Consider the following 279535-nt stretch of genomic DNA (forward strand, 5'->3'; position numbering starts at 1 on the left):
TGCTTCCAAACCAAAATTTGATAAAGAGGCCAACATAACACAAAAAAACCCTAATATTCCAATCACAATTACCTGTTTCTTCAAAAAGTATGAATAAATGGCATTTTCTATGCTGAAATCCAGCTGGTTAACAGTTCTTCTCTTTCTGCATCATTTGAAATCCTGGCAGGGAAAAAGGGACTAAAACACTGACACTACAAATTGTAACATTTATCCACAGCTTACAGACAGCATGCAGGAACTACATAACCCAAAATGCATTGCACTGTGATGTTCTGTTCCTTATTGAAATTGTGTTTGGAGGATGTAGGCTGGGGACCGCTGCATGTTGATACAAAGTAACAGTAGTCACTCAGCTCAGCAAAGTAGTCAGAAAGATCAGCAGGAGAGAAGGGCTAGGCTTTGGGAACTGTCAGAAACCATTAAAAATCACTAAAAGTTTGCATATTTTTTAATTGATGTATATTGCAAAGTTGCTTGAAATTATGTTTACTTTTCAAAAAGCTTAAGTTATGTTTTTGTGGTTCCCCTTTAATGAAACTTATAGGAATTCTGTGCAGCAGGGACAAAGAAATAAGATAAGAAATGTATGAACTAAATGTATTAATTTAGAGCTGTTTACAGGGTTGGCAACCCCCCCCTCCCAGAGTTGCTTTAGGCTGGTGGCTAATCTCCCTGAAATGTCTTCCCTCCAGCTGAAGTTGCTTCACAAGGAAAAACGTTGTTTGCCATAGTCGCCCGAAGTTGCCTCACGAGGAAACTTCGGAAAACGGAAGAGATCAGTATGCCACCCAGCCAGCCATTCACATTCTTGCCGACGCGAAGGCATTTTGAGGAGATTAGTCGCCCGAAGAAGAGAAGGTTTGTTGCTGGGCGACTAATCTCCCCCAAATCTTCTCATGTGCCACCAGCCTTAGAAGGTGAAAAATTACACTTTATACTTCAATATTAGAAAACAGTCACACATAGAAAATAGAAAGTGATTGGAAAAAGTCTTTATTTCTGGTGAACTGATCTCAAAACAACTACGTGTTTGAAGGTGCACAACCCCTTTAAAAAGACAATGCTTGCTGTATAGGAAAATATTTGTTGAACATCCTACTCTAGCACAGTCATTAGCTACAGGAATGAAAATTTAGTGACAGAATTTTTTTTTATGGTCAAAACTATCAAATTTGACTAGGGAGTTATTCAAATTCGATTCAAATTTTTGAAAAAATTCCAATTCGATTTTCGAGATTTATCATACTTAGCCCTTTAAGAACTCAAATGCGACTATTCACCACCTTAAACCTGCCGAAATGTTTTAGTCAATTGGAGAGGTCCAGGGATCAATTTGGAGTTGTTTGCAGCCTTCCTGACATTTTCAGGTCGTTTCAATTCGCCAAAGTTTAAAAACTAGATTTTAAGAATACAGTTCGAGAGAAGGGGGATCTTGGATTGCAGTGAAATACTTGAGAACCCACCACTGTGACTGTCATGCAATGTTTTGGGGCCACAGTGTGTTCTTATGTAAAAAGAAGTGTAGTTATATTAACTGGGCATGGTTTTATCAAGGTGTGGCTACAAAGAAGACAGAGCTTAATTTTTTACCGTCACAGTATGCAAAACAGTTTTTTTTTCTTTCAGTTTTCCAAGCACTTCTTGTTATCCTATGTGTATGCAGCAAATATGTCAGCCTATTTCCTGTCCATAAATGCCACCTTAAGTTTGGAGGTACATTGGTTTACAAACCACTCAAAACTGACTTAAAAACGTCTTCACAGAATAATGACATATACCACAAATTATTAAAGGGGATGTAAAGACAAAAAATAAAATCCCATTTTTACTTTCTTTAATGAAAAAAGAAACCTATTTCCAATATACTTTAATTAAAAAATGTGTACCGTTTTTATAAGAAACCTGACTGTATGCAGTAAAATTAATTTTTCTTCGTTTTACTTGCTCTGACAGCTGCAGATAGGAAACTTCAGACAAGCCCTAACTGCTGTGCAGGGAAATGATCATACTTTCAAATGACAGGGCCCCCCCCCCCACCTTACTTCCCAGAACTGAAGCAGCTTTGTTTGTTTCCCTGTAACTTGTTGTTTTACTGAAACTTAAAGCCAGTAAATGATGGCCCTGTCCACCACTAGACTGACTGTATGTTAACACACAGCAGCATATTGACCCACCATCTAATGATGTTTTTAGTTCCACTGCTGCTGAACATTGCAACTTATCTTTAGGGTCCTACACCACTGAACATCACCACCTCACCACAAACAAGGTACAGGGAATGTTACAAATGCCCCACCTGTTGCACAGTACTCACTAGATCCTCCTTCCCCATCATCATAATAGCAGATATGACATTCAACACTGTATCACATGTAAAATATAGGAGATACGTTTGTGGTCCTTTCTTGAATGTGTTTCAGTGCCAATGATATGTGCAGCTTCCTTCCCTGTCTAGGAACTAAGCAATGACTGTATTAGTAGCTGAGCTACAAGGATGCACATCATTTATAGTCTAGTATTAATGTCAATAGGAAACATACAAAATAACAATATTGGATGCGCTCAGACGCTTTCCCCCACTCTGTGAAGCTAGTTTAATCAGATTATTTAATAACACTGCTCACCCTATAGCTGGGTGGGTGCGGGTGAAAATGCCCCGGACCTTTCGCTTAATCAATTTGCGTTCACAGGTATTCAATGCTTACAGGTCATTTCTCTGGTCCTGGTGCGGTGCCCCGAACCCGCATCTTAGGGAGATAAAACAGTCAATAGTTTCCAGTGATGCACCCACTGTCACAGATCAGCAGACGGCGGTAGTTTAAAAAATGGCTTTATTACCCCCAACAATTCACCTAATGCATTTCGTGTGTCGTCACACGTACTATAGGCATAAAAACCAACAGTCCAACCCTCCATTAAAAAGTATCGGGAGTTAACGTCACACCTGACCTGTTTCCTCCCGCTGTCAGGGATAATAACGCTTAAACCACTGCCGTCTGCAGATGAGTGCGCACAACACTGGAAACTATTGACATTAGGAAACATACCAAATATACTGGTGATGCTTAAAAGTGACAAAAATTTGTAACTAGTGCAATCCACCATTGGATTGCAGCTAAACCAGTGACCACACTTTTTAAAAAATATTTTTGGAAAATAAGTTGTACTCCTTTAGACCGTCTCCCCTCTTTTGATGACGTTGCTTCCAATTTACAGCAACAGCAGCAGCTCCTATTCAATATTCCAGTCTCTTATTCAAATCAGTGCCTGGTTGCTAGGGTAATTTGGACCCTAGCAAGCAGATTGCTGAAATTACAGAGAGCTGCTGAATAAAAGACAACAACAAATAAAAACCTGTCTCAGAATATCACTTTCTGCATCATACTAAAAGTTAATTTAAAGGTGAACCTTCACGAGGAAACTTCAGGCGTCTTCGGAAAATGAAGCGCCGCGTGTGCCTTCCCCCAGGAGATTTTCATTCTAGCTGGCGGAGGGCAGGGGGAAGGCAGTTCAGGAAGATTGTTGCCCCGAAGAAGAGGAGATTTGTAGCTGGAGCGACTAATCTCCCCGAATCTGCTTGTGTGGCCAGACCCTTAGGGGAATTATTTCAAATCTTGAACAAGGAGGGAGGTGTGTTAGACATATTAGGCATAAGCCCCAGAGCCCTCTTATAAAAGCATATTCCCAACCAAGATTAGATTCCATTGCCGCCGCCCGCCCCAATTAAAAAAAAAAACTGCTAATTATTGGAAAACTAGAAAACAAAACTGATATAAATTGCCAAGGTGCTTTAAGGAGCATGCTGGGCAATCTTACATTCATTTGTTTCAAGGGTTTACAATGGCATTGTTAAAGGAAAAGTAAAGGGTTCAAATTGGCTAACCTTCATTAGATTAGCCACATCTGTGCCTCCCCAACCACCATATTAATACGTTTTTAAGCGCTGCCATATTCGGTGTCCAACTTCTCAAAGTACCGACGCTATTTCTTCCTTCGCGGCGGCCATTTTAAATCCGCCGACATCACTTCCTCCTTCGTTTTTAGTAAAATGCGCATGAATTTAGTAATCCGTTTTGAAAAAAGGAACAGTTCCTTCAATCCGTTTTACATATAGCAAATCTGGTCAGCAAGCTGCACAGCTCTGCTCTCCCATTTAGAAACGATTGTTGCTATGGCAACCCGTTTCCTGCAGCGTGATTAGCTGCTCTAACAAAGAGGGAGGGCAGAACAGAGGTCAGTAACGACGTAAGCAGGGAAGAAGCTGCTCAATATGCGCATGCTCAGCAGTACTACAGAGAGGAACTGCGCATGATCCATGTCGTGAGTCGCAATGGGAAGATAGGCATGCTGGGAAAAACGCTTCTCCTACTCTACACTATCAGAGGAAATGGATCAACAGAGCTGCTACAAGAAAGCACACAGAGGTACATGTAACACACCAGCAGACTTTTAGTAACACAGCTGCTTTTTTAAAGATAATTCCTGTTTGGGCTTTACAGGTCCTTTAAGACACAATTGCAGTTTCAATGGTTACAAGAATTATGCAAAAACGCTTAGAGATACAACCACTGCATAGCTACTTCAGCCAAAACTTCATGATTTCATAGATTTAGAAAAGAATCAGTCTATGGGTTTTACTATTTATTCAGTGAAGCATTTATTAACTTTTTTAAATTAAACCTGAAAGAGAATTCTCCCGTGATTGAAGTAGTGATAGAACTGTAGCGGCATGCTCATTCACCTAGAGTCCGGCACATGTCACATAAGGCCACTTTGCCCAGAAACAAGATGGCAGCATACACTCACAAACCTCATTTCTGTGTTCTGATGGCTTTTAAGTTGACAGTTTCAAACAGATGATGATCACACACACATTCTATTTCCAGTCCATAGATCATCCATACATAATTACCCTTGCTTACATGCACTCACTCTCACATACTATATAACCCCTTATGAAACTAAAGGACAGTCATGAAACAAGTGAAAAAAAACCCCCTACACATTTCTGCAATACCCTATCCCCCTCCATGTATTATACGTTATCAGAAACCCTTATCAGATACATTCCAATGCAGGTAGCTGAATGAAGTTAAAAATGCAAGGATTTTGGAGGTTTACAAAATCAGGAAAATGGTAAAAGTGTAGCCGCCTGTGCCCAGGGGCTGCTGGTCACAGTCCTTTAAGAAGTCCATCTCACTTTGTTACTCTCCGTTTACTTGCCAGCAATCTGCAGTGTTTAGAATCATAATACAGGGAAGACATTTTTATACCCAACAAAAGGGATATTTTGTAGCCAGCAAAGGTAGGCAGTGCCAACCCCATGACACCTTCATGTAAATATGGGATGCATACCCTCTTGCACTGTGCTCTCTGCCCCTTCAATATAAATGTGTGAATATTTTTTTAAGGATCTGTGGCTGGGGTTTTCAGAAAGTAGCAAAAGTAAGTCATGCAAGGTGTCACCCTAACTATAAACCTGGTAACTGTAACCCTGGCCATATTGTGCTTGTATTAGAGGAGCAGGGCTGATCCAAACTGTCCCTTGGACGATTTAACATCTTTAATTCTTTCCCAAAAATGTGACTTTAATACTTGCATTGGGATAGGGGCAATAGTCTGCATAACAGAGAACTAGTAATACCTTCTGTAGTGTTTGAGGTCATTGGTATCTAAATCAGCACACGTAGGGGCCAAAGCAGCATCCCTGAGGTCAAAAGATTCCTGAAACTTTACTCAAGGAAATCGGAGAGAATCACTAAAGGAATATGACCTCATGCTAATTCTGGATGCAGAGTGAAGAAATACAGGAGACATGCCATAACTTCTCTGCCACAATGTGATTTGCCCCAACTGGAGAGGTAACCAAGCATTTGTAAAATCCTCCAGAAATGAAGGGCAGTCTGATCTCCCGAATCCAAGTGCACCACACAGGGTGGCCTGTACTTCTGGGGGTCAGGAAGTGAAAGTGTTAAGCAAAGTTGTATTGACAATAAAATACACCTGTTTTCTGTCCATTAGCGTCTCACTGCTGGCACATGTCATTTAAAAGAAAAATGACTAGGAAGTTGGCACAACCAGTGTTGTCCCTTTGGTTTCATACACATTCCAGCTATCACTGGTGAGACAAGATAGCACTACGATTAGCCTTCATCTTCTCCAGTCGCTTCACCAAGTGGCTATTGCCGACTTCAAGCTCCTCAATCTTATCTAATGCTGTCCGGAGCTGCAAAATAAAGATGCACATTATCAATGCTTTACACATTTTTGGAATTTTATTGCATGCAGTCACTTTCAACATTTTTAAAAAAAACTAATTCAGATGCACTTGTTTTACCAATTCCCTAAATCAGGGATCCCCAACCTTTACAACCAGTGAACAACATTCAGAAGTAAAAGCAGTTGGGGAGCAACACAAGCATGAAATATGTTCCTGGGCTGCCAAATAAGGGCTGTGATTGGCCATTTGGTAGCCCCTATGTGGATTGTAAACCTACCTAGAGGCTCCGTTTGGCAGTGCACCTGGTTTGTATACAACTAAAACTTTCCTCAAAGCCAGGAATTCAAAAATAAGAACCTGCTTTGAGGCCACTGAGAGCAACATCCAAGGGGTTGGAGAGCAACATGTTGCTCACGAGCTACTGGTTTGGGATCGCTGCCCTAAATGAACAGCAGGGGCAGGCCAAAATAAAGTTCCATTTTATAAGGTATATTAGTAACTATTGTTACTGCATCTGGTGCAAGGTGCAGAGTGCAACACTTTTCTGTGCAAGGGATCCCTAATATTTACACCTGCCTTAGGCCCAATCAGCATTGCACCAACATACCATTCAGCTTGCACCTATAACATGGAACATTTACAAGCTTAAATTTAACATATGAACTTATCACTATAGAACATAGCTAGGTTTTGCAGAACATTCTTTTTATTTTATGTAGTAATGCCTTGCAGGATATCCATTTACACCAGAGCTTGATATGCACAGAAACTATGGGTAGAAGAGTACAGTGCAAGATAAAATAATGATGGAAATCCTAGTTCTTGTTCTAATTTCTTTCTGGAAAAGAAGCCTTTGTTATGAAATACAGTAGGCTAAAGATACCAGTAAAGCATGGACATATATTATAGACAGTTTTGGCTTAGGACTCACCTCTCTCTGCAACCTTCGTTTTTCTGCTTTTAATTCATCTTCTATTTTTTCTGCGTTTTCTGATGAGGCTTTGTACCGAGTCAACTGACTTTCTAACCGGATTATCTGAAGGTTATAAAAGGTGATTTCCACAAATGAGTGTGGTTTAAGCATGGTTAGTCCCTCATACTGCATTATATTTCCCACAAGTTGCATTATGGTCTAGCTCATACAGCCTGCTACAAGGCTCCTGATTTACAGGAAGCTTCCTATAAATATACCATACCTACCCCACATATAATACTGTAAACCTATAAACATACCAATCTCTCCTCTGTTAATATCATTGGATATGAGTAAACTGTTTAGCGCTAAAATCCTGTCTCTGCACCTATGCCATAGATAGCACTGTCATGGGCTTGTATGCTATTCATAGTAATCGTGTATTTGCTGTATAACTATATTTCATGGGGGTGATTCAGTGCCATGTGTTACAAAATATAAAGAATATAAATTAGTCATGAGAAAGTTAGTTAGTAATTTGTTGCAGTCCTTAGAAGCACTGGAGTCATTCTCTCTTCCAAATCTAACACCTTTCAATATGGAAGCTCTGTCCCTTACTGTATTACCATATACCTTGACTACTTATGAAATCAAGGAGAAAGGAAAGATAACCCTGCCAGTTGGTGGCACTACAAATGTTGGTGCTTAAAATGGCACCAATATCTTGAGCAAGTTACTGATTACAATTACTACAAAATCTTAACCCTGGGCTCTAAGTTCTCTTCCGTGATAAATATGTAAATATGTTCTGGCTTATGGGTCAAGAAGGCACGTTACAAGCACTACTGGCCACAAGAAACGTTGATTAATTGGTTTATAATTTCTTGGCCTGTACTCCTTTAAATAGGTATATTTAATCATTCTTTATTGGGTCTTGTTTGTCATAATACAATTCCAAATTGCTTCTAAACTTGCTGATACTATTTCTATACATGATAAACAAAATTGCCACAACACACTGGCTATAAATGCTATCTTTCTCTGCTGCTAGCTCACTGGAAAATTAATGACAGCCTTTCTGTTACACTTATGTGCCTGCACATTTACCCCCTTCCATGCTGGCCCCAGCATTGTGTACTTACGTTCTGTTCTAGAGCTGTTACTTCCTGGGTAGATTTTGTAATTTTAAATTTAAGGTCACTGATTTGTCTGGTGGCATCTCCTGTAAGGGTTACACATTATAAGTAAGCATGCATATGTCTTACAGTCAATTAAACAAATACTTTATTCCACTACTTTATTCCCAAGGGTTCCTAGAACTCACATCTAAAAGATCTGTCTCCCATAAAAGAGGCTTTAACATTTTTTTTTCTTTACAGTGTTTAAAAAGGTACCACTTAGAGTATTGCTGAAAAAAAATGGGCCTTGTTCCCTGTACATACTCTATGCATGGTCTTTGTATATGGCACCACGCACCCATCCATTCGCTATAAAGCTAGGGTAATTGCACATTCCAGTTGCACATCATTGGAATAATCAGGGCTGCCACCAGTAATTATGGGGCACCATACTACTATGTTAACAGGGTCCTCATCCCTGGTGGTCCCCGATATTAGCCCACTGTCACCTGGGTGGTCAATATTATTGCTCAGTATGGCAAGATCAGTATAACTGAGCATGGAAACATCAGAAGATAATTCCTGATTCAGTAAATAAAGTTGTTGCTGTTCTGTCAGGGCTGAAGAGCAGGGAGCGCTAATGTTACATATTTACAATATTGGCAGTGTAAAACTTGTAAGCATTGCAAATAAAATTAAACATTAAGTAAATTGCAAAAGTGCAAGTGAACTCAATGTGAGCAATTTTACTTGATGACATGAAACCAATGGATAATATCATTTTTTTAAGGGATGCACCGAATCCACTCTTTTGGATTCGGCGGAACCCCGAATCCTTTGTGAAAGATTCGGCCAAATACCGAACTGAATCCCAACCCTAATTTGCATATGCAAATTAGGGGTGGGAAGGGAAAAACATTTTTTATTTCCTTATTTTCTAACAAAAAGTCATGTAATTTCCCTCCCTGCCCCTAATTTGCATATGCAAATTAGGGTTCAGATTCGGTTTGGGCGGGCAGAAGGATTCAAATCCGAATCCTGCTGAAAAAGGCCGAATCCCGAACCGAATCCTGGATTCGGTGCATCCCTAGTTTTTTTTCAAGAAAATAACAGGTAGGGAGAAGCTAGAATACATATTCTGCCATTTCATCATTCATTCATAATGAATGTAGCCTTAAGTTTCTCAAGCTCACGTTGATAGTCGCTGCCATTCTCCATATCGTCACTCTCTGGATTTTCTGGGCTCCTGTTCCTTTGATTCCTTTCTTCAAGATGCCCTTTCAACCTCTTAATCTGAGAGAAAGAGAACATTCTGTGAGCTGTGCAGCATGCAACATAGTCCATGAGTTGGAATGTAATGTACTGTGATAGGCATATGCCTTCAATATTTGCATCTCCAGTTATGTCTTTAGGTTTCCCCCTGCTCTTAAAACCAGGGACATTACAAAGGGTGCTGCGAAGGTTAAGCCTACCTTTGGGCTTCCAGGTGGTACTCAAGTTACAGTCATTCTGGCAGCCAAGCAGAACTTCAGTTGGCTTCATTGTTTTTAGTACCTGTACTATCATGCTCCCATTACTTCAGGAGTGCTCATCATTAAGAAACAAGGAGGAAGTAATTTGCCAAGTAATGATGTTTGGTTCATCTCCCAATCATTATGATTGGAGCAGTACAATGGCCTGTATACCATACCATGAGGACATAGCTAACCAGTGGGGCTGATCATATTTATAATGGGCCATACAAAGCAATGCCATAAAACAATACCTGAAAAACATTTGGGTATAGTGGCCCTGAGAATCTCAAAGTGATAAAATCTACCTTGATCAACAGGGAATAACACTAAGAGGCAAAGGTGTCAGCTTTCAGTTGGGTACTTCAATTCTATTAATTAAGAAGAACCATTGCTAAAATAGTGAATTATTTCCATGGTTTTTAACATAGCAAAGTATATAGAACTCACCACAGTATACTTTTTAAAGGGAACCTATCAGCTTAAGAAATAATACCAAATCCTATTTTATGATGTTAGTCAAGCAAAATAACCTTTACTTTAATGAAATAAATTATTTTAATCTTGTTTCTTTTAGTCTTGAAAAGCCATCTTGCAGACACTGTTATCAAGGAAAGCCTTCGATCAGGTCAAAATCTTGATTCTGCCCCAGGATGGGGCATCAGATGCCCATGCACTGGCTTCACAATTAGATGTTGAGGAAGGAGAGGGAATGTGAGGAGTGCAGTGACATCTAGGAAGTGCAGAATGGAAAGTGAAAGTAATTGCCTGCCATGCATCTATGCCTAAGGCGGGGCAGGTAATATATGATTGACAGCTGAGATTTTTAAACAAGTTTATAACAGGCATGGATGTTTTAATAAAAAATTGAATTTGGGTTTCATGTTTAATTTGAAAATGGACTTTAATGGACTCTGATTTTCATTTCTGGAAACCTGACTTTTCTGCAAAGTTGGAACAAGTCTAGAAATCAGGTTTTAGGCATTGCAGGTGATGCGATGATATATAGTAATATATTTGCTATCACAATGCTAAGGTGGGACTAATTTGAATTACATTTTTGCGTGTGATAATATTCAACTTTTCATGGAGGACCAATACATATTAGAAGTATGGGAGGCTTACTAAAGGTCAGTGTATCGACTGTATTTGAGAATGCAATATGGGGGCACAGTGATGGATCCCACTTTCTTCTCTTAGCTATATGGAATAAAAGTTTTATTGTCAGAAAGTGCTGGGTATTTAGATATTTCCTTAAACTTCACTGCAATTCATGAAACATAGAAAACATTCACAATCCTTTTTCTCTACCTGAAAGCCCAAAGGTGCATTGCCAAATGTCCCAGAGGTCGTTGTCATGGTCATGAATGCTAAGCTTGCTTAAATGGGCAGTATACCCCCATAAATCTAATGAATAGGGCTTGTGCGAAATATACTTTTTGCCCATTGTTTTAATCATGAAAAATCTATAGTTATTTATTGAACTAAACAGGGCAGACAGGCAAGCTGAAGCTACTCCATGTTTGGTCCTTGAGAGGCAGATAATTTAACTAGCAGCATATAACCTCCTCCCTTCACCTTTTGATTTTTGTGTTTTTTTAGCTGGAGTCCATTATGCAGGGGGATTATGTAGTCTGGAATTTATACTGTTATCTGGTTGCTAGGACCTGATGAACCCTTGCAACCAGGCAGTGGCTTTAAAGTGGACCTGTCACCCAGAGACAAAAATCTGTATAATAAAAGTCCTTTTCAAATTAAACATGAAATCTAATTTCTATTTTTTATTAAAGCATTCATATCTGTTGTAAGCTCATTTAAAAATCTTAGCTGTCAATCAAATATTGTCTGCCCCTCCTCTATGCCCTGGGCATAGAGGCGGGGCAGACAATTACTTTCACTTTCCATTCAGCACTTCCTAGATGTCACTGCTCTCCCAGTTCTCTTTACAATTTAATTGTGTAGCCAGGACATGGGGATGGACATCAGGTCCCCCATTCTGGTGCACAAACAAGATTCTGAGATGATGCAAGGCTTGTCTTAATAACAGTGTCCACAAAATGGCTCCTGCCTGCTTGCTATCATTTTGAATTCCCAGACTGAAGGAAACAAGATTCAAATAATTTATACAGTGTAATTAAAGTTCATTTTGCTTGTCTAATGTGATAAAATAGGATTTTGAATCATTTTTTTGGATGACGGGTCCCCTTTAATGACAAACTGTAAAAGGAATAGAATATAAGATGCCCTTATATCGTATATGCAATGCTAAATCTAACCTTACACTTCATATATTAGGATGATAGCAGAGAAAGGCAACCTATAGTGATCCAGCTGATATAAAACTACATCAGAGAGGCTTCCCACACCTGCCCCACATAAGAACACATGACTTGTTACCTGGTCCAAGAAGGTTTCTCTTTCATCTAGCAGCTTCTTCAGCCGGATGTCTTAGGCAATGAAGGCGCAAGGTACAACAGAAAGAGAGAGAGGGAAAGAAAATGGAGATATACAGAAATATTGAGCAAAACAAAGAAAAGAAATACAGGCGATCTTCTGGTAAAATAAACAAGAGTCAATTGCTTGTGCTGGGAATCAGAAAAGTGCAGTAAATATGATCCACAGTGACATAGACCACAATCTGTCTGGAATACATTCAGGGCACATAGAAGTAAATGTATTCATTTGTGTGCATAGTGTCAGAATACAGTGCCACATGCTAATGAAATTGAAGCAGAACCAATTGTATAGCCTAAACAATATTAATCTCTCTTTTCCTTGTAAACTATCCTGGATAGCAAACTATCCTAGATTCCAGTATGATGATTATTATATGAAATGATTTCAAATGCCAATTCTAGTTTTGTCAGTTTTGCACAGTGTTGCAAAATTAGGCATTTGCAAATAGTACAGTGTTTGGCTACTTAACTGCTCTGCCCAGTAATGAAGAACAGGGCTTCTTTAAATTATAGGAGTTTCTTTAAATTGTGCACTAGAGGGCACCCTTGCTTTCCTTTTCTTTTAAAATTCTTTTTATTGAGATTTTCAATAAAATACAAGAATATGACAATATGATAAACATACAATGTTTCAACAAGGAACAAAAGAAATATTCTTAAGCATAACGGTCAAAGCATTTGACATGAAAGAAAGGTAAATAAATAAATAAAGAAAAAGGGGAAGATACAAATAGCATTAAATATTAAAATATTAGAAAAAATAATAATGAAGTAAAATTAAATTAAATAAATAGACCTGTTATTCTTTCCTTACATATTAAAACCTGACAGTGCAAAAATACATAGATAAACATTTTTGTGAATGAAGGCATTAAATATCTCTTTTAACGTATCCTTAGCATAAATCTTGTCCCATAAGACTAAGGATAAATGACTTCCTATCAGCCTCTAAAGAAGAGATATAAAGAGACCATCTATTCCTTATTCTATTTCTTTGGAGAAGATCATCCATTCTAAATCTAATTACCTCTTGAATACATAAGTTAAATAGATAAGAAAGCACGTCCTTCAAAGAAGGGGGGTTCTCTTTTATCCAGTACAAGAATATAGATTTTCGAGTAGCTGCCATAACCAACCAACAAAAAGATACTATTTCATCTGAGACATTAATAGAAGAACCGTTGTTAGATACCTGAAAAAAATCTTTCACATCTACTAGAGCATATTGAGGATTTAAAGAAACATCTAAATTAATTGAATTTTTAATAAAACCTTTTATTTTCTCCCACAGGTTTCTAATAAACGGACAATCCCAGATATAATGAAAGAAATCAACATTCTGCTCTTTACATTTTGGGCAAAAAGAAGTCTTCTGAGAGCCATCACAGTTTTGAAACAATAAGCCATAACCTAAATGAATGAGCCGAAAATGCTGGTCTCTCCATGACTCAGAGACCCTTGCTTTCCAACCATAGCCTTTTCCTGTAATTGTTGGTTTATATAAAAATTAATTATCTCCTGGGCATGAAAAAGAGTTTTCTTTGACGCAGAAGTCCGGGTTTTAATGGCACATAATTGCATCATGTATCCAGCAATTTATTATATAAATAAAGCCCTAAAAGGCACATAGGGTGATCTCAATCGTTTTGTCACCTGGGTCCATTCCAAGCTTGGCAGATGCTCGACAAAACTTGGAATTACTCCCCACTCCCTATAAACCAGATTTATATGGACTACTGGAGGACTCTGTTCGTAATAATCCAGTTCTCTATTGTCTGCAGGTTTGCTCAACGGACATAATAAATTAAAAAACATACATTAATATAAATACAGGTATGGGACTTCTTATCTGGAAACCTGATGCTCAGAAAGTTATGGTCCAGTTTAAGCACACCATTCTAAAAATGTAATGCTTTTCTTTTTCTCTGTAATTAGAAATCAGTGCCTTGTACTTGATAGTAACTAAGCTGCATGAATATGCATGCATGTTAGTGGCAAGAAAAACCTATTGGGTTTATTAAATGTGTAAATGTTTTTTAGAAGACATAGGGGGTTATTTATCAAAGGTCAAGTTGTGTTTTTCCAAAAAATTTTAGTTTTTTGAGGGTAGTTTTCAGTCAAAACTTGAATTTTCAGGTAAAAAAACAAACAAAACATTTTGTGGTTTATATAAGAAAAACTAAAATTTTTTGGGGTTTTATTAAAAACTTAAATTTTTCGAGATTTATTATACCCTGCAGCTGGAAATAGCTCAAATCCAAAAAATACCTCGGGTAAAGCCTGTTGAGGTCATGTAGAAGTCAATGGCAGAGGTCCCTTCAACCATTTGAAGATGTTCAAGCTCGTTTCTGTGGGTTTTGCTCAAAAACTGAATTCATTTTAGCAATTCAAGTTTTTTCCCGTGGAAAACTTGATTCATTCAGGTTTTTCACCCTGAATTCACTGATTCAAGTTTTGTACCTTTGAGTTTCTTCTTAAATTAGAAAACATTTGAGTTGTGAGTTCATTCGAGGTATAAAAAATCCCACAAACCTCTAAAACTTGACCTTTGATAAATAAACCCCATAATGTATGGAGATCCAAATTATATAAAAAAAAAACCTTTATCCAGAAACCCCTTGGACCCCCTAACTTTACTAATGTGAGATCTACTTCTAATGATTATGTCTCATTATGATCTACATCCATAAAGGCATTGTTAGAATTCTGTTTCATGGAAAATATTACTTCAATATTGATTTATGGGAAAATGTATATTTCTGTATTTAACAAACAACTATTTCTTATGTAACCTTAATGTAATAAATATCTGAATGAAAAGAGTGAAACAGGAGGGTGATTTAGACAAGTTGTGTCTTGTCACAGTGTCTTGAGATCTACTGATCACCAGCTAAAGGTCTACTGGTAAATCCCAATCTACCGTTTGGACACCCCTGAGACCTGTAAAAATATAGCAGGCAGGTTAATTGGCTCCATTGGGGCAGAGACTTCTATACATAAAGAACAGTCACTGTAACATGCTGCCGTATGTAAACCTATGGTAACAGTAAAACATTACATATAAAACACACACAGATAGTAAAATTTAATTCACGTCAACATAACTGCTGTGTTGAGCAGTTAGACCTGTTGCCAAGGTGAACATACAACATTCAGATGCCACCAGCACTACAAATGATGATTCACATGCATATATTCTTGTCTCTATCATACTGACATACTATATTGTTTATTCAGTACTTCTGGTTCTTTTGACTATAATCAAAAGAAATAAACAGCGCACTGAAAAGCCATTGCATAAGGAGCCGCTAATTATCTCAAAGCCCAACAGGCTTTAAAGTTGTGGGGGTACAGAAAAAAAATCTGTTACGCGTGAATTTAAGCAAAACATTATGCACAGGAAGGAGTTGTTGAAATGTCATTTAGCTTTTGTGGAGTCCCTTTGTTCAGTGCAATTTGCTGGCACTTTATTTTAGTTTGTGTACTAGCAGTCAGAGCTACACAAAATCTGGAAATGTGTTTTGTGGAGTAGCTATGAATACAGAGTATGACCAGTATGTGTGCTTCACAAACGTAAAACAGACACTTTTCAAGATTAAAATATGTTTATTTTCATTATATACAGCTTAGCAGATCCAACCATTGTCACACTTTCAATATTTATGGATCAATAATGGCACCTCTCCCCAGCTAGCACAGAGTAATACACGGATCATCCAGTAGCAAAGCCATGGGAATGTGTCTTCTAAACCATGTTTTTATATCATTTCTGTGTGTATATAACTTAAATATTATGAGTCTAAAATACATTTAAATTGCTGTACATCTCTGGCTAATAACTGTTTAAAGGGGACCTGTTACCTTAAGAAATAATTCCAAATCCTATTTTATGATGTTAGTCAAGCAAAATAAACTTGCACTAGCTTTAGCTAATTTTCAAGTTAAATTTCAATGGATGTATATGTTGCAGCAAATACATTACACTACACAAGCCCAGGGAACCTTACTAAAATAATATAAAGTTGTTATAATACCTACTTGTATAATTTATGTGCCATATGTTAGGAAATGTAAAAAAAAAAGATTTTTTGCAGCCTATCACCCTGAAAAACTGAAAAGTGGCAGGCGATATATGATTGACAGCTGAGACTTTTAAACAAGATTAAAACAGGTATGGATATTTTAATTAAAAAAAATAATTTGGATTTCATGTTTAATTAAAAAAAGACGCTTATACAGGTTTTTATGCCTGGGTGACAGGTCCCCTTTAAGCATGTTCCTCAAAAAGCACAATTAGTCATTCTTGGTCCTTAAAACACATTAAGCAATTTACACGTCAAATACTTATTTATTTATTTTTTTATCAAAGGCTGAATTGTAGGCCTGCCATAACAGCCTTCGGAATGTTTTACTTTGAAAATATAAACCCTTGGAACCCATGGAATGTTAAGGAACAGGGCAACACCATAACAAAAGATAATGGATCTTCAATGCAAAAACATTACAGATTACAACCATTTCTTTTCCATTTGCCTTTAACGCACTGGTCAATAGTCAGTAGGTGCTTCATTAATAACTCACTCAGCCACTTTCATTTTGGACATTCATACTACATAGGAGACTGAAGGTTAGGTTATTAGAGTCTCTATTAACAACCCTGGATATTATGCTACTGTGTTAGGTGAACATATTTTGGTGCATTTTGAACAGAATCATGTAATTATTTGAATACATATATTATTCTACAGCCAGAGCAACTATAGATCTCTGCAGATGAAATATACCAACATATACACAAGAGCGGTTGATTATAAAACTGGATGAAACAGAGGCTAGGCCTTTTTGTATACACAGCAGTGGTATACAACAGATATAGTGCAGTAGTTCTAGTAGCCAATAGGCCACATACTGGAATTGAAAGCTCCATTAGATCACCCATTATTCAGATTTATATAAATGTGTTGTGAAGGCTGAGTATTATGTGCACAGTATTTATAACTTCAGTTCAATTAGGCCTGACACTGGCAAAGTCTGGGCAACTCGGTTAAACAGTATTACGTTGCATTAAATGTGTGTGTGTTTCTATGTACAAAATTCAATGTGTGTAGGTGCAGATACACAAATATATACACACTCAGGCAGAGAATATAGATAGTGCCTTATAGCCTCAATGCATCCACATTTAGAGAGAGATAACTAGGGATGCACCGAATCCAGGATTCAGCCAGGATTCGGCCTTTTTCAGCAGGATTCGGATTCAGCCGAATCCTTCTGCCCGGCAGAACCGAATCCTAATTTGCATATGCGGGGAGGGAAATAGTGTGACTTTTTGTCATAAAACAAGGAAGTAAAAAATGTTTTCCCCTTCATATGCAAATTAGGATTAGGTTCGGTATTCGGCCGAATCTTTCGCGGAGGATTCGGGGGTTCGGCTGAATCCAAAATAGTGGATTCGGTGCATCCCTAAAGATATGACTCACAAATCTAACATTCAGAGTAGATGAAGGAGGCAATAACTGGCGATCACATTAAATAATCCAGTGACAGGTATATAAAATAAATAAGAATCCCCTCGATGCAGTTCAGAAATGCCCAGTAACTGGTATCACACTGAAGAGCAGGGACAAGCCTGTGAAGGTGGTGACTAAGGATACAGGAGAGAGTACATTTATTTTTTTGCCCAAATCCTTATGGCAGGTTTCTTTAAAAGCACATTCTGCCTTAGATTTGCTTCTAGAGATACCTGCCGATGTTTAGGTTATACTTTTCTAGTTTAGCATGATTCAAGGCTTGTCCAGTTCACTGCCAGTATTTATCTCAGTGTTTCTATTGCCTTTCTTGCCCAATAGTTGGTGAACAGTTGAGATAACTGGAATTCCTTCATGCAGCAAAACAAATCTTCATTTAGTGCAATTTAATGACCAGCAGTGTCAAAGTGCATGGCTAAACAGCAAGGTGGGGGGACCCTCTCTTTCAAGATATCACACAATCCTCTTTATTTTTACCTTTTACCAATTTTATCGACTTATTTGTGCTAACCTCAGATCTCACATCTTCCATACTGGAGGTCATGTCCACTGATGATCCTAATCTTATTTCACTCTCTCCTTGGTACTTCTCACTTGGTCCATTGTCCTCTTCTTCATCGTGATCCTCTTCCTCTTCATTACTGCCATTTTCTTCATCATGGTTTTCATCCTCCAAATCATCTTTTTCTTCATTTTTTACTTCTTCTTTGGTGACCAACAATTCAGTGTGAGCTTGTTTGCATTCACTTTCATCAGCATTCTGTGTCATACTCTCTTCTTTATCAGCTTCATCCAGAGCCCCCTCCTTTTGGCCTTTCTGCTCTCCAGGGATTACATTTTCCCCTTCACTTAAATTAAAACTTTCATTATTACTTTTGCTGCTGCTCTCCAAACCTGCATCTGAGTAAATTTGTTCTTTCTTTTCACTGTCGCTAATCACTAAGCCATCTTCCAACTTCTCACGGTCTACCTTTACATTTGTGCATTCAATAAAATGACATTGTGCTTGACCATCTTCTGATGGGTTGCTATCACAGGCCACTGATGTTACAGCTTCATTTTCTAAAACTAGTTTTAGGGATTGGGGGGGAAAAACCTCCACCGCTTCAGCCTCATTTTCCTTAAAAGTCTTAGTTGTTTCCTCTTTATGAGTAGAGATTTCAAACTTATCTTTTTTAATAATCTCATTATCTTCATCTCCAGGCTTTTTTTCACTTTCTAGAGCAGGCAATGCTTCTTCTGTATTATGCGTTGTTATTGGTTCCATTTCCGTCTCCTGTTGTATTTGCACATTCAGGCTGCTTTCATTTGGTGTAAACTCAAATACATTTTCCTTGGGTATTTCATGATCCACTTTGGATCCAATGATTTCAACATTTTCTCCTGTTTCACGAAAATCATCACTATCACTGCTTGTCTGGTCAGCACTCTCTTCAGATGCCACAGAGCATGATGATGCTTCCCTAACATTTACTATACCCTCACAACCCTCACTTCCAGATACAGGCTCTGCACTCTCTACTGTACAATCATGATCTTCTTCCATGTTCTCAGCCTTTTGGTCTTGGAAATTGTCTTTCATATCACTGCTTAAACTAAAGGCAGTTTCACAAACACACTCAGTTACATTTTGGGTTTGTTTGACAAAATCAAGAGCATCCTGAAAGACTTCACTTTCGCCTGGACTCCCGCCTCTTTGATTTTGTGCCACTTCACCATCCACTACTGAAGTAATGTGTTCTACCGTAGTTCCTTTACCTTCTATAGCTTTTACCTCTACTTCAATCCCTCCCTCCTCCTCACTTGCCAGGTGTTTTAAGACAGTTTTGCAATCTTCCCTTTGCTGGCTTAAACTTTGCCCAAAAATATTCTGGCTACAACCATCATCAGCTGAAGGGTCTTGCTTCAGCTCATCAGGATTCTCACTTTTAAGTTCCTGTATTCTCTGAAAGTCTGTGGCAACATTGTTTTCTGCTTGAAATGGAAATTCTTCAGGAGATTTTTCTTGTTCCTCTTCTCTGTCCTGCTCAGCCAATGGTTCATTTTCTTTTTCCTGCTCATGTTCAGTCTGAGACCTCTGACTCATCAAAGACATTTCCTGCTCTGTCACATCAGATTCATCAGCTTTGCCTGGAAGACCATGTACAGAGAATTGAGGAATGCTTGGACAGCCCAGTCCCACCCCCGACACATAGTGGAAATGATTAAGGGAAAGAAGAGGAATTGAAAATATCTGCTTTGTTGATTGGAACAGAAATGCAGCAATTAAGCGATTGCAGAATAAACACCACCATTTGGTACAGAGCGGAGAAGAATGCTAAAGAGCAGAGCGAAGCAGGTCCTGCTTGTCCAAAAAAAAAAAAAGTACAAGATCTCTAGAAAAGGCAGAGCTATGCTTCCAGTACAGCTCAAGTCTACAAGCCAAGGAGAAGACAGCACAGCATGGAGGTCCAGGACTGTGAGGTTTTATTAAACACAAGGATTGTGATTTACTGCCCCTATTTTGCATCTGTTCTAGTTAGGAATCAGAAAGTCTTAGGCTGCAAAAAGTAAAGCATTTTTTTTCTGAGCCAGAGCCACTTAGAAATGTCTATAGGAGCTGACTTTTCAAAATGTAAAACGGAAATTGAACTTTATTGGCATTACCCACACCCATTTTATTAGTGTGTGACATAATTAATACCTTAATGAAGACAATATTTTGAAGGGTTAGAATACACAATCCACTAGATTATATTAAGACAAAAAGCAGCCACTTCACCTCTCATTGCAAAGCTTTTCATTAGTGGATCCACTGACCCTAAGCAATCTTTAATTAAATTTTAGATGCTTCTGTTTTTTTAAGCAAGTGTTGTAAAGTAGGAATACTTTTTCCTTTGCTATGTGTATCATGTGTGTATAATGTATATTTCTCAGACAGTCCTTAGTTTAAAAGGATTACAACAAAATAAGGAACAAAAACAACTAATTGCCACAATAAAAGTATTTCTTGGATGCCCTTAACCTTTGTGACCAGTCCTACAGTAACCACTACAAGGGCATCCTGATGCCAATAATGTTATGGTCTCTTGACCCTAATAAACAGGACTGACAACATAGATAGATAATTGCCAAGAGCATAGCATGCAAAGTTAAAGTATAAAGAGACACCGTTTAGGACTGGTTTAATCAGTGACAAGCTTAGCATAGGGAGGTGATTGCACTCCACTTACCAAGAGCTGTTGCCTTTTGGGGTGACTCCATGTGACACTCTTCAATTATATGGGGTTCTATTGAGGCATCTCCATTAGGTGTATCTTCAGAATCTAGTGCAATACCATGTTTCTGCAAATATAACCTAATATTAGTATACTGTTGGGCCCAGTGAGAGCAGCAGCGATGCAAAACAGAGATCGACAGAAAGATCAATCTATCTACTCATACAGAAGATGTGTAGAACACAGTACCTTTAACGCCTCCCTCAAACGGCTAACCTCTTCCCTGAGATCATCACGTTCACAACGAACTGGGTCAAAGAATTCTTTTTGTCTTTCAAGGGCCTACACTTGCCCCAAAGAAGGGAGAAGGGCATCAAATAAGAAAGGGAAAGAGCAGGGAGGAAGAGCAAAACAAGAAAGAAATACCAAGATGGTGAGTGAAAAACAACATAAAAAACAGTAGCAGGTCAGAGTGTACTCCAAATTTCAAAAGCAAGACCACAAGCAGTAGCCATGTCTCCTCGCCTGACTAACAATGAATGGAAAGCAATTTCCCTTGCTCATATTAGGCGTATGTAAGAATTTAAGCTATGTAGTCAGATAAATACATTTTCATGATTTCTAGTGGGTCATCAAAACATAGCATATTTGCTCCCATCTAATTCAAATTTGTAGTTAAATTCATATTGCAACCTTTATTACACTTTTCCTTCCCATAATGAGGTTACACATTAGCCTGTCCAGACCCTCCTACTATACCAAGACACTAAACAGGCATTCACCTGACCTGGCTTTTAGGCTAATCCCTTGGCTGCACAGTTGGAATGACGCAAAGTGGCCCTTTTAGGTCAGGTATCTCTAGTCACAGATATGCAGATTTAGGGTACCAAAAGCCAGTATTATGCAACAACCTCTCCAGAAAATTATATACACTAAGTTGTGTGCTCCCAATTTAGCATGTGAAAAGCCTGAAACATAAAACACCTTGCCTAAAACATTGCAATTCTCAAGGATCCCCCAAACATGTGGTGACTGTATATAGTTATATGGATCTCTTATCTGTCTCCTACCCCTATCTTTTTATCTTTCCATTCTATGGTCTCCTTTAGGTCACAAATTTCATGGTCGTTGTTTTCTTGCTTCTGTTGCAGCTGACGAATTTCCTAAGGGGGCAGTGAGAAAGGTTCAAATGGGAAAGAATTAGGAAAGCAGAAAGAGGAAAGGGAAGTAAAGAGAAACAAGCTCATGAAAACAGAAAAGGACACACCAAGTTGAGAAAGAGAAAGTATATCCCTAATTCTAAATTGCTTAACATTAAACTGAAGATATCCTATAAGATAAAAATGTTGATTTTATTTTGCTAATTAATACTACACTTTCATTTGGCCCAGTTACTGCTGTAGAATTAGCCCTCCATCTTTTAAACAGTTAGCTCCAACAAGCAGGGCCCTTCTCTTTTTTCCATGTCTACACTCTTCCATTGTACAACACCAAAACCCACTTTTTCAATAAATCATAACAATATCATCAATATGACTATGAAGATTTTCATTCATCCAGGTCATGGTATATCTAGTATTGGTAAATCTTCACTTCTGTGATGTCACACAACTATCCCACATCACAGTGCTCTCCTGCATCCTTGGTGAAGTAATTGTTCAGGTCCAATCTGTGTAAACAGCAGAGGACAGTGGTTTTAAGGTGGCCACACATGTTACAATTACAACTGATCAATAAGGCGACCAAATTGGCCAATCGACAAGATGACCAATATCCATGTCTTTTGCCAATATCAGTCGCTCGTCTCCCAACATACACAGACTAAATATTGTACAAATATTGTTTTGTATGATAATATCTGTTCGTATATTGCCACTTTAAGGGATTATAGAATTATAGAAAAAGTGGCCCTTGTATCAGGACCTGAAGCACAGAAATGATAATTATCCAATTCTGTGAGATTCTGTCTTACAACGGATTGGCTGTTACTAATAATTTAAGTTGGGTGCTCAACTGTTAAACCATAATTCCTCCACTTCAGGTCCTGGCTGAGTGCAGCTTTTCAGTATACTTTTCACTTACTGTTAACAACTGCTCCCTTTGCTCCAGAGCATCCTTCAGCTCAGCCAGCTGGAAACGCAGGACATTCTGTTCATGCTTCTGACGTTCGCACTCCTGCCAAAAACACAAAGAAGGTGAGCTGTACACTCCTATATGGCACATGGACTCTGTAGACAGGTGCCTTGATTTAGACTGGAATGGTCACTTTCTGTGCCTTAGAATCAATAGGTTAAACACCCTTTTATTCTGTTTTGTTGTGCGGCACCTTATTCTACAGATTTTCGCTTTATACAGTGATATCTTTGAAGTCATCCAGTAGGCATATTGCACAGCAATAGCATTCTGGAGTTTAGGAAACACACCTTAGTTACTATCATTGTGTGAATAATATCCAGCCACATTACCAGAAATCTACATTTAAATATGACACCAAGAACAAGAAGAGAACAGCCACTCACTTTATTCTTTTCTTCATGCTGCCTTCGGGACTCAGCCAGCTCCTCTTCCAGCTCCAGTAATACATCCCGCAAGGTGTCTACCTGGTACTGCAGTGAGCTCTTCTCATTGTCCAGTTGGGCATTAGTCACCATAGAACGTTTATATTTCTCCTCCACCTCAGCCAAGGAGTCCTAGGAAGGAGAGGTTGAAATCACTATGAGGCAAGGCAGACAAGCAATAGGGAAAACAAGAAAAAGCAGCTTTTATTAACTTAAATTTGTAACCTTTTGTTGGGGAAATAGAAGAATATACTATTTTTAGAATTATTGCTTATCATATATTTTATTGTCTGAGATCATAAGTACAAGGGTCTATATGATTGTAAAAGACACTTATGTTGGTATACTATAGTTAAATGTTCAGGGATTGCAACTGTATACCTTAAATCACAAAAGAGTGTTAATTTGTAAGGCACTGAGCTGTGAGAAAAACTTCCAACTTGGTCAGATTCATCGATCCAGGGGATTTGGGCACAACCTTCATTCTTCATGTGTGCTTATGTGGGCAATTTAGAATTTACTAGAATTTCTATACTGTGCATATGCTCCCCATCCAAGTACTCTGGGCCAGTGCATTTTTTTAAAATAAGAAATACTCTGACCCATGGATAAGTTTTTTGCTCACTGTTGATACCTAACGAATTGACCCTCCCCATCTTGAACGCTTTAAAGTAGTTTTGAAAGACACTGTAAATATAGATGAGGATGGCAAACTATTGTAAATAAACAACATAAGGAAATTACAAGATTGATAAGTTCAGGTTTAAAATGTAAATAAAAAAAGGGAGAACAAGATCAGGGTTTAAAGCAGCCATAATTATCATATATATTGGCATAACAACTCAAGTTAGTAGCAGAACATCATCTGCAATAATTTAGTTAAACGGAGAAAGCAACCCATCAGGTGCAAGGTTAGTGTCACACAAACGGGTACCTTCATTTCCTTTAGCCCTTGCATGTATCTGCCTTCAACATCCTCAATCTGATCTTTTAACTCACTGATCTCCTGACAGGGAGAGAAGGAAAGGGGTGAAGTGGCAGACACGGGTGCAAACAGAAAGGTGCAAGAGGAAACATAGTGGTAGGTAGCATTTGAAAGATTTCCATTTACTGATCTGTTAGGGCCTACTGCATATTTTTAGCTATGACAATAAGCATATTAGGTTGGATATATCAGTAGTTGTTGCCCTCTATTCCTGACTTACCTGCCAACAGCTAAGGATTTGGATTTGTGGTTCATGACTAAAGGGCAGAGGCTTGCATACCTTCCCTCTAGTTATATACAGCAGATGTGCTAATCCTGTGGTTCTATGGCTGTTGTAAGACTCCAAACATACTTACATACTACAGAAATCAGCACAATGTAGACCCCAATGGCAAATCTGTGACTTTCCTGCTGCTACTGAACTTCAAATCCAAAATCCTCATTAACTCAGTGGTAGGATGGAAGGTCCTGCCCAGCAGCAACTAAAAGCAAGCAAGTTCACATCTCTGGGCAAGGAACATCCATTGTTTATAATGTTCTTGATGATAAGCAGCACTGTTAAGGGAGGGCAAAATCTGGCGTATTTCTGAGGCATTAACAAAGTCCATATAGGGAAAGAACCAGGGATAGGAATATGAACTGTAACAGAGGAAGAAACATCCAGTTGAAAATCTAAAACACAAGTATTCCCAAGTGGTGCAAGAAAGGCCTGCAAGCCAGTACCCTGCAAGTAAAGATACATTCTATCTATATATCTTGCTTTGGGCTGGGGTCAGTCACTGACATAGGAACTGACTCAAACATATAATAAAAAAATTACAATACAAGGCTAATTAATAATACATTCAGACTCACACCACAGGACTCAATAGAAACCAGTTCACTCTGCATCAGAATGAATTACTAATCAGCCCTGTAGTAACATCTTCAAAGACTCAGGTCCCTTCACTTTCTACTGATATTTTAATGATTTTAAACAACTACTAAGCTTAGCTTCTCAACTAAGCAGCTCAGGGGACAATGAGCATGTTCAGTGTCACAAACAGGGAGCTGCAGTCGACACCTCTGATGGCATGGATCATTACTGTTACACTCTGGGATTGGACAGTAAGTATATGCATTTCAATCTGTAATTTGTTTTAGGATTTAGTTCTTTTTTAAATGCTGCATAAATGGGCTGATGTGATCAGGAAGAAACTATGAGTAAAACCCCAAAATGTTTAAACGTCCATATCCATTGGTCAGAGTGGACTTTCTAGCATAATGGTTTGAGTGCATCACATTTGTTTCAGAAACAAAATTATAAATCTGTAATCCCCACACGCAGAACTGAAATATCTGCTACATTCTTTGACTTTACTAGTGTATGGAATTCCCCTAAACAGACCAAAAATGCAAAATAGGCTTTTATATGCAATTAGTAATCTCTTGCACAAACATTGCGTGCATGTCTGGGAGTCCTCTCCTCATGTGCTGTGTAAAGGCTATGTTGTAACTCCACCTTTATAAATATCTTTCATTTGGCCTCAAATAGTGGCACAGAGGACTTTTATTATCATCTTTTACCAAGTTGTGGATCCTTAAACACAGGTTTGGGCCCCATATTAAATCTGAGAGTCAGTTTTGTGACCAAAGATCCAATTTAGAATTAATTTCAGATAACCGTTTAATTACTATTCTCATTTGTAGAAGACATAATCAAGTGAATCATTGGAGTAGCTATAGGGCCTGCATCCTACAGCCATATATAGGAATTAGTGGTAGTAATTATCCATCTTGCCATAGTACTCCAACTAATGGAAGTCCAAAAGATGGGACATCAGAAAAGCAAACTTGATCACAAGTGTAACTAAGTCATCTCTAGTTGTGATCATTAGGGAAAAGTACAACTCAGTATCATGTTGCAATGTGTTAAAGGGAAAATATACCCCACATTTTGGGACTTGAAGTCCCCATGTTTTGCAAAGAATCTGTGCACCACCCACTAAGAAAAGCAGAAGGACTGCATAATGCATCACTTCACAATGGAACAAAGTGAGAAAGACATTGCTTGTAAGTTTAAGGGCAGCATTGGACTGGCCCACCAGGATACTGGAAAAATTCCAGAGGGCCCCAGTTCTTCCACTGTGGAACGCACAACCAGCTTTAATTTTGTTTCCTCAGAAGTGAGGCCTGACATTAGGCAGTAGCTAGAGGTGCAGTGTGGAAAGGATGCAGGTAGGGCTGGGGAATTAAAATGCACCAGTGGCTGGGTGGTGGGCCCTTGACCCGGGTATCTGGTGGGCCACCGATATCACCTGTCCAACACTTAAGTGAGATGGATATCTGGTGCCTGTGACAAAGATTGACTTTCTTGGTTTCTTTAAATCAGGCATGCCTGTGTAGAATATATATATATATATATATATATATATATATATATATATATATATATATATATATATATATATATATATATATATATATATATATATATATATATTGGACCAGCACACCAAATCTTCAATCAAAAAGAGGTTTATTTCAACATCACTCTAGTGTCCAACGTTTCGGCCCACATTAGGGCCTTTATCAAGGATGATTTGGTGTGCTGGTCCACTTTGAACTTTGTATACTATGATTGACCAAGCACCCACTCTCGACAACTAGGAAGGAGTGCAGGTACTTTGTGAATGTTTATATATATATATATATATATATATATATATATATATATATATATATATATATATATATATATATATATATATATATATATATATATATATATATATATATATATATATATATACACACACACACGGTCCAATGGTTGCCAGCACTCTCGATACAGTTGTTTGAATTTGCCTGGGTGCAGTGTCCAAAAATTATCCATAACTACTACAAAAAAATGTACCGGTTTGATACATGGGTACACATTTTTTATATTTTTTATTTATATAATTATTATCGACACGGGGTCATTTGAATTTTTATATATATATTGGCCTATTGCACATATATTCATATAAGTGGGGTGATATCTGTATCACTTAGGATTTATAGATGGGACATACCCTCATACCATCCACATGTGAATATTATTGTAATAATTATTTTTTCCAAACCTAGGTTTTGTCCCTCCAAAGAGCAACATAGGAACAGGTGTGTTAAAACAAGGATCTGTAATAGTTTAACCATTGATACCTAAACACATAGAGAGATCCCAAGGAATAAGGAAATATAGAACTTTTATAATAGGATTAAATTAACTATGGATGATACAGCCCATGATAGTTAGGTAGATTGATACATAGTGCTAAACATACTAAATTTTGGACATTATTGTAACAATATTTTTTCAATTTGTTTCACGTTAAAGTAACTAAATAGACAAACATCTGTGGTTACAAATGTCTTGTTTTTAACTGTAATTGAAATGAACTAGGGTATATATACTGTCTAGTTTTAGTTTAGATGTGGTTTTTAGATAATTTAATAAATTTAAAGTGAACGTACCAATTGTGCTTGAATCACTCATCATGTGACTTTTACCAGCATTCCCACCATTGTGTATATTTAAGGCGGTTTTATTGCTCAGTTTGTTACTTTGAGAAAGGCTAGGGATCTAGCCGAAACGTTAGTCATTTACAATAAATACCAATATTCATATAAGCCCTGAGAGTGCGGACCTTTTTGTAGTAGTCACAGGGAGGCATTTACTAACAGTGAAGTGACAGTTTGCTTGCGATAGAGAGCTACCCCAATGTCTGTATGGATTGCTCAACTCTATGGCACTGTAAACACAGCCACATGCCTTAGTATCTCTGTAGCAATCAACTTTATTCTTGGTGCTATAAATTCCCATGCCTGGTTTATATCACCTGAACTCGGATGCACAACAGAACACACACTGTGAGAACAACAAAGACATTTGGGCTCATTTATCAATACTGGGCAACTCAGCACCAGGGCAGTAACCCTTACTATAAACCAAACTGTTCTGTTTTGTGTGTTCCCCTGCTATTTGAGAAATCCCTTCCACTTAAAAAGATGCATTATTTTCACCACATACACAAATCAGTACACTAAGCATTTTGTTAAATATTGTTATATATCTGCCAGAGTAACTACATTTTAGCCTATAAAGATATCAAAGCGCCTGGTGCCTATTTTAAAGGAAAGCTATAAATTATAAGATAAAAAATTAGACCTTAAAAGGGGTTGTTCACCTTTGAGATAACTTTTAGTATGATGTAGAGAGTGATATTCTGAGACAATTTGCAATTTGCTTCCATTTTTTATTATTTCAGGTTTTTGAGTTATTTAGCAGCTCTTCAATTTGCATCTTAATCAATCTGGTAACTAGGGTCCAAATTCCCCTAGCAACCATGCATTGATTTGAACAAGAGACTGGAATATGAATAGGAGAGGCCTGAAAAGAAGGATCAGTAATAAAAAGTAACAATAACAATACATTTGTAGCCTTACAGAGCATTTGTTTTTTTAGAGTCAGCGATGCCCATTTGCAAGCCGCAAAGAGTCAGAAGAAAAAGGCAAATAACTATAAAACTATAAAAAATAAATAATGAAAACAAATTGAAAAGTTAAGTATTGACCGTTCTAGAACATGATAAAAGTTACCTTAAAGGTGAACCACCCCTTTAATCAAACTGAAATAAGGAACTTTCTAAATATAATCTATTAAAATGCTGTACTGTTTGTAAAATAACTCTTCAATATTCCCCTCTCAGCAAACTCTCTCCTTATGCAGGAGTCAGAGTCATATTTTGATTGATGTTAGGTCAATTACATTGGTGTTTGCTTCTTTTGCATAGACTATATATTAGAGCTAGCTGTCTGCATGTGGACAAACAGAGGTGAAGAGTAATGGTACAGAGTTTTTAAATTATTATATTTAGAAAGTTCCTTATTTACACAAGATGAAGCTGTTACATTTTCATTATAGTGCCCCTTTAACCGTTATATTTTATAGAACATCTAAATGTGAAATTAGTACAAAGTGATATACTAAGTGAAAGAGTGAGTGATAGTTACTAAGTCTGCAGTAACAGAAATGTAAGAACGCAACACATTGAGCAATGGCACATTACACCACACTAATCATGAGAACATTTTGAAATCTTCTGCAGATAAGTGAAATAGTTACGCTGGGGTCAGCTGCTGGAACTCTAACCTTGCAAAAGAAACACTCCTTTTATTGGAGACCCAAACAGATACTACTACAATATAATATCATCCCAAACAGGCCTCTTATACTTACTGCAAGTTTCATGCATAACCAATACCCCCATATAATGCCTTGTCAAAGATAGCTGTGGTTTTTTAGCCTTATGACAAACCCTAAAAGAATTATTACATAACTTTGATTGGTATCTAAAGTAAACTGTTACAACCATTATCCATCAGTCATACAAAAGGCATGCTGTATTTAAAGGGGATCTAATCGCTCTATAAAATGGCCCCACTGTATCCCTTACTTCTCTTAAGTAATTTATTGCATAATAAAATAAATGTCATTCTATGCAACTTTCCAATATATATTAATTACACATTTTTGTAATGTAAGATGTAAATATAATAGCGGTTGAATTTTCTTTCCCTCCCATGCTTCAGAATAAAATTCAATAATTAACTGAAATATTACCATGGCACACATGCATTGGCAAAGTAACTATACGCCTGGGCACAAAACATAATCAGAAAACATTATACTTTGCCATTAAAAAAGAACTAAACCGTAACAACAAATATGGCGAGAAATACCTTGTTTTATTACGTTTTTAAACTTTGTGCACAGGGGGTCACCATCTTGGATTTTGTAAGGCGTGTCCGTGATATGCACATGCTTAGTGCTGAGCAGCGGCTAAGATGATAAACTTAGAAGCCATCGCAAATCATCAAGCAGAATATGAGGTCTGCCTGTCATAGAAGCTGATGCTACAGGTCTGATTATTAAATCCTGCTGCAGACTGCACTGGCTTCTGAGCTGCCATATAATGAAAATACAGTATATTGTGAGTCACTCCCTAAGGACAGTAACCGATAGCAGCACAGAGCATGTGCAGTGAACTAGTAAAAAAGAAGGAATTACTGGGGGCATCTTTGGATTCACAGATCTTTAGTGCCCTGGTCACCTTGGACTGGAACAAAGTTAAAGTAATGTGCAGCTTCTCTAAGCTACTTCTTTGTTAAGCTTTAGTTCTACTTTAAAGGGTAAACTAAAGTCTGTTTGTCACAGTGCTTAAAGGGGGTTTTCACCTTCCAAACTCCTTTTCAGTTCAATTGTTTTCAGATTGTTCACCAGAAATAAAGACTTTTTTCAATTTCTTTCCATTTTTTACTGTTTTTTCAAAATTTAATTTTAAAGTTTTATGTCCCTGTCTCTGGTGTTGAGTCTTGCAGCTCAGTAATTCAGGTGCATGCTCTAAACTGTTACAATTTTGCAACATTTAGGTGATGCTCCGCAACTCTAGAGTATTAGCAACTATTGTATCAATTCTAACAAACAGCTTCCTTTAATGAAATTCATGGATTCTGCTCAGCAGGGACAAAGATAAGAAATGTATCAACTAAATGTAGCGATTTAGAACAGTTTACAAGGTCGGTGTCACCCTGTTCCAGAGCTGCTTTAAAAGGTGAAAAATTACATTTTACACTTCAATATTACAAAACAGTCACACATAGAAAATAGAAAGTAATTGGAAAAGTCTATTTCTGATGAACTGGATCTGAAGCTGTATAAAGAATATTGTTGACCTGCAAAAATCACTCAGCCCTTGTTGTCATTTAACAGTACAGCATAGACAGATTTAGAGGCACAGAGACCACTAGCCTTACACGGCACACAAACTAGATGCACATGAACAAACAAAGCTTCTACAAGTTCACAAGGAACTGCTACAGGAATCAATCATCAACTTCCTTCCCTAAGAATTCTGTCTTCTAGCTGAGATATACTTCTTAACTTCTTCTGCTTTGGCATTCTTACCGTTACCCCAATATATGCTGGGAACCAACATTTTTTACAGCTATTTGTAAATGTAATTGTTATTGAATGCAGTAAAAAGAGATGAATAAATGCAGTTTAATCACAATTATTTTTACAAATAACGAACTCTATTTAAACCACTCACTGAAAATTGAAAAATTGCTTAGAATGATTATTATTTTCTTATGTTCTTCATATTATACAATAGTAGTTCTTGGGTGGGCATCTCCTTTAAGTCAGGAATAAAAAATAATATAACTGTGAGTAACAGCAGCCAATAGAGAAAAAATACTTTTCATGGGGTCAGTGTTCCCTTTCAGTAGTAATCTCAAAATACAATTCCATATAAAAAATGTATGCCACCTTGCAGAATATACGTATGCATACTGCATGCCTCAATAATGACTCCATGATCTGTACTTTCAACTAATATTCACAGAGCAGCCTACACACATTCAGCTTAGAGTGGATTCGACCAGACTGTTCAATCACTAAGCCTCCATCCAATGAAGCCAATATCAAATAGAACAAGAAAGTGATGAATTTCAGTCCAACGCAGTGGGTTGCTGCAAAATCAGTGCTTTATTCGAATAAAGCACTGATTTTGCAGTAACCCACTGTGTTGGACTGAAATTCATCACTTTCTTGTTCTATTACACATTCAGCTTAATTGAAATGCACTGTTACATGATGGTCAATGTTACAACTTTAATCTGACTGGTCAGAATGGGTCGGGCGTAATACAAACAGAAAACATGAGGATAAAAATTAATATGAAAGGAGAAGATGTTGGGTATTTCACAGTGCAAAACAATATGAGGTTTTCCTCCTGCTTACTCCATTCATATCCCTCCACATCCCTAAACTTGGTTTATAGGCTTAAATGGTTATCCTTTAACTCCACTGTTTTATTTTTTTCCATAATAAAAGGTCTTTATTATTTGCACCCTCAGATTCTGGGATACATGGAACAGAGTTGATGTTTACAAAAGCTGTGGCGGTACCCCTGATAGAAAACAATGACTGTTTCCACTCACCTTTATTTCCCGGATAGAAGCTTCTGTGTCCACAGATATGGAAGTGTCTCCACTGCCTCTGCGGGAAGATGTTCCACCCAGGGAGGCCAGAGTGGCAGCAGACAAACTGGACACGGGACGAGACCCCTTAGAGAGATGGAAGAACAAAACACAGACCTTAGTCGCCGAGAGAAACTCTCTCTTTGTATCAAGTAATTTTCAGGCAGTGTTGTCCATCTTACCTTTTCAGAAAAGTCTTTTTCTGGTCTCTCTTCCACCTGTAAAAATAAATGATATGTACTATAATATTATTGTGTAATGGCATGCATATGCCTCAGAGGATCCAGCTAACAGGAGCTTTCAACCCATTTTACTTATCATAAAATGTACATTACTGCTCAAAATTTTGCCACTAGGGCAATAATTTACACTGACTGCATGCAAATTGCAAAAGACAAAACCAATACCAACCATGCAAAAACATCCACCTTTGTGCTTTATCACTAGACAATTTTCACCTTGCAAAACCTCAAGAGATGAGGGGCCACAGGTTATGGACCTTCTCAAATGTATCTGATAGAGTACAACTATTTGTAAACCTGCCTGATTTCTGAACCAATTGATATTTATACTACATGGATAATTGATCAATAGGCCAACATACACAGATCAATAATTGTACAACTCTTTGAGTTTTGACGGCTTTGAGCAAATCAAACACATTTATTTTTTCTGGGGTATAACTAAGCACAGCTCAGCATGAGCAATGAACACCAACACTGAACTATTCTTTTTGGAATAGAATATTAAATAGGAAAGTATAACATGAAAAATACAAATAACTTGACTAACGTAAAATAAGCCCCTCAGTCTGAAGGTTCAGATCCTTGATTTAGTTATGTATATTTAAGTACCACTGTCATAAATACCAAGGGTCTAAAAGAAAAGTCTGAATTCTGTGATCTTAATAATGCCACTTCATTCAGAGGAGCTTAAAATGAATTAAAACGCCATGCATGTCAGTGGCTTCTCTGTTACTGTGGGTGTTAATATAAATTTACTTTGCATAACATTCCCCTGCTAAAAGACATAAACATTACACAGGCTGGTAATGTCCAATGCTCCGTAAAAGAATGCAGTCTCGGCACCTTCTGCCAGTAAAAGAGGTGCATTCTACCACCTATTTTATATGATCTGTCTTGATTCATGAACCATCCCAAGAACAGGGAATCTGGGCTTTCCCAAACACTTTTCATGCAGTAAATTATGGTACATCTGTCATACTGCTGCCTGCACTGTGCTGAGGAGCAACAAAAGCAGCTTGTGCGGTTTTGTGTGTCTGATGTAGGGATCCACCGAATCCAGGATTTGGTATTCGCCCCTTTTCAGCTGAATCCTTGTGCCTGGCCAAACCAAAATTTTAATCCTTAAAATCACATGACTTAAGGAAGTAAAAAAAAAATAAAAATCTCTCTTTTTTCCCCTTCACTATGGATACGGTGCAGTATTTGGCTGAATCTTTCATAAAGGATTTGGGGGGTTGGCCCAATCTAGAATAGTGGATTCGGTGCATCCCTAGTCTGATGTGGGTCTATTTTGCAATGGGTTCTGTTAGGATGCTTGTGAAGTACATGACATATGCTTTAATATAAAAGCTGCAATCGCAATTTCTACAACCAATATATAGAGACATTAAACATTTTATGACTGCACTAACATACTAGTATATTTTCTATTCCTCTGAATCTTGTTTTGTGCATGAGTTTTAGTTGCCCTTAATTTTAGGGCTTAGTCACTGAGGGTGTGTAACAGGTTAGCTCATAGTTTTCATGCACACACCCAAACACACACACTCACTCACTCCAAACATTGGAGGAACAGAGATGTCATCACCATGGCTCAGTGTGCTGCCACTGCCACAGGCAGAGCCACGGCGGAACACTGTGGAACCAGGAGGCTCGGAGTTCTAATCAACAGAGTGGGAAACAGTTATAATGACATTTCTGCAAGAAGGACATCAAAATCCACACTTTACAAAGGTTTCATTTAGTATTTTTTATTCTTTATTTAAGTAGGTCTAGAGTCGTATTGTTGTTGCTGAAGTATAAATCTTAGCCACCTGGCTTCAATATTCTAAAATTAGGAGTTCAGCAACATTTGGAGACACATTGTTTGAAGGTCACATTTATAGTATGTCGATCCTACCTGCTGCACCTAGCTGTTACTGTACTACAACTCCCAGCATCCCAAATATTCTTTCACAAAATGGAATCCAGAGGCACAAAAACCTATGCGCATATTACAGTATATTTATTGTGTTCTATAAAGAGGCATCTGAAGCAACCTGAACTTTTTCTTTAGAGACTGTAGCTATACACTGCCAGATCAACCAACTGATGCGGCCCTTGTATGACAAGACCATTTTCAAACCAACCCACTTGCTATCTGGCATTTCTAAGGCCACCATTTAAAGCAATACTGACACATTCCTATGAAAATCATAGGAACATGTCAGTATCAAGTAAATGCTGCACTCGTAATTATTCCCCGTAAAGCCCCACGCAAAGCCGCCCCCAGCCCCCGCAAACCTGCGTTCACCCGAACCTCCGACATTGCTTAAAGACCTTCTGAGCTGTTTCAGTGACGCTGCGCTGGGGGCGGCGCGATCCTTCCATAGGCTGATTACGAATGAAAAAAAGATCGCTCCTCCCCCAGCCCAGCATCACTGAAGCAACCAAGAAGACCTGTTAGTAGTGTCAGCAGGTCGGCAGCACACAGGTTCGCGGGGGGGCTTTTCGAGGAACGATTACGGGTGCAGCATTTACTTGATACCGACACATTCCTATGATTTTTATAGGAAATATAGGAATGTGTCAGTATCGCTTTAAGCATTGATGCTAAATTGCCACAAAGAGAAGAGCAACCAACAGATCATTGCATTCCTTTTCGAAACCTGGCCATTTAAGTAGCCATTTCAATTCCTTCAGACCAAGATGACAGCTTATCTGCCTGTATATGTTTCCTTTCAAATGTATCCATCAGACAGGTTTGAAGTTCATTTCAGATGAGGTGTGTTGATGCGGGGTCTCTTCTGAGGGGCCTGTATAGGTGCCTGTTATCATCTGATCTTTGGCCTGGGGCCAAATGATGAACCTGTTCAAACTGGCCAACATGTAGGTTGCCAAATTAGCTTAAGATCCAAAAAGTGGATTATAATGTTTATACTCAGCTATATGAACTGACTGGTTGCTGCTGGTAACTGCAATAGTGCAATAAACCCCTTAGTAAATTAGCCACAATGATTCTTGAAGTAACTGGATCCAGTCACAAAATGAACCATCCCAGGAGCAAATTTAGAGCAAAGTAATCCACAGATGCAGGAGTTAACTGTGCTCCTATTGTGAAACGTGTAGCAACAGCACATCACTAGAAGTCAGACAGCACAGGATGGGTTAAAATCAATCAAAGAAATCTCACCACAGGGCTGGCACGGGCAGAACTGGCACGAGAGGAAGCACGTGATCCAGAGCCCAGGTAGCAACTGTACTCTGATGGCTTTCAAAAACAAGCAAGAGAGACAGACAGAGAGAGAGAGAGAGAAGGGGGGGGAGAGATATATTAACATATGAGAAATATGAATATTTAAGGGCTGAGTATATAAAGTGGGGTAAAAGAATCATCACACTGCAGCCAGTAAAGCCATTATTATTTTGCTAACCAGTGTAGTCCATGCTGCCTTGGCACTGACAGGATTAAAGTAACATTAACAATAAAAGAACAATCAGCGTAAACAGGAATATGTTTGTAATGGAAACTTTGTGACATGGCATGTGGTCCTTTAGATTCTTATTTTAAAGTATCACATTTCTTACCAGCATTTTTACAAAAATGTAATGTATAAAGGCTGGAGTGACTGGATGTCTAACATAACAGAACACTACTTCCTGCTTTTCAACTCTCTAACTCTGAGTTAGTCAGCGAATTGAAGGGGGGGGCACATGGGCCATAACTATTGCTTTTGAATCTGAGCTGAATGCGGAGGATCAATTGCAAACTCCCTGAACAGTTATGTCCCATGTGGCCCCCCCCTTCAATTCGCTGACTAACTCAGAATTAGAGAGCTGAAAAGCAGGAACTAGTGTTCTGTTATGTTAGACCACCAGTCACTCAGGCCTATATACATTAAATTATTTTACACTGAACTCCTTCCTTTAAGATAAGCAATTTTCATTAATACATGATATACAGGTATGGGACCTGTTGTCTGGAATGGAACCTGGGGTTTCCCCATACAAGGGATCTTTTCATAATTTGGATCACCACACTAGTCTATTGAAAAATCATTTAAACATTAAATAAACCCAATAGGATTGCTTTGCCTCTAGTAATTATATCTTAGTTAGAATCAAGTACAAGGTACTGTTTTATTACTACAGAGAAATTAATTTTTTTTAAAGGTTTGGAATCATTTCATGGGATCTCCATCTCTATAGGGGATGGACTCCTGTGATTCGGAGCTTTCTGCAGAACGGGTTTCTGAATAATGGATCCCATTTCTGTACTACTTTACTGTGTATTTAACAGCAATCTACTTATTGCAATCAAGAGGACCTTAATTTATTATGGCCCTAATTAAAGTGAACAACTAATACTCTTTCATAGGTGTACTGTATATTCTGTATAGACCGCAGCAGAACAGCACCACCTAGAGACCAAAAATAATTACTGATAGTCTACTAAACAGATTAAAGAATGTCGCCATAGATGCAAACAGTATGGTAATTTTACCGGATATGTAACTATGGAAACATACACATAAATATTGCTCACATTTTGCCAATATAAGGGCAAAGAGCATATATACTCTATTTCTCAGTAGTGTTATTCTTCCCTTTCCCTTGCATCATCAACGTATCCTTTTCTTATCATATGACTCCTCTCCCCTACCAGCTTACACTTAAGCAGCCCCTATCACATATTTGAAATCCACTAGCTAAGCGGCATTCTAAAAATAAGCTGGTGTGCAAGAGGTTATTCGGCATACAGCTCTGATAAAGTCATTCCCAGCTATCTGTGGAGGGGGGGGTGGGAAGAATTTTGGGAACAGCAGGGTGCTGGAGCTCTCCCTACAGATATAAAGCATGGAGCAGCTTCAAAGCCTGTTCAGGGGTAGATTTAAAATCTGCCATGTTTTCTGTGGAATTATCTTCCCAGAAAACTATTCAGTTCTAGCAGAAATGTATTGGTGCTTTATTAGCAGCCCCTGATATCTATAAGTGCATGGATGCCTATATTCAGAAACAAAGAAGGACAGACCGTTTTCATTTATTTAAAGCATTTAAATGTTTTAATGGATCTTCCTTTTTTATTTATTTATTTAGATTATTTTGTGTGACTTGTGTTGTGTCTTTTACCTAAAAGTATTTTCTATTTATGTTGTTATTGCTATGCAGAAAATGTGTTGCACGTAGTAGGTAATCTAATTAATGCGGTAGACTGACTGTGTACTGTAGCCAGGAAAGTGCTCTCTCAGAATAAACTTGTGAGATTGAATAGTTCTCCTTATTTATACTTGCAGATCTGCAGTGGTGACCTCTAATTAAACCATTCATATACAACCTGCAACCCTTTAGATACTGTGGTACCCCAACCACAGGAGATATGGAATGGAATACTCTTAAAACTTTATGCTCATTTGCTGAAAATATAAAGCGCTCTGTTAAACAGAGGGCACATTGGTTTAGAGAGTATTATGTAGTGTAGCCAAACACAAAAATACCTACTTCTGTAGCCATGTCAAGTGGTAAGCAAAATCGCTCTTGATCCATGCATTCAAATCTGGGGACATGATCAGACAGCAAGAATAGCTTACTATGGACTGAATATATGGGCTGATGATCTGCTAATTCTGTACGCAGTATTTACATGTATGGTCAATTTAACCATACAATAATCTCAAACATCTCCAGTGGAGAGCAGACAGGGCATGCAGTTCAATTTGACCATCCATGTGTGGGCAACATCTTCTCAACTTTGGACATCTCAAATAAGCGTACACCGAACAGTTTCTAGTTTGTCTTTTTAAAGATAGGGCCCCTAACCCTGAACACTATTTTCAACTTGAGACCTATAACATGGCAGTATAACCTCCCTCTTTCTGTTATTAATACAACTTCCGGTATAGCCTACAAATTGGTTTGCTTTCTCCACCACGGTTTACTAATAATTATGTGAATTATCTAGTTTATGGCAAGTACATGAAGCTCTGAATACAAGGCAGATTAACAGACTTTACGTCTAAACAAATATTGGTATTACACGTTTCCTTCCAACCCAGGAACACTGAGCAAACTGTGACAGACACTACTATTCATGCACTGTCACAGGAAACAAGAGAAGGAAGTAATGATAATTCTCTTACAGGCTTGGAACTAGAGGAACTGTAACGGCGACTGCCACTTGCGATACCATCATCATACAGTGAGCCCTGGAATCAAAGAACATAGCATGGCAGAGCAAAAAAAGGCACAGAACAAAGAGAGGATGAATAAGAGAAGAGAAATCATTAGCAAAGGAATGAATATCACAGGGTAAAGAGTGAGCAAGAGAGAAAAAGTGAACAAAGAAACATAGCAAATAGGAGCCGTGGCAATAAAACACGAAATGCGGTTTGAGTAAGGCAGAATGCATTAGAGAAAAAAGAGCAAAGCAACAATCATTTATCAGAAGGTAAGAGAATGGGAGGGTAAAGCAGAGAAGAAATGAAAACCAACCCGCTGAGATCTGGAAGGGAGAGTGTTGCAGTTGAGCAGAGAGGGCTGAAGGAGAGAAGCAGAAATTCTTTTATAAGACACATTAGTATATAGTTATCCCTATAGCAAGCAATGGAACAAATATCTACTTGATTCCAAAAATAGTAAGCATTGCCAAAAGACATCTACTGCTGGGATCACACTGAACTACTATAGGATACATTTTAAGGACAGGGCCTGCATGCCTCCTTGCCTACTATACATATAAACCGTCATTGTCTGGATGTTGTGTATGAATGGAAAATGATCAATGAAACTGGATTGTCAAAGAAATTAAAATAAAATGACAAGAACAGACCCGGTTTCCATTGTGCATTGCCTGCAGAGGTTTGGATGTCAAAGGAGCGCTGGCCAAGCTCATATCTGAGTAGTAAGTGCTCTATATTCAGGAAAAACATGAACACTCAAAGAGTATAGGATGAATTACATTACATTATGGTAAAACACTAATCACACACCAAAAAGCCTTGCTAAACCAATACAGCAAGCGGTCAGTATCTATGCAAGAGTTAATATTTTACCAGTCATAGATATCTATATACTAGCTGACACCCATTTAATAAAGTATAGGTTATACGGAGCCACTTTTCATGCTCAACCATGTTTCAACATCCTTCAGCAGACTATTTGTGTACACATATTCATTAGCAGCCCAACTTTTGCTGATCAACACAGGTTAAATGTACAGTAGAACCCCAAATTTATGTTTTCAGGGGACCATGAAAAAATAGAGTAAAATACAGAAAATTTAAAATCAAGGAAATGTGTTAAAGCAATTTATTCTTCAAGTACTCTGAGAAGATATAAGCAGAGGAGTCAATTTAACTTTGAAATGCAATATTTACTGTTTTAATGACAAGCATTAAGTTTTGCAGTATTAATGTTACACTATGGAGGGAGGGCATGTGCAAGACCTTTCTGACAGTCCCATGCAAAACCTAAAGCAATGAGTGATTTGTGCATGACTGTATGAGGTGCAGATGCATTGGAATTCACTATTTACAGGCAGAACCACGGCAAAATATGCATCTGCTTGGAATTTGAAACCTCTTAATTTCACTAAAAATAATATTAACAGAGCACAATTTTAGGAACATCAGAAAAACATTTTTTGGTAAAACAATGTAAAATCAGTGAAGCACCAACTGAAATGCATTATAGATTAGTGGGACAAATATAAATAAATAAATAAATAAATAAATAAAAAGTACAATAAGGGAAAATCAGGGTATATAAAAATGAGGTTTCACTGTATATACGTTTAAGCTGTTGCTGCTAACCATTATGCAAAGAGTGAATTACAGTGCCAGGCAGTTATGCTAAACCCATATTTTAATAACTGCCTAACTCAATTTTCACTTTTGCTTAGACTAGATAACCAATTGTTTTGGCAATGTACAACCATTTTCCATACAATTACTTAATCAATATAAAGCATTAATGTATCTAAAATTATTTGGCAGGTCTTCTTGCCAGTCACATATTTTTAAACATTAAAATCTTGTTTGAAAGCCCAGTAATAATTAAAGGACCAGTAACACCGTGAATTTATATATATATTTTTTTTTACAAAATGTAAAGTTTGTATCTGCTCATCCTTAAGCTACAAAAATGTTCTTATATAAAATAGGGCAAAACAGTTTTTCATTATATAGTTCAGTAGAAATCCACAATGCATCTTGTTCACCTGCCTGGTTAAGTACAAATACAGACAAGAGAGCTTATTTTATCTAAAAGCACTGGTCACTTGAATTCACTTAAATGGTACAGAGCAGATCATTAATAAAAGCTATATTTGAATTTGAATGGTTGCCCCCATTGCTACACAGCAGCTTAATTATAAAAACTATATTTAAGCCACTGAAGCAACAAGAGGGCATACAAATCCAGTTTTTTTCTGTTATTGGTCCTTTATAAATATAGCACTCTTCTTAGCAATCATCAAAACTAAATGACAAATTCGCCACTTATTAGTGGCTGTCATTAACTTCGGAGACAACATGCATGTGCCACACACATGCCTAGAGAGAACGGAATGCACACCTCATCTCGAGGTAGTGCCCGTGAGGACTGGTAGGTCTCCCCACTGCCAGTGGAACTCTGGAGACACAAAGAAAACAAAAACATTTGCAAATATTTCTTAGAGAAGCTTGTTTGTAACTTAAAGCTGCTTCTAATGGCATAGGACTTCTACAATCTGGAATGTCCAAATACTAAGGACACAGGCTAGTACCATTAGGGTGGTCATTTGCCAAATACAGTATGGCAGGTTGCCAAAAAAAACAAGCTAAGCAACCAGAAAATACCAAACTAGAATGGATTCTAGACTGCCTAAATACAGCAGCTCCACTGACCCTGCTGGACTTCCTATATTGAGTCGCTCCAAGTAATTCCTCCTCGTAACCATTGGTCTGTTAGAAAAAAAGAAAGAAGGGCTAAGCAACATGTGTAGATCTGACTTTTACACTACACAGAATATAAAACAATGGAAAGGTGCGTGCTTATGCAAGATGAGCATGCAAGGATGTGCTTTGTATTGCTTCATGCCATGATGGCTACTGAGCCGTTGGACTAGAAGAAACCACTCATCATATCCTCTGGGTGTTACCTAGATTTTATGGATTTCATCATACAAGCTATTATATAGCACCAGAATATTTCAGGAGCCTTGTGGTTAAAGCAGTGAAGCCGTATCTTTCATTCTCAAAGCTCATTGCCAAATGGCATAAAAGAACTTTAAACAATGCCAGGTTTAAAGTACAATGGTAAAAACACACTGGAAAAGAGACCACTCAATAAGAAACAAGGTGTGCCAACAATGCAGCCTTGGTGAGGTTAGGTGTGTGACATTTTGTACACACACTATGTACATATATAACAGAAATACTCATTTAGCAGAACACAAAGCCACACAATGTCTATGCTAAAATACCAGTTACAGTGAAAGGGCATGTCACAGATGTAAGAGAAGTCATTGTCTAATGTCATGAAAAGTATGATGTTAGAAAAAAAACATGATGTAAGGGTAATGTCAGTTTCCATAGTGGTCATTACTGCTCTTTGAGACAGGGACATGCACAGCATACTTCATCTATCAGACTGGTTTCATTAAAGGCACAACAAAACAAGGCAGTAGCCCTTCCATTCAAGCTTTAATGTGGAGCAAATTAGTTATTAGGCTTAGTAACTGAGGTAAACTGTACTCAAACTGACAGCACTGAACCATGGTTAAATTGTTAACTCTTAGAAATTGCACTTGCAAATATAACCATATAGGCATACTGACCCTCAGACTGCTCCTACTCCCGACAGACATAACGTCATCATCATCAGCACCCTGCACAGATGAAAAGCCAAAGAGAGTTGCAAGAAAAGAGAAAGAGAATATATGAGTGTGAGGACAGACCAAGATAGTGCAAAAGAAACACCCAGCTTTGGTATTAACAACCAAATTTGCAAATGTCTATGTTTAACTTCAGCTAGCCTATCATCTTTTAGTCCATTAAAACAGAATTGGGTCATCTTATGAACCTCACGCTCTGACTGTTTTCTGACCCAACAGTTTGTCAGCCCGCCTTTTTCTAATAACTATATATAAGCATACAATCATCTTCTCACTTCAGTCCTTGGCATATCAATCAAAGCAAAGTAGGGCTGCTAAAATGCTTAGCAGGCAAAGAAACAGCTCCAGCTACACTGGGGTACTTCCAATAACCCTTTAGGCCATTGACACATAGGGCATTTTGACTGCAGTTGTCCTGCAGAGAATAGCATCAGCCAAAAAGTCCCTTTTCAATCTGTTGCTGCTCATAATGGGAATGGCCAAACTTATACATACATATATATATATATATATATATATATATATATATATGAGATTTGGTGACAGACTGACCTCCGCACACACAAAAAAAAATGCTCCAGCAAATGTTTTTGCCCAGAGGTCCACCTGTTACCATTCTTTATGTGTCAGCCTTTGTGCTTGCCATTAAACAACATTAGCAGTGGTGACAGAGAAGGGTGTCGTGTCTGTCACTGTTTTCCACGGGACACATGGCACTCGAGATGTATTCTCCAACAGCAGACAAAGCAAAGAAACCTGGCAGTGCTGACTGTCATTTGTTCAAAGGAAACTGCTGGCGCCTGGCAGATTTTTGGCCCCAAATTGTGAATGATAAACTGCTGTTGGATTCATGCACTTATTGTGGCTGAAAATGTTTGGTGGAGAATATGCCACATGTCAAATCTTGCTTATACTTGATTGGCTTGAATTAGCAATTGAAGAATTGAAGGGCTAAAAACTGTAAATACAACTCAGAAGTGGCTGTAAAGATTGTCAAAGATCATTAAGCACACCTAAAAGAGTTTGTGGGTTCCTGGAAAATGTGAGGACAAACTGACCTGTTGAGTCCTCCGTGCTCTGTATGAGTATCGCTCACTGTCTTCCTGGAAATGCAGCGCAGGAAAAGGAGAAATGCATGAAGCAGCTGATAGCATAGGCAGAAGGGACCCAGAAACACAAGGGGAAATCAAGGGGTGCAGGGAAAGCAGGAAATGGAGATACAAAGCAGTAAAACACAGACACTAAGGACTTGTCAGACTTAGATTTAGCCAAAAGTCAAGCTTTTTCCCCCTGTGAAAAAATATTTTTTTCCATATTCATAAAAAATGGAGTTGTATGGGAATACTATCCTTGCAACAACTCTTGTGAAAATTAATTTTCAAGCTATTTACTAAAGAATTCAGCAGCACTTTATGCCCAACACAATTTCAAATTTGTCCAGAATCGTATTAGTTGATTGAATCCTGTGTAAGCCATGCTCTGCTACAGACTCCATAGAGGGGTGCTTGCAAAAAATGACAGTACTATAGTACATTTGGAAGGGGAGGGGCTAAGAAAATTGATCATTGTCCAGGATACATTTGTAGCATATAGTACCCCAGACTGCTGTGTGATCTATAGTTAAATCGGACTTGTCCTTGACATACAGGCAGAATAATACACACACACACATTGATATATATATCAATCTATTCAGATTATTTTTAATACTAAAATTATGCCTGCTCAACAGACAAAATAACTAAAAAATGGGATGGGGTGAAACTGGAAGTTGCTGCCTACCATCCACTGTTCAATGTCTCCCCATTTGGCATCCAAACCATAATATTTCTGAGGAATGAAAATAAAAGTAAAGAAATTAGACAGAAAATGAACAAGAAATGATTAGTAATAAAAGCAAAGAGAAAGATCAGACCTTAGAAAATTATACATTCCTTCTGAAAAAAATTAGCTATTGGGCTGTGGTGGCTTTTTTTTGACAATAATTTGTCTAACTATGTTACACCACATGTTTTAAACTTTAGTTCTGTAAGTGTTACTAATCCTGTCTTTCCTTTACTATGTTGCTTAGACAAAATGATAAGTGTAGATGCACTTTTTCATATAAATGTTTGTGTTTTTATGCATATACTGTAAGTGCATACAGTACATATGTGTGTGTGTATAGAGATACAGTAGAGGGCATAAATATAAGTGAAAGGAGAGCATTTACCTTCTGAACCTGGTAGATCTGCAAGAGGCAAGAGAGAGAGAGATAATGAATTAAAAGGAGAGAGAGAAAAAAGCTGCTAAAAGAACAGGAACATTGACATCCAGCATATCATTTAAGATGTCTGACCTTTCATCCTACTGTGATTTAAGAAGTCATCATACTTAAGAGACTGCAGAACAAGAGTTTTGTTTTTTACAGTTCATAGAACTCAAATATTATTTATGATATTCTTATATATATTGTGAAAGTGAAAATGATTTCCTGCAGTACATTTTTATTTTTTAACCAAGTAAAACTGATAACTGATGACATCACTAAGCATCAGTTATATGAATACATTTAACAGGTTACTCATGGAATGGTTGGTCACTACACTTCTGAGCAGGCTATGTTTTACATGAGAAGAATAAGCAGAATTAGTGTGAAGTAATTAGGGAAGAATCCGATTATGTTACTCATTTATGTAGGTGCGATAGACAGAGAGATGTGTGGATTTGTTTTGTAATGGCTGGATTACTTAGTTATATTAAATACCATGATAAATTGTAATGTGGCATGTCTTCTTAAATGCCCCCACTAGTGGTGTTGCTAGAAAAACCGGTACACTTCATATATGGATTATGACTTCACAGTCACTAATTCACTGTTATTAGATTTAATGAGGCTGAAATAATATATGGCAGAACCAACTGGTCCATTAAATGTTGAACTTAAAATGTCCTATCTTTTCCCGCAAATATAGATTTTGTTTACTTACCCCACACCTGATGGAAGGTCACCTGTTCAGTAAAATCAATTTCACTTTCCCCCCTCAAATTGTTGTGTCCTATATCCATGAATTATTCCCTGCACGGTCTCCCACCAGCTTGTGTTCCAGAGGGGACATTTCGGTAGGTTACTTTCTCATGTGATAAAGCCAAGTTGTGCAACCTGACTACCAAACACAATAGGCCTCAGAGTCTAGTTACAAGTATTTTCAGCAGGGACACAAAAAAGGTAGAGAGGCTGCTCAGTTTTTCTGTCCCAGTGAGAAGCAGGAGTATTGGCTCCTAACCAAAATACCTGTAATTCACTCAGTTAAAAGGAGTTTGTCACGTCTAGCTGTTTACATAGCAAGCAGGTATATTTCATGTAAGAGTTCAAGGCAACCTTGCAGTCAGACTGTCCAAACATTCCAAAATAGCAAAATGCTGAGAAGCGGTCTGCCTTTTTCCCTCAGAATCCACAGCGTAGTCAATTTTAATTCAGTAACTACAAGACAAACGAAGGTTGGAATACATTGGATTTTCACTTATAAATTATGAGATAAGTTCTAACAAAGTCCCAACACACTCATTGGTGAGTTCTATATGTTATGGTCAATGCCTGAATTAGTATTATTGTGTCAGGTCTTTGCAGATGTCACAATGTACTATCAAAACACTTACAATGCACACATCTGAGAACAAATCATTACTACAGGGTTTACTATACCATTCACATTAGATGGATTAACAGAGAACAAAGTGAGAATATCTGGGTGGGGCTGCTACCAGAAAAACACATTTCCCCTCCAGGAGGGTCTGCTTACTTATTACAGATATATCCGTAATCGTAAAACCCATAATTCAAAAAGATTCAAACTATACCAGTGCCATTTATCAAAGTGTTCCATTTAAAGGGATTCCGTTTAAAAATTAAATTTTAATATGATGTAAACAGTAATATTGCCCAGGCCAATGATCAAATCATAATGAGTATCTATGTACAGTATGCCCATTGGGAAAGGGATGGATCAATGAAACAATGTGGCCCCTGTCCTATATAGTTTTTAAACCTGTCTAAATCTGCCCATGCATGACCATCATAACTTGGATATCTGACTAATACACATTTTTAGGGGGTGGGACAGGGGGCACTTGCCATACCCTGCCCACCTCTCATAAATAAAGTTCTGACGAATGCAGAGAACACACGATTCATAGGAATGCACTCCATGTTGGAGAGCAGAGACCTACTCAAAATTTCAAAGTGCTGCAAAAAAAAAAAAAAAAATTGCACCAGTTTTTTGCACACTGCCCTACACTTTGTAAATGTATAATGTATCTCAAAAAACTGCAACTCAAAGAAAGCTGTCCTGTGGTCCCTCCTTGCAGAAGAATCATTTGCAGCTCTGCCAAGTGAGAAGTACCTGCAAAGCTCTCTTAAAGGGGACATATCCCCTTTTAGAAAATTTTTAGACCTCTCCCAAAAGTGATACTTCAGCCAGTTTTACCGTATATTATTTAGTTATTCTTTGTTTTAATGCTGCACTCTGTGATTAACAGCTTCTTTCCACAGTCTCTCTCTCTGCCCTGCTTACAAACCTGAATGCCCTACTTGTTCTTCATACTGTATCCAAGGGGAGAAATACAGTACAGATATCCAACAATAATAATAATAATAATATTATTATTGTAATGACAAGGGCTCGAGATAGAAAGAGATATATATAGATATATATATAGATATATATATATATATATATATATACATATATATACATATATATATATACATATACACAGACACACACTTTTTTTCACACACACTTTTTTTTTTTTTACAGATCCTTCGGTAGGATTCTATCTGAGCCAAAACATTAGTACTTTCTCGGCACTAATACAATAAAATATTTATATGCAAGCTTTTTTTTTTTTTTTTTTTTTTTTTACTATACACACTCGATTATCTTGAGCATCCAAGGCTGCACCACTTGGAGTTGGATTACATATATTTTTAAAAAGTAGTTTTAAACCTCTTCTTACTACTGCAAGACATTTCTCAAATTACTTTTCAGGTAATGGCACTTTGGCATAATTATGCTACAAAGGGTCATTTTTAAAACACCGCTTTTTGGCTTTAGTCTAAACCAGATTAAGCAGCACCAACAGTCCCACCCCATAAACTGCAAATTACCTGATAGAGAGCTTTCCAACCATCCCCGACTGGCCAAATGGCTTTTTGCCTCATTTACGGACGCCACCACCGTTGCCAGGTTTTAACTGCATACATCCGGTCATACAGGCCTGTTGGGCTATTTAAGTAGGCAATAAAGGCACCAAGATGATAACATGGACCACACCATCCCTGCTTTACCCTGGCATGCAAGTTATAAATGAAAACAAATGTAGAAGACTTTGCTTTCAGTTTCTGAGCTTCTCTTTCCATGAGTGCACTTAAGCCTCTCACTCATTCACAGGGAGAAAGAAAAGGCAGCAAGGGCCAACATTTAGAGCAATTCAAGTAGCTTGATATGTACAAAGAATGCAATCAGCACTTAACATCTCTTCTGCTGTTTAGACTGGAATTAGGCTAAGAAGCCAAGCTGCTCTTTTTGTAGGGCACAGTAGTCAGGCATGTGCAAAACAATATTAATAAGAACATGCAGCAAATGTACAATTAGTTTTAAGGATATGGAAATCATATCCTATAGTTCCATAGTTAATTTGTCTTAAAAAAGATAAATGCTTGTTTCAGAGTGTTATCTTACACAAGTTTACACAAGGATATAATTAACAGGATATTCATGGCTCTTGTGCATATCCTTAGTGAGGTCACCAGTTAAAATTGGTGCTTTGTGAAGTAATTTCTGTCACAAGAAACAACTATTAAAACTTTTGAATTATAATGTATAATGTACCTCCTGTTATAAAATACTAGAACATTAATATTCACCTCAGAGTTTTCTATAACTTGTATAAAAGCCTTCAGCTTTGCGTCTTTGAATAGTCATGAAACTCATCTGTGACTTATAGCCTATGACTAATAGCATTGTATTTTACAATATAATCCAATACAATATAATATAAAAGAAAATCCAGCACTTATTTAAAAAGGGTCTGGATACAGTTCAGCACCAACAGTGATCCTATCCCCAAAATACTCACACGAATTATAGATGTTTTAAATGATTTATTCAATCTGACTACAAGTGCACATAAAAAAAAAAAAAAAATATATATATATATATATATATATATATATATATATATATATATATATATATATATATATATATATATATATACACACAGTAAGTATAAGAATATAGCTATATCTTTTTGCTAGAACCTTATTTGACCCACACAAAAATAAATACAAACAGAAATTTCGATTTGAAAGTGAATTCTTCATTCAAAATACTTGGCACCACCACTAGAAACTTGTATGCAGCTCTCTGTTGTCAGTCTGGAATGCAGTTCCGACAGGTGACCCTACCCCTCCTGTCTGCATTTTACTGGGATTCTGCTAATGATTTAAGCTGATCCTGTTAGAAGAAGTAGAACAGAACCCATGCTGTGTAAATACTCATATTAAATAACAAAAAATGCTACATCTAGGGGGTTATTTATTAAAGGTTGAGTTGTGTTTTTCCTGAAAAAAGTTTTTCGAGGATAGTTCCACTAAAAAACTCAAATTTTTCAGGGTAAAAAAAAAAGTTTAACTTTTATTGAGATTTATTATGCCCCGAAGCTGCTAAAAGGTCGAGGTCATGTAGAAGTCAATGGCAGTGGTCCCTTGAACCATCTGAAGATGTTTTTTACCTTCATGATTTTTTACGGTGGTTTGCGTTAGAGAACGCAATCAATTCAAGGTATTTGAGATTTTTTAGCATATGACTATCCATTTGAGGTAGAGGGAGTCCCGGGTTACAAACATCTGACTTAAATACAACTCACATTTAAAAACGGAGGCTATTACAGTAATGAACTGTGGTTTGTGTGGCCTTTATTAGCATTTTACTTTAATAAACCACCTGCCCCAATCCCCTCTGGAGTGTGTTGTCTACTGCAGAGCACAGAAAGGTAAAAATAAAAACTATGTTAAGACAAACACCTGTCTAAATTGCATTTAATAGGTAGATATTTCTGTTCCAACTTACATACAAATTCAACTTAAGAACAAATCTGCAGACCCTATTTTGTAAGTAACGTGGGGATTACCTGTATTCGAGTTTTTTCCCCAGATTGCATTCAATTGAGTTTTTTCATAACTAAGCATACATTCGACATTTGAGATAGAAAAAACCTCAGAAATGTCACAAACTTTTTATAAATAACCCCTTAGTGTGAGCTGTAGTTCTCCATTTAAAAATCCTGTGCAATCTGTTTTCATGACAATAATGGAAACAATGACTTACGTACATTTGCCTTTTAAACCAGTGGATAGATTTGCACTGCTACACTGCCTTGCCTTATTGATCACCAGGACTTTATATTCACCAGTCTATTATACACCCATGGACTTGGGTGTAAAAGGGAGAAAGCGATCTGATGTTGTGTAACATTGCAAATGTTAAGGCCCTACATTTTATGAATTTTGTCAGATCAAAGGAGGTTTAATTTTTTCATACGTCAGCAGTCTATTAAAAAAAGTGCTTAGGATTATTCCTGACTTTGGAAACTCCCTGAAATACTGCCACTTAATCCTAAAGCAGTGGAATTTTGGCAATCAACAAGTGGTAATAGCATTTACAGTAAAGCTGGCCATTCATTTAAAGATACACTCCTTGCGCAACGTTACAAAACAAGCAGGCACCCCAACGTGGGAGTGGGAACCCAATGACGTCCTTACCCAACAGGTTTTTTATACCTGCCCGATAAGCCAAAAGCATACCTCCCAACATTTTGGAAGTAAAAAGAGGGACAAAAATGTTTTCTGCATGTAGTGCGGCAATTTTTTTGACCACACCCATTTTTGTGGCCACACCCCGTAATTACCATGTTCATTATACAAATTTGAAAATATTTCTCCTTATCTAAACCGTTAAAATTACTTATTTTCTTATCTCAAAATTGTTACAAAGTATCTTAGTTGCACCTGTTAGCTGTACTGGCCTCTCTGCCAAAAGCCAATTAAGTTAGAAACTTTGTTTCTTTTTCTGGCTATTCAGTGCAGAGAAAAGAGGGACTTTCCAGTACAAATGAGGGACCTCAGGTTGAGCTGTCAAAAGAGGGACTGTCCCTCTGAAAAGGGGACAGTTGGGAGGTATGCAAAAGGCCATAACAATTGGTCAAAACTGTATGAACAAATCCCAAGTGTGCCTGCCTTTATGCATTAGTATAAACTAATTTTGATATGAAGGTCCTGATTGAAAAACCCTAAAAGAAACCAATCTTTTGCATCCCGCCCATCACCGCAAACCACAGCATTGACTGCTCCCACTGTACGTGTTCCTATGACTTTCTCTAGATCCTGCATTGAGCAAATAACCTGACCCACAAATTTATAACCATGGCCCAGGCAATAATCATTCAATAAAGAGGCAATTACAATTTAATAAAGAGACAATTCATAAAAGTATGGTGCCTACCAAGCTGGAAATTGCATGGACACCAAAATGCATGGAACCGACTGCTGTACCATTTCCCCTGCAGCTTCTGAACCAAACATACATTTTTAATTTTGATTTTGAAAGGTATAATATATTTAAATGCCTACAAAAAAAATTTTTGTGCTACTTGCCTGTGACATTTTAGCAGTTGCTTTATTAAAAAAAATACAAATATGAATGAGAGCCAGGTTCACATATCCAGGTAAGTAATCAGATCTCTGACCAAACCAAACCGCTGATCTGCACACATTTAGAAGGTGCTATCTGAAAGGTCATATTACAGCTCCAGAGCTTCAAGGACCAGTGACACCATAAATTTTAGCAACACCTACTAATAAACCACTTCTTAGCAACAAATCAGCTATTAAAGGAGAAGGGCTTTCACACTGTAGTTCTATATAGATATATGGATGACACTTGACCCTAGTTTTTTTTTTGTCCCTGGCTTGGTACTAAAACTTTCTATTCCACAATTATCTTTTATTTGATGAGCCTTAGTGCCATATTTCAACTTAATGCCTCCATGGTTACCAAACAGCTAATTTATATAAATGTACATGTCACTACTTTTTGTTGGACATAACTTGTGTAAGATTGCGGTCTGTCAATTAATAGCCAGAACATGTCTTGTTTTTACTACTTTATTTAATCTGAATGGTTAGTGGTAGGTCGGGAGAGTGCAATGCACAATCTCTTGTTGGACATAATGATATATCTGCATGTCTATGGCCAACTTCAAGCATACAAGCAGTTCATATCAGTAAACTGCAACAGCACATTAATTATATGTCTGCAAAACCCTTTCATTGTGGAGTCAATGGTCCTCACAAGTAAAAGCAGGTAAAGCAGAACCAATGTGTGTTTTAGGAAAATCGCAAACACTGCTAGGTATTGACCACTAACTTCCATTATGCCTTCTTATTGGTACTTACCAGAATATAGATTTCAATTAATATGGTTTTGGACAAGAGAGTTATTGATTAATACACAACAATACATACTTTATTTTAGTGCAATAGAATAAAGACCCCTCTGCCCCCCCCATTCCAGCGCAACCCCCCTCCAGCCCCCCAATCCCAGCTTCAACCCCCCTCTGACCCCACCAAGCTTACCTATTGCTCCACATGGCAGCAACCAGGGACAGGGAGGGAGGTAGGGAAAGTGGCAATTTTTCAAGTACAGAGGAGCTCTGGGCCAGCTGGGCCCACAAGAGCATGGGTCCACAGGCCCAGTCCGACTCTGGGTCATGCAGGGGGGTTTTGGAACCCCATATTGACTGAGGCTACTGACCCGTTGTCACCCCCACCCAATGGCACTCTGCACTAGAAAAGCTAAATTTCTGCTGAGAAAAGTGGAAGTTGGGTTTGCGGCATAAGGTCTGCAAGTCTTTCACCTTACTTCAGGACAGGAGTGGCATCTGACGCCAGGCCTGGACTGGGAGTCAAAATAGGCCCTGCCATTCCAAGTACAAAGAAGCCCAAACAGCCCCCTACCAGCCCACTATATGGTAACATTCGCCAGAACCCAAAGATTGCCAGTCCGGGCCTGTTTGACTCCCTCCCTACCCTGCATGTGCCATAATTGCCCAGACAGTTAGGCAAGGACGTCAAAACTGGCAAAACATATTGGGGCTTATTTATCAACACTGGGCAAATTTGCCCATGGGCTGTTACCTATAGCAACCAATCAGTGATTAGCTTTTAAAAGCCAGCTGCAAGAGGAACAATGACTGCAGCAATCTGATTGGTTGCTATAGGTAACAGCCCACGGGCAAATTTGCCCAGAATTGATAAATGTACCCCAATGACAGGAGAAAGTCAAGAAAGCTTTGGATAAAATATAAGATTTATTTACGCAGGCCGATTTCAGCCCCTATGCGGACAGTAGCCTCCTCTTCTTTTTGCATCTGGAACCGTGGTGTCGGCTCTGATGTGAACACCCTTGGCTGATTTTGCTGCAAAATCCAAAGTCTTGTGTTTCTACGCCAAAATCAGCCTAGTGTGTTTGCACCGGAGCAGACAGAAGTTCTGTATGCGAAAAGAAGAGGAGGATGCTGCGTAGGGGGCTGAAATGGTCTGCATATTTCAGCAGGCTGATTTAAGCTCCTGTGTGGCATAAGCCTTAGAACCATCCCACTAAGAACAGAAGCCCAATAAAACTTTAATCTTCCTAGTCAGTTAGGAGAAATATCTGCTGTCATCTGGAATCTGACTGGTCCAATGCCCATACCTCCTTTTGCTGCCTCTCCAGCTCTTTCATGCGGATCTCCCGGGCTTCAGCTCGTGCTGCTCTCTTGGCGGCCAGTCGCGCCTCTGCCTGCATAGATAGAGCAAACACCAGTTACAGTTCTGCATCTTATACACACAAAGGGAGTCTAGTTAGAGCTGAAATATATACAAACATAGCATACCTCCCAACATTTTTGAAATATAAATAGGGAGAAAAAAAGTTGCCACACAGAGCACCGTGAAAATTTTTGTGGCCACACCCCCTAATTACCATGTTAATTTTACAAAATTTGGCAGGTTATGAAAGTGTTAACACATTTCTGTGGTTTTAATGTTATTATAGTCTTGCTAATGAAGGTGAATTGTCCTTTAAGATGCGAGTCACAGATTCCCCAAGAGACCTGCTTATCTTAAATTGTTACAATTGTTACAACTGCTTCTTTGCTTTTCTTAAATTGTTACAAAAGTATCGAAGTGCACCTGGTGGCTGTTCTGGGCTCTCTGCCAAAAGCCAATTAGGTTAGAAAAGTTATATCTTTTTCTCGCTGTTCAGTGCAGGAAATCAAAGAGAAATGCAGGACATTTCTGTTACAAACCCAAGACTGTGGGTTGAGCGGTCAATATCAGGACTGTCCCACGAAAAACGGGACAGTTGGGAGGAATGACATAGTAACAGCATATAGACTACACAAGATTAGTAAACGGAACTTAAGTTTTAATGGCTGTGTATGGCCAGCTCCAGACCATCAAGCACAACATGCTGTCTTTTCTTACAAAGAAAAAGGATATTGTTTGTTCTATGGGAAATCGCTTTGCTGTATTTTGGAGAAATATTGCTTAAAAAATAAATCATGTGTTTATATTTGATGTTAAATAACACCTGCATATCTGGTGTCTTTGATGTTTGTACAAAGCTTACAAAGTGTGACACCCTTCAATGAAAAAGAAAGATTTCCTCCCCCACAGAGAATCCCACCTCCGAGCCTCTGTGGTCAAAAGAAATAATTCAGTGACAGGCACAGACAGGTTTCTCCTCCTTTTCCTCTCATAAAGCGGAGACTGGCATGTTGTGTCTGGCCAACAACTGTATTTTGGGGCTTATTTCCTTATAACACCTGGTTTGGGGCTATTCATTTTGCCAAAGAATTTGATGCAAATATTTTTCTGGGAAAAGTAGCAGTGAGTAATATGTCACTCATCACATCAATGACCAACATGATTTGAGGTTTTAGTTCTCCATTATGAAGTGAACTGTTAAATGCGTTAGATCAGGTGTAGGTAAAAGGCCCTCTTTTTGTCCTTATTGTGTTAAGTTCCTCCAACAGAGCATAGGAGCCGCCACTTCTCCTTATCTTCATAAATCAAAATCACCACTCTGGAGAACCAGTATCATCAATCAAGTGATTCTTTATTTGGTAGCACTACATGTTTCGGATCTATCTGATCCTTCCTCAGGTGAACACTGGCACCTGAGGAAGGATCAGATAGATCCGAAACATGTAGTGCTACCAAATAAAGAATCACTTGATTGATGATACTGGTTCTCCAGAGTAGTGATTTTGATTTATGAACTGTTAAATGCCCAGTTCAGAGCATGGGAAACCTTCAAGTGGTTAACCATAAATAATACAGCATTGAGGGTGTAGTAGTGCTGTACCCTCTTGATCAGAGCAACATCCCTTCAATATTACACTAGTAAGTCGATTCCCTGCCAAAGCACAGATCTCAGAGTCTATTCATTTGGTTAGAACAGACAGCTTTCCAGGCACCATAGCAATGTTTACATTATACAGAATGCTGGGACCATTGTCTCTGACCCACAGAAACCATCGGAAGTCTGGGAAAGCCCTCTGGGACTCCCCGAGGAAGAATACGAATGCCAGTGGGAGGAAGAGAAGCTGGGCAGGAGTACTTGGTGGAGCCCCGCTCTACACAACCCAAAGGAAGGAAGAGAGCTAACTTAACTGTCATAAAAACACCGGAAATCTCTAGTAATGCTACTGAAATGTCAGACACGTACAGCAAGCACAGCAGCACTTAGAGGGATACACACACACACACACACGGAATCCTGTTAGCAGTGTGCTCGAATGGTTTCAGTACACAGTATTATGATCTATATAGTAATATTATGCACAACAAAACATTACTTATGAAAACACAAAGGTGGCAGCTGGGGGTAATAGACAGATATTTGCTATCAAAAAGTATACCAGTAAATGCTACCTGATGATCGGTTGCTATGGGCTACAGGAACAAACTTTGCAACACTGCAGTTTTACTTGTTCTATCTCAGGGATCCTGGTTCAGATATTAATGCGTTTATTTTTGCAATCCTTGGCAAATCACAATCTCTCTATGCCTCTGGCAAAAATGGATTGCAAGCTCTGGTGGACTTCTTAACTGCTACAGTCCCTTGCATGCTGATGCATACAAACCCTAACCTGGCAATGGCAGTTAAGGGGTTAAAATGAATGCTTCTGTACTGTTTATACCGCACTGGTCTAATGGTTAGGCTGAAAGAAGGAATCCTCTGCTAAGCATTCATTTCACACCGGGGGGGGGGGGTAAGCTCCTAGTGTCGTTAGGGGAAGTGAGCGAGATACAAAAACTCATTTCAGGAAAGCTATTTCACCAATGTCTAATAAGCTTTTCTACTCTCCCCCAGTTAGCAACACATTTCATCGGTGTTCATAATTGATCGTTACAGTACCCTGCTTTTCATACGAATAACAATTTCCTGGAAACTTTTGCTAAGACAACATTATAGAATGTGAAATAACTTTGTTTCCAAGCGTAAGTACAACTTTTAAGCATTTCACTCTGCCAGACTAACGTGGACACCCAACCCGAAAGTATAAACCACATGACTAAATTCCTTTTGTGAGAGAGGCAGGCGAGTAGTTTATTTTATGGAAGAGGTGTGGGACAAGTAAGGTATTAAATAGGATATACAAGGTACTGCCAAATACACTCCACCTTTGCAATTAATGCGTCAGCCACTGATGCAGTGCTGCCTATTATTATACCATAGATGCTGCCTTTTTGTGAAGTTCAAGCAGCACTAAGCTCAATGGGTCCTATAAATGTAATCACAGGGGAAGAAAATGATCTGTTTTCTAGATGGGAGCTGCAAATGGGAAATAGCATACATAAGTCAAAAAAAATAAAACTCTGTCAGGACTGTCCAACATGTAGCCTTCAGCTGCTGTTAAAATCTCCCGGCATCCCTTGATTAATGTAAAACTGGCCTTAAGGTGGCCATAGACGTAACAATTACGATCTTTCTTGGAAAAGATCTTTCCAAGAAAGATCGTTCGTTTCAATACACACGTGTAGAGCTGAATCGGCAGATATACAGGTAGATATACGGGAAGAAACAATAGAATTCTACCTGCATCTGACGATTCAGCACTAAGAATGGCCGATGTTTGGGTCCCTTCAAAGGCACCCGATCAAAATTTTCCGTCCAGCCCGATCGACGAGCCGACCGATATCCAAGTCTTCTGCCGATATCGGTCGGCTCTTTTTCCACCATACACACAGCGAATATCGGACGAAAAATTCGTTTCGTACGATATTATCTGTGCGTCTATGGCCACCTTTACACACTAAATGCTGCTACTTCAGCAAGGTCACAGAGTGAGCATATCTTTGTCTAACCAGGTGGTGGTCCAAATGTGTCTAATCCAATTGTTTGGCCCATAGTCCAAAAGATCACATCGAATTAGCGGCCTGTGCAGAACTGTCAGAGCAGAATCCACTGCCCAACGGGGGTTTCCAGCCATATATCTGATCAGATATTAGATATGAGGAAGTATCACTTTGACCCCATACACAGGCAAATAAGTTGCTGACCTGGCCATAGTCAGTGTCTAGTCAGCTTTAGCACAACGACATGTTGCTCTGCAATGCAGATAATAGCACAAACATAATAGGCAAATTTAAATACTCTGAACAGGGTTGGAATTGCAAGCACACATGCAAAGAATTTGTAGCTCAATAATACACAATGCAAGAGGAAGTACAGTCAATGTAAAGTTCCTGCATTAACAGCACTTAACGGCAATGCCTCATTTCACTCCAGCCATCTGTCTGCAATATGGGTGTGTATTAAAGAGAAAAAATGTATACCAAGGACCTCCAACCTGCGACCGCCTGGCTGGTGTGCAAATTGCAACTCCTAATACTCCCAGACTGATGCAGGAAAACCCTAGAACGATCACCAACCTTAAACTTGGACATTGGGTGCAGACGTAATTTAAACGCCATATGGCTTATGGTTACAGAATGACAGTGGATGCTCGGGCCTTAAATATGTATAAATGCACATCTATACACACACACACACAAATAAATGCAATCTAAACCCTATACCATGTCGCCAGGTACTGACAGCAACATGTACCACACATACAGCTATATGCAGTAACCTTCTGTGCCATTGGACATGTGATACTAAATGCACACAAATAATGGTATGATATAATGGGGCAGCAATGAGGACGCCACAAGAAAACTGTACCTAGAGACAAGGCAGCAAGAGCATATCGACTCAAATAAGAGTTTCCATTTGAGAAAAAGTAATTATGGAGGGTGTCCCCATCATTAAACAGAATCAGAGCCATGTGGAAGCGAATCCTTATATGCAACAATGCCCCGGGACGGCCTGTGCCTCCCATAATTATATATAATCAAGAACCAGCAACCATTGGTATTAAACAAATGGGAATAGTTTTGGTTTAAAATCCCTCTTCTCTTTGTACAAATAAGATGATTATTTTTGCTACACCTCTGTATACAGTGCAGACATGAACCAATGAGCAAAACGTCACTTTTATCACCTTATGTATTATATATCTTACAAAACAAACATCTAACTGTTGGGCCTTCGACTTTTTTACTTAATCACTGCCATAATCCTTTGGCTGCTGGGAGTTGTAGTTAATATGGACAGCAACAGACATGCCTGATCTGTTATTTGGTGCATCAATCAGCAATAAGCTGAAATAGTTGTGCGTATGGGAAATCAGAAGGCTGAACCTGTGCTGATTAACACTCCTGCATTTAGTGGCCAGTGAGCAAATCCCATTGGGTTCCTACTCTGTACTTCCAGATCTGAGCACCTGCTTGAGCCCCTCTAATCTTCTGACACCGGATCACTTTACATTGGCTGGAAGCCCTGTTATAGCCAAACCAGCCCTAGCCATCCAAAGCAGGAATCCTCAAGCTGTAACCTGCTACTGTACTACAGCTCCCACAATCCCTTGTGAATACAGAAAGTACAGCAACAAATTCCCAAGTCACTCCCAAAGCTTCACCCTGGACTTGGCCTGACTGCCCTAAAGACAAGTAGGTCGCTCACCACATGTTGTGCCTCCGGGCTGAGGCAGTCTGAGATGTCCTGCATGTCTCCGGGTTCCTCGTTTCTCACACACTTCCCAGAGGTCAGTCAGCTGCTTGGATAAGGGGCTTAATTCGTTGCTCCGGGCAGCCTGTCATTAGCAGGAGGCAGCTGTGCAGCACAGGGAAAAGGAATAACCTGTTCTCCTGTCTCCTCTTTCCACCTGGGAGGAGCGGCCACAAAGCGCAGAGTAACCTGTGAGCTATTTTCTCACTGGCCGGACAGGTAAAGGCGCTAGCTGGGTGCCGGCACTCACAGTCGGCAGGGAGGTGCAGGAACTGGGCGCCCAGGAGGCAGTTTCCTCAGTCTGACTCAGCGCCCGCCCCCTGCACTGGCGAGTTTGCATCACCCCTCCCGGAGACGCTACACAACAACCTGTGGCTCCTGCACAATGGCATTAACCTTTCCCCTGCCGTAGTACCTGCCCACTTCTCTTATACATACATTATACATTATACATTACACACCTCTCTGAGTTTAACTTCTGACTAGCCCTAGTCATTGTCGGACTGGGATGCCAGGGGCCCACCAGAACTCCTTAGACTGTGGGCCCATCTAAGACCATGATGGACTCACTTGCCAAACTATTATTCCTACTCTCCTCACTCAACCTCTTTATTATCCCAGCCTTTTACATCTACTTAATATATTCTTCCATTATTAAGCATTTGTTTCCCATAAAGAAATAGGGAATGACCATAAAATATTCTAAATGGTTAGAAGCAAAAGGGCCCACTGACACCTGGGCCCACCGGGAGTTTTCCTGGTATCTCCGTGGGCCAGTCCAACACTGGCCCTAGTGATAGGGAACGTAGTCTCTCAGGGTGTCACACTGGACATTTGTGTTGCTGGCAGCACGACAAACTTAAATACAATTGTATATTTGCTTGTCTTAAATTGTTACAAAAGTAACTAAGTGCAGTTGCTTTGTGTTCTGGGCTCTCTGCTAAAAAAAGCCTCTTATTTTAATTAAAGGGGTTGTTCACCTTTAAATTAACTTTTAGTATTAAGACAAAGAATGATAGTCTGAGAAAATTTGCAATTGGTTTTCATTTTTTATTATTTGTCGTTTTTGTTATTTCGCTTTTTACAAAACTAACTTTTTACAAAAGTAACTAAGTGCAGCTGCGGGGTGTTCTGAGCTCTCTGCCAAAAAGCCTCTTATTTTAATTAAAGGGGTTGTTCACCTTTAAATGAACCTTTAGTATGATGCAGAGATTAATAGTCTGAGAAAATTTGCAATTGGTTTTCATTTTTCATTATTTGTGGTTTTTGGAGTTATTTAGCTTTTTATTCAGCAGCTCTCCAGTTTGCAGTTACTGCAATCTGGTTGCTATGATCCAAATTACCCTAGCAATCATACAATGATTTGAATAAGAGGCTGTAATATGAATAGGAGAGGGCCTGAATAGGGATGCACCGAATCCAGGATTTGGTCGGTATTCGGCCAGGATTCGGCCTTTTTCAGCAGGATTCGGCCGAATCCTTCGAACCGAATCCTAATTTGCATATGCAAATTAGGGTCAGGGATGGAAATCGGATGATTTTCTGTCACAAAACAAGGAAGTAAAAAATGTTTTCCCCTTCCCACCCCTAATTGGCATATCCAAACTAGGATACGGATTCGGTATTCGGCCGAATCTTTCATGAAGGATTCAGGGGTTCGGCCGAATCCAAAATAGTGGATTCGGTGCATCCCTAGCCTGAATAGAAAGATTAGTAATAACAAGTGGCAATAACAATGCATTAGTAGCTTACAGAGCATTTGCTTTTTAGAAGGGGTCAGTGACCCCCATCTGAAAGCTGAAAAGGGTCAGAAGAAAAAAGCAAATAATTCAAAAACTCTAAAAAATAAATAATGAAGACCAATTGAAAAGTTGCTTAGAATTGGCCATTCTACAGCATACTAAATGTTAACTTAAAGGTGAACCACCCCTTTAAGTTTAAGCAACTTTTTATCTTTTTCTTGTGTCAGTGCAGGAGAACAAAGAGAAAGTTCATTTCATTTAGAAACCGGGGACTGGGGGCTGAGCTGTCAAAATCGGGACTGTCCTGCAGAAAACAGTACAGTTGGGAGGTATGCAAAATCCCTTTTAAATAAAGCATTTTATTTCTGGGTCTATTAATTTATTTAGAACCCACCAAAACATAACTGTTTTACCAAAACATATATAAAAAAAAAAGAGCTCATTAATTAGGACCCCTGAGTCCAATACATTTCTCAGTATCCCTGGCTCCCAAGATCAGTTTCTTCATTTGTTATGTCACAAGGAGACACATACAACTGTAAAATTTGGTGTCTCAACTGAAGTTATATTGAAAGAATGACAAAACTCCAACAATGACAGGGCCCCAGGCCCAGGTTTGGATTCGAAATAAGCCCTGGAACTTCAAGTACACAGAGGCCCAAAAGCCTCCACTGGCTCAATAAATAGTGACTGTCTATCGCATCTTACACTAGCTCCTCTGTCATTTGCCAGAATCTAGAGATTGCCAGTTCGGGCCTGCTGGGCCCAATCAGTTGTGCCACCTGTAGCCATCCATGGCTGGCCAAGCGTTATAAATTATTAGATTTCTAAACAGGAAGTTTTGTGCTTATTTATACTGGAGGCCATTAACTGCCCTTACAAGAAACCTAATTTTACACTTTAATGAAAAATCTGCAATGACCAAACAAATTCAGCAAAAGGTGGTGAAATGTTGCTTCTGCATAGTCCCATACAGATTAGTGGACAGAGGTGCAACTTGGGACATATACAGCATATTTAATATTTACAAATCATTTGGTAAAAAAAAAAAACAAGAAGACATTTTTGTTATGATTCCCTGCTGTGGAACTCTAACACAGCTTTAGAAAGAACTGAATTTATTGCTTCAAGCAGTCTAATCAATTTTGACTAACTGATGCTTTTGAAAAGGAAAAAATGCTTTGTAAATGCGCCATTTTGGTCAAATGCCCAGTTTAAAATTTGATAATTGTGCCCCATAATATTTGTTTTTACTATCAGGTACAGAATGTTTCTTCCCATTAGAGATCATAGGAGGTACAGAGATTTACCACGTGCACTTGGCACGTGGATGAAAACCACACCTCCCTGAATCAAAAGCCAGACCCAAGTTAACCTTTTTTTACTCTTTTACATTTTGCTGGGCATTGTGTGAAAAAGGCCTAATTAGCATGATCTACAGTACAAGAATTTTATAATAATGCCATAATAATAGCAAAATATGGAGTTCCATATAGAAGTAGCTGTTACAGTAAGTGTGTGCCAAAAAACAAAAATTGGAGCAGAATGAACAGTTTCAAATAGGCCCATGGAACTAGCTCTTAATAGGTATAGGGCACAGTAACAACATGGTCTCTCATTTCTCATCATTAGTAGTCTGAAATGTTGGGGTTATAAATACAGGTATAAGATCTATTATCTGGAATGCTAGGGACCTAGGGTTTTTTTCTGGATAAAGGAGTCTTTTCTTTACTATTATTTGTAATATTGAGTATCAGTGATAATTAGTGATTACTTTAAATTACTAAATAATCATTTTAATATTAAAGGTTATTTAAACAAAGTGCGTAAATAGTTTCTGCACTCCCAGAAATAAATATATTTGTTTTTACAGACATATCCGATTCCATGGATCAAAATAAAACATGACATTTTGAGGAAACATTTAACAAAATACCTTAGGATCCCAGAGCAATATAACCCTCCCTCAACTCCATTGTGAAGTGACATACTCTTAAACCTTAAGCCCCTCTGCTTTATATAGTGGGTGGTACACAGTAGTCATGTGCAGGCTGGCTTGATTCCCACGGGTTGGGACTTTAACAGAGTAGGTCTTAGATTAAACTTTGGCAGTTTCCCTCATCATCCACAACATCAGTGCAACCTAAGGAACACTGGGACACATACTCCTCACTAGGGCGCAAGTCGCTAGGACCCAATGGCCTAGGGGCACCCAAGCCCAAAATCTGGTCCTGTTTATATAATCTCAGCTCTCCCAACCCTCTGGTTACAGCAGAGATGGGGCAAAGTGGGAACAGGTATACGATAGCTACGACAGTTAGGTAAGGGTTGGAACAGGGCAGTAAACTTTTTGTAGACCTGCACGTGACTAGCACACATAAGCAGAAGGACTTCAAGTCGCACTAACCAATCAATTTACAATAAAACAAAGGGGATTTGCATTGCAATGGGAGCCTAAGTGGTGAAGAATTGGTCAACAGGGAACAGAGACAAATTATCTCTCTCCTTTCAATCTGTGGAATCAGGTATGGCTGTGTGGAACAAATTGGTTCTAAAGATAATGTTGCCTAGCCTTTGGCACAAATAAAATCACTCTCTTCACCATTTTGGAGTCCTGCATACAATTTATTTTAAAGCAGACTCTGACACCTAAAAAGTCGATTTAAGTAAATTTTAGTAGTGGGACCTAGTATCTAGTTATGCCACTGAGTGCAACCCATACAAAACAATAACCAACACTGAGAAATACATTTTTAAATGGTAACCTTCCCATATGTTCCTATGAATAGTGTATGTGTATTGAGGATCCATACAAAACCAAATCCTCAGGAAATTGGGAATGTCCTAATACATAACATTGATTATATGTAAAGCAATGGCTGGGTGACCTGGCCCACAGTCTAACTTTTATATTTATTAAGGTACTAATGCCCCCTGGCTGCTGCAGGCATTAACTATAAGAGTGGTCCTACATGCCAAGATTTGCTCGAACTGTTTGGCTGATTACAGCATTGGTGTCTGACCATGTGGTAATTATGGCACCCAAGGAACCAAATTAGAGTCCAAACCCTATAAACCAGCCACATTTACAACTGAATTTGGTCGTGCTAATGCCACAGCTTGTTTATTTTAGCTGTCAGACTCTCCTCTTCCTTCCTTCCTTCCTTTCAAATGCTCCCTAAAGGCCCACCTGTTTAGGGGAGCATGTTCAGTATATTTTGATTAATCAAACATTAATGTATCATAAATCATTAATTTGTTTCTATAATTCTTATGTTTCCATTGTACCCAAACCCTTTTTATTGTCAGCTATTGTGAGTAGCACCCTCTAATCTTATCATACTCTGTAAACCCTTGCTTGTTACATTTTTGTAAGATCCTTTTTCGTTATAAATTAATGTAAAGTACTGCATAATTTGCTGTGCTATATAAATAAATGATGGTGCTGGTTTACAATAACTTTGCAAATTACATTAATATTACTCTTGACAATTAAACAGTCATACATAGATAATGTTACCAGCTAGCCCAGATAACTCCATCAGCCTGCATTTAATTTACATACTATTCTGCCTTTGCCACAACCCATTACTCAAAGTATTATTCTACCATGCCAAGCCTCTGGCCAACAGTTGTACACTATCTGACCAACTGGCACATGACTAAATGGACAGATTGAGTATGAGGTGCCATACATGGTATGGTGCATTTTTAAAGTTCTGATTGCTCAGCTCTTCATTTCCTCCTTTGCTGATGCACCATATATTGTCAAATACTTTGTGTTAACTTGCCCATCAATTAACCAATCAATTTCCATAATAGAATAGCCTTACACATGCTAACAATCATATAAATAGTTGTTTGCTACAATTTTATCAGTGCCTGTGGAACAAGTGGTGCTTTGATCCCTGCTTTGATAACAGGCAATATTTTAAGAACCACAGTTTTATTTAAGTGAATATTTATATTTGTGTGAATATACTGTATTTATTTTCTTCACGTGAATCTGTGATCATATGAGGGATCATATGGAATGGCTGAACTTGATTGACAGTTTTTTTTCAACCCAAATTTTCTACATTCACAGTCATGCCAGTGTAAAACATGGTTGCACGTCTGTCCATTGGAAAATAGCAGCCCAAAACACACATGGAGGTATTTTATCACCAATGTATGTCTGTCATTGTTCCTGCATCAGCCACCCCAGGGTGCTTTCCATTGCATAACATCAGGAGCAGTGACAAGACGGACAGTCGCCACAGCTAATTCTGCCAGGCACAATGCCCGATATGTCAGAAACCTTATGAGCTATTCTGCAGTACACAAAATGACTGTCCTGCATAATACATCCACACCAACAATATATTACATTGTATGTCATATGATGTGCCCTACATTATTAACATAATGTTTACTTTTACTTTAGAAAGCTTGACTGTGGGATCTGTGAGCAGCTCTCCAGTCTGCAATTTTAACAGTCTGGTTGCTAGGGTCCAATTTATCCTAGCAACCATGCACTGGATTGCATAAGATGCTGGAATATGAATAGAAGAGACAATGAACAACACAGCGAGTAATAAAAAGTAGCAATTACAAATTTGTAGCCTTACAGAGCATTTGTTTTTTTTATAGATGGGTTCAGTGACCCCCATTTGAAAGTTGGAAAGAGTCAGAAGAACAAGGCAAATAATTAAAAAACTATAAAAAAGAAAAAGATTAAGGCCAAAAGTTGCTTAGAATTTGCCATTCTATAATATAATAAAAGTTAACGCATAGGTGAACCACCCCTTTGAGCTGTAGGTCTGAGGTATATGCATCCAGACCCCCCCCATTTTTTTTACAATAATACATAAAGAGCAAGAGCACATGTTGTGGGCACTGCTTTCGGCCTGTGTTATTTTTGCAGGTGGATCCTCTCTCTTCCACATTTTTGTGTACCTGCACTGACGTTTTCAGAGCAAATACACATAGATGTGGAAGATAGGGGATCCACTTCTCTCCTCCTGCAGAAAAAAGAACAGGCTGAGAGCAGTGGAACCAATGCTCCGTGTGCCCTTGTCCTTAGACTTTGTTTCTTACACATACAAACTCAAGCAGGAAACCAAGTGTACTTTTTTTTAAAAAAGAGAATTATATTTTTGTTATTACACCACCTTATATCATAAACATTTAAAATAAACAAGCAGACTCACTAAGGCTACATAAATTGCTTATTTTTTGTACTATTGCAATGGTCCCAAAACAAAAGGCAGGAAATAAACAATATTATTTCACAGGTGTATAAACAATAATGACATTACATTATGTGGGTAAATTTGTATAATTAGTTGCTAACTTCTGTTTAGGTGGTAGGCTAGTAATTATATGCTGTACAGTATACACAGTTTATGGAATGCCCGCAACCTCTACAGTTGTCTATTTATAACTGGGGCATAGGGAGAACGATTACGCCCACTGACACACCCTCCAGCTATTTTTGTATGTGCTGTTTCTTTTAAGCTGCCTGGGAAACAAGAGAAGAAGAGGAAAAAAAAGAAGCTTATGAGAGATATTGAATAGCACACACCATGCAGAACTGCACACAACCAACGCACAACTATAAGAGCTGCAGAGCACAGATGGAACAATATATGGAAAAGGGCAGTGTATAGGGAAATTGTGCCAATGTTTCAGGGTCACGCCCTTTTGTCAAGCACCCCCCGAAACTTTGCATTCCGCACAATAAACGAGCAGGTTTATCCTGCAACTTAAATGCCTGTGTGCTGATCTTTTCCTGTTCTATAGTATATGTGAGGCTGCCGGAGCCTCTAAGACTGTGCACCAGGCAAATCTGCATAACGGTGTGCGCCTGTTCTACCTACTATTTATTTATCTTGCCATGTGTTCTGAGGTATTATAGAGGAAACTCATTTTTGGGAGCTATTTTAAATGTAATTGCAACTGCACCTTTCCTGCTATGTGTTCTGGGGTATCATACATAGAACTGGCCCTGGTATAGTATATAAGAGCTGAATTTCTGTTGTTTAAAATATAAATTCAGTTCTTCTGCACCTGGCTAGACCTACTCCTACATGAAAGAAGTAAGAATGCTGCCTGTGCATTGTGCACACCACAGCAGTCATACACAGCATTTAGTTTTATATTCGACATGCTCCTTACTGAGAAGAATAATGTGATAATTCCAAATCTTCCCCAGTGACCTCTTTCTGAATAACAAGTAGGAATAGGCATGATATTTCCATGGGAACTGCCCACATGTGAGTTGCCATCAGTTTACCATTAGTTTCATAAGGCGATTTTTATATGAAAAACAGCCTTTTTCTCATTCAGATAAGCTAGATACAGGGGTTTGGTTACTGTTAGAAGGGCCCTGGGGTAAATGATAAATCAACGGGGACCAATGGAGTTTTCTATTGCTATGCCTACAACCGCTGCTCTGTAGGGGGCAAATATAGAGTTTACAAAAATGTACCAACCAATATAGGGGATTCCTATAGATGCCCGCCCATAAAAGCATACAGATATTAGCATTATAAATTGCTACTGCAATGCCTTCTACATACATGAACAAAGGGGAAATTATATTTATAACGTAACTAAGGGGTAAGACATTTTCTTATTGTGACATTACATTACAGACAAGTATAGTATGATAATTTATGCCTTAATAATGATATCATGCAAATGTTTCCATAATTACAGCCCATGATGTCATGAATATGACCATATAAGGCCAGGTTTACAGCTGTATATAAACATGAGAATGATTAGAGAAAAGAGTTGCCAAACTGCATGGAAGTTATGACTGGCATTGCTCCACAAAACATTAACCCATGTATTACTAGCAACATCTAATAACCACTGTGCCATCATGCTTTTTCAGGTTACTTTTTACTCTAGGCAAAAGCAAAATTGTGATAATAAAAAGACGAGGCCACCAGACCGATTAAAATGGTCATAGTAGGCTAACCTGGAATTTTTCCAGTCAAATATTCCATGAGTAAACTGTAAGATAAGTCATTGACCAGAATGAATGAATTTGAGCAGAGTCAAGGAGGATCTGCAGTTCCTCTCACTTTCATATTAACTTTTTACTGTGTAAATTTAATTTTTCCATATATCAAAAAAAGTTTTTTTCAAAATTTGAACTATTCAAAAATTCAATTTCTCAAGTGACTTTTATTTGATCATCAAAGAAAAGACAATAAAGTTGGAGACTTTTTTTTGTTATTAAATCTGTCCCTATGTGTATGAAAATATTTTGATGGTTGGAAAATCCATAACATCACGTGTGGCAAGGTTTAATCCTAATTACTGTATCTATTTCAGCAGCGCTTTGCCTGACTGTGTTTGTCTATAAGGCCAGTTGATCGTGTTGCTCCTATGTACTGTATGTTGTGAACCACTATCTCCCTCTGCTGACAGACTAAGCAATGGCATATACTGTGTCTACTTCCAAGTGAAGTTGTATGTTTAAACAACATGGAGCAAATATAAACTATACAGTTACAAGGTATATCAGGTCTGGATGGAGATTCAAAAAGTACACAGAGGCACAAACAGCCCAAAATAGGCCCAATAAATGGTGACTATCTATATCTCAAAGCAGCCCCTCTAGCTTCTGGGTTATATCTTGCCATTTGAAACATTTGAATAGCCTGTAAAGAACTCTCCTTTTGTTTTGCATCTGTGTTCAGGGTCACCATCAGAAATCATGGGACCCCATACTACCTCCCAACTGTCCCGCTCAACCTGCAGTCCCTCGTTTGTACTGGAAAGTCCAGTTTTTCTCTGCACTGAACAGCCAGAAAATAAACAAAGTTTCTAACTTAATTGGCTTTTGGCAGAGAGACCAGAACAGCCACAACAGAAGATAAGATACATTTGTAACAATACAAATGTATCTAGATAAGCAATCTAGATAAGCAAATAATTAATTGTAACAATATAAGATAACAGGTCCCTTAGGAAAAATTAGACTCACAGCTTAAAGTGCAATTCACCTTCATTAGCAAAACTGTAATAACTGAAAAAAACACAGAAATATGTTCAAACTTTTAACCTGCGAAATTTTGTAAAATGAACATGGTAATTAGGGGGTGTGGCCACAAAAATGGGCGTAGTAAAAATCTCCACGCTACACGCGGCAACTTTTTTGTCCCTCTTTTTATTTCCAGAATTTTGGGAGGTATGCATACTACTTAGCAGGGTCCCACCCAGGGCACATTATAGTACAAGCTGGCACACAAGACGAGTTAAACCAGGGTCATACCCCTGGTGCATTTATTGCATCACAATATTTCAGGGGCGTTCCCCCTTCGTCAGATGAACACCCCTGAAACGTTGTGACGCAATAAACGCACCAGGCGTATGACCCTGGTTAAACTCGCCTTGTGTGCCAGCTTGTACTATTTTGTTACTTGGAAATTGGGAGTGCCGTCTCCCTTAAGTGCTTGAGCACCAAGCCGAACCATTTGTGAAGGGCCTGAGTGTGAACGTGACCTTCTACACAGCCCAACACATTATCTCACTGCCTGCCCCTTGGCATTGTGCCCTGCTAACTATATAAAATGAAGCCCCAATTTTTTATAAAAATAGTTACAATCTCTGTGACTGTACTCATGTGATAAAGTGTTGATTCATTTTATTTTTATTGTCGGAAAATCAATAAAACATTTCAGTTTAAAAAAAAAAAAAAAAAATAGTTACAAACTCCTCCCAGCCACGCATTACCCACATCTGCCCATTGCCTTTCAGCTCTGCACTATTTTTTGGCAATTAATTGAATACATGTGTCTGCTCAGGATGCATTGGACAGGATTTCTACTCCCTGAATGTAGCCCTTTATATGATTCTTCAAAGGAAACATACAAACACCTGAGGGGTGCCGAAAAGGGGATGTAAAGGCAAAAAAATAAAATCCCATTTTACTTTCTTTAATTAATCTCCACTATAGTTTAGTTAAAAATGTGTACTGTTTTTATAAGAAACCTTACTGTATGCAGTGAATATTCCCCTTTGCTTTACTTGCTCTGACTACTGTGGGTAGGAAACTTCAGACGGTTCCTAACTGCTCTAGAGGGAAACAATCATACTTTCAAACAGCAGGGGTAGCCCCCCAGCTTACTTTCCAGGACTCGAGCAGCTTTGTTTGATTCTCTGTAGAGCAGCTGGTGACCTTGAAGAGATTTGTATCCACAGACCCAGTGCAGTCTGCATATTCAGATTATTATTAATCAGTCTTGCTGTATCGGCTTGTATGGTAGATATTATTTGACTTGTGCTGTTTTGATAATTTATGACGATCCCTAAGCTTAGCTTCCCAACAGCAGCCCAGACCACACTGAGCATGTGCATGGTCTTGGTATTGCAAAGATGTTTAACACAGCTACAAGATGGTGACCCCCCCATGGCCAACTTTTAAAGCATAAATTATTTGTTTTATTAGGCTTCTTGTGCAGTAAGTTCATGTTTATGTTTAGTATACAAAATACAGCATTTCTAGCATTATTCTATTTTAGACTTTAGTTCCCCTTTAACTAGACACCCCACAGTGACTCTAATCATTAATTCCCTATGTGGAGCCAATGCTCAAAACTTAACATCCCAGGGTACTTTTTGTGCAAAGCAAGCCACTGCCATCTTGTTCCAGGCTCTCTGATATCACCTGCATCATTTTGGGTTGGCACATACATAGTACAGAACTTTTCCAGGAATTTCTGTATGTGCATGCATCCAGCTTAAATCTGTGAAGGGGATACCTAACAGCTTTGAGCAAGATGGTTGGTTGCAACTGTAATTGTGCAATTCAGTAGCTACTATATAGTAAATACTACTATTTAGTAAATAAGCATTAGAGACTTACTTTAAAGAAATGAAAGCGTGTCAAATATTTGCACACAACACCCTCTTAACCCAGATGGCAAATCTAAATAGTTAAATTACTATGCAGAAAAGCTCACTACATGCCACAATGAACTTTAGTGCTTCTTTTATCTTGCTTGTGGCATTCTGACACCATGGGCTGCAGTGTTTGTGCTCTCTAATGCTGGTGGATGGAACATGTTTCTCCAAGCAAGCTGATCTTTCTGATGACATCACAGTTGGTGCTGCCATGCATGACATAAACCCAGCGTTACTAAGGTGTCACACTATCTATAGATCGTGTTACTGATACAGTTGAGGTCACCAGCTGTCATGGCTATAAAGGGTAAGGCAGGGGCCCTCCGGCTAATTGCCTCTCATACCTTGTGCAATAGATATATACTGTTATGCACTTGAAATTCAACTTTCATTTTACAGTTTGCAACTGAATATCATTATACTGAGAAGGGATTATAGCAATATTTTTATAACTTCAACTGATTTCTGATAGATTACATGCATTATAATTATTTTTCAATCTTAAAATGATTGTCATTCCTAATAAATACAGGTTCCCTTTTGAGCTTGGAGTATAGGCATGTCTATATTGTTCCTCATACTTGCTGAATGCTTTCAGGGGTTGTTGGGAGTTGTAGTTTAGCTGCAACTGGAAAGCCAGTTTGTCCTTTCCTGGTTGAATAACCAAAAAATAATTTCTTCTTTCCTTATTACTGGATGTCGTTTCAAAGATCAAATAAATGAACTAGTTTGCTTAACAAAAATCAAATTAATTCGTTTTTTTTTTAGACTAGGCCATTCCAAAAATAGCTTCTATCCACGTTTACAACCAGAAAAAGAAACACATCCTTTGAAAGCCTGATTTTATAGAGATTTCATTGACCCTATAATCAGTTTGCATGAAATATGTGCTTATACTATATGGACCCCAGCCAAATGAGGCCATTCCAATTGTCACTAAATGTTCCTGGTGGTGAGAGAGATGCCCCACAGGAGGGCAAGAAGAAAAGACACAAGAGTGTTACTGTCACACTACACTTGGCTCAGCAAAGATACCAGAATGCAGTTGGCAAAGACTTTACAAGTAAATCCTGGCACCCCCACTGAGAAATGTCCCCAGGTGGCTTTGGTAAAAAAAGCCATTTGGTACAGTGAGGATACCTCAGGTAGCCTTTGTGATGCACACAACCAGCTCAGAACATACAAATATACATAACATGTTGTCCTCAGCATTCTACACACATCCCTTTTACACAGGCCTGTACATAAGTCCAAAAGTAGAAAGATCCCACTAAATCTGCATATGCAACTTTAAAGAGAAGTGGTAAGTAATGTTTACATTTTAATCCTGCATTTCTGTGGATTAACATATTGACAACTTCTGCACAAAATAGAAGTAACCTCAGATAAAAAGGATGAACAACACCCCTAGCAACATTTTGTCACTCTGATGTTTTTGAGAAAAATTATTGATAAATGAGTTAAATTCATGGATGGGAATAAATAACCCCCTTAGTATTCAGAATTATGAATTGTGGAATTTTAGGTGGTGGATTAATTAGTAATAAGACTTATTTACTAACGTGGTGCAGTGTGCAAAGTGGAAGCAAATTGATGTTTTCTCATCCAGTGTAATGTTGTTCTTCTCTAGCATTCCAATGTCATTTGATGCAGTTGTAAATTGGGTGCAAGCTGTCGCTAGGGTTGCCACCTGGCCGGTATTTTACCGGCCTTGCCGGTAAAAATTATGGTTGATCCCAATGTTATTAATAGGAAAAAAAGACAAATATATAGGAAGACCCTAGCTGTCGCTAACATTTAAGGGCAGATTTATTGAGTTTCGAGTTGTGTTTTCCATGAAAATTCAAGTTTCCAAGTTGTATTTTTTGGTCAAAACTCACATTTTCGGGTTAAAAAAAAACTTGAATTGAGATTTCTTTTACCCTGACCCTGGAAATAGCTTGAATCCGAAAGTACAACACCTAAAACCTGTCGAGGTTCTGTAGAAGTCAATGGCAGAGGTCCCTTGAACCATTTGAAGAGGTTAACAGCCTTCATGATGTTTGAGTTTTTTTCGGAAACTTGAATGATTCGAGAGATTTGAGTTTTTTTGTGGGACACGGACTCACCGAATTGGAGTTTTTCTTAAGTAAGATAAAAACCCGCTAACACTCGACCTTTCATAAATAACCCCCTTACCATGTGGCAATAGCATCACTTCCAGCGTGCAGCATTAAAATGGCCAGTGGCGTAACTAGCTGTTACTGGGCCCCATAGCAAATTCAATTTAGGGCCCCAAAATATTTATAAGTTGGCCTATTTTACCAAGATATATTAAAATTGCTAATTAATTAGGGTCTCACTGGGCCCCCTACACTCCTGGGCCCCCTGCAACCGCAGGGTCTGCTTCCTCTATAGTTACGCACTGAAAATGGCATTAATGCATGATTTTTTTAGCACATATGTGATGTGGAACTTGCAACCTGCTGGGAGCACCCTGGTATTACCTCCATCTACAGGGTTCAATGATGTTATCAGGCACATGATTTAGTAGAAAAATGATTGGATGCAAGCGTAATGAATAATGTCAATATGCACACAGCCTTGCATCCATTTTACCACACCCACACTTGCGGTTGTAAATGTTGCTTTATTTCTTCCGAGCAAAGCCTGTTTCAGACATAGGCTTACCCTTGTCTTACTCAGCAAGAAACATTCCACAATGCATTTCAATATAAAGACCCAGTAATATACCATTCTATTGTTTCATACTGGTGCACTAGTCATTGACCCAGCTATTTTTCTAACTGCAATTTTCATGTCTGTCTGTTTATCTTTTAGGGGCACATTTACAAAGCTCGAGTGAAGGATTCGAATAAAAAAAACTTCGAATTTCGAAGTGTTTTTTTGGCTACTTCGACCATCGAATGGGCTAGTTCGACCTTCGACTACGACTACGAATCGAACGAAAAATCGTTCGACTATTCGATCGTTCGATAATCGAAGTACTGTCTCTTTAAGAAAAACTTCGACCCCCTAGTTCGGCAGCTAAAAGCTACCGAACTCAATGTTAGCCTATGGGGAAGGTCCCCATAGGCTTGCCTATGTTTTTTTGATCGAAGGATATTCGTTCGATCGAACGATTAAAATCCTTCGAATCGTTCGATTCGAAGGATTTAATCGTTCGATCGAACGAATAATCCTTCGATCGTACGATCGAAGTATTAGCGCTAAATCGTTCGACTTCGATATTCGAAGTCGAACGATTTTAGTTCCTGGTCGAATATCGAGGGTTAATTAACCCTCGATATTCGACCCTTAGTAAATGGGCAAATTTTGTAAAATGGACATGGTAATTCGGGGGTGCAGCCACACAAATGGGCGTTGTCAAAAATCTACCGCACTCCGCACAGCCAATCTTTTTCTCCTTCTTTCTGTTTCCAAAATGTTGGTAGTTATGCTAACCACATAACCATTTTGATAGACAGAGCAAAGCACAAAGTTCTCATGGCAGGAGTTAGAGAATGGGGGCCTAAGGAATGAAGGAAAGCTGGGACCCATCTACATCTGCAGGCCCGGATTTATGGAAAGGCCAAAAAGGCCCAGGCCTAGAGCGGCAGAATTTTAGGGGGCTGGCATGCCCAGCCACACCAGCATTGGTTTGGAAGTACTGGGGATTACACAGGAGATACAATAGTTTTTAAAATTTCCTCTGCACCAATCTAGGGTTGCCATCTGGACCAGAGTCTTTAATTTGAAGAAAAGCTGGCCAGTCTGAGGTTATTCACAATGGATAAATGGTTGCATTGTGGGTAAAAAATATGGCAACTTGCAGACAAAATTACACTTTGCACACTGTGGTTTCTGTTACATCATAAATACACAGTTTATTTTAAGAGCAAATCTTTCTGACCGCTACATCCATTATCTGCCATGAAAATAGACCTTGCTGTCTATCTGTCTGGCAAGCACATACCTTTGTTATGAATAAATACAAGCCTCACTGGCAGACACAGTATACGTTCATATTGTTAATTGTAAATAAAACGGTACCGGAGGTGCAGGTGTGAGCTTTCAGAATAATGCCCACTATTTTTCAGGTATCAGCCAATCACATTGCCAAGCATCAGAATAATCAGCAGTGGAAAGATTGTGTAGAAAGTGGAATAAAGCGGGGGTGTCTGAGTATCTGAGGACAGTTTAGCCACCAGGAACACCCTGATGGAGAGGCCCAGCTGTCACTATCAGTACATACCAAGCATAGCTTAGTGCCCAGCCTCTGCTTATATACCTTATTAGTCCATGAAGATTTCAGGATAGCTGGGGGATGTTAGTTCACCCTATTTACATATTAAATAGGAGCTCAGGCCTACTGCACCTCTGGCAAATGCATAAATACTCAGATTTATTATACCAGTACCTGGCTAAACAATCTTTTCTGACACATATCCACATAAATTACTTTATAGAATAATTTATACAAAGTAAAGTAGCTACAGTTATATGTTTTCATGACCAGGCTGTGAAAGGGGAAATACTTTTCACTTAATTTTTAATGCTCAGGATATATCATATTTTATTTTCCCAAACTGATGAAATCCAGCACATGTGGCATCCACAGCTGTAATCTGCTCAAAAGCAAGACTGTATACAAATATTTATGGTTCTGAACATAGATCCTATAGCACTAGGTTCCTGGCTTGTTTTATTTCAAGCCCTCCCTTGCAGGTCCAACCTTTGTTCAGGGGCCCACTTGACAGCAAATAAGTTTTACCCCAAATATCACATTTATTAGTATTCAAAGTAGGCTTTCAGGTGTATATAGGACAGCAAGTAGATATCCTCTCCAAATCTTAACCCAACTATCCTCCATGCTGAGCCCCCCTGCCACTGCTCCATGCCCCCATGGGGTATGGAAAGCCCCATAGTTTGAGAACCCCTGTCCTAGAGCATTTTATAACATTCTGCATTATACAAAGTTGTAAATATGTCCTTTATAAATGTAGGGTGTGATTTCCATTTCCTTTGCATAGGCTATAACAGAATCGGGCAAAAATAACTGGCCTGCCCAAGCCACCTGAAGCAAACATCCATTGTTTATCCCCCCAATAACTGCTCATTCTAAGCCACCCAGCTTCAGACCCTACCACATTAAATTTGTGATTGCCTTTACATTTTTATTTTTTGTGTTTATTCAAATTTTTTACTGTGCAGGGTTCAGGCATTACATTTTAAGGTTAGAAAGTCAGAATGTAAGACGAGTAGTAAAGGGCCTAAGCAAAAATTAAAATAAGAGAAGTAATAAAACTGAAGCCTTAGAGTCAATCTAATTTTTGCTCATTGCAGTCAAGTTCCCCCAAAATGAAGAAAACGGAATAGGTGCATTAATAACTTGGGATGCACCGAATCCAGGATTTAATTTGGGATTTGTCCTGGATTCATCCTTTTTAAGCAGGATTTGGCTGAAACCAAGTGCCCGGCTGAACAAATCCGAATCCTTAAAATCATGTGACTTTGTATTACATACTTTGTATTACATGTTCAAGGAATTCAAGAATTTTTTGTGTGTTTTTAAAAAAACACAAACTAGCATATGCAAATTAGTGTTTCGATTCAGTTTAGGATTCAACCAAATCCTTCATGAAAGATATAGGAATCAGCCAAAACCCAAAAAAGTGGATTTGGTGTGTCCCTACTAATAACTAAAATGTATTTAAATGTGCCGTTTAAATGATACCATCACCTACAACCAGCCTGCTCAATATATGAGGAAAAAACAGAAAGCTCCTGTTTCCATACACAAAGCGTTTTGGCTTTTTCCAGACTCATTGAAACATCAAGGGAGTTGGAGAAGGATTTTTTTTTCTCCTGCTGAACAAACATATTATCAGTGTGTGCACATTCCCCTTGGAGACTTTACCAAATTTAGCCCAAGAGATGTGAAACTGAAAGAAAGGAAAACAAATGGTAATGAGCAATAGGAATGCATGAGTAGGAGCCCACTAGCTGTGGATTCATTTAGCTTTAAGAAGGGTATCATTAGCTGTGTAGCTACATGCTGTCCCTTGCTCCAAGAAAACACTAATGTGGGGTAGAAGGAGGCAGCTTTATTTAAGCTACTTTCAATTAGAGTAACATTTGTAATTGTAATTTTAAAATATTTTCTAAAAAAAATATATTTAACACACATGCATACAGTATACTTTCCACTTAGTACACAGGGATGCTTCTGGCGGATGTAACTCCCCAGCACCAAAAGAGCCAAATTTACCCAAAAAAAAAAGGAAAGGCAAAGTTCCCACCCTACACTGCACTGCTTGTCTTTCTTATATACAGTTATACATATTGATATATGAGCCTTCTGTGTGTGTATGAAGTCTGCAAATAGACCAGCTTCTAATTTCATAAAGTTTTAAATCACATTAAATGACACACATGAAACAGCTGCACCATACGCTTAATACCAAATATGGAATGGATATTAAGAATGTAGTGCTTGCATAACTTCAAAACAGCATATAAAAGAGGAAGTGTTCTGGGATACTGTTGTGAAAACCCCAGTCTTGCCTGCCAAGTTTATAAAACAGGAATACTGAAGATATGGGTCAGGACTGAAAAATGGACCATTATATAAGGCTAATTCCCAGGTTTTAATGCAAAGTTCACTTTACATTTACTTTTAGTATGATATTGATGGACCTATTCTAAGCTTATTTCATATATTTTTTTACATATTGGAATTCCTTTTCTGGCTCTTTGCAGCTTCTACATGAAAATGCTGTCTAGGTGTTGATTTCAAAATGAATTCATGATTGCTAGGGTGATTAACCCCCTCATAGCCATGAAATGGTTTGAATTCCAAGTTGGATTTCCAATTGAAATTTAACTCTTAAAAATACCAGAGGTGGCTTTTTGCCACCTATGCTAACTAGCTACTAACTGACAGCTTAGGGTAAGGCCACACTAAGCGATAGCGCGGCGATTTGACTCGCCGCGACTATTCGCCGCGACTTTTAATCCTCAATCGCTGGTGAAACTTTGGCGCTGGCGTCTATGGGGAATCGCTGCGTAAAAACACACGCGGCGATCTTTTTTCTATTGTCGCTCGAAATCGCCTCGCCTTGCCTCATGTCAAGAACCGCCCTGGCTTCTAATAAAATCCAAGGGATTGAGCACCTATGATAACTTTGAAAGCCTGGATCAGGCTTTTAGTCTGGGCCAATATATAAAATACATATTTTTTTGGTATATTCACTTTTAGGTTCTAGTTCTCCTTTAAGGAGAACAGTTTTTTGACATAACCCTCTGAAAAGAAACACTGGTATCTTATTTTACTCTTTAGCCAGTTGGGGTTCAAGTTAAAGGGAAACTATCGCAATAATGAAAATGTAATATTAGTTTCATCATACTGAAATAAGAAACTTTCTAAATATAATCAATTTAAAATCCTTATCCGTTTCTGAAATGATCAAGTTACTTTTCACTCTCCCTCTCTCAGCATCAGTCTCTCTTCATTCTCTACTCATGCAGGAGTTGGGAGTCTGATTCTGAATGACAGCTAGATCCAATGTATCTTTTAGGGGCAGGCTACTTTTGCCTAGAAGATGTATTAGAGCTAACTCTTTCAAAATCACCAGAAATCCTGTCTCTTTACATGCAGGATTTGTGCCAAAGACACTTATTTTGATTTTTGTTTGTGCTGGAATCAGTTATGTGAGTGAGCTCTAATTCATCTACTAGGAAAGGAAGCCCCCTATAAGATATATTGGATCTAACTATTAATGAAAATCTGACACCCAACTCCTAAATGAAGAGAAAATGATGCGGAGAGAGGGATAGTCAAGATAAACGTGACTATTTCAGAAACAGTATTTTCTGTGATTTAAGACTTCATAGAAGTCCTACCTTGCTGCAGAGTAAAATCCTAATCTCCTCCAGAAGAGGTGACAAAACATCCAAAATTTCCTAATCCTTCCTACTAGTGATATTCGACACAGACCCAACCGTAACCCATAGTAACCCATAGTAACCTAACTCACACTCAACCCAGACCGTGTTGCCAATTTATATGCAGGTAGGACTTGATGTACAACATGGGTGCATGGGTGGAATCATGCCTGATTTTCAACCTCATCTACTATGTTACTATATACTATGTGTGACTTTACTTTGTAGGAAAAGGTCACTACTCTGTAGCAAGAGGGCAATACTCTGTAGCAAGGTGGAAAGTTTTCAACCTCATGTAATATGATACTTTATGACTATTTGTGACTTTACTCTGTAGCAAGAGGGTAATACGCTGTAGCAAGGTAGAACTGTAAAAAAAGGTATAACTTTACTCTGTAGCAAGTAACTTTAAGATGGGTCATAGGCTAACTTAATGGATTAGTGGTTAGGTAGATGATCAGTTTAACTATACCTGCACATATATTAATATAATTAAGTCAGAAATTGCCCTGAATAAAAAGGTTGTATTTGTGGCTAGCTGATATAGTTTGTGTAAGATATAGCACTGAGGCTATAACTCAGTGGACCTTATTACTTTGTAGGCAGACAATGCTGAATATGTATATTGAGTCAGAAAGAGAAGGGCCACTGAAAGTTTACAGAGGTCAAACAAGGAGACAAGTTATCCCACATCCCAGCATGCTCTGTTTGATAGCCAGCTGAGGATGGATCATAGTCCTGCTAGGAAAGTAGATCAAGTCCTGCTGGGAAAATAGATCTGGTTGGATTATATAAGATACCAAATGAGAGCCAGTGAGAACATACAGCTATCTTTCTATTTAATGAACAAATGGGGGGGGGGTAATATTTCCTCTTGTGCTCACCCTGAGACAGTTTTGGGGTAGTAATGTGCCCTGGGTCCTCAAACAAATAGAGGCATCTTGGACAGACATGATCTTGGTATATTTGCAAATGATCTATTATACGTTAAATGATACATTTGTAGTATGCATGTCATCCACTTTCAAATCACCTTAATCACCTTACAGTGACATCAGCCAGGAAAGTTTCTATTTCTGTGTCAATTGTAAGCCACAGGGGAAACATTACCTGGCTGAACCCAAAGGATACCAACTTTCTTGTAAAATGTTGATAGAATTTGATAGAATTGATGGAATTATCTTTGTTGTGCCCCAATACCTGCCTTCTGTGCATGGCACATCATACATGTGCATTTATAGCTAGAGTTCCAGTATACAGTTTATGCTCACAGTGAGTTAAAGAGACTATGAATGCACCCTTCTCTTTTTCATCTCTTTCTCATGCCACCTGGCTTGACCGATGGCTGAGACTGGAGCTGGCATTACAGAGAAGGCTATTTTAGGCACAAACGCTGTGTCTCTGGGATTTGGCTGTCCTTTCAAATACCCAGGCCCAGTCTGCATGAGCATTACCCTAGATTATAGTTGGATCACTACAAGAACTAAAAATACAATACATTTATTTATACATTTATGACAGAGAGAAGGGATTGGACTGGGAGCCGAGTGCTGACTTATAAATCAGAAGTTTATATTATAATTTGAAAAACATTCATGGTGTAGGTGGGGAGTATGAGTTATTGTGCACTTGCTCATCTCTAAAAGAGAATACAATTTATACTGCAGCATAGTTATGTCTAGTGGTGTGTGGCTGCTCTGGGATGTAGAGGTTACTTGGACAGTAACATCTTTTTTTTAAGTGCCCCCCTAATGTTACTACCCTGCCAACAGAAACAATATTATGCTGAATCGTTTAAGAGGACAGACAACCCAGACTATCTGCTACACCATCACCAGTTGACACAGCAGCTGAGACACTCTGTGCCCAGCATGTCACTTGTCAGACCTGAATTATTTATTATGACTGGCCTAACTTCATGCCTGCCACAAAAGGCCTGCAAATGTTGAGGCAGCTGCTGGCATGCAGGGAGTTAACAGTACACTAAATAATGGCATTGGCAAGCTACACCCAACTCTGTTTTTCTCTATTTATAGTGGCAACAAACATAATAGCACATGGCACTTGCTCCCTGTTGGAACAAACATATCCACCAACTTGTAACTGTGCTACAGCAGTTGTTGGGTGCATATGACAATTTACTCCCTGTTGTCCAGGTGGACTTACTATCCTCATACCACAAAACAAGAAATGCTGGTTGGGTTTTTGGGGGCAGGGGATAATAGGTGTCTGGAATCAGAAAGAACTCAATAGAATGGATCTAAGTCACTGCTATATCACACACTGTCTACATTCAGTATCTTAGTAGCCCTTAGTAAGCTTACGCAGGACTAGAAGAACTCGTACAGAGAAGTTTAACTTGCCAGCTTTTAGCTGATGGACTACAGTTTCCATCACCCTAAACAGACTTTAGAATTAGACAATGTATGCTGGGAAATTCATTTAGTGCCCAAGTTATCAGGTTAGGTGACTGTTGATGCATAATGTGTGTGAATATGATGGGGACCGTAGATTGTAAACTCCACTGGGACATTGACTGATGTGAATGGTGTATAATCTCTGTAAAGCCTGCGGAATAAGTACTATGTAAATAAAGAATAATAATAATGTTCTATATGACGGATGGGCCAAAAGGAACATAGAGAGCTACATATAAGCATAGGGTCTTACGTACCTCTCTTGCAATATGATTTAGGGCTTGATCCTCAGCAGAAAGTCTCTCCCTGTTGGGGTGTCTTTTCCTTCCAGGTCCTTGGGTGCCCATCTTCTCCTTGAGGAGTGAATGGTGAGTCGATGTCGGTTTGTCAGCCCAGTATCCTCATCCAGACTCCCACAGAGGGACTCCCACTGCTTGTCCTAGAGATGAAGGGATGATGGTGACACAGAATCCTCTACGCCAACCCAGATGGGAGACAAATTGCTGCTCCGGGTATGTATCTATCTCTGCTTTATAAGTGACTAGTACTGCTGTATTTGCCTTCTCTCTTTCCCTGCTCCTCTCAGCTTATTTTGTGGTGCCTGTCCACCTGGTGCCTAATGTTCAGGCTATGGACTATCTACTAGTGCGGCAAATAGATGTACCTCCCTCTCCTTGTTACTATTTATCTTGTATGCTCTTAGGTACCCTGACACTGCTCTGAATGCAGATACTTTACAGGTCCCCTAGTTAGACGGTATGTATCTTCTTGTTACTGTGCGGCTGTTCTCTCTGTCTCTATCAGTCAGGCAGCTTGCTTCATGCATGGGGACTGCAAGAGGAAATGTGTCAGATGTTCTTCCTCCCTGCAGGGTACTCCCCTCCTCTCCCTCCTCTCCCTCCTCCTCTCCTCTCCCAGCTCTGCGGCTGACTCCAACTAGAGCACGAGCCAAAGAAAGAAGGATGATAAGGAAGGTGTTTGTAGACATACAGATATATACCTGTCCAATGTCACTCATCTGTGTATGTATGAGAACTCTTGCCCCAAATACCTTGCCACAAACAACCCTTCATTGATTCTTGAGTGAGGGTTAACTCATCATTCAGTACAGAACAGAACTGTTATTAAATGTTTTGGATACTGGAAGACTAAAAGTTCAGTTTTAATTAATAATTGTACACAGTTCCAGTGTGTGCTTTATTTCTCTTGGTTCTACCTATTTTCTTCCCTAGAATTAGAATAATCAGGGACAATAATATTAGAGGGGCCCTGAGCTTTAAGTAATTATGATTATAGGGTTTTATAGATCAGACTACTGGATGGTTGTTAGCAACTATGGTATTTTTGGTAAATATACTGTATCAGTATGTGTTCTTGGGCATTTAATATTTCTTTTGTACTCTTATGCGTTCTTGAGCTCTTTATTATGAAGTTGACACTGTATTTATACTGCCATATGTTTTGGGGATGATTAATATGAAGTTGGCACTGAATTTCAACTCGGGTTGTACCAAATCCATAACTTTTTGGTTCGGCCAAATGCCAAATCTTCTAGAAAAGAGTTGGTCGATAGCGAATGAATCTGGTCTAATTTACATATACATTGGATTGAAAATAATAGAAAAACATAATTAGAACAAAAACAACATTAAAACAAAACAAAAACATTTTTGGGTATGCATCTATGGGTCAAAAGCCACTCCATGTGCGCAATACCTTTGTACTCAATGATAGGGGGATGCCTTTGCCAGTGCAGTATTAGCTCTGAAAACACCATGCATGTTTGACGTTAATCTTAGATTCTGCATTGAAGAAAATCACTTTTACCTGTTACCTATCACCAAAAATATTGGCACTTTTGATCTACTGCAAAGTAAGTGTGAAGTGTGAAATGAACCAGCTGGGTCATTTATAACCTGGGGTGCAAAAACTTTTCCATGCAAATGATTGTAAGTTTGGGTGGGCAGGGGGCAGGGCAGGGGAACGTGACTCCCTGCCCCCACACTTTTTATATCGAGCAGGGCTGTGAAAAAGAGCACAGAGGCCTATCATTATTTGCAAAATGCCCCCCACACACTTTGCACTCTGTATGGGGCATTGTGAATGAATGCTCCATTCAAAACTTGATATATCCTTTTAGATCAGAAAAAAATGACATAGAAAATATTACTGACACTATTAAGTATCCCGCTAGACCACCTGCACTTTCAAATCGTCAGCCCTGCTGCCCACATTTCCTTGTCGACTTTTACTATATTGCTGCTTCCATTGCTAACCCAGTGCTACTCCACTGTCCCTGGCTGTCAACTCACTCTTTTACATCTCCATCTGCTGACCTGTGTCCCCCCCTAATGTTCCCTAGGCATGTGCCTACCATGCCGTTCCCTAATATTGGCACTGCAAGTCAGATAAAATATCAAATAAACGAACATCCATTAGAATAATAATCCAGACCAGTCTTTGGAAAGTGCACACAAATGACTTTAATATTATTGTAGTGGCACTAATCTGCTCCAAAATAAAACGGGAAGACATAGAAAGTGTTAGCACACAGCCCTCCCCCTTGGGAGTCTGGGAGAAGGAATTCAACAACAGCTGGAGAACTGCAGTCTGATGATTCCTGACATAAATACAAACATATCTAGAATAACGATCAATGATTCTTTATGTAATATATATATATATATATATATATATATATATATATATATATATATATATATATATATATATATATATAACGTATATATAGATGCATTATCATATGTAGTATCATTTTTCAGAGCTCCCATAGGCACATGAATTATACCATATCCAGATTTCTATTTTAAAAGGGCTTACAGGTTCCATATATTAGCTCTGATGTGAGTTTCTGCTTACACACTGAAACAATGCTTATTTAAACTGGGAATAATGGGAATATTTATCAAAGCACCTGTTTATCTAAGCATGGAATTAGAAGTGGCATAACTACCATTTGAGAGTCCCTGTAACCACGGGGTCTATTGTATGATTTCCCCCTCCTTGCCTATTTTGCCTTAAACTTTTTTTCCCACCCCAAATGACCATGCGGACACCAAGCAAAGGGGTGATTATTGGCTGTGAGTGCAGAGGGGCCGAGCAGAATGAATATGGCTAAATACTTGACTAAATATATCTGAATAGTCTATTATACGCTGAATAAAGAAAGGTCTCTAGAAAAAAAACTATTAATTAACTGTAGTACTATCTATTGCAATGGCATGTACAATAAAAGTGCAAAATAATTTTTATCATACTAAATATAACATGTGGTGAATGCAGTATAAAAGCTACATTTGGAAGTGGTTAGCTAACATTAGGAATTTTGGTGTAAACCTTGCTATATGCAGGATAGGTTGTATATTTCTTTTTAAAATATACTGTACAGTGGACCATTTATTCAAACATATAGATATTGATATTCAATGATAATTTACAACCAGTCTTCAGTTTTTACTTATTTCCATCAGACGTAATACAGTATTTATGCACATGAAAGACAAAAAAAATCCTCTGAAAGAATACTGCTTAATAATCATTAACGCAAACCAATAAGAATACATAGTGGACATTGGGCTTGTGTAAAGGACACTAGGGGTCATTTAATACTGAAGGATAGGGTACAAAGTGCAAAACAATGGGCCCAATTTGCTGTTATTTGCACTTTGCACCGTCATGTATCACACTGCTTTTTGTTCCTTTTGCACTGCCGCTAATTATTCCATGAAAGTTTTCTGTTGTGTTTGTCTCCCAGTTGTCTCCTTCCACCTGCCCAGTGTTTTCTGTATCAGCTGTCTCTTCCTTTCAGCTGCCTCTCTATTTCTGTCTCCTCTTCCATTCTTTCTGTCACTACACTGCCTTTTCACTCGTTAGTTCACACACAGGAGCTATAGCTCTAACCAAGATGCATCAGTATGTGATAATTACAGGCTTGATCTACTTGCAATGCTTGTGGTACAGGCCCGGACTGGCAATCTGTGGGTTCTGGCAAATGCCAGAGGGGCTGCTATAAGGTCCCATAGAAAGTCAGTATTTAGTGGGCTGGTGGGGTCTGTTTGGGCCTCTTTGTGGGCTGATTGGGCCTCTGTGTACCTGAAATGCCAGGGCCTTTTTTAATTCTCAGTCCGGGCCTGTTGTGGTATGAGCCCCTGTGAGTAACAGTGGTTCAAATACAGGTAGTAGTTCAACACAGCAGCAGTACAGAGCACACATACAGTATGTCCACAGGACCGTGATATAGTTTAGCAACAGTACGTGCTAAGGGGTGAGTTATGGAGATGCATAAAGGCAGGAGGCAAGCAGAACATACCCTGGCACTATGGAACTGCTTTATCTGCAACTTAAATGAATTATTGCTTAATCATTTTTTTTTTTTCATCTTAGGGTAAGGCCACACTGGGTGTTTTGGGGAGATTTGGACGCCTGACGACTAATCGCCTCGTCTTTGCGGTGACCAATCTCCCCAAACGCCTTCCCTCACTCTGTGCCGGCTAAAATGAAAAATCACCAGAGCTGATCACACGCGGCAATTCTTTTTCCGTAGTCGCCCAAAGTTTCCTTGTGAGGCAACTTCGGGCGACTTTGGGAAAAGAACTCCTGCATGTGATTAGCGCCGGCGATTTTTCATTTTAGCAGGTGCAGAGTGAGGGAAGGCGTTTGGGGAGATTGGTCACCGCAAAGACGAGGCGATTAGTCGTCAGGCGTCCAAATCTCCCCAAAACACCCAGTGTGGCCTTACCCTAAAGTCAGCATTTAATAGACTGAGATGATATGCTGCCAGGGTTCCCAGGGACGGCAAAATGCTGCTCCTAGTAACTTTAAGAGCAGAATTTCTGCTTTTTTAACTAAAACTTGTCTCTTATAGTGCTGAGAGCTCTATTGCACTCTCTTCAATAGAGATGCGCCTCCTCCGGGACCCCCTTCAGTACAGGAAAGGTAAATGCTAGGGACTGGGGGGGGGCATCTAATCCAGCTCCTGGTTGAGAATTAGGGATGCACCGAATCTGAATTCTAATTTGAATATGTAAATTAGGGGGGAATCACTTAACTTTTTGTCACATAACAAGGAACTAAAAAAAAATTAGTATTGCAAATTAGGATTCGGATTCGGTTCTTTCGGCCAAATCTTTCATGAAGGATTCAGGAATTCGGCGAATCCAAAATAATTGATTCGGGGATCCCTACTGAGAATTGCCCTTGAAGGCAGCATGTTGTCATACATCAGGTACATGTTCTTTGGCCAAACATTGTTGTGACTTAATAGCTGCAGATATTATTTCTTTATATACTGGCAACTTGTTACACAGTGCTTTACAGAGATCATCAACATTTATTTATTTATTTAGCACCCACAAGTTACATAGCACTTTGCTTTAAGTGTGACAAGTGTGACAAACAAGACTAACAGAGTAAGGATTGCACAAGAGGGCAATCCTCTTGTGTGTCAATTTAATACTTTTTGTGAACTTGTTATTTTAGTACAGTCCTGGCCATTGCAGAGTATTTGTATAATCTCTTATGATTTGAGTTTATTGCTTGCTAGTGACATCTAGTGATATGCTGTAGACATCACATACTGGCATTTTCAAAACTAAACTCAATAGTATAGTGTTCAGCATATTATATATATATATATATATATATATATATATATATATATCTATATATATATATATATATATATAAATGCAAAAAAGACCAGCAACACTGAGATAATTTAGTGAAAATGTTTTCAAGTGTATTAAAATTGCATGAACAGCCAACGTGATGTTTCGGTCCCCCCCTTAATGTATGATATTGTGGATTTAGGATTAACCTTTCTATTCATCTATTCATATTTGATGTTTAGCTGATACATTATATATGCACAAGCCAGACTGGGTCATAATCATTATTTACATATATAGTAACAATAATTTACATAACACTTTACAATAATCCTGCCTGTGGATAAATAGTTGGAGTTGCTTAATCAGAATATAGATGTGACACCAGTGGCGTAACTAGATATTACTGGGCCCCACAGCAAATTATTTTTCAGGCCCCCAAAATGTTTAGAGGTTGACTTGTTTCTCCAATATTTATTGAAATTGTATATGAATTAGGGCCTCGTGGGGCCCCTATACCTCCTGGGCCCCCCTGCAGCCGCAGGGTCTGCTTCCTCTATAGTTACGCCTCTGTGTGACACACACACACACACGAGCCTATTTACTAACATTCAAATTTTATTCTTTTTTAATGAATCACATTTTTCTCTAATAATGTGTGTTATTTTATTTTTAGAAAACTGTAAACTCTACATGCACTCAAGGTCCTATAGAAGTCAGTGGATCTGTACGGATCCTACTGGACCTTTTTTTTACCCATTCAGATCTTTGTATTTATTCTCTAGTAACTGCAGAAACGGAACTAGAGGGGGGCGGGCCCTGGCGCAGGACACGCAGCCGGGCCCCCCGTCCCCTTCCGTACACCCGGAACTGGTCTGGAATATGCGCCACAAATCGGCGCGCGTACTGCTGGGGGGCCCTGAGGGGGTGCGGGCCCTGGCCGCTCGCACCCCCTGCTCCCCCGGTAGTTCCGCCCCTGAGTAACTGTCCCACAAAATTAAATTTTTAGAAGCGCGTCATTCATCAGTTATCTTTGTTTGCACTGTCTCTATTCTGATCTTTTTATAAATCATAAGGCATTTGTGATTTTAGAGAAATACATTTAGTTAAATCTAAAATCACTAAAATTCAAATGTTGATAAATGGGCCTCCCTGATTTAGAGAGCTGGCAAACAGTGTGAATAAGAATGAGGCCTTTATTCTTATTACTTTTACTTTTTAAATGTCCATCAATTTCTATTATGCTTATTTCGCCATTCTATTAAAGAGTTTGACTGTGTGTTAGGAATAATGACCAAAACTGGCATAATTGAGTTGACAATGCAGGCATGGTAGCTAGTTAGTTATAGGGAAGAGACAAACCAAGTAGAGGTTTGACTGGTATGGTAGCCTAGTAGGATGTGGTAGTTGTTGCAGGATGGGGTGGTGTTGGCCCAAGTAGTAGTTTTGTGCATACTGGTTAGAAGGGGACCAATATAAGGGAACACTAGTGCAGCAAATTAACAGAAAGGGCAGGCTATGTTCACCTTTTTAGTACAGACAGCATAACACAAGAACATTTCCAAAGTCAGATATTTTTATTTAATTTTGTAAAAAAGATCTCTTTGGAGTCAGGAGAAAACCTTTGTGCTCCAATACACAGACTGAAAACAGCACAGAGGCCCAGACAGAAAGACAGAAAGGAGGACAGAAATGAAAATTGGAGAGATGGAGGCTGGATAGATTTGCCGTCCTCATGATATCTACATGATAATTAGCTTGTGGATTAGGAAAATATAGGAGCTCATTTTAGAACTTAAAACTTTCAAATTAGTGTTGCTCCATCCAACTGTACCTAGATTCCAACTCCCAGCATCTCCTGCATATTATCGAAAGATAAATCACAATGGAAGCTGTTGTCCAGCAGCATCAGAGATTGATTCTTAAAGCAACAGTGATACAAGAGGATCTTCCATTGAGAATCCCGCCTGCTTGGTTTACCCTCAAATCTCTGTTCTTGTTTTTATACAGTTGTTGTCAAGGGCATTAAATTAACTTTTTCAAGTACTAAAATTCTATACAGCATTATATTTGTCATTTGTTTAATTTCAGTGTTATATTTGCAAGCAAACATTGTTGTTGGATCCTCTTGCATCTGTAATATTTTAGAGAGGGTGTACGTATCCTCTCAGAATTTGGGGGTAGAGAAGGTGTAATGTACATTACAGAGCTAAACAACACAACTGAACCGTGAAGAAAAAAAAGAAGAGGATCTGTATGCCTTTAAACAAAGATATATATGTATATATACTGTGTGTGTGTGTATATATATATATATATATTTTTTTTAATTATTTTCAATTAATTTGACCATTAAAAATTAGCAGATCTATAGAATTTGTATTAATATAAATAATGAAAAGACATGATTAAGCAGAAAGCATCATTGTATAATATAATATAAGCATAATTGTTTATTAGGCTTTTTAACCCATCAATTGATTTGCTTAAGTATTCTTGCAGTAGCATACTGTGATCAAACCATTCTGACACTCAAAGACATCAATGGATATTGTTGTATTACACAGTCAGACCACTGTATTTGTTAATAAATCAGATGAAATCCTCTAGTGTGACCAGACCAGGGCCTATTGGGACAAGCCAATAGATGTCCTTTTACTGTCACATTATATGCAACAGTTGCAATCCCTCTGGGCAGTGAGAAGGTAGAAGGATGTGTAAACCCCTCCAGGTAAAACATTGTTGTAAACATGTATTGAGGATGGAATGAGATTGTTGTTGTACATTTGATGAAGGTTTCAGTTTTCCTCACTCAGTTCAGTGCTTTCCTCAATTGGGAAACAAGCCTGGCCCAGTTGTCGGTATAAAGATTTCCGAGCATCCTCCCAGGCTGTGCCTCTCCTTCCAAATCGCCCAACTGGACGGATCCCTCTTCCTGTGTACCAAGAAGGGTCAATGTCAGGATCTATGGCAGAAAGAAACAAGCTGATAACATACATCATTCAGAATCCGTTTATTGTGTGTACATGGGCAAAAAGACTGATTGAATAACTGTAATATATTCTTCCCTAATAATAATAATGGCAGAGGCATCAATAAAAATTACAATACAAAAAAAAAATCCAAAATGTGTGACACATACAGAGGTAGCACTGAATAATGGATACATCCAGTGTTGGACTGGGATACCAGGGGCTCACCCAAAAACCTTTGACTAGGGGCCCACCAATTAATCTTAGACCAGGGGCCCACTCTCAGTACTATTATTCTTCCTCTCCTCACTCAACCTCTATTCTCCTAGTCTCTTTTCTTTACATACTTTAATCTATTATTGCATCTATTTAGCCTCTTTGTTCTCATTGAAATAGGGAATCGCCATTAAATAGGCCACATGTCTAGCAACATAAGGGCCCACTGGCACCTTGGCCCACCGGAACTTTTCCAGGTATCCCTGTGAGCCAGTCCGACACTGGCTACATCTTACATGTATCTATATGCTGTACATTCAGTGACATGTCGCTATGTCATCTTTGAATATAATCTAATATATCTTTATTTGTACACTTTGTCACTGTCTGTCTGACCTTGTACTCTGTCTTATTGTGAAATCAAGGTCAGTCGGGCCTATGGTCTAAGGTTGTCTGGGGGGCCCTTGCATCCCAGTCTGACACCACCTCGGACCATATTGTCATGAGTAAAGGAACAACTTGGAAAGAGCAGCTTGCAAGTTGGGGCATAAACTATTCACAAAACAAAAGCTGAGACCTACTTATAACCCCTAACTTATCTTGGATGAAGGAGACAGGTTTGATGGAGGATGCAGCATGCCCATGAAGTGATCAACATGTCCCATCCTGCAATTGGCTGCAAAGTAATTCCATATGTCTTTAAATCATTGATTGCTCTGAAATTGTGTTGGAGTTTGCCAAGAACTAAATCATGTGGTGTCTCATATTACTAGGGTTGCCACCTTTTCTGGAAAAAAATAACGGCCTTCCTATATTCTTGCTGATTTTTTCCTATTAATAACATTGGCATCAAGCATCATTTTTACTGGCCAGGCCGGTAAAATACTAGCCAGGTGGCAACAATACATATCACTGCATTTCTTAATGACACAGTATTTCTTCACTGAAGTGTGGATAGCACTTTGTCCTAAGATGGATAGTGCTAGTTAAAGTAAGGGCCAGGGAATATATTCAGAATGAGAGTGGTGTATCACATATACAATCAGTGAAATGCATGTGTACAAGTTTGAATAGCTGTGCGTTATGTCTATAAGTATGCTGTGTTGATGCATATGTACATAATATAGTAATGCATAAGCATAGGTGCAAAATAATGTATTTAATCTTGTTGTCCACTTCAACTATGCTTGGGTGTGGATTTCTAAAGCATGCATCTGTGTATAAGGATATATTTTCCAAGCTTTACCGTTGTGCTAAATACTGTACATTTATGGCTTTTTCTCTATGCACTTTTGTTTGTAGGAACACTAACATATGTGTAAATAACTTTCAGCCCCCGATGGTATGCAGGCATGGACACACACACACAAACATACCACTCCTCCTTTGAGCTGCAGATGCCATTTTAGGGTATAGGCCTGCAAGAGATTAAAATACAGTCTGCAAATATGGTCTTCTTTATAGTGGAAATACTGACTGAAATTGAAGAAACTGTACACACCTGGTTTATATAATATTATTATTATTGACTATGCTCCAACCCTGAAGTATGAATATAATTTCACATTAATAAGGGTATGCTAATCAAAAAGTTGTGATTCTTATACACTTTTAGTTTTAACATTTCTAGTCATACTTCTGTACTGGAGCACAGAAAACAGTGTTTTATATCCATATGCATTAGCACTTTACTATTTATTCATACATATATATTGTCCTGTGCAGTTTTAGATTGCCTTGGGACAAGTTGGATACCCAACCAACCAACCAAAATGATGATTGCTTCTAAAGAGCATGTGTTTATATTAATTAATAATATATTTCTGTGTATTTTCATCACACATGAAAAAGCTCAGATGTGGAAGTAAATCACAATTATATTTTGGAAGTGGAATAGTAACAGATAAGTAATAATTGCACAACTACTCACTTCTTATATCCAGCGAGGGCTGCAGTGCTCGGCTTTGTGTGTCGGGCAGTACAAGGCAAAGCAGGAGCAGACAAGAGATAAGGCCACACACCAGTTTCATTCTATTCTGTACGTACCCGCTGTCTGCAGGTAAAAGACAGCCTGGCCCCAAATAATCTGGAAGGGGAGAAATCCGAAGGATTAGCATGGATTCCTCTGATAAAAAAGGGTGTCCTGCCATTGACCTCTCCAAATAATTGACATCAAGTCTAAAGACTAAAACACCAACTTTGACTCCTCTTATCTACTTCTCTCACTTTCTCTTCCTTGGTCCCTTTTCTATTAGATTTATTCCACTTCTGCTTTCACTCACTACAATATTCATAATTTTGTCTTCTACTTTTGTATCCCTTTATCTTCCCCCTACCCCTCATAACCATTCCCCTTTGTTTCTAATCCAGCTCAGCTCTCCCGTTTTCTCCTCTTTATCCACTTTCTTTTGCTGCTCTGTCTGTCCAAATTTTCTCTCAGGACTCTCTTCTCATCTCTTATGTCATCCCAGGTTTCCCCCTTTTCTCTATAGGATTACCCCACACCTTTTTCATTTTGCCCTAACATTATTTATACCTCTCCTCTTTCTTTTGTCTTACCTACATTTCCTATAATGTTTCTCTGTCTTTTTCAGCATCTTTCCTCTCTCCCTTTATTATATTTTCTTTCCTCTAGTCCCTTCCTCATTGTTCATCTAATTTTTCTTTCCTTTTCTTCTGTTTTCTTTTACAATATTTCTTTTTTTCTTACCTCAAACTCATTTTTATTCTGTTCTGTTCTTTTCTTTTTAGACACTGAATCACTGAGATTACTCTAATAAATAGGGAATTATACATTCTTGTTACAGAGCTTCATGCTCTTATTTACATTGATCATATCTGGAATATTCGTAATATTAGTGCTGAAACTCTTTCCTGTGGCATTGACACAAGTTACATGCCTCTTACTAGGGAGAAAACTCAATTTACCCTTGTCTTTACTGTAGTATAATTATATGACAAAACTGATCCCAAAATTTTAAAAGGATACAGACATGATGTGTGTTCTCTAAAAGAAATTAACAGACATATATCAAGTAATATTTGGATTCACATGTTTTGCTCTATGAATATAAAACAGTCATAATACGAGCATCCAGTTAAGTCTATCACATTCAGTACTTGTACTACATCCTACATAAATAGTAAACTGTTTTAAAGTTATTCCCAGTATGCCAATTGATATTGTGCAATATTAAGAGGATATAGAGTATATGTATGGGATCAATGCTTATGGCATTTTGATGTGCCTTATTGCTTGGTCACACAAATTCCAGCCATATCTGCTAATTACAGGTATGGGACCTAGTATCCAGAATGCTTGGAACCTGGAGTAAAGGATCCAAATTTTGGATCATCATACCAAGTCTTCTTAAAATGTATGTAAATATTAAATAATCCCAATAGGATTGTTTTACCCCCAATTATATTAATTCTATGTTAGTTAAGATATCAATTATATCAGTTAAGATCAAGTACAAGGTACTGTTTTAATATTACAGAGAAAAAGTTTGAAACATTTCAATTATTTTATTAAAATGAAGTCATGGGGAGATGGACTTCCTGGGTTTCTGGATAAAAGATCCCATACTTGTATTTGAATATTAGTTTTGGTGGACAGTATATAATAAAGAAACAGAACGCACCATGTGCCACAACCTTCTTTTTAATGGAAAAAGGTGTGAAGACAACTGTAACCATACATTAGTGCACCATTCCAGCTCACCAATGTCAGTAGTGGGATAAACACACTGCTCATATGTTCAGTAGTATTTCAGGCTTCAGTATTATATGCTCACATCAAGGAAATCATTATGGGGCCGATTTATCAAGGGTCGAAATGAAAATTTGAATTTCGAATTTTGAAATTCAGATTCTAGTATTTTTTAAGTGAAATTCTACTAGGGAATAGTTAAAATTCTATTCGAGTTTTTAATAAAATTTTGAATTCGATTTTCGAAATTTATCATATACTGGCCCTTTAAGAATTCAAATTCAACTATTCGCCACCTTAAACCTGCCGAACTGCTGTTTTAGCCTATGGGGGATATCCTGGGATCAATTTGGAGTTGTTTGCAGCAATCCTGAAAATCAAATTTTTTTCTGAGAAAAAACTTTAATCGAATTTGATTCGAGTTTGCGGGCAATCCCATTCTGCCGAGTTTTTCAAAATTTAAATTTTTTTCATAAATTGCAGTTGGTCGAATTTTGAGTTCATGGGAGTTTAAAAAAAACTCCCATGAACTCTTAATTCGACCCTTGATAAATCTGCCCCTAAATGTATTCATTAACATAGACTGATCAGTTATCTACACATTAAACACGTGTATATAGTTATCATGTACTAACAACAGGGAAAACTAAAACCACAAACTACAGACATGATGGACTTTTAAAATTTAACAATAAATACATGCTACTGTTCTGAGATAGCAGTCTGAATGAAAATATACATATAAAATAAATAATTTCTTCTTTGTTTTTTAAATTGCCAATATTTGTATCATACAAATATTACAAATACAAATATCCTCTTTGAGCTCCTGTGGCATAGGCAGTATTAAATCATACTATACAAATATATATATACACAGTTAACTGGTTTTACAAAGAAATAAAAACTTTCTACATTTTTCTACAAATCCTTGTGAGCTATACACCACTCATTAACTTCAATAGCATACGTTGTTTAAATAATTTTTTAATGCTAGCAAACCACTTCTTACATCAATTAAGTTATGTTTCCAGCATGCAGCTATAGATACAGAGGTACTCACTGTGTCTTTCAGTCAGGGGTTTGTAGTCCCCAGCAGTATTCTTTCTAAGATGAAGCCCCTCAAACCATGGTTATATTAGGTGCCTTGCTCTTGACGTCATTTGCAGCCCCTCCATTAACACTCACACCCTCCCCACTGTTACTTAGCCCCTAATTCCATTATGCTAATTTCTTTTTAAAAAAACTCAAGTATGGCTTTTAATGACTCATTTGTGACTCTTATCTCATCTCATTCCATTTAGTTCTGAATGAAGAAAGGGAGGGTGCCAGTTCTTTCCTTTGTCTTTTCATATTAGCCAGTGTTTCAGATGCACAGTTCATCTTCTGATGATTTGAATTTTGCCTCTATTCACTGATACTGTAACTCAAGTATCTCCTGTCATTTATTCTCTTTCACATGATTGTAGGGAAACATGCCGCACACAGGGTGGGTCTGAGGGATATGTTTATAAAAGCATACTTTTAATTTTACTCCAAATAAAAATTAGAACATTTACCATAAAATGGAACACCTGTTTATAAAGACTGCTGCATTAAAAGTAATGTGGAGCTTCCTTTTTGGTGTACATTCCTACTTAAAAGCTCTTGCTTTGCTATTTATAAAGGTGTGGTGTGTGTGATCGTTAATTGGGAATAGGATATAGATGTAGTAGAACTACAAGGAAGCACAACTTAGATAAAAATTAAATAGTGTAGTACGTTAAAACAATTTGTGTATATACTGTACAAAGGACAATTTTCAAGAGCGAGAAGGAATTGTACCATGGATAATGATTTTATTAAAAAATGTAGGACCCTGGAGTTTAGATTTTGGGAGAAGGAGGATACCACCAGATGGATGAACGGGGCTAGAGATCTAGCTATGAGCAAGAATAGGTCTCAATTGCTTTTAGTGAATCCCATAAGGGAGAACCAAGTTGGTTAACCTACTTTTTATACTAGATATAATGAGGCTTCCAGGCATTATATGTAAACACTGGCATGTTTTGAATGCTGACCCTGTGATGGGAACCTCTATTAAGTAAAAACCTTATGTTACTTTTAAGAAAGCTAGAACTTTGAAGAACGTGTTGGCTCCATCAAAAATTTGGGGTAAGAATCAGGGACTGAGGGCACATTTTGGCCTCAACGGTACAAAAAGATGCGCCAATAAGAGATGTGTATTTTGGAAATACGTGATTCCTCGCTCCCATAGTTGTAAGGGTCAATCAGAGGTCAATTTTTTCATCAACTGCCGGTCTATATTTGTTTTTTATTCACTCATATGTCCATGTAACAAGTTCTATGTAGGCAGGACCATCAGGGCAGTCGGCACAAGGATAGCCGAATATATCAGTAACATCAAAACCAACAAAGCAACCACAGTGTTCCCCAACATTTTAGTTAAGGTTTTACCCTACAGGTATGGTGTATATTGGTCTGGAACAGGTTTCCCCCCATTTGAAGGGGGGAGAGCGCTATATGAGACTGAGGCAGTGTGAAACTTTTTGGATTTTTAAACGTAACAGCCTTTCACCCCATGGTTTGAATACTGATTTAGATTTGGCAGCCTTTTAATGCTTATTGATTGGTTTTGGCACATAAGCATCTTTCTATCGTTTGTGCTTTTAAAATGTTACATATGGCAAATGGTGAATTTAATTTGGGTGGAGGTATATCTCCTTTTAAGAGTTATACCTGTATATGCTTTTCTGTATATATTCTCTCTATATACACTTGTTTTTTTAAATTGCATGGTATGTTTGGGCATCTCAGACATTAAAATGTCTTTAGATATTTTATATTATTTTATGTATTTTTAGTCTGTGATTCAAATGGGTCTACATTTTGAATATTTTTGAATATCTTTGCATATCTTTAGGTAATGTAGGGATTCCTGGGTATTCACATAAATTATGCAAATGTGAGCATCAGTGAGTTTGTCTTGATAGAATTCCCTTTTAGTAAACATGCGCCAATAAGCTCATTTGGATAATGTCAATGTGCATGAGAGTGTCAGACGCATATATATGCTCAGGTCACTCGCACATGCGCCAGGGGGGTGTTCTCCTAGGCGATAAGGAAGTACCTTCAAAAGAGATGCAGAGAAAAAATAATGTGTTATTAATCCTGTCCACAAGGAAGTGTGGTGGCTAAACACATGAAATGCGTTGAACTGAATTGTATTCATCTGTACCTATATTGGATATTTTGTAAGTAGCCAATTTTTTTGTGTTTTATTAATTCATTAAAATTGCTACACTATATAATGGCTTCTGTGTTTTATGTCCAACCTGCAGAGCATTGGAACAAATTTTTTTTTACTGCTGGGGCATTTGAAGATCTGCTGCAAGACCATATGCACCTTTATTCCTTTCCATGCGGCATAATACTGGTCTATATCTGGTGAGTAGGCTGACTCACTGGGTGTGAGATAAAGGAAAGAATACAAAAGTGCACTAGTCACTTTAAGTGGATTTTATTGGTTATTTTTTATACATCTTTTTGTATATACACAAATTATATTAACTTATTACACTTTATAGTTTATATTTAATGTTCGCTTCTTTGTAGTTCTACTAACATTATATAAGATTTGGGATTTCTGCACAAAGGGGATCATTCAGGAAGCTGCAATAATTGAATATTGGACATCTTATTGTGACGATCACGTTTTAGTGTTGCGCATTTGTTCAACTGGTATAAGTTGGGAAAGGGATTTACACAGAGAGCCATATTTATCAATTTTAAATTTAGTTTTTATTTTTCATATTAAAAAAATGCTAATGTATATTATTTATTAAAAAACTCAGATCTAAACTTGGGCGCAGACAACTCACATTCTACTTTTATATTTGAGTTTTTTGTGCTTCATAAATCTTGAGCATTCAAGTTTTGGAAACTTGCTATTTTAGCTGTAAAAAAACTTTGAATCACTGAAAAAAAACCTCCAATGTTAATAAATCTGCTCCATACTATGCATTACAATGTATTTGGCAAATAAACATGTGCAAATGTAGTAAACTTGAGAAGAAACCTGAGTAGTAATAGTACAATTACATGTTTAGGTAATGTTATTAACAATGCCATTTTATATGCACATTTATTAGACTTGTGCTAGTTTCTAATTAATGCTGCAATGCTTTTACCATATGGCAATGCCCTGATAATACAGTGGTATCTGTAGTTCTGCTCCACTTTTAACACAGCTTTATAAATATATAAGCCATGTCCCAAAGTAGAAAAGTATTGGAGAAAAAAGCAAAGTTTGCCTAACATATGTAGCTACAAAATATGTCTGATACTGACACTAAAAATTTTCTTTTCAAAATATGAATCTACATTAAAACTTATCCTATAGGTCACGTTGATCATTTTTGCTTATAGTTATGCTTTTGTACATAATTGTTACTTGAAGTTCCTAAACCTGACTATTTTGTCAACCTGATTGTCTCATCTCAGCCTGTCAGTTAGAGTTTCTAATGCTAACCGACTTCTGCTGCACAAATATGGCAAAATTATAAATATCATTCAAAGATATTGTTATGATGAATATAAACAAGTTTATTTTCTGGTGTCAGTATCTCTTTAAGGGAATAAACTGTTAACAGTAACAATTTAATATCATTTTAAATGACAACCATTGCTGTTCTGTGTTTTTAGCAGAAAACATAATGCCCCAATCTATGCTCTGCAGGGCAGCCCTTAAGGTGCTAAAATTTGCTTTTCTGAAATTCAGTGTTAGTGTTGCTCCAGTGTATATTTGCACCAGACATTAAATGAGTTCACATTTATGGTAACTATTTCCCAGGGGCTCAATTACTTGCACAATAAAGATCTCTTGATCCAGTATAGCAATTGTTCTGATTAGCTCCTCAACAACCTGTGCCATACAATTGTCATCCAACAGGTTTATAAACTTGTCCCCAGGGCCACCTTGCCTCAGGTGGCAGCGAGCGGCCAGTTACAAGGGGCGGCAAAAAGCTGTTTTAACCCGGAAATTAGGCTCCACTAGTGCAGAGAGTGCTATTGCCTCAGGCAGCAGCAGCCCCAGAGTCATCACTGCTTGTCCCCATTAACCGTCCTGGTTTAATAAATTAGCCCCTATATGTATGTAACACAAATATGGCTTTTCTCAACTGCCTTTCATTTTAGTCATTGGACTTATGTATTAAGGAAGTACAGTGCTAAGATTTGCCCTCTTCTTTCACTAGCACTTTATTTTTTAGCACTTTATTTTGATAAATACACCTTTTATAAACCCCATAGAAATTAATGGAAAGAGGCAGTATCTAACTCTAGCGGGCTGTGGTGATCTCTAACTTCACTCTTTGATAAATATACCCCTATGTCTACTCATATGGCTTTATAGACATGCTCCCATATACAGTACTTCCATCTGCTAATGTATTTCAGCAAGAGCAAAATCAGTGCTCTGATCATTACGTAGCCTATAGGTTCTTGGTAGGTAAACAACAGCTACTTTTGCAATTTCCATTTTTATTTATTTTTATGAAATTAGCAGTTTAACAACGATAATATCATGATTGTGTAACCATGCAGTTCTGGCCCTGTGATGGCAGCACAGAATAGCAACACAGAATAGCAAAAGTTTGTTACTGATGCAAGAAGCCTCCCTTGACACTTCTCTATGTAGTTATATTTCTTGATGTGACAGAAGCAATAGAACTAAGCACAGGTGCTTCTTTAACGTGTCACCAGGGGTTAAAGAAAGTTGGTAAATGTAGTCCAGCAACAGCAGGCTTGAATTCATAAAATAATATTGTTTGATAAAAAATATCTCCAGGTTCAGTGATACCATTAAAATGCAAAATAATCCGACAGAGTTCCTCATAATAGTTGACACTGAACATGTGCAGTTGAAGCCAGGTGTAGATTGGCTTCAACTGGACATGCTCCTGTGGGATCTCTAACAGCAGAGGACCCAAAGTGGTGCCCCCAAAGCCTGCTACACTACAATTTTTAGACTAAAAGGTAGTGCGGGAGAGAGGCAGTTTTTCTAAAATATCAACACAGTATGTCCAGCTTTCTGCTTGATAACAATGTAATGTTGATACAGCTACTACAACATAATAATTGCAAAATGTAAGATAGCAGCAAATTCATTTCTCTTTCTTTGCATGGCTGTACATGTGCAGTAGAACGAAAAGCCGAACTTTAACAAAAAAGTCACCTATTTCGTTCTTCTGCGCATGGGTCTGCCCCTGGGAAATTTGAAGAAAGAAGAAGCCCGGAAGAGGATCGCTCCATGGTGCTCACTGGTATAACCCCGGGCTGGTGGAGTTTTCTGCTGATAGGAGCACCGGCCTGGGGTTTCAGGTAAGTCAATACAATCACTTGGGGGTGCCTAACATTTGGCTCCCCCAAGTGCACAATGCCTTTCCTTCTCCTTAATAATGTGCTATATTGGTTTTTGTTTTATTGGAAAAAAACATGATACAGCTCCGTGTCTCATAGGTCATTGTATGGTTTAACAATCTTATGTTCCTCTTTACTAGAGTACACAGAGAAACGTGCAACAATGGATAAAACAGACCACAAAAAAGAACAGGTAAATACAAACAGATTATGTTCATATTATAGCTTGATGTGTGCATCTAAATAAGTAACCCAGGGATGCCATGTAGCTATAAATTTATGTTGTTTATTGGTAAGAGAAGAGGTAATTTCTTCCATTAAGTATATATTGTTGACACTGTCTAGCCATTCTCTACAGTTGGGGGGTTAGTATCTTTCCAATATCTAGGTATCAGGCTTCAGCAACTAGTAAAAGCTGTATTAGACAACCATTTTTAAACTTGTATTCTGGGGTAGTAGTATGAAATAGTAACAGCAGTAAATGGTGTGACTTTTTTACTTTTTCTATCCTTTATTCTTAATGTTTTAGAAGGTCCGGTGCAAGTGGTACAATGATTGCTGATGGGGGTAGACTTGTATGGTCCAGTCATATCGAAATCAGTATTTAGTATTATTCAGTATGACAGGGTAGCCCACAGTGTTAATTTTGTATAGGGCCCTAATGGTAAAAGGTGATATTTCTGATGGTAGCCCTGAATGTTCTGACTTGGAGTGTTTTGCAACCTTGAAATATAATGAAAATGATGTTAAATCATAAATTGGGTATTTATTTTATCCAATTACATTAAGAAGGTTATTTTTTCTGGTCGATGTTTTTTGGGCAAAACTTTTAGCGGAAAATAAAAACTCACATTTTTCCAGATTTATTATACCCCGAAGATGCTAAAAGTCCAAATCCGAAAAATCTTACATCTGCCAAGGTCATGTAGAAGTCAATAGCAGATGTCCGTTTTACAATTTGAAGATATTGTTATCTGCTCTGGGTTTCGTCTGATATTCCGAATAATTCTGGGTTTTTGGGCAATAACCCGAAAAAATCTAGTGATTCAGGAGTCAAACGAAAAAATGTGTACAATTCGAGTTTTCAATTGACTTTATCCAGTCTATCCCTGACCCGACTTTTTCGAGTTATTTTATTGATAAATAAGTTAAAGTCGTGGATGGGAGCTTGGCCGAGCTTGGTTAAATAAAAAGATGAGATAAATTCAAGTTTTAGTAAATAACTCTATACAGTATATTAAATAATACACCATTCAACAGAAAATGGGAACAAACAACTTAGTTTCCCCATAGATTTTAATTCAAGTCAGCAGTACATGTAACATAAACAAGCAAACTATATATATATATATATATATATATATATATATATATATATATATATATATATTTATATTAAAGCAATAATGTATAATACAAATAAGGACTAGATGTAACTCAGAGTATATAATGAGGTTCCATCTCACAAGGTTCTCTGCTTCTCCTCGGTCAGGAATAGGCAACTCTGAACTCCTTATTTTTTTGTTGAAGTACCAGAACCTCCTTTCTAGCTGTAACAATGACAGTTTTCACAATGTCCATGATACTGAGGGGCCAAATATTGGAAGCTAATAGCTAAAGGCAACATGAATTTTTGAGCATATGACCAAAAATGTTCTAATGATATGGAGACCTAGAGCCAGACAATCAAGCTGCAGGAAGGCATTGGATACACTGTATATTAATATGATATAGGTGAAGGTGCCTTTCAGGACCTGTACTAAAACATCCCTCCTTCAATTCAAACTACATTCAGGTATCTTTTCATTCCTCTCCATATTCATCCATGTTTCATTTTTATTCCTCTTTGAGCAGAAATATCAGAAACAGAATATGCCAGGATCAGATCTATATATATGGCAGTATTAATAGGCAGTTGACTGTAGGCGTGGAAAACAAAAGCAGGAATCAGTGCTTCATCTCACAATGGGTTTCTGTAAGACAGAAGAGTGCTATTATATTTCATGTTACTCTAGTGCTGATGGTTGTAGCTGCTAATGATAACAACAGTGGCGTAACTATAGAGGAAACAGACCCCGCAGTCACAAGGGAGGGGGCCCGGGGAAGAGGGGGGCCTGGAGCTAAGGGTCTGCTTCCTCTATGAATGTAAGAAATCCCCCTGCCCAGCTGCAATTTTGATTACTAGTCTTACCGGCACCATGGTCAGGGAGGAGGGAACATGATCAGGCGTAGGGAGGTGCTGGTAGGTGCACAACAGGCTCCTCTGAAGATTTTTTTGCAAGGGCCTGTTGCAGTGGATAACAGACCCCTGATGGGTATCATTATCTCCATACCTCCATGTACTAGTGTTATTTCTTTACCCACAGAAAACAATTTATTTTCACCAAGGTCCAATGTGTTATAGACCTTATAGCACATCAGCTGGATATCTTAAAGTAGGGGTTGTTACAGACATAGGAAAAAAATCTCAATCATAGCTCCAAGAATATCTAGGGGACATATAAGTTGCTGTCCCAAATCTCACCCTAACTGAACTTTAAACTGGGATTCAGGTATTTCTAGAAAAGAATAAGTATCCCTAACTGCCCATCAAGCTGCGCTCCTCTGCCACTTCTGCAGGTCCCCCATGAGGGCAGGAACCATTGCCTTAAAAGACAAGGTAAGCCAAAGTATTCAATATTCCCCATTATATATCCCCCCAGTACCCCACCCCAGACCAAATAGTTATAAAACATATACATATCCTATACGTATACCTATCCACTATACTAACTATATACTGTACTAGTATACATACCAGCAGTAACAAACAGACGAATAAGTAGTGTATATATATATATATATATATATATATATATATATATATACAGTATATATACTGTATATATAGTGAATAAAGTATCCCCTCTTGTAAAATATAGGGATATTATAAGTTACCAAAGAGTTCCATGACCATAAAAACACTCCAAGGTGGCTTCTAATATCTTCAAATTTTGCAACAGGTAGTACTATATTTATTATAATACACAAGTTTCAGTGAGTCATGTAACAGAAATTACATCATTAAGCACCGTTTATAAGGATATAATTTACTGGATATTTCTGGCTCTTGTGTATTATATACAATATATATATATATATATATATCTATATATATATATATATATATATATATATATATATATATATATTCCAAATATAATTACAGTTCAACATAAATATGATTATTCTGAAATATTCAGAAAAATAATAACAGAATAACAGAGTTCTGTGGCAATTCTTCTCAATCATTCAAAAAACACCGGCTGTGCTCCATATTTGTCATATTAACATATATTCCTTACAGAAAAGATGCGGTCTGCCTTCCTGGTCTTCCCATTTGGATTACGCTGGGTCAAAGAACCGCGGTACAATGCACTTTTTTCAACTGGTAATTCTAAAATAATAAATGAGGACAATAGACATTTATTACAAATACAGCATATCAACTGTATATTTGTACCAGGTAATACTGTGCCATTAGTCACATAAGTCCTTTGGGATGCACATTTCTCTTATTAAATTCCTGACATTATTATTCCCTTATCATACAAGTTGAAAACGGCACACTGTGGCCTGTGCAATGCAATTCTTTTAGGACAGAACAGCCCTAGGCAATGACACGTTTGCTTTACAGCAATATTTGTTTATAGGTGAATATACCAATCAGTTAAAAGGCATTTGAATGACATGGATGTCTGGAGGCAGGTGCAGGGCAGAGGCAGTATAACTGATTTTAATCAAATAGATCATGTTGTTTACAAATTTCCTCCGATATCCTCATAATGTACTCAGAATAGTAATGCCCAGTCTTACATATAACCTTGAACCCATAATAAAGGCCTATGAATACAGAATATGTAATATGATGGGCTATACTAAGACATTCTTATTGGAGTAAACTGGGAAATGTTCCATAATACCTTCCATTGTCATTAATCTGAGGGCATGATAAATGTTGACGACATTTAATGCCTTGAATTAAGGAAAGTAAGATAATTCTGTGTGAGATAGGAGATGCATTGGAGGTTAATTGAAGTCAAGGGGTTGGATAACTCATTTTGTCTCTATCAAAGTCTCTGAAAAATTGTGAAAAATGTTCCTTTTATAGTATAAAGGGCAGGGATATCAAACTATTGCTCCTCTCTGTTAGAAATGTGCCATCTGCCACCCTCTGCAAATTCCATAGAGTTTGGATGTCACTGGAGTTGGAGTGCAACAGTGGCTGGAAGATGAAAGGTAGGTTATCTGTTATGTAGGGACATAATATAGAGGAGCAGCAGAAGCAGCTGCTGTGGGACTGAGGAGTGTACACATGCTGATGGGTGGGCTGGTATGATCAACAATACTACATAAATATATGTGCACCTTCCCAAATGATAGAGAAGTTACCTTGAATTATAGTTTACATCATCTGGATAACTATGAGTTTGCATGCTGTGGGTCTATTTTGAAATATACAACATATAGGTTTACTTTATAGATTTACATTACAGTATAATCAAAATAAATTCTGTAGATGAGTATAATCATGCAACAGTACACATTTTGAATTGAGGATATGCTTAGAGACCCTGAAGGGGCTCACAGGTATTAGTATGAGTTTAAGGTGAGTAGTCAATGTTGAACTGGTATTGAGCAGAACTCTCTTTAATTCTATGCCCAGTACATTAAGAAAGGTGTTTTAAATCTGTGTATATCCTAAAGCTGGCAATCCAATCACCAGACTCACACCAGTACAAAAAATAATAATTAACTCAAAGTAATGATCAGGGCCTGACGCACAGGCAGTAACAAGTCAAGGATTACACCTTGACATTGTGGGAGAGACATAATGGAGGCTTTGTTAGTCTTTCATATTATCTGTTAATGACATTAGCTACATTATTGCAGCTCCCTGCGCCTCAAGCTCAGAAAATGAGTGTTGGCAGTGCAGCATAAATACATGATATTACTGGCAGACACAGATTTAACAAGCATTGATGACAGCTGATAAACACTGAAAAGAAGTCAAGTTTCAACTGAAGCTTAGAAGAGGAACTTTAACCAACTTGCCATTTGTTTACCTTTTGCAGTGCGTTAAGTGCTAGTTCAGTTGCCATAAATGATAGTCTACTACTGCACCAAAAGGTGAGCCCTGGAGCAATGCCCAGCAGGCAAGAGGCCCCTTTGGTACCAAGCTTTGTTAATGCCAAGATTCATAATAAAGTATATCCCAAAGTCTCATCATTCAACACATACTATAATAAGGGTGCACATTTGAAATGTACCTATGGCATCTGGGTCAATGTTAAACTTCTTCCTGAGAGCCTGCTGCATGGCTAGGATCTGAAAGACAAAATCATCAGTTTAAGCGAACAAATCCATTACCATTGAATAGTCAGTAATAATACTATTGATTTAATCATTAAAATAATGTATACCAGGAGAATTTAGCGTTAGACACCATACCGGTTTCCCTTATTTTTCATGAAATATAATTATACCTAAGGTGCATGTGTCAGTGTTAGCAACATGTACTGAAATGTTATCCTCTATTTGCAGGTTAACAACCAACCTTGGCATCTCTAGGGGTTGACATGCTGTACATATCAGGAGAAGATTCCTGGAATGGCTCTGTACTCCGGGAAATGGCAGGAGCAAAAACCTGGCAAATAAAAGCAAGCAAACAATGTACTTTCTTATAGTTTCTTTACTATATTTATTCTCAGAATGTGATAACCATCCTACAAATCTTACATGATATATCTGATGAGCATTGTAACATAATTATACCTAAGAGACTATGGCTTCCTTGCATGCTGCTGTATATTATATCTTTGTAGAAGGTCATGTAAAAGGTTAAACTTTATTTTAGCTTTTTGGTACAGCAGAATGACCTCTTCCTCTTGTTGTACTTAAATGAATACTACAATTAGCAATAAGCTTTTAGTGCTGCAACTCATCAAGTATATTGAGCTGGACTCAGTAAGAAGCATAGGAAGCTTCAGGAATTATGATATCCAACTAGCCAATAGAAAAACCAAAACCACAGTAACAATGGGCAACAGTAGCCACATGTATGATTCCCTTTCCTTGGGATGGACAGTTCATTTGTTAAAGTTAGGGGTTATTGGAAAGTGTGTGATATTATGCATCTGTTTATTATTATCAGTAATAATAATAATTTAAAGGTCCCAGTGATTCTTGCCACATTCATTAATCCATAGTTTGGGAAAAAGTTGTATTTTTAAATGCTTCATCAACTAAGTACTATACATTTGTACAGCATTGGACTGGGGGGCCTGGGGCCCCAGCTGCAACCCCCTTCCACCCAGCGCAATACTTTTTCTTTTTATGACTGTGATGGGGCCAGCTAGGGAGGTGGGGGGCAGCAGCAATGGCTTCATACAGGGAATGGGTCTGGCCCAATCTGACCCTGTATTTGTAGGTTGGGTGCAACTACACCTAGGATAACCAACTTCATTAGAGCCCTTGCTAGAGCCTTGACTGCTCCCTACATGACCTATGTTTTGGTGCTGGAGCAGCTAAAAGTAGACTAGCCCTGCCAGTAAAATGTCTCTTATTTGCCAAAGGGTTGCAAAACCACATGCCTACCATAAATATTATATAGATACATGTCAATAAGACATTGGGTTTATGTAGTGTACATGGGAAAAAATACCCATCCAGTTAACTTTGGTAAGTTTGTTTCCACTTGTGAGCAACACATTTTGACAAGTTCAAAAAATTGCCTAAACTAAAAGTATGTCTATAAGTCACCAGAGCTCAATGTAGGGAGACACATAGCAAACATCTTAATGGTTACTATGGATTACTGCACCTGGGCAAACGTATTACCTTTTATTACATGTGGGGTAGTGTATACACTCAAGTTCCTTTTGACAGATAATGTTTTTTAGGCTTTGCATAAAGTGCATAAAATTATAGTTCAGCTATGCTTGTAAATAAATTCTGCAGCCCATTGGATGTTGCACCCAGTGGACTTAAAGCAGGGGCTAATTTTTGAATCCCAGGCTTGAAGGAAAGTTTTAGTTGCATAAAAAAACAGGTGCATTGCCAAACAGAGTCTCCTATAGCCTGCCAGTCCACATAGAGGCTATTAAATAGATAAGTCCTTATTTGGCACCCCCAGCACTATTTTTCATGTTGATGTTGCTCCCGAATGTAATATAGCTCATGGGCAAGAAGGGTTGGGGACCCCTTCTCTAGTGCATAAAAATCCAAAATTCAACTATGTTTCAAATTTAGAACAAACGTGTTCCCCTGTTACTCACAAGATGTAATTGTTGGCACGCATAAAAGTGATTAAGGTATTTAAACTAAAAGTGGCAAATCAATCTATAAGGTCACCATTATACCCGAGGCAAAACTAGGCAGTCAGGCAAACCAAAATAAAGCTATTGGGAACCAATGTTTCTTACTCGGGAACTTGATCTTCTTTTGTCTTTGTCTACAGGGGAGACAGTTAGTCCTGCTGCACTCAGAGCTGCTATTCTCGATTCAATGTCTGACACCTGAAATAAAAATATAAACTATTTGAATTTTTGTAAAAGACTTCTTTTATAATATTCATTTTTAGTTTTGCATTCATAACAAAGATAGTCAGGGGCCACTGAACAGAAAAGAACGGAAGAAGTAACTGAACTTTGGAGAAAAAGAGATTAAATCCAATTTCATTCCTTTACTATTTTAACACTATCTAGTCCATATATATATATGGAACATGGAGGAGCACTCACCAAACAAAAACACAGCATGCCTGGGTGCAGGTAGAATGACAGGCACAGTTAGAGTATCATCTTGTCTATTAAAACTACATATTTACCATAATTATAACACTGAGCATAAGATAACAGTACACCACTCACAGTGGAACCCTTATACATCATAACTAAAGAGGAAGCAGATCCTGCAGTTGGGGAGGGGGGGGCAGAAGTGTAGGGGGACCCGTGAGGCCCTAATTAATGAATCATTTTAATATACTGTATCTTGGTAGAATACGCCAACTTATCAATATGGGGTCCTAAATCGAATGTGCTGTGGGGCCCAGTAACATCTAGGGGCCTATTTATCATGCTGTATAAAAAGTGGAGTGAAGCATTACTGGAGATTAGATTTCAATAATTTATTTTACTATTTGCTATGAGCAGCATCACCAGTAATGTTTCACTTTTACACAGCATAATAAATAGAATATAGAGTAATAGTATATAGAGTAATAGAATAGTTTTGCACCACTGACTGTTCACCATATTCTTGTCCCACAACTCCCTGTAATTTTGCTGTGAATGCAAAAGCTGTCAGAAACTGTGATTCCTCTTCTTGGTAGAATATCTCTCTGTTTCTCACCTCACTTTCTGTCTGCTGAACTTGTGCGATTGCTGATGCAACACTGACCTCCAACTCTGACAGTTCAGAGTCAGTGGTACCACTCTGATGGGCACGCTCCTCTAGGTCTCGCAGATTCTTATCCAACGTGTATGCTTTTTCTGCTGCCATGTAAACCTGAGGAAATAGGAAGACATTTTTTTCAACAGGTTTCCAGACTTTCCAGGCTGAAACAGCAGATATGGGGGGCTCAAGCTAAAGGCCATTTAGGGTGAAGATCATTCTAGAAGAAAATTAGGGTGAGATTTGGTGTGAGCACTTTATTGGTATTCTAGATAGGAATGCTCCATATCTGGATTTGTCTGATTTGTCTGCTAATTATATATGCACTTTAGGATTTGCATTTGGTTTGGGATGGGCCGGAATCCTTAATGAAAGATTCCATACTTGGCAGAAGTAGTGTCAATCCAGAAGTGGATTTGGTGCATCCCTAGTTCTACATATTCGTGGAAGTTACTTTGGTACAAAACAGACACAATAATACTTTCATATATCCAAATGTTACGAGGGAGATAAAGGGTTCCAGGCAAACGGGGAATCATAAAACCAGCTTAAACACAAAAAACACAGCTCTAAGGCCAGTGGTAACGGACCACGGTACATGTTCTATGAGATCCGCTAGGAGGAGCTACTACTGATTGCTTTTCTACAGTCAATGGGAAACACTTGGCTTATGGTTCCCAGAGACAACTATTGTGAGAGAATGAAACTCAAATTTTTACAATAAGTCTTAAGACAAGCCCTCCATTGCTGCATATGTGCAGCCATTTCTGTGTTGTATTGCATTATTTTCCTAAAGCAACGTCAAGACGACCCAATGAATTACCCTCTGACTGAGCTTTATACATATTGAGGGTTATAAATCTGATTGGTTCCTATTGATTACTAGACCTAGTGTGTCTTTTATTAAAATAGCACCAATTGCATGTTACTAGGGGCTGTTTTTCTAGCAGATTCTCTAATAAACTGATTTCAAACCTATGAATCAAAACCACAGATCCTCTTATATTGTCCTACAGTATATATTATCACAAGCGAAGCTATAGTTAGGCACAACTGAAGCACATTTCTAACTAGCTACAATGGATTGACGAACCATCTTATATACCTACAGAAAAACAAATGTCATTGACCATCAGTCATGAGAAATGGCAGACTCAGCTGCTAGTTATAGTGGCATAGTAAAGGCAAGAGGTACTTTATGTCTTTGCATGCATATATTTGTTTTTCTACCTATTCCCTACCCAGCCTTATAGCTTTCCTTACATCTTCCTCCAGGCTCTTGAATTTCCCATGTGCCTCCCTGCTGACTCTTGGCTGGGAAATATCAGGAGGACCCCTTTGACACTCGCCCCCCAATGCATCACGTATGACTCTCTCGGTGGCATTTATGGTTCTCAGCGTTTTGGCTGTGATGTCAGTCAGTGCCTGAGCCGCTGATCTCTGCAGATGTGTTGGGAGAATTTATTGACTAAGAACCATAAACAGATCACTTGCAATCATAATGGACATTATATTGAGTAAATAATTTTTCTGTGTAAAGCAAGTAAAAGTAATGGCTAGGGATGCACCGAATCCACTATTTTGTATTCGGCCGAACCAGCGAATCCTTCTCGAAAGATTCGGGCAAATACCGAACCGAATCCTAATTTGCATATGCAAATTAGGTGTGTGAAGGGGAAAATATTTTTTACTTCCTTGTTTTGTGACAAAAAGTCACACTATTCCCCTCTCCGCCCCTAATTTGCATATGCAAATTAGGATTTGGATTCGGTTCGGCCTGGCAGAAGGATTCGGCCGAATCCTTCTGAAAAAAGACGAATCTTGGCCCAATCCCGAACCGAATCTTGGATTTGGTACATCCCTATGGCATTGTCCAGTTCAAGACATTCTTGTTCAAAAGACACTGAAAATCATGAAAAATGGCCACTGGAGGTCACCTCTCATCAACAGACAAGATCATGTCATTCCTCAGCAGAGCAATATGACAGCTGCCACTATTATTAATGGAAATTTGTAGACAAAAAAAGCTACGTGAGCAAATTAATATGTTTTGTAATTATTTTAACGATAATAGAGTTGACGTAAGAAACCCTACATTGTATAGTTACATTATACCTATTGTTCCCACTGATGAATGGAACTGGGCTGTCCTTGACATTAATACATCCTAGTAATATTGACTAATAGAATATTCCCACATCAGACCTATTAGGCCAATATTGCTCGGTATGGAACCATAGAGAACGAAAGAGAAGGCCATTGCCAAGGATAAATTGTCTGTTAAGAAAGTGTGGGCATGCAAAAAGCAATTATTCATAAGAAGGAACAAAACCACCAAACAACCAATATACCAGCAGCACATACATGTGACACTCTCCTTCTTTGTTTTTATCAGCTAAAGAGATCCATTAGCATTAAAACAAATCGTCATGCTCAGAGTTAGAGAGTGCCCTTCTATTGATACTTTCAAGCATAACAGAAGAACCTCTCTTGTGTTGGTGCTGTGGGGGCTGAATGTGCTCTCATTGCCAGGGTTGGAGCAGTTTCTTGAGAGCTTTTATCTCCAGTCTCAAAACCATGCAAAAGAGGTACTTTGATCTGAATGAAGTATCATCTACTTACAACCTTGAACAAAGGCAGCAGCTCCAAATGAGTCAGAGAGCACCCATTAACAGGCCCTTATTGAGAGGGTATATGGAGGTCTCATCAAGGCTGTTTGTAACACCCCAAGAAAAATCCTCTTTATTCTGGTATAATCTTTTAAAAAGTTACTGCTGATTCATTTGTGGTGTGACAGGTCGCCACTTGGACAAGCTTCTATTTTAAAACTCATCTTCTCAGGTGATCATTTAGCTTTATAAATATGCTTTTCTAGTGCACCAGAAAATCTCCATTACCCACTGGAGAGTGCACAGTACCAACATTCCAGCTGTCACAGAAGCAGTGCTGCCACCCCCGCATGTTACCCCATCCCACAATAGACTCTAGACTAGAGGGTCTGGTGGGTACATTCCATCTTATACAACAACTTTGCTATTGCAATTCACTCCATGAATATATGTGAACAAACTGGTTGCCTTGTAAATTCCCTACCCTATGAAGGGACAGTGACAAAAAATACATATTCTGCTTTAAAAAATATGAAAAATAAATGGATCACTAAACCTAGCACGCATATGTCTTCATATAAAAGGGAGACAAGCTACATTAATAAATATACTGGGAAGATTTGATTATGTTTTTTGCCCTGCTCGATTTTGACTACTATAGGTGGGAAAATGGTTCTGCTATTCACTCACAGCAGGGTCAAGTTTAAATGAGAGGAATTACATTTTACACAATACTATACAGAGATTATACACTATTCTCATCAGTCCCTGCCTTAGTGGAGCTTACAAGTCTTATCAGGAGACATTTAATCTGTGTCTGTTTTTGGGGTACGAGAGAATACCGGAGTACCTGGAGAAACCCCACACAAGCATGGGGAAAATATACGATTACAAACTCCTTAAAAATATTGCTGAGGGGATATTTTAATTTCAGCTTTTTAAAGCAGCTATCAAAATGCTTGCTACCTTCAGCTGATTACTCCCTTTGCTATAACTAGCACTGTAGTTCTCGCCAAACATAGGGCTACTCTCAGAATTTCCCATTCTTGCTTTTTATTACAGTTACTACAAGAAGCTGTCATCAAAATAAAAAAAGTGCCATTGCACTTAGGTGCGGTGCAATAAGCCTCTCTCATAAGACATGGCACAAAATGGACAGCTTTTTCGATAAGCATGTACTACTGTTGTACACAATGTTTTGGGAGCTTTAACATATACATTTGTGAGTGTTAAATAATTTCATAATGAATTACTAAATGAAACAAGGTGGCTGGATTTGTGTTTATACCCTTCTAAAACAATATGGCATCATTAAGGATGCTTGTTGTAAAGAGATGACCAACTTATCCCTTGGTTCATTAATTCCCTTCATTTTGAAATAAGATGTTAGGCAGACAACAGTTCACATACTTTTGGCCATATAGTATATGTATGGGATAGCTGAAAAAAATCCCTAAACGATATTAAAGTAAGCTGCATGTTATTATTTAACAAATCAAAATCAAGTTTACGAAAAAACAGGTTGATGGATAGGTGAAGACATACACATTAGGGATGCAATGACCAATAGGTCCAGTCCTGTGCTGCACTTGAGCCCTAGTGATTAGTGATTGAATTTATGGACAGAGAACCAAAGTCCTCCTTTTGCTGAGACTACATAAATAAGGGTAGGATTTAATCTATTTATGATTTCACTAAAGGGGAAATGTTGCATAAAATATGACTTTTAATATCAATATTTAGTACATGACTCTGCAGCATAGCATGACCAAATACCAAGTCTTATCAGGAGACTTGATATTTCCTTTCCATTTACCTTCTGGGCCTCAGAAGTCTGTTCCTTATTAGAAAACTTGGATTTGGGGATCTTCTCTTCATCTGAAGACCCTCCTTTGTCACTGATGTTGCTGGCAAGTTCACCTAACTTCCTTTTTAGCGTCTCCTCTTCAATGTCGGCATCAGTAAGCGCTCCAGGGCCTGCAGACTGATATGCAAAGTAAGTTAGATTGCTGCATGGATTTTCTCTTATTCCGATTGAGAAGACAAGAAACACTGTTTACCTCATCTGAATTTACTGACAGTCTCTCCTCTAGACGGTTTAACATCCGCTCAATTGCTGACATACGCTTGTTCAAATTAGAGATCTGTGAAAGAGGCAGAGTAGAGAATAGGAAAGATCCCACCACCAGATTGGTTACCCAAGGCAGACGAGTTGTACCACTACTAACTGGAGGCTTATAACCACACACAGATTTCTTAGTAGGAAATGTCCATTAGGTGTTTGAAATGACCCTTCATCTTGTTTAAAATTTATAGCCCTGTCATCAAACACCCCTTTGTCAGAATAAATAATATGTTTTGAGCCACCAGGTCATTCAAATGTATAGTAATTTGGTATTTATTTGTGGAATATTTCAGCCATATATGAATGCAAATGAAAGCTCCAAATTATGGGAAGACCATCTCCCATAGACTCCAGTTCAACCAAATAATTCACATTTTTAAAAACGACTTCCCTTTTCTCTGTACTAATAAAACAGTACCTTGTACTTGATCCAAACTAAGATTTAATCAATCCTTACTGAAGGCAAAACAATCCTATTGGGTTTAATACATGTTTAAATTGTTTCATTAGTAGACTTAGGGGATCAAGATCAAAATTATTGAAAGATCGTTTTTCTGGAAAATCCCAGGTCTCGAGCATTCTGGATAAGAGGTCTCACGTCTGTAGAAGTAATATGTTTCGGTAGTACAAGTGAGGAAATTCTATTATTTGACCACTAGATGGCTCACTGAACTATACTGCTGCATAAGAGAGGTAAGAAGTCCGAGCAGAGTTTATGTATTATACAGGTGTTGCTTCTTGAAGTTGGATCGATATATAGATATATATGGATAATTTTGAACCTTTGTCAAATGGAATAGAAAGAGAAGTGCAAACCAGAGTTTGTTGAGTAAAACTGATTGGGCTGTTGTTGCAACCCTCTCAGGGAAAATATCAAAGGACCATGCCACCCCATGGAAACTAATGGAGTATTTTTCATTTCTTTAGATATCTAGGTCAACATTAGCTGGTCTGGTGAGCAGTCATACATCTAAGAGGGAGCATTGTCTGGGGCCCTCCATTTATCTAACACTGGGCCTGTCTGTTTATGCGTGTCTATATACAGATCTCATGAAGGTTAATAAACATCTAAAATGAAAAATGATATTCTTATATTAGTTTCCCAGTGACTCACAGCTGTTAATAACTAAGCCATAATGTGGCAATAAATGTGCAAAAAACAAAGTAACCTCGCCTATGCTCATAGTAAGCCTCTGTTCCTTTGGAGCACTCCTACAGCACTGAATGTTTATTTAATCCCTAGAAAGGAATTTCTTTAAATAACTGTGTTTAATCTTAGCCCCATGTGACAGTAAGCACTCATGAGTCACTCATTATGTTTGGTGGAATGCCCACAGTTTCTGTGCTGACCATGTTAAGATTGACACTTTAGATAGGGATTCTGGGATAGCATAGAAGTAACTGACAGGCCTTACCCTTTAGTGTTTACATCTGTAAACCAACCCGGGGTCATGCTGCTTACAGAGAACCAATGAGGTTTTGATGTTTATATTACATATTATTATATTCCTATATCCATATATCTATACATTATATTCCTACAGTATGTTTATAACATTTACAAGTGTTCAAGACTGTTTTGCATCAGGTATTTTTTCTTAGAGAGCCTAACTTAGATAATTAGTGATGACACGAATTTGTGGCGAATTTCTGAGTTTCACTGAATGCAAATTAATTTGAGAAACTGCGGCGACAATTCACCAGTGAAAAATTCGCTAGCCAACAAAATTTGTCTAGCTTCAAAATTGTCCCATGCATAAACTTTGACGCATGTCAAAATTATTTTGAAGCCCATTGATTTCAATGCGTTTTGCGAATTTTTCGCCATTTCCTGAATTTCCCTGTGAAGCGAACAGCACAGATTCTTCCATCACTATAATAAGTATTTAGGTATCCTTATAATAGGTACAGATATATATATATATATATATATATATATATATATATATATATATATATATATATATATATAAATATATATATATCAAGTTATGCAAAATTAAAGTTTCACAGTGCAGTTGCAGCTAAAGCTGCTGCCACTGACCTAAAGAATTGTATGCACGCATAACACTCAAATGGGGGAAGAGTTGGACTGGAAAATCAAGGGCCCACCAGAGAATCTAATATCAAGGGGCCCACAAGACAGAACCCTGAAACCTTGTCTTCTTATTGAGAAAAACCCTGATATGCCTAACTTCATTGCTAGGTTCATTTTTCAAATGTAACTAAATATCCTAGAAGGCACAGTTTTTGCCCACTAGATGCTAGTTCACTGATATATATGGGATACATTTCACTTGAGATATCACAGCAACCAGAGTAGTTTCCAAAAAGACACATTCAGGACTAATTTTCTCTCTATCTAGCTCAGACTATATGATTTGTTCTCCAATTTAGACTGTGCAAACTATTTTGGAGAAACTCCTCCTAACCTAGCTATATAATTACCAGCCTACCTTGATTCTCCTGCTTATCTGTGGCAATACATTTTCTCACTTTCTCACTGCCAAAAAACTCTCTGGACCCTTTTCAGAATAGTAGAAAGAAAAAGCAAGTGACTGGCCTTTTAGACTCTGAAGGTTGTTTACAGTATTCCAGGGAGGGTATCAGCTCTGGACTGAGAATCAAAATAGGCCCTGGCATTTCAGGTACCCAGAGGCCCCAACAGGCCAGACAGAGGCCCAGACAGCCCCCACCAGCCCACTAAATAGTGGGTGTCTATGGCATCTTACAGCAGCCCCTCTGGCATTTGCCAGAACCCACAGATTGCCAGTCCAGGCCTGGAGGGAATCCTCTGAGTTGTAAGGTCGTACTATGACAGCTTGTTCAGACATAAGGCTTTGGAGAGGGAAAGGACTGAAAACTTCTTGAAGGTGACCCCAGGACCTGATACAGCAAATTTGACTTTTCCCCTTTGACAGCACATATTAAAGAGGAGGATGTGGAGGGTGCGATTGAAAGAATGCACAACAAAAAAGCTCCTGGGCCTGATGGGCTTACAACAGAATTTGATAAGACCTTAAAGGAGCTGTTAGTCACGATGTTAACAAAGGTGTTTGAAAAGGGAGTGGGTTTTGTGAGTCAATGAGAGTTTTTGCCCTGATTCTGCTGTCAAAGGGGAAGGATGAAGAGAGGATTGAGAACTGGAGTCCAATTGCCCTTCTCAATACAGATAGGAAGATTGTTGCAAGGATCCTGTTTTCCCAGTTAGCTTTATTTTCTAGCACCTTATTATTGTTCTGTCAGTTTTGTATGGTGAAGCGGCGGAGCATCTTTGGAGCAATCCTTACTTTAAGGGAGGCCGTGGAGTTATGCAAAGCTCCTGGTTGGAGCAAATATCTGTTGTCTCTGGATCAGACGAAAGTTTTTGATATGATCGATCTATGGTTTGTTTTGTCTAAATATGACATCCCAGATAAATTAATTAACTGGTTAAAAGTTTTGTATGAAGGGGCGAAAAGCTTCCTACTCAGGTCTGGATTTGTGGAGAGGCCACCGATGCCGGGCCTAGGGTGGCAGGATTTTAGGGGGCGGCATGCTGCCCGAACCACACCCGCATTGGTTCAGAACACTGGGGATGAGTAGGAGAAACGATAGTTTTTTAAATCTCCCGGGCTCCAATCCCCATTGCTCCTGTCCTGATGATGAAAATTTGAGCGAATAAATGGGGGTGGACATGGTCAACAAATGACAGCGGGCCTAGAGGCGCATGCTATGTAAATCTGGCCCTGTTCCCACTGATTAATGCTTGGCAAGGTGAAAGCTTTGAGGTTGGAGTCAGGGTAAGACAGGGCTGCCCTCTGAGTCCTCTTCCCTATGTATTTGCTTTGGACCCCTTCCTGAGGATGGTGGAGGATAAGGACTTGGAGGAGGTCTGTGTGCCTGGTAGCCACACTGATATGTCAGTGATCATTTCTGAGCAGGCAGAGGTTGAGGTGGTCAGGGCCTCTGGCTCCTCTGTTAATCAGGAAAATTGGGAAGCTTTTTGACACTGGGCGGGGAACCAACTTTTCAGGTTGAAATTTTCCCAGTAGCCCCAGAGTAGGTAAAGATCTTGAATTAAATTTGGGAGGAATAATAATGGTCTACTAAATTCGGAAGAAAAAGCAGATGCTAGTTTGGCAAAAGTTCAGCATTGGAAATCTTGGAAGGAGACCTATAGAGAAAGGGTTAATCTGATCAAGATCCTTCTGTTCTCATTGTTTCTAGGTTTTGTTCCTGGGAGTGTTGGCAGGAGGAGACCACGGAGCACTTTTTATTACAGTGTTCTGTATCCCAGGCCATTTATGATCAGGCTTTGTCTAGTTTGGGAGTCAGTACATTCTGTAGGGGGTACGTACTTACAAGGAAAGAGAATATGGGATAGTCGGCAGCATCCTTTTGAAAAAGAGAGTCTTTACATTATCTTTACTGTCATCAGATTTTTCTTATGGATAATGAGATGCTATAAAACCATGGGAAGGGAGGAGGGTACTATTGACTTGACAGTTAAAAAGATTCTGAGAGAACTGTTTCTTATAAGACTTAAAGAAATCAGTGTAAATAAGGGAAATATGGAATTGTGGAGGGGGTTGATTTTGCAAGAATGGATTATTTTGATACTATCTAATAAGCCTTTAATTGTTATGCTTTTTAATTTATAGTTTGTTTAGCTAATTTTGGATTTTTGAAAGTTGTTTTCTTGTATTGTTGATTTTTATTTTTAATAAAAATCCCTATCTTTCTCACTGCTGGGAATAAATGAAACACATGCAGAACATAGGAAAGGTAAAAAAAGAGTTAAGATGGTGTGAGTGCTGAAAGGGGATTACCTTTATAGTGTGGGTTCTGTTGCTGTTTAGGGGTGCTGCTAATTTCACATTTCGAGAAAATATTTTGTGCAACCATTATACTATTTCTTTATGTGATTACATGTATATATATATACAGTATATAAACGTAAAAGAATAAAAATGTCAGTGTCACTGTGCCACAGAATATCTAATAATAACAATTAGCCATTCGCTGTTTTTATGAGACTCTCAAGGCCAAGATCTCATTACCAAAAGACATAAAAGAACTAAAGACACTTGAGATGGAAGTGAGAGAATAAAAAACATTTTTTTTAATCAAAAAATAAGTCTTGGCGGTAGGTCTAATTAGTAGCAGAGCAGTGAATAGATAAAGAATAATTACTTCCTCTGAATACAGAGTCCTGCCCGCTAGGTGCCCATGTATGCTGACCATGTAACGCTACAAACAGATACAGACAGGCAGAGACACTGTATACATAAGTATACATGAGGGGCCGTTCACCTTTGACTTAACTTAGCTATTTCGATTTTTATTCAGCAGCTCTCCAGTCTGCAATTTTATCAATCTGGTTGCTAGGGTCATCATTACCCTAGCAACTGAGCACTGAGTTTAATAAGTGACTGGAAGATGAATAGGAGAGGACCTGGACAATAAAAAGTAGCAATAATAATACATTTGTAGCCTTACAGAGCATTTGTTTTAAGACAGGGTCAGTGGCTCCCATCTGTGTATTGCTTTGGTTTTATCAGTATTGCAATCAGCACACAGAGACACAGGTCTGTTCATTCTGCTTTACTCTCCTACTTCCTTGTCCCAGAACTACATTCAACAACATATCCTTGTGCTAAGTGGATTGATATTATGACAATCTGAAAGCTGGAAAGAGCTGGAAGAAGGCTAATATTTCCAAAACTATTATAAAGAAGGCCAGTTGAAAAGTTGCTTATAATTAGCCATTCTATAACATACTAAAAGTTATTTTAAAGGTTAACCACTCCTTTAGGTTTGCCAATGATATAATATTCTGGTGAAACTCCAGTATTAAGGAATGTATCGAAAAGATACCACAGTCCAATGTTGTACAGGTCAGTGTTAGTGCTAGTCTTAGAGTACTAGCTCTTCAGCCTACATACCTGACCACCTGCATGCACGTTCTCTTGAGATGAAGCTCTGCTTCGCCTCCGAGGAGGAGCTTTAGCAATAGCTCCCCCTTCTTCTTCTGAGGTGTCCATGTCTCCAGAGTACTGTGACCCCTTGGGTGCAAGGGAGGGGCTGCCTTTAGGGAGATAGCGGGTGCGAGTTAGTTGAGGGTCAGGGAAAGTGTTGCTTATTTGGGATTCTGTTAGGAAGGGAAGTTCTGGAGGATAGTAGGAAATGGGAAGGGGAAGAGTAAAAAAAGGATATATTATTTCAAACAGTCTCAGTTTAATCTCTTCTCTTCCACACTGGCCTGTATTATGTTGCAGAAGGATCTGATGTCCAGTATAGAACAAAAAGTAAATCTACAGGAATGCAGTATATTTTATGGGGACCAAGCAGAGGCAAAAAAAACCCAGGCAACCACATATGGTGAACACCAACTCTTTAACAAACTAGTACAGCATATTGACAAATTATTTTTATCCAAATATACTAAAGACATTAGTGTGTAAAACGGAGGCTGCACTTTTTGGTACATCAGGAACCCTGTACTTCAGGGCTTGCTTGCGTACAGAATACTGGCAGATGGGCCATCAAAAGCTCATCCAGTACATGGTCACAGAACATATAAGCTTCCCATCTATTGCAAATTAGCTCTTAGTCATAGTTGCTGCTGACACACGTTAAACCATGGAACATCCCTGACACATCCCATGACACAACCCATATTACATCACTATTTGCTAAAGCATTGACTGTTCAATGTGCACTGCATTCTAGCTAATCTTGTGAATGGCCAATGGTGGTCTTATATTTTATATGTGGAAAGGATGTCAGATGTATGGTAGACAAAGTAAACCCCCACATCCACTCCCAGTACTCTTGGATGTTTCAAGATTATTACTGTGTTCATTCTGCACCTGTCCTACTTTCCCCATATAAAGAATGAAACCAATGTCAAGTGTGCTCCTTGGTTTGCTCTTACTTGGCCTCCTGGTGTTTTCAAGGCTAAGGCGTCGAGAGTTGACAGTTAGTCGGACTTCAGTACTGAACTCTTTCTCGGGTGAGGCAGCATTCGGCCCTTGCTCTTGGAGGATGTGGTGGAACATGGATGCAAGATCAGCTTCAGCAATTAAAGACTCCTTCTGTGATGTCACTTCTCTTCCAGCAGCGCTGGGGCGCTCAGAGAATGACTGAGGGCAAACACAGCACACACAAATAACAATGACTAAGTCTCAAGTGGTTCAGCTTTTGATATACAGCTAACCTATATTTTCACTTCTAGTCTGACCTTGTAACCTGGTGTCTGCAGGAAGACATAGAGGTATCAGCAACCACCACCCTTTTCTGCCCATGCTTTCCAGATGCTATTTAAATCATTTGAGATAGAAAGTATAAGAGTAAAGGACAGTCCCAGAAAATACCTGGAAAACATCCTGTTCTAGAGTTGGCGAGAGCTGCATGGATTGTCTGCGGGATTGAGTGGAATACTCAGAATCCATATCAAAATCATAGGGATGAACAGAGAGCTTACGCTTGGTCTTGCACATCTTCAGAGAAGAGAAAGAAAGGGAAGAACATAAATAATCAGATGCCCTTAAGCCATGAATTTAATCAATTTTGTTTTACTAATGCCAAAAAGCAGTAGCAATGCAAGCACACAGTTACTATCCTGTTTAACATGAATAATGCTTATACAATGGCAATATCCAAAGGCTCACTGTGAGTTGCTTTGCTCATGTGGATGATAGTATGGTAGTGCACATTGTGTGTGGACAATGTACAACATGCAACTGTATGCAGAAATAGGATTTAGTGCAGTACAGGGTGGAAGATGTTAATGTCAATACCATATTGTAGCGTTGAGCTTCAGCACTGTCTATGAAGTCCTCATCCTCATCATGGAACATCCCAGCTCGAGCCTGGCGCAGATATTCTCCTAGTGATGTAATATGGAAAACAATCAGCAGATGTCAGTTTTATGCCATACCTGATAATTTTTACTTTTATTGAACATAGTTAAAGGGGCATTCCATCTATATTGTCATTTTCATAATGAAAGAAAATGTAATTTTTAGCAATCAAGGACACCCATGTGGTTCCTCTGCCTCTTCCACAACTTCTATATGCCTCTATTAGAGGAGGTCACACCCCAATCCAACTGTCACTGCTTCCCAAATTAACTTACTAGGAAAAAAGGCCCTGACGTACACTTTGACGCTGAAAAGGGCAGTATAACTGGTTCAACATGAGTCCAATTAATAGGTCTAGGGTGAACATACATTTTGCCTATTGTTTTAATACCAAAAATCTATGTTTTTTGTTTTTTTTTACTTGCTAAACAAGGCAAACAAGGAGATTGAAGCTGCTCCATGTTTGGTCTTTGCAAGGTAGATATTAGATCACCAGTATACAACCTCTCCATTAACCCTTTGTTGTGACTGTTTTGTTAACAGGAGTCAATTATGTAGGGGGATTTATCTATGCAAGGAACAAACATGGAGTAGCTTAAATGTCCTATAGATTTCTCATGATCAGAACAATAGGCAAAATGTTCAGTACAAGCCCTATTCATTGATAAAATATTTAATATATATGTAATATAATTTTGTGTAAGTTATATGGTCAAAGTACCCCTCACCAAGGTAAGTATCTTCATTATGTGGAACTGTGTTACAAATTATATGCATGATACAAATAGCCAGTCAAAACATATAATGACTATGTATAATATGTACCTGTATAATATGTACAAGTGTAATATGTAAGTGTATATGTAAGTGTATATGAGGTGAATGAGAATTTCTGAGAATAGGTCTGCCTAACTGTTTATGCTGAATACAATGGGAAGCAGTGACAGACACAAACACAGGTCAAAATGCCCTGTGTGACATTATCCTTAGATACAATATATACAGAGCTCTGCTAAAAGTACAAACATCATTATCAAATTATTAGGAACTTCAAGCATTACATTGTACGGTGTGTGCTATTAAATACAAAGGCCACAAAGAGTGGGAGGAACATTATAAGCTGTCAGGCAGGATAAATTGTAACCAGATCCCTCAAAATACCTCAACTAAAGAAGTTCAAGGATTTATTGGCCTTTTACCTGCTGCTCTCTAATACACCTGTTTAGTTTTTTGTGGAACACAGGCCACATCCTACAATGATTTTGTGATTTACTTTTGCAAATATGTATTGAAAGGTAAAATATACCCATTTAGTAGAAGCTAATTTCCTTTAATTTACACCAAAATAGTTAGACTGTCCCAGCATATAAATATGCGTATTTACCCTTGCATAAAAACACTGGATGCAGGACTAATTTAACACCTGGTTAGCCTCGCATAAGGTGATTCTCCTTACATTGCTATAGCACAGGCAAGGTGCTTTTCACTGAAGTACAAGATGATTTTTTTTCTGTCTAAATCCAAAAAACAGAGGAGAGTTTGTTGTCCACAATCAACAATGCCCTTTATACCTTTATTTAATGGGGGAACTGCCATCCCATGCAAAAGAAAAAGTTTGACTTCTCAAACTGTAGATATAGGGGCACATTTACTTAGCTCAAGTGAAGGATTAGAATGAAAAATACTTCTACTTTCGAAGTTTTTTTTTGGCTACTTCGACCATCGAATTGGCTACTTTGACCTTCGACTACGACTTCGAATCGAACGATTCGAACTAAAAATCGTTCGACTATTCGACCATTCGATAGTCGAAGTACTGTCTCTTTAAAAAACTTTTCACTAGCTACTACTGCCAGCTAAAACCTACCGAGCACCAATGTTAGCCTATGGGGACCTTCCCATAGGCTTTCTAAGTAATTTCTGATCGAAGGAAAATCGTTCGATCGATGGATTAAAATCCTTCAAATCGTTCCATTCAAAGGATTTAATTGTTCAAACGATTTTTACTTCGATCGCACGAAATGCGGTAAATCCTTCGACTTCGATATTTGAAGTTGAAGGATTTTACTTCAATGGTCAAATATTCAGGGTTAATTAACCCTCAATATTCGACCCATAGTAAATGTGCCCCATAGTGTGTTAATAAAGTTATATTTGGGGGCTTTTGTTAGGCTTAATAGCACTTCTTTTACATAGATATTCTCAAGTTATGTAGGACATGACTGCTTGTGACCTACTTGTAACTTACTATTGATATCTGGCAAGCTGTATACCTTGTTCTGAAGACCTGCAGCAGGATAGAAATGACATATAGATAGGTCAATAAGTGATACTTCGAACTAGCACATGCTAACTTACTTGATAAAGCAGTATTTACTCATAGCACTAATGGAAAGGGATAGAGTGGGAAAGAACTACATTCCATATTTCTCTGGATTTACAAAAATCTAGATCTAGGTTGTCCTGCAGGTGTCCCTGCTAATGGAGTAGACAAAGCACCCTGCAAGAAAAAGGTAGGGGAACACAGAAGGGTGAAAGGGGTGGTGAGAAAGAAAAAGTGGAGGAATACAATTTTTAAAGGATCAAAGCAATAGGGTATAAAGAGATATTGGAAGGAGTAGAGAAAAACAGAAGCAGGAAGGGGGAGAACCTAATGCAGAGGAGGAACACTGAATAAAAGAAAAACAAGAAACATTGCACAAAAGTAAGGGAAAGAGGACAAGAGAAAAAGCAAAAAGGGAGAGAATAAAGAGGATTACATAGAGAAACTGGGATTATTTGGGAACAGACAAGGAATACAGAGAAACACAAACATTACACTAATAAAATAAAAAAAAAATGTAACTGGGGTGAACAGTAAATAGAAAGAACGGACATACATTGGGCATAGAATTAAAAGGTAGTGGGAGAAGGAAACTGTGGCTGTAGAGAGAGAAAAGAAAGGTGGAAAGAAGAGGAGGGTGAAGAAGAAAATTAGTATTGGGAAGGAAGAGAGGAGCAGGGGGAAAGGTAAGAGGGGGGGATGTAAAACAAGAAGAGAAAAGAAAGAGAAAATAAGAAGTAAAGAGAAAAAGGTTACACACTGCATAAAATTCCCAAACTGGAAGAATGAAATGAAGGCATAAATTGAGATGGAAAGTAGGATAGAAAGCAGAAAGAAAAACTGAAAGCCAGAATGGTAGAGACATTTGGTTAGCAACTATGCTTATATAAATATGTAGAGAATGGTGTATCTCAGACAAATGAAGTATAGTAGGGAACCCTCATATTCATCTATGATCTTTTAGGTTAAACTTTCCATGTTGGCCATTCCAATCTAAGTAGCATATTGGCCCGTGAATGTGGCTCTTGGTATGGCCTGCCAGACTACAATCTAGCTGAAATCATCCACATACTGCATCTATCGGACAGGTTTGAATATTCTATCTGGTAACACCTGCAACTGCACATTGATGTGGTTCTCTCCCAAGGGTTCTCTGTAGGCCCACAGTATGATCCTATTGTTGGCTCCCAGGGAAATAACGAGCTCAACCTGATTTAGCCTAGAATGTGGATAGCCAAATTGGACAGAGATCACTAAACAAGATGCAAGTATAAGGCCAGCTTTTGTCTCACATCATTTCTCCTTCTGTTTAAGAACTTGGACAGGAATGAAATTCTCTGTAAAACTACTTTTTAATACAAACAGTTGAGTTAAACTTTGGCTGAAACTCTAGCATTGGATTTTTATTTTGGATGATTGATATGCTCATTGTTCCACAAGAATAATAGTAGGCAGCGACTGCCGGGTGCACAAAGTCCGTCAGCCAATGTACCTGTTAGCAGAAAGGGAGATTCTCAAAGCTCCCACAAATTGTCATTTGGTTGTTTTAACCCCTCTGTGTATCAAAATCTACAATCCCCCAAGGAATCAACATTAGTGGTATAGTTATTATATATGTAAATTTGTAGCACCTGATGCTCCTCTTGCGTCCAACTGCTGCCTCATGTAAAGGGAGCGCATTACCTTAGCGCTGCCAAAACGTTTGAAACGGGATCGGACATGATCATAATACCAATCCAGTGATCCAACCTTCACCAACCTATTCAAAGAAAAGGACACAGATTAGAACAATATAAATAGAAATTTATAAAATTTATAAAAAATATAGAAAGAGCTATGGGGAAATGGCAAATATATCATAAAGACACATTTAGAAATTGCTTTTTCCTTCCCTCTATCCCACCTTCTACTCTCTCCTGGTTTTCTCTTTGCAACTCATGCACTTATATGTGATAGCTGATTGAACTTGGATCCACCTTATCTTTCAAAAAGACCTTTTTCTACTTTAATGTCCTTCATTCAAGCCAATGGTTCATAGATCACTAGTTGGAATAGAATTTAAAAAATAAAGTGGAAATGTAGAGTCCCACATGGAGGGCTTCATATATATATATATATATATATATACATATATATATATATATACATATATATATATATATATATATATATATATATATATATATATATATATATATATATATATATATATATATATATATATATGCCATTATTTGGAGTATGATTAATAAAAAATGGTAGCAATAGGGATATACAGTATGTGTTTGGGTGCCCAGCCTAAATCTTGCCCCAGGCCCATGCATGGGCTTCTAGTTATAACCCTACCACCATAATATAGCAATCTATATAAATATCATCCTAATACTGCTTTTGCAGTATTAAAGCCTGAACAACCAGGCTGTGCGAAAGCTTTTTTCGGCAAGCTATCAGACTCCTCAACTCACTGCCTGCCCTCCCACTACATTCCAGACACACCTGAACTGTGAACTTAACTTTGTGAACTGTTAATTTATTTGCACAATTCTAAAGGTTTACACATGTATATATCCAATTCCTGCCTATATATTGCAAATTTCATGTTTACATTTTTATTGTGTATTTTTTAAGTGCCTTTTTGTGATATGTACTAGCTGGAGCCACGTCGTCTCGTCTCACTGTATATTCGTATACTGCTGAGATGACAATAAAGTTTACTTTGACTTTGTATATTCCTACCGGTCCGCTCTGCATGTGTCACACACCCAGCCAAGCTCCTTTTTGTTGTAGCGGCTACAGTTCTTGCAGACATGAAACTGACAGTCTTTGCACTGGCGCTTGCTGTTGATGAGGAACTGGAAGGGTTGCAGGCAGTGCATGCAGTGAGTCTCATTCAGGTGGCTCTGGTTGGAGAGAAGTTCTCTCTTGCTGCTTTCCTTTTCTACCTTTTCCTTCAGGTCCCTGTAGAACAGAGGGCAATAAATGATTTCTGCTGTTGCTGCTTTAGGACTTATCAATGCTTGACCAGCAGAGAAGTAAGAGCACTTTGTGAAGTGGGACATTGAAGGGCCATCCATAGGATTTCAATGCCATATGTGGTCCAGAGCCCATACAGAAGAAATGGATCAGGCAGAAGACTATGCCTGAATCCCTCTTCAATATTACATTCCCTTCACTTTAGGCAAATCAGAACCTAAGGGAGAGCTACTCCCTGCTATGAATCATTGTTGGAGCACAGGCTGCTCTTTCTATCCAATCTTTCTATCTCACTTTCCTAAAATTACAATGATTTACTAAAGCCTCGTTCACAGGATCCCTGCTCCCTGCTTTTCACTAAAGGGGTTGTCCCTTTAGGGCAGCAGAGCTTTACTGGGCCTTGTTGATCTTAGGAGGAATGAAGCCCATTTAGGGCTGACATGGGGTTAGGCGGGGCCCCCTTCCCCCCAGGTGTAGCCTAGCCTCTCACTCCCCAGCCCCCAGGTAAGAACAATGGAGGGGGCTAACAGTGGAGTGAAAAAGAAGGGCAGGCTGGGGGAGGAGGCAAGGGGAGGAGTTCTAGTTTGGAAGGGTTTTTAAGGGGATGTACAGTAAAAGAATTAGGACTTACTTGTGTTTTTTGTTTCCCACCCTCCCACCATAGGTAAAATGGATCCATTTGAAATGATGGTGCTCCACGCTGTTTTGATGACCGATCGCCTGGATGGGGTCAGGAAGGAATTTTTCTTGTAGTGCTAATTGGCTGAAAAGTGCTAGAGTTTTTGCCTTCCTCTGGAGTACCATTATCTGTGGTGGTCAACAGTACTTGCCTGGGTCAGCTGCGGCTCAAGGAAGGTCAAGGTGGTATCAAGCCAGTGTGTGCGGCTCTAGGAGTACAAGTTGGTTACGGTACAGGCCTACCTTTATTGAGTGTGCATCAGATTTGGACCGCACGGTCTTGTCTGAGGTATGCAAGAGACTGGGTTTGCGCCATTTATGCACAATGAGGGAGCAGGGGGATGGGCTGAAAAGCGGTCACAGTGGGCGCTCGGCCCTATGATCCCTGCTTCATGGTTGACCAATTTTTTTGGCAGTGAGCCCACGTTTTTTGAGAATACAATTTTTTGGGCAGTGAGCCGCAGCTGGGGTCAGGGTGTACCTAGTCCTTGATGCGTAAACTGTTTAATAAAGCCTGTGACCTCCACAGATTTTTGCCAAAATATGTCTCCAGCTGAGTCTGCAATTGAAGGTCAAAGAGAAAGATCCACCCCTAACCAAACACTTTATTAAAGTGTGGCAGGAAGTGGTCATAAGCCTGTGGGCCACAGATAGACATTTGTAAATGAATAAATGGATACATGAGCTTAAAGCCATAGGGGCTTACTAAACCAATGGGTCCCTACAGGGTTTTTTGTGTGTTTTATAGGTAGTGACGGCCTGGTGACTATGGCCTCCCAGATCAATGGGTGGCCATTGCCTATATTATATTCCATTAGTTAGCACTGTAGGTGGCATGAAGATTTACAGAGGTTTATCCTCCCCAAAATTAGATCTGCTACTATATATAGTCATATATAACTGTAGGTTCTCCAGTGGGAAGCCTTTTATTGATAACCTCCTCCAAACAAAAACTGTACCCTCCTCCCTTGCCAGCTGTTTCCATGTAGATGTGTGCTTATGTTTTACATGTGCAGAATCCCAATAAAATTATACCACACAACAATCTGTAGAAACTTTTGTTTGGGTGTCATTATACATGATAGCTCTATCCAAAGCATTCTTATATGCTTAAAGGAGAAGGGAAAGCTTAAATCTAAGTAAGCTTTATCATAAAGGTCTATGTGAATACAAAAGTAAATCCTCAAAGTAATGCTGCTCAGAGTCCTCTGTCAAAAGAAACACCACATTTTTTTTGTTCTGTTATGTACACATGGGATTCTGTATCAGACTTCCTGTTTTCAGCTTAAAACTCCAGGGCTTGGGCTTGAGCATGCTCAGTTTGCTCCTTTCCCCCTCCTTCCTCCCCTCCTTGCTGTAACTTGAGCTCAGAGCTATGAGTGAGCAGGGAGAGACTCAGGCAGGAAGTGATATCACATCAAGCTAATATGGCAGCTGCTATCCTAAACAAACACAGACGGTGTCTAGTGCTGTTTACTCAGATATGGAAAAGCATTCTAAAGAGTAAAAATGGAGTTCTAGCTTGCACTGTTGTGGCTAATCTATGGGCAATAAACTGCCTTGGTAGATTTGATTTTCCTTTAATGACATCCATTTACATTGTAATCTGTTGTAAAGAAGCTGACACACAATATGATTAACATATTGCACTACATGTTGATAGCAGAGCAGAAAGAAATTGGGGCTCATTTACTAAAAGTGGGCAATATCCTGTGGCAAATTGGCTCATGCACTGAAATAGCAGTTTTATTTTAATATTAGAGTGGGCTTATATTGCAAACTACTCCCATGGCAAATTATATGTAGTTTGGTGCAAAAGCTGCCAATTTAACCATAGAAATACAGTAGATTATACAGAGAGATCTGCCATAATGTCTTATATTGCTACAACTAGTGCTGTTTTTGCAAATCCCAAGATATGTACTACTGACTTTAAGGCAGTCCAAGGCCAGGTTTACTGACATGAAAGGTGTATAACATTCTAGCAGCATGACCGTTTATGCCCCCTCTTCTTTAGAACAGAGTTACTGTTTTCCATCACTGCCTCCTTACCAGTCTCTGCATGAGTCACATAGCTAGTGCTGTTTGCTTTATGGGTTTGGGTAAGGTGGAGCAGAAACAGTGTTTAGTAAGTAGGATGAGTTTATGAGGGTAGGGACTCTTGAATATGACACCCATGCCATGTGCAATATCAGCAATAGGCTACGTGTTAACTTTCTGATTTTCACCACCATTAGGAAGCTGGGCAATGTGTTTTCTACAACAGCTGACAGGGGTGAAACAATAGGCATTAGTTTTAGCTACAATTCCCAGCATCCCCAGGCAGACAGTTGTATTTCAGTAACAACTAGAAAGCCACGTGACATAAAAGCTTGCCACAAATTTCAGTAAGGTTGAGCTTTAAAACTGAACTCCTTTGACCACCACAGTTGATACCAAGGCCACATCTTATTAATTAGTAAGACACTATTATTTCTTACAAACAATACCAACTTCTAGCATAAAAAAACGGGCTCTCCTGTATGCTTTAAATAATGTTTGTTATGTTACATGAAATTGTTACGTTATCTTATTCAGTACACATTTACTTACTCAATTCTCTCCTCCTCCTTTTTGCGCAGGTTTATGTCTCTCTGAACCACATCCCAGACATGTTTCGCTTCATCTTCGCTTAGCTTGGACAAGTCCAGCTTCTTCCCCATGATGAGTAAAAGTTCAGAATCCCAATGTCACTGTGTACTTCACTCCTGAGATTAATGCTGTATTAGGAGAAGCTTTTGCTGAAACAAGGAAAACATAATACAAGGATAAAATTTCTGCCTGGCAGAGGAAAAAAGCAAGCCAGAATATTACAATAAAGTGCTGCACAGCCAGTAGTATGCAAAATGTATAGCTGTCCTTCCAATTGGAACACTGCAGTCAGGGACAATGGATTTTCAGTAAAGAGCAACCCAAAGAAACTACATAGCTGCACAGACACCTGGGAAAACTCACAGTATGAATGTATGTAGTCACAAGCTGCATCTTACTGACACAAGCCAATCACGTAGTGACATTATACTATACTTCTAGTCTTAAAAACGATTTTTCTTTAATAAAATAAATGTATAATAAATGCAGGTTGCTCATCTACATGAATGTATTAATTCAAGAAAATGTGCCCCATGTAATATATGTAAATATGCAAAGAGACATTTGAAAATAAGACTATATTGAATTATTTCTGCAAGTAATAGTAGTATAAGAGAAACAGCAATCCTTACATTTACTTAGAATACTTTTCTGACGGCTGTGTATGCAATGGAGGCATGTACACAACCAATTAATATGTCAGATACATGGAATGCCATTTCTATATCTGCCAGATTTTGTTGAATGTCACATTAATTAATGAAACTAATTTGTTCATAAAACCTAAAATAATTCAATGTGTTAAAGCTCTGTGAGGCATGTTTTCCTGGCTAATGCCCTGTGCCCATGTAAAAGAGACCATGAAAATGAATCACCATAATGATCCAATAAAACATGGAGTAGAACATGATAGGCCATATTAAATCTACAAGAGAAAAACTCAACAGTTTATCTCATGAAAGTCATTTGAAATCTATTGTGACATTTGGAACAGAATTAAGGGGATGGAAACACTGTTGTTAAACCAAACTTTACCCGGACAAAAAAAAAAAAGTCCAGCGCACAACGACAGGTTAATGATGGTTGATACATGTTGGGGGCTATAGTTTAGCAGCATCATGGTACATGTATGGGATCCATTATCAGGAAACCCATTATCCAGAAGTTCTGCAGTACAGAAAGGATGTCTCACATATACTCCATTTTATAGAAATAATCCAAATTTTTAAAAATGATTTCCTTTTTCTCTGTAATAATAAGATTGATTAAAACTATTTTTATCATTAAAAAGTACTTGGTTAAAACTATTGCATCATTAATCCTGATTAATCCTGATGATCCTGATTGGAGGCAAAAGCAGCCTATTGAGTTTATTTCATGTTTAATGTAGACATGAAAATCTAAATTACAGGAAGATTCTTATATGGAAAACCCCAGGTCCCAAGCATTCCAGATAACAGTCCCCATACCTGCATTATATTACTAAAGCAACTACACACTTGTCTCCAGGGCAAAACTACAGGGACACTATGGCCTGTACCTTCCTTATGATGTTTAATTACAGACCCAAAATTGCACAAAGCAGCCTTTGTGTAATATACAGCGAATCCAGTTTTCCTCCCACTGCAAACTTGTTTTATTCTCGCTGTTTAATTGTTTGATGTATAAAATAATACAGCCATGCAAACTGTATTTATTAAAAGTGCCACTGATTTGTCAAATGTTCTGGAATCCTTAATAAAAAATGAAATATTGCATGCTTAAAAGAAACATTTAGTTCCTTTGCTTTCCTATTTAAGGACTCTGGATAGCTTTTTATTGAACATAGCTGGGGAAGATTCCAAAATGAGCGTGAGAGTGTTTGCACATAGCGATATGTGACCAGTGCAGTCAGCTGATTATCATACTGCAGATAGCTGATGTCTAAACACAGACCATATCCCTTTAGGACTGCCTCTATCAATGCTCTTTTTGTCAATTTAGATTCACTACATTTGTTCATACATTCTTTCAGGTCACAATGAATTAACTGAACATCATGCCTAGAGGTGATATTGGGCTATTATTAAGCTAACACAGACTTTTATCACTGTTCCTCTGGGTCACATATACAAAGCAAGACATTTGCAATGCAGTAATAGGACTTCTATGCATGGGAGGATGATTGTTCCTATTCAGTCTTTACTAAAGCATATGATCCAAATCAGCACATTCTTCAACAACACCTCCCGCTACAATGAGCACAGTGTATAGCTTTTGACAGAAGATTTATCAAACATTTAACTGCTAATGTACAGAATAGTGATCTGGTAACCCTAATACAGAATGAGTCTAACTATAAAAAAGTAAGGAAGAAAAGGAAAAAAGTGATGGTGCTTATTATTTAAAAAAGAGTCAACATACTCTGCAGGGTGTACAATCACCAATACAAGAGGTAGAGAGTGCCCTGTCCAAAAGACTTGCATACAAACATAGTACGTTAGCACATCCATCAAGTTAAACATTTTATGTTATATAAAACCTGTCTAACTGCTAGTTGATAAATAGGAAGGCAAAAAAACTTCTTCTAAAGCCTCTCTACTTCAGAGAGGGAACAAATCCCTCCTGACTCCAAGATCGGACCAGTCCCTGGATCAGCTTGGTACTAGGAGCTATTTTGTAATAATTCTGTATTTTATTACTTGCCAAAAAGCTATCCAATCCCTTCTTGAAACTATCTAATGTATATGCCAGTACAACTGATTCAGGGAGATTGTTACTGTGGAAAAACCTTTCAGAATATTTCAATGGAACCATAATTATGAAGATGAAGTAAAAAAGCTTCACTTTCTGTGAGCACATCTTGTTCTTAAATACACTTGTTTGTTTGATATATAGTTACATAATTGTCTCAGCATTAGATAACATCGCTACACTGTAATTGATTGTATCCTTGTTAATTAGATACAGAGAAAAATAATGCATTTTTACCCTGATACGCTGCACAAAGACTGGACACTTTTTTCTATATTTTGTCAATAAGTTTTTGAATGTTTCAATTATTTTAACTTTTTTTTTGTGTTATTTAGTCACACCCCTGTTTGCCATGTCGGTTCCCACCACACCATGTATTTACTCTGATGTTTGTATTTCCGGGTCACTTTGATAAAGGCTGTTCCAGCCAAAAAGTCAGTTTTTCAACTTCAATAAATACTCTCTTTCATCAAGTCCTGTGAGTGTGGCTACTTCAACCAATATTTTATATATATATATATATATATATATATATATATATATATATATATATATATATATATATATATATGCACCTCTTCAGCAGCATAAACAATCCTCACTTGGCCATCCTTTCTTCATAACTGAGACTTTCCATTTTTTAATTCAATAATAACTTGTTTGAGCACTGGCAACCAAAGCTGCACAACACATTTTTTATAGGGCCTTACCAGCATTCTGTATAGTGGAAGAATAAAACTCTCCTCCTATGTCCCTTTAATACAGCTCAATACCTTGTTTGCCCTTGATGCTGCTGACTGGCATTGCTTACTACAGCCAAATTTATTATCTTCAATAATAAATTTGCCTAGACAATTCCATTAAGGGTATAAATGGCTTGCATATTTTTTTTTTACATCCCAGGCCTTACATTTATTAATGTTGAATGCCGGCGGGATACCGGGGAAAAAACCTGGTGGGCCTCACAGCTCAGACCCACTATTGCTGCTGCCCTGACCTCCCACCCTTGCCCCAGTCGCGAGCAGGTAAAAGGTGCGTGAGGGGGCAGAAGGGGGGTTGCAGCTAAGGCAGGGGGTTCTGAGGTGTCTTTGTGGCTGGGGCAGGGGGCCAGGGGGGTGTGGTGACCCCCGAAGCAGCGTTGGGCTCTCTCCCCCCCCCAGTCTGACCCTGCCTATAAGTGGTTGTAAGAGTTATAACAGGTGCCTGCCACGCTTCACTTGTTCTTACGTCTCAGAATCAGGCCCTCCTGTCCTGCCTTCAGGTAGATACAGGATTCAGAACAGTGTTTACTTAGGCACCTGTTCACTGTTTGCTTTCCTTAATTATAACTGGTAGCTAATTACTGAGCTTCTGGCAGCTCCCAGCGCATTATACACATCCTATTGCTACCGGCAACCTTTTCCTGTTATCTCTTACCAAGTGTTACGTCTCCTCAGTACACTCCCTATTTCAACACGAGTACAATAAATAGGGCTTGCGCTAAACATACTTTTTGCCTAATGTTTAAATCACACAAAATGTATCTTTCTGTTATTCTTTTGAGCTAAAAAGCACAAACAGAGAAACTGTATCTTCTCCATGTTTGATCTTTGAGAAGTAAATAATTACAAGAAGGCCTCTCTCATAATACAGTCTGCTTAAAGCAAATAATTCTAATGACGTAAATTGGTTGGTCACCAAAGAACTTTTAGTATAATGTAGAGAGTGCTATTTTGAGACAATCTGCAATTGGACTTCATTTTTATTATTTGCGTTTTTTTAATTATTTAGCTTGTTGCCCATTAGCTCTTCAGCTTGACATTTCAGCAGCTATCTGGTTGCTAAGGTCCAAATTACCCTAGCAACCAGGCACTGTCTTGAATGAGAACCTATAATATGAATAGATGAAGGTCTGAATATACAGATAAATAATAAAACCTAACAATAAAACGGAAGAATCAAATAGCAATAGTTTTTTTGGATGCTAGCCCCATTTGAAAGTTAGAAAGTTGCTAAGAATTGGCCATTCTATAATATACTAGACCAGACACAAAACCAGGGTCATAAATTAACTTTGTAAGCTTTGGGGGCCATAAAAAGTAATTGCAGTGGGTTTCTTCATGTTCAGTGGTTATACTGCATATATGTGATAAAAACACATGATATAATGATATAATAAAGAGAAAGTATGTAAAAATAAACTTATATGATCGTGCCCAATTGTGCATAAATTAGTTTGGGAAATCCAGGCACAGTAAAGATGCATTTAAAACATATGCTTATTGGTACAGGTATGGGATCTGAAAACCCGTTATCCAGAAAGTTCCGAATTACGGAAAGGCCATCTCCCATAGACTCCATTTTACCCAAATAATCAAAAAATTTTAAAATGATTTCCTTTTTCTCTGTAATAATAAAACTGTACCTTGTACTCGATCCCAACTAAGATGTAATTAATCCTTTTTGGAAGCAAAACCAGCCTATTGGGTTTATTTAATGTTTACATGATTTTCTAGGAGACTTAGGGTAGGAAGATTCATATTATGGAAAGATCCATTATCTGGAAACCCCAGGTCCAGAGCATTCTGGATAACAGGTGCCATATCTGTATAATGAACATGCTGTGCTGCTTGACAGACTGGACTTATCTTCTACCTGCACTGTAAACGCTAAACTGCTGGGATTGTGCGTTGAGCGTTGGCAAGATAAACATACTAAGTATAAAGGGACCATACTAAAGGAACCGTTCTGTATGCTGACAATTATGATATTGATTTGTTTACAGGTCTGATCATAAATAAATTGCGTGGATACCCTTTTCAGAGTGATGCACCAACATAAAAGCAAAGCAAAAAGTGTCTCAATCAAAATTATTGTCAAATGTTGGTACTTCTGGTGAAGTCACATAAAGGACAATGGATTAACATGTATAACAGACATTTGATTCACAGCACCGTCGAGCTTACAGTCTTACAGTCTAAGCTAAGTCAACTCCGACATGGTGGGAAACATTAAGTAAACTGGGGTAAGACTCAGAGTTGGACATGGCCAGTGGGACACTGGGAAAAAATCCGGTGGACCCACACCCCGCTGAAGACGCTGTACACTCACCACAATCCCCCTGACCACCCCTGATTGCGTCCGCTAAGGCCAGAAGTTAAATGTACTCGCAGGGGTGGGGAGGAAGGGAGAATTGTGGCATGGGGTACTGCCTGGGGGCTCCTGAGGGGGCAGCCCTGGTGGGCCCTGGGACACCAGTCTGACCCTAGACAGACCTATAAACATGGCATTTAACATGGCTACCGCAAAATATCTTTGGGTTCTCCCCACCCACGACCTCCCACTGCCAGCTTCTGGCCCATCAATTTATAGACTTACGCCTACCCTGCCCCGCCAGGGTCTATAAATGAAGAAGACGGAGTGGGCCAGGTTCCGGTTGGGAGGGGACATGTGTGGGTCGAGAAGAACTCAACCCTCTCATCACTATTGTGAGCCTTTCCTACAATCCCTGCTTTTCTTGCAAGCTGCCAGGAAGATGAAGTTCAGCTGCAGGGCCGGATTTACATAGTGGGCTCCCCTAGGCCCACTGCCGTTCGTCGCCCCTGTCCCCTCCAGGGGGACAGGAGCAATAGGGATTGGCGCACATGAAATTTGTGCATTAGTGCATCCCTAGTGTTTTTGAACCAATGTGGGTGTGGTTGGGCAGCATGCCGCCCCCCTAAAATCCTGCAGCCCTAGGCCCGGGCCTAGGTGGCCTTTCCACAAATCCGGGCCTGTTCAGCTGCACACAATAAGCTAAACCCCCCTTATTTTACTGTTCAATAGACAATGAATTACATTTATAAAAAGCTTTTCCTCTTTAATTAAAGTGTGACTGTAACAATGTAGACAAGGCAGCAGGATCTGGAACGTCTGCGAATGCTTTCCTGTACACAGCACTCCACACTCCATACAACCTCCCGAACTAAAGAAAGTGATACAGAGTCATGGTGGCTGATTCTGTTTTCTGTTGTTTTTTTAGAGAATCTCATGTCTGACTGGCTGTGGCTGTTGTGAAGATCAATTCAAGAGATTAAAACATTTAGTAATGTGATTCTGTACAATAATGGTAAAACAAACTGGATGAAATGGAACATTAGGGCCCTGGGAAACAGTTTCGGTGTCTTGCTATGCAAATAACAGGCAACATATTCAGAAAGGCACACTGCAAAAAAACAAGTAATAACCTGGTTGCTGAGTTATAGTTCAATACAACCAGTACAGAAAACTAGCACTCACTGGATCTTTTGAAAAAAAATAATAAACTTTACTTGTGTGATTGATATTTCAGTTTTAGCTTAGCCCTTTTGAGAAGGTCTAAGTTGATATATATATATATATATATATATATATATATATATATATATATATATATACAGGGCCAGATTTATGCAAGCGATTGCAAAAATAGTGCACGCCCTCCCTTGGCCGCACGGTCATACCGCCGGTCGCATGGCCCTAGTGCCGGCCCCTGTGCGCACCCTATGCACCCAGTGCTCCTTAGGATGCCGCAGGGTGGTATTCCGTCCCTAAAATTTTGCTGCCCTAGGCCTGGCCCTTTGTCCATATATGTGTGTGTATATATATATATATATATATATATATATATATATATATATATATATATATATATATATATATATATATATATATACATATATATATATATATATACAGACCATAAGTACAAGCTGCACACCTCAAGTGTAAATAAAGAGACCTGGGTGCTCAAGTAAATTTTGTAAATATCGAGTCTCAAGTACTACAGTATATATATTTAGATATTTATATTTAGATATATATAGTTATATAAAACCTTTTTTCTAAAGCAAGCCTTGTTATACAGTGCCGGAAATAGTAAATAAAGTACCCTCTCTTATAAAATATAAGGATATTATAAGTTACAGAGGCATATTAAATGTTTTTTACAGGTCATGAACTCTGAGGTGACTTCTAATATCCTCATATTTTGCAACAAGAGTACTTTAATTATTATAATACACAAGTTTCAGTGAGACATGTGACAGAAATGACATCAGTACACTACGATTATAACCAGTGACATCATTAAGCACTGTTTATAAGGATATAGTTTATTATAAGGCGGCAATAAAATTAGCAAATAAAAAATGTTTGAACCTTTTGGACAGAATAATATTACATTGTGGACTGCAGTTAGAAAAAGGTAAGATACATATACTCTACCCTACAGCTGTCATGTAAGTGAGCAAGAGTCACATCGGTATCAAAACCAAGCACTGCACTAATGCATAAAAACTGAAATATTGTGCTGAATTCTGTGCAAGTAATTCCTCAAATCACAAATAAAATGTTGCTTAATGAAAAAAATATATAATTGGATGCAAATTTCCAATGTACATTAATTGCAAATTTTCAATGGCTTTAATGTTATTTGTAAATGCGGATGGAATGAGTTACCTGTTCTCTGGCTGCTGCGGGAATGCCTGGGCTGGCCTGCTGTCTATTGAGAGAGTGTACTTATGTGAAGGGAGGGTTAAGGCCCTGCCCTGTGTCACATGTTCTTCCTCCCAAAGCCTGGGGGTAGCTCCACTACCCTCTGATAATCAGCCTCACATATCACATGAGCACAGGGCTGGGCACAGCAAGGGCACACATCTAGATCTGCAGTATGGAAGCACAACTTGCATGTATTAATTAATAAATCATGAAGCTACTCCAGTGCTCTATGTAGTCTTACATCTCAAAGCAGGCTTGATAAATATCTACCCCATGTGCACAGAGAACTCAGTAACCTTCTGTAACTATTCCACACTCGGTCAGAATCTGTGATTCACTTCCCACACAAAAAGCTTTTCAGGACACCTATACCTTCAAGTGTGATAAATGTGGCCTCCTTGTGCTGCTTAGCTTCATCTCCTGCTGAAAATCTGGCAAGAGAAGGTATCAGTGGTCAGGGCCAGATTTACATAGTTGGCACCCCTAGGCCTGTTGCCGTTCATCGCCCCTGTCCCTTCTCCTTTATTATTGCAAATTTTTATCATCAGGACTGGAGCAATGGGGATTGGTGCATGGGAAATTTAAAAAAACTATTGTATCTCCTGCACATCCCCAGTGTTTCTGAACCAATGTGGGTATGGTTGGGCTTCATGCCACCCCCTAAAATCCTGCCACCCTAGGTCCGGTGACTTGGTGGCCTCTCCACAAATCCGGGCCTGTCAGTGGTACAGATCTTATCATCATCTTCTAACACTGGAACATTTACATAGTCCTTAACCCGATTATTCAATAACATGGTTTAAAACCATAGAAGCTATGTTTGCTGTGTCAGGTTGAGTACTGAATTGTATTGAATTCCTACTAAATTCCTACTAAAGGGAAGAAAGCTGTGCTGAAATAAGCATCGACATAAAAACAATTACAAATGTTTTTGGGATCCCCAGAAACTGTGCAAGTTTAGTGTCAGACTGGGGGGGGGGTCTGGGCCCACCAGGCCTGCCACATCAGGGGCTCGTACTCATGACTCATCTGATCTGGGCCCATGAACCCCCCCTATGCCAACTTCAGGGCTACCCTCGCCAGCTGCCTGCACCTTTATCCGCCTCCCCCCAGGCCCCCACCACCAACCAGCACATTTTCTATTCAAGAGAAGCAGGTGGGGGAGGCATGTAGGTGTCTCTCTCCTATCCCCTAAATTGTGTCATTCAGATGCAGAAGTTAGGGAGCAGCAGAAGATGCAGGCTCTAAAACAGGGATCCCCAACCTTTAGAACATGTGAGCAACATTCAGAAGTGAAAGGAGTTGGGGAGCAACACCAGCATGAAAAATGTTCCTGGGCTGCCCTATAAGTGCTGTTATTGGCCATTTGGTAGCCCCTATGTGGATTGTCGACTTACATTGAGGCTCTGTTTGACAGTACATCTGGTTTTTATGCAGCCAAAACTTGTCTCCAAGCCTGGAATTCAAAAATAATCATCTGTTTTGAGGCCACTTGAGCAACATCCAAGGGGTTGGAGAGCAACATGTTGCTCACGAGCTACTGGTTGGGGATCACTGCTCTAAAAGGACCTTTTCCTTACCACCAAATTTCCAATAATTTCCAAGAAGAATGCAGTATTCCCTGTGGAACAAGGGCTTGTTAAGTGTGCACTATAGGCAGCTCTTGTGCCCCTTAGTGTTCTATCAACTGCACCCATGGTAACTATAAATAATCCAAGAATAGCTAAAACAGCAAATTGGATTCCATCATGCGATTATCATGTTCCTAACTGAGAATCATCCTTGCTGGGCAGTTTCACCCATCTTTATAGCTAACATACTGAAAATACTGTATGATTTTTTTCTTGCCAAAATGACACTGTAATTAAAGTGCTGAGAGTTCTTCTGTTAATTGGTGCACTACTCCTCGAGGTTCCCTTGCTAAGCACTGAAAGATATGAAAACCTGCCACCATCTAGTGGAAGAAAGGGAATGTGCAGTTTTCTGTAGGAGATACAGTATATCTATGTCTATCTTTCTATCTATCTATCTATCTATCTATCTATCTATCTATCTATCTATCTATCTGTCTGTCTGTCTGTCTGTCTGTCTGTCTGTCTGTCTGTCTGTCTGTCTGTCTGTCTGTCTGTCTGTCTGTCTGTCTGTCTATCTATCTGTGCAGTTTGCTGTAGGATCTATCTATCTATCTATCTATCTATCTATCTATCTATCGATCTATTTACATATTATCTATCTATCTCTCTATCATCTATCTATCTATCTATCTATCTATCTATCTATCTATCTATCTATCTATCTATCTATCTATCTATCTATAATCTATCTATCATATGTCATCTTGTCTATCTATCTATCTATCTATCTATCTATCTATCTATCTATCTATCTATCTATCTATCTATCTATCTCTTAGCACTGGGGATACGCTGATATTAAAATTTGATCTGACAGACACAGCAGTTGTAAGGGAAGACCACATGCTGCGTCTGCATCAATAGTCAAAGTCTACAATAGACAGTATGTTCTAGATAGTATATGTTTTTATTGAAATAACAGAAATACAATGCCTGTAGGATAAAGATAATTGAAACCAGAAAATAATCCAAATCTATCTGATCAGACTTTACATTACAGCAGAGGATCTGATTTTCTATAATCCCTATGGTGTACAGTTGCATGTTGATATTTTGTGAAAAGTCTACCCATCCTGGCCGGACAGATACAATTAGTTCCTGGAAAGGGTTATGTATGACAACTTGCACAGTTAACTAAATGCTCAGCTTTTTATCACTGCTTCTTTTCTATCTTTGTATATAAACCCAGTGCTGCCTGATTCCCACTTAGATCTTTTAAAGTGAATCTAAACACTGTTGCTCGAGTAAGGGCCAAACTAAGGGCACTCATTGCAGGGATGCCATCAGAAATCTTGGGGACCCAGTGCAAGTTATTTTTTTGCCCCCCCCCCTCCATGAACACAGGGGCATAGTACCAAAATTGTTGTCTACACCCCATGTATGCGCTACACAAAAGATCAATTAGCAGATAGGTAGGTTTTGCTGCGGGCCCATTAACTAAGTCTGTATCAGTCTATAACGCTTCTAATACTCTCTGCCACTTTCTGAAACCATCTCTGTTTACAAGGGAAACATTTAAACACAGACGTCTGAGAGACATAGTGAAGCAAACTAAAAGGATCTAATATGCATTACACATTTGTTCCAAGTACAATGAGACCAAGTGTGTATAGTTTTATGTAAGTGAATGACTTACCATGGCCCATACTAGAAATAATGCATAAAAGACCCTTTTCATGACAAGCAAACTATACAAAGAATGATTGAATAGACTTAATGCACCATAACATCATAATACCATATGAAGTCACACTGTCCATTTCATCAAAGTACATAACATATCCCAGAAATGAGAAACTTCCTTATGTTTATTGTTTTTAAGATGCCATCTAAGAATCATTGGCATCTAAGAATCATTGCTGAAAACATTTGTTCTAAGAAATATCCCTGATGATTTGAGTCAATATTTTACATTGCACCAGCCCAGGTGGGCTTCTCAAAATCTCAGAAAAATCTTGCCAGGCTGCAGCCATATGAGTAAATGTCACCTGAGATAATCACTAACGATTGTGATTTCCCAGCTATGTTAGCTCTCTGTAGGGTGAGCTTGCCATTGAACCTTTATTATTATTATTATTATTATTATTATTATTAACATTTATTTTAAGAGTGCCAACATATTGCGCAGCACTGTAAAATTAATGTGCTTATTCAAATAAATCACATGAATTGCATACATATCACATACAGAGTTACATACATAGCAACCAGTACCGGTACAAAATGCTAGGAAGGCCCTGTGCAAAAGAGCTTACAATCTGAAGGGGGCACAAGGTGTGGGAGTGGGCACGACCCGAAATAAGCAAGGTGAGAGATGTAGCATATGGTTTCACTTGGTAGCTAAACAGAGTGAGGGTAGGCTTCTCTAAATATGTGTGTAAAAGTGTGTTTTAAGAAATCTGTTGAAAGCAGAAAGTTTGGGAGAAAGTCAGTCAGACCATGGGAGAGGTTTCCAGAGGAGGGGTGCAGCCCTTGCAAAGTCTTGAATACGAGGTAATGAGAGAAGAGTTGAGGAGCAGGTCACTAGAGGAGGAGGAGATGAATTCAGAGATGTAGGGTGGGGCAGAGTTATGAAGTGCTTTGAATGTCAGGGTCATTAGTTTGAATTTTATTCTGAAAGGTAGCAGACGCCAGTGCCGGGATTGGCATGGCATGGCAGTGGAGGAGCATGGTGATGAGGTGTATAAGCCTGGTGGCGGTGTTCATTATGAACTGGAGAGGTGACAGTGTCTGGCGGGGAAGGCCAATTAATAGATGATATTATGAGAGATTGAATAAGAATTTTGGTGGCATCTTGGGTGATAAATTATCATATTTTGTATATGTTATTTAGGTGAAATTTATATGATTTAAGTGACTGGATATGAGGAGTGAAGGACAGGGTAGAATCTAAGATAACCCCAAAGCACCGGGCCTGGGGAGACAGTGAGTGATAGTGGATAGGTAGCGATAGGTCCTCCTGGGATGTTATGGGTGTTATGTAGAGGAAAGAAACCCAAATTAGGAGCTCTGGATTGAGATCAAGAGACGAGAGATAGATCTGAGTATTGTCAGCATGAAGGTGGTATTTAAAACCATATGAGTTGATTAGTTTGCTGAGGGAGGAAGTATAAAGAGAAAATAATAAGGGGCCCCATGACAGAGCCCTGAAGAACCCCAACAGAAAGAGGTAGGGGAGAATGAGGAGATGAGACTCCAATGTAGGAGACACTGAAGGAACGTTTAGTGAGGTAAGGAGAGAACCACAACAGGGCTGTAAAGGCCAAGGAATGGAGGGATTGGAGGAGGAGAAGATGATCCACAGTATCAAATGAAGCCAAGCGATCAAGAAGTATTTGTAGTGAGAAGTGGTTTTTGGCTTTAGCTTTAAAAGGTCATTAGTTAGCTTAGGGCATGATACTCGTGCTTTATGGATAAAAAGGAACTTTGGGCCAATATAGGGGCCACATAGATTTCCCTATGTTTTAGGGAAAAAATCCCATTACTTTGTTTCTTTTTCATCAAAAAATAACCCTGTCTACCATGCATGCCCATCATGTCTTCTTTTCATATGATTTTGGTTAGGGAAATGCCTTGTGGTATGTTACATAAAGAGATTAACATGCAATTGTAGCTTGTTGAGATTACTCTGTAATCAGATGTCTGTAATACAGACACTACTGTGGTGGTTAGTGGTGCTTTCTTCCTCTAGCTGTCCTGATCGCACTCACTGAACATGTGGAACTAGGAGGTGCCTTCTGGCTAGTGACATCTCCAGTCCTTATCTATTATATTCACAAAAATTAGTTTTTTTGCATCTGGAGCAGACTTTATTGATTCATCTGCTGCACATAGCATACATGGTGCCATCTCCATCAATATACTGTATTTATGTATTTATTTGGGGTTTATCCCATCTCATGACTATACATACACTTTTAAGTGGGTGCAATAGGCCCTGGTGATTCCTTTTAGCATGTTAGTGATTAGTGGTGTCTGTATCAGATAATGAATATTGTGTATTGTAAGAAATTTATGTGGAAATGTAATAAAAGTCTGAAACTGGAAACAGTGTTGGGAGTAGGCAGAATAGGCATGTGCTTAGGGTGCAATGGTGGGGTGGTACCTGGACATGAATCTCTGTTGCCTCTGAAATTGTGCAATTGGTTTCAGTTTCAGAAGCAGTGGATGGGGTGGCAGAATAGAGTAGGAGTTGTAACAAAAGATAAAAGAGAACGAGAGTTGCAGAGGAAGAGAGTGCAGAGTTGGGTGGGGAGACAGAAAGGCTGAGCGAATAGTTGCAGAGTAGTGGTGAAGTTGTGGGGGGGGGTGGAGAGGGCAGGTGACTCAGAGGCACCCTTCTGCATTGGCACAGCTCTGACTAGAAACCCTTTTTCATAAATTAACTATTATTATTATTTTGGTGCAAAAATAATAAGCATGGGGTCTTTTTTTAATCAATGCTAGACAAAATTCAACCTGGGCAGTAACCTATGGCATGATATTTTAGAAGTTTAATTATATATTCTGTGTGCTGGTGCAAACTATAAAATTCACAAAGGAAAACTTAGCACAAATTGTTCCCTATAGTCATTTGAACATTCTTCTGTTAATGAATTTTATTTCATTTAATGATAAGATTTTTTTAAAAGGCAAAACACCCCCCGAATTTATATGACAGGATGCTAGAGTCACCTTGGAGTTCCAGTTCGGAGTTCCAGTTCCCCAAAGCAAACACCGTTATTAAGGACACCAAATCAAGTTTGAACAGACTAGACAATCAGTAATGTATATGATGGAAACAATGATTTCATGCTTGCAAGGACTAAATGAAAAAATAAGATGAGATCAAATCCAGCAAAAGAACTGAGCCAGCTTTCCTGTTATCCTACCTCAACTGCCTTCCTGATCTTTATACACCTGCCTTAAAGAGATACTGACACCAGAAATTAAACTCCTTTTTTACATCTATCAAAATATTGCCTTTGAAAGCAACTTATACATTTGCCTTAGATTGTTTGCACAATGCTTTTACATTACCTGTCTGATGCCCCATGTTCCTGTATAAGGGGGGCTGCCAGGAGTCCGTTAGCATTAGAATCTCTAACTGACAGGCTGAGATGGGACAGTCAGGTTGACAAAACAGTCAGGTTTAGGAACTTTTACTAACAATTGCTTACAAAAACAAACCTCTCAGCAAAAAACTATCAACATGACCTATAGGTACCTTTAAATATACATTCATATTTTAAAAAGTAGTTTCTAGTATTACTTTAAGACATAAAAGGACTAATTTACTAAAGCATGTACAAAGTGCAAAATTGCACTTATTTCCAAGATATGAAATTGTGCCCCTCACAATTTGCCTCCCCAATGCCAGCCTGTTTTGTTGTCATTAGTGTGGTATTCAGTATGAATTTCATCATATCATCATGAATTTCATTAGGTTCAATCATTTGCGTGTCTAGATACAACACACAAAGGGAACCCTGGAGGTGATAATGCCTCAAGAGCTTTGGTGGTATACCAGGGGCGTAAAAGACAGCAGCTGGGGTCGAATCCAAGTGTCAGGTAGAACCATATTTGAATAGTGGATTCAATGCATCCCTAATATATAGAGATAGTATTGAAAGGGCTTAAAAATAAAAATCATTCTGCCATCAGACACTTGCACCTAATTCTGGTGGTGGAGCTGTGGGGGGGACCAATTCCTTTCACCATCATCGCATGCTCAGTATGCAAACTGAGCTTGCACAGAGCCAAGAGGGTGGTGGTCCATTGCCTAGGGTAGCACTGTGCAACTCAACAGTCTTGATTAATACAGGGCTCCTTTGTTTCTGTGCTCAATGTACCTTGCACTTTATACAGCAAAATAGGCACACCTTTATGCACAACTTTGTATTTTTCACAGTACTTTAAGTAATTGGACCCTAAACAATGTCATTCTTTGACATCTTTCTTTATATGGTTTCAGAGCTACTCAACAACTTGTAATATCCTTATATTTAACAGCAGGGGGTGCACTATCCATTTTATCACAGTTTTATTGTTACATTAAAGTAATGTCTTCACAATACACTGCACTTATATCAATAATTGACACTGTTGTATTATCGATTACCTATCTCCCGTCTTTAGTTAAGGTTAGGGTTTTAAAAGAGGAGAACTTTCGTTTTCAGTACTATAATATATTGGAGCTTGACAAAAGATTGCAGAATATGTTTTCTCCTACATATATTGCTATCCTGGTATTAAAGTTTAGGAAAACTATCTGGACCAATCCCAGCAGATAATTTAGGTGCAATGCAATAGTGTGGTGTAAAAGTCAGGGACAAACACACAAACCCTCCCCATGTCATCTGGAATTTGTTATAGAAACATCTGTAATGTGTTTAAGTATAAAAATGCAGAGAGAGCCTGTAGAGCTTTAAATATTTGGGTTTCCTGGCAACTGATCTCTGCAGCTATGCATAGGGAACCTAGATAATAAAGAAGCACCAACGCCGTATACAGATAGTTCTTACAGTGCACAGTGCGTGCAAAAGCCTTGCTTGTTATGAAGGGGTTCAAATGTCCTGTATTGGTTCCATCTGAATGATCATCATCACGACAATTGGTTACATATGAATATAAGCTGACATCATATAGATGGTGATGTTGCATTGATCCTACCAATTAAGATGCAGCCGTTGGCACCATAAATTGATTGCCCAAATTGCTCTTAAAGGGTTTGTTCACCTTCCAACGCTCAGTTCATTTGGTTTCATATAATTCACCAGATATAAATATTTTTTCAACTAGTTTCTATTTTTGACCGTTCTTCTAATATTCACATTTAAAGTTTAATTTTCATCTTCTTATGTCTTTCTAAAGCAGCTTGGGGGGGTCGCCAACTCTGCGAAATGTTCTACATTTTATATATTAGTTGATTTCTCATCTTTGCCCCTGCTGAGCAGAATATAAAGGCAGCTGTTAGAATTGATACAATAATTGTGAATATTCAAAAGATGCTGCTAAGAAATGTATCAACTAATGTAGCAAACTGTGACAGATCTGCACCTGGATCAATGAGCTGCCAGAATGAGAGACAGGAACATTACATTTTAAATGTTAGTTCTACAAAAACAGTCAAAAATAAAATATGGAAAGTAATAAAAATCTTTATTTCTGGTGAACTATCTGAAAACAACTGAACCTAAAAAAGTGTTTGAAAGGTAAACAATCCCTTTAAGGGAGGCACATGTGTGAATTGAGGATCAAACTGGGGAATGGCAATAATATAACATTTAGGTACATTAAAGCCACAATTTATGTGATATTAAGGAAATGGCAGTTTTATTATGTGACATTAAGGTAGAAACCTTGCAGTTACAGAAGCAGCTTCAAGTGGGGTTTGAAACCGGTAGACATACAAAACCACCATAAAATGTGGACGTGAGAGAGGGACTGACATGGAAGGTGGAAGCAAGTGAGTGAGTGACAGCTGTGGTTGGGTGGGAGCGACAATGGCAGTGACATTGGCTGCGGTGGGGATGGTGGTGGGTGTTGTCAGGGGTTGTGCTGGTGGGGCATTGGGTCTAGTAAGCAATACTACTTGTGTACGGCTCTGCTTGTCTGAAAAACAGTTTGTAATTAATATTGTACAATGGGCCACCAAAAGGGGAGACAGGGTTGGGATTCCTGTCAGGTACCCAATGGCAGTATGGGAGACCAAACATGCAAAATGGTCAGAAATTGTGCCAGGAATTTGGTAGAGTTTTGGCCTGTCATGAGCATATTTTAGGAGTACTTGGGTGTTTCCAGGAGGCTTGGGGATGTGGTCAGGCATCAAAAAGGCAAACAAAAAACAATTTAGTTTGCTGCTTAACTTATCACCCAACTTTATCTGTGACTCAATAGGTACACCTGAGACACCCTGAGATATTATGTACTAAGGCAAAGTAGCATACAGATGTTTGCTACAATGACTGTGAAACAGTCAAAAATCACCCCTGGTTGATGAATCAAAAATAAGATCAAAATCATTCTGAATCACAGTCAAAATTACCCCATTTAGTTTCTAGGACAATTGCAGGTCCAGACAATTGCTACAGAAATGTATGGAGGCTGATTCCAAGTTTCCAGGCTACGGATCACCCTGTCTGCCATTAATTATTGTCACATAAATGGCAAACTGTTTAAACCTCGATTCACACATGCGCTCCCCTTAAGAATAATTTGGGCAAAGAACTTTTGGTGCCAAAGGCTGCAGCTTAATTGGTCAGATCAGTGCAACCTCTCCGTTCAAATGAGGGGTCAGTAATCCTGACAGCCGAAATACTATTGCTCTGTGAGGCTATAGTTTTAGTATTATCGTTAATTTCTGTTACTTTTCTTTTTGTTCTGGCCCTCTCCTATTCATCTGCCAGTGTCTCATTCAAACCATTGCCTGGTTGCTAGGGTAAACTTGGCCTTAGCAACCAGATAGCTGCTACATTTTAGACTGGAAAGCTGTTGAACAAAAAGCTAATTAATTAAAAAAAAAACAAGAAATAGAAGAATGCAAATTGTTCTCCATGTACAGGGGCAAGGTAGGTTGTGCAATGGCACACAGTGTGTCACACACTATAAAAATAGCTTAATACCACAATGATCCTGAATCGCCAGTGGTAAATCACATTATCTGCATAGTTAATGCCACTGTTATGTTTGATCACCAGTAATTTACATTCCTTGTGATACAATTTTTTGTTTTGCCATCTGCTCTGGAGGAGATTAAGCATGGACAACAAAAACATACTGTATGCCTATGCCCTAAACAGCAAAAAAACGGAGAAGAAAAGTTCAAAGAAATGTGTAGTTGCTTTTACATATTTATCAGATGATCCATAGTTCATAGTTAATCTGCTTCAGTGCTGTTGATACAGTATGTAATAGTCAATATCCTTTATGCTCTTCCTTTCCAAATGATAAAAAAACGTTGGTGATATGATCTAAATAATATAAGCCACCTGTCTACTTATTAGGCTACTAAGCCTTTTGAAGGACGACTCCAAATGCAACCACAAGATGTCTACAGTGATTGATAAACAGTGGAGGGAAACCCAGAATCTTCAGATCTGGGGCCAAATGACCTAGAGGACCCAGGAACAAGGAAACAACCATTTTATTTGTATAAATGAAAGGCTTAGGTGCAGTGGAACTGGAACCAGCAAGTGAACAGACACAGCATGTTATCTGAATTAATATTATGCTTCCTTCTAGTCTAGAACATCTATGGCCAGCTTAAAGGAGAGCTAAAGCATAACTAAAGAAGCACGTAGAAATGTTGTACATTATGTTTTTGGCTTCTATATCAGCACAAGGCAACCACAGCCCTTTAGCAGTAAAGATCTGTTCCTTCAAAGATGTCCCAGTAACACCCCATACTCTATTTTACTGATTCACTGCACATGCTCTGTGCTGCTGTCACTTACTGAGCTAAGGGGTCCACTCACAATATACAGTACACATAGAATATAAATGTCACAATATAAGGCTGATTAGTAATTAATACTTATAATTACAACATGGCAGCAGATAAACCAGTGCGACTAGCATGAAAATGCATTTATCAGCCTTGTAGCATCAGCTTATATTACAGACCAACCTTGTTTTCTGCTTGAAAATTTGCAACGACCCCTAAGCTTATCTTCTCAACAGCTGCTAAGAGCCCACTGAGCATGTGATGGTGATGGTGACACACAAGATGGTGACCCCCTGTGACAAGTACTGGATCTTTGCTGCTATTGTGAAGCTGAAGCTTTAGGCTGGTGCAATCAGTTCAGTATATAAAATATGGCATTTTTAGCCATATTTATTTGTAGAGTTTAGTTCTCCTTTAAGATTTGCACAGGAACCTAGATGGACCTGTTATCATTATTTTTAACAAATGTGCGTAGATTGCACGACACAAGGAGTGACCCCTCCTCCTGAATCACTGTTCCGTCCTTCCACTATAAATATGAGGCAGGGCATCTGTATAACTAACCCAAAAATATAAAATAAGAAAAAGCCTTAAGCAATTTGATATCAACAAAGCACAAAGTTGGCAAAAGCGTTATACTGGAAATCAAATTAGTCTCAGAATATTATTGGGCAGCAGCCACTAGAGGATCTGATACTGATACTGATAATAAGTCACCTTAACAACATCTGGAGGAACGTCAGGCTCCATATGTTGGTAGATGAGGTCACCCCCACTCACACATCTGCACAGCTTTGATGCATCTTTCCTGTTCTTACTATTCCAAAGTCCTCATCATCTTATTATTAAGGCACTTAAATGTGATGATGGTTCAGCTGGTTCCCATATGTCCCTGTGCAATGTTTCTCTGCTCACTACTATAATTGGGTCCTGTAACTGGACTTTGGTCTTTTAGTTTCTATGTCTTGATGAGATCACCATTGTCTTTATCCTACAAATGTCACTGCTGATTATGACCATGACCAGTGGTCCATTAATATTCCTCTTTCAGCATTAGTTGTGCTACAAAATGCTTTCTGATCCAGGGTTACCACCCGGGTTACCACCAATGGGACCTGCCAATCAATGAGAAATGCAGGTCCCCAACACTAAAGCTAGCCATACGTGGAAAAATGTCCTTGTTTTGTAAGATCAGCAAATGAGCAGATTTTTTCCCAATATGCCCACCTTGAGTTAGGTGTCCCTCCCCCCTGTAAAATCTCAGGTGTGTTGGGATGCAAGCATAATCATGGGTCCACTGCACCGCCCCCCACAGCCTAGGTTGATTTGTCACTACCCCTCACATTAGCTTCTCATCAGCTGCCCAGCACACTGAGCATGTGCATGTCACTGACAAAATGGTGACCACCTGTGCACAAATTTGAAGGCCTGAATCATTACTTTTATAGGGATTCTGAATCTATAAGCTGCTGCAGTAAGTTCAGTATACCAAATATTTCTACCTTTTTTAGAGTCATACAGTACTTGCATAAAAGGAACTCTACTGAAATCAACTAGCAATTAAAAGATGTAGCTTAGACAGAATCTTTTCTTTAACAGCATATATACATTATTCTAACCTGTACCTTTCTAGTGTCAGTGCCTTTCCTGCAAAGGCACTTTGAACTCCTTGTCAGTGTTGTTGCTCTTCTTTAGAGCAAACCCCAAAACCTACAGTATGCTAATCTTCTAAATGAATACTGTTTTTGCCGAGTCAAACTTTTATAGTTGTCAAGGTGCTAGTAACAAAAATGGAGGCCTGATCATTCCCTCCCGACAGTTAAAGGGTCATGTTTGTGTGGTCGTCTGTTTCTTGGTACAGCACTACCGCCTGTAGACTATTAATCCTAAAATGTTTATAATGGAAGTGGAAATGGCATTGTGGCAACATTGTATTATTTTCAAGCCCTGCCATAGCATTTTGATTGACCAAATACATTGGTCAAGTAATTGATTAATTGATATATTGTAGGGTAGAAGCTGTGTTCTTGCACATGTCTCCTCACTATAACATGTTTTGGTGCCAGAATCAACAAGACTTTCCTTCCCACTTATTCCTGAGGTAAAGGGTTTGTTAGAGATTTTAGAGAAGCCAAAGTAAAACTAGAACTAGGAGTTCTCTCTCTATATATAGTCTGCCAGAACTGAAGAGTTGCATTGCCTCCTGACATTTGCATGCTATTGTTTGTCTCAAATGTGTTTTCCATAACATATTTTAATTATATGAAGGTATAAAGACAAAAGAATACATATTTTCTTAATATAAACATTTGTTGTAGAGCAGTGCTGTCTAACTTCTGTAGTACCGAAGGCCAAAATTTTTCCAGCCTACATAGTGGAGAGCTGATAATGGAAGCCAGGGTTGACCACTCACTGTTTTAAACTGCACCTACTTTAAACCACACCCATGTTACCACAAGATCATATCCACATTAATTGTAGTAGCACACCAAAAAACCAAATGGTTGGTACTCACTGCAGGAATATCACTTATCACTCATATATGAAAAAAGTTGTCATAGTAAGACATACCCTTAAATCTATATGCCTCCTCATCCCCTGTGGATAACACAGCACTACCAGCATATGATTAAACACCTCAGGGGCCGCTAACAATAATTTATTCTCAAATGTTAACAAACCCCCAGAACAAAAAAACAGGCTTATGTTCCACAGGCAGAACATGGCACACACTGGCAGAGTATGTCACACACAGGCAGAGTATGGCACACACAGGCAGAGTATGGCACACACAGGCAGAGAAGGGCACACACAGGAAGAGTAGGGCACACACAGGCAGAGCAAGGCACACACAAGCAGAGCAGGGCGCACACAGGCAGAGCAGGGCACACGCAGGCAGAGCAGGGCACAAGCAGGCAGAGCATGGCACACACAGGCAGAGCAGAGTAGGGGACACAGCACACGCAGGCAGAGCAGGACACACGCAGGCAGAGAATGGCACACAAAGGCAGAGCAGGGCACACGCAGGCAGAGCAGGGAACACACAGGCAGAGCATTGCACACGCAGGCAGAGCATGGCACACGCAGGCAGAGCAGGGCACACGCAGGCAGAGTGGGGCACACACAGGCAGAGTGGGACACACACAGGCAGAGCAGGGCACACACAGGCAGAGCATTGCACATACAGGCAGAGCAGGGCACACACAGGCAGAGCATTGCACATGCAGGCAGAGCAGGGCACAAGCAGGCAGAGTAGGGGACACGGCACGCGCAGGCAGAGCATGGCACACACAGGCAGAGCAGGGCACACACAGGCAGAGCAGGGCAGACGCAGGCAGAGTATGGCACACACAGGCAGAGCATGGCACACGCAGGCAGAGCAGGGCACACACAGGCAGAGCAGGGCACATGCAGGCAGAGCATAGCACACACAGGCAGAGCAGGGCACACGCAGGCAGAGCAGGGCACACGCAGGCAGAGTAGGGGACACAGCTCACACAGGCAGAGTATGGCACACACAGGTAGAGCAGGGCACACACAGGCAGAGCAGGGCACACGCCGGCAAAGCAGGGCACACGCAGGCAGAGCATGGCACACACAGGCAGAGCAGGGGAACACGCAGGCAGAGCAGGGCTCACACAGGCAGAACAGGGCACACGCAGGCAGAGCAGGGCACACGCAGGCAGAGTAGGGGACACAGCACATGCAGGCAGAGTATGGCACACACAGGCAGAGCAGTGCACACGCAGGCAGAGTAGGGGACACATTGCTGGTCCCATTAGCATTTTGTATAAAGTGTGAACAGGAGAACAATGTGGGCAGTTTAAGTCTGGGTCTCAGGTGTGAACAGTACAGGGTTTTGGTGGTCTGAATTTGAGGTTGAAACAATGCAGGGGCCAGTTAATCTCTGTAGTGATACCATTTACATTTTACACATGGTAAGCAAACACAGCAGGTAGGTGGGGGGCCACACAAGGGAGGGTCAGTTAGACAGCCCTGTTGTAGAGGATGGGATTTCAGCAATAGTGACCCCAATCAAATTTCAACAAGGTCTAACACTTGAGGTTCCTCCAGTTCAACAAACCCTGACATATTCTATCTTCTCTTAACTGTGCGTACAATTTTATTGCCATGCTTTTAGATCTTCATATAGTATGGCTCCTAACAAAATGTACATACAGTTGGAGTCGCACTGGGAGTCTGAGTCAGCAGGCTATTAACTATTATTTGTATGTGGTACACAAAACTATTGGTGGGAACTTTATTGAAACCATTTATAAACACAGTACAAAGTCCTAGAAAATTATGTTTGTACTGTCAGCAATTAACAGTCCCCACAGAAAATTCTTTCTAGAACTCCCTGTATGATTAACCTTGGAAAAAACGAGCTGTTCTTGACACATGTTTTGTGCATTAGTCATCATCTCCACCATGTCTTCAATATTCCAACCCAAGTTGGTGGTTCCAGTTGGTAACATAGGTTTTTGTATGGACCACTGAAACATCAGGAACAGATGTACTACTGACTGAATTGTAACCCTGAAACTCTTGTAAAGTTTTTATGCCACTCTTATTATCAGTAAATGAAATAATTCTAGCTCCATTGTATATGGATAGTTGAGAACTCTTCTTCCAGATTCTACAGAATTTCTTATTTACTGGTCCAGTAATTAAGGATCAAACATACAGTCTTACATTTAGACCTGAACCTGCATTGAAGTAACATAAAGGAAACATTACAGTCATTTGCAACAACAGTAATAAGCAAATAATAAAATACATGGTCATAGTTAATGGTCATAGACATAGTTATGATAAAAAGGATTATTTATGGCCTCAATTTTCCCACAATCATTGGACTAAAATATGACATTATTTACAGGTACTGATTTCAAACAGAGCTGCTTGCACTTGCATTTCGTGCCACTCAATCCATCCGCCTCCTGTTCCAAAGTGAGCACAGTGCAACTATTTACAAAGGTGAACTCTGTTTTGTAGCACACTTGTGCTAAAGAATGGAGCACCGACCTTATATTTATGATGGAATTTGATTACGGTTAAAGGACGGCATCTGGCATTTTTAGTGCAGTTGTGTATAATTAACATTGAAATGCAAGGGCATCTGGTGATTGCCCCATTGCAACCTCAACTACACTGGAATTTTGGGGGAGATGCTGCATTGTGGGTAAAAACATTACATTTAAAATTACATTTTGCACACTGCGCTTGTGTTCATAAATAACCCCTAAAGCCTATTGTTGGCAGTTCTTTTTCACAACAACAGGTTATATCTTTAGCCATTTAAGATCCCAAACCTTTATTCCCTTCTATTTCATTTAGAGATAAATACAATGTACAGGGATAAGCTGGAATCGACACAAGTCCATACTTTGCAAATCTATACACATGAGGACCTCTGGCTCTGAATAATGAATGCAACATAAAAATGCATCTTCAGTCCTGGTTAGCAAAATGTTTGCTAAATGATTCTGCCTGGTTACTAGAAACTGCAACATTTGTTCGATGTGGCGTAAGTTCTATATGTGGTTGGGAAATAAGGGGTATATGGATGACTTGTGCTATTGGGATATTCTGTTTTTAGTTTTGCAGCCTCCCTGGAAACTCTGTGACAGACCTGGGTCCTGCTCTCCCCTACAGACTGTGGAGCTTTGTGTTTCGAGGGTGCAGGTGCCAGGAAATATTTCATGTGTTTAGGGTGGGATTAAGGAGGGGCAGTGACTCACCCATATCCCAAATAAATTGTTCCACCTATACAGGGGCAAAGGAAACTTAATCATTTATAGGAGTGAAAATCAGGTGGGGTAATAAGGCACTTACTCATGCCGTTTTATGAAACATTTGACTGTTTTTGACTGTTGTGTTTGAAAGACATTAAATTAAACATGATAAAAATACATGGAAATAAATATACAAACAGAGGGCAGAATAAGGAATTATATTATCACATTCTATGCCACAAGTTGTTTTAGGAGTGAAAAGTGGGTCTCCTTGGTAACCTTCCATGTTGAGCAAGTTTTCCACCACAGCGTGTCTAGTACAAATGGAAAAAACACCTTTTTCACAAAGTTCCATGGCAGTAACTACTGTACCTCACACTCCTATTCCACATTGCCATACTTCCAACCAACTGGTTACTGGACCTCTTTTTAAAATTAAAATCATTTTTAAAAACACCTCAAAGAGATTAAAATGCAGTTATATCACCTCTAAAAGCTCTAACAGAAACCCATATCTGTTACAACCTTATTTCTTATTTATTTGTATAAAGTTACTGGTAGAAGCAGTGCAGAGAAGAACCTATAACCCCTTTCACAGGGTGTGAAAGAGAGAGTAGAAGCTCCGGGAGTGTAGGTGTCACTGAAGAACAATTACAACAACTAGCACAGAGCAAACTATTTATACTTATACTGTCATGATCTGGGTTTCTAAAATCTGGCATTATCACAATGAACCTGGTCTCAGCATAGACGTATTCCTATAACAGTCACCTTTGGTTTCAGGATGTGCACCAGGTAATTGGTAGGTACCTGTCTGCTACTCGGGTGCTGCCAGAACAGTTCCTTGCATAGCTAGGAGTCTAATTATAGAACAGATTAGGAGGAGAGAACACAAAGTCATTGGGGCAGAATCACTAAAGGGCTAAGTGGCCATCGCTAGCAACAATTTGCCTGAAATCTCATCCGCAGGGACACTAACAGGTGTAGAGGACAATTCGCTAGACTGTCGTTAGCGTTCGTTCGCACCCTAATGCCAGGCGACTTTTCACTCTGTTGAATGGTCTAGATGCCGCAAATTCACTAATATGTGAATTTTACTGAACGTTACCTCTTTTGCCAGAGTTTACTTCACCTTCACCTCATGTCAGTGACATCATATCCTGTATGCCAGAAATGCAATAAAGTTGTAAAAAACACTGGTGACTTTTCTTTTTTTAAAGCGGGATTGCCTTCAAAAGTCCAAACTAATAAAGATTTATGTGTGAGGAATTTTAAAACTTATTTGAGGGGCATACCACATTTGTTTAAGGGTGGGCTCATATCTAGGGCATTAGAGGATCTCCTCTGTCTTTATTATGGCTCACTGGACATGTGTTTGAAAAAGTGGCCACTTCAAGCATTTGCACCAACATTGCTATTAAAGACATCCAGATGACTTTTATGTACCCACCCTATTCAAATTAACCTAATCGCAAGAGTGCTAGCGAAGTTTCGCTAGGCAGAAATGAACACTATAAAATGCTCATCCAGGTGCATGTTCACAGAACCCCAGGATTCAAGTCTAGCCTGGCTACAGGCTGTACATTACAGTATACAATGCAGTGCCGTATGGTATGTATCCTGGATTTTCCTGGAAGTCAGCAGTCCAAGTTTACTGTCTTGGAGGATAAGTTAAAAAGCCACTTGTGGAGTAATTCTGGGTGAATACTACATTAGGCTTTAAAGGAGGGACAAAAAAAACTGAAGAACACTGATATAAAGCAATAATTGTAACAGCTTTAGAATCAACACCAAATATATTGGTGATATGCTCAGTTGCTGCTTACATTTCCATCCTTAGTATGTTCTAAAGATCTCCTTTGTACTCCAACATTTGTTCAGAACAGCCATTATCTCATAAAGTAGCATCAGAGCTATAGTAACCCTGAGGTTGTGATTGATGCCACCATAGAGGAACTTCTATAAATCTAGGTGAAAAATATGTCTAATTTGGCCCACACTTAGGAGTGCATATTGTAAAGGCAGCATTTTATTGGCTTCTATTGCTATGGTTCTACAGTATTTTCAGGCTATAGATCATATATTCCATGGATTAGTTATGCACTTTTATAAGCAGATGCTACAGGGAAACACATGCCGTTGACATAAAGCAAATGTAAATATTGTTCTCAATATCCTTGGCAGGGACCAGGGGACTAGGGGATTTTGTATACTGAATGTTTTGGATTTCATCTCATTTCCTGCATGTAAGGTCCTCAAATCCCAAACTAAAACTAAACAACCTTTGCTGAGAGGCGGCAAAAGAGAGGTAACACAAGTAACTCTTTTACTGCTAGGAAAGTAATAGCTACTTTGCACCCATTTAAAGTCACTCTAAGTTACTTTTTGTAAATCTAATGCAAAATGATCCAGTTCTAAAAAGATATAATGTAGGCTAACCAAATGTTGCAGCAGGAGTTGTATTTCATCCTAAGGAGTAGTTTCAGACATGTGTGTTTTGTCAGCGAAGAAGAACCAAATACAATATGCACAATTTTTTTTAACCATTTCAATATCTGTCACTGAAAAAGGATAATACTCTCTTTGATCCTCAGGTATGGAAGTAGGAAATTGCACTGTATTTTTTATCATACTCCAAGGTAATCTAAGCTTGCACTGAAGGAAGAGCTTGCATACACAACTAACATGGCTATATTGTTAGTGGAGAAGATGCTTCTATGCAGAATGAAATTCTGTCCAAACAGGATGTGAAAAGGGCAGAGTTAGAGCAAGAGAATTCCGTTGCGTACAGAAGTTTAGGAGATAAGAGACCGGCAGACGCAAAGAGGATTCCAGTAACTAGTACTGATCAAGTTCTAAAGTCCAACATTTTGATACAGTAAAACATACAGTACACTGCTGCAATCCCATGACACGTGATAAGGAATCAGTTAAGATTGTCTTCAACCTTTCTCAAGATTCCCAGAAAACAGCTGCCTCACTTGTTATTAAATGTGCTATAGAGGCCAGCATTATGTTTATATCCTTTGTGCATCTAGTGGAGTCTTTATTTAACTTTGGAGCTTAACCCTTTACAGTAAAAAAACACATAGAGTAAAATGCTGCACAGAAATGTAGCATTTGTAGGTTTGGGGTTTACAGCACATGAACAGAGACTACAGTAGAGCAGATGTTCCCATCCCTGATGCTGATATTGGAGTTGAGCCAATGCTGGGTGGCTTTGTCTGCCTGTATACTAGTCTCCTTGCTGCACAAATCCCTCTCTTGGGGTAAATATTTCCCTGCACCCCCCTCTCTATTGTGTCAGGCTGATGCTTTGCAGCTGGCTGTTGGCACCAATCCAGGTATTGCTTTAAGTTCTTGTGGATGGAAAGAAAGGCCATTTGACAGGACAGGGAAGACTATGGGGGTGGACAGCAAGCAGTAAATATGAAAAGTATCTTGTGTCTTTAGAAGAAAAATGATGTGAATTAGAAATTGGACTGCGTGACTCATACACACATAAAGCATCTCACAAATACTGCACTGCTTTGCTGGCTCTCATGCACTGCTCTGCAAGAGACCAATACTGTCCCTTTAAAAGGAGCTGCTATGAAAGTGGAACCACAGAGCAGGCAAGACATAAAATAAATGTTAAAATCTTGACACAGCCTTTGCTGTTAGTTTGGGTGTCAAAGCGAAACTATCACAGAATGTCTAGATCCTAGGCTCTATCCACCAGCTTCTAATTTCTCTAATATTATTGTTTCCTTCTTATCTAAGCCTTCTAGTTGATAGTGACCCTCTTGACAGCTGTAACCTGCTGTACTCTGGTATCTCTGTGCTCTTCATTTTCCCATACATGTTGTGCCAGACCTAGCATTTCATGTCCAATCAGCATAATAATTAATGACTCTTATCTTGTGCTTAGCAAAACAAAAAACCTGTGGCACAGTTGAGCAGCACTCCATTGTTGGGTCTTATCTTGTGCTTGTCCTGCCATATGGTCCACCCTTTCAGCTTTTTAAAGAAGTGGAAATATTTTATGTCTTCAAGATCATGCATGTGATGCTCAGTCATTCCTGTACACATAATTATAATACCACAAATACTATCTCAGATTCTATAAAAGAGGTGCTTGATTCAAATGCAGGAATAGAGAATCTAGTTTTAGTGAAAGCAATTCGCTTGCATCCTACTAAGATTACGTTAGCATAGTATGCAATTATGATTTAATAATGATACCAGCATGAATTCTGCACAAGAGGCTTTAAATGTTTAGATGACATTTTATTACTACACTATTGAGAAGTATAATTGTCATACAATATTTCCAACAAAGAACAAGTGTCAAAGGGAATGTAGACAGAATGTTTCTTGTACTAAAGCTGGCTATAGATTTTCTCGGAACGATCGTACGTACGATCATAAAAATTGACCATCAACTAAAGACCAATTTGCCAGGAAAACAAAGGGGAGCTGCCTGCTTGGCCCTGCAAACATAGATAGATTGCACTGGGACCGACAAAGATTTTTTGACCTGGCCGATCAATTTCCTGACAGATGTCGGCCGAAAAATCGTAAGATGTACGATCATTCAAATCCCACTAACCGCACGATAATTTCAAAGGATTGATCGGAATTCCCTTCATGCTCATAACAGACTAGCTCATCATCCACATAGATCAATACATATATCCATCTGTTGGTTTCTTTCTTACTGTAAAGACATGGATCATGGATTCTGGAAAATCTTCCATGTATAGTTCTTCATCAATTTCACCATAAAGAAATCAGTTTTCACATCTAGGTGTCTTACTTGCATACCTTTGCTGGCTGCCATACATAAGAGTGTTCTCACAGTTGTGTGTTTCACTACTGGAGCAAAAGTTTCATCATAGTCCTGACCACATTTTTGTGAGTACCTTTTGGTGACTTATCTAGCCTTGTAACGCTCAACTTCCAGCACCGGATTTAATTTCTGGGCGCCCCTAGGCCGCGCGGTCCGACCAGGCGGCCGCGCGGTCCTAGCGCCCACCTTCCCAGTGCGCCGGCGAAAAAACTGCACTGCTGGTGCAGTTGAATGGGGACGCAAACGTCCCAATAATGCGGCTGGGCGGCATGTCGCCCCTATTTTTTTGCCGCCCTAGGCCCGGGCCTATGCGGCCTTGCCGCAAATCCGGGCCTGTCAACTTCTCCATTTGCATTGTATTTCACTTTAAATATCCACTTGCAACCTATTGCTTTGCGACCCTGAGGTAACAAAGTCCATGTTTCATTTTTGTTCAAGGAATCAATTTCCTCTTGTGCTGAAACTTGCCATTTTTTTTGGCTTCACTTTTTGGTAGCTGATTGATGTCTTCCCGGGAGTTTGGTTCAAATATTTATTGTGTGGAAGCTTTGTAAGAGTATCTGGGAGTATCCCTTTTGTGTTGAGGGTTGACCTTCGCAGTTCAGTTTCCTCTGTGACATTTGGTTGTTGAGGTGTACTTTGTGGATTTTCCATCATGTGCTTCATAGAGTCACCTGTTTTGGCAAGTGGTTCTACCCCTCCTGTCACAGACACTGTTGTTGTTTCTTCAGAGGATTCAGGTATCATGGCTTTTGATAAGGAAGACTCATCAAAATATACAGTGTGGCTAACTGTCACTTTTCAGGTTTTAGGATTTAGAACTCTGTAAGCTTTGCTCACTGTATCCAACCAATAAATCTTCTGTAGTTCTGTCTCCCAGTTTGTGGCATTTATCACTTGGAATGTGCACATATGACTTGCAACCAAATGTTTTCAAGTGATTTATACTAGTTTTTTTTACCATTCCACAGCTTGTAAGGGGTAGCTGCTATAGATTTTGTTGGTAGATGGTTTTGTAGGTATGTTGCTGTGGTTAATGCTTGTCCCCAGAATTTGTTTGGGAGGTTGGCATTGTTTAGCATACACCTTGTCATCTCTATGTGTGTGATTCTTCCTTTCTGCTACACCATTATGTCCTGGAGTGTATGGAGCACTTGTTTGATGTTGAATGCCTTGTTCTTTTAGATATGCTATAGCCTCTAGAACGCCCCTCCATTGTCAAATCTTAGTGTCACAGGATTGTGCTGGAATTTGTTTGTGGATTCTGCTATATACTCCTTGAGTTTATCCAGTTTTTCACTTTTGCACTCCATTAGATATACTTTTGTGTATCTGAAATAATCATCTATGAAAGTCACAAGATACTTGTTTCCAGCTGGGGTCTGTGTTCTCATTGGTCCACACACATCACTGTGAATCAACGCTAACGGTTGACTTGCCCAGCTCTGACTTGTTTTAGGTAGTGGTAACATTGTTGCCTTTGCTTTGATACAGCAGATGCATTTCATGATTGTATTGCATGGTGAGATATGCATATCAGAAGTCATATTTTTGCTCTGTGCATCTGCTTTTGCAATTCTTCCAGCTTTAAGAGCTGTTTCTGGTGCTATAGTTTCTTTCACAGCTCTGTTTTCCTTTCTGCGATTATATTTATCAATTAACTTTCCTTTGACAAATTCTAGAGTTATTTCTGACTCTGGTCCGACTTCAATGGAATTTATCAAAAGGCTATATGATTCAGGAAGCCTACATAGAAGTGAAGGGTTAACCCTTCAAGAAGGAGAGCTGCTAAATGGCTGTCTTTAATCTCTTCTCCAATTCTTCTGAGCTGTTCTGAAATTTCTAAAGTTGCATTTAAATGTTCCTGCATTTCCTGATTTTTCTGCAGTCTCATACTGTATAGCTTACACAGCAGGTACAGTTTACTGTTTAAGTTTGATCTCTTATGGAGTGCCTGCAGTGCATTCCACATAACTTTTGCTGTAGATTCCTTCCTGATGTGAATCAATTGATCATCTTCCACCAGTAGGCTAATAACTGATTTAGATTGATTTTATCCCAATCCTCAGGACTGTTTTCTGGTCTCTCTGTGCTGAGTACCTCCCACAGGTCATCCTGTCATCCTTACACAAAAGCATTTCCACCTTAAATTTCCATAGCTAATAGTAGCTGTTATTCAGCTTTGCAATGCCTGACCTAAACTCCAGACTAGCTGCCATTTTATCATGTGCTCAGCTTCTGTCTGTCTCTTCAGAGATCCTCGGGATCAGATACCAGTGGTGCTGTGATCTGGGACCATAATCTGTTAGCAGAAAGCTGATCTGAACTGCATGTGCAGCTTCTCTGTAAGTGAGGACAGACACACCGAACTCTGTGTGAACAGTTACTTGGTTGCTTCATAGAACTCAGCATAAACACTTCTGCATAACATGTCTGCAACAGGAACTTTTCATAGAGAGCATACACAGGAAGAGGAAGAAGAAAATCACACAGGGTTACAGGTCAAACATGACATCACATTGCTAATAGACCCTCCTTGAATTAAGTAACTGGAACAATCTCTGTCTGTTGTTTTCCAACAATGGATAGAAATATAATGTCTGATATCACTGGAATGCTCAAACTAATTGGGTTTGCTATTGCCATGGACACACAGAAGGTCTTTACTCACTTTCCTGGAACTATATACAGCACTTCCCATAACCACAACATTTCCTCAGTTACAAGGTTACCAGGGGTATCTTTGTTGGCACTCATAGAAGCACCTGCTGATGGAAACTATTCTATGAATACAAATGTCTTTTACAGATAAAAAAAGCATCAACCTCAACAATAATACACCTGCATTACTGAGGAACCTGTAAAATATCGACTATGGTTTCACCATAATAGCAGATTTATTTTCAGAATTATGGTGCAAATAATGTAATGTAAAGTACAATTCAGTTAGTAATTTATTTTTCTGAGGTTTGGTCATTAATAAATGTAGTGAGGCCAATGTGTTTGCATTATTAAAGGGTAGTGGCAATTTGCACCAATAGATTAGTATTGCTTTGCTGTAGATCACTTGACTTCTTCATCTCAGTTGAGAAATTGATGGAGGGGTGGCTTTGCCGGGTTTTGGATAGAAATAACTCCTCTGGTACATGTAGAAAATTATTTAGAATTTAATATGTTTATTATGCTTCTGGGAGCGGCATTTAATAGATTTACCTTTAATATTGCTTGAGGCCTCCAGCAAAACCCATACTGCACACCCTCAAAAAACACCCCCCCCCATGCTCACATCTCTACGACTGACAAGTGGCTAGAGTGCTGCACCTATAGTGTAGAAAGGGCAATTACACACACAGCACTAACAAAGATGTTATACATGAAAAAAAAAATCAACATGCACCTTCAGGTTCACACCATTACCAAAACAATGCAGTATATGGTGTAATTGCACTTTTCTTATTAAATGAGCCCTAAATATGCATTGCATTGAATAAAAATACATATGATCAGCAGATAGGTCTTTGCATCTAATGTACAAAAAAAAAGACATCTCCATATGAGACACTAGCAATGCTTTATTGCTGCTGTCATACCTGTCATCAATAAAAGTGTAGTCCTGTTTTCCTCTACCAGTTGGTGCCTGTTTGTATGTACTGGAATGCACCATTGCACAAAAGAAGGACAAACACCAACACCAATGTTAATTTCAGGTTTACAAATCCCAATCTGTGCATTATTTCTTTCTCACTGTTTATAAACAGTAATGTGAAGCTTGTTATTACGTATTCTTTTCTGATGATAGCTTGCCTGATTTCTGCCACTATTAAACAAAGCAATTAGTTTTCCTGGGAATGATGAATATTTAAATGCATGAGGGCAGGAGAATGGGGCTGGGAATTCCAGAAATAGGATGCAACACGGGGAGAAATCTGCCATGTAATTTAAACAGGAAGACTGATAATTTGTTTCTCCTTTTCTGTATGGGGGTGGATTCTTGGTGATAAGCAAGTTTATTTAAAATCCTCCTCCCAGATGGTAGTGACTCCATCAGCTTATGTGGCCATTATAAATGATGCATGCCTGAGGGCTGCAAACATAATAGAACTAGCCTAATCTGCTGGACATTAGAATATCTGTCATTTAAAAGAATATCTTACCTATATGCATTGTTAAAGGGTCACCAAATAATTTTATCTATATCTTTACAGTTTCTTAATATTAGAGGCTAGATGCATAAAAATAGATTTTGGAGGTATCTCTGTCTTAGGCGATGCATCATTTTCTATTCTACTCAGCCAAAGTTGCTTGATCAAGTCTGGGCATTTGTGGGTGCCTTTGTACAAGTAAAATCTACCAGATCTGACCAAATTTGCAAATTGTGCACAGATTGTTTCAACATAGAGGCCTATTATATAAGGGTATATATAAGGGTATATAAGTACATTTCTTTTCAGCTTGGGCAGTATAATAGCAGTTGTTTCGGGTGCAGGGAGAGAAGAAAAGTAATGTCAGTGTTGAGGCTGAAACCCGGCCAGCCCCTGTGTGGCATTAGCCTTAATCTTGCGGTGTAACTATAGCAGAGTGTAGGCTGAGACAGTGGGTTAAACTCACAAGACAGTTACAGCACAGTGACTTCCTAATGCATACAACCAGTTATTAGGAAAAACTGGGACACAGTACTAAGGTGCTATAACAAGTTTTTTTTTTTTTTTTTTACAAAATGCTTTTCTGAGACTTTCCCTTAAAGGGGTGGTTTACCTTTAAGTTAATTTTAAGTATGTTATAGAATGGCAAATTCTAAGTAAATTTTCAGTTGGTCGTTATTTATTATTTATTGTTGTTTTAATTATTTTCTATCTTTCAGAAGGGGGTCACTGACCCTTTCTAAAAACAAATGCTCTGCAAGACTACAAATGTATTGTTATTGCCATTTTTTATCATCTTCCTATTCAGCCCCTCTCCTATTCATATTCCAGTCTCTTATTCAAATCAGTGAATGGTTGCTAGGGTAATTTGGACGCTGGCAACCAGATTGCAGACATTGCAAACGGGAGAGCTGCTGAATAAAGAGCCAAAAAACTTGAAATGTGCACAAGAGTTATACTGTGTACATAGTACTTTCTATACAGCTTAAATTGATAGATTTAGTTATGTAATGGCAGCATGAACCTGTTAATAAAACACTGTTATACTCTACCCATCCTCGGCTACCAAAACATAACATATTGGCGACAGGATGTCTCTTCTACCTCTGCAGCAGCCTGCACCTTTTCCTCCTAACCCTGGTGAGCTTACCATACCCTTTACTGCTTGGATCTGTATGTTTGAAAATTACATTATTGTTGCTGGCCAAGGGGAGATTTCTGCTGCTAGAAAGTGTGCTTTACATATTCACTACTTGGGAGCAGAGGGACAGTGTATATTCTATACATTACCATTACCTGATGAGACTTATGAAACTGCACTTACTGCTATAAAGCTTTTTGTGCCAAGAGTAAATGTGGTGGCTGAAAGGTATAAATCCAGCCAACGTGGACAGCGTATACTTTCTATACAGCTTAAAGTGATAGAGTTAGTTATGTAATGGCTGCATGAACCTGCTAATAAAGCACTGTTATACTCTACCCATCCTCGGCTACCAAAACATAACACCCTACATCATACTAAGGGCAGAGACACACGATTTATTCACCCGGCGAAAAATTGCCTCTTGTTTGGGGCGTCTAATCTCCTCTAACTGCCTCCCGCCGGCTAGAATCTAAATCACTGCCGGGATGGCACCCGGAATGCTTCTTTCTCCGAAGTCACCCGAAGTTTCCTCGTGAGGCAACTTTGAGCGACTGCCCTAAAAGTTAACTCAAAGGTGAACAACCCCTTTATCTCATATTAGGAGAGATCAAGCAAGGAGAAATAAAAGATAAAGGCAAGAGGGAGGCTGAGCAGGACACTAACAGATAACAGGATAACCAGTGGAACACCTCTCATGAGCAAACGTAACAGAAGAAAATCTGTTATTTGAATTGGCTTACAGTATCTTGGTTCTTATAGATCAGTGCTGTCCAACTTCTGTGTTACTGAGGGCCAAATTTTTCTGGCCTACATGGCGGGGGGCCAATAACGTAAGCCGGTGTTGACCACTTCCTGTTTTTAAACCACACCCACGTTAAACCACACCCATGTTACCACAAGACCATGTCCACATTAATTGTGGCAGCACACCAAAACACCAAATGGTTGGTGCTCACTGCAGGGATATCACTTATCACTCATATGTGAAAAAAGTTGTTATATTAAGACATACCCTTAAATCCATATATCCCCTCATCCCCTGTGAATAACACAGCACTACCAGCACATGATTAAACACCTTAGGGGCCCCTAATAATAATTTACTTTCAAATGCTAACAAACTCCCAGATCAAATACCAGACTTATGTTCCACAGGCAGAGTATGTCACACACAGGCAGAGCAGGGCACACACAGGCAGAGTATATCACACACAGGGAGCAGAGGGAAGGTAGAACAGAGCAGGAGACAGGGAAACCCATCAGGACCACTCTAAAATGTACATACAGTGACACAGTGCTGGTGCCCATTAGCATTTTGTATAAAGTGTAAACAGGTGAACAATGTGGGCAGTTTAAGTCTGGGTCTCAGGTGTGAACAGTACAGGGCTTTAGGGGTGTGAACAATAAAAGTGTCATAATTGTGAACATTGCAGGGGGATCATAGGTGTGAACAATACATGGGATTAGTCTGAATCAGGCAGGGGCCAGTTAATCTCTGTAGTGATACCATTTAAATTTTACACATGGTAAAAAGACACAGCAGGTAGGTGGGGGCCACACAAGGGGGGTGCAGGGTATTATCTGGATTATTTGGGACTTTAGGACTTTTAGGACTTTTTCTTCAGAAGAGGAATTTCCAGAATTTGTATGACCATACTACAAAAAACCCAACAAAAACAAAAAACACCACCAACATAGATTTATGAGAGCTAGTAAATGGTACTATCTTATTATTACAGAGAAATAATTTATTAAAAATAACTGCTCTATGGAAAGATCATTTTGGTATTTCGGAGCTCTCTGGATAATGTGTTTCTACCCATACCTGTACTTGTGCAAGTTCAGAGTGTAGCAGTGATGTAAAAGTTCCAGAATAGCTTGAGGGTTAAAAAAGAAAAACAGTGACATCAGTCTGTGATGGGAGCCAGATGGGAGCAAGGTTGGGAGGGGAGAAGAAAAGGGCAGGTTTGGACTGAGAGAGGGAGGGCATTTCGATGTCTGCTTTTCATTTTGGGTTGGGATTCTGGGGAGCTGGATTTCCCTCTTTCAGTCCTGATCTGCTACCTTCTATTCCACCATCCCAGCAGCTGAAACCCCTCATCAGAACCTATAGGAAGCAAGAACACCCCTTCTGCAGAGCAACCAAAGTGTCTTGGGAGAAGACCATGAGTGGCATGCATGCGTGAAGCTGATAAGTGACCTACTATCAATTCAGCTCAGGGGTATGAATGGGGGAACAGAAGGGAGGGGCAGTATATTAATGGCAAATGGAAAAAAATGTTTTTACATGCCACCTAACTGCAGGTATTCCCTTGCATGATACACAGAACTGTGTCTGATATTGATTTACACACCATCATTAACCAAACCAAGGTTTTTGCATGACTAACTTCTCATGAACAGAAATGGTACTCATTAAATAAGGCAGTTAAACAAAGAACAAACCATTGTAAAGTGCATGCACAATGCAAGAGGCCATGTAATAATCCAAAGTAAGAAATGACTGAAATGCAAGCTAAGCAGTGTATCATAAACACTAGCAACTTCATATAGGGGATGTACAGTATGTTTAGCTATAAAATAATATGGGCAAGACTGTGTAATGTTATACTTTGAATTTAAATATGAATGCATTATGATTATATAAGTTCTTCTGAAATGGAAAATAGTGATTCAATTCAGTTGTGCAGCGAGATTCAGTTTTTGTGCAGGACAGACAGGATGCAGTGCTTGCAGAATATTCCACTGCTATGTACTAATCTCAGAGATCACAGAAAACGCAGTATACTGTATATCAGGGATTTAGGCATTTAGGTGTTTCCCATATGGAATATTACACAGGGGGATGGAGAGTGATGTGAAAGTATGCAATAGCATACAGGTATAGGATCTGTTATTTAATATTATTAAAGACAAGGGGTCTTTCTGCAATTTGGCGCACCATACTGTGAGGCTGCTAAATCATATAAATATTAAAATACACGTACCATCAAATATAAGTTATTTTTAAAGATAATAAGGAAATTAATAAACAAATAAGAATTTTTTGCTCAAATGGGACTGCATATGGGAAATGACATTCCGGTATTCTGAGTTTTCTGGATAACCAGTTAACGGATAACAGATCCCATAGCTGTACCAGGATATGCAGACATATAATGTAGAGTAATGCATTCATATGGATAGCTACATAATGAGACATAGAATTATTGGTACTCTTAAACTGTGATATAGATAGGAATGTATTAATATATCATTAATATGTCATTTGATATATTCCAGTTTAACATGATGCAGAAGAATGTCTTAACCTACATTATCTTATGCTAAATATGAAGAGTAATGTCACCTTGCAGTGCTGTACAGTGTAATGGACTGGTTTAATTTATTAACATAGGTGCTAAACTGCACCAGTGTATATATCAACAGCAATCAGATCATTGCTTTCATTTTCCAACTTGTAGTAGAATGATGAAAACATATTGTTGCTTTTGGCACTTGCACTGGTGCAGTTTAACACCTATGCTTTCATATTAGCTCCATTGTGGTTTACAAATGAGATGCAGTGTAACATACTGGCAGTCTTATACAGAAAAATGAAGAGTAACAGAAGCCTTCTGAATCTTTTGGGCTCATGCCCCTTCTCCTTTTATGGCTACTAATGGTCGGTGCTACCAAAGTGATTACTGTCTCACCCTTTTCTTTCCTCTTTAGGCATTAAAATCATGAATCCTGTAGCAACTGTAAAGTTTGTTAAATTATTTAGCAGCCAAATGCAGTGTAAATAAACTGGAAAGCACTAAATGGGTATTTAAATAAATGTGCAGTAATGCACAAATGTCAACCTACACACAGTCAAATTTGGGAGGTAACTGGTTCTGCCTGTGTCCCGCCCCAGCCGCGCCCAGTTTTGCAATAGAAAATGCAACCCAGTGAGCCATAAATAGCATCACAATTACAGGTATGGGACCTGTTATCAAGAAAGTGTGAAACTTGGGATGTTCTGGATAACAGATCTTTCTGTAATTTGGTTCTTCATACCTTAAGTCTACTAAAAGATCATGGAAACATTAAATAAACCTGGTTATAGACTGGTTGTGCTTCCAATAAGGATTAATTATATCTTAGTTTGGATCAAGTATAAGGTACTGTTTTATTATTACAGAGAAAAAGGAAATAATTTTAAAAAATTTGGATTATTTGGATAAAATGGAGTCTATGGGAGACAGCCTTTCTGTAATTTTGGAGCTTTCAGGATAACGGGTTTCTGGATAACGGATCCCATACCTGTACTTACTGCCCATTTTTAATATGTAGTTGGCTGATTATTTTACAATTTACCTGTATGTTTGAGCATTGGGTTATATTAATGATGATTATGGCATACAAAAAGTCTGTGGGGACTTTGATCAAACTAGGGGTAATAACTTATTCTTCGAAAGGGCCATATCCTTGGGCCTCCAGATAACCTATAATCCTCAGAGCATCCTCAGAATTCCTATAAATGGCTCCAAAGGAGCTGGAAAATAGGCTATCCCTCACATGGAATTTACAGTCATGCTTTAACTAGCTCCCCTAAGCCAAACAAGTGCATGAGAGTGCAAACCCCTCTGGGCACAGTTTGCGAATTCCTCATTTTACAAAGCTGAATGCACACCAGAACCTAATTCCCTTTTTTCCTGGCCCAAAGCAAAGACCCTTAAATGCCAATTTACCTTGACAAAAGCAAATGAATGAACCTCACTGACACTATCAGTTTTTAGCACGTTGTAAAGCTGCCTTCTGTATGGGGATATTCTACTTTTATTTCTTATGATCTAACCTTTATGAGAGAAATGGCAAAAAAGGGAAAAATCCATTAGTCATTAGGGAGTAAATACTCCCTAATGACTGCCCCACAGGCCAAACAGATGGAGGACTTACAAGGTATGGCCACCTTTTATGGTTCTGATGGCTCATGCAGAGGATGAATGTTTGTAACAGCAGGAACCAACCCTGAATCAACTTATATTTGCTAAATTTTCAATATCATTTAAAGAGTTACTATTGGTATGTTTATGGACAGTTTAACTCTACCTTAAATTCATGCATAGGTGTAATTGAGATACAAATTTCACCTGATGTTAAAGGATGCAGACGAGGTAGAAAAAATGGGAAATGGACACTTGACAATGAAGTAGCTAGGTGAAGTAGGTAGAAGTGCATGCATCCTGGGGACAAAGAATAGTGCAGGGGATGGGGTGCTGCTTGGGAGGGAAGTAGGTTAAAGTCAGGAATAGTTCAATGATGTAGTCAGTGGAATAAGTGGTGATGAAATTGCCCTAGAGGAGAAAGCAGGAAATGGTGCACAAACTAGGCAGTTAGTGGGTGAACTAAACAAGCATTATGGAAAAAATGAAAGAAGAAGTAAGTACACCTTGAAGGTTGCCAGGGGCCAGAGCATTTAGTGCAAAGGTGAGGGGTCTAAATAGGAAGCATGTTATTTGCACCCTTCACAATTAGACTCAAATCTTAGGTGAACATAAGAACATCATTTAGGCTTCATGAACATTCCACATGATGGTCCCTTTTCTCTCTCACCATTGCCACACCTTTTTTTCCTATTGAAATTAAGGGTGTGCAATGTGGTTTGTGTAGGCTACATGATAAAATACTTGTCTTAAAAATACTTGTAGTGCATGACATCTGGGTCTCTTGGGTATTTGGGTTAGCGATGCACCAAATCCAGGATTCGGTTCGGGATTCTGCCTTTTTCAGCAAGATTTGGTCGAATCCATGTTGTTGGCCAAACTGAATCTGAATCCGGATCCAAAAAATCACGTGACTTTTCATCACACAAACAAGGAAGTAAAAAAATTGTAACCACGCTCTGCGTGCACTGTTCTTTTTCCCTCTTTCTCTCCTAATTAACATATGTAAATTAGGGTTCAGTTTTGGTTTGGTATTTAGCCAAATCTTTTACAAAGGATTCAGGATTTGCCCGAATCTTAAAATAGTAGATTCAGTGCATCATTAATTTGGGTGTGCTGAGGAGTTTAGGTCTAAAGTACTAAGGTATTAAAGTTGGTTAGTACCTCTTCTTGGCAAGTTTTAAAGCTATACCTGCTGCATTAAAATAGCATTCCAGATGTTGGATGGATCCAGCATGAGCAGCCAGGTTAAATCAGATCAAATCTGTTTTACAGAAAGCACAGCAGCTACACTTGGCACTCAGATGCTGCATAACTTGAGCCAGTACATAGCTGCTGCTGCTTCTGCTGCTGGGTCGTTCTGTCTGACATTTTACTTGAAGGGCAGCCTGCTTCTTAGTTAAAGGGACATTGTCAACTCATAATAAACCCCTATCTAGAACTAGTTAACTGTCATACTGAGAAGACATAAAGAAATCGATGTAATCATGATTTCGATTACATCGTTTATCCTCTTGCCTCAAGTGAGGGGTGGAGGTGCTATTTCATCACCATGAACATTGGGAGTCAAGGTGAAGTAAATAAGGATGGGCAATTTTAATTTGTCATGTTAATTTAACATGTCAGAGAATGATCCTTACAAATAGGTAACTGTGGCCCTCACAATCAGTCTGAGTGGTCATCAGTGGATGCAACTGGATTGTCTCCAAACTGAAGATCCACTTGGCTGATGGCTTTCATGGTGAAAAATGAATGTGATGGAGCTGATAATATGTGCAGTTGGGCATTAAAGTAGTTAAATGGGATACAGTATAACTTGACCTGCTTGTGTATGTCCAGATTTGGGCCAGAGCTGCTTGGGGAACTAAGCTATACTTAAAACGCTTTATCAATACACAGTGTGAATTAATTGGCAGTGGTTTTAGTTTGTGCTAGACGTTTTGTTCTCTCAAGAGTAATGTAATAGCAGCTGAATGTGCCCTGAAGCACAGGTTTTAGTTTTGAGCCTGACCTATACACACACACACAGGTTGTGGCAGGTGAGAGAGCTCCAGGAGACATATATTTATTATAATGTCACAGCCCAAGTAGTGGACAGTTACAGCAATGGCCAACAAACCAAGGTCCGGTTGGTTAGACCTCCTACAATTCTGGATACTAATTACAGTGCTGACTAAATGGAATTTTGTGGGATGAAGAAAAAGAATCTAATCCTCACCACATCTCTAAGCAAAACAAGCTGGAAAGTCAGAGCTGTGGGAATGGGAAACCATTTATTGTACAGAGTTTCTCAGTCCATTAAAATCTCAGTGTCTTTGTAAACAATATTCTGATCCCCAGTTCTGTGTATGCTGGGTACAGTCTATTACTGAATGCATTGTAGTTGTGTTGAAGTAGGATTGTTCTGTTGTTGTTACTTGTAGAGGAATAGAGCAAGCAGCAGTTATCCAGATGTGCCATTGTGGGTGTATTGGCAAGATGGGCCATCGTCTCTGATCTCTGGAAGATGCCAGGGCTAGAGTTAAAAGGGCTCAGGAATTGCAGGAAGGATGGAGCCCCAGTCTCAGGGAAGTAGTATGTATTTTATGATCTTGTGACCTTGCTGCTGTTGTTGGACTACAACTCCCATAATCTGGGCAAAATCTGGGTGAGAAATATCTCTTGCTGCTGTTGTTGGACTAGAACTCCCATAATCAGGGCAAAATCTGGGTGAGAAATATCTCATGGATATAATGGAAGCATCGAACAGTCGTAGCACAATGTATCCCCCTGATGGCTACACCACAGCTTAATCTGATTTATCTGTAGCAGCTTTGATCATACTAGGGATTATCATACCACCATATGATTGTAACAGATTTATATGCACTGAATTGTGACCTATGCCAAAAGTCTAATGTCACTGGAGATTTAACTTGTTCTGTGTACTGATAAAGGTGCTACTTATAGTACTAGTATCTAGATTTCCTAAAGCAAGATTTTACTGTGGAAATGAACCTGTTGAACAATAGTTTCCAGTATTCAACTCTGCTTTCATTTCAAATATTCATTTTTTTTAAATGTAAAAAAATGCTGCCAGTCTCTTTTGCATGTGAACATAGTATGCTTACTTACCCTTTAGGCTCATGGCACAGAAGAGAACCAGATGTACCAGTACATGATACTCTTCCTGCTTCTATATCTGATAGGGTTAAACAGTCTATGACACTTGCTGCCTTTCCCAGTGTGGTTTTTGGATGCGCCAGCAGTTACTTCTAAACTGTCAGACTCAGAACAGGCAGTAGCTTCCCTTAAATGGATAGTTTTCAGGAACAAAAAATACTGGCGTCATTTCCTAGAAACCCCCTCATCTCCAAAGAGCATGCACTATATAAATTATTGATGGGAACGATAGGGACTGTTGGAACATTTAGGATGGAGTCAGATATAGATCTGCTCTGCTAAATAGATGAAATTGTGTTCAGATGCCCAAAAAGTGCCAACCGTCCTAAAGTTTGACCTTCATGTAGTTAGGGATAAAAGGAGCAAATGTGTAATAAAAACTATTTGGTTGGAGGTACAGTATGGCATTTCAGTGGCCAACATTAGTCACATAGTTTTCTTTACTAGTTACCCCAACCAATATATGAGTCAGGAACAAAATTTGTGGGGTGTTTAATTAACTATCAGTGTTTCAGGGAAACTTGTGGTAATGAAAATGCCTGGAATTTCCCCACACTGCTTCATATTATACACAGGTATGATGGAATAGTGGAATATGTGTTCCATCAAAGCACAGTTTCCATCGACTATAATTGTTGACAGCGAGCTGAAATGCTGGTGGACTGAATCAGTCGAATCACCCAGTGTACAGTACCACTGATATAAAGCAGAGTCTCCCAAACTATGGATGCCAAAAGCAGGCGCAGGGAGGGTGGAACCAACAAGCCAATCAGAGTGAAATTTGGGGAGAATGTTTTTTGCTTACCTATATATTTTTCGGTTCAACCCACGGAGAGCTTGGATGAACACTTTTTGTTGTCTCTAAGATTTCCATTTATATACTGTATATGTTATGCTGTTAATGGGTCAGGAGAGACCTGACAAATATTAGACAACAAAGGGTATTTAAACATAAAAAGTCTGAAAACCACTAAACTACAGTCTCAATAAATTATCAAAACTAAAAATATGTGAGCACATCTGCCTGAACCCTCAGGTCTCATTTGTCTTACTATTTTAGAGAAATTGTAGGACCCATTTTAATCCACCAGAGGGCATTTCTACTAAATGTCTAAAATGTCCCTCGTTCCACAGCAAAGGCTAAAGGCAATTTAAAATAAAATATTATTACTGATTAATTACAGTCCCATGTATGGAATAATTATTTGTATACCTGCTTTACAATATACGTTGTATGTTACTAGTTTTTTCTTAGTTTTATATCATAAACCAAAAGAGCAGTTACAGAGCTTTGCCTGCCATTCTTACCAAGTTCTTGTCATAGGCAGCACAGCTCATTAATATCATATTGCTGTCAAACTCATGTGTAAGGGAGGTCCAAGGTGTATCTGGTATCATCCTGATACTTTTTCTGGGAGAATTTGCAGATATAGAGAGCAGGCAGATTGGCATATGTTTACAAGATGGAGACAACTTTGTATTTTTGATTGTTGTTACAGCTGAAAGCTGATGCCACTGCTGTGACTGTCTGATACTCAACTGTTGACATTGTCTAAGCTAGAAAAACTTTTGGTGCCTTTTATATATATATATATATATATATATATATATATATATATATATATATATATATATACACACACTCATGTACACTTTTATTTTAGCTCCATTTAGGTGTGGAGTTATGTAACGGTTGCTTAAAGGGGACCCGTCACCCAAAAATCAAAATCCTATTTTATCACATTAGTCAAGCAAAATGAACTTTAATTACACTATATAAATTATTTGAATCCTGTTTACTTTAGTCTGGGAATTCAAAATGATAGCAAGTAGGCAGCAGCCATTTTGTGGACACTGTTATTAAGACAAGCTTTGCTTCATCTGAGAATCTTGTTTGTGCACCAGAATAGGGGACCTGATGTCCATCCCCATGCACTGGCTACACAATTAAATGGTTAAGAGAACGGGGGAATGTGGGGAGAGCAGTGACATCTAGGAAGTGCTCAATGGAAAGTGAAAGTAATTTCCTGCCCCGCCTCTATGCCCAGGGCATAGAGGAGGGGCAGACAATATTTGATTGACAGCTAAGATTTTTAAATGAGCTTAAAACAGCAATGAATGCTTTAATAAAAAATAGAAATTGGATTTCATGTTTAATTTGAAAAGGACTTTTACTATACAGATTTGTGTGTCTGGGTGACAGGTCCACTTTAACCCCATCTATCATCTATCTACTATTTATCTATCTATCCAGGGAACTTGTCTATTCTAAGCAACTTTTCAGTTGGTCTTCATTATTTATTTGAATAGTTTTTAATTATTTGCCTTCCTCTTCTGATTCTTTCCAGCTTTCAATTGGAGGTCACTGACCCCATCTAAAAACAAATACTCTGTAAGGCTACACATTTATTGTTATTACTACTTTTAGTAGTCATCTTTCTATTCAGACCCCCTCCTGTTCATATTTCATCAGATTTGGACTATAGCAACCAGATTGATAAAATTGCAAACTAGAGAGCTGCTGATTAAAAAAACGAAATTAAAAACCGCAAATACTAAAAAATGAATACCAATGGCAAATTGTCTCAGAATTCATGACTTTTTATATCATACCATCAACCGGCAATGAGGCGAGTTGAAGAAGTGCAACTGGTCTCTATGCACTAGCGATGTAGACCCCCCAAAGACCCCCTAAGATGCTGAAAAGATAAGCATGTGCAGCAGAGGGGTAAGAATCTTCTCTGTCAGTCTACTGGCTGCAAAGCTGTAGCTACTTCTGTCTCCTCTGCAAGACAGTTATAGCTGCTAGTGATTCAGTTTGCACAAGCCAAGTGCTTTTACTAATGCTCAGTGTCGGACTGGCCATCTGGGATACCAGGTAAACGCCCGGTGGGCCAAGGTGTCAGTGGGCCTCTTGCTTCTAACCATTCGGCCTATTTTATGGTCATTCCATATTTCTTTATGGGGAATAATAATGGAAGAATAGCGTATAGTAAGTAGATATAAAAGACTAGGAGAATAAAGAGGTTGAGTAAGGAGAGGAGGAATAATAGTTTGGAAAGTGGGCCCTCAGCCTAAGGTTTTCTGGTGGGCCCCTGGCATCCCAGTCCAACACTGGTAGTGCTACTTGGAAACCTGAGGTTGCAGAGCCCCCTAGCCCAGAAGACCATTCTCAAATGTGACCATCTCTTCCCCAAAACCTGCCCTCTGGTGAGGGATGGGGGTGATAAAAAGTAACATTGTCTTGGTGACACCTTATTTGCAGCGGTCCACTTACTGGAATGCATAAACCTATAACTAGTAATTGCTACTATATATTCTATTCTAAGAGAGCTCACCTGGTTTTAACCTTACCTTGTAGTAAGGTATCCTGAAACCTGTCCCTTTGTAGGATGTTGTGATGTTGTGGATCCCTGAATATTTTTTTTAATTGTGTATCTCATATTTGCTGTGCTCAGTATGTTTCATACTGTAGCGTATCTCACTCAGGCATTCATGAGGGCGTTGGTGTTTCTTTATAAACATTTATACAGTTTGGAGACATTTTAAGGAGATTTTAAGTTCCATGAATGTTATGAGGATTTGGCTAGGTTTATAGAGGAGAAGACAATAGAAACAAGTGTCTTTTTAGGATCTCTTCCAACAGCCTGTACTTATCACCTATTACATTGAATGGCATGTGGTAATGATGCTTTGAAAAATGGTGCCAGACTTGTAATGGAAAATAGCAGCTTACATATACAAGTGTTAGAGTTCTCTGTCTTCTCAAGCCATAAATGCATCTCTTTTCAGCTCTTGGCTATAAATTGTTGTTACAATCTGTGAGGGCCAAGAAGATATTTTGCACTTTTGTATGGAGAAGGATTTTTGTAAGTAAGGTCAATATGAGATATGAGAGGCGACTCAAGTGCAACACAAACCAGCTCATCTTACTTTTGGTCTAATAGAATGAAAGAGCACATCACTGTAATGGAAAAAAACGTATTTCATTTTAACCATGACGCCTGACTGGTATTCAACTGCTCTGGTTGGTGAAATGGTACTTAATGCCAACTATATTCATGGGAAGGAAAAATGGCATTTTTTTCTAGAGAAAGTGTCAACCCGAGAATCAGTCTTTATTTATGGTTGTATTTACGGCTCTAATTCACTTTCAACTTTACTGCTAATATGGGACCTAACCAGCAAAAACAATTGATATAATGGTTTTTATTTATCAAAGGCAAAAAAGAATTCAATTCAACTACTTATGAAACTGTGCAAGTAGGGATCAATTGAAGGTTAGGTCTGCTTTTTGGCACAGAACTGGGAGTTTGCCTTATGCCCTAACTTGAAAGGGGAACCTTACGTCTAGTAATGAAATTTGTTAAATTATGTTAGGGGTCATTTACAAACCAAACTTACGCCCAGTAAATTGGATGCACTCACCGCTTTTAGGGGCATATTTATTATGCTGGGTAAAAAACAGCAGGATAATATACCACACGATGCCAGACTTCTCTGTGTAAAATTAAGTTAAAAAAGGCAGAAAATCTTTATGCTTTTTTTACTCAGATCGACTTCAGGCAGAAGCAATGTAATATAACAGTGGCAAATCTGGTGTTCGCATGGAGTAAAATGACACACACCTTGATAAATTTGCCATTTATTTTACACAGACTTTTATACAGTTTACAGCATAATAAATATGACACTAAATGTGCACTTTGGAAGTGATGCAACCCCTATATTGGAAATGCTGTATGCAACTTGAAATGGGTGCAACTTACAGCATGTCCATAATTATGCTGGAATCAAGCCTATCATGGATAAAAACATGATGATTTGTGTCCAAAATATCACTTTGCACACTACACTTCTGTTTGAAAATGAATGTCCAACTGATGGTTCTTTTAGTTATTGATGATGTCCCACAGATATAGAACGCAGAACTAGGCAAGGTGCCTTGTTATCATTTAAGTATGTGTATCTGAACTTGCTCTTGCAGTTACATTTGTTTGCTAATGTATCCCTCTTACATCTTCTGAGGAATGGTGAGCAACTGTGCCTATTAATGTGGGGAACTCTGCAAATACCACCCCCATGGACCTGGGTGTAGCTTCAAGGTTTGCACTGTGGGTTGCGTCAATAAGTGCACCAAGCTTATGTCCAGTGGGTTGGATGAAAATGCTGTTTTGAATGCACGCTCTAGAAGTGATGCAACCTTCACTCTGAGATAAAACGTGCTCCTGCTGTACAACAAAGCACAAGCGCAACTGCATCTCTTTTGTCATGTAGGCAACTTGGAGCCACAATTAGGATAGAGTTAAAAGAAAAATGCTGCACTATGTGTAAATGTGAAAATGCAATTTGCACACTGCACTTGCATTTATAATAGGGATGCACTGAATCCAGTATTCGGCCAGCATTCCGCCTTTTTCAGCAGTGCCTGGCCGAACCGAATCCTTAAAATCATGTGACTTTTCATCACACAAACAATGAAGTAAAACCCTTCCTTGCCCTGATATGCATTTGCATCAGTATTCAACCAAATCTTTCATGCCAAAAGATTCAGCAGAATCTGAAAATAATGGATTTGGTGCATCCCTAGTTCATAACATGATGTATCAATGTTTTGAAGTCTCTGCTAATCTGAATCTCCTGGCTTAGACTGACTAACATTTACACAGTTTCCTTTATTACTTGCTCTGTTGTATGTGGGTTAGACTTTCTTTAACAATCACTGTAAAACCTGCTAACTACTACATACACTACACACAGCTAGAGAGACTTAAAGTGGACCTGTCACCTACACATAAAAAGCTGCATAATGAAAGTCCTTTGCAAATTAAACATGAAACCTAAATTCTTTTTTTCGTTAAATCATCCATACTGGTTATAAAGGTGTGTAAATATCTGAGCTGTCAATCAAATATTATCTGCCCCGCCTCTATGCCTGAGGCATAGAGGTGGGGCAGTCAATTACTTTCACTTTCCATTCAGCACTTCCTACATTTCACTGCTCTCCTCACATTCCCCTTTCCCTTCTCACACTCTGTAATTATATAGGGCATTGCACATGAGAATTAGGTTTCCCATTCTGGTGCATACACAAGATTTAAAAAAAAAAATAGGCAAAACAGGCAAAATATATCTGGTGCTCCATATTTGGGACATTAGGGACATGCTCAATGGTTTCTGGCAGGTCCAGGTTTCCTGAGGATTGCTTATCATATAACTTATACCATATAGTTTTGATACGCCTTTTAAAATCAGGGTTGGGCAGCCTTGAAAACAGGGGCATGACTACAGAGGAAGAGACCCTACAGCTGCAGGAGCGCCCAGGAGGTATAGGAGGCCTCAGGAGGCCCAAATAAACGGCAATTTCAACATATGTTGGTAAAGCAGGACAAACTCTGTACAACAAACAAAATACTATAGACTAAAACTGTATAAACAGCTATAATCAGAATATGAAAATAATGCATACCTCCCAACTGTCCCTTTTTCAGAGGGACAGTCCCTCTTTTGACAGCTCAACCCGCAGTCCCTCATTTGTACTGGAAAGTCCCTCTTTTCTCTGCACTGAGCAGCCAGAAAAAGAAACAAAGTTTCTCACTTAATTGGCTTTTAGCAGAGAGCCCAGAACAGCCACAGGTGCAAATAAGATACTTTGTAACAATTTTGAGACACAAAAACACAGTTTAGATAAGGAGAAATATTTTCAAATTTTCATAACCTGCCAAATTTTGTAAAACGAAAATGGTAATTAGGGGGTGTGGCCACAGAAAGGGTGTGGTCAAAAAAATTGCTGCGCTACGTGCGGGAAAATTTTTTTTGTCCCTCTTTTTACTTCCAAAATGTTGGGAGGTATGATAATGTATAATGGTTGACTTCAACCTCTGATAAATTCCTTCCAGTCACTTTTAACCCAATTGAAATGCAATGCAGTTGTTGCTTGAAGCATAGTAACCCATGTTTCCAAAAGACAATTGTCTGCCATGATTTGCAACCTTTTTCATGTCACCATGTATGACTCCATCATCCAGAGATGGAACAGTTACATTAGTAGAGTATGAGTTAGTCGCTCATTTGGGGAGGCACAGTGTGTGCGAGCAGGGATTATTAAGCAAATTTATGATTATTCTCAGGCAAATGTCTCACTAGTCACGATTCACTAATCCCCCCAGCCTTCAAATTTAAACTTTTATTTCAAATATTTTAACAAGCCAAATCCAGCAGGAAAATTAACTATGCAGGCCCCTTTGGGAAGGGTTTATTTGTTCATAAAACATGAGACTAATGCTAATAATGATCAGCTTGTAGCACTATAACTGACATAAGAGTGTAGTTTATGGTGTTCCCCTGCTAGCTAGGTTGGTATGAGACACTAAAGTTTTCCATCAGCTAGAGTTAGGCCCATAGCACATCTCAGAACACTTAAAAAAGATTGCCTACATGCTAGGCTTCAGAATCCTCTTTGGATTATTTTACATCCCATAGTGGTTTTCCTCATGGAAAAGCCTCTTCAAGGGCTGCATGTGGGCATTTCTTAGTTTAAGCTTTTTTCTCTTTTCTTCCTGAATCTTTTATTCAATTCCTGACATGCATATTGTCTAGTTTATAATATATGACATTTATAACTTTGTACAATATGTCAGTGCTCTCTTTTTTGGTCTCCAGATTGGCCAGTGGTTTAGGATTCCTTGCATTAACTTTGGCTGTGCACATGCACAGTTAGGCTATTGACAAATAGGCTGTTTTCAGCCTGTGTGTAACCGCACAGATCAGATTCAAATCAATGGAGCAGGGGCACTGAGCAGATCTGCTTCTCTCAGCCTTCAAAATTACTCTGGCTGAGAACAGCCGCTAATCAGCCGCTGACAACAGCCTGTGTGCCCATAGCCTAAAGCACACATTGGAAGCCTTGTAAAGTACTGAGCATGAGCCCATCTCAAACACACACAAGGAATATATACTGGAATATGTACTTAATTTAAAGTCATATTAACTAGTAGGTTTCAAAGGACCCTAAAGACTTGGCCAGAGAGTGGTTGGTTGAAGTTCGGTGTATGAAATAGAGACTGTGTGCATGGATAAAAATATCACCACGTTCTGTTTGGGAAGAAGCTTTAATAATCTAGATTTTTTTAAAAAAAAATGTAACTTCTTTTTAACATAGATGTCCAATTGTTTTATTCAGCAAGAAAGACATCATTTTTAGTTTTCTAATTCCATATCGTCAGTATAATATCTGGTAATAAGGCATGCAGTGGAATTTAGCCAAAAATGAATTGGAGTCAACAGCATATACATTGCTAGTGGTGACTAGTAGGTAAGTGGTCAGGGACCCCTACACTACCTTGTAAGAGAATCTCCTTTCCACTATGCTACAACAGTTCTTTATAGAAAAAAGGCTCCCATATTCTCTTCTCCAAATACAGACCCCAAATAGCTCCTTAAAGGGGTGGTTCACCTTAAAGGTAACTTTTAATAAGTTGTAGAATTGCCAATTCTAAGCAACTTTTCAATTGGTTTTCATTATAAATTTTTTATAATTTTATAATTATTTGCCTTTTTATTCTGACACTTTGCAGCTTTCAAATGAGCGTCACTGACCCCTTCTAAAAAGCAAATGCTCTGTAATGCTACAAATGTGTTATTATTGCTAATTTTTATTATTCATCTTTCTAATCAGGCCTCTCCTCTTTATATTCCAGTCTCTTATTCAAATCAATGCATCAAACCATTGATCATTCGTTTTCAATACAGATGTGTTAGAGCTCAATCATCAGGTATATAGGTAGAAAAAATAGAATTCTATTTGTATCTGATGATTCAGCACCAACAGTGGCTGATGCCACCTGATTAAAAGCACCTGATCAAAATATTCTGGCCAACCCAATCAACAAGCCGATCGATGTCCAAGTCTTCTGCCAATATCAGTCGACTCGTATCCCACCAGCCACACACCAAATGACAATGAAAATGTGTTTTGTACGATTTTATTGGTGCATCTATGGCCAACTTTAGACAAAGGAGGGTTGAGATCTTATTGGCTGATGTGATAATAACGATATGTTTTTTACTGGAGGAAGAGGGTGTATAGCAAAATGTTAGCAGAGATTCACAAATATTTTCGGCACTGCTTCGTTACTGCAAAACTGTACTGTACTCATCCCTAATAATATCACTTTAAAGTAGTATTAAAAATGTAAATATGGTAAACGTACAACATATACTATTTTCTAATCACATTAATGTTAAAATAAATGCATATACAGGTATGGGACCTGTTTTCTAGAATGCTCGGGATCTTTTTACACTTTGGCTCTGTTCAATTTCTAATTAAAAACTCATTCTCTATAATAATGATACAGATTTGTGTGATTTATGTGCGGCAGTGATACTAATTACCACATCATATATTCATATCCCAAAGATCTAAGACATCTGTGAATTAGGGAGATTGATGTAAACATGCTGTTAATAAATTCTCCAGTGACAAACAAGGCCCTGGCTCCTATAGTATTTATTTGTATCTGTGTGTCAGATTGTTTGTCATTGCCTTTCTCCCAACAAATCTCCTGGCACTTGTATAGAATACTGGGAATTAATGGCAGGGGACCCAGCTTCAGTCATCAAAGACATCTACAGCAAATTTCAGTATAATGTAAACCTGCCATTGCCTTAAGTAAACAGTATGTTTCTGTGTGATAATCCACACGCATTTCCCAAGTGAATTTGGCCTTGACTAGAAAAGGACCTGTTTGGTTCAGATAAAAAAAATCAAAATTCAAACATAAATATCAGCCCAATCTTTGTGTTAGGGCAAGGGCAAACAAGCAGAATTGGGGAGATTTAGTTGCCAGGCGACTAATCGCCTCTTCTTTGGAATGACAATCTCCCCGAACTGCCTTTCCTCTGCCTTCCGCCTGCTATAATGAGAAAACGCCAGCGTAATGGCACTTGCCGCACTTCGAATTCTGAAGTTGCCTTACGAGGAAAGCTGAAGAGTTAACACTTGCATGTACCCACAAGCTTGGATGTAACTGTACACAAAGCAGACCCTGGAGGGAGGAATAGAGGTCAACTGTGGCTTTGACTGATAAGTTGTAGTGATGGACGAGTAAATGCGACAAGCACGAATTTTGTGAAACCATAGAGAAAATTTGCTGGCGAAAAATCCACCAAAAATTTGGCCCTGCATCAGGATAGTCACGCTCATAAAATTTGTCGCGCTTCAAAATTATTCGGACACCCATTGACTTTAATGCATTTGGACAAAATAGGCGCGTGTATAAAAATTGTCGCAGGCGCCAAAATGAATGTGCATCAAAATCATTTGGACTCCCATTGACTTCAATATGTTTCGCAAATGTTTCGCCATTTTTTGCTATTATTTGGCGAAACGGGACAAATTCGCCTATCACTAATAAGTTGGCACAGGTATGGGATCCGTTATCTGGAGGCCCGTTATCCAAAAAGCTCCAAATTACGGGTAGGCCTATAGACTCCATTTTAATCAAATGATTCAAATGAATAGAAATCTGAAGTAGTTGAAGTAACTGATAGCTGAAATAATTGTTTATGAAACATGCTGTAACCAACATTTTGGGGGGTTCTACAATGATTTTGCTATGGGGTCAAGTAACTTCTAGTTATACTACTGGCTTGGGATAAGTGAAGAATCTCTGAAGGCATCCATCAGCGGAAGGGCCAACTTTTATGGCAGCTGGTTGCTGTTGCACTTGTTTTTTGCAATATATACTGTATTTATAATATTATATTATAGTATAGCAATCAACAGGTCTTGTGCAAACAAAAATACATTTTTAAAAAATTAATTTACAAACCAAATGTTTTGGTCACTGTGGCCTTTCCCAATGGCATACAATAATATATATATATATATATATATATATATATATATATATATATATATATATATATATATATATATATATAATATATATTATAAATATATACAGACAAATATATTGTCAGATGATTGTTGGTAGACAGATTTGTTCAAAACAAGATTTTGTAGGTTTTACAGAGTTAAAAAAAAACCTTTTGAAACAGATAACATTTTTCCATGATTAACAGTTAATTTGTTTGCCAGGTTTAACATCTTTTGTTGGTTTGGCATTTACGAGTGATGATGTGTTAGAGTACTATCACTGGCACAATAACCATAGAACGACTGTGTGGAAAACTGTTTTAAAACTATTTTAAAGAAAGCTAATAATGTTTTTGTATAAAGTGTAATATGTGTATTAATCTTCTCTTTTTCTGTATGGTCAGTTGGTTAATACCAGTGTTAGTCATGATCATATACTGTATAATGATGAAGAGAAGCCTGTACTGTACACACAGTGGCTGACAACCTACAATTATTGAGCACTGTTGCTATAACTGGGAGTATGTTGTACATCCATTGGGATTTATAGATGGACTAGGAAGAACTGGTAGTGCAGCTGCTAGATGCTCCTTGGTGGGGCAGCATATAGTATTTGATTTCTGTAGCATATCCATGTTCTCTAAATATCTCTACTTGTACACAAATCTGTTCCCACACCTCTGTTCCACATGCTGGGTCTGGGTGGTCTATGTAGAAAATGTAGGAGAGGTTTGGAAATATAGCTAACTTTTGTTTTCAGGGGACAGATGATTCAAGTGGCCAGATAACTACAGTATTATAGAAACATCTGCTATGTTAACACTCATATAACCAAAGAGGCAAACATTCTATAATACAAGAATATTACAATAAGCACTGTTTAAATACATCTCATTTTGCCATTTGACTAATATTAGGAATAATGCATGCAACATATTAAGCACATACAGAAGCATGGGGGTAGGCAATGTGAGCTGGAACTGAAATAAAGTCATTTTTTGCTTTAATGATTTAATTTGTTAAACAGAATACTTCATTTGGACTAATCATAGGCCTCTAGGGGGACATATATAAAACAGAGGGGAATGTATGACTCACTGGTGAAATAATTGGATAGGAAAACTTTGGTTCAGACCCCTGCTACAACTTCATTGTCACTTATTTGTGACCTAGGTAATTTATTAAATAGCATATTTAGTTCAGTATCCACTGGCAACCAGTGTAATGGTCATAATGTTATACTAAGACTACATAAGGCATTCATAAGATAATTGGTTTCTATTAGTTACTGCTATGGGCCAAACTTTGACCTTATAACAAACAACAATATTTAAATTTTTTAGTGCCGTCAGCACCAAATATAAATTGTAATCCTACTGAACTTCATAGGTCTGTATATTGCTATGTATAACTAGTAGTGCCAGTGGCAGTGGAAAGGCTTGTTGACAGTTTATGATGCTCATTTCCATTTTGACGTGTAAATGGCCTTCAAAAAGTTGCATGCCATAGGTGGTAATGAAGCAGCTTTAAGTGGACAGGAAAAAAAAGTGCATCTCACAAGAGGTTAAAGAATGGATAACTTTTCTGGCATCATAGAAAGCACATGTGCCCAATGTAGAGAGTTGGGAGAGTGGAGATCAGAGACTGGCGGAAATAGAATGCAGCTGTGTAAGAATAGCAGCCGTCCTTTCGGCCCCTGGTGAGGAATGGTCCCACAGCTTAGACCAAGAGACACATGTGCAATGAATCAGCTGTGCTGGGGAACAGCTGGCCCATGTTAACTTGTGCCCTATTTTGAATTTGACTTTCCTTTAGATCTGCTCATCTGCTCTGCATATGTCATAACCATCTTCTGCATTGAGCAACAGAGCAGCGGGGGAATAATACAAGCAAAGCCCTGGATTTAATAAAGGATAATAAAATAAAATATGCAGTTTTATCATGCGTGTTCATGGGAATCAGCTGATCTCTACATTAGAAGGGCAACACATTGCATGACGTTGCATCCATAATCTGCTCATAAAGGGCCATCAGCTGATGAGTTTATGAGTTTTAGATAATTAGTATAAGTGTGTGTACACAATCATATGTGTATGAGTGTTTCTTGCCTGTTGTTCTCTGCTACAAAGACCATCATAGATCCTAACGGGAGGTAGGACTTCAATAAAGGTTTTAGCCAACTTAAATATGTAAATATATAAATATGTATATAGATTCTAACATAGCTGTCTAGGTTGGATTTAGCCACCTCAACACCATCCAATCTGACATCACAGGGAATAGTCCAGACACAACTTCAGAATGAACGCTTCTTTTAGTTGACCATAGCTTGCCAAAAGCATTACTATTACTCCATGACAGAATAGGTATTGCCTGTCCTAATCAAAATTCAACAGGAAACATTTGATGATGCTGTCTTAAGAATCATAATTAGGAGAATTCAGCTTTACTTGTCATTTGCTATTAATATAATGTTCATCTACATGGTTGCTCATGGCCAGTCAGTTGCATACTCATACATAATTGTATTTTCCATTCTCAGTAATGGAAGTTCTGTAATTAGACATCTATATGGAAAAGAGCTCTAGCGGCCTCACAGTCAGAGGTGTGAAGGGTTTGTGCTGGCTAGAAGGACGCTGAGGTAATGTCACTTACTGGCACAGACACTGGGAGTGAGACGTGGCACTCATGGGTTAGTACCAGTCACAAGATCACTTCTAATTTGTGTTTTTTTGGCCCTTTCTCATTGTCCCACTTCAAAAAACAACATTTCATTTTTGGTGAAACAGAACATTAGGGCCAACAGTTGGATTTGCTTCTGAATAAACACATTAAATGCTAATTAGTTGCCTTTGGTGCTCAAGTTATTGTAGAACTAGCATTCCCAACATCTGTCGCTAGCTCCAAAAAAGGGGGAGTGTAGAAACTTTTAGTTATTTAACAGTTACATTCCATTTTGTTTTTGGGTGGAGATCACACATAAATCTGTGTCATTAACAGAAAACTTTGAAGTTTTTAAAACCACTAGTTGTTAATTAGCAAATTTTTATTATACTAATTAGTGTTTTAGTAGTATTTAATGCCTATATCTGTGATTCTGCATCTTGGTAGGAGTGTGTTCATGTGTACTGAAGAAAAGAAGAGAGGATAGAAAACAAAAGTCCAGTAGCAAAATACGATAACAAAACTATATATGTTGAAACATTCACACAATGGTTTGCAAGCCTTCATTTTAGTTCTTAGATAAAAGCAGCACTCCCAGGCCTTGTTCACTGATAACTTCTGCACTTTCCCACTTTACATTAGCAGCAGTGTTATCCCAGGTGGACATGATGTTTATTCTAGTTTACCAAATAAATGGACAGGGCTGTTCATTTAATGGTTTCCACTGCGGCTATGCCTGTATAATTTTAATGTATATGTCACCAGCTTCCAGAAGTTTTTCAAGTGATTAATGAGATGTAACCAAAAGTAGAAACACCCTTCCATTGTTATTCCTTGTCAGTACTTTCTGCAATAGTAATACCTCACCACTATAACTCATTATTGTGAAACCACAAGAAAATCTGTGGACTTTTCCATTCGCATATACACAGGGCCAGAATTAGGGTTAGGCACCTGCCTAGGATGCACTTCTTATCACTTTCTTATTTATCAACATGATGTAGGTCTATATGACACCTATTACATTTAACACTGCCTATTTCTCATAGTTTTAACAGTTGGCCTTCTATGTCAGGTTCATTGGTGTACCTAGTAAACCCAGTCCAACACAGGAATAGCATATTCAGTAGTTCCCCCCCCCCCCAAAAAAAAACCCTTGACAGTTCCATCACATATACATATCATAGCATATCCTTTTATTCTCTCAGCTGTCTGCCACTGCTGATCATCGTATTGAAACAAGAGTGTGAATCTGTTCTCTAATTTGAATAAATTAGAAGTGGAGAAGGAAGTACTTGCTAAACCAAAACCGTACTCCCATTATAACCCTTTTGCTATGGGTTTGGAATTCTAAAATGTTAATATAAAAGCAAGCACATTAGTATGCTTTTGTTCTTTCTGATGTATTTTGGGGTATGTCTTCAATAAATAATGGTTTCTTTGTCTCTGCCTTTTGTCTTAATGACAATAAATAATTCTGACCCTAAATACAAGCTTACAAATATTATATTTCTCAAGCTCTCTAATCTGTGCTGCTAATGAATACCAGATGCCTTTTAATAGCTATGCAAGAGTTTATACCATGTGTTAAATATCATCCCTGATGAGCAATACTGTAACTACAGTATGTTAATGGCCAATAGCAAGTACTTTGAGAGCATGTGATTGACAACACCTACTTGAAAGGGGATGTTCAGCTGATAAGTATCAATGTTGCCTGCCCACACACCATAGAAGGGTTGTTAATATTGTGGCTCTATTCATTTCCAAAACATTTATCTACAAAATTAGTTTTGGTTTACAGGAATATTAAAATGGCGGTTAGAAATATTAGGAGGTGAATCTGTTATGGTTTTCTTATTGTATAGTAAGTCTTCCCATAACATTTATAAAGGTGCTATTAAGTCTACTCTCAGATTTGACCATGACCTAGACAGCCATTGTTCTGTATTATTTTACTTTGTTTTCCCAAGGCATCTTAAAATTCTTAAAGGGGAAGCAGACATACATAAGGGGGTGGGTTGGAGGGGGGGTTCTATTTAAATGCTGATAGACTACATACATGGGGTGGGTTTCAAAAAATAAATCATGCATTAATTTCCCAATGAAGGTGCAAATTTAATGAATGTAATGTTTAATACTGAACTGGAGGTGCAATTTTCTATTGCTAAAAAAGAGTGTACAAAGAAGTAGATATTAGTCTTCTCACACTTTTAAATACCCTTGTTCAATTGTATCACTGTTCCAATAAAAAAAGGAAGGGCACAAAACAAAGCTGCTACTACATGCCTTTTTAGCTTTAATAAAATACATGTTACGAGGCTTCCCCAGAAATACATATAAATATATCCACTTACTGTATAAGTTTGGCATCAATGTCACTTATCTTCCCATTAACATGGGCAAATCTTATTAATGGAACCATGTTTTGTGATGGAACTGTTCTGTAGTCTTTTTGGGTATGTGATGAGTTAGATGTTTATTCCATTTGTTGACAGAGCAAAAATGAATTGAAATCTCTGTTTGTTTCAGTTCAAGCATCAGGTGCTAATATACCATACTTGGCAAGATGAGGGAACGTGGTGTCCTGCTGCTGGTGACTGTGTTCTGCCTCATGCTCTCAGGGATGCACCAGGTGGATGCACAGGACGGTAAGTGTCAAACCATAGCTAGAAGGTCAAGGGAGAGAAATGATAGAAGTTGTTAAATAATTGTAGTTCTCAACCAAATTATGTGATAGAAAAATGAAATAAACAGACGTTCTTGTCTTGAAGGTACAGTGAGTCATTCTATCTTCTTTAGAAGATGGGTGGTAACACATGCATTGTGGTGCTTGTTATCGTATGACTATGGGTTCTGATGTGGGTCAACCAAACTGAATGTGTAACTTCTCATAAGGTCTATTTTTCACTAGGCTGACTGCAGGATACTATGCCTATATTTTTTTTCCACTAGGCTAAGTATAGTCTTGAATGGATTTGTCCTCAGATTTTTTAAGCTTCTTTCTATGGAGTGTGGAATTCACTTTGTTTCTTACAGCAGTGTGCAAAACCTGGTTCAAAAACATTTCCATTGCACCTTGCATAGATAGTAGGACATCATCCAGTACAAAGGTAATGGGGATAGAACAAATACTAGCCTGACTTCATCATAATGAGTTTGTAATTCCATGATGCCTCTGTCTATAACACACCCAAATGCCATGGACATTATATAATTCATAAGCTTGGGTTTCAGTAAAGAATAAATTCAGGGTTTAAGGGTACACCTGCTTCGTGCACTCTATTATGACTGTGTGTCTTTCAGCTTAAAGGTCTACACACGCAATGCTTGGGAGCTGTGTCAGATGCATGTTTCATGTGGATTCATTGTTATTTAAGCTTGATCTAGTGGTGTCACTTAGAAGTGTTGATTTATCAAAACAGCGATGATCCTATTTCCTCAATCCAGTGACCACCCAGAAAATAAATGCTGCACTATACGGAGACATATGTACTACTGGAACGATGTGGACTAGACTAGTATTTTTTGAGGCTCTTAATTTTATTGGGGAAATGTTCATCAGTGCTTACTGAGAACAGCTTTCATTGGCTTCATGCATGTATGTAAGGCCACTAATTCCATGAATTACTTTTACAGTGAATGGACTGGCACACATAGTTCAAGCCAGAATGCCAGCCAGTGACTTTGTAGTCACAACTACCTTTGTCATTGGTCCTTTACCCAGTGCACAGTTTGTAGAACAGTGGGCTAAGCTGTTAATCTTCTACTTTACTTCTCCTTTGCAATGAAATGTTAAGAGAGCAACATTTAGAAATATAAATATTTCTGGGACCAGAGTAAGAGTGGTAAGAATAAGAGTTGTAATCTGAACATGAATAATGTAATTCTGTGTTTCACAGGAATTGGTAGCTTTCTAACCAATGATTTTGCAGTTGTAATGGAGCTAAAGTCTAGCAACAAATTTTGCCTGACAAAGCTTTGTTATATTACCAAAAGGAATACTCATGAGTCTAACAAATGTTAAGGCCCCCATAGACGCAAAGATTTATCTTGCCGCACTACCGATTTTTGCGAAGTCCGACCAATCCTTCAAAATTATCGTGCGGTTAGTTTGATTCGAACGATCGAACATCTTACGATTTTTCGGCCGACATCTGTCAGGAAATTGATTGGCCAGGTTAAAACATTTTTGTTGGTCCCAGTGCAACCTATCTATGTTTGCAGGGCCAAGCAGGCAGCTCCCCTTTGTTTTCCTGGCAAATTGGTCTTTTTAGTTGATGAACAATTCGTACAATCGAGATACGATGATGATCGGTTCTTTTAAAAATCTCAACATCTATGGCCAGCTTTAGGGCTACAAGATTAGGAATAATCCCTTAAAAGCCTATGGTTTAGTTTGGGTTTACTGCAAAAATCACCTTGCACACTTGCAACTGGGTAATTCCATGCGTCTCTTTGAAGTATAATTTAAAACACAATTACAAAGCTTCTTATGTCCAACAGTTAAATCATTAGAGGTCAGAAAATGCTTCTCCGAATCTAGTGTCTGGAGTAGCTGCTTGTACACTGGGCTGGTCTTATGGATTGTAGGTTTCAGACCATCACTGGCATTTTCTATCGTTCATTAACATGATTCTGCATTGCTTGGTTGAATAATCGATTTACCAGGTCAAGGTAACCAGCAAACAAGGTGACCACAGTCACTTTTCTATTGTCCCTTTTTGTACCAATACAATACAGACTTAACAAATGAATTAATGCAATGGTTTGCCAACAATGCAACATAAACCCTGATGGAGTTTTATTTATGTAAAAGAGGATTATCAAAGATAAATTACATTAGGCAATCAAAGTAATAGTGAGTTCCTTGATCAGGTCCACTGATGATCTGGTAAGTCCTATCCAATCAGAATGCAGAATGCTGGTGTTAAATGTCACTGTAATGTAATGAGTATGTTTTATGCAGTGGTAGCTGCAGATAATATCCAGGACAGCATTTACTACTGCTGCTAGCTACACAAAAGCCTTATTGCCCTCACTGATAATAAATTTGATCTAAAAAATATCAGAATACGTTTATTACCCATTAAATGATTACCCATTTTAATGAAAGTTAAAGAAACCCCACATAGCAAAATAAATGAAGGGCTTCTCCATTCCCAAGCTTGGGGAAGATAATCTTTGTACATATACATCAAACTAAGCATCAGTCAAGACACCACCAGGTGTTCTATACCTAAGGGTCACACAACTGCTTCGGAATTAGTTGTCTTGTTACTGATTTCCCCATTGTCTCCCTGCTAAACATGTGAATTTCAGCAAATAGGCAATGGAAATCTTTGATAATTCCAAGTGTATCCGTGTGTGCTTATAATACAGACAAATCTATAGAATTTGTGTATCTGAACAGGATTAGCAATGTCTATGGTAAAACCTGCAGCTTCCATTGCATCATGTTTCTTTATGAATCTTTTAGAGAAACATGTCAGTACTGTGCAACTGCATGCAAACACAGCACATAAATTAAAACTTTTACCTTTGCATTTCTCTTTCCTCTATTTTCTTTTTTTCTTTTATTTTATCTAAAAATGCTAAATTCACCGCAAAACCTCACCGCTCCATCATTTAACACCAGACTCAGCTGACCTGGTTTTCCTTATTGATGGCTCAAACAATGTTGGACGTGGTGATTTTCCTTTTATCCGCGACTTCCTGGTGAATTATGTTCAAACGCGTATGGAGGTGGGGAGGAGTCAGATGCAAGTGGGAGTGGTACAGTATAGTGATGATGTCAAAACTGAATTCACCTTGAATGCGAATCCCACTAAAGACCAACTTGTAGAAGCTTTGAAGAATCTTCGCTTTATTGGCGGTGAAGAGGCGAATTTGGGGGCTGCTCTTGATTATGTTGTGGAGAATGTTTTCACGACAGCAGCAGGCAGCCGTAGAGAAGAAAAAGTCCCTCAGTCACTAATGATCATCACTGCTGGACCATCCAGTGATGACTTCAGAGAGGCTACAAATGCTTTGAAACTGAACAGCATAATCACCTTTGGAATTGGGGTGGAAAGGGCTGACATTGCTGGATTGAAGCAAATTGCAACAGATGGTTCATTTGTGTTTTCAACTCCCCAAATAAAGGATTTGAGCAACTTAGAAAGGGAAATTGTTCCCTATATTAATGGGGTAGCACAAAGGACTATAGTCCTACAGCCCCCAACAACTATAACAGAAGGTAGGTAAGAAGATGCTCATTTGCCTAATGTACACTTGCATTTTTTTTTAGATACGCTAACCATAAAATAACTGCTCAACTATTGGGTATAATGCAGTTGTCATCAATGTGGCTATGTTTGATGATCCACCAAAAACTAAAACCAGTTCTGTCTTCTTTTCTGGGTTTGTAAAAATCATATTTTGTGAGTCTGGGACTTTTTGTAAGGTAAGAATAGCATTTGACTTCACCACAACTAATCAGGAATAAATTAGAAAATAAAACAAAATAGTTTTACTTAAAATCCTACTCCAAGAATCGCTTGTTAACTGTGAAGTTTGTTCTGGTTCCTGTTTACTCCAGCCCTTGGACAGAGTTGGGGGAGGATAAAGAATAAATATATAGGTCCTCCAAACCTTCTTTTCAAAGGGATTATGCAATTGATCTTGACTAGAAAAACAGAATATAGTTTGTTAAATCTTCAAAAAAGCTTCCAATGAAGCAGCTACAGAGTTATTTAGAGGATAAAAACGCATTGTGCCATTGATCCACATATAACAAGCCATTGTCCCCCTTATCACAATCCATTGTACTTATGTATGCCAGTAGGGTAGACTTTCTGTAGCAGAAATTAACATTGCCACATAACTGTTAGAGCCTAACCAATCATGCCCACCTACTAGGTTGGGCCAATGAGCTAAAACTTAAGAAGAGATATCCTCTGCCACCTAGGTTTTGCACCAGAGTTTGCCCTTATAATAAATCAAAGTGTCAATAAAAATCATCATGCCACTTTAGAGAGGGGTCCCAAAAACAAAATACTAAAAAACCTTTACAGTTTACATACAGTAATTAGTTGAACCCACTTTTTTGTCTTGTTGCTTTATATTGCTATACATCTTTACCAACAGAGGGCAAATTTATTTGTAATTTCTATATATTCTATTATTGCTATTAATATAAAAGCAAACTGAACCACATATGATTAGTATTTTTGCTTGGAGTATACATTTATATACCTTTTAACTTATTACTTCATCTAACCACAATGAAAAGGTGGTACAACACTGGAGAGAAATCAAGAATATTAAGGATTATAGTACTATATAGTGAAGAAATGTTCTGTTTTTTTTGTAAAAAAGGCTTGCAAAAAGTTTAGCCGACAATCACTTCAAAACTGCTGCGTGCACTTTCATAAACCAGAGGTCAGCTGTGGATTAAAAAGTAACTTTATTCCCCCAACATTTCTCCTCCTAACGCTTTTCGCGTGTTAAAACACGTAGTCATAGGCACGCGTTTCGTTTTTAATCCACACTAACCTCTGGTTTAAGAAAGTGCACGCAGCAGTTTTGAAGTGATTGTCGGCTGGACCTCCCTAAGATACGGGTTCAGGGCCTCACACCCATGCCAGAGTCAGAGCTGTGGATGATATAGTAATCTTTTTTTTTTCTTCTTTAGTTGTTGAGGACAACAAAAGAGACATAGTATTTCTGGTTGATGGGTCCTCTGATCTGGGAAGCCCTAGTTTTACTGCTATTCGTGATTTCATCGTTAAAGTAGTCAGCAGGCTGGAGATTGGTCCCATCCAAGTAGCCCTGGCACAGTATGCTCAAGACGTGAAGCTAGAATTCAACCTGAATGCTTACACCACCAAAAAAGATGTAGTTGCACACGTGAAGAAAATGAAGATCTTAAACAGCACACCCCTGAACACAGGTGCAGCCTTAAAATATGTGCAGAGAAATTTCTTTACAGCTTCTGCAGGTAGCCGTGTGGAAGAAGGTATCCCCCAGTTGCTTGTCCTTATTACTGGCGGGCCGTCACGAGATGATATTCGCCAGGTCTCGAAGGAACTAAAACGAGCTGGAATACTGACCTTGACATTAGGAGCCAAGAGAGCTGTACGATCAGAGCTCGAAGAAATTGCCTTTGATTCAACTTTAGCTTTCCATACTGATGAATTCAAGGCACCTCCTCTGCAGGGTGTTCTTCCTCGGTTGCTGACTCTTCTGAAAACTCTCTCAGGAACTGTTGTAGAAGCTCCTGCCCCAGGTAAAACTTTTCATATAAAATTGTAGGAATGAAAAGTATTAGGTTACAGTAGATAATGTTTACATGTATCGTGTAAAATACACGTATCCAAATATGTATAAAGTACCTCGTTTTTTCTATTCAAATGAAGTCCTCAAAAAACTGATAAAGGTGAGATGACTGTTGTGTTGTTCTTGCAGTGTAAAATTGTATGTCCCAAAAAACTATGCTAAATAGCATAAAGGTGCAAGGATTCTCATGATCAAAATCAGTGATTATAATGTATATTATGATCATATTATCATATAGTAAACAGAGGAATGCCTTTATATAGGACATTTCTTGACAAAGGTTGGTTGAATTATCCTTGTAACACGTAGACTACATGGTGTGTGGGGAAACAACATGCTTCCCCAAAGAAATATAAAACCAATAAACATTCCTTAGATATGGAAGTTCATTCGCTCATAATATCATGCAGTTTCATGAAATTAACAATTATTTAAAATGATAGGGCCTTCTAGCTGCGAAGGAGTCACAGAGCACAAGAACATTTTGATGCACAGCTCCTTTTGGCAGACTCTATTTTTTTAACATATATCAATATATAGATGGAATCTATTATCCAGAATGATTTGGACCTGACAATTCCCCTGTATTATACTAACTGGGAAATGTTGAATCTGCAAATCTACATTCAATGAATGCAGAATTTTGAATAACTTGATTATCAGCAACAAATTCTGCATCACTGGTAGCTAAGGCTAAAGGCTAAAGGTTACTAAAAACTAAGAACCCTAAAAAATTATTAGGATATTTGGATTTATGCTAGTTTAGTTAACATCAAATACAAGGCTCTGGTTTATAATTACAGTCAATAAAGATGTGTCTCCTTAAATAGGATACTAGGAAATATTAAGGGGCCAATTCATTAACTTCGAGTGAAGGATTCGAAGTAAAAAAACTTCGAATTTCGAAGTGTTTTTTGAGCTACTTCGACCATCGAATGGGCTACTTCGGCCTTCGACTACGACTTCGAATCAAAGGATTCGAACTAAAAATCGTTCGACTATTCGACCAATCGATAGTCGAAGTACTGTCTCTTTAAGAAAAAACTTCGACCCCCTAGTTCGCCACCTAAAAGCTACCGAACCCAATGTTAGCCTATCGGGAAGGTCCCCATAGGCTTGGCTAAATTTTTTTGGTCGAAGGATAATCCTTCGATCGTTGGATTAAAATCCTTCGAATTATTCCTTATATCGAATTTTTTTGAGCAAAATCCTTCGACTTCGATTTTCGAAGTCGAAGGGTTTTCATTCCCAGACGAATATCGAGGGTTAATTAACCCTCGATATTCGACCCTTGATGCATCGGCCCCTAAATCTTTCTGCATATTTTGTTCTAAAGTAATATAGGAGAGTGCAGAGTTGCTATCTGTCATCAAGCTAACAAATGAAAAATTATGATTTAAAAATGTTTAGTTCTGGTGTATACTGTGTATAAGAAACCAAACAGACACAGCTTGTAATTTAGTTATTACTAAGATAAATACTGTATTAGGGAGAAAAGACCAGAGGAAAACAAACCTGAAACATGCAGCATTGTAACTTTTCTTCCTCTTAGTATTTCTCTAAACTTTCCTCTAAACTTTTCTCAAGCTCATTATGATTCAATTTGATGAGAGTTTTTGGCAATTTTTTTATTGAATAAAGTCTGAATTTGCACATTTATAGTGTTCTTGTACAAGAATCAGTAGTATAATAAACTCTGCCCAACACCTGCCACCTCTAAGAACTCTGTCGTGGTCCTAGATTGGTAGCATTTATTGGTTTTAAACTAGAAGTTGTTTTTGACATGGAGTTTTCAGATGTTTTCTGTACAAGCCCCGCTTATAGTCTAAAATGTGATCACACCACCAATTAACCATCAGGCCAATCATCTAGGTATAGTTAGACCAGCAAATAAACATTTATACAACATCTCCCTCTAGGTAAGTGCTACCTCCAATCCCCAACCACCCAACTATTACTTTGCTTCTAACTGAGGGGCCATTCCACACAATGTTAACCTGAGCTCTAGAATAGTATCTAGGGGGATGTGAAGGCCAGTCGAGGTACGATTATAGAATAACTTTTTGTTTCCATAGATATACCTGGAATTCTGGAAACTCAGTCAGGGGGTCTATAAGGGTGACTTTATGGGTGTGACCCTAGCAATTTTTGTAACTATGGCTGATTTAATGAGAGGGCAATTTTGTCAGGAGGTCATGATCAAAATTTCAAGGGGATGTTAAAAATAAAAGTCAGAAACCCTCTGCTCTAGATTAGTGGACTTCCTGTGATACTTTTGGGAATGTACTGTAAACAGACATTGGTACATTAAGTAGGGGTGTGGTTGAAGAACAATTTTTCTGAGGAAGGAATATTAATCATAACTGTCAAAATAGTTGTTACCTACTGAATTAAAAAGGTCTGGAAAAGCAGCCAAAACATCAGGTTAATCATCTTTTTACTTTCAAATGAATCAATTTAGTACATACAAATTATGAAAATCCATCCAAACTGCAAACAAAATGTCAAATTACCCTAAACTGTCTACTAAAAGTGTCATTATAGTTGATTTTGTAAGAAATTTGCCAGCTCGATCTAAATTGAATCAGGATATTTATTATTTTTGCAAACCTGTTTGAGAAGCCTCTCCATATTCTGGATTATGCAATTTGTGGCACCCTCAATGTTACTAAACTACAACTTCAAGCAACCTTCGGTGGCCTGTAAAGCGTTGGGGACTGTAGTTTTGAGGCAGGAATGTGCCACTGACAAGATATCTTGCTAACAGTCTGAACAGTCTAATTTTGGAGAAATATTAGGCATTGGAGAGGTTTCTCATTAAGCTTCACAGTCTCTTTTACCCTACCTCATTTCATTCCACTTTCCTAGTCTTCCATTTCTGCTCCTATACTGTGTATATTTCTGTGATACTTCCATCATTACGCTATAGCATTATTTACCAAACATCTTTGGGTCACCAAAAACCCATATCAAAACGGTTTATAGAAAAGTGAACATTATATAAATACTTTATATTTAATATGTTCTCTACATTTTCATGAAATAATAATTTAAGCAGGAGAGGTGCCCAAAAGTATGTCACATGCCAGCTACCAGTACATGACATCAGACCAGTATTGTCCTCAAACAATGCTATTAGACCACCCTTCTGTGTACAATCCATCATTTAGATTATTGTATGTATCATGGTTAATCTATCAGCCCTGCGGGTGCTTCAGTTTATATTGAAATTGGACTGTATGTCATATACAAATGTAAAGCTATTCTTATGAAAATATGACACTGTTTAATTGAGGCAAACCTATCTAGACACAAGTGCCAGATCCATAAAAAAACATAGAAAAAAAGGATACTTCTGGATAATGGTGACCCATTCGTAAAAATGTGTAATGGATGTGTTAAGGTTTTATACTTGATGGAAGGAACTGCCACATAATTTTTATCTTTCCTTATTTTACTTATCCTTTCCATATATTTAAAATTATGTGTCTACTTTGTGTAAACACATGCAATCGACTATCTAGCCTTGTTTTATTTGCTGTGATGTCATGTTCATTGTTTTCTATATTCCCCACTAAACCTCCATTAGTTAATCAAAGAGATATCGTCTTCCTATTGGATGGGTCAGTCAACGTTGGAAGTGCCAATTTTCTACTTGTGAGGGAATTTCTCATCAATTTAATTAACAAACTTGGTGTGAGCAGTGAAGGCACTCGAGTTGGGTTAGCCCAGTTTAGTGACTCCCCCAGAACTGAATTCTACCTAAATTCCTTAACTTCCAAACCCGAACTTCTAAACCGTATGGCACAACTGAGGCTCCAGGGGGGCAATGCCCTTAACATAGGCTCAGCCATCCAATATGTACTTCAAAATCATTTTACAAGTGGTGCGGGAAGCAGAATCGAAGAGAATATTCCGCAGCTGTTGGTGCTTCTAGCGGCTGGAAAATCCACAGACAACATTCAGTCATCTGCAATCCAGCTTTTCAATTCTGGGGTTCTGACGTTTTCCATCGGGGTCGGGGATGCTGACAAGGAAGAGTTGCAGAGAATTGCATTCAACCGACAGCTTGTTTATGAGATGGATGATTTCAGCTCCTTGTCTGAATTAAGCCAAGAAATTCTAACACCTTTAACTACCTATTTAAGAGGGCCAGTTACAGAAGTGACTGTTACTACAGGTAAAGCCTTTACCAAGTCATAGACTTTTCTCTGCTGGGTTTAACCCTTTATTCTCAAACATTAAGTAATAAACCAATATAAGTAAGGGTTACGGGTTCAATAAAGGAATAGCTTATTGCTTGTGCAGAACATAGTAGTTGTTTTAAAATTGTATTTGTGCATATGGATGGGGCAGTCATCATGTAGAGGTGTTCTCCACTGAGCACTACAGCAATGTTCTTGTAATGTTGTCTCAGGAGAATATCTCTGATGAAGAAAACATTATGGACTTATAGAGAATGAATCACCTATGACAATTATAAGGTTTTATCACTATACACATACCTAATGGAAAATTGTTGGGGTATTTTTTTATATTTATAAATAGCCCAAATGCATATAGGCTTACAAAGAACATGCCTAAAATAAATAATCATTTCCATCCACCAGCTTGCAATAAAAACAGGAGCAGTGAGAGTCTGCAACTCCAGCAGTCTCCGACCTTATAAGATCTGATATAAACGTACAGAGATGAAATAACAGTACATTCCCATAAACATGTCACTGAGCAGTGGCTAAGCAAATGATTCTCTGGATGAAGTGGTAAAAAAACAAAATACTGACAAAAAGGCAGGGGATATTACTGCCAGTAATAACCTGAAATAACTTTGTTGAGCTGTCAAGCTAGTGTGAGCAGTGTCGCCCAATCAATTGGCACATAAGGAACTGACTACTGGGCCTAAAGGGTGTTTTCCTGGTATCCTGGTGGGCCAGTCTGACACTGAACATGGGTAGGGTTCTGGGTAGGATTCAGAGGACACACAACCTACCTGTTTTCTTTAAGACACATAACTGTGCATACCTCAGTTCCAAAAGGGATTTTGGGGTTTGTGGAAACTGTATGGTGCAGTATCAGAAGGCCTATCAGTTCCCTTTGTATATGATTCTACAGGGGTATGCAGGGATCTAGATAATAGTGCATGGGTTATATTCTACTAAGATGCAATTGTTAGATTTTTAAAGTATATATACAGTATGTAGCAAAGAGTCTGCACAAAAATTAATTACGGGGCTTGGTCAAAATTTGGTATGCAACAGTTCAGAAAGACCTGCAATCCATATTTAGTGAATCATAATTCTTTAATTATCATATATATAAATATATAAATATGGAGTGGGGGACCTTCTGAACTGGTACATATATATACAGTATATCTATATATATATATATATTATGCATGAATCAGGGACATGACAGACAGCATTGAATTAAAGAAAATTTGATCAAGCTGCATTGTGGGCAATAAACATGGTGCTTTGCCCAGTTATTTTCAATTTGCATAATTTACCGCTTAAGTAAAAGAGTCAGTATGCATTTACTGTGTGACCAGAGAACCATTCTAATAAATTGCTCTGTTATGTGTTAATAGTTGACGAAAGTGCCAAGCAAGATGTTGTGTTCTTGATTGATGGCTCCGATGATGCCAGATCCATTTTTCCATTAGTCCTGTCATTCCTACAAAGGGTGGTAGAAGGACTTGATGTGGGTGAGGATCGGATACGTATAGCAGTTGTCCAGTACAGTGATACAGCCAGACCTGCATTTCTACTTAATGCTCATTCTGATCGTCAGTCTGTACTTAATGCCATCAGAAATTTATCTCCCGTTGGAGGACGTTTATTAAACACAGGGTCTGCTTTAGACTATGCGTCAAAAAGTGTTTTTACCAGATCAGCCGGCAGTCGAGCAGAAGAGGGAGTCCCACAATTCTTGATCCTGCTGACAGCTGGCAAATCTAGAGATGATGTCAGGAGGCCAGCTACAACACTAAAGTCCAGAGGTGTTGTCCCATTCTGCATAGGAACACAGAGAGCTGATCGGTCTGAGCTACGAGCAATATCATTGACACCTGATTTTGTAATTGTTGTTTCTGATCCCTCCGAACTGGAAAATGTACAGCAAACCATCTCCCAAAGAGTCAGCAAGATGACCAAAGAATCAGTATCTACTCTCGTCCAAACAACATCAGCTGGTAAGGGCTGGAATCATTGTATACATACTTGGTACCCTTGATCCTGACATGCATATTTTAATAGCTGATGTTTTGCATGTGTAAATCTCTTTGAAACCATTTCTGAATTATCATCAGTCCATGTCTAATTCTAAATATAAATCCTCATACAAAGCCGTATATTCTTGTGCTTCGAAATATTAAAAAAAAAGAAACATTACAGCCTTAAATGAGATGCACAGATTAAGAAATGTCTTATTGAGATGTATAGTTTTGTATTATTAATCGGTTTACTAATCTTATGCTTGGATTTTAGCCAGATGAGGTAGTAGATATGAAGGGCCATATACAAATGCACACGCACGTGTGAGTGCATATTAACCCAATTGGGTCTAACCATGCTCTCGCTGTTGCATCTATTGTGACACCGGACACAATAGTAGAAAAGCAACTAAAAGTGCACACACAATTATGGAAAAAAACTTCGATCTGAAATTTTGCTTTGAGCACTTCACTTTTGCAATGACCTCTAATATCTCTATGTGATACAAATACAATGTAGATACGCCAGTCATACAAAGCCAAGCTTTCTCTAAAAGCTCAACTGGCCTTAAGGAACAAAATTGTCTTCCTCTTAATTTCATACTGTATACGGCTTATTGTTTCTTTGCTACGTATGCTTCAGTTAGGCATAAGGTAATTTGTTAACCGTCACACTAAAATAAAATTCTATTTTTGTCCTGTCATGTTGTAGGTGCTAGGAAAGATATTGTGTTCTTGGTTGATGGATCAGACTATGTGAGACCTAACTTCCGAGCTCTCCAGACATTCCTACAGAGGGTGGTAGAAAGTCTTGATGTGGGTCAAGACAAGATACGTATATCAGTTGTTCAGTACAGTGATTCTGCCAGGCATGCTTTCCTTCTTAACACCCATCAAGACCACCAAGGTGTGCTTAATGCCATCCAAAGACTCACTCCAATTGGAGGATCTTCCCTAAATACTGGTAATGCCTTAGACTATGTCACCAGAAATGTCTTTACCAGAACAGCTGGTAGCAGAGCAGCAGAAGGTGTTCCACAGTTCTTAATCCTTCTGACAACTGGCAAGTCTCAAGATGATGTCAGGAGTCCAGCTACATCCCTGAAGAGCAGTGGTGTCATTCCATTCGCTATTGGAACTAACCGAGCAGATCAAAGTGAACTTCAAACAATATCATTCATGCCTGATTTTGTTGCGTATGTTCCTGAAATCTCTCAGGTAGAGACTGCTTATGAAACAGTCTCAGACCGAGTTGGTCAGTTGTCTAGGGAAGAAATCACCACTCTGACACAGTCTGTTCAAACTGGTAAGATCATAAAATCAGTAAGACTGCCAATCTGCATGAATATTACATATCAGAGAATGTTTTAATAATAGGGCGATTTTCCAAATGCACTTTCTAATGCTTAGTGCCTAACTACAATTCATGTGCCTAACTACAATTCATACAAAGGAGCTGGCTCCCATAATGAAGCCCTAAGCAATGGGAGATGGGAAGTTATAGGTGATGCCATTGTCTATCTTAAATTGTAATTAGCTTGAATTGCAAAGTTTAATTTGCTGCCCTTAAAATTTATGGATCAGTATAATATTGCCTTAACAATAGGAATAACTGTTCCTTTAGGATTGTACAAAATATTTGGATATGATATTACACATATATATGTGCACATAGCTAAATAAGTGGTTAAAGGAAAGTTACCCAAACCATGTAATTCCACGGATAGGAAGCATCAAGTAAAGTATTCTTATTAAACTTAGATTAAGAGCAGTCCAATAGTGTAACATATGGTATCACAAAACCCAAAACAAACCCCAAGGTCATGGTCTCGACTTACATTTCTACCTATAACAACTGCCTTTTGCTTTGGGAAGAGCCCTCTACTACTCTAATGCTGCCAGGTCTTGAAGAGAGAGACCAAGGGGGGAGCTCTGGGCAGATAAGTGAACCGTAACTTATACAGGAGGACGGGGAGCAGGGAGCGTAGTCAGGGTTGGACTGGGGATGGGTTCAGGGTCCATCGGGGCTAAAACATCAGGGCCCCCCACCAACTGCTACGAGTATCAATATAATTCCTGGTTCAAAAGGAGCAGCGTTTCCGGTATAAAGAGAGAGAGCGAGAGAAGAGAGTGCATCCAGTAGTTACTGCTTGCCGGAGGTAAAGCCTGACCTTAAGCAATCAGGCGGGGGGAGGGGAGGTCAGGAGCGCCGGGCCAGACTTGTTTTTTTCCCGGTGTCCCGCTGGCCCAGTCCAATGCTGAGTGTAGTCGAAGTTCAGAAAGAGGCCGATACCAATCAGGCAGTGCAATACTGAATCGGGAACCAGGAGCGAAGTCAGGACATAGGCCAGGGTCAAACCAAACAGTATCGCAATACAAAGTCAGGATCCGAGAGAATGGTCAGGAACCCAGGAACTATCAGGAAATAGACCTACATTGGGCAACGAGTAATTGCAAAGGAGGGTGTTTCATAGCCAGAATAATGGTTTACACTGATTGCCTGTGGCCATATTAGCATAGGATAGTGGTAATTCAGACAGCATGGAAACAGCAGGTTACCGGTTTGACTCCAGGCAGTATATTACCAATAGTACCACAATGATGGGAATCATGTAGTTTAGCAGAAGGTACTCTACTTAACACAAATGTGAGGGAAAATGTTGTCTGCCTTTAAAGTACCAAGTAAAAAGTTATTTTTTTATTTAATTACAATCAGGGCCACCCTCTGTAATCATGGGACCCCATACTAATAAGTTAGATGGGCCCTACCTGCAGAGGACCTACCTGCCCACCAGACAAGTGGTCCTAATGAAAAAAATCCCTTTGCATGCATAGGCACACCCTTGATGTGCATCAGTCATGCCCAATATAAAAAAAACTCTGTCCCTGATCCACTTACACCCTGAAGGGCCACAATCAGTGTGATGGCATTATGGGATGATAACTTTACTGTGAGAGTAATGAAGAGATGCTCACCTGTTATGGGTTAGAAAAAAGCATTGTTTATCACTTTATTATTTAAAGTAACCTTATATTGAACTTGCTTTTGTTTCTCTACCCTTATCTATCTAGCTCCAGAGGGCAAAAAGGACATCTTAATCATGTTTGACACTACTAACATTGCTGGCAAATACCCCCTTGTGCGTGAATTCCTGACTGGACTTATTGAAGGCTTAAATATCGGTCTGGATGCCACTCGTGTTTCTGTGGCTCAGATGGGTGGTGACAGCGTGAAAGTTGAATTCAAGTTTGACTCATACCCCACCAAGCAGGAAGCGCTAAATGCTGTGAAAAGGATGAGAATGAGACAGAGTAGGACCCTTGACATTGGCTCAGCTATGGACTACGCTCGTGAGAATCTCTTCACAGCAGAGTCTGGAAGTCGCATTAAGGAAGGTGTCCCACAGTATCTAGTTCTTTTGAGTGCTGGAAAATCCTCAACCAGCATTGGTGAACCTGCAGCTAAACTAAGTCAAGCTGGCATTGCAACATTTGCCATCAAGACATCTGAAGCTGATGCTGATGAACCGGGAAAATCAGTCTTTGATTTTAATTTCACTGTACAATCGATTTCAGATCTTTCTGAGATCCAGTCTCAGATTATTAATACCCTGAAGACAACCGTAATAACCTGTAAGTCAAGTTTTAAGACAAATATGAATGCATTAATTATAGCGCGTCTTTAAATATATTTCATTTTCTCATGCTTTGGTTACACGGGTTACTTATAGCTGGCATCATTGCTTTCTGTAAGGAAAATCACACACAAAGGCTAATTTATCAGTGCAGTGTCCAAAGTGCAATATTGGGTACAAGTCGCCATATTTTTACCCATAATGCACCATTTCCCCCATAATTCCCATGACGTTATGCATGTTAAATGGACACAAATGCAGAAAATCTTTAATGTCAGAATGTCATAATCTCCAGTGCTCAGCTTTAAAATAACAAATCACTCTAATAATAATCTAAACGGTAGCCATGTTTGCACAACCACAACTGTGGCTGCATTTTGTAAATGAAGCAGTATTATTTACAAATAGAAGCAGGGGCATTGCTGCCTCCCCCTGCCTCAAGTTAGCAGGGCGGCAAAAACGCACTTCAGGCAAAGTTACAAGGCAATTTTGAAATTATAATTTTGGCTCTTCTAGTGCAGAAAGCACTATTGAGGGGAAACAAAGGCTAGGCCACCATCATGACGACACTGAGTGCCGAAACACTCCTGAACAGAAGCACAAGTCCAAAGTGCAGGACTGAGTGCACATTGATACTGTTCAAAAAGGTACATACTCTGTTGTAACTTGCAGTCAGCACCCCTTCAGCCTGCATGCAATGTGACAATAATTCTATGGTTCCTTAGTAGTGAAGGGAGAATTTGTCCCGTTTTCCAGCGAAATTTGTGAAACTGGCAAAAAATTCACAAAACAGCTGCCCACAATTCAAAGTTGATGCCGGCGCCCATTAAAGTCAATTGTCAGCCAGCAAATTCGCCGGTGGGGAAATGGGGAAATTCGTCGACTGGTGAATAAATTCGCCCATCACTATTCCTTAGCGGAGTTCTGATGCTCAAACTCCGTGAGCATAACTGCAGGGAGAAAACATGGTACAAGTTGTGGGTAAGGTGCTTACCAAGAAAGATGCTAATTTGAACCAATATCTGTGCATTACATGCAATTTGTAGTTGATGCATATTAGCTGGTGCCTGCATTTACGCTGGAATTCTGGGGGGGGGAGCTGCATTGTGGGCAGCTCTGGACTGAGATTCAAAATAGGCCCTGGCATTTCAGCTACACAAAGGCCCAAACAGCACCTCACCAGCCCAATAAATAGTGCCTATCTATGGCAACTTACAGCAGCCCCTCTGGCAATTGCCAGAACCCACAGATTGCCAGTCCGGGCCTGATTGTGGGTAAAAAACATATCTATTTGAATTTTGCTCTTTGTACATTGCATTGAGTTTGTAAATAAGCTCTAAGGCCTGCAGGTAACAGCATACAGTATTTTGGTCCATTGGAAACAGTAAAACCCATCTGAACCCAACGATACTGCAAATAGTTCAACAGAAGTAGCCTGTTTTATCTTACAAATTTATTACCCCACTAGTTAATTCTATATATAATTAGCGATGGACGAATAAATTCGCCAGGTGCAAATTCACGGCAAATTTTCGCGTTTCAACACCAGTGAATAAATTTGTGAAACTGCAGCGAAGATTGGCTGCTTCAGAAAAATGTTGGCAAGCATCAGAATAGTTGTTCGCATAAAAATTGTCGTGCTTCAAAATTATTCAGACGCCCATTGACTTTAATGCATTTGGACAAAATAGGCACTCGTATAAAAATTTTCGCCGGCGCCAAATTATTTTGACGCCCATTGACTTCAATGAGTTTTGCAAATTTTTTTCCATTTCGTGAATTTTGCGACATTTGCAAATTTTTTGGTGAATGAGGGAAATATAAAAGAAGGAAATAGCAAAATGTAAAATACAGTTTCCCATGGAACACATAGGAAAGTGGCAGTGAGGTGATTCAAAGCATTTTTATGTTGCATTTTTAGGAGATAATACATACAATGGGTAAAACACAGGAGGATAATCCTTTGCGTAAAGCTGGCCATACAATATAAGATTTAGCAAGGTCGCCAAATTATGGGATGAGGACTGTATCAAGTAGCTGTTGTGGTCCTTGATTGCGTGAAAATCAAACCTGCCTGATTTTTGGCCATATATCCTCTGGGAAGCCTGTCAGGGGGGCCCCTTACACTGGTAGATAAGCTGCCGAATCGGTCTAAAGGACCTGAATCAGAAGCTTAAATCTGCACATGTATGGCCACCTTAAGGCTTGTGCTAGAGATCAATGTAGTATTTGGTCTGGAGATGGTGGGCAGCAAATAATTAGTACTCCGCGGTGGTCCTGGATGAAACTCCTAATATACCAAGAGAAATAGTTTTCCATCCTAATTGCTAAATATGCACATCTTATCATAGTTTATCTAGGCCCTAATGCTGGCAGCTTTTGGAGCTTTTATTGTAAGTAATGGGATTTACATATTAGCACATTCTGTGGCACCAATCTTTACTGAAGCTAGGACACAGAAAGGCTGTGTATCTGCAACATCATTGAAATAGTATAAGACATGATACAAATAGTTTAAAGTGATAAATGATGTATACATTTCATAGGCAGTTGTTTATTAATTATTTCCTCAGCCCAATGGTATCAAGGGGAGCATGATCACAGCATATCTCCGCCATGTCTATTATTTAAATCACGAAAACAGGGAAGCTGATGCTGCTTCATGTTTAGTTCTTGTGAGGTAGATATCTACCAGTGCACAGATAACCCCCCTGTATAATATGGATTATAGTTTACAAAAAAATCAAATTATTTATCTCACAAGAACCAAATATGGAATAGATTTCTCTGTTTGCAGTGCTTTACTCAGGAAATCAAAAACACAGACTAAGACAGTGGACAAAAATTATGTTCAGCACAAGACCAATTCAATTAACTTAGTTGAACAAGGGGGTGTACTGCCCCTTTAATATGAACTGAAGTCCTCTAGTGGCAGAAGGTAAAACTCACACTCTAGACAGGGTAAAGCCCATTGAGACCAATGGGTTATACTTTACAGAAATTTTACAAAAGGTTTAGGAACAGTGAACATTTTTTATAATAAAATAACAGGTTCTACCCGAATTTTACAGTTTTATATTTGGGTAAAAAATGACACAACATCTTTATAACAATGTTGGATTTTATATAGTATACATTGGCATTAAATTGGGTATGTAAATTAGATACATATGCTACTTTTTAGATGAAGAAGACAGAAGGAAGGATATTGTTTTCTTGATTGATGGATCTGATGATGCCAGAAGCCGCTTCTCAGCTCTTCGGTCTTTCATCCAGAGGGTGGTCCAGAATCTGGATGTAGGACAGGACAAGACACGTATAGCGGTAGCTCAGTACAGTGATTCCACCAGACCAAACTTCCAACTTAATACCCACCGAGACCAACAAGGAGTATTAGATGCCATCCAACGCTTGACTCCTATTGGAGGTTCTTCACTGAACACTGGTGCTGCTTTAGACTATGTCACCAGAAATGTATTTACAAAGTCATCTGGCAGTCGGGCAGATGAGGGAGTTCCACAGTTCCTGATTTTACTGACCACTGGTAAATCAAGAGATAATGTCGGTAGACCAGCCACAACACTCAAAAATCAAGGGGTTATTCCATTTGCTATTGGAACAAACAGAGCAGATACCACTGAGCTACAAACCATCTCTTTTCTTCCTGATTATTCCTTTTCCGTCTCTGATGCATCCCAGCTGACAGATGTATATCAGGCTTTCACAAACAGAGTGTCTCAGCTTAACAAGGAAGAGGTGAATATTTTGATCCAGCGTGGTCCATCAGTTCCTACTACATCAGTTACTATTACAGGTCAGTTTTAAAGTATACACAAAATATGGTATGATTGTAATTATGAATACATGTTATGAATACATTTTCATATTGCTTGCAATTGTCTCGTAGGCGTCAAGAGAGATGTGGTTTTTCTTGTTGATGGGTCAAGATCAGCTGCACCTGAGTTCAATAATGTTAAAGAGTTTATCGGAAAAATTGTAGAAAGGCTTGATGTCAATCCTGACAACACAAGAGTGTCACTTGTACAGTATAGTGGTGACTCTAAGGTTGAATTCTTGCTTAATGCTCACTCCACTAAGGATGAAGTTCTTGCTGCAATAAGGAGGGTAAGACCAAAGGGTGGAAATGTTGTTAACACTGGAGGTGCCCTTGAGTATGTATCCAAAAATATATTCACAAGGCCAGCTGGAAGCAGAATTGAGGAACAAGTTCCACAAATTCTTATTATAACTTCAACCGGACCGTCTGCTGATGATGTTGGAGAGGGTGCAAAGCAGGTGAAAGAATCTGCTGTGGTTCCTTTTTTGATTGGAAAAAACATAGATGAAGAAGAAAGCAATAAGATCGTTGTGGCTCGGAATTTTTTTCTACCAGTTACCAGCTTCCGTGAGCTACCGGCTTTGGAGCAAAACCTTGCCACCTCTTTTACTACCCTGACTAAAGAACAGATAAGAAAGCTTTATGACACTGACAATGGACCAGGTAAACATGTATTCAAGGTTCAAATGCAACCTATGCAATAAATACTACATACATTTCATACAAGTCAAATACAAGCAGGGAATCTATTTTTTTAACGCATTATCCTATTATTTAGAAAGCTGTTTCCACACAGTCCATTGAATGCAATCATCTCCTTTTTTAATGATTTCCTTACTCTCTGTAGCAATAAAACAGGACCTTATAATTTAGGGTAACTCAATTGCATATCTTTTTTTTTTAATGTTAAAGGCAACCTATTGTGTTAAAACAAAAATCTAGCAGTGCATTATACTACTCTTACTATAGAAGGGATGTGCTTAAAAAATGTGTGTTTGGGGCTGATTAATTGAAAATACCCCCCCCCCCCAAATCTAACTAGCCCATCCCATCTGTTCTATTTCCTGCTCACTGAATTCTCTGGCTGTGCTGTTGAGCCAACATCACTCAGCATAGTTGCATAGAAAACAATAGCCTGACCTGATGGGAAATTTAAGTTTTTCTTTGTTTGTGTGACTGCATGGCTGTGATTGGCTATCCCCTCCTACTGTACTTCTGGCAGAGACAATTTGGACACACTCATCCCTCATTTGAAACACAGACAGGGACTGTTACAGATCTATAGGAGCTCCTATAGGCATTTTGAAGATAAATATAATTATTTAGTCCCAAAACAAACCAGCACCATATATGACTTGTTAGTGTCTACAAAATCATATACCATATGTCTCCTTTAAAATATTTTTTTTAACAGACTTAATCGGGGGTGATCTTTAAGGAAACTTTTTTATTATGTTATAGAACGGCCAATTCTAAGCAAATTTTTAACTGGTTTCATTATTTATTTTTTATAGTTTTATAGTTATTTGCTTTTTTCTACTGCAGTTTTCAAATGGATGTCGCTGATGCACTTCTAAAATACAAATACTCTGTAAGGCTATAAATGTATTGTTATTGTTACTTTTTTTACTGATCCTTTATTCAAACCCTCTCCTATTCATATTCCAGTCTCTTATTCAAATCAATGCATGGTTGCTAGGGGAATTTGAACCCTAGCAATCAATTGGCTGAAATTGCCAACTGGAGAGCTGCTGAATAAAAAGCTAACTCAATAACTTAAAAACCTTCAATACTAAAAAATGAAAACCAATCGCAAATTGTCTCAGAATATCACTCTCTCCATCATACTAAAAGTTATCTCAAAGGTGAACAACCCCTTTAAATTTTCTCACCATTAAGGTGGGCAAAATTATTTTAGCCACTTCAGTGTCCGGGGTCACACAGTTTCTAGTCTCGTAAGAAAGTTTGTCTTTCTGCCGTTGTGGTAATTGAAAAATAGTCATGTTCTGTTCTTTGCTGTCTTTGCTGGGTATTATGTTGTTTCTTCAAAAGCATTTTCCTCTTCTTTAAAGAAGCAGATCAAGATAGGAAAGATGTGGTCTTCCTTATTGACGGATCAACAAACACAGGTCCAGCTGGCATGGCTCACATTCGAGACTTTATATTAGGAGTTGTGGAGAACTTCCAGATTGCACCAAATAAAGTGAGGGTGGGGCTGGTGCAGTTTAGTAATGAACCTGTATCAGAATTCTATCTCAAGACCAACTTGCAAAAACAAGCACTTGTTAATAACATTCGACGCCTGAGACTCAAAGGAGGTGGGCCATTGAACATTGGAAAAGCAGTGGAATATGTGGCAAAGAATCATTTTGTGAAATCTGCCGGAAGCAGGATAGAAGAAGGAGTACCCCAGTATCTTGTTCTACTAACAGGTGGAAACTCAGAAGATGATGTGTCAGGATCTGCCAGACTACTTCAGGATGCCAAGGTACAATGTGCGGCTGTGGCAAGTGGTACTACGGATCGCAAAGAAATTGAAAACATTGTCACTGACCCACGACTTATCTTTAGCATCAAAGAGTTTAGAGACCTGCCAACAACTGAAAGGAATATATATAGATTTTTTGAAGGCCAAATTGTTGATCCTCCAACACCATCGATAACCACAATAAGTAAGTATCTTAGTTTTGCTTGGACACTCACAGTTGAAGTTATACTGTGTCAATTATTCTATAAATATGTTAAATACACAGATATGTTCTGAGGGGAACAGTGCTTGGAAAATTGCCCTGGGCCTATTGTAGCCCTTGATTACTCCTTAGACCTTATTAGACCTTACTCCATAAGACCTTATTTTAAGAATATAAAGCACTTTAGTGTCACTTTAAGGTGGTTATTTACTAAAACTCAATCTCAGCTGAATCTCCAAATCAGCCAAACTTCCTTCCACCCTGACTTTATCGGAATGGCAGGGACATCTGCCATTGACTTCTACATGATCTCCACAGGCTTGAGATGGAGTATTTTCAGATTTTTTTTTAGCAGCTTTGGGGTATAATAAAACTCTTTTCCTCTTGAAAAATTCAGGTTTTCCCCTTAAAAACCCTGACAAGATAAAAGTGAAGTTTAATAAATGGGCCCCTAAGTGATCATGGTATAAATTTTATTCCACCGTCTTTATAATGATAATGATTTTTACTGGCACAATGTTGAATGGATTAATTTGAGAATTTTTTGATTGTTGCTCAATCTGTATATCTAACTGTCAATTATATATGTAAGTTTTATGCCTTTAACCAACACTTTGCTTTGTTTCAGCTGGCAGGAAAGAAGCAGACATTGTCTTCCTCGTGGATGGATCCATTAATTTAGGAAGAGATAACTTTAAGGAGGTCTTAGGGTTTGTTTCTGGTATAGTGGATGCTGTGTTTGATGAAGAAGATTCAATCCAAATTGCTCTGGCACAATACAACTCTGATGTCACAGATGAGTTTTTCTTAAAAGATTTTACTGACAGAGACCAAATCATGGATGCTGTTACGAAAGCTGAGTATAAAGGAGGGCGTGTAGCAAGTCTAGGTGCTGCTATCCGTCATTTGCAGAATAAGCATTTTGTAAAGGAGGCAGGCAGCAGAATCGGCACTGGAGTTCCTCAGATTGCTTTCGTTGTCACTGGAGGAAAGTCAGTCGATGATGGCCAGTCTGCATCCATTGCTTTGTCCAGTAAAGGTGTTAAGGTCTTTGCCATTGGTGTGGGAACCATTGATGGTGAAGAGGTTTCCAAGATTGCAAGTGATGCACCAAGCGCTTTCAGAGTCCCTAATGTTCAAGAGCTATCGGAACTGAATGAGCAAATCCTCATTACTCTTGATACTGCTCTTACTAAGCAAATGACCTTATGCCCAAGTGTACCAGGCATCACAAAAGGTAGGCAAAAATGAGGTAAATCCGGATCCTTCTATTGAGAGAAAATAAAAAATAGAAAATGAATTAAACAGACATTTCCTTTTAATGATTCTTGTGCCACCTATATTAAGAAAAAGGTTAATTTGTTAAGTGGACATTTTTAATTTTTTACTGTTACATCCTGTATGGCATGCCTCAACTGTATTGAGTGTAGGCAGGTCTGTAAGGGTCAGTGGGATTGGAATAATGTCCCCTCTGAAGAGAGATGCATCAAAATAGGATAAGGTTTGGGATTTGCCCAAATCTATGCTTTTTTCAGGTGCCTACCTGAATCGAATACAAACCCTAAATATCATTAGGGTTTGTATTCGATTCAGGTAGGCACATTGTTGAAAATCCCTGTATTAAGAAGAGATATGCAGGCAACCAAGTCATGATGTTCACACTGGACCATTTTAATGAGCACCATCAATAACTTCTCTAGAAATATTTAAAACGTAAGAGCTAAATGTTTATTTTATTGACCTCAGAATGTATTGATACCTTAAGTAGTTGTAAAAAAATCAAGGTCAATGTAAATAACCTATGCTATGTCTGACAAGTTGTGTGCATAGTTTTGTATATATTTACTATTTAAATACAGAAAACTAACAATATATATTTTGTTGTAGATTGTAAACTGGAAGTGATTTTGGGATTTGATGTATCTAATGCGGGACCCGGGCAAGATGTCTTCTTGGTTCAGAGAGCACTGGAATCCAAAATGAAAGGAATTCTGGCACGCATCTCCAACATGCGTAACATCAGCTGCACTGGGGGACAGAAGCCCTCTGTAAAAGTTTCTGTCCTTTCACAAGGAAGTAGAGGACCAGTTGAAGCTTTTGACTTTGCAGAATATCGTGATGAGCTCCTCAAAAAGATAACTGACATGGGCACCCGCGGACCATTTGTTCTGACAAGTCAAACTCTCCAGTCATATCTGACAAAATTTAAGACTGCTGGGGAGGACAACACTATAAAGGTGGGTGCACTATAAATACATTACCTCCCAAAAAAGTGGTTAGTTAGTGTCTTTGTCATGATATCAGTCGCTGTAGCATATTCTGAAAATGTGAGAAATTATGAAAACTTTGTTCCTAGTTTCTTTTATTCAGAATGCACCTAATTTAGGCACTTGTAGCAGCTCAGTATCTAATAACTGCTGTATATGTACTAGTATAACAGAATGCATGCTGTAACAGCTTCTCAATGGTTTTACAGGTAGTAATTCACATGACAGATGGGGCTGATGCAGGGATGGCTGAACTTCAGGCTGCATCAACAGCTCTCAGGAATTCTGGTATGTGCCTGCTAGGATATTGGAGTATACTCCATAGAACCAATAGGGAGTCAACTTTTGCTGATTTTTCGCTGCCCCCTGAGCTATTTAAAAATGCAAATGCCAAAGAGAGTGTGCAGGTTCTACTTGTCTAAAATTCTTTCACTTTAGGGCAATTACAATGCAAGTTTCAAGTGTTTAGGACCCATAGCTGGGTTCACCTGGCCTTTACTTGCTGCTTGGTTATAATTATTCTAATTTATGTAGAAAGTGCCAGAATATTCCACAGCATTGAACAACACAAGCAGTGTGACAGAAATGAAAGATATGAAACAAGCAGAAGCCTAGACATGAATTCAGAGGGCCCTGTCTAGGATAACTTGGACAGGGTACTCAGCTTTCAGATAAGCTTCAAACTCATCCTAAAAGTGGTGTGAAATATACTCAATGTCACAATATTTACATTTTTTGGGGGAGGGGTGTCAGTGAGTGACCACACTTGTGGAAGCAATATATGAAATGCCAGAAAGTGCCTCATGGGTAGTGTTGGGACAGATATACTACTGGAGGACACAACACACTGTCAAATATAATGTAGACTTGGTATTATTTGTGGGGGTATATCTGCTCGTGCTTTTCACAGTTTAATTGGATTTAATCCTCTCACCATGTTCCATAGAGCACCTCCTTGGTACTGATACATCTTGTTATAGGGCAGGTAAAAAAAAATGCAGGAGCTGCACACAGTGTATGTTTGGGAAGATTTATTAGTGGTATTTGCTACATAGACTCCATTCATACTATCCCAGAACATCTTACAGGATAAATGTTACTAATGTTACTAATCGTATTATTCTTCCTGACAAGTTACTTATATATTGTTTATAGGAGTGAAAGCTCTGCTCTTTGTGGGGCTTGAAAATGTTGCCAAATTCGACCAAGTGAGGCATTTGGAGTTTGGCCGTGGATTTACTTATGACATTCCCTTGACATTGAGCCAAGAAGCTCTTGATTTTGAGATTGTTGAAGAGCTGGTAAGATAATATCCCAGTTTTAGAAAACAGGGGCCCTTTTACGGATTACTTCTAATAGGTTTAGGTATTGTCTATCTCCATGCACTGTATGGTTACAAGTGGGTGTTTGAGGATCAGACACAAATCTGGACAGTTTCCTTTACTTGAGATGGCTATATATGTGTTGATTTTTGGAATATCCAACAAATTATCCACTGAACTGATCTGTTGATTACTGGGCAATCTGGCTACACATATTCAGCTAAATATTTGGGGGGTTCTTTATTAAAGGTTATTTTCACTAGAAAACTCAAATTTTTAGAGGAAAAAAAGGAGATTTATTATACACCCATGCTGCAAAAAGCCAGAATCTTAAAATCCGACATCTCAGGTCTGTCGAGGTCCTGTAGAAGTCAGGAGAGACACCTATCCCAATTTGAAGTTATCATGGTCTGGAGTTCTAGGGCAAAAACTCAAAAAAGTCGTGTGATTCGGGAAAAATTGGGAATAGGAGTTTGGTCAAGCTTTTTTTTTTATTAATTTTATGTTATGAATTTGGATTTTAGTAAATAACCTAAGTTATAGTGTTTGGGCCTAGGGGAACAATCACATTATATATATATATATATATATATATATATATATATATATATATATATATATATATATATATATATATATAATAATCTTTCTTTCAGGATAAAATTGCAGAGAAGGGTTGCTGTGGTGTGCCTTGCAAGTGTACTGGCGAAAGAGGAGATGTGGGACAGCCAGGAGATATTGGACCAAAGGTAATTCAGTGTAATTAGATCAATCCAAAAGTGATACACATGATATGGCTTTATATAGCAATATTTCTCAGGAGTATAGAGAAATGGTAGGTTCTGGACACTAAAGTTATATAAGTTATATAAGTATTGCAATAAATAGATGGAATTGGGAGCTGCTAGGAAGAACAAGCATTGGCTTCTGTGCAAAGTAGGTTTTAATGCAAAGCTTAAATATGGTCATAGCAGAGTTTCAGAAGAGAAGTAAAACATTCTAGAGATGTGAAAGCACTCTGCTCTGATCTTTGAGGATGGCACAAAGAACGTAAAATATGAGTGGAACTTGGGAACAAGAGTGTTTTGCAGGCTAGTAGTATTATTTGATATTTTATTCTGTAAAATGTGGAGAGCTGCAGTTTGAATAGAGTGGAAAAAGAACGGTTGCATCTAGTAAGGCTAAGGTGTGCATAACTAACAGAAGCATTGATTATCAATTATAGTGATAGCATTAGAGTTTAAGACCTTTTGGCTGTAGCAAAAGGTGACTTTATGGGGGGTAAACAAGTAGCATCTGCAGGGAGGGAAGGTTATACTTTTACTTTTTGCAATGTTTCACAGTATCATGGACAAATCTATGCCTGTCCAAAAAAAAGTCATGTGTAGCATTAACAATAACAATGTGCTTTCCTATTACCTACAGGGTGCATCTGGACTAAAAGGACACAGAGGTTACCCTGGAGATGAAGGAGGACCAGTAAGCAAAGATGAATTTTAGTATAATATTCTACTTCTGCTTCTGCTTCTAAAAAGTACAGTCAAGCTTAATGTTTTACCACTATTTCTTCTTCTGTTCCACCATCATCATCATCTTCATCATCATCATTTATTTATATAGCGCTGTCAAGATACGCAGTGCTTTACTGCAGTTATAGCAAACAGGGAATAAATGGTGGCTAACAGACAAGGATTACAGAGTACAATAGGGTTTACAAACTAAAAGGTTAGGGTACAATTGAGACATTAGGATTATATAAACACATTGTCATTTTTGATACAGCAATGATTAATTAAGGTACAACGAATAGGCCTCTTTAAACAGATGGGTCTTTAAGGAGCGCTTGAAAGTTTGGAAGGAAGGAGAAAGTCTGACAGCTTGTGGCAGAGAGTTCCAGAGAAAAGCAGAAGCCCGAGAGAAGTCTTGTAGACGAGAATGGGCAGAAGTGACCAGAGGAGAAGTGAGGCGAAGATCAGAAGCAGAGCGTAGGTTTCGTGAAGGAGAGTATTTGGAGATTAGAGATGAAATATAGGGAGGGGTTTCATTATTAAGGGCCTTGAATGTGAGTGTAAGTAATTTGAATTTGATTCTAGAAGAGATTGGGAGCCAGTGAAGGGACATACATATGGGAGCAGCTGATGTTGAGCGGCGAGCTAGATGAATGAGTCTAGCGGCCGCGTTTAGAACAGATTGGAGTTGTGAAAGGTGACTTGTTGGAATACCTGTGAGGAGTAAGTTGCAGTAATCAAGGCGGGAGATGATGAGAGACTGAATCAGTGTTTTAGTTGATTCTGAACTGAGATATGGTCGTATTCGAGCAATGTTGCGCAGTTGAATACGGCAAGATTTTGCAAGTGTTTGAATGTGTGGTGAAAAAGACAGATGAGAGTCTAAGATGACTCCTAGGCAGCGTGCCTGTGTGGTGGAATGAAAGGTGGTGTTGTTTACGGTGAGTGATATCTGAGGGATATTCCACGTGCAAACATTTCCCTTTCATCTCCTGCATCTAAAAGATCTCTAAACTGAGCTAAATCATCGACACTTGATGTAATGAATTGTTTTATTCTCATAGGGAGAACGTGGTCCTCCTGGTGTCAATGGAACTCAGGGTTTCCAAGGATGTCCAGGGCTTAGGGGTACTAAGGTAATTAACTATTTAACTCGGTGAAATTTCTGGTAAAATGTATACATGGGAAGATTAATAATTAAAATAATTATTATCATAATTAAAATAATTATTATTATTCTTAGGCAAGGGTAATTGAAGATTTCGATTTAAAAAATTTGTAGACCTATGACAGAATTGTTTTATTATCAGTATCTTCTAAATAACACTGTGTATCACTTTCTCTGTTAGGGCTATCGTGGATTCTCAGGAGAAAAGGTAAGTTAATTAACTGCTTTGCATAATAAAGTATTGATTCGTTGGTGTGTTTCTCATAAATATGTATCTACTGTATATCACCTGTGCTAAGATGCCTTACTAAGGGCCTTCTTTGGCTGTTTCCTCTTTTAGATGCCATGTTTTTATTTTTGAGACATATAGTAAGACACATACACAAAGTTTTCATATGCTTCAATATTGCTACTGTATCATGTATCTTTACAGTATACGCACCTATTTGAGCAGTCAGCATTCTGGCTCTTGCTCAATATGTGCCCTCCTCTCATTATAGTATTTTGTATCATATCTTGTGTTCCATTTAGCAGCAATATGATAGGTCTATAGTACCTAAGTCCTAGAACCTCCCCTGTTTTTTTGTAATGGAGATGGCACATGCTGTATTTTTTGACCAGTGGGAATCACCGATCACTAAATTATCAAGCAATACTACTTGAAGAAATCCAGTTACTTATTGGCCTATTGCCGTTATACTGTACTTACTGCATATCTAACATACAACCCTACACAGGGTAGAGTTACATTAGGTTACAAATAGTGTACTCCTTTAAGTATGTGGTTTTTAGAATTGTTGTACCCCCTGTTTGAAACCAAATTATACCGAACATTTTCACTTATTGTAAATAATGAAAGTGTGTTTTTTTCCACAGGGTGAAATAGGAGAGATTGGCCTGGATGGTATTGATGGGGAAGATGTAAGTTGCTGTAACATGCACACATACCTACTTAAAATTTTGATATGGATGAAGCCATTGTTATATAGTCATAGTTGCATGTCTTTTCCTTAAATTCATTTTGCAGCATGAAGTACCTATTACACTTTTCATACTAGTATCCAGCTTATCTAAGCATGCTAAAAGTTGGGCTTTTTCTAAGAAGGGCCATAAACTGATGAGTTTTAAAATATTTAAAAAAATATTAAAATATTATTAGTAAATATAGTAAATATATTATTAGTGAGTAAAATGTGATTTGATTATACCGAACAAACCAAAACATTCACCATTCAAGTGAGAAAGAGCTCGGCTCGAAACATGTCGTGACACAATAAAAGCACCTATAACTTTTGCAGCAAAGATCTGCGTCAGACCGATTTTGACAACAATTTCGTTTGGTGGATAATTTTGCTTCTCTGGACGGAAGCAGTGCTTAAAGGTCAATTATACTGAATCCATAACTGTTGTTGTTTAAAGCAAACCAAAACATTGTCTAGGCTAGACATTCAAGAAGGATTACTCTGGACTGGAAGTTAGAATGGTTTCCAAATGGTTTCAAGAATGAAACAGGCATCACCTCAAATCCATCTACCGCAGTGATAATTATAGTTTTGTAACTGTTGAACCTTGCTCTTCTGTCCTATATGTTTATGAGATATCTTCTGTAGAATAATTGAAAATTACATTGTTTTTACAGGGAAAATCGGGTTTTTCTGGACCTTCAGGGGAGAGAGGCAGCCCAGGAGGACGGGTGAGTTATTGTATAGTCAGTTCTATCACTCTAGTAAATTTTATTTAGAAAATGTATATTTTCATGGTCTATGTATCATCTGTCAGGTTTAACAAGAACAGTTATGTGAAGAGAATAGAGAATGAATGTCACCTGCCTAGGCAAACTATTCATTTAGCGTATCAATTCCCCACATAAGACTCTAGAAGCATTTCAAGAATCATTTGTTGGTTAGGATGACTTTTGTAATGGTTCTTAGCTGTACTGGAATGAACTGTTTTGTTAGAGGTCAACTCATCCCAAATTAAGAAAAAAAATAACATTTTGCATAATGAAAGAAAATGTAAATGTTCTTTGGGACAAGGACCATATTCTAGCTGTGTACTGAATCTGGAAGTGCTTTGCTTAAGTCTAACTTTTATTCTCACCTACTAACAGGGAGAGAAAGGTCAGAAAGGGCAGCTAGGAGAGATTGGAGACTCTGGACAGCGAGGAGATCCTGTAAGTATTTGATTGTGTATCTGCTAAAATATTCTGAACACCCTAAAAAGAGTCATTGATACATAATTTAAACAATCATGTAGCCATTTTTTATGAACTTTTATGGTTGTTGGTGCTGGAAAATATAAAGAATGAAACAAAAGATGTAAAAAATTAAGAGAGATGCAGCAATTCAAGCAACTGTTTCATTATAGGAAGCGTTTAGAAAAAGAATGTCAGTGTTAAAAATTATCCAGCCAGACAGATGATCCCATTAAGGGAACAGGGTGTAACATTCCAAGGTGAAGTGTAGTTCTGCCATGCAGCTTGATTCTATTATATTGAAGTTATCCTTAAGGACTTCAAGAAACCTTCTCCAAAAACACAAGGCTGATGCTGCCCAGTAAAGAATTCCTTAACTACTTGGAAAGAACTGAAAGCATCAGTCTCAGGCAGAATAAATAAACATTGCAGGTAGTAACTGGTGATTAGATGGAACATTTTCAAGGTCTAGAATAGTGAAAGGGCTTGTTTTAAGGTCATCAGTTTCAGGAAAATGTGAAATATTTAGGGAGTTGCTGCTAAGACATCTAGTACATCAAAGGCAAATATAAATTATAGACTGCACGTCTATTTTTAATCAAGGGAATTGCTTTTATTCATATCTAATTAGTAAACACACAACTGCTACCATGTTCTGATTCCTACTATACTATAATAAGTTAACTGGTGTCCTATGCAAACCAAAAGAGGCACCTTTCTTTAATAAAAACCACAACTATGATAACCTGTTAACATAGTATTGATAGAAAATTCAGGCCAATGTATTGGGGAAAATGACAACTGTGGAGGTGGATCCTTTGGTTTGCAGACAACCCTTGTTTTAAAAATGGCATGCCTGTGGGAGGGTTTTTCTGTTAATGGCATCATGAATATGAGGTTTATGTAAGACTTTGTAAAGATTTTCTGTTACCTTTTTCTTTAGAGGCAGAAAAAAGCATAATGTGGAATTATTTGTGATGGTATGGCTTTTAATAGCTAAATAAAAGCAGCCTATTGTCAGAAAAATGTATTCTAATATATATTTAAAAAAAGCTTCTTATTGGTGCTTATTATGGCCATTCAACCAGTATTGTCTCCTTGCTTTCACCTCCAAATCCCTATTCCTGCACTAGGCAATGAGGCCAGTTAACTGAACTGCAAAAGTCCTGATTAGAGCTATGAACAGGGCCCTGTAACTATAGGGCATTTGATACACGGTCCACTGTGCAGGTATTGACAAGTAAATATCTGGCCTTGCACCCTATACATTAAAGGAATTGTTCAGTATAAAAATAAAAACTGGGTAAATAGATAGGCTGTGGAAAGTAAAATAATATAGTTAGTTAGCCAAAAATGTCAAGTACAGTATAAAGGCTGGAGTGACTGGATGTCTCACATAACAAAACAGAACTTCCAGCTTTTCAGCTCTCATGGTTTCTACTGATTGGTTTCCAGGCAGTAACCAATCAGTGACTTGAGGGGGGGGCATATGGGTCATAACTGTTTGATTTTGAATCTGAGCTGAATGCTGAGGATCAATTGCAAATTCACTGAACAGTTATGTCCCATGTGGCCCCCCCTTAAAGTCGCTGACTAACTCAGAGTTAGAGAGCTGAAAAGCAGGAAGTAGTGTTCTGTTCTGTTATGTTAGACATCACTTCAGCCTTTATAGATTACATTTTTGGCTAACTAACTATATTAGAAATATTTTTTATTTTGCACAGCCTATCTATTTATCCAGTTTTTATTTTCACACTGAACTGTTCCTTTAAGGTCTGCCAGTTCTACTTTTCCAAAGGACACCTCTAATGCATGCCCAACAGTTCGGGTTGTGGGATGTCCCACACAGGTCCACAGGTTTTAATAATCACCTGGTATGAAAGATAAAAACTACACCAAATATAATAACATTGTGCTGATCTCATTCTAACAAAGCCACGTATGGTATATATAATATATCAGGAGGAAAGAGAACATCAAATAGTGTATTGGCTATATTTTTTGACTGCTATGTTAAACAGAAAAGGTAAAGGAACAACAAAAAAGAAATACAATAAGGTAGGTTCAAGGAAAAAGGTATGTTTATCAGAAATGTAGATTATGATCAACCATATCTGCTTTTTTCAAGGGTAATCCTGGAACTGACACAACGCAGAGAGGGCCAAAGGGAGCCAAAGGGGAAACTGGAGCTGTGGTAATATGTTGCTAATGAACAGTTTAGTTTCAAGGATCTCATTAGAATGCCATTTGTGGGTCAGTTAATATAAATCAGTTGCTATTGCCATATTGTATATGCTATTCCCCTTTATTACCATCTACAGCTGGTGCTTTTTGTGAGCTCACTGCATATGGGGCTCATGACAGTTGCCTCTATTTATCCCCCCCCCTAAAGCCCACTTTTTAAGTGCAAGAGTAGTATAGTATTACATTATGTTCTACTAGACACCTTTAGATGCATTTTCTGATTTCTGAACAAGCTCATATTTGTTGAATATAAATTCATCACCTAGGTATGCAGTTAACCTCTTTTCTTAAAGAACCTGGATGAGACCGAGAATCATAAGTTTTAGTTTGTTTTTCATTAACAGGGAGAACCTGGAGGTGATGGTTCAGCAGGGTCGCCAGGAGGACCAGGCAAAGCTGTGAGTGTTACAGAATTAAGGAAATACATTTCCCAGGGATCACACAAATTGTGGTCAAGGTCTCTAATAGTGATGATAATAAATGCTACAATATATATACATACACAACCCTACAGTAAGGATAGAGCTTTCACAAAATACTCCATGTAACTTTTAGTAATGGGTGAAGGTTGAAGAATAGAGTATACTATATATCAGGGATCCCCAACCTTTTTCACCCGTGAGCAACATTCAGATGTAAAAAGAGTTGGGGAGCAACACAAGCATGAAAAATGTTCCTGGATGGAGCCAAATAAGGGCTGTGATTGGCTATTGGTAGCCCCAATGTGGACTGGCAGCCTACAAGAGGCTATGTTTGGCAGTACATCTGGTTTTTAATCCAACTAAAACTTGCCTCCAAACCAGGAACTTAAAAATAAGCACCTACTTTGAGGCCACTGAGAGCAACATCCAAGAGTTTGGGGAGCAACATGTTGCTCAGGAGCTACTGGTTGGGGATCACTGCTATATATGCAGCAGACAGACATTTGTTTCATAAACAGAGATGTCCTAGTAAAGTGCTATAAAGCTGACAGAAGATGTTAGAATGACTGGTGGAAAAAAAACTGTCCAAGAACAGTCTTAACGTATGTGAAAATTAATGATTGGCTTCATTATCATAACTATACTGATCATAGGTAAATTGCCAATTGCTATGAGTTACTACAGTAGAGTACATACATACATACATAAATGCTGCTAGGAGTGGTTTCCATGAGTAGAAGTGAATGCAGAACTGATTCTTTTTTGCTCAGTTTAAAAGAAGTTATGAATATGGCACAAGATTTATTGATATGGGCAGACAGTGTGTCAGGTTACATTGGATGCAGCGTATAGTCAACTGAGGGCAAGATTATTACATTTCAGATTTTGTTGTTTTGGGATTGTGATGTAAAAATAGTTCTCATATCTCAAGATGCAGACTCAAGTGTAGGCAAGAGGTTCCTACATATGTAACAGGTTTATATCCCTGGCATTTGGTTAATTTTAGTTTCACTAGGTAGTTTTTTGGTACATCTGTGTGCAAAGCTAGTTACATGTATTAAGATTCTATCTGATGCATTTTCTGTTTTTCGCAGGGTCCATCAGGCAGAAGGGGTCCTTCAGGGGTCAAGGTAAGTAATGAGCAACCATTCTCTGTGTGGTGGGTTATGTTGTTTCCTACTTTCTTTCTCCTTCTCCACCAGTTCTACAATCTTTATTTACTAATAAATTAGTCATCTTACTCATTTCAGGTGTTTCAGTTATTCACATTATATTATTGAACTTTGCTCTTGTCTCTCAGGGTGAAAGAGGAAAAGATGGAACTCGAGGTGGGGCAGGTGAACAAGGTCTAAGAGGACCTCAGGTAAGTGATTGTTAGACTATTTCATAAGCTGCCATTCTTGGACTTCTAGCAAAGCTAACCTCATCTGTTTCTTGGACACAGGGTCCACCAGGACCACAAGGAACTCCAGGCACTAGAGGAGAGCAAGGACTTCCAGGACCAAGAGTAAGCCTGAAACCATTAAATCATGTTTAGACTGGTATTTTTAATTAAAAGAAAACAAAGGGCTAAGAGGTATTCTAGGAGAAATTTTTTTCATGATTTGATGCAATTATGCTTTTATTATACCTTATATAAGATATGTACAGATTCACATTTGAAGTCAAGTTTGGTAACTTGCCTTAGGAACTAGACAATAACTTAAAGTAAATGTTGCAAATGTTGCAACAGACCCTAGCTCTACATTGAAAGGTGAGCTATTGGGATATTAGGGCTTATTTATCATGATGGCATGGTATGAAAAACTGGTGTGAATTTCTAGTGAGATGCTAGAGGTGTAAAGATGTGTGTGGTAGTCAAGGTCTTGCATTTGTGTGCAGTTTGCACTCTCCATGTAACGGAAGGCCCAGGAGTGGAACATGGGTTTGAAAGTGCCTGTTCACTATTCAGAAGGTACAAAAAAGCAGTGCATATAGACATTGTGTTCTACTCTCGATGGATACAACACACTTAAGTGAAAATTTGAATTCAAATTTATTTTTGGGTCAAAACTCTCAAATTTCGAATTGTGAATTATAAAAAGTCGAATACAGTTTTAATTCGAATTTCAAGATTTATCATACTCTGACCCCTTAAGAACTCATATTCAACAATTCGCCACCCAAAACCTGCCGAATTACTGTATAAGTCGATCAGAGAGGTCCAGGGATCAATTTGGTGATGTTTGCAGCCTTCCTGACATTTGAGTTTTTTTTTAATTTTAATTGAGTTTTTCTAATTCAAATCTATTCGAGTTTTCGGGTCGATTCAATTCACCCTGAGAAAATTAAATTTTATTAATTAATTTCAATTGGTCAAATTTCGAGTTTATGAGAGTTTTAAAAAACTCAAATGAATTTGAAATTCGACCCTTGATAAATGTGCCTCCCAGAGACCTGTATTTAAAGTGTAGGCTGGCTCAGCTCTGGCTGAACACACTGAACCTTTTGCCAGTTTCACCCGCATGAGGTTGACAGAAGTGATGGTAGATGTAAACATAAGTGCATATTGCTTCAATGGGTGCAACTGTGGGCACAGTATAGCCTACACTTTTGGAAATATGTAATGAGTGTAATGTATGGATACTAAGGAAGCATTTGCAGTTTGAAAGTATTTACTTCTTTTTATCAAACTACAACCTTTTCTTGTGTTATTAGGGGCCAGGTGGCACTCCCGGACCAGTTGGTGATAGGGGCAGACCTGGACAGCTTGGATTCAAGGTATTTACTATATTAAGCATTCTGTTGCTTATGGTTCTCAGCAGCCCCAAAGCTTCTCTTAATTCTTTATTATTGTTTTAATATAACATATTTGTGGACTATCATATATAACTGGCCCAACACGCTGAAAAAAGTTAGACTCTATGCCAGTGTTCCCCAGTGGCTCATGAGCACCATGTTGCTCACCAATCCCTTGGATTTTGCTCCCAGTGGCCTCAAACCAAGTGTTTGTTTTTGAATTCCAGGCTTGGGGGCAAGTTTTGTTTGCATACAAATAAGGTGCCCTGTCAAACAGAGCCTCCTGTAGGTTTCCAGTCCACAAAAAGGCTACCAAATCACATCACTTATTTGGCACCCTTCCCTAGAACTATTTTCATACTTTTGTTGCTCCTCAACTCTACATTTAAATGTGGCTCACAGGTTAAAAAATGTTGGGGACTCTGTTCTATGACATTAGCTCATCCTAGTCATGGCATTTTTTCCATCATTATCCTTAGTCAAGAAACCTTAGTCATATATTATATATTTATGTTATTCCTATGTATGTTATGACACTGCTTGATGTAAAAAATAAATTGGAATGAAACTGTAAGCAAAAAAACTGAGAAAACATAAGAATAATGCAGCTCTTGATTATGTACTAAAACATGTTCCAAATGCATGTCAGGATCTTTACAATACAATAAATCATTTGAGATAATAATGGTCCAGTGCAGATTATGACTTTATTGTCTGTTAACTTATGATTTTCTCTTTCTTAGGGTGAGCCTGGAGACTCTGGAGTCAAGGGATCTATTGGACCTCCTGGACCACGTGGGCCAACAGTAAGTATTTTTTACTCCACTTCATCGACAACAAAACTTCAATGAGACCTGCATAAATAAACTGACCACAAAAGGACAAGAATAAAGACATTATTTTATTTTTACTTTATATAAATGAGCAGCATGTTAATAGAAATGTACAGTTAAGAAGACATTGTCACTGAGAGTATTTTTATTAAACTTTATGCTGGTAAAACAATGGAAATATGATTGTGTTTCTAGGGAGAAGATGGACGGGATGGATCTGGAAAACAGGGACTCAAAGGCAGAAGAGTAAGGGAGGATTTATTGATTATTTACAATAAATACAAAACCATTTATAGTAATTTATAGTAAATAATAATGATATATCTGTTGAATCAACTGTGCATCTGTTTTTCTGTGTATCATGTTTTTTTTTAATGGACTAATATTTCCTTTTATTCTCATGCTCATGTAGGGGGAGACTGGATTCCCAGGATACCCTGGATTAAAGGTCAGACATCTTGATATTTTTATATATACAGACTAATAGGAAAAGGACAATTATGTATATGTAACATTATTGTTAACCCCTATCCCACTTAGGGCCATTTGAAAATAGGTTACATTTCATTCATTACACTCAGTTTAGAATTATATCTATTCAAAAGGTACATTTCCCTCACTTATACTAAGGGTTTCTTAATCTCTTAGGGTTCAGCCTTTATTTTTTTGAGGCCTCTTTCTTTAGTCCTCTACTGAGGCCTCCTGCTTTAGGAACTCCAGCAACATCATCCCCTCCATAGAATTAATTAGAAAGTATGAAAGAGGAAAAATAGGGCTGCTCCTCCTTTTTTATACAAGGTGTCCCATTAAGGAGATAACCACATTGCATCATGTGCCGCTCAAAGGGCACATAATTAATAACAATATCAGACAGAAGATACAAAATGAGATATAAAGATATATAGACAAAGAGTGCTGCTGCTGTCAGTGTTAAGCTACAATTTTGCCAATATGTAGGTCATTTCCAGTTTGTTAAGATGAATGTAAGAAGATTTTTCCCACTCACATTCCTACTGAATTTAATAATTAATTTTATGGTATCTACTTTACTGTATTTGTTCTAATTCATTTTAGTCCAGTTTCAGGTTTGGTATGAGTACCAATGCGATCACTTGTAAATCCTGGGAATTGACTAAATGATATTTTATTAAAAATGTTCTATATTTTATTAACAGGGAGATTTTGGAGAGAAGGGAACCAATGGAGGACCTGGACCTAAGGGAAATAGAGGTGTAAGGGTAAGTGTGATGTATGATAAAAGAAAGGAGAGAGAATTACAGTTTTTCTGTGGTATAGCTCCTCCATATTCTGCCCTAATACAATTTAGAATATTGAATTATACTATCCAAACCATTTACTTTGGGTTTGTCTGGAAAATGCACACTCTAGAATTAATCCTTCTCTTTCACCCTTACTGCTGTCTTCCTATCAGATAATATTAGAGTCCAGATTATTATTCTGTATGTATATGCTCATGTATGCTTCACTAAGAGTTTGTAATTGTTTACTCATGTAATATTACAGTTTTACATTGATACTGCTTATTTCCATGGATATTCTAGCTAGTAGTACCTAATAAACAGGAATCCATTTAAATCAGCACATTAATTTAATAATACAACAGGTATGCCTTACAATCTCATTCCTTTCAGGCCAATGCTACTGGTCGCATTTTGATGAGTCAACCATTTTGCCATTGTCTTGTTTCCTTATACATGTGTAGCACTATTGACACAGGGGTATTGCTTTCCATCTCTAAGGTAGAGCACTGCTACACACTCCTCAAGGAAGCAGTGCCTTTGCAGAAGTATTGGAGGCTGAGTAACAGGCTGAACTATAACTCTTACACATATACTTTTACAAATAATTTTGAGCCCATTAACCTAAAACAATCCTAATTATAAGGAGAGGACAGTGCAGGAAGGCAACTTCTAACAATAGTTAATAAAATAAAAATCAAAGGTGGGTGCAGTGTGACCTTGAGGTTAATGATTGATTATTAACACAGAGGCATCAACCTCAAAAGGATCAAGTCTGGGTGATTTTGATCACATCCATGGGAAGCCTGACCATCCCCAGATATGTGATGCCATGCTATTTAATTGGAAAGGCCCCCCACCCAGTACCCACTAGGACTGGTCTTAATTAACACTCAGTGGTAGAGCATTGAAGGTAAAAGCATGCCTGTGATGGGGGTGGTTTATGCGGGACACCACTAAACACCACTGACTAACCAGGCAGCAAGACTTATGCCAGCTGGTGGGAAGTTTACCTTGGCCACCTCCTTTGGAAGTCCTCATCACTATACAAAGTAAAGGCAAGTAGTGACCAGTGGTAATAAAGTTTGGTTGAAGTGGTGAGAGATGGAGGTAAAAGAGAAAACAGCTGCTGTATCTGATTGCTAAAATATATATAACAGCATTTTTATTAAATTTTAATTACATATAGTATTACATAATGTATGATTAATCACAAATTTAGGTCACATGAACAGAAAGGCACTGTAACTAGATATAACTAAAAGTGTATGTACCATAGTATTTAATGGACCAATACCCCAAACTGTCCCAATCCATACACAGTACAAATTTAAGATTAACATATAGTATTGACTCCTACAAGTTAAGTCCTTAAACTAATTACCTTCAAAATCTTAAAAACAAAAACAAAGAAATATATATACAATAAATCCCAGTTTTAAGCCTATTACATATACTTCCCTTGGCTTCAAATACAAAATTCTCCTCCCCTGTTGGAAATAATAGCCTGCTTTATAACAAAGAAATTTATATCCCATGGATTAAATAGCTTGAGTCCCATGTAATATCTTGAAACAGAAAAGTTATCTGCCTGCATTTAATAGATGACCCGTGCTAGAAAATTGAGCTACAAATTGATTGGCTGGTCTGTCTCACATAAAGCAGATCATACTGTATGTGCATCTTACTGCATAAACATAATAATCAGTGTCATGTATGTAGTGCCCTTCAGTCTGATTCAGCCATCTTAAAGTTTTGATTGTTTCTCTCTTTCTACACATACCCAAAGTACATTGGTGAGTTTTTATATGAGATATTAGACCTTGATCCCTGTATATGTTGGTCCATTGCCAAAGATTTTTGCCAAATATCTGTTATTTTCAGTGATTAATACACTGGTGGGATTAGTTATGGAAAACATGCATGGAGCATTCGTTAATATCTTTTGATAAATGAAAGGCTTCCAGTGTAACATATGTTGGTCTATAAATTATTGGGCTGCTTATTCCAAAACACATGATTATGATACTATCTGCCCCTCCTACTTCAACATTGCTATCACAACCGTTTCTCATTAGCCACCTAGTCCTAAGCATACCGTGTGCAGGACATGTGTTCTAATGATCAATCACGTCTTTGATCTAATGATCTTTGGCACTTATATTAGGGTGTGTCCGGACCCAAAGGTACAGATGGAACCAAAGGAGACCCAGGATACCAAGGGCCAAATGTAAGTGTTAAAAAAAGTTACTTTTCTTCTTCATATTTATCATTTATGTTGTGGAATCTTAACCTATGAATCAGGACCATAAATGCAACCCCATGCTATTTGGGGTAGTTCTCCATGACGCCTTTGATATTGTGAAATTAAATTAACAGCAGTTAAAAACAGTGAATAATTAATTTTTGTGCCATAACGCTGATTCTGATGTTATTTGGGTCCCTTAACATAAGAAACACTGGAAAATGGAATCCTACCTCAAGCTTTTTGAGATTTTAAACTTTTTACATACAGTTTACGAACTTGCCCAAGGCAAATATAAAATATAGCATTGCTAGCCATATTCATGTTTAGACCATAGTTAATAGAGACTACAGTATATTTTGCCTATACATTATTAATACTTATGTGTGTCTAGAGCCTTAGGCTAATGTTACACCAACAGAGAAAACACCTATACCACCTGATGCCATCCTCCTATCACTGCTGTCTATTGTTACTATTCACATGAGGGTGCAATACTGGCAGTTTCTCCTTTGGCATTTTTTCAACTTTAGAAAAAATATGTCTGGCGTGACAAAAGCATATGTGTGAAATGACTGTATATATGTATATTTACTGTATATTTGTGTATGCGTTACAAAACAAATTCTCAGAGAAAAAGGTGTTCAAATAATTAAAATTGTTTTGTTTTATTTCTAGGGGTTGAAGGGAGCGATCGGAAAGCCAAGAGAGGTACATTTAACAGTAATCAATGTATTATAGCTTTATATTTTTCATGAGTTATTTCACTGTATGTTTTTTTCTGTATTTCAGTCATGTGAACTGGTGAAATATGTCAAAGATAAATGCCGTAAGTATTGCACATACTGTATTATCTATGCAAGCTTAGGCAATGTCAAACCAGGAACTAGAACATATATGTTGAGATTTTTATTCTTAAAGGGATTCTCTCATGATTTTTATGGTGTACTTTGTATATCTTAATCACACTGTTTACACTGCAAATAATTCACTGTACCATGTAAAATGTAATTCCTAACCCAACAAGTGTATTCTTTTTTAATATTGGTGTGTAGGCGCCATGTCAGGTCATTTTGCCTGATCATGTGCTTTCAGAAAGAGCCAGTGTTGCACTATGGAACTGCTTTCTGACAGGCTATTGCAGCACACCAGTATTGCAGCACAGCAGTAAAGAGTTACTGCAGTTTATTAGAGCACAAGTAACATGATTGGGGGCACCTGGGAAACTGACAATATGTCTAGCCCCATGTCAGATTTCAAAATTAAATATAAAAAAACAGTTTCCTCTTTGAAAAAATGGATTTTAGTGCAGACGTCTGTTTGAGCAGCACTATTAAATGATGCATTTTCAAAAAAAAGTTTCCCCATGACAGTATCTATTTGACTAGAATAATACTTCAACACTTAAATGCAAATGGGCAAAATTTAATTTATGAATGATTTATGAATATTTCCTTGGGTAAATATGACTTTTCTTTTTTTTTCTCCTCCACAGCTTGCTGCTATGGTACGTACCAATTCTCCTTCTAGACGATAAACTGCTTCAGATGAGTAATATGAGAGTCGATATGGACAGTTTCATCTTTCATCATAGAATTTCTCCCTCTTAGGTTGTAAAATGGAAATGTACAAGTGCAAATACAGATCACATGTGGAATATATCAGACACAAAGATGAGTTAATTGTATCTGTTTCTCATAGGTCCCAAGGAATGTCCTTTGTATCCCACTGATCTCGTATTTGTTCTTGACACCTCATCTGATGTTAATCGCAATGTCTTTGGCAATATGAAGGATGCACTGCTAAAGACTATCAGACAACTGGTCATTACAGACAGTAATTGTCCCAGAGGAGCCCGAGTAGCCCTTCTCACCTACAATAGTGAAGTCACCACTGAATTTCGGTTTTCTGATGGGCTGCGCAAGCCTGCCCTACTGCAGGAAATCCAGAACATCCAGTTCAAACAAACAACCAAGCAACGCAACCTGGAGGGAGCCATGTCATTTGTTGCACGAAACACATTTAAGAGGGCACGTGGAGGCTTCTTACTTAGAAAGGTGGCTGTGTTTTTCAGCGGCGGGGCAACCAAAGCTTCGCCACAACTTAATGAAGCCATCTTGAAACTGTATGATGCTGGAGTATCCTCTGTCTTCCTCACCAATAGAGAGGACAGGGCACTGACAAATGCTCTTAAGGTAAGTATTATACCTGCATTGCACAAATGATAGACCAGAACTGTACTTGCTGTTGTTAAGACCAATATTCATATAGTGACACTAAGGGGGAGATTTATTATGTGGTGTTATAAACAGTGGAATAATTTGCCACACATTGCCAGGCATCTCTGTGTAACAAACAAAGTAAAAATTGTGTAATTTTTTATGCCCTTTTTCTTTGAGCACTTTCTGCTGGAACTTACTTACAAAGGTCTGAAGCAGTGTAAAATAAAGACGGAAAATCTGGCGTTTGCACGTCGTAATTTATTACACACCTTGATAAGGTCACCATTTATTTTATACAGCTTTTTACACCATTTTTCTGTAGAATTTCATTCACACAGCATAATAAAATAGGCCCCTTAGGCTAAGTTGCTCACAATCAGCGACTTTCATTTAAAGGTTTAGTTTCCTTTAAAATAAGCTTTTAGTATAGTGAAGACATGGGGAATCTAAGACAAATTGTCTTAATTTTTTCAAATTTTTATCGTTCATTATTTATATTATCAGTTGCAGGCAGGAAATAGGCAGAAAATTAAGTCTTCAAAAGCCATATAAATCAATAGTGCAATTGAAAAACAGAGCCATCTGCAGCATACTAAAATGTTAATTTAAAGGTGTACTACCTCTCTAAGAAAATAAGATTGAATATTGTGGACATACTTATATTTATAATTAGCAATGGGACTAGTCAGTTTTTCAGCAGCCAGACGAGATAAGGGTTATTGAGAAATGTCCTACCTCCCAGCGGAATCAATTTTAGATTGTTGCCAAGGTTAGTTGTATTTCCCATGGTCTTGGTAATTAGAAGCAGATTTTATTTCATATTCCCTTTCTTTGATTCCTTGGGGGTGGGGGTAACTTGTTAGATAAAAGTTTCTGACAGTGTTACTTCTTATAGATCCTGAATGAAAACACAACCAGCAGATCATTGATGTCCTAATATCTGACCCATTCAAGAACAATTTAAATTGACAAATATATTTCAGCCAATATTGCCCTTTCCCCTTTTTTACCTTGAGCCTCCATTTTGTGTGTCGCTCACTGTGGCTCATTTCAAAACAAAATAACTGTACTGTATTGGCAATGGATTACTGCCCAGGTTTAATTTTACAGAGAGCTGATAAATCGTTAAGCTCTTTGCTATTTTTTTCTAACTTGTAGGTGACTGTTCAAATCTTATTGCTTATTGATTGCTATGGGCAACATCACTAGGGATGTAGCGAATGGCGGAAAAAATGTTCGCGAACATATTCGCGAACTTGCGTCAAAAATGCGAACGGTTCGCGAACGTCGCGAACCCCATAGACTTCAATGGGAAGGCGAATTTTAAAAGCTAGAAAAGACATTTCTGGCCAGAAAAATGATTTTAAAGTTGTTTAAAGGGTGCAACGACCTGGACAGTGGCATGCCAGAGGGGGATCAAGGGCAAAAATGTATCTGAAAAATACATTGTTGACACAGCGCTGCGTTTTGTGCTGTAAAGGGCAGAAATCACACTACGTCACTCAGGTGATGTTTCTGGACACGGAATGTGAAAAAGCTCACACAGCTAGGTGGCACTTGGTTAAAGACTGGGCAAACAATGCCTGCAAGGGCAACATATACAGTAGTGGGTACGGAATATATTATTGCTGCTGTAAAAACATCACTCAGGTGATGTTTACGAACACGGAATTATTATTGTTATTTAGACAGAATGTGAAAAAGCTCACACAGCTAGGTGGCAGTTGTTTGAAGAACACACTGGGCAAACAATGCCTGCAAGTGCACTACTATTGGAGCACTACTATGAAGAACAGCAAACAGCACTGGACACGTTAAAGAACAGTAAGATAAGTAAAATAAAAAAAAATATATATATATTAAAAAAAAAAAATTACTCTGGTTGGTGCTGAACTACTAGGAGCAGCACACCAGTCCCACTCCCCAACACAGCTAGACTAATAGCACTGGGCTCTTATAGTAGCAAAGTAAAAAAACAAAAAAGAAAATAAAAGCAGTCCTTACAAGGACTATTGGGTTATTACAGCAGTCAGCAGATGAGATCAGAAGCAGTGCCCACAGCAGCTACATACAGAGCACTGCAGTAGAAGGTAGATTACTAGTCAGCAAAGCTAACTAACCTAAACTCACTGTCCCTCAAATCCCTGCAGAGTTCTGTCCCTACAATACAGAGCAGTATCAAGTAGATTACTAGCCAGCAAAGTTACTATCAACTGTCCCTCAAATCACTAACAGCTCTCTCCCTACACTAGCTCTTCCAAGCACACACAGGCAGAATGAAAAAACGCTGCAGGGCTTCAGTTTATATATGGAAGGGGAGTGGTCCAGGGGGTGTGGGGGTGGTCCAGGAGGGAGAGCTTCCTGATTGGCTGCCATGTATCTGCTGGTCTGGGGTGAGAGGGCAAAAATAAGCGCCAGCTAAGGCGAACCCAAATTGGCGAACGTCGCGCGGCGTTCGCGAACATTCGGCGGACGCGAACGGTCGATGTTCGCGCGAATTAGTTCGCGGGCGAACAGTCCGCAACATCCCTAAACATCACCTGTGAAGTTTTCCTCCATTGTTTTACACAGCATGATAAATAGGCATCATAGTGTTTTTGTTCTCCAAAAGTCAAGCTTGACTATTGAAAGGAGTTACAGAGGGAAGGAATGAGGGTCTGACATGTGTGCCTTTCTCTTAAAGAGCTCTGTTTTATAAAGCTAATGTTGTGTCTCGTTATGTATTATGTGGCATATTTCTATTTCATGTTTCCTATTTTCACTCATCAGGTAAATAACACAGTCGTGGGACAGGCCATAGTACTCAGTGCTGGCCCTGCTCAAGTTAATGCAACTGTAAAATCCCTTCTTAACTGCCACATCTGCTTAGGTAAGGATAATATAACCTTATGTTTAGACATTTTAGTTCTAAGAACTCACTAGATTAAGTGCAAGAGGACTGATTTACCAAATGTGTCCAAAAAAGATGCTGCTGTTTCTGACCCACACCGCAGCTAGTGATTGGTAATAAGCCCTAAAGAAATTAAAATTCAAAAAATGTTTGCTTAGTATGTATCTTTGCTTCAATATAAAACTATTTGGGTATCATAACAAACACCAAATGTTGCCTACCATATTGCATATGTCACTAGGAATTCAATCTGCATCATCATTAGCAAATTGATTTATTTTTTATGAATTATCTGAATGACACAGAATTTAGAGGGCAGGAGAGGGGATGCCTATGTGCCTCCTCCCTTGCACCCCTCATGAACACAATGTTTCCTACCATTGGTAGCACTGTATTCATCAGGGAAACATAAGTCCTTGTCTTCAGTTTTGGACTTGCACCTTTGTGCTTTCACTCAATAACAGGTTGCAAAGTACAAAAAACATGCTGGCTTGAGCCTGTCTTTTTTTTTTTTAACTTTGCTCCCTGCTCCATGTGTGATAAATGTCCCTTGGTGTGTGTTTCTTATCATTAAACTTTATATTTACAATTATTTACAATTATTTTAAAACTTTTTTAAAACTGTTTTTCACAGATATCTGTGACCCTCAGAGTACGTGTCCTGGAAGTTCTGCCGGTAGTGCTTTTAGAGGTCGACGTTCAGCCACCACTGACTTAGACATTGACTTGGCTTTCCTGCTGGATAGTTCAGAATCCACCACACCTGAGCAGTTTGCAGAAATAAAGAGATTTGTTTCCCATGTGGTTGGCCATTTGGAGCTGAGTACAGATCCCAAATCATCATACCACCATGCAAGAATATCTGTCCTGCAGCATGCCCCCTATGAGCACCTGAACAATGCAAGCATTCCCCCTGCTCGGGTAGATATTGGCCTTACTGATTACACCTCAAAGGAGTTGCTTCAGGACTTTATACTGAACAAAATGACCCAGTTGTATGGCACAAGGTCACTTAACAATGCCATCAAGTATGTTCAGCAATATGTGCTTGAAAGTGCACCCAACCCTCGTTCCATAAGGACCATCTTTCTCATTCTCACTGGAGAAGTAAAAAACCATGAATTGAAGCAACTCAGTGAAACAGTTGTTGAGGCTAAGTGCAAGGGTTTCTTCATTGTCATTCTGAGTTTAGGGAAGAAAGTAAATGTTGGACAGCTGAACACCTTATCAAGTGAACCTCACGATGTCTTCTCCAAAAAGGCAGATAAACCATCTGAATTGCACGAGGATACCCTTTTGAGGTTTGGTCTGCAGCTCCCAGGATTCCTTAGCAGTAAGTATTAATTCCCCATCTTTCATCTAATATATTATTAAATGTGTGAGTCATTGTATACCCATCAAGTTATCAGGGCTCATACCCTCCTAAAATATTTGTTTCTCCTATTCCTAATTATGTAAACCGTGCATGTGAAGCAATCACCATATTTTTCCACTCATCAAAGAAGAATTTTATGCCCCATTTGAATGTTTTCAGATACAGAAACTAGTGTTATAAAAAGGAATTAAGCAGGGTGCCATGTGAATTAATTTTGGATGTGTGAAAGATATATATAAAACAATGAAGGCAGTTATGTTAACCATACCAAGTACTCAGTATCATAGGTCCATAGCTAATTGTCTTGTGCTTCTTCTAGGTGAGAATGCTTTCCATCTGTCTCCTGAAATCCAAAGGCAGTGTGACTGGTTTCAGAATGACCAGCCAGTCAGGACTACAGAGAAAGAGAAGCACACTGAACGGTGAGTGAGAGCAGAATGTGCACTGTATACAACTATATATATGACTATAACATAAATGTCATAAATGACAGAGCCTCCCTATCTTTCATCCCTCTTGTTTGCTGTGGCACTGAAACAGCTAGAAATTAATTAACAGTCATACTGTTATGGAAATACCCCCTAAATAATTTGTCTTTTGTTCTAAAAATAAAGTTTTCATTTTAAATACAATTTTATATGTAATAAAAGAATCTAGGTTTGCCCAGGTACATTAAGCCATAGCAACCAATCAGCAGGTAGCATTTTCTGGGTTACTGCTATAGGTTATAGTACCTTGGCAAACTTAGTGCCTTTTCTTACATAGAGAAGAAAGATACAAAGTGACAAAATGAATGTAATGCAGAGTTTATGCATTTTTGAACATGGTTAGCACTACTCCCTTGCAGCCCATTCCAACCTCAATGCAATTTCAGACCAGTTTGTATGTCTTTCTTGTGTATGTATGGGTTTCCTTAGGGTTATGTGGTTTCCTCCCACACTCCAAAAACATACTGGCAGGTTATTGGCTCCTGATAAAACTGACCCTGTTGTGTGTGAATGTGATAGGGACCTTAGATTGTAAGCTCCACTGGGCAGTGAATGATGAGCAATCACTGTAATGAATTGTGTAAAATAAGTGCCCTACAAATAAATGATGGTAATGATTATACATGTGTTCTTGGTTGGGAGCCACCAGTAGTTAGTAAAATAAATGCATATAAATGTAAATATAAAAGTGCATGTCAGATTATGTGGAGTTTAATTAGCTATGTTCTTTCAGTTCTGGCATGCTTAGCACTCTGATCTTTTTTCCTTATTCTAAACATTGTAGAACACAACAATTTTAGCAAAAGACTGAACCATAGCTGTTATTTTTATTTTTCCCTGCAGTACAACCACCACTGTAAAACCAGATGAAATATTGTCTAGTCAACACCCCAAGATTGTGACAATTCTGGCAAGCACAGAAGGACCAACAGGTAACCTCCACAAATTCTCTACATGTGTCTTTGTTTGTTTGGTAGGTTGTCTCATTTGAAGATTTTTACCTTTAAGGGAAAATCCAAATTTCATTATATAGGCATAGAATATAACAGCACCCAAAAGTGAGTCATATACATTGTTCAGATAATGGTTTAAAGTGCAAAAAAACTGCACAACCCTGGCCCTGCACTTTGCACCACCACGGATATACCAGCATTGACAGCCCTGTATTCATGAGGGGTGGGCTTCAGAGGAACATAGGTGTCCCACTTCCTACTTGACCCTAAGATATCAGCCAGGAAGCATCAGAATGGCTGCCTTGTGTGTAGCAGCAATGCAAATGACACATCATGCTGGTATTAGCACCCTTTATGGCTCCAGCATTTACATCAGTGGCATTTGTAAACGACCCCTAAGGCTAAACACAATGATTATGTCTATTGAGGTTTGCACTGGAAATTTATTCAGGCTTTTCAACCACAAATTGAAACTTTATTTGCTGCCACAGAAAAAAAGGACATAGTTCAGTTTAGGAAAGTGTGTATAATGTATCTTTTTACATCACTCTCATGTCTGTCAGTTCCATAAAGATGAACATTTCTGAAGGTAAAAACTAAGATAGTGTAGTGCTATGTGGGGAAAAGTTGTGGGGTGTTTGAGAAGGATTTTAGGTTTTGGATAATTGGAATTATTATTGTGTGTGTTCAAAACGTAATAAGCCCCATTTACAAATGCAGTGCAGTGTGCTTAGTGGAAATATTGGATGCAATTTTTTACATACAAATCAGCATTTCCCCACAGAATTGCAGAACAATTGCAGGAGCAAGTTATGAGAAATTATGAACATTATGGGGCCACAGGACTCCAGCCATGTTCTGCATTTTTTATGCAGCTTTTGTTTCAACTTCATTTCAAGAAACATTTCTTGCAGGGCCACTAATAGAAACTGTATAATGAGGATATTTGTGTCCTATTGTGATTTAGGGAAGAGTAAAATATATTATTTTCTATACAGTTATGGGGTCATTTATAGTTGTACCACCTGCTTTGATTTCTTGTGTAGCAGTTTATGATAAAGTTACATTTTTTTTTGTAAATGTATCAGGCAGTGCTTTCTTCCTTTTTTAAATAACCATAACCACCATTCCTTAGTTACACTTAGATATTCACTGTAAATATTGTCCCCTTTTAAGAACCTGCCATTTCACTACAAAGTGTAGAAATGCCAACCGCTGAGCTGAAGGTGTCAGAAGTGACAGTAAACAGTGCAACCTTGAACTGGACAAGTCCTATTTCCCAGGAATCTCCCCTTTATGATCCAACACTCTCAACATTGGAAGAGAGAGAAGTTGTGACTTTTAAGCAGAATGTCACTGAAGTAGAGAAATTAACTATAGGACTGGAAAATGAAGTGAAGTACCAGACAACTGTTACAGAGTTTCACAGAAATCTTGATCAGAGTACCCATCAAGAAACATTCACTACTGCAAGTAAGTCTCACGTACTGAGCTTCTACCATGTGTAATATTAATATTATGACTTTACAGACTGCACAAAAAATTACCCCGCTTGAATGTATTCTAAAAAAATTGTTTTCTTACTGCATCTTTAGGTAAGGCCCAACTCAAGCCAATAGCATTGACCAGTGCAAAAGTAGTTGTGAGCTCAGAAACAGTCAGCAGTCCAGAAACAGCAGGTGAGTTCTGGAGAGAATTGATTGAGGGGGAGAGAAGAACTAGATTGTATGTGCACTATGTCGAAGGGTGCCCTCAATATGGGCATGATTGAAAGAAATTATATTTATCTTTTGATGGTCATCTGAGAGGCAAGGTCTAGAAGTCTTCTGTGCCTCATCTTACATCCAGCTGTGGGATCCCTGGAGCTATCAGCAGGTCCAGGGTGGTGGTAACTCCAATGTTCCCCAGTGTCAAAAGGCACATTTGTGTACCAATAATCAAAACAGGCAAACATAAAAGTTCAGGAGAGTGTTTGGACTCAAGTACCTTAATGAATTGTGTTAATATGCACTGCTAACACATATGGTTTGAGTACAGTTATGCTTTCAAGACACTTTTAGAACTTTAAGGACTAAAGCTGAAATATTGATTTTTATTACTTTTTTATATGGCTTTTACAGATCATAGTTTTTACTTTTGGTGGCCGAACAAGATATATATAATTGTCTTCTTAAATAAATCAATTCTTTACATGATGTTTTTTTGCATGAGGCATAATAGAAGCAAATATTTCACACAACCAGCTGCAGTCACAATGGACACAGTTTTGTATCACTCTGGCAAACTTCTGTTTAGTAGCCTGTACAACCTGCATAGCATAGAGGTGCTATATCGATGTGTTTATGCTTTAGTTAAGATCAAAACACAAAGTCTCATCTAGTACTGCACATTAGTTCTATAATTGTAACATGTAACATAAATTATTAAATCAGCAACATAATTTAAGTGACTCCCCTGCCTCACGGCAATATGCCAAGAAGAAACCCCATATACAACCTGTGTCGACACCCGGAGCCTCCTCCTCCCATTCACTTTGTAACACTCTGCACACTCTTTGAAATTCCACTTTGACAGATCCATGTGAACTAGAAGTGGACATGGGCCACCAGTGCAAAGAGTATGAGGTTAAGTGGTTCTTTGACAAGACAAACAAGATTTGTACCAAATTTTGGTATGGTGGGTGCGATGGCAATACCAATAGATATGACACAGAAGCTGAATGCATCAGCCAGTGTCAGAAAATATGTAAGTATCAGCCACAGAGACGATTCCTATTGTCTATGTTGCTTCATGGTAAATAACAAATATACACACAAGCTATTTGCCCAACCCCTACTTCATAACATACTTTGAAGTCTGCACTGGCACATAGCCATCTAAAAAGTACAATATTTGCTTTCCTTTTCTGGGGGGACAGCATGAGATTATAAAGCATGAAAGAGCAGTATTGGAGGGTCAAAGCAACACAGTCACCTGCAGCACATCTTCAATTCTGCAGATAAATGATTGTGGTGCAGGTACAAACATATTCCCAATATGTGAGGAGTTGTTTCCTAATTTACTCTGGGAACTGCCTAATGTAGGTTTGATAGATCAAGTTGAAACAGTTGTTCCCAATGACAGTGCAGCTATTTTCTGATAACTTGAATGTACATGCTTTAACTCTTCTAAATTCTTGTTGCACTGCAGGATATACATTGCTATGTGTCACATAATAGAAAAATGAAGGAAACATTAAATCACCTTGCAGAGTTTTGCATTTCTCAATCTGTGCCACAATCATAATAATTGTCCCTGTATGCCCACTAACAGTTTTGCACTCTATCATTTGTATTGGTGCACTGCCTATTTTTGCCTTGAAATTACTGGGGGATGTTTATGATATCAAAGCTCAGTGGTTGATATAGGACTTTCTGTCCTCAATATACTGATGTAGCACAACCCATAGGCCTTGATTCTGGCAGGGTTCTAAGGGAGGAAGAAATTGTTGGGTACACTACTAGTCTACCTGCAGCCAAATTTCCCCCTTGTACAGCATAAATCAAACGTTGGGGTATGGGTTCCCCACAATTTCATTTGAATTATCTCATATTTTCTCTAAATCCTATAAAAATGCTCAATAGCATCAAATTCAGTTTTCACCAGTAGAAACACCCCTGTGTTTCAATGCATCACGTTTGTTCTCACCCTGTTCAGCTGCTATCCTTGTTGTCCATCTATCTCTCTGTCACGTTTGCTTCCTAAACCTTTCCATTGCATTACAGATATAGATTATTTTATATCAAAGTGCAATGAGAGAGTACACAGATTGGCACACAGAGCTAATACTGCTTTAATTCATTATACACAAGAATACAAGAAGTTCTGAGTCTGAGACCAATTTTAAGATATCTTTTTCAGCTTTGTTAAAGTCATTTAATGTTCTTACTTATTTGTTTTTTTTAGTGACTGAGAAAGCTCTCCCAGCACCAGTACTGGAAGTAAAGAAAGTATCAGGTAAATACACACATATGCATGCAAATAATGCCTGTATTATTACATATCAATACTATTTAACATCAAATGGCCAAAATGCCATCAGGTTTTCAGAAAAATTTAATTAATATTATCTTTAAAAATGACCCCTTGTTGGAGTTCCCTATAGATCAGCTATGTTCCCTGACCATGTTTCAAATGAGTGGTGAACATATCCTGCACAGCCTGGAAAAGTAGGCAGCACAAAGTGGAAAACACGGGCAAGGCTAGTAGGGGTTTTGCAGGTTTTAGCACTTTTCTTCTATATTTAAAAGGGTACAATATAATGCACTGGCACATTGTTCTTAAAGTGTTACTTAGGGAGTTGGACTGACTATGGAATGTACCATAGATAGCAATCCCACAGTTACATGATAACAAACCTACTATACTATGTCATGCACATCCCAGGCTTCATGAAATGATATTATAAGCATAATAGGACACCTATGCAAAGTAATTAGGAGTTTGTGGGCATCATGGTAGGGGAACAATAGCTGCTTAGGCAAGTACTTATACTTAAAAACATGGTGCTTTTACCCCCTTTTAACGGAAATCATCAGAAATAGCATATGGATGTGATTATCGCCGCAATAGTCTGATGCTTTGGCAGATAACCCCTCCCTTATGTCATAAATACAATGACTGTCACTGAGTATAACTGAGTATAAGTGGAATGAATGTGCTATGTTTATTCCACACTTGTGACTACAGGTATGGGATCTCTTATCTGGAAACCCAATATCCAGAGTCCATTTTAAACAAATACACAGGCAAGATATGCAATTCAGGTCCCAGTTATTTTGTATAATGGATCCCATTCCTGTAATATTACAAGCCATAAGCCAATAATAACTATAACTGTATTCAATGCATAAATCCAACAGAGAAAATAATTTGTATATATTTCTCAGTAGCCTTGACATGCATACCGGTACTTTTTTTTTACTATTATTTATTATCATTCATTTATATTAAAAGCAGATTCCTTAGTTCAGTGCAGAAGATGGAAAAACAAATGAGAAGTTTTAGCCTAGGGGACATCTTTTTTGAAAAAAATCTGTATCTGGTGTTTGTTGACAATAAAATAAGACAGAGCAGAATATCTCATAATTTGGTTGCATGAGCAAAGCTGGTCCCAATACATAATTGAGAATTGCGCCAATGGCTTGACTTGTAGCCCTCAGGCCAAATTGTTCTTCAGCTTCAAACTGACTTTTCTACCCTCCAAATTTGTTCTTTTTTTCACAGGAATGTATTCCTAGCTCATGGAAAATATTTGTGCAAGCAGAGAGCACACGTGAATTTGCAGCTTGTTTTTAATAATGTTTCATTAAAATGATTCATAGTTCTTCTTCCAGTTTGCTCTGTGTTAGTCCCAAACAGATGCAAATTTTATAAGAATATTAAAAACAAAGCACATGTGAGAGTAGAGGCTTTGGGACTTATATCCACAGTGCAAGTATGGGATAGAAGTACAATACAGCAAAATATATTTAGGATATAAGTTATCAGTTAACTATCACTCAACAAAGGCTTGATCATATGCATTTGGGCTACTTGGAAAGACTGTCCAAAATCCTCCTGTGTGCCATTGTCCTAAAGCTTGTAGAGATTAAGTCAGGAACAGACTACATCTATCATATATCTAACAAATTCATGTTTTGCCTTATCTTGATTAACATAAAGCAGAAAGTGTCCAATTTTGAATCATAACAGATGTGGATAGTGTAAGTCAGTGTTTTCTGACTTTTTGGATTAAACCCCACTTTAGATATACAATCTGATCAAGGCACCCCTTATCTCTAAGTTCATTTAGCCGCCTTTACTTAATAAGATGCAAAATGTGATGTCATATAAGCCATCCTATTAAAGACAACAAATATGGCCTTAATGCTGAAGATTACATTAATATTTAGAAAAACAAATAAGCATTCGCCCCAAACTTTACTGGCCTTCCAGCTGGGCTTCTTCATGCACTGCTTTAGTAACACAGTTTGGTAACCTCTAGTGTAGGTAGCATGACACATTCTATGTGACCACTATATACTTCTACATTTTAATGGCTGACCTATGGTTTTATTTCACTTTATTAAAGCATTAGCACATACTTAATGAAAAAATTAGCCTAATTGCTTAGCAGAAAGGCTTTTTTGTGACCATATAAGAAGTCATCAATATATGAAAAACCCTGTAGAGTTTTGATAACTAAGCTTGTCTTTTTTCTGTATTAGGACCAGAAGCGTGTAACCTGCAGAAAGAAGAGGGGACCTGTAGAGATTTTGTCCTGAAATGGTATTATGACCCAGAAACCAAGAGTTGCACCCGGTTCTGGTATGGTGGCTGCGGAGGAAATGAGAATCGTTTCAGCACACAGAAAGAATGTGAAAACACCTGTATACCAGGTAAAAACACATGAGCTACTACTATAGCTGCACACATAGAATGTTCATACAGAGATTTTAGATTGCCAAGCTGCATTCTGCTGCCCCATTTGATTAGACCCCAGCAGAAGATCGTGGAAAGCACATTTTGGTATTGTGATATGACATGGCCCTTAAAAGCACTGGGCTTCACCTGTATCAATAATTTGGGTCCAGACATATTCTGAATACTATATATGTATTTATTTATATAGCAATACAAATGTATACAGTACTTTACAAGGTGTAAACACAAACAGGGGTATAGTTATTATAAATTAGATAGTGAAAATAAATAAATATATGTTTAAATGTTTCAATACACTGCCTGAAAATTTTATCTATTGGGACTGGGATTACTGATTACACCTAAAATGGGTATTATTTTATGAATAAGCAGTAAAACAGTGGTTTTAGCTTTTTACATGTAGTGGAATTATTATTTTTCATACTGCATATTCAAGAATTAGAATTATTTTGAAATGATTATGTCATTTAGAGAAGTCTATGGAGCCCTTGAATAGGCATGGGGGTCATAAAAACTTCTATTAAGACTCACAGCCGCCCCCTGGCCTCCAATTAAACATCAGTAATATATAACAAGATCATTTTAAAAAAGTAGTTGACCAAGACATGCGGAACTCTTAGGGGGTTATTTATCAAAGGTCGAATTTTAGAGCTCAAACTCAAATGGTTTATACAATATAATTTAAGAAAAAAATCAAATGTAAAAAACTGGAATCAGTGTAGTCGGGGTGAAAAAAAAATCCAAACATCATGAAGGCTATTAACATCATTAAATGGTTCAATGGACCTCTTGCCATTGCAATGAGTTTTTTTTTTAACCTGAAAATTCGAGTTTTGACTTAAAAATACCCTAGAAATGGAAAAGCACTTTAATAAATCTGCCCATTAATGTAACAGATGCAACACCATGTGCAACTAGACATCAAAATACACCATAACAACCTTTTGTCCATTTTATGTAATCCCAGTTTCTTACCTTATCTTATCTATGTGATCTTTTCTTTCTTTTCATAAAACTAAGTATTTACATTTTATTTCCCCCTGCAGTCCCTCTGAACTCTGGCATTGTGTCTGCTATTGGTACATAAGAAGACTGCAGTACTTACCTCTCTGTGGGAGATAGCCCAGGATGCACTGTCCTCATTTCACATTCAGCCCTTGCCAGCCTGTCCTTGACCACAGGGTGGAAGAAGCTAAAATGGTTTATCAATATGGTGCTAATTTGTCTGCGGACTTTGTTGAATACTAAGGTTGGGGCCCTCAACCCTTTCATTGCTGAAGAGATACACTTTCCAGTTCCTCCAGCCCTGTGGAGTGATACTCTACCAGTCTCTACAGCTCTTAAAGGGTTACCTAGCAATCTGATTTCCCACTGTCATGAAACAGTAGCTGGTACAAGATGATATATATATATATTTAGGGGCACCCCAGCTAAGCTACTATAAAAATACCCACTGTTATTTTACACAAATCTGCATTCGCCTCAGCCTAGGATATAACAATTTTTATCTCATTGGTTTGACAGCCCTTTATATAAAACCCAGTGCCTTTGTCCAATTAATAAAGAGTGGAATGGACATTTCAGGTATGTTTAGTTTTCCCTCCCATAGCCCTATGTGCTGGTTGCTTCTAGCTCTCCAGCCCATTCAAAAGTGTAAGCTTTTGCAGTTAAAAAATGCCTGGTGCATAAAACCTAGCAGCACTGTGCAGGTTTCCTTGGCAATGAAAGTGTTAAGAGCTTTAGGATTTACCACTTATTATGTGGAAGAATATTTTTCTACAACCACAAGGTGATCATTCCGTGCACTGTCTCTTCAACCCATGTGAAATAATGCAACTTTTCTGCAGTTTTTTTTTACATTGATGGATATATTTTTTTTAAACTTGGGGTGGGGGTTACTTGTTTTAAAGACAAAATGGAGATAAACATGAACAAATAAAGGCTGATGAGGTGCCCAGTTCTCTGTGTCTTCCTTGTGGATGAAATATGGGCATGGGTTTGAAATGTAATTTGGTAGATCCATCACCAAATGAAAGTTCACCTTATTGCAGGTTGTATCTTCAGATTTAGGTAATGGCTGTGTACCATTGAAAAGATCATACACTGTAGACAGCAAATGGTTTTATACATTTGAGAACAAGAGAATTAGAAGAGGGCAGTCAACTAAATATGCTCCAAGGTTCTAAGGACATGAAACACGGCTTCCTCTTCCAGATGCCTTCAATGCACAAGGTCCATAGGACAATATGGTTTACCAGGCCACCAAGTGTAAGTGCCTCCACCAACATGTGTAGACTAGAGAAGCCCAAAGCTGGTTTCCATTGAGTACATGATGCATGCTGGGCTTTGAACAATCTGCGAACCACATGCAAATAAGTACTAAAGTGCTCTGTCCAAATAGGAGAAGCTTATGCAAGTCACAATGAGTATAGATTTTTGAGCACCAACCAATCCAAGTTCACTATATCTGTCAGACAGCTTCCCCCGGCCCTTAAGTAGTAAAGACTTATTAGGCACATACTGAACTCAAGACAAGATTGCTATTTCACTCTGTGCTAATAATTTCATCCAACTCCCTTACAGAAGTCTTTCATAGTAACTACAACAACCATATTTGTTGTATTTCACACTGCATCTTGTTTATTCCAACTTTGTGCAACTAATTGTTTTATATCATCTTTATACCCCACAATGAGTTTTGTAATCACTCTTATATATCATAAATTCATGCAATGGCATGCTTGTACCTTCCATCTTCCTTATTGTAGAGCAATGCAGGACTTCCGTGCTCATATGTTTCTATTTTGCACATGTAAAGTCCAAGCATACCTTATCACGAAAACACTGTCACAGCGTTACTTAATGGGATTCAAAAAAGATTTTTCTTTCTTTCTACGAGTCCTGCGATAAATTGTTCCTCTGTTTAATATACATTAATTTGTTTTAATTCGTAGTTATACTTTCATTATCTGCTTAATACCGGTTTCAAGCTCACCCTTAAGGTTTACTGGCCTGGGTGCGCAAAGCCCCAGGCCCCTCGCAAGGTCACCGGATTCAGCTTCCCAAATAGATGAAGGTATTGTATCTTACCCGGACTTCGTTGTGACCCAGGTGCAGCCGCCCTGAGTCCGTCGCTAAGGGAAAACGAAATACTGTACACACCAAAATCCTGGACAGCGCACTCTTCGGATCACTCAAGGAATCACTTGGTCGTCAAATAATTGGTAAAAGCTTGATTTTATTGAATGTTTAACAGACCGTCTCTGATGAAGTGCAGTGACACGAAACGCGTCAGACCTCATGGCGCAGGGCTATACAGTTTGTTAAAATGTTAAACATTCAATAAAATCAAGCTTTTACCAATTATTTGACGACCAAGTGATTCCTTGAGTGATCCGAAGAGTGCGCTGTCCAGGATTTTGGTGTGTCCAAGCCTACCTTAGTAGTAGCAAAATAAGCAGCAGAAGTGAGATTCTATTGCTTTATCCAGCTTCATCACACCAAAGACAGCTTTCATTTTCTTTTTTATCAGTAAGTAAACTTTTGGTATTCCTTACATATCCTTGACATGCTTTAACATTCCTGTTGTAATCTCATGAAATACTGTTACATTTGGCATGGACCTAGGAATGCCAAATTACCAATCAAGTCCAAATTCAATATTTCCATGCAAATGCATTCCTATTACAGTAGTGGTTGCGCCCGCATGATGCGGTTCGGCTTGTAGTGCCAGATGGCAAAGCAATAGCCAGTCTAGTCATTAAAGTCCTATTGCAGGGGATGCCTGTGACACCACAAAAATATGGCAATGCGGCACTTGCAGAAACAGTATTGGCGCATGTTTTGAAGAAGAGAAGCACTGGCCCGGGGTAGGAAGTAAGTTACTAGGGGGTGCCTCAAGCTCTATGTAAAATAAATAGGCACACTTAGGGTTAATACGTGTAAGCTGTAGATAAAAAGTGATAAAACCTATATTGGGTGTTTGGATTAATATTAAAAAAGGAACATTTCTGAGACATAAATGAGCAGGAAATACTGAAAGTATAAGGCGAGTAGCATTTGAAAAGCGCAAAAAGCCCACATTACAGGGTTGAAGATGGTTTCTATACGGAGGAGTACAAGGCCTGAAAGGAGCAGAGTCATTTGGAATGTAGCGAGCAGCCAGCACTTATTTCAGGAGCACACAGTTCAGTACAATTTTGAATATCATCATGCACAGCTGATATAAAGCAGAAGGATGTGCTTAGGGATGAATGATTTTACTGCCTTGGAGAGCTTTGGACAGCAGAGGAGAACGGTTTTACTTGGATAACAAGGATGAATTCATTTTAAACTTGTGGCATGATGTGTTAAATGGCCCCACTGTGTGGGCGTATCTGATTTATATACAACATGTCCCCTGAGTCAGTTTGCCCAAGAGGTGGGGGCAATGGTCTTTTCCTATAACCGTTCCCATGAGTCACATTGTCCTACAAGTGGAATAAAGAAACGCAAAACCATTTCCATGAGTCACAATGTCTAAGGATCAGTGCTCTTTATGCAGCAATAAAGGAGAACAAATGCTCAATAAAAAATGAGGTTAGAAATACAGCACCGTATGTTGTGTGCTTCTGTACCAGCCCAAGGCCATCTCAGCTGTATATGAAATCAGCATTTCTAGCTGTATTCATTGTAAGGCCTTCAGAAGACAAACATTGATCATATAATTCAGTTTGCTACCAAATAAATGACCATCCATCACTGTGTTTATGGCTCTCCCAAAATAAGTGCTTTGTACATTCTCACTGTGCTGAACACATTTTTTCCTCAGATGACTTCTGACTTCTGCCACCAGAGGTGGCAAAAAAAGCAATTTAGGTACCTTTAAGAGCTGGAGTTGGGCTCTAATAGTTCTAGTAACCATTATCTGCTTCTGACAGCAAAATGGCCCAAACCACCATACCTTGCTTACATTTCCCGCTGTGTACAGTATATGGAAGTACAACTTCAATGCCTGGCCAATATTTACAATATATTATCTGTATGTTAGCCACATCTGCTACTCATTAAGGGACTAACTCTCATCTGTAATAAAAGACGCTAACCAATAGCAACCAATATGATGTTTTCTTTTAAACAGGTGACCAGTAAATGCTACCCATTGATTAGTTGCTATGGGTTACTGCCCCTGGGCAAACGTAGTGCCTATTATTACATAACCCCTAAGTGTGCTATTATGTTAATTGTAATTGTCCTCTTAATTAATGGTGTCCTAAGGGGTAATTAATGTGCTGACCTACCATAAATGGCCCTGCGCTTAAAGGAAGAGTAACACCAAAACATGACAGTGTATTTAAGTAATGAAATATAATGTTGCCCTGCACTGGTAAAATTGTGTTTGATACAGAAACTCTACTTTAGTTTCTATAAATAATCTGCTGTGTAGCAATGGAGGCAGCCATTCATAGTTGAAAAAGGAGACAAGGCACAGGATACACAACATATAACAGATAAACGATAGTCGTGTTTTACCAGTATAGGGCAACAGTATATTATTTTTCCATTCTTTTAGTCTATCATTTTTTGGTGTTACTGTTTACCTTTAATACCTGCTACTAGGAACAGAGCACTAAGTTTAGGGTCCCTGTGCCTGCAACACTTAACTTGCACATAGTGCATGGTGCAGATGCCGCTAATCCAATCCAATCTGCCTGTGGAACATTTGCATTGTGTGCTACATTTGCATTGTGTGCTTGAATGCAAAATATTAGATACAATTAGGCATATGGAAACCATGCAAATGACTGTACAAATGTTGCTTGATTGGTAAATGTGCCAAATCAATGTTTTGGGCCAGTTTTAGAACTGTGCCCCCTTTATGAATGAACTTCAGAGTTTGTCAGGTGGAACAGTGATGTGCACAATGTTTATACATTATGTACTTCTCAAGTGACTTGTCAGATACTGATGTCTATATAAGGGGGAAGCTGAAGCTACACTGATAATAGTGACCACAGTGTGGTTTGAACATGAATGTGGGGTAGCTATACAAGACTGCCGCATCCAGATGCTAACAGTTAATTATGGGAAATTGCTTTTCTTGGTCCACCTTTTTAATGAATGGCGAAATAATTGTTAAAAAAAGAGCAGAAACTGGTTAGGAGAGGGGATACACATACAGTAGGGAAAAGAACTGGTTATTTGTGAGACATTAGTTGTTCTGGCATAGATTCTTTCTGTTATAAAGAACAAAAGAACAGTGAGTACAAGCAGATGGTCAGGGAGAAAAGCCCTTGGAAGATTAAAATAAAAGGAAAAAGAGTGAGGACATTAAGAGAATTGCGTGGGAGAATGGACGAGAGGATGCGCAAGGGTTAATTCCATCCAATGGAAAACTGAAACCTCTTCCAAGATCAGCTCATTAAAAGAATAAGGCAGGAAACTGTTCCCTCTATACATTGTTTTGCCCTGGTTACCAAAGCAACAGCTTAATAAGTGTAGAAAGTTCTTGTGTTTTTTTAAGGCATCTATAAATAAATGAGCAAATTAACTTCTTCAGTAATGTCATCTGTTTTCCACCTTATAATGTGTGCTATCCAAATGTGCATGGAAAAGAGCCAGTAAATCAAGGATTACAAACCTTTGAAACATTTGAAGCACAAATCAGTGTGTAAGAAAATGGTGGTGTCCCGTTTACAGAGGGACCTTGATAAAGTCCATTTGGAAAAAAATCATGTTGGGTTAAATTAAATTGTGTTAGTACATGGTTAGATTAGATAATGATAATGATAGATAATGATTTATTTCTGTAGTGTCTCTCTACAAAGACTATGTAAAAATTTACTTTTCCTATGCCAAAAGTAATTACATACCAATTTTGTTTGGACATAGCCCTATGATGTCATAGCTTGCCCTTTGAGCTTCAGGTCAAATGCCCTATGATGTCAGAGCTTGTCCTCTATGCTGCAAGGCTATATTAGTTTTTTTGTAAAGGAAGTACTACACAGTGGGAGGACTATGTTAGGAAAGCTGAGTGAGATTGGCACCTAAGGCAAGACCTTTTTATTATGAAGATTACCCTGGAATATGGTTTTATTCAAAGGGGCTGTTCACCTTTAAATTAACTTTTAGTATGATGTAGAGCAGTGATCCCCAACCAGTAGCTCGTGAGCAACATGTTGCTTTCCAATCCTTTGGATGTTGCTCTCAGTGGCCTCAAAGTAGGTGCTTATTTTTGAATTCCAGGTATGGAGGCAAGTTTTGGTTGTATAAAAACTAGGTGCACTGCCAAACAGAGCCTCAATGTAGGTTGACAATCCACATAGCGGCTACTAAATGGCCAATGACAGCACTTATTTGGTATTTTTCATGCTAGTGTTGCTCCCCGTCACCTTTTACTTCTGAATGTTGCTCACGGGTTCAAAAGGTTGGGGATCCCTGATGTAGAGAGTCATATTCTGAGACAATTTGCAATTGCTTCTCATTTTTATTATTTTTGAGTTACTTAGCTTTTTATTTAGCAGCTCTCCAGTTTTCAATTTCATCCATCTGGTTAGTCTAGGATACCCTAGCAAACAGGCAGTGATTTGAAAAAAATACTGGAATATGGATAAGAGAGGGACTGGATTGTAATATGAGTAATACACAATAGCAATAACAATACATTTGAAGCCTTACAGAGCATTTGTTTTTAGATGGGGTCAGTGACCCCCATTTGAAAGCTGAAGAGAGTCAGAAGAAGAAGGCAAATTATTCAGATACTATACAAAAGTAAAAATGAAGGCAAGTTGCAAAGTTGTTGAGAATTAGCCATTCTTTAACATGCAAACCTGCTGTTCCAAAAAGTTCTTCTGAAGCCATGGGTATGATGAATATGTAGTTGGTGGCCTCTACGCTACTGGAAAGGCTTTTCGCTAAAACTTGCAGCATTCCTGGATTTGTGGAGAGGCCACCAAGGCCATGCTGCCCAACCACACTCACATTGGTTCAGAAACACTGGGGTGGCAGGAAATAAAATAGTTTTTTACATTTCCCGTGCGTCAGTCCCTATGATGAAAATTTACTCTAATAAAAGGTGGGGACGGGGTGACAAACATCAGGGGGCCTAGGGGTGACTGTTATGTAAATCCAGCCCTGGCAGCGTTGGTGGGATTTGTTTTCATTTACCACAAGAGCATTACTAAGGTTGGGCATTGATGTTCGGTATCAGGTCAGCTTTGGGGTTGGATTTTATTCTTCCCACTGGAGTTTTCTTGAGTTGAGGGGTGAACTATGCAGGCAAATCTATTTCTGTTGGGAAACAAGTTCAGTGTGCACCTCATTTATGTCAGTGCTGAAACGTATGCAGAGTGTTGCCACAAACATACCTGGTTTCGATCACTGAAAAAAGGAGCTGTAGCCTAAACAACAAAACCAAAGAAAAAACAACTAGTCCAGAGTCCACTGGCAATGGCCTTTACATTACTCCAACTAATGCTTTGCATTTCACATTAGACTTGTATGCAGCTGCTCAATCATAGAAGCTTATCTTGCTAAGCTCTTAACATATAGTTCTTGACAGTTTAGAATGTAGCTGTAAGGGTTCCAAATGAGTTCATGCAATTGTTATGCACAACCTGCTTAAGATGTCACTTTCTGTGAGTTTGAATTGTCTACCATTACTAAAATGAACTGTCATTACTCCTAGCAACCAACATTTTTTTCATATATCTGTAACTTAATATTAGAAATGAAAGGAGTTCCTAACCATATTGTGGACATCAAACGGATCCTTGCACCAATGAAAGCCAGAAAATCAAACTTTCTTATTGCTATTATTATTATGGCTACCACTATCACTAGCTCTTATGGTCAACCTCGGTGTTTAAAAACTCCTCTCTACATTTCATCGCAAGTGTTTCTGAATTGCGCCCTCCTGTCACCACCAGCATTTAGCCGCAGGCTGAACAACTGTCAAGTGATGGCAGGTGGTGAAAGCTGTTGTAACTGCTGCTGTTTCCTGAGACCACCACAGTGGTAAAATGCCAGGTGTTTCCAAGACATTACTCAGCATTAAATGTATAATATTTCTTTAAAGATAGGTGAGTAACACAATCATTTGAAAAGAAGACTTTTAAGAATACACCCTAAGGCAAAGAAGCATTTCAACTAAAAAGAAAACAATTATTAACGGAGAACTAAGTCCCAGAAAGAATATGGAAATGTGGAAAAATACTGTATGTTAGAGTCCTGCATAGGGTAGGGTACCTGTGGAATACCCACAAAGTAGTTGGGTTTTGGTCAGAAAGTTATGAATCCCTTAACATGCCTTGGTTCCCAATGTGGAATGATAGTGTGGGATTGTGATCACCCCCACAATCTCCTGAGGTTATCACACAATTTTTCTCCTTGCCCATCTAATTAGTGTGATGTCACTGCTGGTTCACAGTGATGTCACTTCTGGATTTGCGTGCCCCATGTTTGGAAGTAAAGTTAACTTTTTGGGGTAATTTGTGGGCCTAGTTGGGTAGCAGGTCTAGGTAGGGGAGCATATTAGGTGGTGGGTGCGGGTCAGGTTACTGGTCAGCAGGTCCGGGTCGGGCATGGGTCTTCCTGACTGGACCCGCACAGGACTCTACTGTATGTTGTATACAAAATGTTTTTTACTAGCTCAGAGGTTAAAAATCCCAATAACAGTATCCATGTCTTTCAAATTAATAGTGTCTCAAACAACTTCTCATCTTATTACGGTAGGAGTTTAGGAGTTCAAAAAAAAAACAACAGAAACTTACATATACAGGTATGGGACCTGTTATCCAGAATGCTCGGAATCTTCATACCTTAAGTCTACTAGAAAATCCTTTAAATGTGAAATAAACCCAAAAGACTGGTTTTGCTTCCAATAAGGATTAATTACAGTATATCTTAATTTGGATGAAGTACAAATTATTAATTATTACAGAGAAAAACGAAAAAATTAAAAATTTGGATTATTTGGATAAAATGGAGTCTATGGGAGACAGCCATTCCATAATTGAGACCTTTCTGGATAATGGTTTTCTGGATTATGGGTCCCATAGCTGATGCTACAGGGCTGGATAACAATTTCGATGCAGAATACACTAGAATCTATGTTGCTAGGCATTGTGAATCTGCATGGATTTTTAATCAGTCTTTCATTGTGAATTTCATTTTATATACTGTATATGTATTGTATATAAACAGTATGTTGTGGGTCAAAGACCAACCGAAATTTATGAAAAAAATTAGAATTTTTAAACTTTGAGTGAATATGCTGTATTCGATTGTTCATATTAAATACGGAGTGTTTGTATAGAATATGGATCGTTCACATCGAATATGGATCGTTCACATCGAATATGGATCGTTCACATCGAATATGGATCATTTGTATCGAATATGGTTCGTTCGATTCAAAGTACTTTAAAAAAAAAAAAAAAAAACTTTTGGAGTCCACCAAATGACTCCAAATAGGTTCTAGACGGTCCCTCATAGGCTAAAACAGCAATTCGCCAGGTTTTAGATGGTGAATAGTAGACGTCGAATTTTTAAAGAGACAGTACATGATAAATTTTGATTTTCAAATTTTTTTCAAATTCGAATCGAATTTGGACTATTCCCTAGTTGAAGTGCACTAAAATTAGCTTGAAATTCAAATTTAAAAATTAGATTTTCCAATTCGACTCTTAATAAATCTGCCCCTTAGGACCTGATCTGAGAAAACACAGGTAAAATTGCATTTGTTCTGACCAGGGCCGGAAAATAGGGGTAGGAGTAGGAGTAGGCACGTGCTAAGGGCGCAAAGCTGGGGGGGGCACCAGGCATGTACCTTCTCTACCTACCCCTAGTCCGGTTCACTTGTGCGTTGATTCGCTTGTGTGTGTAAATTCGCTCGTGTGTTGCTTAGGGTGCATGGCTGGCCTGGGCCGGCTCTGGTACTTAAACATCAGGCACAACTGTGATTGATGGGTACAAAATCCAGCTTGGCCACAACTATGCTGGTATTCTGGGAAACCGCTGCATTGTGGGTAAAACCCATGGTGATCTTTGTCTGAAATTTGCACTCTGCACACCTTGCCTGGTAGGTAAATGCTCCTATAAATTGTGTTGTGTTTTAGCTTTGTTTGCTGTTTCAGTCCAATTCCTTGGGTACTGTCTTTATAGAAAAAAATGGTGTCAGTTAACTGCTATGTTCCAATGTAATGGATCACACAAAAAGCCATCTTACAGGGTTGCAGATATGAATTCCCATATATGTGTTTGGACAAATACTTTTTCAATTTATTTGCATGTAACAAAAGCAGACCTATGTGGAAACTAACCCTATGTATTACAAACACCATAACTAAAATCATCAGATTTTAATTCTGCTTAGCTATCACTTCTCTCCATTTAAATGACTATAGGAGGTTATGTAATAAAAGGCACTAAATTTGCCCAGGAGCAGTAATCCATAGCAACCAATCAGATAGTAGAATTTACCAGTCACCTGTTCAAAGCAAAGATCCTATTGATTGCTATGTGTTACTGCTCCTGGGAAAACTTAGTGACTTTTATTGCATATGGGGGTTTATGTGATGCCACAGAGATCAGTAACACTAAAATATGTGTATTGCTCTGCAGACAAGTTACAGATGGACAAATTCACATGTAAACCAACGGAAATATCTAAGATGACTTCACTCTTGAGTAATCAGATAATCAGAAAAGTTTGTGGTGCTGTAACATTTTAGCACAACATCTGTAGCCAGAACAGCTGCCAAACAGAGGTTTAAAAAAAAATAATTTAAGCCCTAAAATCTGATATTGTACTTACCTGATAAAGTGACTCATCATGATTTCACATTACAAAAAATAGTGTTGAGAGGAAGAGCACTTGTGCAAACATAAACATGAATGTCTTTCAGACGGTCTGATCTGATAAAGAGAATATGCCATTAGATGCTTCTGCTCCTGTCATCAAAATGGAAAAAATACTAGACAGAGGCTTTATACTACTGTTACACCGGAGTTCATACTTTCATCAGAATATGAGCATGTTTACAGGTCAATAATATCCAGCTTACTGTAAGTAGGGCTATACAGATTCAGTCTGTAGCTGAATGAGTTGTGTAATTTGGCCTCACAGAGCTCACTAGAGACCTGGCATTGAGGTCTTTGGCCAAAAGAAAAACTGATAACTATGCAAGTAAATACAATAATATGTCTTGCCAAAATATCCACAACTTAACTTATTGAACCACTTAAATGAATCCCCTGGTCTCTATTCATTGGTAATATTGTTAAGATGATTTGGAACCCTGGCACCATGGCTTGTATATTGGACTGTTTGGTCTAAAATTCAACATACTGGGGAAATAAAACTGCATGTTTATGGCAAACTTAAATTTATTGTTTTAGAAAAATATATGTAACCTATGCTGTGTGCCAGGGAGATATTTCCCAATGGCAAAGGGTTTATCGGGTTTTGTGATTAATTCCTTCCCCTTATTTAAAGGAACAAGAGCTCATGGCTCATCTTGTTTGGTCTCACAGCTGTCGTAAAAGAATAGAAATCATTGAGAGATTGGGGCCACAGTTCTTCACAGTAATCAAGTTTGGCCCAATATCCTTTGTAAACATCTACTTATGGAACTAAATGTTAAGGCATTCGATTATGCTTAATTATGCCTTGCATCTTGACATTAAGCTTTGATCTCTGTGCCTACATGTTCTCCTTTCCCATGATAGATTTACTACATTTAAATAAGCAAAGAATAGAATAAAAATGTAGTTTATTCTTCTGTTGAACCCCCTCAATGGTCCATTCACAGTGCAGTCCTGTAAAAGACCAGTGGTCTTCATGTAGGACTATCTATTCTAAGGACTCCATTGTCCATCAAAGAAAAGGGAAAGAAGGAAGGGATATTATAGTCTAAGGATAAGCCAGATCAAGAGAAGCTTTGTTAAAATACAAACAAGACTGCTGATTACAATGCCATCATTATTCAGAGAAACTGCCTGTATAACTGGTAATTATGTTGCTCATTGTCACCATACAATTTAATTTCTAGTTCAAACACAATTATGCTCTCTAATCTCTTCATTACAATGATGAATAAAGGACAAAAACTCATGTTTACCATGAGAGCCAAAGCACAACATGCCTCTTCTGTTAGCAATTACACAGGACTATTCAAGCAAGTCCAAAATCGCTGATTTGAACTAGGATTTCTGATTTATTTGCAGGAGACTGATATATTTGTTTTAGATTATACATCTAAAGGACCAGAGCCACCAAAAATAAAAGTTTTTTTATGCAACTAAACTCACTTTCATGGCATTCAAAAATAAGCACCTTTCTTTGCTTGTCAAAATTAAACTGTTATCATACTTTAGAAGCGGGATATATTGTTGTTTACAAAGGGAAAGAAAGTGGAAGCACTCCAGGCTACCAAGAAAAAATATCACGTTTAAATACAATGGAAGTACAACTGATTTATCCTATTAATCAATGCACATTCCCTGGTCCCCTGTCTCACAATAAATTCAATATATATGCAAGTGCATGTGTGTATAAAGACAAGGGTTTTTAGTTACAATGTTTGATCATAAAATTGGTAAGCCACCATACGACGTCAAGGTAAACCCCATACAGTTACATAGTTAAATTGGGTTGAAAAAAGACAAAGTCCATCAAGTTCAACCCCTCCAAATGAAAACCCAGCATCCATACACACACCCCTCCCTACTTTTAATTAAATTCTATATACCCATATCTATACTAACTATAGAGCTTAGTATCACAATAGCCTTTGATATTATGTCTGTCCAAAAAATCATCCAAGTCATTCTTAAAGGCATTAACTGAATCAGCCATCACAACATCACCCGGCAGTGCATTCCACAACCTCACTGTCCTGACTGTGAAGAACCCCCTACGTTGCTTCAAATGAAAGTTCTTTTCTTCTAGTCTAAAGGGGTGGCCTCTGGTACGGTGATCCACTTTATGGGTAAAAAGGTCCCCTGCTATTTGTCTATAATGTCCTCTAATGTACTTGTGTAGTGTAATCATGTCCCCTCGCAAGCGCCTTTTTTCCAGAGGAAACAACCCCAACCTACCCTCATAATTTAAGTCTTCCGTCCCTCTAACCAATTTAGTTGCATGTCTCTGCACTCTCTCCAGCTCATTTATATCCCTCTTAAGGACTGGAGTCTAGAACTGCACTGCATACTCCAGTTGAGGCCTTACCAGAGACCTATAAAGAGGCATAATTATGTTTTCATCCCTTGAGTTAATGCCCTTTTTTATGCAAGACAGAACTTTATTTGCTTTAGTAGCCACAGAATGACACTGCCCAGAATTAGACAACGTGTTATCTACAAAGACCCCTAGATACCTTGGTCCCTAACTGTTTACCTGTGGTCAATAATATAAAAGCAGTAGTCCTTGGGATCAATGTCTCCTGACCTTGAGTTTGGTTTTAAATAGAGGGCTAGATCCTCCCACTAGCTGCTGCAGCTTTTTAAGGGAAAGATTGCCCAAACCAACACCCATTTTTAAAGGTATGGGACCACTTTAGTTGAAGGGACGGGTAGGGGGTGCTATTACAAACCACTGAGAGCATCGCCTGCTTCTGGCTACATAACAACTACAAGGGGAAAGAAAGTGGAAGCACTCCAGGCTACCAAGAAAAAATATCAATGGAAGTGCAACTGATTTATCCTATTAATCAATGCACATTCCCTGGTCCCCTGTCTCACAATAAATTCAATATATATGCAAGTATATCATAATATGATCAAACCTTTGTAACTTAAAACCCTTGTCTTTATACACACATGCACTTGCATATATATTGAATTATTTGTGAGACAGGGGACCAGGGAATGTGCATTGATTAATAGGATTAATCAGTTGCACTTCCATTTTATTTAAACATATTATATTTTTCCCTTGGTAGCCTGGAGTGCTTCCACTTTCCCTCCCCTTATATTGTTGTTTAGTTTAGAGCTAGAAAACAAGATAATGTAAAGAACCTTGCATCAGCATAAACAGAGCAGACAGAGTTCTTGGTGGAAAATGCCTTGGCTTCAAGTGGGCTGCTAGCCCTGAAAAACTTATCGCACAGTGTTGCTTTAAGAATCCATATTTGTGGTTGTGGCATGACAATGGTGTTCTTGATAATATGTTGCAATATGCAAGGAGTTGTAGTTCAGCAACATCTGGATGCAGCAGCACCGCTATAGAAGGCCTAAGTGATTTTTAAGGGTGAAATCATGTTGTAACCAGCAACTCCTGATTTCCAAACCTAACTTAGAAGGCTTTAAACTGCAATGTCTTACAATGTGAAGAACTCCTTGGCTCCATGTAGCGATTCTCTCCCTAACCAGAACGGTTTCTTTGCTTTACTGTTTTCCAAGTCCTACCCCACCAGAAGCCATGTTCCAATATATTGCACTGATGAGACCTAGAAAGGTCTGAATAGGCAGTCTGCAAGTTTGGATAAAGTCCCAGCAGTTCTGGATACATAGGTGGCCAAAGGGACATTAAGTAGTGATCTTCATGCTTTTGCTGTTCCTTGAGGGAGAGTTGGAGCTCATTTTTTGTTTAAAGGTAATGCTACTTCTGTAGCACATTATGTGAATACTTTTTGATATCAAAAGGCTTTACGCTGCATACCAGGGGTATTGAAATACTTCAGAGGGCCATATGAAAGTATGTCTCACATATTGCTGTATTCTGCTTTCTTATTGAGTCTAACTTATACATGTAGGATAATGTCACCACAAATGTCTTGTTTCACTGTTAAAATAATGCTGTGGGGTCAATAGAAATGTAAGAGAACTGAAGCTTCACTATTCCTTAGATTTTCTGGCCTGGGAGTATGAAATTTTTTTTTATTATTCATTTTTTATTTCTGTGTAATGAATGGTATTAAACGGTATCATGGGTGTCTGTTACATTTTGTTCTTTGCACAAAGGAAATGCTTGGATGTATTCCTCTACAGCTTGCCCCAAGAAAATAGTCTGCCTGAAGTTGGATTTTTCAGTGCTGAGGTTCAACAGAAAAATACAAAATGAATGACACATTAAAGCCATGTGCTGTGGAGCGGAACAATGTGTTTATTGGCAGGTTCAGAATACTGATCTAGTTTTTACTCTTAGCAAAACAATGACTTTGTGACTAATACTCAGCAGGACAATAAGTTACTTTAAAATACAAGCATCCAACAGTTCATAGTTTCTGAAGTCCCCTACAAAACCACTAGTAGAAAATTGGTGGATCAGGCAGAACTGTAGGTTTTACCCATCTGCTTATCTGATCTGGCAGTGTTGCTGGGTGGATACCGAGAAGAATGACCAGTTGGCTAAAATGAAGAGCTTTGGGGAAAGTTTAATATAGTTGTAGAAACTAAATATGTATTTGTTTTCCCTTTGCTTCACATAATCATGTCCACTCTGTTTGGTCAATTTGCTCAACCCCTGCAGGTGGAACTACCTTACTAGGGACTCAGTATGTCTAGTGTGCTAAATAATGTTAGGAGTAACCAAAATCCAGTTATGACAATAAAGAAGATCACCGTTTAATTTTCTGACCTCCATCTCTGACCTCACAAATCTTGAATCCAAGGTAAAAGGAATATGGGTGTGACTAACAAATAAATGTGCAATGCTACTTATTAGCATGTGATCCATAACAACTATAAAGGGGCAATGGGAAATAGGTATGACATATGCAGACTGGGGAGTAGTTCTTTTGAATTGCTTAATACTTGTTTTTTTTGTTGTTTGTTTTTTAAAGGATCATTATATTTAATTTTTGCCATTAGAGATTTTGATGCCAATTTGGAAGTTGTAGAACAACAAAAATTTTTTGACTGTGCATGTTCATAATAACCTGTGTAAGGTGTCTCTTGTATATCTCTAACTCCTAATAGTCAAGTCATAAGTGAACTGTTCCAGGCCTTTTATTGCCCATCAGTGCAGCTACTGAATACCCAGGTAACAAAATATAACAAATAACTGTGCGAGTCATTTCTCTCTGATAAATTTTGGTAAATGAAATGATGAAAGCGAAAATCCTCAAAAAGCCAGGCAAAGTAGCTGTCATGAATTAAAGACAAAAATCTGCAAATAGTTAGGCCAGACATAATTAATAAACAGAGTGCATATTTTTGTCTCTAGAATGTCTCTCTCAGACAATGAAGACAGACACTCTTGCATAACCATTTTGAGTGTATGTAATTATGCTGTTTGATTTGTACTGCACAATAGCATTTGGGCTTAACTATAGTGATTTAATGTGGCAGAAATATAGAAACATGGCATCCCTATAGCACAGTCTCCACAGTGAGGGAGATTCACCAGTCCTAGAATACAAGATTGTAAATTCTCATGTTTAATCTGTCTCATGAAGTTGTTCTCAAATTGATTACAAAACAGCTGTGGGCCTATACCCCATGTCTCTGAGGGTCTATAACTTCCTTTGGGACCTCTCTCCAGACCTTTGATCGTCCTGATTCATCTTTTGTCTGTGTGTCTGAGACGCACAGATATAGTCAATTGTCCTGCCATTTTTCTTACCATGGCGATCGGTCATTTAGATAATTGGACAGGTTAGAAGATTTCTGTTTGGTAACAATAATATCTCTGCGTGTATTGCTTATCTGACAATATCAATGGGTGAATATCACTACTATTTCCAGGACACACTGGGACTTTTGCACAATTACTGTCTGTCAATTAATGGGCAGAACATCGCCTGATTCGTTATTTTGCCTACTTGCAGGTAAAGTTGTTGTACCATGTTAGCCAGTAGAAATGTGACAGGGCAACCCTATTGAAATAAGGGTTGCCCTGTAACATTATTTTTCCTACTTAATCTGACAATTTAAATGTGAATGGTTAGTAATAAATCCTTGCAATGAAACTAACCATCGATATCCGAATGTTCGAATAAAATCTGTGCATCTATGGCCAGCTTTAAAAGATACAGTGCTTTCCTAGTGGAAGGTACAGTATCTCAGATAAATGTCAAATTCTTTTTTTAGGGTATAAAAACATACATTGCAGGTTTTGAGATTACTATAACTGAACTACTACAAAGCTTGTTGTAGGTGAGCCATAGGATCTGGGAGCATTTCACAATTTTTGTTAAAATAAAGTCTCGAAATAGGCAAACATTGCTCATTAAGCATCTATACAGATCATGTGATACACTGTCTAGTAGAAATAAGTCTAAAGTCATCAGCCAACTGGATGAGTTGTGAAATGGTTTTTAAAGAAAGTTCAGTTGCTTTAGATTTATTTCTACTAGAATGGGTCAAGTAAATAATAATTTCTGGGATTAGGACACAAGTGATAGAGTGTACTGTAATTGCTTTAAATATGTAGCTAAATTGATCCTATTCCCTTTAAAGTGATACAACCTTTACTAAGAGCTAATCAGGACACCAATAAATGTAGGATTTAATGAATACACAATATACTGTATGTCCCTAGCCCTTTACACACTTGAAATGCATTAAAATGCAACTGAAAGGTATTGTAATGGGTAGACCTTTCCATGGAGCTTTTAGCTGAGAGGATGAATGTTATGACTAAAGATCTTATCATTACTCCAAAGGGGACAGTGCTTTACCCACCAACTATAACCTTCTACCCTCCTATTTTGTATATGTATTGGATAATCCTACACACATGTTAACAAGTGATTTGAAAGGCTTTTTGAACTATGGGGTTGATTCAGCTATTTTGCTTTCTCACATTCATCTCTTTTTGAAAGATTTGTCACCAAGATGCTTTCCGACATTGTAGGTTATACTTTTTTTGGTTTGATAATAAACATTTCCCCATAATAACCACAATCTACATTTCAAGTTGTTTGCAAAACAAAAACATTTTTGGATTACATGCACCAGACATCTGTGTCCCTGCCTTTTCATTTATTGACTTTCAAAGGCCAGGGGATGTGTGATGGTCTCTTGATTTCAAACAGATTTTTGCGCAGTATGGAAAATATTCTGAAATGATTTACCATGCAAATTATACAGCATTAACTCCTTCTAAACATCAGAATGAGTTCTAGTATCCATTAAATTCTAACAGCGTGCAGAGTAAAATTAATGAAAAGTTGCAAAGAGGTGTTCAGAATGTATTAAAATAAGGCACATGTTGCTGGTCTGGTGCTGGAATGTAGCAACATGTTTAATAGTCAGGGCATGCTATCTTGGATGGTGCACATTAGGGTGCTTTTGTGGACGCAATAGAGCATATTTACTAAAGGGTGAAGTGGTCGTCTCACCAACATCTTTAATAAAGACGTCCATACAACCTATATGTACCCTCCCTATTCAAATTGACCTAAATGTAACAAAGTTTCGCTCGGCAGAATTGCTATGAAATGGTGGCACTGACAAATTAACGCTAGCAAAACTTCGCAGCATTCGGCTGCTGAGACGCAACTTCGCATTTTAGTGAATTTGCATACTGTTAACAAATTTGTGCCTGGCGAACAGGAGCGAAATGTGGTGGATCGTTCACTGGCGAAAATTCGCCCTTTAGGGAATTTGCCCAAATATATCAATATACAAGAGCCACATCTTGGTGCCTGGAGCGATTTGATTCCCTAGCTCTACAAAGTACACATGCTAAACTTAACTTCAGGTGCAAAGAAGATTCTCCAGTCACCTTTAGTTTAGTTCTACAGTAAACCATCTAGATATTATTTACTGAAATGATATTACTGTAGAACTTTTGTTTGCGAATATTACACTGTAATTATACCATACTGGCAGCTATTTTGCTGGTTAGGTGACCTGACCTACAAAAAATGTTTTAATGCCTTTGCCGATAATCATATGAAAACTAAGATATTCAAAAAACACCGGAGGAAACTTCCTCGTCACTTGAGACATTGGCTCTGTAGAACTGTAGCAGTTTGCAGTAGGAATCTTTCTCTATCATGCTTTAAAATGGGCATCTTGGAGCTCTTTTGAACTTTACGTTCATTATCTATTGATGGTGGTTTCTCAGCTATTAGCAGTTTTACACAGCTAATACCAAGCTTTTGACTCAACAGCTCAGTCAGAGAGGTAGTAATACAAAAAGTGCATAGATAGCTAGGGTCACTGACACTGACCATTAGGCAGAGACACACGCAGCAATTCGGGGAGATTAGGCAACAAATCTCCTCTTCTTCGGAGCGACTAATCTCCCCGAACTTCCTTCCCTGCCTTCCCGCCGGTGAGCATAGGTTACTGGGTTATCATGACCTAATTTTCTCCTACTTGAAATTGCTTGCTGACCTTCTCATGAAACCTTGCACAATATCTTACTTTGGCACATTAGGCTGACAGATGTGGAAGACTTAACCTCCACAAAGGCAGACTGGCAGAAATACAAAACCATCATTTCTCACTCAACTCTATCTCAGTTAATCAGGAAATATTTACTGGAATTTCTTTAATTGAACTTTGTATGTTAAAATGTTAAATGCAATAACAGTTTGCTTTGTGGAAAAAAAAACTCAGAGTGGCCTTTTTATTTTTTTTATAAATGAAGACCAATATCTTTATCAAAATTAAAGGGGATAAAAACCTTTAATGCAATAAGATTCATCAATGAGAACCTGTCTTTCCAACAGTACATCAGTCAACTTGCTGTTATTAACCTTAGGCTAGGGCCATGCGGGGGACGAAAATCGGATTTTGGGGAGTGGTTTTCGCCTCCCATGTGGCCCAAGCTTTAAGGAGATAACTGTTCACTCTGTGCTCCCTGATATAATGTAAACAAACATTAGATGGGAGGACAAAGTGCTTTTTAGACGATTAGTCCAAATATGTATTTAGTATTTCCAGCTCCTCTTGCAGGAGAAAAAACAGGAGACAAGAGTTACACATATCAGGTGGGATTCTTATTGGATAATTCTTTCAAATTCGTTAGGTCACTGGCCCTGAAGAGCTGAAGTAATGTTTTTAATATATAAGATTACAATTCTGATTGTTGCTGGACTAGAGTTTAGTTCTTCTGTGGTAAAAAATAGAGGTGCCTCTAGCATGTTGGACTGCAGCTCTCTGCAACCCAATAATGATATGCTATACAGTATGGCGAGAGATGTAGTACAGGGGTAGAACAAAAGATTACTTTTGACCACTTTAAGGGCAGTGACCGACGGGGAGATTTGTCTCCTGTGATCCTGGTCTTGGAGAAAACTTTGGGCAATTTAGTGATGTTGGTCATATTACCAGTGATTTCAGTAATGACTGTGAAAGTCTGGAGTGGAGGGAATATTGGGAACCTTATACGTACCGATCACTTACCACCTTCTCTGCGACCTTAAAAAAAGCCTATTTCTCCCTAACAAAACAAACAATACCAGACTTTGTTGGATAATAATGGCCGCAGCATTTTTATCAATCTTTTTTGCTCAAAACATTTATTGTCAATAAGCTTTCATTAACCGTTTTTATACAACACAATTGCATTATAACATACATAACATTCTATCAATTTTAACCCAATTTAGTCCTGATTCCCCTGAGCAGATGGTGCTGTTATTACCATCCTGTACATGGTACCTCTGTACCGCTGCACCTTCTGACTTTTGTTTACCCATCAGCCGCAGTACAAGCGACTCAATGGTATTTTCAATTTTTTGCCACCAGGGGACCCCATGCCCATGTTGCCCATTTATACATTGTTCCTCCTTCTCTACTGATCCCATCCTTTTTAGCTCCCTGTTTTCCCAGGACCACCGCTAACGTTTGCGACAATTAACTACACTTTGAACTTACCTCTTCCTCCTGGTCAAATATCTGCATTGCTTTCCATTGGTCCTTCGGAAAGAAAGAGAAAAGGGGAGGGTTTTTTCTGCTCCCATTCACTGACTCGTCTGCACGTAGGAAAAGGAAGTGTTTTTTTCTGCACTCCCTTTTATCCCCCCATATCCCCTCCCCCCTCTATACTAACCAAACCTGTTACCTAGTCCTGCACTTCCTTCCTCTCCCCCCTGCCTTACAGTCATCCCCTCCTTCCGCACATACAGGCTCCCTCGTTTCTTTTCCAATGGAGAGGCATTTTCGAGAGATTTATTGCCCGCAGTCGCTCACAAATAATCGCAGTTGACTAATCTCCCCATCAGCCACTGCCCATAGTCAAAGTGTGATCTACTACAACACAGCTAGAAACAATAACTACAGCCTTATCTTTATTACAAACGTATGTGCCTTATTTTGGATGGATCATTTGGTATTTATAGTGATCTGCCAAAGGTTAGGAGGGGTATTATTAAAACAGTTATTGTTTTGCATGCTAATAACAGTTGGCATGCTCCATCTCACTATGTGGTTCACAACTGATTCCGATTTGCATCATCAGAATTTAGTTGTAACTCCAAAGTTTAAGATTTCTACTCTGCATTTCATTGCACTGGGAGACTGGCCCCCGAAATTGCCAAACAGCAAGTTTCTTGGGAACGGATATGGATATCCGTAGTGTACAAAATATTTCACAATTCCCAACAAATGAGTAACTACAAGTAAAGAAAATCATAATGAGGGGATTTCATTGCGGCTAAATAACAAGACCATTCTTCTTTATAAGCTTTGCAGCTGGCTGGCTTAGTCTACTAATGAATTTCAATAGTAGCCACACAGCTACACTCTAAATAATAATTAGTATCCAGCAGATTGGAAGCCCAAGGTGTGGTATTCCAAGGGGTGGACCCATGAAAGTGCCTTAATTCACAATGGCTGGATGACATTGATAAGAGTGGCACTAATTATAGTTTTTTTTTATTTTTGCTGCACTATTCTTTGCTGTGAGCCTACTGGTCAACAAGAAATTCTTTATAATACTGGCTGACGTTCAAAGTCGTAACCCATGGCACTTTTTATTATATCTATTTATTACACACTCCCTGTCTGTCAGATTTTCACGTTTGTCTTCACTTGGGATTTTGAAGATGTAGTGAATCAATGTGGGCTCTGCCCCAAAGCCTTATGGCGAAGGAGTGCATGAAGATTCTAGAGGCCTGCCTAGCCTTTTGGAATGTCAATTTTTATGCTTTTTTTGTTTCCCACTCCAAGCATCATCCTGATCTAATAAGTGGATTATTTAAGAGCGAAAATGTAAACCATTAATTAAGGCCTACGGTTTCCTATAAAGCACTGTCTTTGTACTGTGATTTATTTCCTACATCTATAGCCTTGTTATGATCCATGGGGTCCCTTAAAAAGGTTGGCCATTCTGGGGGGCTTGAAGTTAAAAAGTCTGACCACTGCCCTAGCACCTTGATTCAAATTCATGCACTTTGCTTATGTTAAATACCATATCTTGGAAGAAATATAATGTTTTTGTTGCAAGCATTTCCCTGGAAAAAAATATGTTGTTTGACCTATACACCTTCTGCCACAGTTTGTCCTTTCCTCATGTCTAATCCACTGGCATAAATGCCCATACCACCAGCTTCATAGCAATCCTGTGCAAAACATCACAAATGTTAGTGTTTAGTGATGGGCAAGTTTATTCGGCAGGCATGGATTTTAGGCAAATTTCGACTGCCCGTGAATTTCCCCAAAACTGCGGAGAACGTTTGCAGAGGAAAATTAGACAAAATGAAATTGTAGCGCACCAAAATGCGCGCATAAATATTGCAGATGCCCATTAACTTTAATGCATTTGAACAAAAGAGTCATGCGTATAAAAATTGTCACTATTGTTCTAACCTGGGGCTGGGGCAGCCAAAGGTTGTGCAACATCTGGGAGAAGAGATGGCCTTGTCTAACCTCATATCAACCCTAAGTGAGCTTCATTCTGCCATTACATCTACTTTCTAGTAAAATCTCCACCATCTAGATGCTGTTATGGGTTGACTAGAATGTCTTGGAGGATCTAAACATATTTTTGCTAGACAACAAATCTCAGTATACATTAATATACTCTCAAAGTATGTTGGAAGCTGGAGTCCTGCAAAATTAGGGCTGTATTCGTAAAGCACTATTACTCAGACAGTCTGTAGCATGTGTGACCTCCATACCCACACTGTAAACCGCCACAGAACAAAACTACTGCCTCAGGACAGAATTTACCAGTGTCGGACTGGAAACCCTGGGCACTGCACCCGGACTTCCCCCTGGCCCCGATCACAAGAAGAGAAAATTATGTTTGTGTATGTGGTTCCGGCTGGGGCAGGGGAGGGGTTGTGGCTGGGGGTTCAGGGGTGTGTGCGGGCCCATGAAGTGGCAGCCCTGGTGGGCCCCAGACCCCCGCAGTGCAATGCTGGAACTTACCTTTTGGGAAACTAGGAGAATTGGAGATTTTGACAGCTGGTTGGTGGTTGGTTGGTTGGTGCCTAGTTCTGACCTGCTCGTGCCTAGTTCAAATGTGATTTGGGCAGTATGTTGTCCTGTGTCCCAGCCTTTGTGACCTTCCCACAAGTCTGGCCCTACTTAAGAATAAATGATGCTCCTGCCTGTAAATTGTGAGCAAGCTAACAAAGAACAAATTGCGACAGGCGTCAGTTATATAGTCGAGATAGAGATACAGATTCTGAGGTCTTAGACTTTCTAAGCTGACTGCATGTAGCAGAGACAAAATGCTGTCTGCAGATAAACATTTCAGGACTAAGGTCCAAGTACTGTCTGTGATCACGGTGCCCACACAAATCCATGGGAACACTCCATTGTGGTAGTGGTAGGGTTTATGCCATGCCAATTAAGGTTGTCACTAACCATGTCCTGCACATTCTAGTAACCAAAATTGTTTCCACTTAATGGTTAGCATAAAAGAGTAGAATAAACATGTTCATAAACCCACAACTTTCCTCTTCTACATGGAATCTCACATGACTTTTGTTAACTACAACACTGAGTTGAGACATTTTGGAGTTAAATTTACACCACAGCCTCATTTTCCAGTTATGTTCTTCGCCTCTAGGAAGAAGCCCAATTTCCTCCTATAAACCCAGGATTCTGCTCCTGCCTGCCTGTTTCTGGGAAACACAACTGAATAAAAATATTCTCCCTGAACAAACAAGCTCTTTTGTGCCCATATCCTGCATTTCAGCATTTTCTCAGTTTGTTTCTTCCCTGCCAAGTGGAGCCTGCAGGCCAAGAAATCACAGGACACAGCCCAGTGGCAGCAGGTTACCAATTGTCCAGATGGAGAATGGATTGATAAATTGATACTGAAGGAAGGCAGGATGCTTTCTCTGTATTGATAAATATCTTGCTAAACAGCCAAATACTTTCACGTGAATTCCCTTTTTTTTTTTTTAGCATTTTCTTTCCTTTCTGAGAAAACTGGAAAAAATGGAAAGACAAAATAATGTGAAAGCTAAAGTACATAGGTGTTTATGAAGTAATGTGGATACAATTTGCTCCGATCTAAACCCCAAGTATGATCAATAACTTCCCCTTAATATGCCTCATATGTGGGAAAATAAGGAAATGGGAATTTGTGGGACATGCTGTGAATGTTGAAATGGAACACAGAGTCCCATGAGGGTGTGGATTCAGATGTAGGAAGCAGAAATAGGTTCCAATGAAGAGAGAACTCTTTTTGAGCTTGGTCCACTTTAACGTCAAACATTTGTGTAGGCTCAAAACAAGGTTATACATATATATATATATATATATATATATATATATATATATATATATATATATATATATATATATATATATATATATTGCTTTAGTTACAAGAGTATACAACAATATATTCACTTCATGTAAGTAGCTAGGGGCCTGTGAACAAAATTTGGTTCAGCACCTTCTCAACCTCAATATTGCCTAATGTCTTAAAGGAAAAGGAAAGGCTTTTTGCACTTGGGGTTGCCAAATGTTAGGCACTGCACTGCACCCAGAGTTTTGTTCAGACTGGACCCACCTGCCCACCCTTTGCACTGGGCACAATGGTTTGCATGTGCTTGGCTAGACTGTACAGCTTACTGTTTTTTGTTTAGGGCAAATTCTCAGAAACTCCCTCCACCAGCTTAATTGATGGAGGGATGCTGGGTAATGTAGTTTTGCATCATGTGTTCCCTTTCCTTGGTTTATTGACTCTGGGATAGGAGGTGATATGGAGGTATATGGATAGAAGATGTGGGTGTCACCGGTCTATAGATGATACTGAAACTTGAGTTTTAGTTTGCAATGGTTTGTAATGAGAAAATTGAGTGTTAACTGTTAATTGCAGTGCTTGGATACTGGCACAAAATATTGTGGTGTTTTGCAATGCGTAATGAGATACTGTTATTTTACTCTGAACGTTGCAGTTAGTGGTTGCCTGTATGTGCCATCTACAACTCAGTTTCTTTGTGGCTTGCCAGCACCCACAAATGTACAACTGCCACAATTATATTTGAATGACTTTCTGAGAGAGAGAGAAAGATTTGCTTCCATAGAGACAACTGATATTTGGTCTTTCAGTGGGAGTTTAGTGCTTCCAAATTATACTGATTCTAGGAAATAACGAGTAAGTAAATGAAATAGATGTTAACCGTAAACACATGACCAAATATCCCACAGGAGAGAACTGTTTTGCCATACTACATGGAGATACCCAAGCTGATTGGACTATCTCTTGCAGATAATGCAAATGTAGATGTTTTAGGAATTAGGGTCCAATCAGGAAGTTTGCACTTATCCAGAATGTCCATAGACGCAACTAGCATAATGGCATAACGATTGCTAAATCTGTACATGTCAAGAAGGAACCTGCACTGCTATCATGTTCTGGTCGAACTGAAGGGTTAAGGAAGCCCCATAAGGTTTCCATTAGCTGGCTGAAGATACACAAGGGCTTTGGCTTGTCGCACATGTTTTCCTCCTTCATACATTTTATCTCTCAAAATCTGGCAGTTTATTATATCAACTTCTATTTCTTTCTTTTTTTACTTTTAATTTCTAATTGTTTCCAAGGAAAAAAAACATAATTTGTAGGAACCAGTCTCTCACTGACAATGCAAGTAACAAATGTGCTGAACCTAATAGATCCCTGGATACTCAGAGACAGTTATACTTGCATACAAATAGCAATATACAGCTACCATATGTGGCATTTGGCTGCACTTACAATACTGCAGAGCGGATATTTGGATTCTAAAGCAATGTGCAGCACAGGCCAATATTCAAGTGACTGCAGACAACTGTATATCATCACTGCTAACTTCTGTGTACCATTAATGAATTGCATTCATTTCTAGTGTTTTGAGAAATGACCATGGCTACCAACTACACAATATACAACTCTAATAAGTCATCAGAAGTTATAAGGTTTCTGTTTTGCGAAAATCATAGTTGCAGGTCATGGTGAATAATAGGAATATACTACTAAGCAGCTTAGATTTTAGAAATATGATATATACAGCCCTAAGTAGAAGAGCTGGTGACCACATTTTGTGCTTATTCCAACCTAGTTCTCGTTCGTTTTGACTGTACTCTTACTGTATTAGTTCCAGGGTGTGGCAGAACAACCCAGCTTGGCTTGCAACTCTTTACCGTAGAGGGCTGTCCTGCCAACCATAAAATGCTGAGTATAAATTCTATGCCAAAGTCAGAGGCTTAGCCAGCTCTTGAAGCAGGAACCCCCACGTACGCATCCTAAACACTAGTCATATTCTCCAACCAAGTCATATTCCCCAACCACATTTAACTAATATTTATAAAAACTATTTTGGCCAATCATTAACCCCCTCTTCTACTGAAAGGTATTCCCTTCTATAATGCAAGTGTACATAGTTCACTAGCATAGAGCATTTTCTTTGGGAATGGACAAATGGTTGGGCTGGTTCTCACTTGGGTAACAGTTGTACATAAAAACACTTAATTGCTTTATTGCTGTACTTTATTACAGCTGGCTCACTGCCGATAGTACAGCTGATAATTGTTAAGATGACACATACAGTATCAGACAGACAGTAGCTATCATTCCGCTATCCAAGCCGCCCATAATTACCATTGTAACCCTTTCGATCTTCCCATTCTTATGGCTTTGCAATGCTCTACTAACTAATTTGGTCTCACACTCCTGGAGTGAAGTCCACATAGGATATAGCTATAACACTATCCAGTCCTTGGTCACTCAATACCTCCTCCCCAACTTCAGCTGAGATTTTTCTGTTACCTATTACCACAGGATATACTTTGAGGGCTCTTTTGCAACAGGTTCCCAGCACCATCTTTTCATCTCCAAATCCAAAGAGACCCCATGGCTATTTCCATACTTTTAATCCACCACATGCTTTTTAGTGGCATGATTATTTGTAATACTGCATGCTTGACAATCGGATAAAATTAATTTGATGTCGTGGACCTCTAGTTATACGCCCTGCTCTAGGAAAATACAACCTGACATCCCAGGCCATTAGAAATATCCCATCTCCTACAGCACATGCACAGCACCTCCTCCCACCCATACCTTGACAGATCCATACAGTGTCTAGGTCTATGTTTTGAAGACCCTTGACCAATGTAGGATTTTTTTTAGAAAAACAAATGTAACTATTGTACAAATAAATATTCAATTAACACACATTAACATTTTGTATAACCGCCTTTTGCTGCCATTACAACTTTAGGTCATTATAGGTAAGTATGTACCAGCTTTGCGCATGGTTTGAGTATGGTTTGACCTGGTCTTGCAGAAAGATTTGCGCTAGATCAGTGATCTCCAACCAGTGCCTTGTAAGAAGCATGTTGCTCACCAACCCTTTGGCTACTGCTCTAAGTGGCTTCAAAGCAGGTGCTTCATTTTGAATTCCATACTTGGAGGCAAGTTCTAATTGCAAAAAAACTAGTTGTACTGCCAAGCAGAGCCTCCTGTAGGCTGCTAGTCCTCATATGGGTTACCAAATAGCCAATTACAGACATTATTTGGCACCCCAGTTGCTCCATGTGGCTTACAGGTAAAAAAGGTTGGGGACCCATGCTCTAGATTGCATAGATTACTTGAAGCAATTGAGCACCTCAAATAACACCATAGGTTCTCATTGAGGTGAGGGATTTGACTGGGACATTGTATCACTCTGCTGTTACTTTGGCCTTGTGTGGTGAAACTGCTAAAAACATGAAGAAAGGAAGACTGTACATCTGTCTGGAAGTCAATAATCCCGCACACAAAGCTAAAAATGTAAATGTTCCACAATGGTCAAAGATCCAATCTCAGTTCAAATGAGAGCCAATGGAACTATTTGAAAACTGAGGTGCTCATGATATCTAATTCACCTATAATATTAAACCACTGAAAAAAGAGGGCACAGGATAAAAAATATGTTGATCACTTACCACGTGGAACAGGTGGTCCAGGTGCACTAGCCTCTGACCCTCAGCTTAGGGAGTGGATAAACCAGCAAAGTACAAAAAGAGGGGTATCGGGAACTCAAAAAGACTCCACAAAGGCCACCAAAAATAAAGTTCAAAATGTAATATTAATTGTAGATTCATTAAAAAGAGAACAGTATCTCCATTGGCCCTACGCGTTTCGTGCCCCCCCAGGGCACTTAGTCATGGGCTAGCTTTACTTCCCTGGAAGTGGGTATTTATAGGAGACATGAACAATGGGAAACAAAATACAAAGCGTATTTAAGTTCAAAGAAAAAAAAAGGGGGAAAGTCTCTTAATGGGACACAGTCTCAAAATGTCTCCAATCTGAAAAACTCATATATACATACAAATTCAAAGTACTTAGTATAAAAATGTATACATCATATGCACAACTCAGAGAGAAACTGATAAAAGAGGGCATTGATTAAGCAGATACTTCAAGCTCAAGTTAAACCCTGAAGATACAAATGTATTGAGATAAGTATGATGGATGTAAACATATTAAGGTCAACATTTAGAAACTTAAATTACATGTATGGGTAGAGTGGAATACAGATACAGCCAAGGGGTGGGACAAATGGTTCACATTATGTACAACACACACACACACACACACACACTCTTTTTGATTGCCCAATACCCCTATCTAATTTACCTATACAGTCCAGAGCAAATCTTCCTTAATGAATGGGCTAAATTAACATGTACTAAAGAGGGAGCAATCAGCAGAGGAAAGGAGAAGACTAGGAGTCTATGAGGAACTAGGGGGGGGGAGATTTTGCCATGCAGAATGAGGAGCATGGGAAGGAGGGATGGGGGAGCATGCATGGCACTGACAATACTATGTGGCCCGACTCTGATATACATCTTACAACTAATATGAACAACCTGGAAAAAATCTGCCAGGAAGAATGGGCCATAACCATTGAACAGTTGTGTACCTACTGCAGAAACTTAAGGCCCCCAACCCGTGCCTACCCGAATCAGCCCTTTTCTAAGAATGCCAACTAGGCCTGAGCTTGAGAAGGGAATTTTATACCTATGCCAACCTAACCTCTATGGTGATGTCAGCAAGCTGGCTTGGCTCAGTGACACACTATCCACCCACCTTTCTTACAGAGATACCCTGCCAGGTATCCAGGGAATAAAAACTCTACCTGTTAAGCATATGTACAGGAGAAGTATAACTCTGTTTTAATCTACTATCTAGAGCTATCTGCTCCATACATACAATAATGTTGCTCTGCAAACAGGTATCCCAAGCTAACTATAGCCTATTATCCATAAAAAATGTATTCCTCTGTATGTGAATAACATGTTGCTGTACTTGGGGCGTGTATATGAATATAAACTGGTACTATGTACCTGGCAGCTTTTAGCTTTTAACACAGAGTACATCCAGTTCTGACCACAAAGTGCCAAGCTAGGGGTGGTTAAAACAATTTATAAGAGACATTTAAGAGAACATTTGCCATTCAGGACAGTCATAGCACAGAATGTAATATTGTCTGTAGATCAAAGTGGCAGCCTACAAATAGTTAAGGCCAGTGCTGAGCCTAGTCTTGGCTGCCCTGCTCAATTTCCGTGGAGAATCTGCCTGTGGTTTGGATCAGACATACTCCTGGCGGAATATTCACTGCTACACGCAGAGGAAGAGGAGGCTGATCATGAGTAAGTGTTTCTGTTCAGTCAGCCAACATACAGTGACAGAATAGAGAGGAGGGGATCACATGAGAATGCAGTGTATTCCAAAGGTCCCACTGCTCTCTCTGCTGATTCCCACTCATTCTACTAGTCCGAGTTTATTGTCTGTTTGCTATTTCACTTTATTAGTTCAAGTAATTAGAAACCACAAAAGACAATACATCTAAATTTTTTATGGAATTCTAAGGGGAATCCAAGGTGATAATTGGTAGCTAAGGAATGTTTATTAGGTGAAAATAACCTCTGTTGGACCAAAAATGTAAGCAGGGAGAGATGAAACATTCATTCACAGATTAGAAGAAAACTATAGCTCAAAAGGTGATTATGAGAAAGAATACTGGAATATTTGTAAAATTCATAGATATATAAAATGTAAAATGTGATACAATGTGTGATCCCTTGAGGGAATGATTGTCCTATAACTAAAGCTACAAACCATAACAGGCATGGTCCAAGATATTGGTGCCTAAGTACCATTTGCCTAGTTTGCCCCAACACACATCTTCTCTTTTCAGAAGGCTTATTCAACTCCCCAAAGCAATTATTTTACTCTTTAGAGCAGGGATCTCCAACCCTTTTACCTGTGAGCCACATTCCAATGTAAATAAAAGTTGGAGAACAACACAAGCTTAAAAAAAAAACTTTCCTGAGGGTACAAATCATGGGATGTGATTGACTATTAGTAGCCCTTATTTGGACTAGAAGCCTACGAGAGGCTCTGTTTGGCAGTACACCTGGTTTTTTATGCAACCAAAAACTTGTCCCTAAGTTAGACATTTAAAAAAAATACCAGCTTTAAAGGCCACTAGGAGCAACATCCAATGGGTTGGTAAGTAATATATTGCTCTTGAGCCACTGGTTGGGGATCACTGCCTTAGAGCATGAATGTGTCACCCATAGAATTTGCTGAATAAAGCAAAGGCCATCTGATTAAAACCCACAAACCCTTTAGTGATAAGCAAGATATGTTGTTTATTAATTGTTCAATTTGGCACTAAGGATTATGGCCAATAATTGAGATTGGTAGCCTTGGTTTCTGCTTTTTGCAGGTTAACACTCCCATTAGAACTCATGAGGGGTCATTTACAAATTAAGAGTGCAGGAGAAGGGCTGAAAAAATGAAACACTTATTCCTAGCCCTTCCACTGCTGTCATCTGCAATCCATGCTTGGACTTAAAATATCGTACTAGGAACTAGTGATGTGATGTGCTTGTCGAGAAAAATAGGACCCACACCTGACCCTAACCTGATTCCTCCCAACCCAAACCCTAGAGTGGCAGCTCTATTTATAGACCAGTGCTGATCTGCCCATTTCTGATGTCACAAAAGAGACAGAGTGGGCACGCAGGTGGTCATACATAAAGGCTGCGACTGTCAGAAGCCAGCAGTGTAAGGTCGCCGGGAGAGCAGAAGGAAGAGCTTAACCTGAGCTTGTCTGAAACGTCTGCAACCTGCCAATCATCTGCAGAAGTCGCACATCACTAGAAGGAACAAAGCACTGGCAGGCACCTGTGCATTTTCAATTGATGCGGGTGCCAGGAGCTGCAATAGAATAGCGGCAAGCACAGTCACATTTTAATCAGAAATAACATCCCTTCTAGTAAAATATTTTATTGTACGTTATGCTGCTAGGGGATACCCTGCCCTCCACTTGCCCCTACAGAATGAAGCACTGATGGACGCCATCAGCACACTTTGTGCACAGAGTTTTTACTATGGATTCTAAATGCAAATGCATTGGGGCAATGTACAAAAACCATCCCCATGTTGTAATGCAGTAAAAATATGTTTGAATTAATGATGACCAAAATTTTTGCCAAGTTTCAATGCGAAAATGATGGCCATAGACTCCGATGGGTAAAAAAAAATATAGCACGTTATAGACACCCATAGACTTCAATGCAATTATTGCGGTTTCATGAATTTTCGGCAAAGCAAAACTGGTCAGATTTGCCTATCGGAATGAATATCCTTGTCAAACTACAATTCTATAAGTAAGTAAAGTAGTAAATATAGTTGAAGATGACCTTTTTTTTTTTTTTTTAAAAAAAAGGGACATATTTATGTCAAAATAAATAAAACAATTGTGTTCTAATTTTGTGTATTTTGTATGCCTCCTCAAGGTTTAACATTACAATTTGCCTAAGGAATATCATATTACCACTACAACTGTCCAGGGTGTATGAATCTTCATGCAAGAAGCCAGATACATAGCTATAGGCAATTAGTGCATATTCAAATCAGCTTGTGGTAGAGAGATAGAAAGTCTTTAGGAAGTAATATAGTTTAGGGCATCACACACTATATTTCCCTTCACTAGGAGTATTTGGGACACACAAAGATCTTTGAAACCATTTCTGTGACTACCACACCTCCAGTAAAGAGGTTTTTAATTAGAATACAATTCCTTGGTATACTGTACATATGGTGCTGATGCTGATGGTTATAGAACATGATGGGATGCTAGCATTACCAGTGTATGTATCTAGGCCCCATTCTGTTGTTTCTTTGTACTGGCAGTCTCTTATGTGTATAACTACTTCTGTGTGTCATCCTAAACAAATGTGAACATGGCGTGCACCATTTGCCAACTTTCCGGTTCATAACTGAACTGAAAAAAAAGAAAACAATTGAGTTTACAATACACATTCCCATTACAAGCCTTTGCACTACTTGAATTAGCTGGAGACCAGCTGCTCCTTATTCTATGAACTGAGGGAAAGCCGCCATCCAGTGCGGGGTGATGGGACTCATGGGATGTGACCCTAAACACAGGATTCCTGGGAGCTGGCTCTGAACAGCATACAAACAGAATCCCAGCCAAACCAAAGAGCTGTTTCATAAAGGTTTAACTGTTTTAACCATGAAAGGACCTAGAGCACAAGTTACAGAAGTGGCTTGATACCAGATTTTTACATTATCAAAGCGTACATTATTCCGCCTCAAGCAGGAACATGCACATCTAATTAACAGTTGGGCTAATACTTGGTAAATTAGACATTTCTCTAATCATAGAAGAAAGAAAAATACACCACTTGTGTTGAAAGTTCAATTACTATGCACATCCAAAGTGTCTGAATTTTTTTCTAGACATCTTTTGAAAATATCATTTGGGTTTCATTTTCTTGGGTCTGTGACCATCACTGTTTATACATATATTATCTTACACTTAACACTGGGTTAACTTACATTACATGAGATATGTAACTGTAATGTCAATAAATATTCTCTTTTTTATTAGTGTTAATGGTTCTTTAATTTGGGGTTAATGCCTTACTTTTACTTTTATAAACACAACCTTTTTTCCTGGATATTTATATATACATTATCTCTTAATGTTATGAAGGTTCATGCAATGTTTCTCTTTTCTCCATGTGTTTTATATCTGAATTCTTTGTGGCCTGGCTTTTGTCTTTATTCCTTGCCAGTATCCTTTGACTTATAATGGTTTTCATACTGTTTATTTCTGTAAACTGCATACTCCTCCGTCCACCTCTGGAAACTTCCTTGTAACAATGCATTTAGCTAGCATTCCAGCATAAACTAACAGCTATATGTAGCAGTTATATACATGTTTATTGATCATTCTGTCACTTTGGTTCCAACCATTTTCTGATTAAAGTATAGCAGGGCCAATCTTTGGATTCATATTCAGTATGCGATTCTTAGCCCAGTCAGCTATTCAAGAAATTTCCATAGACCTAGATGCAGGAGACCGAGGGTTTAACATACTAGAAGCCCTAGTTCAGCTCTCCAGGACCAGCTGTCTAATTAATGCAAGAGGATTCTTCTAGAACAATCTTGTGTGGTTGGAGTGTAGCTAGTGTTGTGTTGTTTGTTCATGTGATCTTGGTTGGAGAATAAGATTACAACTGCATACATAAAATGCTTGCATCTAAACAGCACTATATTAGTGTTTGTGGATTGTGGTGTCTGACAGTGAGTCAAAATTAACAATGCAACCTCCATAAATTAGATAAGGTGTTATGGTGACATAGCACCAGTTTGTCATTAGACAATCTTCTTTCTACAAGATTACCCTTCTTCCCTGCATCAGAGGTGACTGAGAAAGGCATTGTCTGTAAAAAAAAAAAAAGTATTATGAATGGCTGAAGGAAGGTATTGTGCATGTCTATAGGAACATATAGTGTATGACTGGAGGAAGGCACTGTGCATGGCAGGAGGAAGGTATTGTGCATGGCTGGATGAAGATACTGTACATAACCGGAGAAGGGTAATGTGCATGGCTGGAGGAAGGCATTGTGCATGGCTGGATGAAGATACTGTACATAAACGGAGAAGGGTATTGTGCATTGCTGGAGGAATATACTGTGCATGGCTAGAGGAATGTATTGTGCATGGTTGGAAAAATGTAATGTGCATGTCTTGAGTTATGTACTTTTGGATTGAGTAGGTATTATGCATGGCTGGGAAAAGGTATTGGGTATGGTTGCAGGAGTGTATGGGTGGAAGAATGTGGATTCGCTCTAGAATATGTTACACTGGCCACTTCACTATTATTCTAATATTCTAAAATATTTCCTATCTTGAATGATGCATTCTGCATGGGTTAATTTCAGAACTTGGCTTCTCCTCTTGTTTTGTGACAAGACCAAAACATGCTCCAAGCTTCCTGGTGAGTGGAAATAAATTAAATCTTTACAGTCCAGGGGGACATATACACACAGATGTTTCGATGAGTTAGATGCACAGCACCTGCGAGTAACATCGGGAGCTTTTACAGAATCCATGGAAACCATCATCTCTCATACCCCACTCAATAGGGGGTGATGAAACAATGATGTTGGTCTTAAGAACTTTAGGAAGAAAATGGGAATGTTCTGGATAAAACGCTGCGTCAATACTTAAGTACACTCATAAATTAGAGGGTAGTATCTTCCATGAACAGCAGCAGAATCCTAAGAGGCCTTAAAAACAGCTCTGGGTTAATTCATTTGTTAGATAATTATTTTTCTATGCGTGACAAAAGGAGTGGGTGGGATTTCTAGGCAATATATTCTGGCTCACGCTACACAAAGACA

General features: G+C 38.5%; 4 protein-coding genes across 34 annotated transcripts; 1 reads left to right on the plus strand and 3 right to left on the minus strand.

Annotated features, from left to right (window-relative positions):
* Nucleotides 1–4641: 4641 nt before the first annotated feature.
* LOC108701415 (leucine-rich repeat flightless-interacting protein 2) lies at nucleotides 4642–81703 on the minus strand. Of its 23 annotated transcripts, XM_018236064.2 has the most exons (26): nucleotides 81102–81702; nucleotides 53448–53534; nucleotides 44864–44881; nucleotides 44434–44481; nucleotides 43710–43754; nucleotides 42595–42645; nucleotides 41663–41719; nucleotides 41352–41408; nucleotides 39607–39687; nucleotides 39270–39314; nucleotides 38918–38983; nucleotides 35974–36051; nucleotides 34358–34462; nucleotides 32739–32774; nucleotides 32518–32643; nucleotides 24439–24510; nucleotides 23466–23636; nucleotides 23029–23121; nucleotides 22017–22109; nucleotides 21196–21288; nucleotides 20962–21073; nucleotides 12163–12212; nucleotides 9448–9547; nucleotides 8279–8358; nucleotides 7155–7259; nucleotides 4642–6229 (listed from the first exon to the last, which is right to left on the minus strand). In XM_018236064.2, exons 1-26 carry the CDS (start codon nucleotides 81189–81191, stop codon nucleotides 6119–6121), a joined length of 2070 nt encoding a protein of 689 aa, XP_018091553.1. In that variant the 5' UTR covers nucleotides 81192–81702; the 3' UTR covers nucleotides 4642–6118. The 23 variants fall into 23 exon arrangements, with proteins under 23 accessions (XP_018091553.1, XP_041432486.1, XP_018091554.1 ...); XM_041576552.1 differs by lacking the exons at nucleotides 21196–21288; nucleotides 22017–22109 and having other exon boundaries at nucleotides 81102–81701; XM_018236065.2 differs by lacking the exons at nucleotides 21196–21288; nucleotides 22017–22109; nucleotides 24439–24510 and having other exon boundaries at nucleotides 81102–81701.
* Nucleotides 81704–88899: 7196 nt separating this feature from the next.
* Nucleotides 88900–94576, minus strand: LOC121398252 (prolactin-releasing peptide-like). Its single transcript, XM_041577184.1, has 4 exons — nucleotides 94435–94576; nucleotides 91590–91745; nucleotides 91036–91077; nucleotides 88900–89436 (listed from the first exon to the last, which is right to left on the minus strand). Exons 2-4 carry the CDS (start codon nucleotides 91687–91689, stop codon nucleotides 89270–89272), a joined length of 309 nt encoding a protein of 102 aa, XP_041433118.1. The 5' UTR covers nucleotides 91690–91745; nucleotides 94435–94576; the 3' UTR covers nucleotides 88900–89269.
* A 6209-nt stretch (nucleotides 94577–100785) lies between these two features.
* Nucleotides 100786–137652, minus strand: LOC108701416 (melanophilin). 5 transcript variants are annotated; one of them, XM_018236067.2, is made up of 17 exons: nucleotides 137601–137652; nucleotides 129372–129559; nucleotides 125865–126086; nucleotides 124760–124887; nucleotides 123054–123092; nucleotides 120743–120831; nucleotides 120317–120442; nucleotides 119878–120085; nucleotides 118886–119028; nucleotides 112894–112977; nucleotides 112650–112817; nucleotides 108183–108338; nucleotides 107255–107347; nucleotides 105388–105477; nucleotides 105101–105158; nucleotides 103136–103227; nucleotides 100787–101764 (listed from the first exon to the last, which is right to left on the minus strand). In XM_018236067.2, the coding sequence occupies exons 2-17, from the start codon at nucleotides 129479–129481 to the stop codon at nucleotides 101747–101749; spliced, it is 1824 nt and encodes a 607-aa protein (XP_018091556.1). In that variant the 5' UTR covers nucleotides 129482–129559; nucleotides 137601–137652; the 3' UTR covers nucleotides 100787–101746. The 5 variants fall into 5 exon arrangements, with proteins under 5 accessions (XP_041432471.1, XP_018091556.1, XP_018091555.1 ...); XM_018236066.2 differs by having other exon boundaries at nucleotides 118886–119109; XM_041576537.1 differs by lacking the exon at nucleotides 120317–120442 and having other exon boundaries at nucleotides 100786–101764; nucleotides 118886–119109.
* Nucleotides 137653–166545: 28893 nt separating this feature from the next.
* On the plus strand, nucleotides 166546–245456 carry LOC398368 (collagen alpha-3(VI) chain). Of its 5 annotated transcripts, none has more exons than XM_041577019.1 (47): nucleotides 166546–166774; nucleotides 188703–188821; nucleotides 191809–192408; nucleotides 193846–194439; nucleotides 198079–198669; nucleotides 200080–200682; nucleotides 201416–202009; nucleotides 203776–204336; nucleotides 207523–208152; nucleotides 208246–208839; nucleotides 210249–210848; nucleotides 211495–212103; nucleotides 212754–213103; nucleotides 213343–213421; nucleotides 214289–214434; nucleotides 215112–215204; nucleotides 215881–215934; nucleotides 217028–217099; nucleotides 217313–217339; nucleotides 218008–218052; nucleotides 218771–218824; nucleotides 219242–219304; nucleotides 221454–221519; nucleotides 221914–221967; nucleotides 223086–223121; nucleotides 223292–223354; nucleotides 223436–223498; nucleotides 224689–224751; nucleotides 225513–225575; nucleotides 225798–225848; nucleotides 226015–226050; nucleotides 226778–226840; nucleotides 229029–229091; nucleotides 229785–229817; nucleotides 229899–229935; nucleotides 230602–230613; nucleotides 230808–231301; nucleotides 234098–234197; nucleotides 234853–235551; nucleotides 235913–236015; nucleotides 236925–237013; nucleotides 238211–238507; nucleotides 238630–238713; nucleotides 239609–239779; nucleotides 240980–241030; nucleotides 243283–243453; nucleotides 244546–245456. In XM_041577019.1, the coding sequence occupies exons 2-47, from the start codon at nucleotides 188740–188742 to the stop codon at nucleotides 244584–244586; spliced, it is 10044 nt and encodes a 3347-aa protein (XP_041432953.1). In that variant the 5' UTR covers nucleotides 166546–166774; nucleotides 188703–188739; the 3' UTR covers nucleotides 244587–245456. The 5 variants fall into 5 exon arrangements, with proteins under 5 accessions (XP_041432953.1, XP_041432954.1, XP_018091557.1 ...); XM_041577020.1 differs by having other exon boundaries at nucleotides 210252–210848; XM_018236068.2 differs by lacking the exon at nucleotides 239609–239779.
* Nucleotides 245457–279535: the final 34079 nt, after the last annotated feature.

The sequence above is a fragment of the Xenopus laevis genome, chromosome 9_10L, assembly GCF_017654675.1.
Source record: "Xenopus laevis strain J_2021 chromosome 9_10L, Xenopus_laevis_v10.1, whole genome shotgun sequence".
In the NCBI taxonomy this organism is placed as follows: domain Eukaryota; kingdom Metazoa; phylum Chordata; class Amphibia; order Anura; family Pipidae; genus Xenopus; species Xenopus laevis.

What these genes read in the sequence shown, in the direction of transcription:
- LOC121398252 (XM_041577184.1), bottom strand. Translation starts at nt 91,689, where the DNA reads ATGAAACTGGTGTGTGGCCTTATCTCTTGTCTGCTCCTGCTTTGCCTT. An exon ending in GCCCTCGCTGGATATAAGAA is followed by an intron (nt 91,078 to 91,589) that starts GTGAGTAGTTGT and finishes AATCTCTTGCAG; the next exon opens with GCCTATACCCTAAAATGGCA. An exon ending in TGCAGCTCAAAGGAGGAGTG is followed by an intron (nt 89,437 to 91,035) that starts GTATGTTTGTGT and finishes TTTCTGCCATAG; the next exon opens with ATCCTGACATTGACCCTTCT.
- LOC398368 (XM_041577019.1), top strand. Translation starts at nt 188,740, where the DNA reads ATGAGGGAACGTGGTGTCCTGCTGCTGGTGACTGTGTTCTGCCTCATG. An exon ending in TGTAGAAGCTCCTGCCCCAG is followed by an intron (nt 194,440 to 198,078) that starts GTAAAACTTTTC and finishes AACCTCCATTAG; the next exon opens with TTAATCAAAGAGATATCGTC. An exon ending in TTGAGATTGTTGAAGAGCTG is followed by an intron (nt 214,435 to 215,111) that starts GTAAGATAATAT and finishes TCTTTCTTTCAG; the next exon opens with GATAAAATTGCAGAGAAGGG.
- LOC108701415 (XM_018236048.2), bottom strand. Translation starts at nt 81,191, where the DNA reads ATGGGCACCCAAGGACCTGGAAGGAAAAGACACCCCAACAGGGAGAGA. An exon ending in GGAGTAGGAGCAGTCTGAGG is followed by an intron (nt 41,720 to 42,594) that starts GTCAGTATGCCT and finishes TTTTTCTAACAG; the next exon opens with ACCAATGGTTACGAGGAGGA. An exon ending in AAAAAGACTTTTCTGAAAAG is followed by an intron (nt 32,644 to 32,738) that starts GTAAGATGGACA and finishes CATCTCTCTAAG; the next exon opens with GGGTCTCGTCCCGTGTCCAG.
- LOC108701416 (XM_018236066.2), bottom strand. Translation starts at nt 129,481, where the DNA reads ATGGGGAAGAAGCTGGACTTGTCCAAGCTAAGCGAAGATGAAGCGAAA. An exon ending in CAGCTTGCCAGATATCAATA is followed by an intron (nt 120,832 to 123,053) that starts GTAAGTTACAAG and finishes TTACATCACTAG; the next exon opens with GAGAATATCTGCGCCAGGCT. An exon ending in AAAGAAGATCAAGTTCCCGA is followed by an intron (nt 105,478 to 107,254) that starts GTAAGAAACATT and finishes TTTATTTGCCAG; the next exon opens with GTTTTTGCTCCTGCCATTTC.